The sequence below is a fragment of the Oryzias latipes genome, chromosome 21 (assembly GCF_002234675.1).
Source record: "Oryzias latipes chromosome 21, ASM223467v1".
In the NCBI taxonomy this organism is placed as follows: domain Eukaryota; kingdom Metazoa; phylum Chordata; class Actinopteri; order Beloniformes; family Adrianichthyidae; genus Oryzias; species Oryzias latipes.
In genome coordinates this window covers 18,005,878-18,252,755 of record NC_019879.2, presented here as the reverse complement: position 1 = coordinate 18,252,755, position 246,878 = coordinate 18,005,878, and the positions used below count along the sequence as shown (strand labels likewise).

Here is a 246,878-nt window from a genome sequence, read left to right as displayed (position 1 = left end):
TATTGTAGGAGCAGTTATACCCATGTTTTACATGGTTAGAAAGCCTCTTTTACTAGTTCTGTTATTGTTCTAACATTTCTTTAAGTTTTCTTAGCAATTTACCATTATGCCGTATTGGACAATTGATTTGCTTTTTTCAACCCTTAAAAGCTTTTTTTTTTTAAAGCAAGTGAGATCCCAAAGATACAGTGAATGTACCCAGGAGAAAAGGTCCATTCTGAGATTAATTACCACCTGTGAAATAACAAGATGGTGAAGTGTTAAGATTCTGACAACATTGAGAAGATGACACAGAAATGTCTCTTTAGTGACCAAGAGACATCTCAGATGCACAAAGTGCATAAAGTTGTAATTATGTGGGTTTTATTTAATTTATTTTTTACACCAAAAGTCTTAAGCCAATATTTGCACAATTCTGCATACATAAACAAACATTAGTAAAGGTTTTAGATTTATGATCATTAAAAAAATTCAGAAAGATACACAGAAGAAGAGACGAATTGATGCAAAGATATGCTTTCTCTTAAAAAAGATGTTTCCCTAGCCAACCTCCTTGTCTGCTTTAGGCGTAAGTCAAGATCTGATAAGATTGAAAGGAGCTAAAAGTTCAAATGAAAGGTCAAGGAGGCGAAATAAGGAGGGAAACGATTGTGTGCAAGGACAAGAGTGAAGAAAATACTTCTACAGATGCAATGAAGAAGGTGGTGGTGGTGAGCTGGCCTTTAAATAACCATTTGATTTAGGCGGGAAGTGCTTCGAAGCCCTTGGGCTTCAGGTCAACAAAGCCATTAGATTATATTGACAGATATGCACACAAACCCCAGCAAGGCTTCCAGGAGACCATGGTGCTTTGTGAGTGTGGGTGAGCGTTGCACATGAATGGCACCAAGTGAACAAATTACATGCAGGAGAGGCAATTTGTCATTGTGTAAACACAAGTTTTGGCAGGAAACACCCACACAGACTCACAGCCACCCTCCCAGAACTGCTGCTTCCAGTTTTCTCACATTAGAGCACGTGTTGAAAACCCCCGTGTCCTATTTTACCCATGAGTCTGCATGTCAAATACAATTATGTACACAATTATGTAGTTACGTTTGTGCACGTCTTTCATCTGACTTTCGTGATCAGGACCACACAACTTGAGGAAAAAGTGCTCGTCCTGTGTCATTTTTCTTTTTCTCTGCCACAGAGTAGACTTTTTTTTAAAAGAGGGGGGGGACAAATCTAAAATGATTTGTTGCAGATGTCTCTACAGAGTGGCATCATTTCCACAAAGGTTGTAGTATGTTTTGAAACAGAAAGAAGAAAACCTCAACACTTAAGGCCTGTTCACACCGGGACGAATTTCGCCGGCGATTTTCGCCGACGTTTAACGCCTCGTGACTAAACAAAGGGCACCAATGAGAGTGTGCACACCGACGCGAAAAAACGCCACGCGTTAAAGCGTCAAAAAAAAAAACGCCTCGGGTTCGTTTTTTTTTTTTCGACGCGTCGCGTCGAAATCTACACGACCAATGAGAATGGCGCTTTTGCTCACGTGTCTGGAGCTTCTGAAGTTACAGTAAAACACAACTTGGGGGCGCTCAAACACAAAACTGCCTTGCTGAGCACACATACCAGCGAAGAAGATAGACGCCAAGTAGCGTCTACACAGCCGCGAAGCAATAATGACGGACATTCTAAAATATCCCCGAACCAAGCACCAGTTGGAGCTACTGGTGCTTGAAATATTCATGTTTTCTTTGTTTGATTCTGACAAGTGTGTAAATACTTGCTCTCTTCTTCTGAGTGAAAAGCGACTTTAAGAAGCGTAAAGTTGCGCAGCGCCACCTTGTGTACAGGAGTATTTCTGTTTTACATTAAGCGCCATCTAATGTCAGGGCATGAAATTGCATGTTCACTCCACTCATCGTCAGCGAAAATCGCCTGGGTGTGAACACAAAAAACGTGGCGAAAAACGCTGGCGAATAACGCCTGGCGAATATTCGTCCCGGTGTGTACGGGCCTTTAGTGGTGAACAGGAAACAAATGAGGGTGTTATATTTACAAATGAAGACAGGCAAGCAAGAAAAAGATCTGCTGGAGACCGCCTGGTAATATGCCAATAAAAAGGTCGGAAATATGCATAGGCAAGGGGGGGAGGACAATGCCCCCTTAAATTCTATGACACCCCCACCCCCCCACCCCCCATAAAAAAAGGCTGTGTCAGTGAGACATATCAAATAGAGTTTAGCTGAAGATGGAAATGTGTTCATATGATGAAAGCATGATTTTCTATGCATTTTAGGGAAGGATCTAACCCCCAACTCTCAGCACTTCTAGACTTGCCCACCTGAAATTCTACCTCCACTCTATTTATTAGCAAAAATAAAAAATAATTTTTTGTTTTTGAAGAAAAAACAGAAAAAAATATTTGCAAGAAATTAAAAAGAATAATAATAAAGAAAAGCTTTTTAGGCCTGTTAGATAGATTAGACAGTAATGGCAGATAATCCATCCATTATCCATCAACATCCAATGACTTAAAATAGTATTTCTTTCACACATGGAATATTTGTGTTTTGTGCTTTGATCCTTCAACCTTTCATAGAATTCTTTCTAAAATAGGGAACCTCTGTGCATATTTTACCTACACACTCTGAGGACAGGGTCTGTTAGATCCCACTCAAATGCAATACCGAATCCTCCCACAACTAACAAATAGCATGAGACAGGAACAAGACACATTCATTGCTCTGCATAAACATCACTGGCCTCTCTTTTTCTTTTGTGCACAAATAGAAGGCATCCAACATTTGTATATAAAAAAAGAAAGAAGTTTCAGTCCAAGGAAAGTTTATTGTTAAATTCAGTCATATGTGTGATTAAATGAATGCAGTATTGCAGATGTTTATGTTTATGGTCCATCTAGACAATTAATAAAGTTTGCTTCAGTGTTGAGATGAATCCATTAAAATTCAGATCTTTCATGGTGGGAGCACTCAGCCTGAAAATGGGAAGAATTTGGTGAGCGTATCAGCTGATAAATTTATAAGAAACCCTGAAATGTTAAAAGGAAATCCACAGCCCTGCAGACCAGGAATAGATTGGATGAGAGCAGCACAATCGCCCTGAGATGCTCCCACATTGGCTGCCTGCAGAAAAGCCTGTGTTTGCTCTCATAAGTATATCTTCCCACACACTTATCCTATCTTTAATTCCTCAATGTTCACCTTTCATTTCTTTCAAGAGCCAAACCATGCCGTGTGGGTCATAGATTCTAATACCTGTTTTGATGTAACAAACAAGTAATCACAACTCATTTTTGCAGCATTGTTGCTGCAGCGGTTCTTTCAGTTATACAGACAAATATTAGAGAAAAAATAGTGTTTTAATAGTTCCATTATGAGCCAAAAACCTTTATTTTTAAGTTTTCTGTCACTGAAACCTAAGGTTTTCACCAAAATATCTCAGTTTGTGCTATAAATATTTCTTTCCTTAACTTTAGCTTCTCAGGTTTTGTCTGCTGTGTTTCAGAGACTTTGTTTGCATAAAACTGTCAAACTTCCATGTTGTCTTTGACTTTCTGGCTCTTTGCTTTTTGTCTCTGGAGTGTTCCTGTCAGTCACTGATCCTCTGCAGGTATGGTGTGCAGGAGTCTGTGTGCACGTGCACATGCAGCGCTCATGAACAAGGACAAGAAACGATAATACCAGTTACGGTTCCGTCTATTCGCTGTGCAGTGTGTGCTGGAACGTCTGTGTTGTCTTGTCAATTATCCTTGCCTTCTGTGCACCCATTTCCCACTGTGTGTGTGTGTGCATGTGTGTGTTTTCAGACTCCCATGGTGCAATAATGAGACTCACAGTGTTTGGGGAAGGTCACATAAATTAAGGCAATGAGGAGGAAGGGAAGGTGTGACTTGACTTTTAGCACCTAAAACCTGATCTAAGCTGGCCAGAGGATTAGAAAAAGACAAATATGCTAAAACTACAGGGGAAATGTGGCGAAGACATGGATCACCAAGGGAAAACACAATTCAATCCGTCATCTCTGTTGTCATCGCCTCTGGGATTTGGACCTCAGACTGAGAGACTGGGAAAAGCAGAGCAGCAGTATTAAACCTATTATTGGAGGAGCCTGTTGACAACAAACATGGTCAGAAAAAGCCAAAGAAATAAATAAATTGTGGAATAGCTTTGTTTCAGCCCCAAGAAATCAGCTTTCCTGCGGTTTTTGTTGAATAAACCCAGAATCCTGTTTGTCGGGGGAAATCGAATTCAGTTCTTGGCTGCTGGTATGAGCCACTGCAATTGGGACTCACTACCTGCTCCATCAGAGCTGAATGCTGCGTAATTTGAAGGGTGTGCTTTTAAATTACAAAGCATAGTTTCAAACCCTTTAAGGTGACATAGTACCGCTTTTCTGAGTTACATTGGATGGGGTCAATGGTGAAGGAGAATTTCTACATTTTCTGATTGTGATTCGAATTCTCAAATTCAAAACCAGTATGTTTGCTAACAGTTAAAGTCCCACTCCAATCCTCATTTGATCTATTGTAAAATCTTTCCCAGTGGTGTTATATTTATGACTATGTAATTTTAAGGCAACATCAAAACACCTGCGTTGTTTTCTTGAAAATTGTTTGTGCGGGGCGGCAGGAGTTCACTAAGAACTCGCTACTGAGTTGTAGGCGTGGAAGAATGCCTCCACTGATATTCCATCATCCCTTGTATACACGCTCTCCCACTATCTTACAGCCCCTCACAACCCCAACTTAATTTTAGCTGTGCAACAAAACTAGCAAGCAATATTGGAGACATCCAGCCGTACAGGTTTGAGTCTGATGCCACCTCAGATAAAGAAAACATGGATCTATTTGTCTGCAATGGGATTTGTGTAGCTTGTGGCCTGCCGACATATGTCGATTGCAAAGTTTACATAACCACTTCAATATTTTTCAAACATTTTTCGTCTGCTCCTGATACACAACTGTTTGAATGAAATTTAAAAAAAAACCTCAGAAACAGTTTCACTTCAAAATTTCATAAATGCATGTTGTGCATCTATAAATGTTAAAAACACCAAAAGCATACATTTCTTTGGAGCGGGTCTTTAAAAACCTTTGGAACTATTTACATTAATAAGCTAAGAGTTTGAGATGTACATTTTTTGTTTGAATAATGTCTAAGTAATATTCTTACTCAATAGTCATTTAAAAAGAAAAGGCTTAGAACTCAATAATTCCTAAATATTTGGTTGACTTGATAGTCAACCAAATATCTTAAAAAATAAGATCTGTAGAGAGCAGTATTTGCACAACACTCTGTATTTGCTTTTTTAAATTGATTCCATTTTTAAAAAAACACTCTTTTTTATTTTTTATTCTATTCTAATGTTCACTTCAGAAATTCAGAGATGATGTGCTTAGTGTTGCTTGGAGTGAGCCACAGAACCATCTCAGTCCAAGTTTTATCTGATGAAGGATGCTCTGGACATTCTGTTTGTGCCAGAAGCTTCATTTCATTTATTTAAAACGTCATGGTATAGAATATATAAAGGAAAATAGAATAGAAAAATAAAACACAATGATTTTTGATTTCTTACAGAGTGGAGGTGGAGCAGCTAGCAGTGTGGTGCACATCCCATAACCTCCAGATCAACGTGGACAAAAAAAAAGAAATGGTGATCCATTTCAGGACATCTGGCAATCACCACACTCATCTGACCATAAACGGTGCTGCTGTGGAGAAGGTCGACAGCGTCAAGTTCCTGGGGGTGCACCTTACTTACAACTTGTTCTCCTCCAGCAACTCCACAATGGTCATCAGTAAAGCCCAGAAGCGTCTCCATCCCCTCCGGATATTAAGAAAAGGCTGGAATTCCAACACCTCACCTCATCACCTTCTACAAGGGCACCATTGAGAACATCCTGACACAGAGCTTCACATCCTGGTTTGGCAGCTGCAAGGTTCAGGACAAACAACGGCTCCGCAAGATTGTGAGGACTGCAAGCAAGATTGTTGGTGCACCTCTCCCGATCCTGGATGAGTTTTACGGGCAGCGCTGCCTAAGCAGAGCAACCTCCATCATTGGGGACCCCCAGCACCCCTCTCATGGACTGTTCTCCCTCATGCCATCTGGGAGGAGGTTCAGGAGTATCAGCTGAAGATCAAGCAGGATGCTAAAAAGCTTCTTACCACAGGCTGTGAGGCTGCTGAACGGACTGTCCTCATCCATCCATGCTCTCACAAACTCCACTCTGCAGTAAGACCAAAAGGATTAACCCCAACCCCCCAAACTGTACCCCCCCCCCCCACGCACACGCACACAAGACTGCTGCTAAACGCAAATAAGTCACTTTAGTCACACTGAATACTGTTCTCCATTTCATTTCATTTTATTTTTAATTCATTCTATTTCATCTCTAACTAACTAATTTACTGCTACAGTCAGGACCATCAATATTTGGATAGAGACACATTTTTTCTAGTTTAGTTTCTGCACATTAGTAGAGTTTCTGTACACAGTGAATTTTAAATACAACTCAGATGCCATTGAAGTGCAGACTTTCAGCTTTTATTCCTTGGGTTGAACAGAAAGATTGCATAAAAATGTGAAAAACTAAAGCATTTTTTAAACACAATCCCTTCATTTCATGGGCTCCTAAGTAATTGGACAAATGAAATAACTGAAAACAAAATGGTCATCACTAATATTTGGTTGAAAATCCTTTGTTTTCAATGACAGCGTGAAGTCTTGAACTCATGGACATCACCAGATGATGGGTTTTCTCCTTCTGAATGCTCTGCCAGGCCTTTACTGCAGCGGCTTTCAGTTGCTGTTTGTTTGTGGGCCTGTCTGAAGTTTAGTCTTCAACAAGTGAAATGCATGCTCAACTGGGTTAAGATCAGGTGACTGACTTGGCCATTCAAGAATATTCCACTTCTTTGCTTTAATAAACTCCTGAGTTGCTTTGGCTGTATGTTTTGGGTCGTTGTCCATCTGTTTTATGAAACGCCGCCCAATCAGTTTGGCTGCATTCACCTGGATCTCCGCAGACAGTATGTCTCTGAACACCTCAGAATTCATTGGGCTCCTTCTGTCCTGTGTCACGTCATCAATAAACACTAGTGTCCCAGTGCCACTAGCAGCCATGCACGCCCAGACCATCACACTGCCTCCACAGTGTTTTACTGATGATGTAGTGTGCTTTGGATCATGAGCTTCTCCACGCCTTCTCCATACTTTTCTCTTGCCATTATTCTAGGAGAGGTTGATTTTGGTTTCATCTGTCTAATGAATGTTTTTCCAGAACTGTGCTGGCGTTATTAGATGCTTTTTAGCAAAGTCCAATCTACCTTCCTATTCTTGAGGCTTATAAGTGGCTTGCATCCTGCAGTGTATCCTCTGTATCTACTTTCATGCAGTCTTTTTATGGTAGACTAGGATATTGATACGGCTACGACCTGGAGACTGTTGTTCACTTGGTTGGCTGTTGTGAACGGGTTCCTCTTCACCATGGAAATGATTCTGCGATCATCCACCACTGTTGTCTTCCGTGGACGTCCAGGTCTTTTTGCGTTGCTGAGTTCACCAGTGCTTTCTTTCTTTCTTTCTCAGGATCTCCAACACTGTGGATTTTGCCACTCCTAATACTGTACCAATCTCTGGCATGTTTTTTTTTCTGTTTTCTCAGCTTACTGAAGGCTCCTTTCACCTGCATGGAGAGCTCCTCTGACCGTATGTTGTCTGTTCACAACAAAATCTTCAAAATGCAAGCACGAGTTCACTAATCAACTCCAGGCCTTTTATCTGCTTCACTCATGATGACATAACAATTGAATTGCCCACACCTGCCCATGCAGTAGCATGGAGGTCAATTGTTCAATTACTTAGGAGCCCATGGAATGAAGGATTGTGTTTACAAATGCTTTAGTTTTTCACATTTTGATGCAATCTTTTTGTTCAACCCATGGAGTAAAAGCTGAAAGTCTGCACTTCAATGGCATCTGAGTTGTTTTAGTTAAAATTCACTGTGGTAATATACAGAAACAAAATTAGAAAGAATTTAACTCTTCCAAATATTTATGGTCCTGACTGTATTTCTTTTTTTTCTTTGATTGTTTTTTTTATTGCAGCTTCTTTGCACTATCACGCTTGATAGAAACAACATTTCGTCTCACCTGTGTATTTCTCTGCAAATACTTTGTGAGGAATGAAAAACAAAACAAAATCTTGAATATTGAATCTTCTTGTGTTGACAGAGTTCTTGTGTCCCAGACTTTTCCCTTCCATTTAAATAGAACATTTCAATTTCTTCTGGAGCAGAAGCTCTCCTGCAGGATGACACCAAAGGGATTGGTTACCCTTTGTCCTTATTCTCAGCCAACTTCAAACCCTACCAGATGAACTGCTCGACCTTTGTGATGGAGGCTGTTCCCCTTTGCTCATTCTCCAGTGCTTCAAAGTGTTGGCTCCGGTCATCGTCAGTGCTCAGTGCAGATTACAACAAATTCAATTTCCTGGCTGGTGTGTATAATCACAACCTAAAGCTGATTCACTGGGGTCTAAATAAAATCTTTTTGAACTTATGTTGAATACTTTGGGAAATTTAACTTTTAAATGCATTTGCTCCTGTGTTCCAGCAGGTGAAAGAGTAAAAGGGGGGTTACCTCTTAGATTTTGATCTGCTTTAAAACCTTATTGTGGACAAATATTCAATTATTTTGTTAAAAATTGTACATAGCTGTAAGATGAATCCATTTGTAATACAGAATGCCTTTTTTCTGTTTTCTTGCATTACTACTACTTAGTACTCTGTTGTAAAATATTTTCATTTTGATTACCTTGGTGCATATCTTTAATAGAAGATAATTTTTGGCAAAGAAATGTACTTTTTTTAAATATCTTTTGTTTCTGCAAACATTCATAATGCAAACCCCCTAATAAGTTTAATGAGTAGAATAAGCTGTTTAGCAGACGCAGAGATGATTTGGCAAAATTTTATACACGGAACTCAACAAAATTCATTCATTTATTCTCCATAGCCGTCTCATCCTGTTTAAGGTCATGGGGTTGCTGGCTCCCATCCCAGATACCTTAGGGGAAAGGTGGGATACACCAGGAAACCAGAGAGCCTGGAGAAAACCCACGCATGCACTAGGAGATTGTGAAATCTCCACACAGAGACAAACAAGAGGATGCAGCTGGGATTTGAAACAGTGCTAAATACTGTGCAGTCCTAACTCTTCTGCTCATCCAAATGCATAATCTTTACGAGAGTAGCTAATGTAAATGAACAAGCCTTCTAACAGAGATTCGTTACTGAGAAAAATCTACCAAACACAAATTTCATTAGTTTTTCTGTGTTTACATGTTATAGTAAAGCCACATATTCTCAGATTTCTCTCAATGCACAGCATGGGTACCACACTTCAAGAGTGGAGGCTGTAATCCACTCTGGAGTGGAGTAGGCACAGAGAGAGGACAAGCAGGGGTGGGCTTGCTTGCAGCCCAGCCTTGGCACTTGAATGCTTTCTCAGTGGGAGAGAGGCTCACATCACCACATGTTTGTGTTGGGCAAAGTGCACTAACTGATGACTGCTGTTTATGCATATGAACATAGTGAGAGTTTCCGGCCTTCGTTTGGTCTCTTCTAAACAGTATTGGCCCTGCATTTTCATGCTTAAATTATTATTCACTTTTTATTAACAAGCAGTGAACCAGTTCTCAGTTCCCATAGTCCACCGCTAATAACCCTCAAATGCTGCAGTCTTTGAGCCGTAGTTGAGTATCATAGTTTTTTTAGCAATTTAAATTAAAGCCACTTTCTTGTATTAAATGACAGTCTCAGATTTTACACAGATGTTCACACATTTCTAGTTTTCCAGCAAATGAGCTGCACCTCCATGTCTTTACCTCAGAGAGATCCTTCATATTTCACTCCGCGCAGTATAAACCATCTCTTTGTGGCTACTGGATCAATGGCAGATGGGACAGCTGTCACTCAGCTGCTGGGAGTCTCACTGATAAACCCTCAGGGTTCAGTCTCTAGTCAGAGTGATTATACCAGAACCACTCACAGTCTGTGTGATTAATACAAGCCACCTTTGTTTTTTAACAAAGAGGTCAAAAATGAATTCTGCAAAGGAAGGAATTATCGATTCTGCACATCAGGTAAAAGAAAAGTAGTCTAGTGCTGGTACGGACTTGAAGTATGAGAAGCTGGATTTCAGAAAGAAAATGACAGCTATACTTACTGAAACAGAACTTACAATTACTATAATTAGGCTGATAAACCCTCAGACCATAGAACTCTGTAATTTGAACTAAAAGCAGAGTGCAAACCATTTCTTCTACTCTGAAGGGATTTTTGAAAAAATCCATACTAGACGCAATGTTCAGAGTATTTTGTATTTTTTTGAACCACTCCTAAATGCTATGACAATGACAAAAATAAGATACTAAATTTGGAGCTCAACATTTTTGGAAAAACTGTTGGTTCTGTTGGTCAGAAAAGTAGACTAGTCGTTTTACCTTTTCAACAACTTTTTATTTTTTCCTATTCCATTGAATATTACATGTATTTTTTTTTTACTTTTATTTTTTCTCTTTGGTTTTAGATGTTTTTAGACAAAATACTGATTTTCATGATGGGCCAAACAAGCAAACATATTAAAAATTAACCCCTTTAACTGTCTGCTCAACTAAAGAGTGGCACATTTAGAAAATGTAATATTCAAATTTTTTATTGTACGTATTACTCCCCCAAGGCAATAAGCAGTAGAAATGGTTTTGATTCATTTTGTCATCGTTGGGAAAGTTAAAGGGATAATTCACAGAAAATTATAGGGTAACTGGATTGGATAACAAATTATTAGAGTCCCAGTTTATGATGGTAAGAAAAACTAACTAATGATCTTATATTGTTAAAGTATTAATATAGTCAAATAATTTACTGTTGTACTATTTTCAATGATTTACATAAAAATAATTTGAAGATCATTTTTTCTTTGTGGGATCAATAAAGCTTTTATTTTTGTATTATTTATCATTCTTTTGATCATAGTGTGTGTGCGTGTGTGTGTGTGTGTGTTTGTCTTGTATTTTTAAATTTAATTACGTTTTATGTAGCTAGAGGTGTAAAAGTGCCACACAAATAAAGTGTGTTTGATTTGATGTGTATGATGGTAAGAGAAACTGGTGATTCCACTTAGGATATGTTGGGATAGTACACACTTTAATAGAAGTACGATAAGCCAAAAGACTGACTCTTCTGTAAATCCACACCAGTTATCAGCACACATTGATGTTGGCAGGAAATGTGGATTTTTTGGAATTTTGAAACAAAAATCAAAAAACAACTGAAAGAAAAGCAAACTGAAGACCTGAACAATTCTTCAATTCAGAAGGGCAGGACAAAAAGAAAATTATTGAGAAAGTTTAAGACTTTTTTCATCGCTAAGAATTTTTTTATAGCTGGCACTTTTGAATTCAGAGGAGCTTCATTTGGGACTGAAATGAAATTAATCCTAAAACTAAAGTAAGTAAACGTTTTACAGGCTGGGAGCGGAAATATGTTAAATTGGGTTATATGCTATAATTTTGGATGAGAGAGGAGAATGATGCACACTTGAAACAGAAATCAATTATGTTTGATAGCTTAAGCTTTAACAAACTTTATTTAGATATTCCAAAATAATGGCAGTAAATAAAAAGAGAAATGTTAAAGGGAGATTTCCCATGGCTGGCAGCAATAATAACGGAGAAAAAAATTAAGAAGCATTTTTATTACAAGTTTCACAAATCATCTCTTAAATTACGTTTCACTGCAAAACATATTCAAACAGCTCCTCTGTGGGGAAAAAGCAACCAAAATATGATCTCTTTCTTAGTTTTTTAAAAATTTAAATATTAATCTTCTTGTAGCTGATAAAACTTTAAAATAAAACCCCAAATGAGGACACCATTTTCTCAATTTATGTGGAGCAAAAGTAAAAGTTTTTTTGCAATTAAAAAAAAAGTTTTCCTGCATGTAAATCCTTAAATCACTGCTAGAAAAAGAAAACGAGAATTCATCTGTGTATGAGACTTGTTAAGATGTTTGATGACATACCGTTTTCTTTCTCCTCCATTGTTATTCAGGCCGAGTCCACTTGCTGCTCTCTTTGTGCGCTGGAGTGTCAATTATTATGGTAATGACAGAAACAGATATCGGATGAGCTTCACAGAGATTAGCTTTTTACTTTTTTGTTCACAACATTCTTAGGCTGCGTTCATGTTTGCATTTATGTTTGTTGGAATGTGAGCGACACCAGTCGTTCACCAGTTATACACACATGGAACTAAATATTTTTTTAAAACAGGTGTTTAAACTAACTACAATCTGTACATCAAATCTGCCCAAACTGCAGAATAGTGAAGCTTTGGTGCAGTTTCAATGATAAAGAATTTGCATTTGCAAAGACCTGAAACTACGTAGACATTTTGTTTAACTGTTATTCTCCTAACCTAAAGAATGTGGGGTCATTTCCTAAACCATTCCTTTCTCTGAGTTTATAATCCAGCTCTCTTACCACTGCACTTTAGGATTGAGAGCCTCTTGGATGAAAATGTGAAACTTCTCCATGTTGACTGTTTTTCTTACTAACTACTTTGTTATTTTTTTCAATTCAATAATGAACTTACAAATAAAGTTAATATATATCAACTAACCTTACCTTTAGTCTACCTGGACAAGACCATTAACACAGAACAAATTAGTCCTTGTGCCTGTGGAATTTAGAACGTAAAACCTTTTGTCTCATTGATTTAATGCCGGTTCTTGAAAGATACCCTTTGATGCTCTGCTCCATTCTGCTCAAAGGGGAAACAGTTTTTTCCGCCATGTTGCTTATGGACAGAATTTGAGTTCCTTCTTCTTCTTTATTTTTTTTAAAAATAAATTATTTTTTGATAAACAGGGCAGATTTACTGAACATCTGGACTCACTCATCTAATTCACTGAGTTCTTGGTCCATAAGAGAAGCAGCTAAAACTTCAGCAGCTGCAGGTTGTACATCATTACACTGCGCTGAGACGTACTGAGAGGTTTGGCTGTAGGTGTTATTATGACTTCCCTCATCCCTGCTGTGTGGATGTTCTTTCAGAGCTTGTCCAAAGTGCTGCGTTGCTGTCGCTGGTCTCAAGTAAAAAGGGACAAAATCATACAGAGGGCTTTATATTAGCCAGTGTGTACATTGTCTCTGCAACTACTTTATGTTCAGGCTCTTAAATGTATACCAATATCTAGCACATAGCGATTCTCAATTGAATGGAAGCTATTTTCGGTACATTGATCTTTTAAGGAATATTGATTGAAATTGTTAGGCTTCCAACCCAAAAAGGCTTTTAACCTTTAGGAAGCAGGAATCTTACCTTCAGAGTGGAGAACTCTGAAACAGGCTTGCTTTGTTCTTTCAACAAACTCAGTCCAGCGTCTAAAATGCACACATGCTAAAACCAGGTATGCATCTCTGTGAATAGTAAGAATTTTTACCTGACAGGTTAAAAATCTTTGAAATTCACCCACTTTTTCCCCACTTGCGGTCAATTCTGGTTCATATTTTCAAGAAAAAAATAATTAATGGCATTTTATTCATCACAACTGCTAATATGGTTTGCATTTTTAATTATTTTTTTCCTGGTTTTTGATGTGTCTCAAATAATTTTTAATTGGGTTTGTAATAAAAAAAAAGAGGAATTAGGACAATTTTTTTTATATTAGTAGGGCAAAGCAGTAGGACTGAACTTCCAAATTCCTGACCCTGAGTCTGACCTCAGTGCCCCTCCTGTCAATCCCTGCAGATATTTATTCTGAAAGGGCGTCAAGGAGCTCTTAACACTGCTAGGATATAATCTGTCCACCAAGTTACATGCGATTCCTCGTTGCCTTCTCTTTGTTAGACACATCTGAAACACTTCCTCTGTAGTCTGGAAGATTTATGCATGGAATTCTGAAAATGTGCTTTCACCTGAGCTGACTTTTTTCCATGCAGAGAATATGCAATCGACTTCTCTGAACTGGAAAATTGAGCTCCATCCTATTGTATCCAAAAAGCTTTGAAGTTTTTTTTTGGTTGTTTGTTTTTTTTTTTTTTTTACAATTTGGCTTTGCTATCTGTGTTCAGAAAAATGGATTTGTCTATTCTGTAATTTTCAATCGTTTTGTTACAATTTAATTTGAAGCAGATCACTGATAATTGGCACAAATCTTAAATCATAAACTTCCACCATGTTTAGTGCAGCAAATGAACCTCCTTTGTTCTTTGAACATTTCCTTTATTTCCTTCTGATTTTTTTTTTCATGCAGCATGATGTATTTTTTGTGCTCATCCTTCTGTCCTCCCACCCTTAAATGTCTGCATGAGGACATACTTTGCATCTTTCAACAAGCTAAAATCGGGATGCATGGAGAGGCTGAGCTGCCTCGGTTTCATAGCCAACTAATGGCAAACTCAACAGAGCGCCCGCAATGCATGAGTCATAAAGATATTTTTTGAAATGCTAATGACGTTAAGATTATACAGAGTGGAAGAGGGAGATAGAATAGAGGGAGTAAGATAGAGACAGTAAAACAGAAGGAGAGATTATCGTGGCGGGTATTTTTCCGGAGCTTGAAGCCATGGTTTCCTGCTGAATGTGTAGGATAGTTTTAAATTAATCTCTCTTTACTGGCTTTAGTGCTCCATGACTCTGCAATGAGTCAGAGGGAGTGGAAGCCTTCGGCACTCTTTGAACGCTTCCTTGACTCTTTTTTCCCCTCCTCGTCATCTCCACTGCAGGGGAAATAGGCTAAATTAGGTTAAAAAGAAGGTCAAACACATATGGGCACATTAAAACTGGATTTTGTAACTTCACCTCTTTGAAACTCTTCTGTAGCACAAGACACTCAATTACTTGCTGGCAGAGTGCGTTTTATCTCCAGGTACATGAGAACGTTTTGGCTAATGTTATCTGATAGATCCCTAATGCACGAGCTGGGCAAGAATTTATCTGCGAGAACACACCTTTATTCATGACCTACTCTTAATCCTGTAATTTCCATTCTTTACATCACCTGGTTTCTCCCTTTTTCTTTCTGTGTAATTGTTCTCCGTCTTTTTTTATTCATAGCAAGCTAAGTATCATCCATTTTCCTCTGTTTCAGTTTTTGAATATCCCTATTTCCGTCTTGTTTCTTCTTGCCATTCTTAGACTTTTTTTTATCTGCATGTGGAGCAAGTGAAGGTCATTTTAGTTTGGGGAGGGAGTTGATGCAGCTGTACGCTGCTCTGAAATGCTGCAGGGGGACAGATCAATAGATAGATGAATAATAAAAGTAGGAAAGTGAAGAAAGAAGCAGGAAAGCCCAGCAGATTTCTCTTTCATCTCTCTGATTAAAAACACCATTATCTGTTTTTATGCGTGAACTGGTGCATGTGGTATTATCCTGCTGCAACTCTTTTCCAGTAAGAGTTTCCTGATGCTGGATATATGTTCATTTTTACAGTTTAGCAAAACACAAAGCATGTGTCACACCATGTTTTTTAAGTTTAATTTCCCACTAAAAATGTATTTGTTGTTAGGGGTCACAATTTCAATGTAGTGCATTTGTAACCTCAAAGACAAAAAACAAACAGAACGCCACTCATGTACAGAAAGCCTAACCTAATCTCAGACCTTAAAGCTTCATACCCTATTTAACACATGCGTACACTTTTTTTTCTTTGGTTAATGACATTCTACCAAAATCCTGAGTTCCAGTTAATGAAAAGGTTTGTATTCATCATTGTTGTTTTGGTTTGTATCAGTTGCACTGCCCCTTCTGGAAGTCGTGCAAGTTTAGGATGGGACTCACATCCTACCTTCTGTTCGCGCCGTCCTTTCGTTGTGATGCTACGTTCACACCGGGCACTCAAGAACACAAGTTCTGGAACACGCTTTTGCATACGGTGTACACACTGCACTGTTACTACCTGATACAAGCCCATGTACTCACAGTTAGAAGAGCCTTGGTGTGAAATGTCGAAGTGGTGCAAATCTCGCAAATCTTGCTTCTGGCTTTTTCTATCACAGCTCTGTTCAGATATATGAAAGACTCGGTGTCGTAGAATTCCCTCCGTGCACAAACCGCAATGATTCATTTCTCCTTCACTTTTCAAACGGTTTGCACTTCTGTATAAAAAACGAACAATACCCATATGTCACTACCAAATCTGAATTCTTGGTTGGTCAATGTTCAACAAGTTTAACTTTTAAGGCGCGTTTAATGGCTTCACGTTTTGTTCGCAAAGCCTGAAAATTGACTTGTAGTGAAGGCACGTTTACAGAGACTTTTCATTAGAAGTGGTCACTTGAACAGGCCTTGCAGAGAGAGGGTTGTGTGAACACAGCATCAGAGGTATGGGTACCTGTATTCTACATTTGTGTTTTGAAATATTTCTTTTGTATTGACATTTTTGTGACTCTGTAGGCATTAATGTTTGGAAGACCTGCAGTCACAGATTTGTTGTTTTTTGTTCATGTCTGAATAAACCCATTCATGAAATTGATGGAATCTTGTCTTTCATACTTGAACACATCACAGAAACGATTGAGGCATTAACGGGCTTGTTGAAGGTAGAACACGCCTGTTACACTTACGCTAACTTTATCTGCATTTTTGTACATTTGCACCAATAATGGTTTAAGTCTTTGCACCCATCTGAACCTGATATGATTATAGTAGAAGCTGTTCTACTTGTCTGTGTTTATTACACTCTAACGTAAAAAATAAAAAAACGTTTTAAAATAAAAATGGTGATGGCCCAAAGCGCTTCACAGTAACACACACACTTACACACTGTAGCAGTGGCTTTGTTGCTTTACCTGGCGCCGACCTTAACCACCAGGAGCAAAGTGGAGTTCAGTTTCTTGCACAAGAATACTTTGACACATGGGTAGGCAAGGCGGTTACCTACCTCTGTATCACAACCATCCAAAAAATATATATATATGGAGAGAGTCTCAAGTACAGTAAGTGCCTCCTGCTGTTGTGGTTAAACAAACATTTACCCCCTCCCCTTCAAACTGCAGGAATATCTTTGTAATTACAGCAGGTTTAAACTACCTCTACATTTTTACAGACCACAAACCTGATGAAAAACAACCTTTTTATGTAATCTTAATGTTTTATTTAAATATAGATTTAAATTAGGGTGCCTAAATGGCAAGAAATTCAAATGAGCTCCTTGAAGCTGTCAATACTTTCTGGGAAATTACACTTCTCAACTGTACATTTTAAAACTAAGAGTTATAATAAGAGTATAATGCAAAATTAAAGCTACAAGTAGCATTTAGCGGGCCCGAGCACGTGCGACCGCCTGGCACGAGCGACCGCCCCGTGAGCAACGCCCTGCTCGAGCCATTCTCGTCGTTTTTTCTTGTCCATTCTGGAGCTCCAAGCTATTGTTAATACGACAGCAGCCTGGGGGGGGGGGGGGGGGGGCGGCTGTAATCTGTTGCCTTAAGGGACAAAGACTTTTGCATACAGCATGAAAAAAATTCAAGCAATGATGATAATTGCTATCACTGTCCCTAAGGATGAGAACAATAGAACTCATTCAATTTCCACTACAATGTCTAGATGAGTGTCAGCTATGTCTGATAACTTGGCCAATTAGCTGGACCGGGATCTTGCAAAGTGCAGGTGGTTAACGTCCAGTGTGATGAGTCTGTGGACGGCAACAGTACAGCATAGCTTTTGGTTTCCACAAGAGAAGAACTCCTGACACATCTGCCCTAACAGACAACTACAAGAGGAGTTGAAATGTATAACATGGTGAAGGAGTTTTTGTGCAGAAAAAGGTACAATTAGAAAAGCTGGTAGCAGTGACTGCAGATGGGACTCCTGCTATGATCAATAGACAAACAGGTTTCATCACTCACTGTAAAGCTGACCCAGACTTTCCAAAATGTCTGCATTACTGCTGCGTCATTCACCAGCAGGCCTTATGTGCAGAAGTGATCGGCTCTGGACATATAATGACTCTTATTCTGAAAATCGTAAACAACCTCAGCTGCAAAGCAAAACAGCACAGGATTTTTAAGGTGCTATTGGAGGAGATGTCTGTTGAATATGGTGAATATGAACATTGTGAATCTGAACTTGCATTCTTGACTGACATTACTGGAAAACTAAACCACTTGATCTGCGAGCTGCAAGACAATGGCAAAACTATTTTTTTTTGACCAGCCTGCCTGAGCCAGTGTTTTTCTTGTGGGGATCTTTTCTGCCAGGGCTTGTCAGCTTGGTCAGTGGATGTTGCTGCAGTTGTCTACCTTGCTGGGACAGCTGGAGTTAAACACAGCAGCTCACGGCTCTGAAGTGGACCCCGTTGCTGTCCCAGTCTGGATGGGCACTGTGGCGATGTTCCAATGGCCAGGCTGGCTCCTGGTATAAAGAGATTCCCAAATACCATTTCCTAACCGCAGAGCCAAGGATGTGTTTACATGTTTAGGTCAAAAATGTGATGGACAGCTTCATGTTGTCTAAACATGCCACCCTGTTATTAATCCAGTTGATATGGTTCTCCATCTGTGTCTAGGTGATAGAAAAGCATTTTTTTTTATATTTAGAGCTCTAAGCAAACAAACAGTTGTCTATATAAAAGAGCTTTTACAATTGTGCACTTTTAGCAGGTCTCTGAGTTCATGTGACCAATGTATGGTGGATTTTCACAGACCTTGTTTAAAACTGAAGGTGAGAGAGACTTAGAGAAATGGCTTCATTGTTCTGGAGTTCTTTGTTTCATCCACAGAAGTGTAGAATTGGTGATTGATTTTGAAAAGCTGCTGAAAAAAGTATCTTTTTCAAATTGCAATTTCTAACTTGGGTTTTACATTTTGTGTTCCATTTTTTGTGCTTTAATTGGGAAGCATTTGTTATTTGTTTGGTGTTTTTAAGGTTCTGCAAATATACACATCATTTTTTAGAGACATTTGTTATCAGTTGTGTTTGTTGATTTGTAGTTTAATTTCATTGGATGTATAGATGTCTTGTGGGGGGGAGGCTCGAGAGCAGGTAGGACCCAGGCGCAGAGACGGGAGGCAAACGGGTTCAGGGCAAGTGGGTTTATTTAACTAACAAAAAGCGCTGCAGAGCAGGATGACAAAACTAAAAACAAAAACTTACTGTGGCATGGCAAGGGACATGGACGCCAGACAAGAAGACGTGATCAACATGAGCAGAAGTTAATGGGCCAGCACAGGAGGAAGGCAGAGACAAGACTTATATACAGACAGGGCAGACAAGACACAGGTGAACACGATTAGGGCAGATGGGGACCAAAGGAAGTAAAACTAAAGAAACATGACAAGACAGGAAACCTTTCAAAATAAAACAGGAAACAGAACCAAACAAGACAGAACAAGAACTAAAGCGAAAAAAAAGACAACAAACTGAAACCATGACAATAGAAAGGAAAAGAAGTTCAAACATTGATTATAAAAAAGGATATAAGAGATAAAAAAAAAGAAAAAGGAAAAGAAAAAAGATAAAATATTGATTTAATTGCATTTTGAATGAATAAAAAACAATGATTAATAGAATCAGAATCAGAATCAGGAATCAGAAAAAGTTTTATTGCCAGGTTCAGTAGAGCGCACTTTACAAAACGAGGAATTTGACTTGGTGTATAGTGCAATTAAGAATAAGTTAAAAATTAAGTTAACAACAACAACACACTATATACAGTAGAGTAAGGTGAATTAAAGTGGGAGCACAGATGGGCTGGGATGGTGGGGCCTGTAAGTGGCACCGACAGTCCTTTGGTGGGCGGGGGGGGAGGGGGGGTCACCTGGGGGAGTTGGGGTTCTGTTCAGCAGGCTGACTGCAGTGGGGAAGAAGCTGTTCTTGTGGCGCGAGGTCCTGGTCCTGATGGACCGGAGCCTCTTGCCAGAAGGGAGGGGCCGAAAGAGATTATGTCCTGGATGAGAGGGGTTGGCTACAATCCTGGCTGCCCGCCTCCAGGTCCTGGAGATGTGCAGCTCCTGGAGAGACGGGAGGTGGCAGCCGATCACCTTCTCTGCTGAGTGGATGACGCGTTGCAGCTTGGCCTTGTCTCTGGCCGTGGCCGCAGCGAACCAGACTGTGATGGAGGACGTGAGGGTGGATTCGATGATGGCGGTGTAAAAGTCTACCAGCATCTTTTCAGGGAGGTGAAACTTCTTCAGCTGCCTCAGGAAGTACATCCTCTGCTGGACCTTCTTAGTGATGGAGCTGATGTTCTGCTCCCACTTGAGGTCCTGGCTGATGATGGTTCCCAGGAAGCAGAAGGACTCCACAGAGGTCACCGGGGAGTCACAGAGGATGACAGGGGGGAGGGGGGCTGGGGCCTTCCTGAAGTCCACTGTCATCTCCACTGTCTTCAGAGCATTAAGCTCCAGGTTGTTAGCGCTGCACTATGACACCAGCCTGGCTATTTCACTCCTGTAGGCCGACTCATCTCCGTCAGAGATGAGGCCGATGAGTGTGGTGTCGTCAGCAAACTTCAGGAGTTTGACAGACAGGTGACCAGCTGTGCAGCTGTTTGTGTACAGGGAGAGTAACAGGGGTGAAAGGACACAGCCCTGGGGGGATCCGGTGCTTGTGGTCCGAGTATCTGAGACGAGCTTCCCCAGCCTCACATACTGCTGTCTGTCCGTCAGGAAGTCTGTGATCCACCTGCAGGTGGAGTCAGGCACATTCATCTTGGAGAGTTTTTAATACTAAAGATGTATGAAAGACATACCGAAAAAATATGTCTTTCAGTGTTTAACTGGCTGTCTTTGGATTATGCATGCCTGAGTAATGACCATTCTTACTCCTCATCTCTCTGTTCACTGCTTGCTAATTTACATAGCAGGGGTCCCAGCAGGAGGGGGCGGGGTTGTAACACGACTCCTTCAGCAGAGCCAGGCTGAGAGAGGCTTTGACATGTAAGATGTTAGATGTTAGAATGCCAGATGTTAGAATGACCAGTTCATTTTATATCTATGAAAATATTCAGGGAGCTATGGGACATGTTCAGCTTTAGGTCTGTGAAAATTGGTGTCGATTGTTGAAACATAAGTTACCATAAAAAAAATGTTTGTTTGGAGTCTAGACAGATTTAACACAGGTTTTTGGATGAAAAGGATTTTTTATAAATCATCTGTTACACTTTTAAGTCTGAAAAAAATATGGAAGGCAGCAAACACAGATCCCTACCGTTTTTAATTTTTTTGTGCTGATATTTGAAAGATAAGTTATGCAAAAAAATAGGTGTTTGCAGTTTTGCCTAAAAAGACGTTTTCGGACCTTTTTGGATGAAATGTTGAATAAAAGTTCACCTGTAACTTCAATCATTCTGAATTTTTTTAGGAAAACTAAACCACTTCAACTGTGATCTGCAAGGCAATGGTAAAACTATATTTTTTATGGAACAGCCTGCAGTGTTTCTTGTGGGGATCTTTTCTGCCAGGGCTTGCCGGCTTGGTCGGTGGTTGTTGCTGTTACCAATCCAGTTGATATGGTTCTCCATCTGTGTCTAAGTGATATAATCAGAATCAGAATCGTTTATTGTCATTGTACATGGGGATACAATGAAATTGCAGCAGCCTTGGAGTGAAGGAGTTACATAAAATAAAAATAAAAATAGAATAGAAAAAGAAATACTGTATTTACAACTCTTAACAAAAAATGAACAATATGGACAGAAACTGTTAAATATTAAATATTTGTGAATAAAATAGAAAGGAATTACATGAGTTGCTGTGAGCACAGCTTAATAAATATCAAGTTATTGCACAGTGACCCGGTTAGACAGTCAGGATATTGCACGCATTGTAGTAAAATTAGAGTGAGGTGTGGTTGGTGGACGTATGTGCATTCCGTATGATAATTGCCTATGGAAAAAAGCTGTTTCTTAGTCTGTTTGTCCTGGTTCTGATGGACCTGTACCTCCTTCCAGAGGGCAGCAGTTCAAACAGAGGGAAAGCAGAATGGGTGGAGTTAGTGGTGATGCTAGTCACTCTGCTGATACAGCGAGACTGGTAAATGTCCTTCAGTGAGGGGAGGGGGCAGCCGATGATCCTCTGCGCTGTCTTTACCACTCTCTGGAGACTCTGCCGTTCTGCTTCAGTGCAGTGGGAAAACCACACTGTGATGCCATAGGACAGAATGCTCTCAATGGTTGAGCGGTAGAACGTTACCAGCAGCTCCTGGCTGACGTCGTTCCTCCTAAGTTTTCTCAGGAAGTGCAGGCGTTGCTGGGCCTTCCTGATGACAGTCATGGTGTTGTTAGACCATGTGAGGTCAGCAGAGATGGTGGTGCCCAGGAGGGTGAAGCTGTGGACCCTCTCCACACAGTTTCCATCGATGTAGAGTGGGGGTGGATCTGTTCTGTTCTGCAAACTGGTGGGGGACGAAGATTGGAGGGAGGGAGTCTTTGATGTGTCCCAGGAGCAGCCGCTCCAGACACTTTGTGATTACAGCAGTGAGTGCAACTGGGCGGAAGTCCGTGAGGAAGGCTGTGGATGAGGACTTTTTGAGTATCGGGATGATAGGGGATGACTTCAGGCAAGCAGGGATGAAAGCCTGAGCTAGCGACAGGTTGAAGATTTTTGTGAAGACCTGGGAGAGTTGATCGGCGCAGGCCCGCAGAACCTTTCCGGGAACTCCATCAGGTCCCGCCGCTTTCCTGGGGTTTACCCTGCTGAACATCCGTGCCATCCGTGCCACGTCCATAAAGGCATTGTTTTTATATTTAGAGCTCTAAGCAACCAAACAGTTGTCTATATAAAAGAGCTTTTACAATTGTGCACTTTTAGCAGGCTGAAAAAATTATCTTTTTAAAATTGCCATTTCAAATTTGGGTTTTAAAATTTGTGTTCCATTTTTCTGTGCTTGTATTGGAAGGATTTGTTATTATTTTGTTTAAAAGTGCTACATATTGTATATACACATAATTTATTTAGAGAAATTTTCTATAGGTTGTGTTTTTTGGTTTTGTAGTTTAATTTCATTGGATTTATATTAAGGAAAAGAAGTTGCAGCATTGATTAAAAAAGGATAAAAGAGACATTTACTGTCTAAGTCTTATGTTACATCTGTAGAACTGTACTGAGAGTTGGGTTTTGTTTTGGAGCACATTCATATGTTTTGTTTGTAAAAAAAAAAAGATAAAATATTAAGTTAATTGCATTTTACATGACTAGAAAAGCAATGATTATTCATAAAAATCTATGAAAGACATACAAAACAAATGAAAAAGAAGTCTGCCCTCCCTCTTGTGTCTAAACTATTGTCACCTCACTTCTGGGTTAGTTAGCATATAAACAGGCAGCTGGTGTGTGTGTGTGTGGGGGGGGGAGGGGGGGGGTGAAATTTGACTCCAGCAACAGGAAAGATTGAGGAGCAGGCTGCAGCATGAGGAAAAGACTGAACCATGTAAGAGGAAATGACATCCTACAGTTGACCAGTTCATTTTATATCTGTAAAGAATATTCAAGAAGCATTTAGACATGTTCAGCTATATGCGTGTTAAACTTGGTGTGGATATTTGAAGCATAAGTAATTTTAAAACACACTTGTTTGGAGTCCAGACGGAAAAAGCACAGGTTTTGGGATGAAAAAGGATTTTTTTAAAATCATCTGTTTCACCTGGACTTCTGAAAAAAATATGGAAGGCAGCAAACACAGATCCCTACATTTAAAAAAATAAATGGTGTTGATATATGATGATTAAGTTATGAAAAAAAATAGGTGTTTGTAGTTTTGCCTAAAAAGACGTTTTCGGACCTTTTTGGATGAAATGTTGAATAAAAGTTCACCTGTAACTTCAATCATTCTGAATTTTTTTAGGAAGCAGTAGCACATAAATGCCTATGAAAGTTGAATTCTTGGTGCTGATAACCTAAACAGAATTTATGCTAAAAATCTTTGTTCAGTCCAAAATTTCATTAAAAAAATCAAGTGATGAAGTTTCTCGTAGACCCTATAGTGTTACATATCAAAGCTGGAGGTTATTAAAGGCATCTAATTCTGAAATCTCAGCTTCCTGAGACAAACGGCTGATTTATAATAAATTTCTATTATTTGGGTGCACATAATCGACCACTTCCTGTTACGCAGGCACCGTCAGGTGTACACCCATGAAACTTTACATGATGAGAGAGGACCCTTCTGAGTATCTCCAGTTTTAATTTCATGCACATCGGACAAAGCAAAGAGAAAATACAGGGCAGAATGTGCCCAATGCAATAACTAGGTGGCGCTATAGAGCTCGTCCAAGATTGTCATATCCATGGGTTCAGAATAGAAGCTTCATCATATCCATTGAATTTCAGTGAGATTGGACAAGGAATGTGCACGTGAGAGCAACTTTTGTGTGCATAGCGAGATGCCCAACTTTGCCGCTCTGTCACGACCACACCCCCGCATTGAAAGTTATGGTTTTTTGTCAGAGTAAACTTCAATGGCTTTTCAACAGGTGGACGTCATTTTCAGGTGTGTCGGCTCATCCTACTTGGAGCAGTGATGCTCCAAGTCTAACATGTCATTTCCTCTTGCCAGCAGGTGGCGCTACACTTTTTCCAGATTCTTTCACTGCAGATGTGTTCAGAGTCAGACTACAATCATGCATATCAATTTTGGATCAGATTGGATTATGCATGGCTGAGTAATGGCCATTTTTCTTTTCATGGCGTGTTTTCGAAACAACGTCGAATTTCTACGCGCCGCCACGGTCACAAACAACCATAAAAACTTAAAAGCTTCGCAATTTAACATCGGACATGTGTCTAGTTTACAAAACCAAAGTTTGTAGTCATTATTCACAAATCTCTAGGAGGAGTTCGTTCTAGAGCGAGGCCTGCAAATGTCCAAAATAGAGCAAAAATGACATATTGACCTCAATATATCAGACTTCCTGTGCGAGTGACAGGTGGGTCCTTTCAGACTTTTTTGTAAGTCTTCATCTGAAGAACATGCCCTGTAAAAATCAAGCTTGTACGTTAAAGCGTATGCGGGGCGTCGGGACAAACGTCACTGTAGGTGGCGCTATCGAGCCGTTTTTGTGCGCCCATGCCAATCTCCTATAAAATACGAAATTTTTCGCGACTCCTGATGTGTGTGCCAAATTTGGTGAGTTTTGGGGTATGTTAAAGGCCTCAAAAAGGCGACTCTTCCGGTAGAATAATAATAATAATAATAATAAACATTCGAATTACAATAGGGTCCTTGCACTCCGTGCTCGGGCCCTAAAAATAGGACATAAAAAAAACTCTGCAAGGACATAGTTTGACTCATAAAGTAGCACAGTCAGAAAGAAAAAGACCAAAACCACTGAATCAGAACTGCAGCAATTGGTCTTGTTCAGTTGAAAGTGCAAAAAGGCTGAACTTGGCTGGCTGACTAATAGTCATCTGCCATTGTATCTTGGCAGTGCGATCCAGATTACTATCATTATGTAGAGAGAGAAGAAGCAGAACATGCAGATGGGGCTGGTTGTCTTTATGTGGCTATAAGTAAACATCTCATACTGTCCCTTGTCCTGTTTGTCAAAGCGACAAATGCTTCAGTCACTTGAATTCTCTGAGGGATGGAGACCATGGTGACCCTGGCATTTACACCCTAATGAAAACAATCAGAGGAAATATGTTAATCTGCTCTGCTTTGGTCTGCTAAAATAAACTGTGCTCTTTGAAAAAGGCCAGATGCTCATGTGAGCAATTACCTGTGGCAACACCATCCATTTGACCCCCTCATGCAGTGATCTTTATAAATAGTGCAGGTTATAAACCTTTTATATTTGATTGCATTCACACACAAGTGAAAAAGGAGATCAGGCTTCTTTAAAACTATTTTTTTTTAGCTGCCAAAATCAAGGCTAAGTCAAAAAGTTTTTGGTCTTCTTTTTGCCCATAGCGAAAAACATTAGTAGAATGTTGTAAAGCCTGCTTCAAGCCTGGCAAATGTTTACAAGTTTGAATTGTATTTGCTTAATGGGTCTATACCATGCAAATCACATTTGTGAGCTTTTAAGTGTATTTTAATGTTCATTACTCACAAAAAAAACCCCAAAGCAGTATTTTGATCCATTCATGCATCTTTGTGTATTCCTCTAAAAACCTGTGCTCTGACCGCCTGTCCCATCCAACCCACGAGCCGACGTAGATCAGTAAGAACTGCCTCTTCCATATCATGGATACTTCATACTCTTGCTTGTAGAACACATGCACATTATATCACTTTAAAAAATGCAGGACACTGATGTATTTCTGTCTGGATCCTTTTTTGCAGGGCTATTGTCACATCCGCTGGTGGCAGATGTGACAACTTTGTGAACGCAATATGTGCCTGGCAGACACGTCCTGCTGTAAGTGTGTTAGCATCTGCGAACATGTGAAACAGATTTCACTAAGTCTGCCTGTGAGACACAACAAATTATAGAAAAATTGCAGCAACAGAGAAGAGAGAGGAACTGCAGGGATACGGCCATACACAGGCGTATGTCTCAAAAAATCTCTTGGTTAGATGGAGATGCTAAACAAAATTTTCTTTATAAAAAAATCGCCACAGCTAATTGGTGATCTTGTTAAATAAAGTCTTAAAAAAAAATTCAGATAATTTTTGTGACCCTTTTTTTCACTTATAAGAGTAAAAATGCTGAATTTAGAAGATTGCAGTTAGAAAACATTTAAACTAAAATTTCTAGAAACAATAAGAATAATATATTAATTGACTTGTCCTGAAAAAATGTTGGCTGGGGGGAAAAAATGTTGGTTTTGAGGAAATACGTTGGATCAGCCTGAAGGCATAGAAAGGGTTAGGGTCTTGCACAATTTACTTTTACAAGATTTATATTGACTCAAGTTGATTCACTGTGAGTTATATTGAGAAATTCTTACAAATAGTTTTTATTTTTTCAATACTTTTCTTTTTTCAGTGAAAATGAAAGGTTGGAGAGCTTGTTTTAGCCAGCCCTATCACTTAGCAGAGTTGTCGCTGCTGTGAAGGTCAAACAAATCTAAAGAATGAGTATGCCTTCATTAAAACCCTGCATAGCTGCAGAGAAAACAGGGATAGTTTTCACACCTCACAGTACAACATGACAGGTGTTGAGGAGATGTGTTCATCTAGAGCAGCACTGATGTTTGCACTGACTATAAATGGAAGAAGCTTAGCAGCCTAAATACCAAGAAAGCATGACTGTGCCCAGTGGGCTGCATTCCTTCCAAATATCCTTCCTACCAAAAAGGAAAAGCAGACTCAGAATCCTGTTAGTAAACTTCAGCTGGAAAAAGGTTCAACTGTAGACATGTGAGTTAAATGTATAGTTGAAGTCTTACTTTGCCTATAAATGAGATTTGTTCAAAGAAACACTAAAGCTGAATCTGTCATCCTCTGCATGTAACCATGGGTGCATTGAGGACCTCCCTCAGTCAGAAACTTTAACTACAGGAAGGAGCGCTTTCACAGATCTTTCCTCCCGTCCGCCACTGGCATCCACAAAAACCTCACAGACAACGGACAATACTAACTGTTATAGTTTTTTTTGTGTACTTCTAGTGTAAATTATTATCTATCTTCTGTTTTTAATAGAGGAATGGTAACACGGCAATTTCCCCTTTGTGGGATCAATAAATTACCCTATTCTATTAAATTTTTCCCAGGTTTGAATGTGTGGCCTTGTGTCGACATCCAAAAAAAAAAAAAGATGGATGGATGAACTAAAAGACAAGATCAATCCAAAAGAACCTGCTTGTCACATACAACCATTTTTAAACATTGTTTTCAGTTTTAAGATTATTTTTGTATGAGGTTAAATAGTCTTTGCTGAGCCTGCAGAAATCCACAAATGATATTTCAAATTGTTAGTTTGCTTCAGTGTTTTTTTGTTATTTTTATTATTCTCAAGTGGTGATGGTGTCGTTATTTTACTACTACTGGAGCTTACGTTGCATGCCAATGTTGTATTCTGCATTTTGTCTATCAACATTGTTAATGATTGAGCACATTAACTTTAAAACATCTCAGTTAGATTAAAATTCACACCATATTTGCCAACTTATAAAGTAGTTCTATATGTCTCCATGTTTCACTATACAGTGAATATCTAATCTGAGATTATCAATAACTGATGTAATGGTAAATAATCTAAGCAGCTCCCTGCTTACCGGTAATGTTCAGTTCCTGATTTGGTGAATGAGCAGCCAATCTGAAAACAGCCGCTAGAGAGGCTGTCAGAAGAGAAATTCAAATGTTTGAGTTCATAGAGTCCTGCCATCTTTTTCCATTTTGAGGACCTGTCGTCAGCTCAATGCAGAACAATAAAGTCATCGTAAAATTGGAACACTGTGAAACCATTGAGAATGCATTTCCTCCACAACAGCATGGCCCTTTCATTGGTTAATGTCAGCTTGACTGGTTTCATGTAGTGACAAATGCAAAGAAATTGTGCATCAAAAGGGATATGACAAATTGTAACACCCTGAGGAACAACAGCTGCAAAAACAAAAGAAGAGAACTGCAGCTGTCAGACTCTAAATGCATACAAGAGCGAAGGAAAAAAAAAACGAAATTAAATTAATAACCATTTCAAACCCCAATACACAGCGCTGGAACTTGACATCTCTTTAGAAAGCAAATGGAGTTCGAGATTTCTCCCATGAGGAGAGTTAAGCCGTTCGTCAGGACAGAGCCTGTCAGCACTTCACCGGCGATGACTGGTCCTCCCATAGGTAAAAGGCAACATGGCAGCATAATCAGTGAGATGAGAGGATTTATAGGTGAAAATCAAAACCTTCATGCTTCCTCTGCAGGTTAGTAAGGATCACCGGGTACACATCTCTGATCTGAAAAGTACAAGGCTTTACTTTTAAGAGTCTGTATTCCAACCCACCCCTGTCTAACATGCATTCAAAGGTCATTATTGGAAAGGAGGCCAGGTAAAAAAGGAGGGATTCGGTTTAGCGGTGCTTACAACCTGCCTGATGTTAATACAGTGTAACCAGAAATCCTTTGATTTTTCTCTGTTGGTTTTAGCCAAAAATCATACCAAGTTGCAAACTGAAACAATTATATGTATTTTATTTTAAGAATTGTCTCCTCTTAGGTTTCCACCTTTACAACCAGGCCTCAGCTATAGGCTTGCATGAGCTGAAAGCTAATATGACCACCGCCTTCCTCTGAGTGTGTGGTGAGTGTGGCCCACAGGGTAGACATTTTTGTCTTGTCCAATAGCCCTGTCACCACTCTATGAATTATGAACATGCTTGGAAGTACAGCTTTAAGCTGAGACACTTTTACTGAGTTGTGAGACAAGACAGGTGTGAGCAAAAGTGCGTGTGAAAGTATGTTTATGTCTGCACTGGACTGTGACAATGTCCTGGCATGTCACTTTCCCTTTCTACAAACCTAAATATATAAAATTCAAATTTATTTTATTTCTAAAGCACCTTTCATGTAAACAGCTCAAGGTGCTGAACATGTACAATGCAAAAACACCAATCCCCACACATGCAGTAAAATAATTAAATAACCCCCTTAAAATAAAATACACAAAAACAAACGCAAGTAAAAGAGAAATGACTATAAAAATCTAAAGAAGAGAGAACCCAGAGAACCCAGAAGGTGCCGTCCGCCCTGTCCTTCTGTTGGCCGGGGTGTCAGCATCTGTGCAGCCCAAGCACGACTCATCCCCAGCCCCTCCCGCCCCACAGACCCCCAACCCCCGGGTCCAGTGCGCCCTACGTGGACACACCAGGCCAGGTTGCTCGGAGGATCCGGAACAAGAGATGCCAGAGGTCAAGCATGGCCAAAACTCTGGTTTAAAAAGGTATCTCTAATGTAAACCTATGTATTTGAGTCATTTTATTACTAACAAAACTTCAACATGGCCTCAAAAAAATAAACTTCAATTTACAGTCAAATGTTTTTTTTTTCATACAATTTGAACTTGTACAAACCAACATTTCACTGATGATTGATGTTTGTATTTTGAATTAATCAACTTTTGAAGCTGTTCATGACTGTCCAGAACTGGTAGTGAAGGACCCGTAATGCAGGAGACCCGGCTTAATGACAGAAATGTACACAGTTAATCTAAACTACCCAGAACATGACCAAAACTCCATGAAAAAACAAAACAGGTGACACAGCAGAACAGAGGAGATGACCTGACAAGGAAGAACTGAAAACCAGACAATTAAATAGACTGAGGGCAATCAACTTAAATGAAGACAGCTGTGAATCAAGACAAACCTGAAACTGGTTTGACTGAGGGACAGTTCAAAGCAGAACATGACCAAAAATCATAACATAACTGACAAAAACCAAACCAAAGCACAGAATCCTTACAAGAAGAAAAAAAAGATTAGCCTATTGCCTTATTTTTGTAGTTGATAATAAAAAAGAAAAGAAAAGTAAGCCTTTGTGTGTTGGTTTATGGGGAAAACGTCTTGAAAATTATATAACTTTTGTAAAAACACAAACGAAAGAGCCAGGAGGCCAGTTTTTTTCCTTCTTCAAACACACACCTTCAGCCCACAAACTTACACATATACACAGTCCCAGGCAGAAAGGTCTGTGCCCTGAAGTTGTCTGAGCATGAGCGTGGGGATGCTGCTTGATTTGTTTAGCAGTTAGAGCCTTAACAAAGAGTCTTTCAGTTGCACAATCAAAACTGGAAACGCAAAACACAAAGGAGAGCACACAAAAAAAGAGATGGAGAAGTGCAGCAATTAAGCATTGCTAAACTCTTAAAGAGCAAATGATTATGAACTGTTATTTTTACATTGTGATATGCATCATAAAGTCTGTTTGTTTGCTTTTTCTTCTTGTGAACCTGCTTTCTTTAAAAGTTCCATTAAAAAAAAAGGATTTGACATACTTTATTCACTTTACCAATTATAGCTGTGCAACTTCCCAAAAGCTTTCATGAACCTGACTCGGGTTGGCCTGGATGCTGGCATTCTAACTCTGAAACACAGGACTGAACAGAAAATAATGAGGGAGAAAATGTACATTTCTTGTGTTTGAAATGGAAATAAATGCTGAGCCGGTTGACGTACCTGTGCATGGAATGAAGAAATGAGACTCTGGATGTTTAGCAGAGATTTAAACAGTAACAAATCAACACATGTCTTTACCTCATGACAAATCCACTGGGCCATTTATCTTTGCGTATGATTGCTCTGCTGCAAGAGTAAGCATAACTCTGAGTGTCTGATTTAACTGTTTAAATATTTTAGGTAAAAGGGGATTCGTTTTAGGAAGAGTCAATGTGCTGTGGTAAGGAGAATAGTGGACTGATTTAACAAAAAACACTGTAAAAGAAAGTTAAACTTCATATTAACTACCTCGTTTTTTACCAGGAGATTTTCACATTTCCTCCAGGAACAGTCTGCTGTGATGGAAGCTTTCCTTTTCCCCCTTTCCCTATTTAATGTTCTTACTGTAAAAATTGTGAGGCTGTTGGCAGGTGATGTTCAAACTGTGCAAGAATTCCTTGTATAATAAATGTAGGAGTAAAATATCAATTTCTGAAAGGTCTCCAGCTGATCCAAAAAGCTGCTGTTTAAAAACACGTACCTGACGTCAATATTTGTTTGTTTTCTCACAGATTGGAATTCAGGGATTTATCCAGTTTCAAGATGTTAAACCCTTTACTAATCAGTCTCCTGTTTATAAAACCCCATCTGAGGTTGCAATGCGCATATCTTTTATGTATATATACATATAAAATATATATATATTTTATATATAAAATATATAATATATATTTTATATATATACATATCTAACTCCATTAAAGATCAACAAGACCTGCTCTTCTTTTTCTGTTTTATTTGATTTTCGTTTCATTCAATAACTCTAACAAATTAGATGCCTACGTTTAGCCATTAACCATTACTACATTCCATATGATGGTCTCCTTTACACTGAAAGAAAAAACAAAACAAAACCTGAACCTAAGGTAAAATTACAAACCTTGACCAGGATTGTATCTTGTAAATGGGGTATACTTGTAAAGCGCTTTTTTACCTTTCTCAAAGGTCCAAAGCGCTTTACAGTCAAAGACCCATTTACATACGCAACACTGGTGGCGGCTCCGCTGCTGAACACTGGCGCCAACCTTCAGGCAAGGTGGGGTTCAGTGTGTTGCTCAAGGACACTTAAAATATTTGCAGGCAAGGCGGGATTTAAACCTGCAATCTTCCGATCAAATGTCGGCTGCCTATGGTGAAGGGGGCGGCTGTGGTACCAGAATAAAGGTAACAAACTGAGTATTGTGTATTTTGGGGGCTTGAGACCGCAAAATGCACAAAATAACCTTTATTTTACAGAAGATGGTAATTGTTTGTTTTCAACACAGAATTTTTCCTCATACAGAACAAGGAGTAAACAAAATTAAAACTACAGTACGCCCACTCTTGTTTATCTAAAAAACCTAGAACATAAGCAAGGGACAGTGGCCGATCAAGTGTGCATTATCAAAAATCAGCGCATGCTGTGGAAGCCAGTGTGTGAAGTGACTTAATTTCTGATTTTGCACACTTCGAAGGCCATTAACCCCCTTATAGCATGGTCACTTACAAAAGAAATGAATATTCAGTCAGTTTTTAGTACTTTATTCTTGCTATTTTTTCGGTTTAGATAGCTTTTTTTCACAAAAAGCTGACTTTTTGATATGTGGTGTGGTGAATTCGCGCTAAACCAGCATTGACCTTGACTGCAGCGGCAAAGAAAGCGATACATATGCTGGTTGTCACAACGGGTTAAATAGAGAATCAGTCCTGAGGGAAAGTTGACCTCTTAACGTTTGTTTTTTGTCCAGATGATGAATTCAAAGTTTGTTTTAACCCTTGAGGTATCCTAAGCACTTTAACATTGGGAGTTGGGTCATCTAGACCCACTAGACAGTGCGCTGAACCTTTTTTCTTCAATGATTTGTGAACCTCACTGGTGTCCATGGATTACATGAAATCTTTCCACCTTTATCCACCTTTGTCATGGTAGGGAGAACACGTCAATGTAATGTGGGGTCATCTAAGATAGCACAAGGGTCAAAAAAACCAGCGCAGTGATATAGAACATTTAAGCTATGTGACCGGAACTTCTTTTTTAGGCGTGCATTATCACAGTGGATTATCACTTTTTAATGGACACCCAGCAGCCAATCAGAATCAATTATTCATGGTAGAAAAGTTACAGTAACATTACAGCAAAAATTGGCTAATTTAGAGAAGGTCATGGTGAAGGTTTTCTCAAAGCTCATTGATTTTTAATGGAATAGCAGCTCAACAATTTAGAATCTTGTAGAAAACAAGTTAACCATTCCGTTATTTGATTCTTGCTTAATTCTAATTTTTAAAGAAAAAAACGTAACACAAGCAAAACAAAAGGAATTTTATTCCAGAACTGAAAACCGTCATCAGCACCCTGGAGTGAAGAGACATAGCACCCAGGGGAGAAGCATCTGCTACCAGTCTGTTCATTAAGTTGTCATGCAGCACATCTGGTTTTTGGACAGTTTGCCTTCTCTTTCATTTGATTCTGAAGGGCCTTCTACATCTGGCCTAGGAAATTATCACTGCCATAATGAGATTGCAGAAGAGCATATATTTGAATTTCTATGTCAGAATTTCTTTTACTTCAGGAAACTATCCATCTGCAAAATTTAAAAGACAAATACCTAGATAGGACAGTTCAAGAGCAAACAAGGACAAGGGCACTGTTTTACGCTTTGACTTTTCTGTTTAATTATTGTTTTACATGGCTGTGGGAAACTTTGAGAATAAAGCAACAGTACAGTAATAAATACTTTTATTATTTCTAATCAGTTTTAATAACTCACAATTAAAAAAACAACAACAACAATAACTAATGCAAGAAAGTACTGTAGGTCTTCAGAGTTGCACAAAATGGAAATGCCTCATCCAAATAAAGACATATTTGACCTTCTGATGCTCATTGATGTAAATATGCATCAAACCACTTTGGTTCCAAAATTACCTTAATTTAACCTCTAAATGAAAGCAAAACATATCTGATTTTTTTCATAGCTGGAAATAAATCCTGTCTGTTTGGAGATTTAAGAATATACTAGTCTCTTACTATTTCTTAAACTTTTTTGCTCTAATTAGAAGCACTGTAATTGAAAAGAAATCGATTCCCTTCTACTTGTAAAAGAATTACGGTAAATCTTCTGTCAAATGTCTAGTTTCTATTGATAAGCAGAGCAGCTCAATACATTTTTCTGTCTAACTGTGTCACAACAGCACAACTACAGACTAAAATCCATGCAGAAAAAGATTGGCGTGCATATTTTGAACACAACGGATGCAAAGAGGAAGAGGAGGGTGACATTAAAGATGGTCGCCTCTATTGTGGAGAGGATGAATTGACTCACATCCATCACTACAAATAAGACAGCATTGAGAAAGCTTTGCAAGGCAATGAGATCCAGAAATTAGTGTGTGGTACAGACAGAAGGGCTTAGGATTGATTAATGAGAAAAGATTATATGTAAGAAAGCTGTGAAAGTAGCAGCTCAGAATTCTATCAGATGGAGTTTGACCTTTGCAGTTTAATCTTATCCCCAGCATTGCTCTTAATCACACCTGGCAGTCTGGATTTCGAACAGGTTAGGGTGCAAAAATTATTGCTAATATATGCAGCTTTCCGTGATGTATCATTAGCCACACAGTGGGTGTAGTGAATAGCTGTCATTTCACACCAAGGTTAAGGTATTAAACCTGTCCAAGTTTAAATATGTAGTGGACTGCATATTTGCCCGGATCTTATAAGACTTTTGTGGTTGGTTATATTAAAGAGGTGTAAATGTGATTGTGCACGTCTGTCTGTCTGTCTGTCTGCCTGCCTGCCTGCCTGCCTGTCTGTCTGTCTGTCTGTCTGTCTGTCTGTCTGTCTGTCTGTCTGTCTGTCTCTCTGTCTGTCTCTCTGTCTGTCTGCCTGCATTAACCTTGTGTACTTTAAATCTCGCCCAACTGCAGCTGGGACAGAGTCCAGTCCTCAGGGATCCTCTGGGATCTTACTAATGGAGAGTGACAGAATAATGGGCACTGAGACATGATGATGAAGGTGTAAATTTGACACAGACCTATTTCCAATCCAGCTATAATCTTCTTAGAGAGGCAAATGGCTACAAACTACTGCTTCATGAGCTTCAGATAGTTTCTGACTAGCTCATGTTGAATTTTAAGTCACCCGTGAATTGTGAAGCCATGTATCAAAATAAACATTGCCAACTAGCTTATCTAGTCTTAGTTTAGCCTACTGGTTTTCAGAATTCAGTTATGGAATCAGTCCTAGTCAATAGTATGTAGTGATCTAAACACAGTTTCATCTCTGTGATTGTAAACTGGAACATATTGCTGCTCAGCACCTGAATATTCAGAGGGAAAGTGATTAATCTTCAAATAAATCCTCATTAAACTTGAACTGCTTATTACTAATCTTTGAATGCACTCCTGCTGTCCTTGAGTGTCTGTATGAATCTAAAAAGATCTGAAATGCAATGTGGATTATGCACAGTTTGGCTTGGTTGTGAAATCAAACCTTAAAACAAAATACAGACAACTTTAAATTATATTTTTATTTATTTGAATAAAAAAAGGTTTTTAATCAAGCAGGGAGCTTGTGGCCTTCCAATAGTAGTTTGTAAGTCACTGCTACAAGCTTTTTCAAACTGCATATTTTCGCCTGCTCCTGTTTCACATTGATTTGTATAGAAAAATACTCAGAAATATCATTTGAAATCTTAATTTTCATTATATATATCCTCTATTATGAGAAGAAAGCTCAAAGAACATGTTAAGAACACCTAAAATACCATTTTAATTGGAGTGGATCTTTAAAGTTTTGTAATCAATTCAAGTTGCCAATAAGAAAATTTTCTGCATTTTGAAAAACCTATTTTTAGAAGCTGTGAAACCTTGACTGTAGCTGTGTTTGGGGGAAAACATTATGCAGCATATTTCCAATGTTTCCACCGCACCAGCGGCTCTTCCATTTTACTTTACTGGATTTTCTTCATTTTTGTTGACAGTCAAAAAGCATATAGTTTTAAGCCTCCCTTCGTCATCTTGCTGGGGATTTGAGGTTTGAATTTGGGCATTAGCTTCTGAAAGCTCTGTCAGATGCTCTCATATTTAAAGAAGACTCCTGTTGGCACGACTGCTTGTCATGAGCAATACTAAATAGGGTTAGAGGTACAGCAAAAATCGCTCAAGCTTTTACAATTAAAAAATGTTGATTTTTTTTCCAAACATGAGGTTTTACTAAGGATGTGCCAGCTTTCGCTGTAGTGAGATGTTAAAAAAGCTACATGCAAGGGTATTTAGTGGGCTATTGATGTTTTATTTTGAAATATTTCTGTATAAAATTTACCTGTAAAATGAAGACCAAAGAAACCATAGAGATCTGATACATTGTTATAGATTCCATTTAGAGCTGATATGTATGCAGTTTGTTTTGTTTATTGAGAAAAAAGTCAGAAACCTGGTACATTTTACACTGCAGTGCACATCCCTCTATATTTCATGTCTTTTGTAGCCCATAACGGCATCATAGATCTTCCCCGTGAGGCAGTGCTGGATGTTGGTGAAGCCTGCAGTGGTCAGCAAGGCAGCATACTGAGCATCTGTTCTCTCTCTGCCCTCTGTCTGCACTAGCATGTTCAGGGAGTAGAGTTGTACTGTCAGAGGGCCAGATCCGTCCTCATTTAGCAGCGCCTCCACTAGCAGCACAGCGCCTCCTGCAACAAAAGCAGGAAGTTAGCCAGCAAGTAAAACTTTTCCATTTAGTGTTGGAGCAAATTTTTTTAAAGGTCCCATTCCGATCATCTTTTAATCTATTGTAAAAGCGTTCCCAGTCATCTTGTATTTATGATTATGCCAATTTTAGGCAAAATAAGATATAATTTCTGTGGAGTGGCAGGAGTCAATCAGAAATTGGCCTCTGAATTGTGGTCGGGACCATTGCGGGGAGTAAGCCTGCCATGACTTCCCATCTCTCCTTTGTTTACACTCTGTCCCACTAGCTTACAACCCCTCACAACCCCAAACTAACATTACCGGTGCAACAAAGATGGCGAGCAATATCACAGCTATCCAGCCGTACAGCAACAGAAGACGCACACTGATCTATTTTTTTCTGCAAGTGGATGCATCGGAATGGAGCAGAGCAGGGACCTAGTGGCCTGCCGTTTTTTTTTTCCTGCTCCTGATTTACAATTTCGATAATGAAAAACTCAGAAATGCAATATTCAGCTCAATTTTCTTTATATATGTCCTCCATAGTAAGAAAAATGCTCTAAGAACACCAAAAATCACAACTTTTATTAGAATGAGTCTGTAACGTCAACTATTTAATCGTAATCACCTTCAATTAGTGCAACAGTTAGGAACATACTTTTCAATTGATTCATGTTAACTAACATGATAAATTCTCCTAGAAAAGAAAAGATAACATTAGATAACATGTTAGCTGCAAACTGAAGACAGGATGAACAAATTCAGCATGACAAAATTCAAAGTAATTCTTTACAGAAATTGGAAAGATTTCCTTTATTTATGATCATGACAGCACGAATTCTGTGCTTACCATACATGTAAAAATGCAACACTAGTTGGTTTGAATATTAAACAAAACCAACTAAAAGGATTCAGATCTCTAATTTCTTTTTTTAGTACCTTGAAATCAGTTTTTTTGAATTATAAATACACAGTTGCATTTGGAAGGGATTTATAATTCAAATAAACAACTTTACCTTTAACATTTCACACCTCATTGCTGTCAGGGTTATTGTATTATTATCAGCAAAAGGTTATTATAATAGTTACACCAATGAACTATTTCTTATCAACATAAAAAAAGGCTTTATTGCCATTTAGTATGATATGTATATCTATGGTGCATAAAAGTGAATTAACAGGAGAATCAAGGAAGATTTTCTTGTGCCATTATAAATACTTTATTATACATATTTGTCATAAAATTTATGACAAATATGTTCTTTTAGTAAATTGAGAAAAAAAAAAAAAACTAATGGTACATTTCGGATTTTTCACATTTCATGGACTATTCATAAACTGCATTAACTAAATTAAAATGTCTAACTTGTATGAAACAAAAGAATCCTGTAACTTGGTCTTTCCAAGGATCGTTTACAGGAAAGTAACTTGAAGGTTGGTGTTGCTTTGCCTTTCACGATGCCATCCATCTGGTCACCCATCGTATCTTTGCGACGCTGTGCGTATATCAGACCTTTGCAATCTTTTCATCTCATCAGTGACAGGAAGATACACTGCCCTCTGGCACGTCTCATCTGCAGCAAGCAGGTTTACTGCGGGAGTGTGCATCTTTCTGCCAAAGATGAAATCGGGGGTTGCAGATGTCTCAGTTTATCTGTTTGGTTGACTCTTTTGTCAAGTTGGTAAAAAAGTGATGAAGCCTACAACTACAAAAAAGTAAGAAATACCCACTGAGCATGTGCCATGCTCACAGCTTTTAGTTGGGCAGAATAATGTCAAGAATTATTTCAGAACAGAGTTCTGAAATAATAATAACAGAGTTTTGATGCCAGCCATTTGGGCTAAGTTTCATTTAAGCTCCGTTTCTCAGTTATTTTGTTCAAACCTTTTTGATAAATGCTGTGATACTTGAATGAATCTGTTAAAAAGCCTTTAATGTACCTACGTTAAATGCAGCAAGCTGCCCAGGAAAAGTAGGCATTCTCTTTTGTTGTCTCTTTCTCTGCAGCTTCCTGATTGTATCTGTGACTGCATCTGACTTTCATCAAATCCAGAAGGACAGATTTTTCTGGGATCAGCTGCATCACGGGATACAATCTGCCGTCTCATTCCAGGCAGGAAAAAAACAGTGCTTATCCCTTTCACACTCAAAAGACTCACACGCACGCTCACAGACCTGGTTTACAGGCTTCATAGATTCTCTGGAGTAGCTTTATGCAGCGTTCATCTGTCCAGTCATGGAGGATTCTGGCAAGAATATAGAGGTCAGCCACAGGCAGAGAGTCCTTAAAGAAGTCCCCTTAAAGAAAGAAAAACATATATATTTAGGACAAGGATGCTAAATGAATTCACATTTCTGTGGTTGTTTGTCTCCTGTTAGAGTGCTTTAGTCGCTTAGGAAGCTTCTATTTGCTGTAATTACTGCATGTAATTAATAATTCTGTTGACAAGCCCTTAAGTAATAGGATATGACCTAATTAATGGTTTATGCCAGTTGACTAAAGATGGATGTCTGTTGTAATTTAATGATTGCAAGAGCACAAGACCTAATTAATGATATTTCATTGGCAGTGTTTTATTTGTGTTAATACAGTCATACTGTATGTGAGGCCCAATATATAGATGCAGTCAAATTGCTGTATGAAAAATGCATTCTTTTAGAGATTTTACTTTCTGGTGGATGATGTCCACCAATCGGTCACTTTGCTGAAACAAAATTCTACGCATAAATCGACAGGCTTAAAAATTCCAATCGTGGCAAGATGTGAACAGCAGGAGGGCAGGAATCGACACCAGCTGCAGATTTTCTCAAGATGCTGTGAACCTTTTTCCCACATTAGCTGCTGTGGAGTCGAGGCAACACAACAAAGGAAGTGTTAGGATCAAATTGACAGTTTTGTTCACAATGATTTGAGCCAAACTGTTGCATCTCAGTGGGAGGCTGAGTGTAAGGTTGACAGCATCCAAAGTGTTATTAAAAAAACGGTAATATTGTATCCTAAAACAAATTAAAGGACATTTCAGCTACTTATATTTATTTACAGCAAATTTTAACAAAACTGTTCCAATTTTGTACACAATTGACATCTATTTTGGGACTTCTAAAATTCTGTGCAAAAACAACATTTTCCTCAGAAAAAGGGAAGGTTTGATGATTTCAATTTTGGAAATTACATCCATTTATGCTTCAGCCCCTGAATGCCTTTTTATTCAAAAAAGCAATTTCTATCATTTCAGCTATTCCTAACTGTGATTAGATAAACATCTGTTGGTTTCTCACGTTATTTTTGATTAGTTTTCAATTTTCAAAAAACAAATAATAAGTAATACCATTCAATTGTGTTTCCGTATTTGTTTAAATAGCTGACTATTTTTAAATTTACAGTGTGGCAAAAATAATTATTTGGTCTGCCACCAATTGGGCAAGCTCTCAAATAGATAAGAGAAGCCTGTAATTTTCATCTTAGGTATACCTCAACTATGAGAGACAAAATTAGAAAAATCCAGAAAATCACATTGTCTGATTTATAAAGAAATGAATTGCAAATTATGTTGCAAAATAAGTATTAGGTCACCTACAAACAAGCTCTCACAGGCCTGTAAGTTCTTCACTACGGGAATCCTCTATTCTCCACTCTATACCTGTATTAATGACACCTGTTTGAACTGATTATCTATATGAAAGACACCTGTCCACAACCTAAAAACAGTCACACTCCAAACTTCACTATGGCCAAGACCAAAGAGCTGTCTAAGGACACCTGAAACAAAATTGTTGACCTGCACCAGACTGGGAAGACTGAATCTGCAATAGGTAAGCAGCTTGGTGTGAAAAAATCAACGGTAGGAGCAATTATTAGACATACAAGACCACTGATAATCTCCCTCCATCTGGGGCTCCCCACAAGATCTCACTCTGTATGGTCAAAATGATCACAAGAACAGTGAGCAAAAATCCCAGAATCACACGGGGGGACTAAGTGAATGACCTGCAGAGAGCTGGGACCAAAGTAAAAAAAGGCTACCATCAGTAACACACTACACCGCCAGGGACTTAAACCCTGCAGCGTCAGACGTGTCGACCCACTAAAGCCAGTACATGTGCAGGCTCATCTAATGTTTGCTAGAGAGCATTTGGATGATCCAGAAGAGGTTTGGTAGAGTTTGTCCTATGGTCAGGTGAAACAAAAAAAAAGTTTTTGGTAGGACTCTACTTGTCCTGTTTGGAGGAGAAAGAATGCTGAGTTGCATCCAAAGAACACCATGCCTACTGTAAAGCATGGGGGTGGAAACATCATGCTTTGGGTTTGTTTTTGAGTAAAGGGACCAGGACGACTGATCCATGTAAAAGAAAGAATGAATGGGGCCATGTATCGTCAGATTTTGAGAGAAAACCTCCTTCCACCAGCAAGGGCATTGAAGATGAAATGTGGCTGGGTCTTTCAGTATGACAACAATTCCAAACACACTGTTCGGTGTTGAAGGAGTGGCCTCATAAGAAGCATTTCAAGGTCCTGGAGCAGCCTAGTCAGTCCCCAGATCTCAATTCCATAGAAAATCTTTGGAGGAAGTTGAAAGTCTGTGAGGTCCAGTCAAAGCCTCAAAACATCACTGCTCTAGAGGAGATCTGCATGGAGGAATGGGCCAAAATACCAGCAACAGTTTGTGAAAAAATTGTGAAGACTTACAGAAAATGTTTGACTGCTGTCATTTACAACAACGGATATATAACAAAGTATTAAGTTGAACGTTTGTAATTGACCAAATATATATTTTCCACCATAATTTACAAAAAATTCCTTTAAAAATCAGACAATGTGATTTTCTGGATTTTTCTTTCCTCATTTTGTCTCTCATAGTTGAAGTTTACCTATGATGAAAATTTATAGGCCTCTCTCATCTTTTTAAGTTGGAGAACTTGCACAATTGGTGGCAGTCTAAATACTTTTTTGCCCCACTGCAAATGTTTTTAAAAGTGAAAATTTCACATTTTGGAACTTTGCATCAGAGGGAGTCAGTGAACTGGAAGTAGATCACCTGTCCCTGCTGAGATGCTTCTATGTGTTACAGTATGGAGGACTTTCTTGGTTTTGCTGACAGATTAAGTCCGGTCATCGGTCAGGAGTCAAGTATCGAGGGTAACAAATCCTCCATCTGTTGTTGGCAAGACCGCCGACCCCTTCTTCTTGACCCTCTGTGCCGCATTTTCAAATGATGTCAATATTCCTGCTGTGTCCTTGTCAGAGCTACAACCTCATCCAGAGATCAGTGGAACTGCTGTAGACTTCTTCCTTCATTTTATGTGGATTTAGATTCTTACTGTGGGAATTTTGGGGATTTGCCTTTAGTTGTCTGCATATATGGTGGTTGCATGTGTCACTTCTTTTTGCACAAGCAGTCACCTTCAGTGTACACCTGTGACTACTGTATTTTTACAGCACAATAGATGAACAAATATTTTTTTTATTTCTTTCTTGTTCAAAATGTCCCTTAGTTAAAATGAAAATGTTTAAAGTTGAGAAGTAAATAAATAATCCAGTTTTCCTAAAACGTTATGATCCAAATAAAAACTTGAATATCCCTAAAAAAAGGAATGAAAGGAATGAAAAATTTTTCTGGCCAGTTTGTGTAAGAATGCTTATAAGTTAATCTAAATTCAATAGATATAAAGTACACCAATGACTGTCCACTGATGGGACATTGACTAAAAAATTGTCAAAATCCATCTTAATTACAGATAGTTTATTTATTTATATTATTCCTATTAAAGAGAAAGTTGCAAATGTCACCACTCTCCTGGACCTAGCTTGTGGATGTTTTATTTTTGTTTCACAGACAACACAAAAAACTCTTTTAAACTGTGTCCAAACATAGCTACATAAACTTGAACTTGAACGTGAACTTGGAATTTGCCAAGAAATATTGTTGAAATAAGATAAATATCAGAATATCAAGCCAAATTTGAAGTTTTATCTCCATGCATGTTTTACAGGTTGCATTGAAACAGGCCTTATACTATAATTATAGCCAAGTTATTCCGCCCAAATTGTAGAGCTGTTACCCTCATGGAAGCTGATCCTCTGGTCTGCTACACTAACAAAGTGTTCCTGCGACATGCGCACCACCTTGGGAAGGTCAAAGATCGTCACTGTGCATTCTGGGTAGACTGCCGTGCATTGTTTGGCTAATGCTCCACTGCAGCCTGGAGAGAAGGAGATTTGCTTTTAGTCAAGGTACACTGAATACATAACCTTCATTAACTTGTGCACTTTTGCGCTCAGCAAATAAACAAACACTCACAAGAGCAGAACAAATGCTTCCAGGTAAAAACCCAGTATTTATTAGTATGATTTGCATTCAGCTGAATGTGGCAGCTCTTGGAATTTGGTTAAATCTGACATTAATCCCAATAAAGCAGAAGGAATTGATCTGAATTTTGAGCAGCGGGAGGCTTTATGCAGATTTGGCTGTCTCAGAATCCCACTGAAGATTTTAATCCAGGGAAAAATCAACAGTTGACTTTGACTGGCCAGAGCTGCTAAAAATCGATTTTTGCTTGTGAACATTAAAACTTGAATACTTTTAAAGTTATCCAGGTTTTAAGCCATGCTTCCAGCATGGCTGCCTGCACTTTTGGTTAATTTGTTTGAGCTCTGTTTGAGTTTTGCTTTAGTTCAGTCTTTTTGGCCTGGGGGGTATTCCAGAAAGCAGGTGATGTGAGTTACCACGGTAAGTTTGAGGCTAAGGAAGTGGATAACCTCAGATTTCGGTTCCAAAAATGGAGGTATGCGTGAGGGTATGTCAAGTTGCCATAGCAACTCATGCTCTGAACATAACGTGGTTTGGAGCGGGTTTAGTTTAAGGCTAGTTTGTTTCAGGGAGGTAAAGCAGCATGGCCTGTCCATTTGAAGATGATTTGGTGGATAAAAATACTCAGATAATACTTAATACCGTGAGAGGGTGATAAGACCACGTCTGGATGTTGGAAAGATAAACTGTTTTTACAGTGATCTAACTGAATTATTTGCTTCAGTTAAGATAAATCATTTTTTTGAGTTCAGTCAACTTAAAAATAACACGTAATTATCAGACAGATATTTTACTTTCATTCAAATTAATTCAATTAAGTAGGTGTTACTTTGGTGCCGCTGTTAGATTGGCAGCACAAGGAAATGTGGGATACCATTCCCTTTACCTGTCTGGACGAATTTGGGTTTAAGTGGGAGTTTTTGACCAAATGTGTTTTGTTGTTTAGCTGTTTTACAGTGTTTTGAGTTATTTTGTCCTACTTTGTTTAATTCCTGCTGCACCATGAGCGAGAGGAAGGGAGAGGATGATGAGTTTATTTAGCACCACCAGTGCTAATTCCATTTGCAGGAACTGAACTTAAAGTCAGGGTCAAGATAAATGAATACATGCTTCATATTAGAAATCTATAATAAAAGGCCTCAAACTTAGACATATGAGAGTTCAACAAGTACAATAAATTAAGATGGAAAAACATTTAATTGAATTGGAGTAATATGACATTTAGTTAGATAAACATGTAAATTTGAGTTGTACAAACAACTATTGAGTTGGATAGACAGAAGTCACTTGTTACCAATTGAATTAATTCATTTAAGTTGCATAAGTTATATTTTTATATATATATGCATCATAGAAATGAGATAGAAACTCGTCTGTTTACTTTTTCCATTCTTTTTCTCTAAGCAGAATCTCTATTTGCTGATGATGCAGCCGTATTACTTTTTTGATGAGCCTATAATCTTCATACGGCGTCATTAAAATCTCAGACTCCGTCTCACTGAAGTATAGCGCTCTCTTTTTTTCTCCACGTGTTTCCATGGTGACTCCGGAAATCGGGGATCCATTGAGAATGTCTTTATGTACTTGCTGTGCACATGCATTAACCCAGGGTTGCCAAGTCGAGCGTAATTACGCTAACTGATATCCCGTCTTTTGGAACCGACATACAGTAAGCAAGCTCAGGCGGACTTTAGTGAGAGTTCAGGGTTAAAGTCAGGGTAGTTTAAACATCCCCCCAGGTTCCTTTCTGGAGTCATGCTGTTTTCGAGTCCGGTTATGTTTGTGGAGTTTTTCCCCACCTGGTTTGGTGTTTTCTGTTGTTGAAAGAACTCTGGTTCTTCCCTCAGCCTTGGAGTCTAGTCCTGCATTTGGGTCATCCTGATACACCGTGACATGTTGTATTTTATTATAACACAAAACCCCTAACAACATTGTAATTAAATGTACCTTTTATCATTGTTGCCTCAATAAATCTAATATTAAAAAGCACAATTGTAAACACCTTTCATTCACATAACTTGACATGCTGCATTACAGTTTGTTGCATTGTTTTTAAAGCTTGTCAAACTGACAATGCTTAAATCTATAACTGTAGGTGTAATGATTTGATTCAAGAATTTTTTTACATTCTGCTCCTGATTTTAAAGCTAACTTGGAAGTATCAAGTATTATAGTTCTTTAACTGGGTAATGGAAGCTGTTTTGGGATTTGTCAACTGGAGTGGTGCTATGAGGCGGAATCATTCGCATGAGAAAAAGAAAAACGGACTTGAAAACCCCTTTAATGCCACATTTTTGACTATATGGTTTGATTACTATTTGATTAGCATAAGATGTCTTAATTACAAACTAAAGAAATAATGTTTTGTGATAACCTTTTGAGTGGTTCTTTATGCTGAAAAAGCCTCTTCTGTTTATTTTTATTGAGTGATGTAAATCTAAAAAGATTGTTTTTTAAAAGACATCTTGGCGGAGGACAAACAAGCAGCAATGATTCTTCAAGAAGCAATTGTTCTTTAATTTGTTAGCGACATTAGCTATAAGCTCAACTACACTTCTCGACAAAGGCCTTATTAAACAGACCCTTAATGTGAGGGGTATGTGTTAAAGCATGTGAGGAGGTGGTAACTCAATATATTGTTCTTGTTTTCACGCTACATGTTGCAGATGTTCAGGTTGGTCAAAAGCTTGCACTTTTGATCTGTTGTGAAAACTATTTAGCAGCTTTGGGGCTACCAGGGAACATCATTGGTTAAAGTTGCCATCAGTGTTGTTTATGTACCTGGCAAAAGGAAATTTAAAACAAAACCAGTGTCATACTGCTGCCTCCATGCTGCATTTATCTTGAAGTTCTCAACAGAAAATATGGACCCAGCTGCATTTGTGAAGTAAAACACAATTTCACATTACTTCTATACATTTTCATTAGTCTCAGACTCGAAAAATTCGGGTGATGTCACAGCAGTGCTGGGCGCGTGCCACGTTACAAGACACAAAAAATGCATGTGAGAGGTCTTTCAGAAGAAAGTGGATCCTTGTTTCTGTCTGATAAAATGACAATCGTTGCTTTACATTTGTCTGCGTCTTACCGGTTCCTTCATTCATCTGTTTACACACTTTGACGACCAGCTACGATGGTCCTTTTGGTTCAGTTCTTCCGCTTCAAGGACGGATTGTATTTAGACTGAGAAATCTTAGAGCGAACCAAAGCTCTGTCTGATTAGAAATGAACCGAGACCGCCTCCAAAGATGGGTTTAAGAGCAGTACCTCATCCTTGACCAGGGTGCACTTGGGTATAGTGTGAAAATTTGTTCCAGATTATCGGGGTAAACGAACTCTGGTTCAAATTTTTCCAGTCTAAATACATCTGTAGTCATTTTAAAAAGGCAATAGAAAAAGTTAACTAACATACAGAATTTGGACACCTTTTCTTTACAGTTCTTCTACTTCATATAACACAAGTAACACCAGATGGTCAGAAAAGTAAGACACAAATGTACACACATGCACATACATGGAAGGGCAGAAACAAAGATGTAACTCTGGAGGATAAATATGTTGGTCCTTGGAAAGAACTCATTCCAAAGTAAATTGAATTTCCAAGAGAGACTGAAAGAGAAAGCTGATGGAAAACAGAATGAAAGAGATATGCTGTGACATCTCGAAAGTGGTTGAAGACGACAATAAAGGAACTCATTTCATAAACCTGCGAATCCTGTCAGACTTGGGTCAACGTGTTTGTAGGTTTGTGTGCACTCAAGGCAGACATTCCTCCAAGCTATCCTCCAATCAAACCTCCTGTTACTTTATCAGGTTTTATTACCACGAAGCTGTCCTTTTTACGCACACAAACAGACACATGTGCCCTCACATCAAACAGAGGTCAGCAGAGGAGAAAAATCAAAGAGCAATGAGGAGGAACAAAACCAAATACACAACAGACTGTTTAGGACCCCAAGCTAACTTGGCTGCCTCTGTTAATAAAAGCCTTTTATCGGAGATTTGTGTATCTCACAAGGCTTCTATCACTGCTATTTTTAGTCAGTGTTTGAGTTTTTTCACTTTGGGATTTTAAAAATTGCTACAGTGCTTCAAAATGTTGCTTTCGTGAATTACGTTTTAAATTTGCTTTTGAATTCTTAACCCCTTTTTTTTTTGCTCTAAAACATTTAATTCACAGTTTTGGAGGACATTTAACAACCACTGCCACTTGCAGTAATTCCATTAAACTCTGCTCATGTTTCTCAATCTCGTCCATGCTTAAGGACCTTGTCTGAAAACCTAATCTGACAGTGATGGATCGATAGCGACTTATGTCTTGTATACATTGGACACTAATCAGGCAGTTGGCAGGGAGCCGGTCAGACAAAGAGAAAGGGTTTTGAGCAGCAGGTGTGCACAAAACAACAGATGCTGTGTGAGAGACGAGGTCTGCGTGTGACACTGCTGTCACGCCTTCCAGGGCTCCTGCTGTTCACATGCTAACTGTTGGGTGATGTTGCTCATGCAAAAGCATTAACATAAAATCCAATAGAGAAACAGTTAGAAAGAGGTGGGAAAGGGTAAGAAGACAGGCAGCATGTGGCTTTAGAGGCTCCACAGCTCCTCTGTGTGGTTTGCTAAGGTGGTACAAATTTAAGGAAGCTAACCTGTGAGAATGAGGTAAGAACAGAGCAATTTATACATTTTTATTGCTTTTTGCAAGGTTAATATTCAAATCATTTCAGTTTATTATAAAGGGCCAGCTGACAACTGAGGTTGTCTCAAAAGGTTACACAAAAAGCAACATATTTAAAAAGTTATAATCCAAATCGCTCTGGACAATATGGGTAATATCAGATTATCGTACTTTTATTTTGATGTTCCATATAAGTGATTGACAGATTACTGCGACAAAAATTTCCTTTAATGCTACCTTCACACCGGCCATCTGCAACACGTGATCAAGCAACTACTTCCTTTGAAAAGTCTGTGTAAACGCGCACTAATGCGTGTTTTGGGCTTCTGTGTTCGAAACTCTCACATTCATGCATCATTATGCAGGTTTTTATGGCTCTACGTACAAAATGCGCGGCCGCATTACACATGTTAAAAGTTAAATCAGTTGATCAATCAGGGACTCGGATTTGGAAGTGACGTTTGGATGGCGTCCTAAGTCACAGAAGTACCAAGCATTTGAGATTTGATCATGAAGGAGACGTTAATAACTGTGGTTTGTGCCCAGCCGAAATGACATGACACCAAGTCTTACATATAGTGGAATAGAGCTGTGAAAGAACAAGCCTGGAGCGAGATTTGCGAGGTTTGCACCGCCTTAACATTTCACACCAAACCTCTTCCAACTGTACATGCACAAATATCAGGTTGCAACAGTCCAGTGTGAAGACTGCAAGCTGAAACAGTGTTATAGAAACCGTGCTCTTAAATGAGGATCACATACCAGATGTGTACGTAGCAAGATTTAGGAAAAAACTTCCAAAAGAACAAGACTCAGTAATCACCGCCATCTGGGATAATCAGTTGGGGTCTGACAGGACAGGACAAAGAGGACTTGACTGCAAGACGTTTTAAAGCCCCGGTGTAAATGGCGTAGCAGTTTTACTAATCTAAACACTTTTGTTGATCTCAGTTTTGAAAGGAATCAAATGATCACTGTTTCCTGTACCATCTTGCACAATAAAACTGGATTTTGAACTGGATACTATAATAGATTTATCACATTAAAGAGTTTTGATATAGATTCTACAATTCTGAAAATTTCCGCTTCTGGCTAATGATGTTAGGGCGCCATCTTGTCTGTAGACAGGTCCCAACAGGACAGGAAAATTTAAACACAAAAATTACTGAAAAAGTAGTTGAGAGACAAACAAGCAGCATTGAGAAAAGAGAAAGCAGGTGAACGAACAACATTTTTGGAAAATCTGTTAAAAAAAATATTTTATTTGCAGCAGTAAATTGGGGACCAGGTAGCAGATGAGCAGAAAATCTCCAATAAGTCTCTAAAAAGTCTGTGATTTTTTTTTACATTACCTAAAATTCAAAATTCATAAAAAAATGCAGTACAATTTCTAACAGAGAAAAGCTATGGGCTATATTCTGATCTGACTCTATTTCACTCATTATTGCAAGGATGTGGCCTCCCACATTGTCTTTTCTGTGTCATATTCTTATCACTGCGCAACATTTTCTCAGCTTTCAGCACTTTGTAAGGAATCTTAGAAGAGTGCTTTAGGGAGTGCTCTTCAAGGACGGTTCATAAATAAATGTAACTTGACAAAGCAGCTCACACAGACAGCAGTGAACAAAGTGTCTCTCGAGAATCAAAAGAAAAAGGGCTTATTTGTCTTAGAGCAGTAGCGTGTTTCAACTTTCCACATTTTACTCAGAGACCATGTTTCTGCTAGTCTATGAAACAAAACAGGGTGTCACAATTGAATTAAGGTAAGGGTAAAAAAAATCAATGGAAATCATTACAATACATACAAATGTCATGCCATCCATATTAGTAGTCTTGAAAGGTTTTCTGCAATGTGCACTTAAACATTATTTATGTGAAACCATTTACCAAATGTCAATCCAGTGTGTTTATAGTGTGACCCACTATTATTCTCCAGTTGGAAACAGAGGAGTTATAATAGTTAAGTTAGGTTGAATGTTTACATTTATGTATTTTTCTTTGCCTTTCAGCTGCTGTCTTTACGGGTTGGCACAGCAAAAGCCTCAGCTAAAACAATCCTCTCTTCACGCACCATTTACACAAAATGGCGGACTCTGCTCAGAATTATCTTTGCAAACAATATATTTTTACAAACCCCACCCACATTTAAAACAAGCTCACTTGGTGACTTCACTGTTATTTTTTTTTAACTGTTGGCCCTTTACCAAGGTCACAGGTCAAACAAACCTCCGAATTGTTATTATGTTGGTAACTCACATTAAAATATACATTCATATACATACGTTTTGGTGAGTTTTTGGCTCAAAAGATGGAGGCAGGTTGAAGAATATTAGGAAAAACTTGATTGTGAGCTCACATTATTATGGGACTTTAATATTTGCTAACCAGTCCAAAACTTACCTCCAAGGTCACAGATGACCTTAAAAGGGGAAAGGTCAAAAGCTGTGATCACATTTTTCCCACAGATGTTCCAGATGGAGTTCATCAAGTGCATGAACTTCACCAGTTCCTCATCAGACCTACAAAAAACACACGCAACAAAGAAAACAAGCTATTTTTACGACTCAGCTTCAAGTGATGTCTTGCTACCTCCAAGCAAAAATATGCATCACATGCTAAAAGAGACGCACATCACCAAAGTCATCCTGTAAAAAGTTTCTCCCTGTGGTGACACCCTTGTGTGCTTGTGCGTGACAGACAGGGCGCGGCAGAACAGAAGAGCCTGTGGTGACGGCTGCTGCTCTGAGGAGTCTCCCGCTCATCGAGCAGCATCAGCACGAAGACTCGTCACGTACGAACACATGTCCTCCATTCTGTGGAGCTTTCTTCAGACTTTATTGCAGCTGAATGCATCAGATGCTCAAACCAACCTCTAAGAGCACTAAGATGTCTGAAAGAACTTCAAAAGTGACTCATTGTTGTTTGTCCTCAGAGTTTGACTGCATTGGATGTTATACAAATTTTCAAATGACTGTGAGGCTCAACAGCAGACTGTCATCTTTAATATGAAGCACCATGGGCAAAAAATAAAAATCTAACTCCCTTTGACAACAACAAATTTGTTCCTTTTTGCTCCCATCCCAGATCATAGAGGGGAAAAGGTGCTTAAGTTGGCTATCCCTGTTCCTGCAAACATCATTATAATGTCTAAATCCATCTGCCCTCTGACCACATGTCACATTAGCCCTCTTACTACAGGGTTCTGTCTCTGCATTTACTGTATTATACTTACAAACTGTCACAGCCTTTCAACTGTTCTGCTAATCAGCAGTGCAGCAAAATTATGACAAAACATTTTCAAATAATGAATGGGGTTGTGCCTGCAGCTCTGACTGCGCTCAGGATGTATTAGTTCAATTGAAATGTTTTTGTTTTTTTAATAAACGGCTGTATTTGTTTTGTATGAGATGGTCAAAAAAAAGGAGAAAACAAAACAAGAAGTGAACAGAAATGAAAGATGTGCACTGCTTTTTTTTCCGCTGTCCGTTCAATGAAACTCAAAGATAATGATCTCCAAAGGGATATTAAACTCCTGCAGCACAAAAATAAATATATGATAATAGCAGCTAGCTTTGTACAAATGTCCTTGGGAATGTCATCATTGCTTTGGACAAGAATGACCTCATGTAACAATCCTTTATGTAAAAGATCTGAATGAAACAGAAGTTACCTTGAAAAATCCTTGAATAGTTTTTACTCGTACAGTAGCCTCTAGTAAGCGATTGGAGCTCCATCTTCATTATTGCCCTACTCTACTTTATCAGTATGTTCAATTTCTTTCATATGCTGGGTTTTCTCCTGGTTTATATATATAAAAAAAAACAACGCAAAGATATGCAATGACAACAAATCTTGCTGCAAGCACTGAAAATCCTTAAACTTTAGTATGTTGCTATACTTTTTCAAAGATTGTACTATATTTGTTCCTGTAAATATCCTCGTAAAAGAACATCCAGACATCTATGGACCTCTTCCTGTAGGATGATGAAATAGTGTATTGTCCATCCATCCATCTTCTGATCTGTCACAGGGTTGCTGGAGCCTATCCCAGCAACTGTTGGGGAAAGGCAGGGTACACCCTGAACAGGTTGCCAGTCTGTTGCAGGACCATAGACTCACAATCACACCTATAAAGACAACTTAGAGGATGCATTTTTTTGGACTGTGGCAGGAAGCCAGGGTTAGAAAAACCACACACGCATGGGGAGATCATGCAAGGTCCAAGCCAGGATTTGAAGCAGGGCCTTGTCATTGTGAGGCAGGAGGGGTAACCACTGCACCACTATGCACCGCTGCACTGTTCCATGTTCTTCTTAATTCCACAATAATTTTCTGTTAGAGCCAGATTTAGTTTAATTTTTAGTTTGTAATTATGTCACATTTATCCATTTAAAACATATATCATGAAATAGATTGTTTGTATTTCATATTTTTATCAATGAGAGACTACTTGTACCACGACTTCTCCCTTGCACACTGTGCTCACCTGTAGCCTCAGGTGGGGCTATAAGTTTTGAGACAGTGACAGGGAGGAGAAAAAGATTTTTGGAAATCGCAAACCCCAAACTTCTGAATTAGAACACCTTTTTGACAAAGAAGCCAACGAGTTTTTCTTGCTAAGATGAGTTACAACTCACCCTTCCCCTACAAGGGCTATTTCCTTTTTTGACATCACTGTTTCTAGATTTTTTTCTATAAAACAAAGTCCACCATTTTTGACTGATCTTTCTCCTGCCCACCAACAATGCATCATCATCATTTCTTAGTAAGGATGCACATGGCAGGACTATCCAGTGCTGCCCCCCCTCCTCAGACGACAAGATTGGTGTCCGTTTTTGCCTCTAAAAAAACTGTCAGGTACTGGAGAGTGGTAACATTCGAGCAGGAATCCTCATGCGAGTCCTGCAGCTCCTCTTGAAGCAAATCTGACAGAGCCAAAATATAACAAGGAACACTCAAGTTAAGGGCCCTTCAAGACGGTCCCACAATGGTGGGGATGAAATCACTGTTCTGCTTTGTGGAAAAGACTAGACTGAATGCAAATTGCTTAAGTAATCTCTATGTTGAGTGTAGATGTGTAATTTTTGCTAAAATAGGTAATAAACATGCCAAGAAATAGCTTCTTCTAAATAATTTTGGTAACACTTTATAATAAGATTCCTTTACAAGCTTTGTTACCGCATTAACAAGCATTTTATTAGAATTTTTAGGGTGTTGGCAAGACATTTATTAGTACAATAAGTGAATAAGGTTAATTAAATTACTTAGTTAACACATTTACAAGCATTATTATTAGGATGTTTTTAAGATGCTGATGATACATTTATTGGCATTATAGATGCCTAACAAATGTGTCAGTGTTAATAAGCTTAATAAGATTTATTAACAACCTTTGTTAACAATTTAATAATTATTATTATTGTTAGGGGTTCTACTAACACATTTATTAGCATTATAGACGTATCACACAAGCCTAAATGTTAATAAGCTTTATACGTTTTATTAACTAACTTAACAAATTAATAGGCTTTATTAATGTGTAAGATGCTAGTAAGATAATTATTAGCATTATAGATGTCTTGCAAATACCTAAAAATGTTATTAAGATTTATTAACATCTAAAGTCAGACCATTGTCTTCAAAGTCCATATTACTAAACTGCTTATAAGCTTAACAAATGTATTAATTAACTTTGTTAACAGTTTATTAAATGTTTTGCAGTACCTCATCTAAAGTGAGTAATACTTTCACCACAAACTACCACAAAGCATAAAGCTTGTAAAAAGAACTTTATAACATTAAAACAGACTAAACATGCAAAAATATTTCTGTAAAAGAAATATAATAGTTTAATTCAGACAAATTAAAAAAAAACAACAACATAGGGAACGGTGTCGGATGACGCTAGCATCGTAGCTAATAAGAATATAGTATTAGCAAACAGAAAGATTCTATTATAATTGCTTGTTAATGCATTAACAAAGCTTGTCAAGGAATCTTAATATAAAGTGTTACCATTATTTTATTGTCATTTCTTTCATTTAAATGTGGGCTGTTTGTAAATGTACTATGCTGCAGGTTAACTTCAGAACTATCCATCCCTTTCAAAATAAACCAAAAACTTGAGTGTGAGAGGAATCTCCTTCATTTCTCTGTCTTAATTTTTTTTATTTATTTAACTACAGCCAAACCATGTTCCTTTTTCCATGAGAGCATTGTTGTATCTCTGTATTTGAAGCCCTAACATTTAAACAAGACAACCTATTACTGAGACGACCTTGAACACCAACTTCCACTCTTTTGGCTCGCTCAGATTTTGACAAACAATAGTCGATAGCTAACTAAGAAAAACAAAATTACACAAAAAAGTTATATTTTTAATGAAAAAACTTTTGTTTACTAAATTTATCTAAATTTTGATTTTGAGTTCCACTTGTGCAAAATTAGTAATAAAAGGTATATATAATTAAAGGAAATATATGAGCCAATCATTTATTTTTATCAGATTGGTTTGTCTCCTCTAAGTGTCATATGGCTTAAAGAAAAGCCTATGTTATTTCTTTCCAGCCTCTATCCTACTTTCCTGACTTTCAGAGTCTGGCGTTCAGAAGAGACTTGGCTGTAAATTATTCAGGTGCAGTACATGACTGGTTAAATGGCAATGAGTAAAGGGGAGTCTGACTCATGCAGTCAGCTTTAAATCCTCCTACTCCTGCTGCAGCGCTTTGAAAATGCTCTGAGTGACTTGAGCGGTTGTTTTCCCTTCTAATTTATCCTCAGTATTCACAGGGGAATTCAGCAGGAAGCAACAATTTCTTCCCCGCATTAAGTCAATTGTGCACAGGTGCGGTCATTGTTTTTTCGAAGCAATTTAATTTTCAATACATCAGGAGTGAATTGAAAACTCATCTGCACTAAAGGGTATTTCTATTAGTTTACCAGATTAATGGATGCATTGAGCCCATTTTAAACCTTTGCATGGTAAATGATGAGGCTTTTTTTTTTTAAGTCATCAGCGCCGTTTGAATAGTTTGCAAAGGAATAAATGCAAGAAATGCAAATACAGGAAGTACACCAACAAATTTAAAAGGCTAAACAAGCAGCAACAGGAACACATTTCATTACTAAGAACCAAAAACAAGATCTCAAATCCCACCACCAGCTTGGAATGAGCAAAAAGTATGCCAGTAAACATATTAAATTCAACCCTTCTTTATTTTGGCCGCTTAGATTTACTTTGACTAATACAGTCTGATTCATAAATGTTTTGTTTCCATTTCTCCGCAGATATCTTGGATATCGAGAAACAGACCTTTAAATTTACCGGTACACCTTTGTCGATCCCTTTCCATGTAAGAGCAAAGCTTTTGCAAATACAGCTGAAGATGTGGAGTCACGCTTTCTGCAATTAATCCCTGTGCTTTAATTTGGAGGGAATCTCGTCCTTTGGGCCCAAGGGTGTTCTGCAGCACAGACCTTCAGGCAGCCCGATCAAAAAGTGTGAATTTTCAAGTGTGTGATGGCTTAGAAAAACTGCTGACCAGCAGGTCAGTGAAGCGTTAAAACTGTGGGCACTAGATACTTTAAACACACCAGACCTCAAGGACAATAGTAGATTTACTGTGTGTATTTCTCTAAGCCCCGGGCTTGTTCAGATCACTGCCCATGTTCCCTCCCTCTTGCCTTCTGTCTCTCCAGCTTAAAGCTGGTGCCTTCTAATAAACGACGTGACTTTACTTTTTTTTTTTTCAAGGAGGGAAATGGAGACAGTGTTAAGATAGAAACAGAATTTTTGAATGAGTAAACACATTTGTTTCATCAGTTAAGCATAAGGACAAATATTTACCTGTACATAGCTTGAAACAGGTCTTTGGAGCTGACTCCGAAAGCTTTTTCATACTGGTTTTTCCCCTCCCTGAATTAAAAAAAGAAACAATTTTTAAAAAGAATTATTTAAGGTATTTGTAAATTTAAACAATTCTTTAATTCTTGTACATTTTTAATGTACTTCTTAGAGATAGGTTGACCCAGCTTTAATAGAGGTAAACCCAACTGTCTGAAGGAAATGTGAATTCATGCAGGACTGCAGACTGAGGCAACTCATCCTTCAGCTCAACACTGCCCTCTTGTGGCTAACTTCACTTTTGAAAAATTCCTTTTAAGAAACCGCTAGTTGCTGCTGCAAATATCTTTCCAAGATCTTATTTTTTGTGTAACTTTGTCAAATCATGAAAGCACAGAAAAACACAAAAAAACAGGGGAAATTTGGAACTGACCTGACAGCATCCGTGAGGTAGTGCCAGCAGAGGTAAATGGTTCGCGAGCTGTACTGAATGGACTGGCAGAGGGACAGAGGACTGGAGCGTGTGAGGAAGACTCTGGCCTCCTCTGTATTGCTGTATAACACTGGAACAGGTGGAGGAAGACAAGTAGAGGAGAGTGAATAAATGTGGAGATGCCAGTGCACAGTTTGGCCATCTGTGAGTGGGAGGTCAGGTCACAGGCCAGATGTGACCTGACCTCACTGCCACACATCTCCACATCTCCTAAGTCTGTGGTGGCCAAGATTAAAAATCCACATATAAATTAAGATAATATGGTAAACATGACGCTTTTTTTCAATCTTCCCCTTAACTTTTTATAATATTCTGCACATCTCTATAAAATGGTTGTAACTTTTGATCTCCTTTAACAGATCAAGCTAATTAAAAGGGGGGAAAGTCTGTTGTGTCAGTGTGTGCGAGTGCATCTGTGTGTTCTGACCTTGTCCTTTGTCGTGGTGGACGATGAGCAGCTGTAGACCAGCACAGGCAGCCAGCAGCCTCTGAGTGCCATCCAGACTGGCCCCCACTGCCTGACTGATCTCCTCTGCAGACAGGGGTTGCTCTGCTTTCAACAGCACATCAAACACACCCAGTTCACAGGAGGTAAACACCGTCTGGGTCAGACAGGGAAGATCAAGACAAGGAAAGTACAGATTGATGAATAAAATTGTCTGTGTAGTTCTGTAGTTTTAATAAGTCTTAGTAAACACATATTCTCTTTTGGTTTATTCCTCTTTTTTTTTATTTGACACATAACTTGAAGTGTTTGTGAAAAGGTAATTTTTTTACCAAACTGTCAAGAGAGACAAAATTATTTTTGATAAAATAATACTAAGATTAAGATTAAGATCAACTTTATTAATCCCTGTAGAGAACTTCAGTTGTAGTAGCAGCACCATAAAATAAATACAAACTATAGGGAGGAAAAACTCTTATATACAGGTACAATATTGACGCTACAGATTAGGATGCCTCATCTTGTTACTCCGGCAAAAAAATAAATATATATATAGTTTGCTTCCTGCTTTACTGCAAAAAACCCAACCAGTAGGTTTAGGTTTTAGGTTCACATGAATAAGCACGCTAAGCAAAACCACTCCTTTAGTTTTATTTATCCTATACATCTACTTACACAGATGAAAGTATGTCAGATCAAAATTTAAACTGTAGGATAGATTTTATTTTAAAAGGAACTGGTGTGTGCTCCTGTCAAAAGTAAAGAAGTTATTTGTAGAGGAAAGGTAACCCGTGAAATTCAATTACTGCAAATATTTAAAACCTACATTTTATAATAGAATAGCATAATGCTCACAAAAAGATAAATAAAGTGTATTTTTCTGAACGTTGAGGCGAGACTTAATAGTTCTCGCTGGGTTTTGGTCAGTAAGAAACTGGACTAAGTGCCTCTTTATTTACACTCAATATACCCAATGAAGCAAACTTCAGATGTATTATTTTTTTTTCCAAGGGTTGGCAGTGAACTGATTAATCTTAGCAATAAATGTTACTGTCTTTCCATCAGTGCCATATCATGAACTAAACAGAGAACACTGGAGTGAGCAAATGCCACAGAAACTTTACCTTTGAGATCAAAAAGCCTTCCATGTACTCCAGGATTTTTTTGGGGTACAGGTCTGCAGCAGGAGCCCCTTGAGTGGAATGTGATGCCATAGATGGGCCAAAAATCCACTAAAATTAAAAACAAAAAAACAGTAGGTTTTGTTTCTCCAAATTGTTGCTGAAGAGAAGTCAGTGCAGCAGCCCTCAGTGTGACTGGCAGTGCTGAGAAAACCAGACTGAGCCTAAATCAAAGCCCACCCAGCAGCAATAACAGTGAGAGTTGCAGTGGGCTAAGCTGATTACAACCAGATAACCCAGATTAGAGCATGGACTCAGTCTGACAAAGAAACAACTCTATAAAAACACTGCGGCCTTGTTTATTATCCCTGAACCCACTGCTTTTCACCAAGCTTTCCCAATTAGTGCCTCCTCTTGTTCGCCGTTTGTTTTCCCCAACAAAAGAAAAAGTTCACCATGTACGATTTACTTGGGTCTGTGATTACTTATGCAGAAAAAAAATGTCCCCATGTTTTACATAAATACATTTGATCTCACATGAATGTCATGACACATATGCACAAAATGAAGTTTAGTGGTAACAAACTACAAATGACCCGTTTTGAGGTTATAAAAAAAAAAACACTAAAAAAAGCAAGACACCCATAAAGACTTGTCAACTTTGAAAACGTTTATTTTTCATAACCAGCTTGCAGTGTTTGTAAGTCATGCTTCACGGGAGAATTGTAATCCTGCAGAACAGATGGGTCTTTGTAGTGAGAAAACTTTTACAGTCTGTTGAGCCGCATCACTCTAAAAACCTGAAAACAGAACAACATTCAGACTCGACTCTGTGTTCAACAGTAGATTTTCATTTTAATCACTTTTGTTCCTCTTTTCACATATGGACAGAAAAAAAGGGCACACGTGTCTTCAAGTCTCTTCAAAATAAAAGGCTTGTTCTGAAGCCGATTCTTCAGTCTATAAGTTACAGCTTCATCTTTTATTGTGTACAACAAAAGGAAATAGCAGGTTCTAGAAAGAAAGAAAAAAGACTGAGGCTTATAGAATGAAAGCAGTTTCTTCAAACATCTGCAAAAGTCACAAAACAAAAACCAAAAAGATGTCGGAGTAGTTCCCTTTGACACCTTCATCACCTATACTTTGAAGCCTAAAGCAGTAAAATGACATGCTGGGTCTTAAAAACGCCACTACAGCTGTAGCAGCTCAACTAAAACAGTTGATAAAAAAGGTCAAGAAATTCTCACCTCCTTTTTGGTTTAATACAGACAAAACTGTTTCCTAACAAGTCTAGAGTGGAGTTTTTGTTAAAAAATATTCACCAAAGCTTTTCTTTTTTTCTGTTTGCTTTGCTGCCGTCCTGAAATGTGTTCATTCACATTTTTACATAACATAGATGCCAGAAGATTCCTTACGTTAGAAGCTTCAGCTGAGCAACAGAACAACTGAGTAACTTTGTAAAACGGACATATTTTTTTATTATTTTTATCTACACCCCTGACATTCATAAATGTAGGCTTGAGATCCTTTTGTGAAGTTTGGTTGAATTTCTTTGCATTCTGACCTAAGACACTAAACTTTTCTGTTTGAAAAGCGGCTCAGCGTCTCCTGGAGTGGCTCCTCTTGGTGCTGCCGCTGCGTCTCTGGTGTCTCCTGTGATCTCTGTGCTGACTGCTGCTTCTGGATCGCTGTCTGCTGTATGTGTGGCGACTCCGCCCGTGGCTCCTTCCCCTGCTGCAGCTCCTTCCCCTGCTGCTCCAGCTCCGCTCTCTGCTGGAGCTGGTGCTGCAGCGTCTCCTGCTGCTGCTCCTCCTGTGGCGGCTGGAGCTCCTCGAGCTCCTTCTCCGTCGGCTGTGACTCTGAGAGCGCCTCTGTCTCCCTCGACTGTGCGAGCTTCTTTCTCTGCGTGAGTGGCCTCTAGTTTGTTCCTTTCCATGTCTGTTTTTAACCATTTCTTCGTGTTTGTCATTTGAGCTCTTCTTGGACAAAGTTTTTGATCTAACACTAGCCTCAGATACTTGCTTCTCTTTGCCGTTTCCTGGCTCCAACCCGTTCACTCGACCCAGGACCTCCAGCATCCCACAGTGAGGATCCGAGGCCTCTTCGCTGCCTTGTAAGCCAGCCGGTTCCCGTACGACTCCGGCGGTTTCCTCGCTGCTTTTCTTAATGAGGTTGGACAGAAGTTTGTCTCTCAGCTCCTTTTCTCTACGTTGGAGTTCCAGCGCTCGCTGCTTCTCCACCTCCACCCTCCGCAGCTCCTCCTCCTGTCTGCGCCGACAGGCTTCCAGCTGCTGAAGGCGAGCCAATTCCTCCTTTTGTCTGGCCTGCTCCTGTCGCTCTTGCTTCTCTCGTTCCGCCTTTTCTTTTTCCTCCTGATGCTGTTTGAGTGTCTGAAGGGAAGGACGAGACATAAAGAAAACCATCTGTGCTGTCAAAACAAGGGCTGTGAAACTCCGGAGGGGGAAAACCTGTGCGAGTTTCATACCTTGGCTCTGGCCAGCAGCTCAGCAACGAGACGTAAGGATTCCAGGTTGCGCTGAGCCAGCAGCAGCCTCCTCTCCTCCATCGCGATCTTCATCTGCAGCTTCTTCTGCTCCTCCTCCTGCTGCCGCCTGACCTTCTTCACATTCCTCCTTTCCTCCTTCTCCCGTAGCTTTTGCTCCCGCTTCCTTATCCTCTCTTCTCTTTTTCTCTCCTTTTCCTCCTCCTCCATCTTTTTCAGTTTCCTGAAAAAGCAATCAGTGACACGGATATAACCCTGTTTTTGGTGAAAGTAGACTGAATTCTAAGAGGGAAAAGAAAAACTACAATTTCCTGTTCCTGTTCAGGAGAAGATGAGGGTAAATATTTTCTTAAAATTAAAATTAAAAAAAAGCAGAAGGAAGAAATGCAAATACATTTTTTGACATAAGGTTGCATGTGAATTCATTTACTTTTGTGTTTAATGTGGCCATACTGAAGCCTCACCAGTCTAGATGAACTGACCATTCCCCTGTTTTTTACCATACCTCTCTTCCTCCTTTCGCCTCTCCTCCTCTTCTTTCTCTCGTCGTTTCTGCTCCTCTCTCTGCTTCTCCAGCTCCTGCAGCTTCAGCCGCTCCAGGTTCCTCTTCTTAATGGCCGCGTCACTAAGGTGTTTGCTGGTGTCGAACGTCACCTGAAAGGAATAAAAACCACATTTAACATCATTTAACGATAAATATGACTGTTGTGTGTTTGCTAACCGAGGAGTTTTGGGCATTTATGTACCGGTACCTGCAAGAAACTAAAAGATGTCCGCCTTGATGAAATGTTGAAGTATGAGACCAAGAACATTCAAACTTTGGCATTTGAAAACAAATATATGCATTTCATTATCTGTAATCAAAGTTGCCTTTTCTGGGGTCTTACATCAGTTTAAATCCCACAGCTTTAGTCTCTGGATTAAACCACTTCAGTCTGCCGCCAGCAGAACCTCAGAGATACTGATGACACAGCTTTCATTCTGATGGCAGTGAAAGGTCTTAAGCTACTCTGTCACTCAGACCAGAACAATCTCTTTGATTCAGCCTGCAAATGTTCATCATCACTGCAAGAGCTGCATTTAATCAGTCATGTCACAAAATAAGGAATCATTAAAAATAAACAGCTTTTGAAGTAAAACCAAGACTTTCACTCAAAAATGATTTACGGTATCGTAGACTTTTAGATATTTATGGAGCTTAGGTGATAAGTCCTTCATATCATTTAAAAACTCCAAAAAGAAAAGCCTTTCAGTCATTTATTTGCTTACATGGAGGTGAAAACACCCACTAAGTTGTGTTTAAGTACAATAGACATGAAATTAGCTATAAATGTGTACATGAAGTAGCCATTAGGGGGGTTTCTCAACCCTTCTGGGTAAAGAGGACAGCCTCTAACACCAGACTCTCAAAATAGGACAATTCCATTCTATGATGCGCAGTGATTTACAAATATTTAGCAGAAAATAAAAGAGCTGAAGCCAAAGTAGCTCATTTAAAGTGTGCTCATGATTGTAGGGTAAAGAAGTTCTCTACATTTGAAGATAGAGTACCTTGATGTTGCAGGCCACTGCCTTTCCATCCTCTCCTTTCAGCATCAGCTTCATGCCGCGGAGCGTATCCATGGCTTTTGTGAAGAAGCCATACTCCTGATACTGGACAAAAGCTTCAAAGTTTAGGTGGCCTCCAAAGCTGAAGGTACTGAAGTTTTTGTCCATCATCTCCTCCCTATAAGGGTCCAGCATGGGGATGTCAACATTGCGCACCTACAAAAACAAGATTACACAATATTTCTGGTTTATTAGTTGAACCTTAAAATAACTTTGATCGTCTTAAGAATAAAAGAAATAGTGAAGCAACTAGATTCAAACAAATGGAAGGGATAACTCCTTCAAAATGAGTTTCATTTAGTCATCCAGTCAACACATGCAGGCAGGCATAGACATTGCCTGAATAAAAAGAAGCTTCATAAAAACTATAAGAACTTCAATCAGTACTTTCTTGGATGATAATCCTATTTGGTGAATAAATAACCGCCTAATCGGTTAATCACCAAAAATACATTTGATGTAAAAATGAATATTTCATTCTATCTACCACCAAACTTTTATACTGTGGCAAGTAGAGGATCCAGATTAGATCAAGGCATTTTAACCATAATTTCATCTGGATTCTTTAATTGCCACAGTAAAAATGTTTTAGCGAATTTATTGAAGGAAAAAGTAGTTATTTTCATCCAACACTGGTTTAACAAATTCTTTGGAAAAATATATAATCCAACTGAATCAGAACTTGCCTTTTTATTTGTTTGTCATAACAAATTAAAAGTCCAGAATTGACAAAGACAACACAAAATATGTTGCCATTATTTCATCTCTTCTTCTACTTGGTGTTTGGATTTTATTATTGGTTTATTAATAAAGAACTCTGACGCTTAGGGGGTCTTTCTGATCTTTGAACTCAGACACTTTCACCTGGGTTCTCTAATTGGATGTAAAAAAAAAGCAGAAATACAGACTTCTTCCTACACAAAAAAAAAAAATAGATTCAGACAAACTGTTCCAAAGAAGAGCAAAAAATGAAAAACATTAACAGTATGAGGTTCTATAAATGCTCTAACATGTTAATAGAGGGAAAGCTGATCAGCAAACCTTTGCAACTATAAACAATCTGTATTTTTCTATTTAATTTAGCTTTTTGCTGAGAAAACATGATTTGTACTGAACAGCCTGGTTAAACGTATAGAAATGTAAAAATAGTCACATACAGAACTACCAACTGAGAAGAATGTATGTCTTTAATCGACAATTACCTTCCCAAATGTCTGGAAAACAGCAATGAGGACTTCTTCTGAGGGCCGATCTGGGAACTGACTGTCTTTCTGACTGAACCAGCGACAGGGAAGGCCTTCCAGGTGGATGGTGTCCGGCCTCTCTCCAGGCAGGGTCTCATTCATGTCCTTAGCATCACGGAAAAAGGAGTCCCAGTCATGGCGGGTGGGGAATTCCACCTTATTTTCTACTGCCCGAACCTGAGGGACGAAGACAGACCAACGAATGCATCACATACAGTCCATCCATTTTGTGGTAGAGATATAGTTGAAGTATTAGTCTAATGGAACAAATTATAATGTATAAAAGTCTTTAAAGTCCCACTCCAATCATTTTTTGATCTATTGTAAAGTGGCCGGGATAGGCTCCGGCAGCCCCGTGACCCTGAAAGGGAATAAACGATAGAAGATGAATGAAAAAAATGAATCAATGTAATCGTTGCGTATTCTTCTAGGACAGAGTTGCTACAGAGCGGCTGGAGTTCATTAAAAATTTGCCTTCGAGTTGTGGGCGGAACTGTTGGCACAGAGTAAGCCTGTCCCCTTCCCATCATCCATCTGTTTACGTTCTTTCCCGCTAGCTTTCAGTCCCCTCACAACCCCGACATGACATTACTGGTGCACCAAGAATTGCGCCCAATATCGGAGCTATCCAGCTGTACAGTTCTGAGCTAGATGTCAGCTCAGATGAGGAAAACAAAGACGTACATGGATCTATTTGTCTGCAAGTGGATGCATCAGAGTGGAGCGGAGCAAGGGGGGTTTGTGGCTTGCCATCGTAGTTTCTAAATCCCACCTACAAGTAATTTTTTGTCTGCTCCTGATTCACATGATTTCACTAAAGAAATACTCAGAAATACTAATTTAAGCTTGATATTTTTCGTAGATGTCTCCACCATCAGAAAAATGCTACAAATTCATAATTAAAAACACCCAAAACACGGTTTTCATCAGAGTGCGTCTTTAGTTTAAACGCAATAATTAAGCAATTGGTGATTCAAACTGTCAGCCTTACCTTGAGCACATCGGTGAATCCACTAAGTTTAATGGTCTTTCCATCAAGACGGCTTAGCAGGCCTTTGACCACAGTCTTGTTCTCCACCTCGCCCTCAAAGCGGATGAAGTCCATGGTGCTCTTGGAGATTCTGAGGGCGGAGAACTGCTCAGGAGCGACCATCGCCTTCACCCTCTCCATCACTTCCCAGTTGGAGATGCTCTTGCCTGGCAGCTTGAGCTGGGGTAGGGCCACGCTGACGGTCATTTTAGCTATCGGCTTGAGGTACAAATTGTACTCGGCGGACAAGCAGACTGCCTCTGTGGTGTCGTGGACGATGGTGGTCATTGTCATTCAGAGACGAGTGAGGATGCCCCAAGGACCAGAAAAATCAGAGATTTTCCAGCTAAGCTAGTTCACACATCTACGCAGACCCTGTAGCCAAAACAAGAACAAAAATATCACAAAGAAATAAAGAGAATTCCACAAAACTGACAGATTTAGACAGGACTTGTGTATGCCAGTCCCCAATGCTACACATTTCTTTTTTTTAATCACTATTATTGTTGTTATATTCACTTTTTTTGACTAGTGATTTTATTCTATATGACTGTCTGTTATATATGGTTGTGGTGTTTATATGTAGACCTCAAGTCTGTAAATAAACAAATTAATTGATGCTATTCAGCTTAACCTCTAGCTGTTACAATTCTATTCAATGTTTTTTCTTAATACTCGAATCAAATCAGTAGCATATTTATACACGAATAATACTATACAGGGGGAACATATTTAATTTACTAGCAAATAATTACTTACAAGTACTTTAAATAAATGAATACCAAACCAAAACATCAGCTAAGTTACCGCTAACTTGAGCTACCCATCATGCTACGCAACGAACAGAAATACATTTAGGATCGTAAATCAATAATAATGAGGGGAAACGTGATAAACAGCGTCACAAACACACCAAGTCATTCTTTTCGCACAAAGTCATCAGTCATAATCACTTACTCTATGGTTTGCGTGGCGGGGAACCGTGTAGTTAGCTTAGATAGCTCCAGCACCACAGATGCCTTTTTTCTCCAGTGTAGCAGCTGTCTGCTATTACATAAGAGTTGGCTAACGTTAGTTATTTTTAACAACAACTCGCCAAACATTTAAGTCTGGGTGTATAAAGAGTTCCTGAGCCTGAGAGCCAGGCGCTGCAGAGTCAAACTATATATATCATACAACTATTTCATTGAAAAAAGCCGTGGTACGCCGATTCCGCATCCAGTGAACTTTGACCTGACAAGGAAACTACGAGAAACTGCTATTAGTGGCGGTGGGAAGAAACAGCGACACACTGTGGTAAAAGCTATACTATATATTAAAAAAAATAATATCCTCCTGAGACCCGGCCCATTCACTTATGTCCTCTATAATGGTCATTTTGTTTATCTGTATATTTCTAAGGAATTAAGAGATGCCTTTCCGAATCCTACTTTAATCTGTAGAGGACATCCTGGGCTTTCCATTGATGTGTCATGTGATGAGTTTGCATGCTGGGAACTTTAAGTTTTACCTCTACAAAGATGGCTTCCATGCCATTTACCTAATTTTATGGAAAGGTGAAAGGCAAGTCAAAAATTATGTATCTATTCCTTTTTTTACCATGATAATTATATATATTCTTGGTCATAAACATGTTAGGAACAATATTTTTAGATCTGAAAAAAGTTTCATGTTTTCGGTTTTAAAACAGCAGGCATTTAATGAATGTCCACTGTAGAGGACACCGGGACCATTTTAATGTATTTAATTGCTGCACATAATGTTTGGAGAAAAAAGTGAAGCAGAGAGGATTTTATACCAGATAGTTGAGAGAGATTCAGATTTGGAGCTTTGAGATGATAAAAAGGATGAGATTCAGGAAGAAATAACTGTTTTTTTTAAATAACTTGATTTTTTTGTGTTTTTTAAACGTCCATCATAAGAGGTTTACACCTGTACTACCAGGGCGCCCTGCCTATCAAGATGACGCCAAAGTTTGTGAATACCGGAGTTCAATCTCGTACTTTTCCCAGTACATTGATAACATTTTTGAGGATCTGTTTTTGATCTAGTTTTGTTCAAACTACCAGGGAATCACACACCCCCGGCTCTCTAGGAAAGTCAATAGGCCACAGTACTGGAGAAGACAGTCGGTCCGATAGTGGAACCTCAGATCCAGGAACAACAGTTAGGTTTCCGTCCTGGTCGTGGAACAGTATAACAGCTCTACACCCTCTCTAGGGTGCTGGAGGGAATGCGGGAGTTCGCTCATTCAGTCCAGATGTGTTTTGTGGATTTGGAGAAGGCGTTCGACCACGTCCGTCCCCCGTATCCTGTGGAGGGAACTATGGGAGTATGGGGTCCGGGGAGCCTTACTGAGGGCTGTCTGGTCTCTGCATGACCGGAGCAAGAGCTTGGTTCGCATAGCCGGCAGTAAGTCAAACCTGTTCCCGGTGCACGTTGGAGTCCAGCAGGTCTGCCCTTTATCACCGGTTCTGTTGATAGTTTTTATGGACAGAATTTCTAGGGCACAGGCAGGGCCCGGAGGGGGTCTGGTTTGGGGACCATAGGGTTTCATCTCTGCTCTTTGCAGATGATGTTGTCCTGTTGGCTTCATTAAGCCGGGACCTCCAGCATGCATTGGAGTGGTTTGTGGTAGAGTGTGAAATGGCCGGGATGAGGGTCAGCACTGCTAAATCTGAGCCCATGGTTTTCGACCAAAGAAAGGTAGTTTGCCATCTCTTGGTGGGTAGAGTGTCCCTGCCCCAGGTGGAGAAGTTTAAATATCTTGGAGTCTTGTCCATGAGTATGGGAAGACAGGAGCATGAGATTGACAGGTGGATCGGAGCAGCGTCCGTAGTTATGCGGTCGCTGTATCCGTCCGTTGCGGTGAGGAGAGAGCTGAGCCAATAAGCAAAGCTCTCAATTTAGCGGTCGATCTTCCTCTGTAGCAGATGGTCCAACAAGTAACAAAAGAGTGATGCTGAATTTTATTGTTTTAGAACAAAATGTAATGTTTTTTGGGTGAATATCACTCTAAAGATTTAATCTGCTCCTTTTTTCTGATTTTCCAAATTAACTTCTATTTTCACAGAAATATCGTCCTGTTGTCCTCTACAGTGGACGTGTTGGGAAATTAAAATAAAAAAAACATTTTTAAAAAAATTTAAATTGTAAGGTGTTTATTTAGGCCCAAATGGATAGGAAATCACAAAAAAACAGAAATTGTAAGACACTTTTTTTCTTCGGTTCTCAGGAGGATAAATATAATATATATCATATATTGTGTATCTGTATAACAATTCTGTATCTGATCAACTGCCACTGGTGCTTATATATATATATATATATATAGAGAGAGAGAGAGAGAGAGAGAGAGAGACAGAGAGAGAGAGAGAGACAGAGAGAGAAATAAAACATTAGAGAGAATCAAAGCCAGCAGGCTTTAGAGGTAAAGAGAAGAAGACTTTATGGTGGAATGGAGTAAGACATTATACAAATAGACGGTACACATATTTAAATATCTGTTTCTTGTTTGGTAGCAGACTCAAAGGCCACAACTACCTGTGAGTTTCATGTAAAGCTCCTAGATCTATGTGACCCCCAGTCATGCCTTCTTAGTGATGCACAACTTTTATTACCTGTTGCTTTTGATTGATTACAATCCAATGTGTTTTTTTCTCACTTTGGCTTCATTTTTATGCTTAAATATGATAATATTTCCAGAATTTGATATGTATGTCACTTAAATGGACAGGATTAGATAAAAACTGACCAGATTTGATTTCCGTTTGCTTTCTTTCCTTAGATTACCCTAAATGTTTAAGCAAACAGACTTAATTGTATTCAGCCAACAAGCCTATTATTTCAACTTGTTTCCCTGCATTTTCAAAGGGTCACATGACCAAAACGATAAAAGGGCAACTAAAAATATTTGTGTATGGAGGCCCATTTTGGCATCACTCACAATCTAAGGGTTATATATTTGGTGATTGAAGTGGTTTAAAACAGCACAAGTGGACGAGCTGGACATGAATGATCTCAACAAGACCCCGGGCAAAAAAGGAAAAAAAAAAAAGGTCGGCACGGTTTCCCTGAAAAGATGGCAGAGGAATTTACATAACAGGCATTACTCCCACCAATGTGTATGTAGGTCAGTGGCTTCAGTCAGAGAGGCTCTCAGTTCTGTCCCAGTCCACGGCCATTGAGCTGATAATTTGCCCGAGGCCACTGTGGATTTCACAACACCAACCTAAATCTCACCATGTCAGCACTGCATTTTGGTTAAGGATTTGTTAAAATAAAAAGGCTTCAGCTTTCAAAATAACGCCTGTTTACGTGTAATCCTGCTTTAGAAAAGACATTTTGACTTGGTCAAATAGGAGGAACGGACTGTTCCAGGGGATAATCAGAGCTCCGGTTATCTGTTCAGTTTCAGGACTGAGCCTGCTGGCTGAAAATGAACCGCATCCCTCCCACACCGGGAAAAGCTTGGGAGCTTTATTTATACTTCCTTTTATATATTCTACCATTTTCAGAGGGACTCTGAGGTTAAAAGGCTTTAAAATATGGAAACTATGCAAAACAAAACAAAAATGAACTTCCTGTTCTCCTATCACATTCTGTTATAAAAAATCCTATAAATGGCTATGAAATGGAAGCAAGAGCGCCCTGAGTTTTAGTTTAGGTCTTTTAAAAACACACACACAAAGCATGCAGACGTCGATGCTGCACAAAGAGTGAGCTTGTGGACAGGAAGCTGTGGATTTGCTGTCGATGCTGAACGAGCTCTGGCTCATCACTTCATTCAATTATTTAGCACCGACGGGCAGGAACAATCGCTGGGTGTCTGCAGCAACAGCAGATGAAATTGCACTAAACGTGAGCCGCTCATTTCTAAAAAAAAAAAAAAAGCACACCAAAACAGACAACAGAAACTCCAATCTTCTGCAAACTCATGTCCCCCTCCCCCTTTCTTTTTTTTTAAATTTTCCAACAGTTTAAAGAACAATGTTTGCTTGGTAACGATTTCACAGCACAGACGCATCACAGTATTTCACAGACAAGAATTTACATTTAAACAAAACAGAGGTGCACGGCTCTCACAGAAAAGGACATTTTATTACACAAGTTCTTTTTATAAAAATTACAAAATTGAAAAGGCATCCTTCAGTAAATCCAGGATGTTGCAGAGTGAGGAAGGTTGGCATATTTAAGGAAGTCTAATGAGATAACGTGATTTTGTTCATGCCAAATTAAAACCCCCAGGATGGCACACATTCACTGATGATGACGCATGATGGAAATATTAAACAAAGATGGTTTACGCTTTAAAGACTCAACTGCAGAATTTAAATTCTATATGTCGGGTTGCAGGAATGGAAAAGATACGAGGTTAAAAAATATGACAAAAAACAAAACGAAAATTTATAGGAGCCATGCTTGGAGATGCACAACAGAGAAACAAAAAGTAGAACAGCTTCAGAAATTGAGGTACACTGGAGATCGAAAACAAAACAAATATATATATATATATATATATATATATATATATATATACACACATTGTGTGCTTTCAACTGACATACAGTGAAACTGCTCAGTATTGGATGCAAACACTTTTTTACAACAGTGTCAAAGAAATAAAACCATAAGTGAGAGGTTAAGGTCTGTATAACCGATTAGACCTGCAAAATAAAAGTGTAACAGAAAACAAAAGGGTTCTTTTTTATAAGTGTATTTAGTTTATGTAGTTCTATTCCTAAATCAGCTACAGACTTCAAAGTGACGAGTGCAAACAGGTTGATCAATACAAGAACAGTAAATATTAAACTCTGTTTTTCATGAAATAAATCCATTTTTCCAGAAATGTACCATAAAAAGAAAGCTTCAGCACCACTCCAACACAGGAAAGGGACATCATTCACATTTGAAAAACTAAAAATATATGACTCTGTAAACAAATCTGATGCTTTTTATGGAGGAAAAAGTGTGGAACCACTTCAAAGTGCTTCTGACCTACAGTAAGGCTACATAATCAAGGTATTTTTAGGTTTGTGTGAACAGAATCCTAATGTTTTGCTACTTTCTTTAAACAAGGCCTTTCTAGACAGAACAACTAGGACAAGCTGAATATATGCAGATCCGCTGATCTGATTTGGATTTAAAGAAATGGGTTTGACGGGTAAAAAGAGGGACCTCCCTTTTGTGTGATTGGCAAAAAGCTTATTCACTGCATTCGGAACAAAGATAAATTAAAGCTCAGGAGAATAAGTGACCATTTCTAAAGAAAAAAATCTTTGTTTATTTGTAGGAAATATTGGAACTCTGAGATGTGGAAATGGAATTGTTTAAAGATGCTGGTTATTTTGCTGGTTGTACTTCACCCAAACAGGCTGGATAGTGGTCTAGTGCGAAGTGGACTGCTGGTTGCGTCTTCTCCTATCTCCACTTCTCCAGAGTCCCTAAAGGAGGCGCTGTGGATGATCTGGGCCCGGTGGCGCCCACGATGCAGTTTGGCGTTCAGTCGGCTGAGGGACGTTTTCCTCTGCAGGGCCCCCTTGGCCTTCCCGCTCCCCGCCGGCTCTTCCGCCGCTTCAGCTGACAGGTGGAGTCGCCGCAGAGGGTTCAGGTTGCCCTGCAGCACTCTGGCCAGCTTCCAGCCTCGCCCTCCACCTCTGCTTCCGCTGCCGTTTTCGGCGTCCGACTCGGCGGTCGGTGAGGTGACCACTCCTTCCTGCTGCAGGTCAGCAGCCAGCGGTGGGGGCAAGTACTGGATGGCTCGCCTCCCGCTGTAATCCCGAGCTTCGGGGTCTGCCTCCCAGTCTGACAGCAGCAGCCGAACCACCTGCCAACCACAGTGAAGGGCATTTGCTCTTCTATAAATGCCGGCTATACATCAGCAAATTATAAAAGAATGAAAAACAATTCTCTTTTTGTAAATTTAATATGTTATTTTTAAAGAAATGTGGGTTATTTGAGATCAAATTGAGTGTCTCCTACTCCCTGCAACCCACCTGTGTGTGACCATGCATGGCAGCCAGGTGCAGCGGTGTGTATCCAGCACTAGATCTCACGTTCACATTCAAAGGTACGGTGTTCTTCTTGGCGAAGCCCAGCAGCTGGGACAGCAGCTCGGCTTTGCCCTGCTTCGCCGCCCAGTGGAGGCAGGTGAAGCCCGTAACAAAGTCCCTTTTGGCCACCAGGCTGGGCTCCACGGCCAACAGCGGCTGTAGACTCTCCCACATGCCGTCTGAGGCGCAAAGCATCCACTCGTGCTCTAGTGGGTCCAAAGTCACCAAGGCACAGTCCTCATCGGTGGCTGAGGAGAGGAGGGACGCCGAGTCACCTTCGCTCCTCAGGGAGTCTCGGACACGGGGCCCACGGTTGATCAGCGACCTGCGAACCTGTGAGAGCTAAGTTCTTGACATTTGTTGGCACTTTTATATGCAAATATAGAAAATCAATGAAAAAAAAAACTCCAACCTGAGGAGAAGTACTCATCATCAGCTCTATAAAGTTCCTGCGGCTGCCCTTGGGTGTGTGAATATCCCCAATGGACTCCAGTCCCTCCAGTGCGCTGTCTTCAGACAAGCAGCTGGTTAGGATGGCTCTTTGGGATCCCTTGGAAACCCTGCGAGCCCCTCGCACCTGCTGGCAGTGTGGCCCAGCAGGGTGGCCCTGGTCCAGATCTTGCACAGCAATGACTGGGGCCGACTCTCGCCTCCTCCTGTCCCTCAGCCTCACCTCCCCTCCACCTGTAGATGTAGCAGGCGTCCTTGCGTTGATTCTACACTGAGACCTGGCCCCATTCTCGTTGTCGTTTGACTGTTTGTTATTGTCCAAGCTGGCAAGTGGTGCCTCTGTAGAGGAATAAAACGGGGTTTCCACTTCAACAGAGTTTATGTGTAGTGATGTTTTAAAAGATGCACACAGTAATTTTTCTGCATAGATAATATCCATATCTGCTGAAATAATTCTGTTATTTTTCAAAATAAAACTGTTGTGAAAATATGTAAAGTTAAAACATAAAATAAAATAAATACAATTATGCTTCAAAACAGCGTTTTACCACTTGCGACAAAACATAAAAACTTAAATGTAAACAATTGAAAAAAAAATCCAGCAAAGGGAAAAATTAACATCCTCTCCCCTCACCTGTTTGGACTCCATTTTCAGGATTGCCGTTCACATGTTTGTTGTCCAGCGCCTCTTGGATGTTGCCGTTGCACTCCGCTTGGTGGTCCGGGCCGCCCGAGTCCGAACGCATCGCGTTCAGACACACATATTTCACCCCGTTCTCCACCTTCACCAAACACAGGCTGTCGACGATGCGCCGCAGCCCTTCGTCTGACTGGTCATGACACCCACGGAGAGATAAGAAATGATCCATCAGCTCCATCTGTTGGACCCTCCCTCCTCTTTCCGACAGAAACCCCTGCACGGCTTCCTCCGTGATCTGGGATGCCATCGCCCTCCTCTTCCTCCTTTAATGACTGGAAAGAGTCGCAGGCTCAGCTACTCATTAACTTCCCAGGATACATTCATGGTACTGCTCATCCACTTGGTTCGGTGGCAGCAAAGAATCGCATCCTCTCCGGCCTCCTCCTTCCTCCATTGGAAAACCTGTGGCGGGCATTGAACGATAGGGGTCGCGCTTGAGCTGTTCTTTCTTTTTTTTTTTTTGAAGAATCTCGTAAACTGCAAAGAGTTGCATTTAGGGACTCCTCGTAATCACGAGTGTCCAAACCTCTAAATAAAAAATAGCGCCGTAAATCCACGTAATACAGCTGCATGTGCTGGTGGACACTAACATCGCCGTTTGAACATCTTAAAAATAGCAAATTGTTGATTACTCCCGGAAGAACAAATTACTGTAATGCGTTAAAACATGTTTGGATTTGAGGACATACGTTTTTACTTCCAGATTTAAACAAATCAATTGATTTTTGTTTTCAGTTGTTAACACGTTTGAGGTCTCGTGGTACACTTTTAAATTAAAATGTCAGAAACAAAATTCACAATGAATCGTTCCTTGAAAAGTTACCAAATTTCTGTTCCGTTCGAAAACATAACTATAAAATTGGGAGTGACTGGGAAGATTCACATGGGCTATACCATTGCACAAAAGGGACAAATTTATAGCATAGCATAACATGTTGCTGTATTTAGTTAAATTTTTTATAAAGTCTTAAGATGAAAAACGTGTTTAAAAGTTTAAATATTCCTATAACCTCTATTTATGACATTTATGGAACTACGTGTTTTAAAACGGTTTGCCAAACCAAACGTTTACCCTCATTTCTACATTGTTGTGATTGGTATCGTCTTTTCATTCGTCGAGTGCAGACTCAACGGCGCTCTTTCTGGATTTCATAGGACATCATCTCGGATTTTTTCCCCCAGTTTTAATTAATAATAGTTGTCCTAATTGACGCCTTTAAGTTTAGTCTGAAACCATGGCTTCTTCTGATGTTGCTCGGCAGCCGGTAAGTTTTGTTTTTTGTGTGGTTTTCCAGTGACTGTTCCTGACAGCTGAGCAGGGAGTGTCCGAAGCTAACACATGCAGTCACATCCAGCTAGCCTTACTTCATAAAAGTTTTTCAAACTTGGTAGTTAAAACTATAAAATAGTGCTAACGCTTTTAGTAACTAAAGGGCATACTCGCAGAGCACTTTTTATGTTTGTTATTGTATTTTACGTGAATTTTTTCTTAGAATCTGTGTTGCGTGTTTTATGAAAGCAAGATTGTCCGAGTGGGGTTAGCATAACTTTCTGCAAGAAGCTTTGTTTGTGTAAATCAAACTATTTGTCTCATAATTGCTTGTGTGTTTGCACATTTGAACGTTAAATGATCCATTTTTGCAAAGTCATGTCATGCTAGTTTTATGCTGGTTTTAAGGTAAGAAATCAAACACTTACAAGTAATCAAACGAAAACAACAACAACAAAGTTTGTCATAAAAATCACTGACAGCTCAGATATTTGTCCCCTGATATTTGGAGTGTTGTTTTTCCTTCAGCTGGGTTGGTACTGATCATAGAAAAATAAAGCAACATCCCCCTAACAACGGACCTAATGCTTGCACTTGGCATTTCACAGGATAAAGGAGCAAGACCCCTGTCTCTAGCCGGCCATGTGGGCTTTGACAGCCTTCCGGACCAGCTTGTGAACAAGTCCATTTGCCAAGGCTTTTGCTTCAATATTCTGTGCATCGGTACATGAATATGCACAACACACAAACATGTCTTCCTGGAATCTTCACATTTTCACAATCATTTATTTTGATTTGTTTTAATAAATGCTATATTTACTCAATTTAGGCTTCTTCTTTTTAAGATGCTTGTATTTAAAAAACAAAAACAACTTTAAATACTTTTATACTGTTATGTTAAAAACCCACTCCGAGGAGAATTGTTTTTTTTTTTTTTTTTGTGTGTGTTTTTAATTTGTTCTTTTGCCATTTTTCTGATTATGCAAAACATTTTATAAAGAAAATTAAGCTTTGAATTGCATTTCTGAATAGGGAGCAGATGAAAAAAATGTAGTTTGAAAAAGCTTGTAGTTGAGATGTAGAAGCTACAATCGACAGGCCACAAGCTCGCCGCTCTGCTCCATTCTGATGCATCCACTTGCAGACAAATTGATCCATGTACTTCTTTGTTTTTCTCATCTGGGCTGGTATCTTGGCACAAAACTGTACGGCTGGATAATCTCAATATTGCGTGCCTTTTTTGCTGCACCGCTATTGTTAGGTTGGGGTTGTGAGGGGCTACAAGCTGGCAGGAGAGGTTAACGGATGAAAGCCGGTGCCTCAGAAATCGAATCGTCTTACTTCCGGGTTGGAAAAGATCTCAGGAAAATGACTCATATTTACTAAAAAATGTGTTCTTTTGTGTGCCAAAGGTAATATATTATCATATATATGGATATTGCCTACTATAAAAGACTTAAGAATAGCACGGTATAGGCCCTTTAAAATAGATCAAAGAGGGATTTTCAGTTCAATAAAAAATGTTCTTTTGTCTAACATTACAATTTTTTGTGTTTTTCTATTATCCATAGGTGAAACGGGTATTGGCAAGTCGACACTCATGGATACTTTGTTCAATACCAATTTTGAGAACTTTGAATCGTCCCACTTTGAACCTCAGGTAAAGCTGCGGGCTCAAACCTACGACCTGCAGGAGACCAATGTCAGGCTGCGTCTCACGGTGGTCAACACTGTGGGCTTTGGAGACCAAATGAACAAACAAGACAGGTGTGATTGCAAGACGTCTCAATGTGTGTCAATCATTTTAAGTAACTGATGGGAATAAATGGAAGTGAAATGCAGAAAACACCTAAGTTTGTTGTACAATATGCTGTAATTCTGAGTAACTTATCGCCGCCATATTTGTGTCCTGCAGCTATCAGCCAGTGGTGGACTACATCGACAAGCAGTTTGAGAGTTACTTGCAGGAGGAATTAAAAATCAAGCGCTCTCTGCACAATTACCACGACTCTCGAGTCCACGCATGTCTGTACTTCATTTCTCCATCTGGCCATTCCCTCAAATCCCTGGACCTTGTCACCATGAAAAAGCTGGACAGCAAGGTAGGAACTGAAACAGGAATGGTTTGGTTTCAAATCCTTACCGTGTGGAGTTTGAGCAGGTGTTTGGTGACTTTCAGTTTCTTTAGATGTCACTTTCAGAAAGGCTGCGGTGCGGCACATCACAGCTGTGTTTGTGAGTTTAGTTTTGTTACTTTATTTAAATCTGGCAAATGCAGCATTTCCTCAATATCTGCTGAGTATAAAATACCTGCGTTGAAAAATGCAAGTATTCACATTAGGGATGAAACAAGGACCCTTCAATTGCCAGGGCAAAACCTGTTACCCTGTCAGTTCTAATCAGGTTGTTAGGTTCTGGGGAATTCCCATCTTCCAGCATGTGACTCACTAAACTCCAACTCTTAGAAGCAAAAGCAGCGAAAACACAACTTTAAAATGTGTATTTGTGAACAATAAAGGACTTTAAGTGAAGTGAAAAATGCTGACAGTTTCATAAAGGAACTTTTACTCTGAAAGAAACTCTCGGAAGTGAGTCTTTCTCAGACATTTAAGTCGTGGACCAACTCTACATGGCATTCATGCTACAATTTGGCTCAGCACTGATGCTAGCTAAATGTTGCAGAGAACATTTAGTGGTGTAAAGAAATATAAGTGTTATTCTTCATCTATAAATACAAGTCTGCAGGTGTTATCGCAGCATATGTTAATGTGACATTAGCTTGTATCGCAAAACACGGCATAAACGACGATAAATGGTTACCCTAAATGCACACAACATGCATAAACAGAGAAACTATTACATTTTTTCAAATCCCAAATGCACACTACCTCCTACATTGTTCTTCATTGCTGACCATATTCGTTTAGGCTACCAGAAACAACCAGAAAAGTAGATCAATGTTCTTTGGTATGTTTCCCGACATACAAGTTCTTACCGTCTACCATTGAGATAATTTGCAAATAATTGATATTGACTTTTATTTAACCCTTGTGCTATCCTAGGCACTTTAACATTGGGAGTTGGGTCATCTAGACCCACTAGACAGTGCGCTGAACCTTTTTTCTTCAATGATTTGTGAACATAACTGGTGTCCATGGATTACATGAAATCTTTCCACCTTTATTCACCTTTGTCATGGTAGGGAGAACACGTCAATGTAACGGTGGGGTCATCTAAGATAGCACAAGGGTTAAAGAAAACTGTTGCAGTGAAATGGAAATGATGTATCAACTGTTTTTGGTTTTGCTGTTGTTCATGCATCCCTATTCATATCTTCATCGCAATATTGATCACTAATATTACACATCGGGAGTTTTCCTCATATTGTGCAGCTCTAACACAGACTTTGTATAACTGCCAAGGTACTAAATAGATTCAATTTTAATTCATAATATTCAGGCTTGTTTCAATTTACAATTAAACTGATTTGCATAAATATGGCCTTAGTTTTAAAATGTATAAACTAGATATATTTTAAGGAACAAATAGTATAAATAACTACTGAAAGTGAATAAAAGTGGACATTTTCAAAAAAAGTATAAACTCTTGCATTAAAAAAATAAATAAATAGAAGTGATTACTTTATTTGATGAATTGATGTTGCATTTTTTAGGCAAAAATCTATCTAATTATCAATCAATCTGTAAACCTAACTCTATTTTTAAATGAAAAGGAATGCAGACATGGAAAATGACAGAGGACACCTTTTCTGTCACGTTAAGGTTAAATCTAATGTATTTTTGCTAAATTGCAAATAAGGGGGTAAACTGTCATCAGCTGTAGTATGAAGCCCGCTCCTCACTGTGATGTGGCAGTGCTGCTCTCTGGAAACGAACATCCCACTACCGTAAAGAGGTCCAGCTCATCGTCACACCTCCTCTCCATTTTCCTGTTTTTGGAAAAAGCCCAGAGTTCAGTCTGAACTGAACCTCCTTCCATCACTCTTGAAGTGGTCAGGAACTTTCCCATGCTCTGTGAGTTTTTGTAGCTCTGCAGTTGCAGTAACTCTGCATTTACATGTGAAAGGGGTGGAATTCTGTAATCAACTCATGCATGCACACTTGAGTTGTCCCTTTGTGTCTCTGTACAGTGAAACTCAGAAAGAGCCGATTGTTGGTTCTGTAGCAGTGACAGACAGTGACTCAGACAGCTGTTGGAAAAAAAAAAAAAAACCCTCAATGATTTGTTTTCTCGCCTCTGCTGGGGTCAGTGGGGGTTCTGCTGAGTTGTATGGATCCATGTGTGGCCTAGAAGCATGCCTGGTGGCAACAACTCATTGCAGGCTTCCCTTTGGTGCAGTTAGTTGACAGACAGGAATGTGAGGAGGCACCAGATTGAATTCCAGGGACAGAAATACCATCTGGAACTTGTTTTTATGGACCACTTTATCTGGAAAACGTGAGAAAGAAATTCTTCATAGAAGAAAACGTTTTTATTTTACTTGTATTTGTTTGTTTTTCAGATTTTCTTTTTTTAATTTATCACTAACGATGACAAACGTTTTCTTTTGTTTCTCAGACAACCAAGCTGCTGTGTCGATACGAGTTAAATGAGTGATAAAATGAGCTGATTGTCACCACTGTGCATCTCTTCTCCATGCAGGTAAACATCATCCCAGTGATCGCCAAAGCTGACACCATCAGTAAAAGTGAACTGCACAAATTCAAAATCAAAATTATGAGTGAGTTGGTCAGCAACGGCGTCCAAATCTACCAGTTCCCGCTGGATGATGAGACGGTGGCCAAAGTCAACACCACTATGAATGTAAGAAGCAGCAGGAGTTCATACATGTACTATGATGCTGAACTGAAGTATGAACACTTGTAAGATCAGTCAGTACACATTGTCATGTTTATATATCTCAATTACAGTGAGGTAAATAAGTATTTGATCACCCTGTGATTTAGCAAGTTCTCCAACTTAGATAACATGGAGGGGTCTAAAATTTTCATCATATGTACATTTCCACAGTGAGAGACAGAATTTGAAGATAGATTCAGAAATCACGTTGTACGATTTTTTTTTTTTTAAACAATTGATTTGTATATTACTGTGACAAATAAGTATTAGATAGATTTCCTGCTGTTCTGCTTTTAAATAGTCCAACTCCACTCTGCTCATGATTCTAAATTAGTGGCACCTGTTTGAGGTCGTTAGCTTGCATAAAGGCACCTGTGCACCCCACAATCAGTCAGAAGTTTAACTACCAACATGGCCAAAACCAAAGAGCTGTCAAAAGACACAAGAGACAAAATTGTAAGTAAGTAAGTAAGTAAGTTTTATTTATATAGCGCCTTTCACAGATAAAATCACAAAGCGCTGAACAATAAACAATATATAACCCAGTAAAAGCAGAAAAACAATCTATTAAATATAATGTAAGCAAAACTAAATTGAAGAAAAATAAACAGAATAAAAGTAAAAGTAACAATCAAGCCAGTCAGCTAAAAGCATTTTTGAATAAAAGTGTCTTCAGTTGACTTTTAAAAGAATCGACGGTGTCGGCCACACGAAGGGACAGAGGGAGGGCATTCCAGAGTCTGGGGGCTATTGCCTGGAACGACCGGTCACCTCTGGTTTTGTACTTTGTCTTTACAAAGCTGGAAGTGGCTACGGGGCAATTGCCGATCAGCTTGGTGAGAAAAGAACAACTTTTGGAGCAATTGTCAGAAAATGGAAGAGGTTAATGATGACTGTCAATGTCCCTCGCAAGATCTCACCTCGTGGGGTATCGATGATGCTAAGGAAGGTGAAGAATCAGCCCAGGACTACACGGGAGGAGCTGGTCAATGACCTTAGGAGAGCTGGGACCACCGTTTCCATGGCTACTATAAGTAATACATTAAAACGTCATGGTTTAAAATCATGTATCGCACGGAAGGTTCCCCTGCTGAAGTCAGCCCATATCAAGGCCCGTCTGAAGTTTGCCAATGACCATCTTGATGATCCAGAGGAGTCATGGGAGAAAGTCTTGTGGTCAGATGAGACCAAAATAGAACTTTTTGGTCTTAACTCCATTCGGCGTGTTTGGAGTAGGAAGAAGGAGGATCATCATCCCAAGAACACCATACCTACAGTGAAGCATGGGGGTGGAAGCATCATGCTCTGGGAGTGTTTTTCTGCACAGGGGACAGGACGACTGCACTGTATTAAGGAGAGGATGAACGGGGATCTGTAGTGTGAGATATTGGGCAAAAACCTCCTTACCTCTGTCAGAGCGTTGAAGATGGGTCGTGGCTGGGTCTTTCAGGATGACAATGACCCGAAGCACACAGCCAAGAAAACCAAGGAGTGGCTCCGTAAGAAGCATATCAAGGTTCTGGAGTGGCCTAGCCGGTCTCCAGACCTAAATCCAATAGAGAATCTTTGGAGGGAGCTGAAACTCCGTGTTGCTCAGCGACAGCCCCGAACCCTGACAGATCTAGAGAAGATCTGTATGGAGGAGTGGGCCAAAATCCCTGCTGCAGTGTGTAGAAACCTAGTGAAGAACTACAGGAACCGTTTGACCTCTGTAATTGTTAACAAAGGCTTCTGTACCAAATATTAAAGTTGTTTAAATCAAGTGATCAAATACTTATTTGTCACAGTAATATACAAATAAATTGTTAAAAAAAATTGTACAACGTGATTTCTGAATGTTTTTTTCAGATTCTGTCTCTCACTGTGGAAATGCACCTATGATGAAAATTTTAGACCCCTCCATGTTATCTAAGTGGGAGAACTTGCTAAATCACAGGGTGATCAAATACTTATTGACCTCACTGTATATACATAGCTTTTTTGAAATACTTGTGGAAGTCCAGTCATACCAGCACCAACAATGACTTAAACTTTGATGTTGCGTGAAAAAAATGAGCAAAACACATTTCTGCACCACATTTATGTTGACCTTAGTTTGGTTTTGTTGTAACAAACTTTGCATTAAATTCCACTTTTGACTAAAATCCCATTTTTCATTCTGCTTTTAGGGCCATTTACCGTTTGCTGTCGTGGGCAGCACAGAGGAAGTCTGCGTCGGCAACAAGATGGTGAAGGCTCGCCAGTATCCATGGGGTGTTGTCCAGGGTAATGATGGAGCAACATGCTTGTTTCCAAGGAACCCTGACCAAAACGACTCTTATTGTGTTGGTTGTGCTTTTATTTTTTGTTTAGGTTTAAACTGTCTTTTGTTTTCCAGTGGAAAACGAGCAGCACTGTGACTTTGTGAAGCTGAGGGAGATGCTCATCTGTGTCAATATGGAGGATTTACGTGAGCAGACCCACTCCAGGCATTACGAACTCTACAGGCGCTGCAAACTGGAAGAAATGGGATTCAAGGACACAGACCCAGAGTGCAAACCAGTGAGGTGAGCTGCCTGAGCACCAACACCTGCCTCCACCCAAAATACCAAACCTGTGAGGGAACTAGGACTAGTGTGTGCTGTGTTCAGTTTGCAGCAGACCTACGAGGCCAAGCGTCAGGAATTCCTGCTGGAGCTGCAGAGGAGAGAAGATGAGATGAGGCAGATTTTTGTGCAGAGGGTGAAGGAAAAGGAAGCCGAGCTTAAGGAGGCTGAGAGAGAGGTGCTCTCACAATCACACATATATCTCACCTGTCGTGATAACATTTGCACATCAAGAAAAAAAACATGCTTCTAGTTGTCATTTGTGTTTTTTTGGCTGCATTTGTTTTAGCTGCAGAGCAGATTTGAGCAACTGAAGCGTCGCCACGCAGAAGAGAAAGCAACTCTGGAGGAAAAGAAACGGCTTTTTGAGGAGGACCAGAGCTCCTTTAACAAGAGAAAAGCTGCTACTCAACTGCTGCAAGCCCAGAACATGACGGCCAACGGCAAGAAAGACAAGGACCGCAAGAAGTAAGAGGACTCTCAATACATTAGTGATTCCCAGAAACCCTCATACAATGTATTCATTTTAGAATTGAAAAGAGGGTGAACACACAGCTTCCAATGTTTTCTTTCAGCTCCGGCTTCATGTGAAGACGCTCCATATTTTCTGCATTATAACCAATGATCTTCTGTCTGGCTCGTCTCATACCCTAACCCAAGCAGCTCCTCTGAAGCACTCCGCATGTGTGAGAAGAAAAGAGGCCAAAGTTTAAGGACTGTTTCCAAAAAGATATACCTTCATTCACATAAAATGTTATCTCTATTGTTATTTTTATGTCCTTTCCTGTATTAAGCTTATACTTAACCTTTTATTTGAATTATTATTATTTTTTTAATCGAAACTTTTTCTTATTTTAGTTTTAGCCAGACTGAGGGAAACCTGCCACAGCCGTACATACTGGGAGCTGTTTACATATCAAGACTTGTTAGACTGGAGTCCCAAAGTCTGAATTCTGAGTGGGCAGTTTTCCATTGAAAATCCTCTGTCAAGGTTATCCTGACACTTAAGCTAGCTTTCGCTCACACCTTAAAGAGAAATTTTTGATACAGTTTTTAAAAAAAACAAAACAAAACATATTTAACGGAACCAAAACATTTTAAATCAGGTTGAACAGAAGTGAAACAAAACCTTAGTTTGGTAAACTGTCACCTTTTATATGCAAAACTATTAAATGAAAAAGAAGCATTTTAGGTTTGTAGCTGTACTTTATATTAGAAGTATTTGGAAATATCTGTATTGAAATGATCTGTTACAAAAGTTGTTTTAGCTCAAAGGGCATTACAATAAATCCTGCAGCAGAAACACTAGTCTTTGTATCTCCAAAGGGAAAACACACCAATCAAACATGGCATGACCACCTACTAACTGTTTAGCATGCTTTCTTCAATGGTATCAAGAGAGCTGACATCCTTCAGAACATGGAGAAATACCTTTCGGAATTGTATGGTACTGTGCATGCAAAAAAAAAAAATAGGGTCACAATGCCGGTGTTTGTGATGAGAAAAGGGAGAAGCTTTGTTTGTGTTTGCATTATTGCATTTTTGTATTCACTTGACTCTGTACTGTAAAATGCTGCAAGGCGTAAAGAAAAATCAGTTTTTCCAAAATGGGTTATTTATATGGGAAATGGTTTTAAAGCAAAAAAAAAAAAAAAAAAAGAGCTTCTAATACAAAAAATTATTTAGTGCCTTATGTCCAAATACAAGTCCCTCCTACAGGGAAAAGTGTTGTGACTGACACATTTCTACGTCTATTTTAAAGGATGAAATAGTATTATTTGGGAACTTTTAACTAGTTTATCTTCTTTTCCAATAAAGGTTTGTATTTTTGACACGACACATTGTGTTTGTCTGCTTTGCCGCACTGTGCATTTGTTTCTACAAGCTTCACTGTTATTTTGGACAGAGATTACAGACCTGTAGTTCATACAAAAAAGATTGCACCACCTTTCTATAATTTTACATTTGTTTTTATATTTTATTTATATATATTTTTTTTTAATGCTACTGTTAGAGAAAGAAACACGTAGCACATATACTTTGATCCAAATCTATTAATTCATATTTGATTAGTTCCTGTTTGTTCTAAACGAAAAAAAGGATATGGTTTAGTTTAGATTTTTTTACATTAAAGCCAAATTTAAGATGTTAAGAGATGGGAATCTAGCAGCATCACTATTCCTGTTTACTTTGTGCTCTCATAAGGGAATTAACTGTCTATTACTTGATAAGATCTGGAGTGTTTCTCCCTCCAGCATTACTGCCCTTGCAAAGAAGGACATGGCATAAAGCAGAGGAATGCTGATCAATTTCCTGCCAGAGCCTGCAGCACCTTGCTGTTTTCAAGGAGTCAAGACCAGCAGAAAGAAAATTGGTTGCGGTAACACATGTTGAGGCATTTTTTTGACATGCTTTTAGTGATTTTATCCATATTTTCTCTGTATAGATAAAGTCTATCTCTGCACTGCAGTTCATAGGTAATTTAGGCGCTAACTGTAAGTACGCAAATCTTAAAGTCAAAATAAGGTTTATTTGAATTAGCATGAAGCACAGATAAGCTGTTGTACATGTACACACATTTTCATCCATGCACCCCTCTGACACCTTCAGGTAGTCACTCTAAATGCAAATGCAGTTCATCACTTGACACCTGCAGAAAAGACATAGTCATTTAAAAAGAGTGCTGGGGACAATCGCAAATGACCACCTGCTTCACGCCAAGGTTTTCCTCCAGAAAACAACAAAAAACAGTGATTGGAAAATAGAGGAAGCAGAAAGAAAAACAGGCATCCCTGAATAATGAACATAGAATGATAGCAAGTTGCTGTCGTAATGCCTTATAAGCCCATATTGAACACAATGTGATGAAGGTAATTCAAATTAGAGAGGGATGCGATTTTCAGGACAAATTCTTCAGGGGGAAACCATCAAATCCAAATTGACTTATGCAGGAAATGTGTTTGCTTTTGCAGCTGATTGAGTAAAGTTGTATTTTATTGAGTCATTTCCCACTTTATGGCCATTACAAAGCGAAATTAGAGTGCAAAAAAACCACAAAAGGCAAGAAAAAAAATCAGTTTCTTTTAATAGAACAAATTCATTTATTGCGAAAAATGCATTGACATGAAAAAACAATCATATCAACCACGAGTCATCAGTACAAGACTATGTATAATGATCACATGGTAGAGAGTGCTGGACGTAGCCAGCTTAGAGCATGACTTTATTTGGCACAAAAGGCCAATAAATATTCTGCACAATATAGAATTTATATATATATATAGATATATGTATATAGATTCTTTTAACCCCCAGTTTCTTAAACAGTGCCACATTCTACTTGGCTCAGTCATGATGAATGTCCATCCTGCACCAAGCTTGCTTAGTTTCCTGTGTGGAGCTGCATACAGAGGCCACACCCCCTAACGCCCCCAACACACATGCAAAAACGAATGACAAAATGGCAGAGCTCAGGCTTCCTGGAAGCGGGGTTTGTGATGCCTTGTGGCCTTAACTCGTTTGCGTCCCCACAATTGAAAATCAATCAGACCTAAAAGACAGCCTGGAACAGAAACGGTGCTGGCACATGTTCCTGGGCTAGAACTACCTTTTTTTGTTTAGTTTGTGCTCAGACTGGAACAAAAGTGATGATTGCTGTTGCTCAACACAGTCTGACTTAGAGAATGGGTACTTTATTTTGTGCATCATCATCATTATGTGTGCTGTTTTCAATAGAAACAAATTCTACTTTTTGCTGCTTAGAAATTTTCTCAAAGGTGTCACTTCAAGATTTCAAGCAAGACTGAACAACCAGGAAGCTGAGGCATATGGCAAGCTAACATCATCAGTTAAAACACATACAAAATATTTGAAAAACAGACTCTTCAAGTTTTTTTTCTTCATTTGTTTTATTATTTAAAGTGACCACTATGCAGTGGTTTTATTCCTGATGTTCGGACTGTTGTAAACTTGTTCTCTTCAGATCCGGCGGTGAAGAAGAGACAGCTGGGATCTGCTGATCTCAGCACACATGTGGACTTGTGCTTTGGACACAATACAAACTCCAGCTCAGACACAAATAGGACAGATGCAGAAAAATCTCTATTCTGGGTTTTGTGCAGAGCTTTTCTGGGATCTGCTGGTTTTTTTCATCAGTCTTAACCTGACTGAGCTGTATAAAAATGAATGGATAGGCTTTCTGGACTGATAGAAGTAAACAATCAGAAATTGGGAACCGGTCTACCTAAAATACTGTGGAATTGTGTGTGTGTGTTAACATCAGTAGGCACTCTGGTTTCACTGAAGGGTTTTAAAGGCCAATAAGGAGAGTTTTAGTTTAATAATTCTAATAACACCCAATTTTAGCTCACACGAATAACAGAGATTGAAGACTTAGACCAAAAGAAAAAAAAAATCAAGGTAAAAAAACCACATAAAAGTTGTCATAATATGAAAAAAAAAACAATTCAAGTTATAATATGTGTTCTTGTCTCATCTAATACTACATTGACCAAATGTTAATCGATACCAGGTTTCTACTCCACGGTCCTTTGAGAAAATCCAGATATGTTTTTTTGTCTACTTTTTATATTCTTGGAACTGCTCTCACTTTTTAAAAAAAATAACAAACGAAACAGAATAATTTCTTCTTTTGAATCTGCATGTCATCTAATTGAAATGCTTTCTAAAGTCTCAGAGATGTTTGTTAAGAAAAAAGCGGTTTTATTATTTAGTCCTAAATCTTACAAAGAAAAAACTTGAGGTAAAGATTTTTTCTGCGACATGAATCCGTTTGGCAGTAAAGACTCCATAGTGTTTTGTCAAATACAGACACTCGGTTTAATAATAGTTGTTTGATAATTAAAAAATGCTTCTCAGCTGACATGATCAGTAGCTGTTTTTGCTTCATTCTGATCTTGTGCGGAAAGAAGAAACCAATAAATAAACAAATAAACTGCATTTTTGTGTCTCTGCTTTTGTTTCAGTCCGAAAGGAACAGAGCCGATGTGCTTTTTTTGATTACAGAGAAAATAAAATATATAGTGGCAGAATTTCAAAATAACTGAGTCCAGGCTTTGAGTCCAAAAAGGTTAAGGCTGGCAATCACGCTTTGTAGATGTTTTTTGACAGGATTTTTTAACAAGAAAACCAAGAAAAAAATGAATTTGAAAGGTGAAAAAAGTCCTAATTCCACCAATTTGTGCTTATAGGCAAAAAAGGAAAAAAATAAAAATCCCCTTTGACAAGTAAATACATATTAAAATCATTGTAGATACAGTAAAAACGTTTTGTGACCAACTGCATTAGTTTTACTCTTAATCCTAAAAAAAATAAAGAACCACAGAAACGAAAATCAATTCTATATAGTTCCATATTTTGTTTGGCGCAACATTTTCTTTGTTTTTTGTTTTTTTACATTCAAAAAGCTGGTTTATTCTGATCATTTAGGATTCTTTGTAGGTAAACCCTTATAAAACTAAAATATGTCATAGACCCTTATGTAATATATAAATATAAAAATGAATGAGCTAATTCAGACAAAACGTTTGCACCACTTATTTTAAATAAAATCTCTTGAGACAAATCATCACAGCAGGACAACACAAACCACCTAATACAACATATGAAAAAAATGAAAAATGCTACATGCAGTTATATATATCAAGTACAAAATAAAACGATGTGCTTGTTGTCACAGACTAGATGCAGAGATGTGCTTGCAATGATCTCAGAGAGCTGGCTTGTGGGCTTCCTTCATTGCCTATCTGGACTCTTTTCACTTCAAATAAGCACACAGATTCAAGTTGTGAGGTCTCATGGGAAAAGCAGAGCTAATGCTTTTTGTCCTAGTTTGTGCTGGTAAAAAAGGAGAAAGGGGCACATTTTCTGTCTTCTTTGAACTTGTGCCTTTAGTAGTCAACATTGCAGGTCTTAAACAAAACCGGAGGGTGAACCATTCCCTGCTGGCTGGGTCGCTGGTCAAAGCCAGAAATAGCTGTTCTGTGTAGGATATTTGTTTTTGTTGTTTTTTTGGACTAATATGAGCTTCTAAGGACTTTTGCCAGAAGTTATGCATTGTGGCTTCAGTGAATATTTTTCAACTCTTTTACATTAAGTTTCACTGCTAAACAATAGAAGTCTCTGGGAAAAAAAAGGCTGTTTTTGTACACATCACAGTGGATAAGCCACTTCCTCTTAAGGACAGTTCCATAGTTTAAAGTAAATATGAATGGATTTCAACCCGAATAATGAACACTCAGATATGGGAAATCAATGTTAACATTTGCATCATATGTGCTTATTTTGATTTGCGCTGGCTGTGTTTGCAGGGTCATGTATTGTCTTTTTGAAGCTCAAAAGCTCTCAACAAAGCTGCCTGGAAACAGGCCGGTCTGTCCCGTCCTCTGCAGGGTGCCTTTGTACCAACCGTCCTCCCTCTTCTTATGAACAAACACAACATCCCCTTCTCGCAGCTCGATCTCCGCCTCACTCTGAGGAGGGTAGGGAACCAACACGCGATACCTGCCAAAAAAAGAAAGAAAAAAAAAAAGGTTTGATTTATTTGTTAGTCTGTCTGTCTACACCAGCTAATCATTCCACCATGGCCTGACTTAATAATAATAATAATAATACATTTTATTTAAAAGCGCCTTTCAAAACACCCAAGGTCACTGTACAAAGTTAGAGGTAAAACACAATAAAATCACAAGTTAAAAACAATAAATAAATTGGATTCATTAATAAAATCAGCTGACAGAAAATGAGAAACTGTGTTCCGGAAATGCAAGCTTGAACAGAAAGGTTTTGAGTCTGGATTTGAAGATCAGAAAGGAGTCAGTGTTACGGAGGTCTGGGGGGAGAGAGTTCCAGAGTTGGGGAGCAGAGCGACTGAAGGCACGGCTCCCCATGGTAACCATACGGGCCGGAGGGACAGAGAGCTGAAGGGAGGAAGAAGATCGAAGAGAGCGAGAGGGAGTGTTAACATGGAGGAGATTAGAGAGATAGGAGGGAGCCAGGCTATGGAGGGCTTTGAAAGTGTAGAGAAGGAGCTTGAACTTAATCCTAAAGGCTACTGGAAGCCAGTGCAACTGCTGGAGAACGGGAGTGATGTGATGGAAGGAGGGGGTTCTGGTGATGATGCGGGCAGCTGAATTCTGGACCAATTGAAGCTTATTTAGAGTTTTGTTGGGAAGACCATAGAGAAGAGCATTACAATAGTCGAGACGAGAAGTGACCAGACTATGAACTAAAATGGAGGCAGAGTGGATGGTGAGGGAGGGGCGGAGACGATTAATATTACGTAAATGATAGTAGGCTGACCGAGTAATGCTATTGATGTGGGATTGAAATGATAATGTACTATCAAGGATGACACCCAGACTCTTTACTTGAGGGGAGGGGAAAACTGGAGAGGAATCGATGGAAAGGTTAAAATAAGGAATTTTGGAAAGGGTGGATTTGGAACCTACGAGGAGTAATTCAGTTTTATCACTGTTAAGTTTGAGGAAGTTTAGGGTGAATCAGGTTTTTATTTCAGACAGGCAGGAGGAGAGGGAGGCAGGTGGAATACAAGAGTTGGGTTTACTGGACAGATAGAGCTGAGTGTCATCCGCGAAACAATGAAAATCAATATTGAATTTACGAAATATATTGCCAAGGGGTAGCAGGTAGGTAATGAAGAGGAGGGGACCGAGGACAGAACCTTGAGGAACACCAGATGAAATGAGTGAGGGTTGGGATTTGAAAGAATTCAGTTGAATAAACTGAGTGCGGCTTGAAAAATAAGAATGAAACCAGCGGAGGGGGGTGGACTCGATACCGAGGGGTGAAAGTCTGTGGAGAAGGATGGAGTGAGATATGGTGTCAAATGCTGCACTCAAGTCGAGGAGGATGAGGATGGTGAAGAGTCCAGAATCAGCTGCAAGGAGAAGGTCATTGGTGATTTTTAGTAGGGCAGTTTCTGTGCTATGATGGGGACGGAAACCAGATTGAAAGGGTTCAAAAAGATCATTTTGGGTGAGGTGATGGGAAAGTTGGGAGGCGACAATTTTTTCAAGAATTTTTTAAATGAAGGGGAGGTTAGAAATAGGACGAAGATTATGAAAGGAATTGGGGTCTGAGCCGGGTTTTTTTAGGATGGGTCTGACGGCAGCGATCTTGAGGAGTGAGGGGACAATACCTGATGTCAATGAGGAGTGAATAATGGCACAAATGAAAGGAAGAAGAGAAGGAAGGCAGGATTTAACCAGGGATGTTGGTAGGGGATCTAGCAAACATGTGGATGGTTTGGACTTATGGATGAGGCGGGAAATTTCACTGGGATCAGGGAGGAAAAAGGAAGTGAATATATGAGTTACAGAAAATGAGTCAGACGGGGTGGGAGGAGAGGTGGAGGAATGGAGATGCTGATGGATATCTAAAATTTTCTGGTTAAAGAATAATTGAAGAGAATTACAGTGCTCATCTGAATAAAAATGAGGGGGAAAACTGTTACGGGGTTGAAAGACATCATCCATTAGAGAAAACAGCATTTTGGAATTTCCCTTATTTGCATCAATCAGTTGAGTGAAGTATTTTGTTTTAGTGTTAGAAACCAAGTCCTTGTATTGTAAAATCTGTTCATTGTATATTTCCTTATGGACGGGAGAGCCAGTTTTTTTGCAGAGCCGCTCCAACTGGCGGCATTTGGCTTTCATTTTATGGAGTTCAGGGGTGAACCAGGGGGAAGATTTAACAAATAAAACAGACCGGGTTTTTACAGGAGCGAAATTGTTAAGAACATCTAAAAGGCAGTTATTATAAAAAGAAACCAGATCATCAGGGTTGGACGAGTTTGGGAAAGGAATGCGCTCCAACTGAGAAGAAAACAGCTCCACATTTATATTCTTAATGTTTCGGAAGGAGATGAGGCGAGTGGGTTTGATCTCAGATAAAATCAAGGGGATGCTAAAAGAAACAAGATGGTGATCAGTCATAGCAAGTTCATCTGTGGAACAGTTAGAGGGGGTTAACCCAGAGCAGCAGACCAGGTCCAGAATGTGTCCCTTAGCACTTAATGACAATCTTCTAGACGTCTGGCTATCACCTAGTCTTTAAATATAACACTGCCTATTTATAAAGTCTCTGCCATACTTCCTGCTGATCGGGTGGTTCAAGATTTTGACTGACAAGACCCACCATTTTCAGGTAATTGCCAGCCCCTCGGGCAAGAGTAGTTGAAGGAAAACAAGCTAGGATCATGGTTGATTGCTCTGGCATATTTTATTAATATCTGTGGCAAATACTTTGTACTATTACAAATTTTTTAAAAGCCTTGATTTCAAAAGTTGGCTTTAAAATATTGTCCTTGGAATATAAAACTTTTTAACTAATAAAGACAGAAATGATATTTCAAATCATTTCCAAAGAAATATAAATGTTTCTGGATATAAAATATCCAAATATTATTTACCCTTCTACAATAACTTTGAAAGGAATTAAAAGAATTTCCGATAAGGATTTTAGAACTATTGTTTTTTGAGGGTAAATACAAGTTATAAAAATGTTTAATACTTTTGGATTATAGACATAAACTTGACATTATTGAAGCCTAAATAACCAATAAATGTCAACATGAGTGCAAAACGTGTTCTTTACTTCTGACTCGTCACCTGAAGGAGTGAGGAGCAGCATTAGCTGTTCTGTAATGAAAATATTTGATGATGTACCTCTGCTGGATATTACACTGAAAGGCATGGCTTAAATGTTATCACTTGTATGACACAACTGTGGAATCAAGTTTACAATCTTTAAGCCCCAGTGATATATTCTATGAATAAACTAACGAGATAATAAAAATCATGTAACATCTTAGCAGTGTATGTTAAATTATGAATTATAAAAACCTTTGATAGATCAAAAACAGGTTTCTAATGTTTGCTGAATACATTTTATAATCCTAATTTCATAATACATAAAACTATTTTTCAAATAAAAATATGCCAGATGCACATATTGTGTGGACACTGATCCAATTTTTAAAGTTACATGGTTTTTGATGTCATCTGAATGTTATGGAATTCATTTCAGAAGACTTGAACCCACAAAAAAATCCCAAAGGTTGTTCTAAATTTGCATGATTTTAGAATATTGGACTGGTTGTATTCAAGCCTTGAGACTAGAACAGGGGTGTTCAACCATTTTGCAAAGAGGGCCAGATTTGGTGAGGAGAAAATGTGTGAGGGCCAACCATTCAGGATGCATTCTTTGACCCTTATGATAATATTAAATGCAAATTAACTATCTTGTAGATTTGTTTTTTTGCAATGGGATAAATAAAATAGAATTATATCTCAATACATTTTTACCAAAATTACAGTGAGTGTCATGTTTAAAGACCAGAAATAAAAAAAAGAAAAAGTCTGTCTGGAAAAAAAAAGAAAAAAAATCTTTTGTCAACATCAAATCTGGGTTCATACGAAAATTTATGTGTTGCTCACAAGTAAATGCTCAATGTAAACTTCTAAATTTGAATCCCCTGAACAGGAAAACAAAACAAATAGTTATCCGATACAGAAGTACAAACCATTGTAATTATATGATCATTTGGCCTCTAAGGCCCTGAAGGTCATCCTACTTGACCTTCAGGGTTTTGCCATAGGTTTACGACATACTGTAATCAAGCCAATCACGATAAAAAATGTTAGTTTTTAGGAAGTGCTGGGGTCCGCATTATATTGATATTATGATAGGAGCCAGTAGACAGTTGAATGCGGGCTGCATTTGGCCCACAGGCCGGGGTTTGGACGTGTCTGCTCTAGAATGTTGTCATGTGCTCAGTGGTATCATCTTAAATCACCTTTCAAGTGCTGTTGTTTTACCAGCTTTGTCAAAGTATCTTCTAGAATTGTGCAAATGTCCTTACAGTATTCTTCTTGTGTTAGGAAGACCCACCTCTCTCTTGACAAGGGTTTGGGTTCGGGCCGGAAGACCATCAAAGCACTGCCAGCTCGTGTTGCTGGGGGTGACATGGGAAAGTTAGTATCCAGTGAACCTGACTTCCTGTGCAGAGGCTCCAGCCCTATTGCACCTGCCATCTCACTCTCGATTGGACAGGAGCCGGCTCTCCCCTGCGATGACAGTGGACAGGAACCTGAGCGGGCATGGTGGTGATGGTGGTGCGAGTTCTGAGTGGGGTCAGTGGCCACAGCGCCTTGGCCGACCAGTGAGGGGTCATGGGTGGGTGGAGAAGATGTGGGCGAGCGAGGTTTCTTCTTGGCGGCTGCACCTGACAAGAGCTTTAACAAGCCCGCTGCTTTTCTCTCCTTCTGGAGGGTTGACAATTGGAAGTGGACAGAAAAGAGAGAGGCACAACGACAGGAGATAAAATAAATAAATACAATTTTATCAAAACTGACACTGATCTTAACTTCCTGAAACATTTTTTCTTTAACAAGTTAAAAATATCAGTCTTTGTCACATGAACTCATTTAACCTTTAGCTCATTTAACTCTTGTAACTTTAAAGGCATAAAAAAAAACTTAAAGTTAAACCTTAAAGTTCTAGTTGTTACCAGAAGCACATGAAATTCTAATTTTCCTTGATGTTTCATTCAAGCTGAAATACTTAAATAAAATGAGGCAGGGAGCAAAAGAAAGGCAGAGGGATGAGTGGAACAGAGTGGGCGTCAAAAGAGAACAGAGGAGAGTAGGCGAAGAGAGAGCAAGGTGAAGTGATATTGGCAAAAAAAACATCACTCTCTCTCTTCTTTCATCTGCAAATCTTAAAGGCTTAATCTGCCTGCTGTAAATGTGAAAGCCTGTCTGTTCACAGTATGCCACCTGATTTGTGTTATTGCTGAAGGAACCAGTAGAGAGCAGCACACGCTCACACAAACGCCGTCATGCAAGTCAAATCCTTCGCTCATTCAAATTGGAGTCATTTTTAATTATATGCTGACTTGATCTAAATGCAATTCAATAGTTTTTCATCTACAACTGCAGATATTTGTGTAGCTTGAATGTTTCCCCATACTACAATTCCACTTTCTTTTGAATTTTTGTCAGGGAATTCATGAAAGACAAAATAAAAATACACATTTTTAATAACATTTCTCATACCTTTTTGTTTATTCCACTCTTCTTTTTCTTTCTATTTTTCCCCAAAATAAGTCTCCTTACAACTCCTCAATATAAGTATGATGTTTTTATTATGGTTCAATTTGGTCTACATCCCTAAAGAAACATTGTCTTAGCAGACATGAGTGGTGGGGCTTCATGCCAGCTGCATAAGTTTAGCAATGGTTGCATTTGTTGCTACAAAATACAATCATAAGTGATCAAAAAAGCAACTTTACACTTGCCTGAACATAGTGTACATTCCTGTTTAATGCGCAGAGATTCACTTATTAGTTATACATGAATTTCGAAGTGATCGAAATAAAAATGTAAGAACAGAAATTTGGTTCAAATAGATTCATAATTTAAATGTAAGCACTTTCTTTGTAAAATATAAAATACTTTTGTATAATTGTGGTAAATAAAAAAAGAACACAAGCCAAGAAGCAGTATCCGACAGCTTAAATAAGTGTTAGAAGATGAGCCTCACCTTCTCTGCTTTGGGGGCCAGACTCCCAGAGGTTGGAGTGTGTGAAGGGCCTGGAGATGGTGTTTGTGGACTGGCTGGATCCCCATTGAGCAGCACAGGCGACATGTTTGGAGGCGTGAGGCAGGAAAGAGGTGAGGACAGCGAGAGGATGGGTCGTGAAGCGGGGGAGGATAGAGGAGAAGGCCCTAAGCTGGAGCCCGGAGAAACCATAGAAAGAGGACGGCCTGACTGGCCGGAGCAGCGGGAAGGAGATGAGCTTTGGGGACGCAAGGGAGATAATGCCACAGTGGGACGCTCTGGGCTTCCAGCAGGTGGACTGTGAACTAAAATGGACAAAAGATTACATGTATGTTGTAAGCTTTCATTTAGAATTAAAAGAGAACATTTAAACAAATGAGTGCCAGAAATAATGGCTACATTTCACAATTTCAAAAAAAAAAAGTATATCTTGTTGTTTTTTTTTTACAGCAAAATCCTAATGAGCTATTCTGAGTGAATGCATTGTGCTGTCATATTAGTAGCTAGGCTGTGACCTGAATCACAAAATTTACATAAAGCATGCTTAGTCCATTGAAGGACCCTTTTAAATGAAAGACAACTTCACAGTCTGAGTATCAAGAACACATACTTCATTTCCAAGAATCTATTTATTTTTCTACAAAAACAACTAAACAACTACAAAACTCCAGGAGATTAAAGCAAAAATATAATTTTCCAAAAAATAAAATTTAAAATCCCATAGTCTAAGCTTCTTAGAAATTTGTCTTGCACTGGCGCGCTTGTCACAAATATAGAAGTGCAGGAAAAAATAGTCACTAACAAAACACAAATGCGCATCTGCACGCATTAACAATTACACCCAAATGCACACGTTTGCACAGCTTTTCTTGTTCGGACATTTCACTGACTTCCAATGTTTTTACAGTCTCACCTAATGTTCATCTATTAACAGTTGATGCCTTGTCCTCCACATTAAACTGACCTCCCTTGTATCTTATCTGTACTGCTTCACACGTATATCCACAGGGTTTGTAGCCACCTGCTTGGCTACAATTTGGGACTCAGCTAAAATCCTAAGGGAGTTGTGCTGGTCTTGTGATTAAAAAAACAAGAAAAGAAACCCTGAACACTAAACACTATGCACATACTTCACTTTGTAATCAAGAACAGATGTGTGTGCATTTGTGTGTGTGTGAGAAAGAAATCAATGAAAGAGCAGAGACAAAAAAGGGGAAAGAAATGGGGCGAGAATGGAGCAGCTCTGTCATTATACCTTCATAAAACAAAAAACACAATGATGTCATTTGACTGAGTGGGCATGTGTGTGTCAGAGTGTGTATGTGTGTGTTATTCATAGCAATGAGTACTCTCCAGCCTCCCTAAAGAGATGTTCACTATTATTTTCTCAAAGAAAGACAGACAGGATACAAAGGGAAGGGAAAGAAGGAGGGAGGAGAAATGAAAAGAATCAGTGGAGAGCAAGGCCGATTTGATCTCAAATGTTGTGTAGACACAAGTGTGTGTATGTGGATGTGTGTGCGTTTGCAGCAAGCTCTTCCTGGCATGAAAAGCAACACAGCAGTTGTACTAAATCCTTCTATGTATTGGTTTGCTCTTCAGTGATTACTTTTAACAGTTTTACATCTAAAATTCCCTCTGAGTTGAGAAAAGATACAGAGCAACCATGTGTCTGCAGCAAAACATTGACATTGGAAATTTCTGCCAACAACAGTACACATAAAACCTGTGCCTTCAAACTATGGAGAACGTTGTCACACCAATGATTTCCCGTTGGAACAACTTGAGAAAACTCTTTCATTCATCCAAGTGTTGTCTTAGGCTGAACTCATAGTGCCAGTGTCTAAGTTACACGATGGAAGAAATATGGACATTTTTCTTGGATGGTAAAATTTCCAGCTTCATAGAAGTTCCAAGGTGTAGCTGCTCTAATAAATAGTCACAAACTTTCAGGCAAACCAACGTTTGGAAAAACACTTGAACCACTCCATGGTAAAGTAAAAATAACAACTTCAATCATGTTTTTTTGTACCTTTTTTGGCTTTCAAGACAGTTGAAGTTAGTTGAAGCACTGAGTCATGCAATAATCTTCAAGCCAAAGCTGTGCATTACCATGAATTCGGAATGGCATCTAGTTTGCCTGCTGTTCTATCTTTTATAGACAAAAGCTTAAATGCGCATTGCTTTGCAACTCCGTCATCGCTTCCTCCAAATAACAAATATTTAATTTGATGTAATGAAAATAATCTGTTTTGAAGCTGTACGCTTGTCACTTTACTGTGTGCGCATTTAGTAACATCTGCAGGCCCTTCACTGCTGCAATCCTAAACTATCTATGACTTCAAAATCTGAGTGCACCCAAAAAAGTTCTGGCTTTCTTTAGAGGTTCTTGGTCGGTTACAGATGAGAATCTTGGCCTCAACATTAGTCTGTTTTAGCTGGTTTCTACCGGTTTCCCTCTGTTTGATTAATTATTACCTTTGTTATGAATTTTCTTTAGTTAGCACTCTTTTTATTAAGTTAAATACATTTCCTTCTTAAACTTTTTTACTCTTTTTCTGCTTTTCTACATTTTGCCCAACTGTCATAGAATAACAGTTGCTTTGTGGAAGCAACCAGCCTCCGCTTTGCGTCGGACAGTTCAGGCTTCCACGGCGTGCGTTGATTTTTGATGATGCTCACTTCAAGGGCCATTATCCCTTACATATAAGCAGTGAAGAAAATGCAGTTTAGTGAGGTTGCCTGCAGAAATGCACACATTTTAGTGGCTACTTGAATTAATGGCTGTTCAATATTTCATTATTCTGTAATCAGAAACTAAGGGGGTAAAATGGAGAGAGTTCCCAAGGGATCAGAAGGCTGCTCCTTGGTGGCCGTGGGCTGTAGGCTGACATTGCAAAGCAGAAAATTGTTCAAACATCGGAGGCAAAAATGCTAGGTGTTTTCATAAGACTTCTGGACATCAAAGGGAGCACTGGCATAATCTCATAGAAAGATTTTGTTGCTAAAAGTCTGTTTTAGTTATTAAACTAAAGTATTTATTGTTATTGTATTTTTTTTGTCTATTTCAAATACGAATCACTTTAACGTCTAAGTATAAACCTGTCAGCTCAATGAACCCAATAATAAAAAAGGAATCCAACTTTTGAGATTTCTTATATTTAAATATAAAAAATAAACAATAAAATAGACCTAAAAGTGTCATTGGCTTTCATCTCTTGAGAGTATTTGCTTACTTAGCTGCATTGAGGTACGCGCTTGGTGCTGGTTGGAGCGCAGGCAGTTCTTAAGCTGGGCGGCAGCAGTTTGTGGAGAGGAGGCGGGGCTGAGGTCCCTGCTGTGAACTGAGTTTGATGAGGTCACAAGTGTAGGGGAGGGACGGGACATGGAGGGACCCACAGACCCTGGCGACGACGGGTCGGAACTTTTGTTTGCAACCGGACTGCACCCACTTCCTCCGACTGGACTGGGCAAACATGAGCCACGAGCAACACCAAGTCCAAATGGAGCTCTGCAAATACACATCACAGAGCAATTCAACACTCTGTAATCAAACTGATATGTTGGGGTTTCTATAAAAATAGAAACATCAGAAAAAATTGCACAAGAATCCTAAATACTGTACATTAGAAAAACACAAACAAAAAAACGTAAAAAAAAACCTTTAAAATGACTTGTGTGATAGCTGTTTTTATTTTATTTCTTTTTTAGTGTATTCCTTTGATTTTATACAATTACAAAAAAACAAAGTGATTCAACATGTAAACGGGTTTTATGTGATTACGAAAGGGCAACAGAAAGAGGAAAACCTAAGGATAAAAACAAATACATGTCATGTTTTTAAAGTTTTAAATACTTAAATACTGGTTCTTGGACCTTTTAGAGTACATGGAAAAGCTATTTTTGTTTGACAGATATTTATCAAACAATACTGATTCATTTTTTTTTTTTTTTAACTTGTCCTGTCCAACAGCTGGGCAACCAGATGAGAGGCCTTTTGTGTTGGACATATTTTACTTTAACAGCAGGGGTTATGAATACTCAGACAATCCAGAGGTATGTCTGAATAAACCCCTTTTGTAATTGAGACCAAACTTTATTCATTTTAAATCATATTTGAAAATCTTTTGTGTTGGACCGGACGGAAAAGGAAAGGGGGAAGACGAGCGAGGGATGTTAGAGAGGGGGGAATAGGAGGGTGATTATAGAAGGGGGGGGGGGGGGGTAAAACCATGAAGCAGTATAAAGCAACAAGTTTCTGGATGGTTATACTCATTACATGAGGTTCAGATGTAATACAGGTCTATAAGGGCGGGGCCTGTCCACATACACACTCAAATGTAAACATACCTGTTGGCTCCAAAAATGTTCACATGTCAACATGTACACAAAACAAATAATGTTTAATGTAACACGCATACCTATGCCTTCAAACCAACTAGTGTGAAACATTTCCTTCAGTCACGCAAACTTTTGGTGCAAAGGTGAGCTTGTGCTCAAGTGAGTGTTTATGTTCTTCTAAAATGGATGATGGAATGTAAAAAGAAGGAGGGAGAGTGCCCAGTCATCCCCACACCAAGACCCCCCCACAGCAGCAGTGGCAGCTAGAACCCCCCAACGCTGGCACGGTAGTAGATAGAGAACAACCGCCCCCCGGGCGATCATATCCGCCACCCAGGCCAGGGCCAGCAGGACCACCACGGGGGCCCCCAAAGCCAGAGAGCAGGGAGGCATGGGGGAACAGAGAGTGCAAGCTCCAGCCCAACCAGGAAAGCAGCCCCCCATGCCGCGCCATGAGGTCCCAACGCGGCAAGGGGCACCCCACCACCACCCAGAGAAGCACCTTATCACCACCCAGGAGTTCTGAGCATCCCCCCACCCCAACCTCAGGTACGAGCCAGGACCCCCCAAGGGAGACCCGCCCCACGCTCCAGGCAGCCACCCACCCGGCCCACGGTTGGTCCAGGAGAGAGCAGGGCGGGGACAGCTGGTCCCTGCCAGGAGGAGGACACCCAGGGGAAGAGGGGGTCCACAAGAAGTGTTGTAAACATGGCCCAACCAGGCTCACCCGCAGTTGGAAATTTGGCGAGGCCCAGCGCTCAGGGTCAGGGACCAGAACCCACACTACGGGGACTCGGACACCCCCAGGCTCAGATATAATGTGATCCCCGGCTTTGGTCTTGCCAGAGAACTCAGGGATCCCTCCCCCTGCGTAGAGAGAGCACTGCCGGGCCCAGGGAGTCAGCACCCAAGGAACACGGCCGCCGTTGCCAAGGGCCCAGTACCCCCTACCCCCTATATTGATATAGTATTAATATATGTTATTGTTCATTAGGACGGTGGTAAAACTGGAAACTCAAAGTCACAAAATAAAGGGTTCTTGATAAAAATAGGTAAATAATCAATTTTCAGGACTCGTTTTTTTCAGCAGGTATGCATTCTTTAAATTTTTTGTGTATTTTAACTTCTAGTCTTGTAATTGTCTTAAATCTCTGGAGCTCTGTATTCAAATGTAAGTTGTCAGAGCCTTAGATAGACTAAATAACATACTAGGATACATGTTTCCAGTTTTCTAATTAATTTCTGAAACTAATTTAAAAAAAGGCAGTTTAATAGCTTTAACAGTATACAGTGTTTCTTTACTGTTTCTCTCACAAAAAAAGAGATGTTTTGGAATTGAAAACACAGAGCACTGAAGCCTCTTTGGCACTCTTCTTTATGCAAACACCACTTAAGATTTGCAAAGATTCTGTCTGTGGAGGCTTCCAAAGTAAAGCCACCATTTATGGCTGGACTGATGTCTCCACAGAGGCTGCAATTAAAAAGGTAATAGGAAAGAATATTGCACTTCCCAATGACTTCATGTTTAAGATTAATGAACCACATTGTATCTTTCAATTATAACTTTTTCATTTTTCCTTTAATTAACCAGGTAAGTGAATTAAAAACAAATTCTTATTTACAGGGATGATCTGAACCTATAAGCTTGTTTTTGGTTTTGGGATGTGGGAGGAAGCCGGGGTGCCTGGGGAAAACCAACGAGAGAACATTCAAACTTCACACAGAAAAGACCCAGCGGGGGTCTGATCCAGGACCCTCTGGCTGTGAGTGCTATAACAACCACAACACCATGAAACTTCCTTACAACTGGGCAAAAAAAGGGCTTTAGATACTTCTACTTGAAGTACAAATTAATGTGCAGTTTTAATTCCTAACAGCAGAACCAAATGAACAAAGAGAAGTATCCAGTTCTGACAGAAAGAGCAATCTAATTGCTGTTATCTGTCTGTACACATCCTGCTGTATCATATGTGCTGCTGCAGGCTGCTCATGTTTCTATCTGCACAGTGCTGAACAGCAGAATAGTGGACTCCATTATGGTTGCAGCAGGATCCACATTCTTATGAGTGTCTTTTGAACAGCCATTGGACACTTGCAGAGTTATGGCTTTCTTTGTGAGTGTTTGTGAGGGTGGATGTGTCTCTTCTCTGGAAGCCTTTAATTATCATACAGAAAAATGTCGGAGCTGCACTGCAGACAAGAGGGGGGAGGTGGAAGAAGAAAGAGTGGGGGTGGGGGACTATGCTCGCGTAAAAATAACAAATTGCCTCTCATTTGATTACATGCCCATCCTGATTTTTTTTCTTTCTCTCTCAGTAAGGCTGCATAAGTGCAGAATGAGCAGCAGCCAGTCATACTCAGAGGAAGACACCTGCTGGTTCTGGAGCATCTGTTTGAATCATTTTGTCATCTTTGTTCCTAATTTTTCTTCTAAGTCTGTTGTTTTTATCTGTTAGTGTCATTTTTGTTTCAGTTTTCTCTAAAAAATACCAAATCTCCACCCCAAAACCTCCTTTGCAAGTGTTGCCTTTTCTTGTATAAATAACCTTTAACCCCTTTACACCTGAAAGGGGTTTAAAATGAAAACAGTTTATTGTGTTTTTAACATGTTCTTGTGGCAGTTTTCTAATGATGGAGGACTTATATGAAGAAATTAAGCTTAAAATTGTATTTGTGAGAATTCCTTTCCTCTAATCATTGTGAATCAGGAGCAGACATTAAATGGTGTTTAAAAAAGCTTGTAGCAGTGATGTAGGTGCTACAGTCGGCAGGCCACAAGCTCCCTATTCTGCAACATTCTGATACATCAATTTTTAGAAAAATAGATCCATGTACATTTGGCTCCAAGCTGCATCTGGCACTTTTGTTGCACCGGTAATGTTATGTTAGGGTTGTAAGGAGCTGTAATCTGGCAAGTAAAGCAGATGGATGATGGGAAAAGGGGGTGACTTATTTCGTGCCAACAGAAAACGTCACAGGTTTTCAAATTATAATTAAAAGACCACAGGGAACGCTGTTACAGTAGTTTAAAAGGTGATTGGAGTAAAACTGCTGTTAGTTAGATTCCCCTCATATTTTGGCCTGCACTACTCTTCTGCTATTACTACTTTGCTTTGCATTTTCCATTATTCTTTTTTTCCCTTTTCTTATAAAACAAAATTATATGTGTTGTTCTGGCAAAAGGTTTTCAAAATCCAATTGAAAAAAAAAAGGTGAAAAACAACACTCTTCACAACTCGATACCAAATATATTACTTATATATTTTGGAGTATAAGTTGCTGGTTTTTTGCACAGTTTGCCAGGGGTGTTACATATGTGTGTAGTGAAAAAAAAGAAAAAAGAATATATATATATACATATATTGTTATTTTTACACTAACAACCTGTGTTAGTGTAAGCAGTTGATTACCCACTAACAACTGCTATGGGCACTGTGGGTGTGTGTATCAGTATTTGATACTGCAATGCAGAAGAAGTCCCGAGGTGGAGTCTGAAACAAACATGTAGGAGAATCTGACTGTTCTCCTTCTAAACTTTATGATATTTTTCCCTTTTTCATCGAGACATTATTATTCTTAATTTTTGTTTTTTTCTTCCTCTGATTAATGCGGACAGCAGGTTTTCAAACTAGGTTACAGATATAGAAATACTGCTGAAAGGGGCTGTCATTTAGACGTAGGTCCTGCGGTAGTCGGTAAAACTTAATGTGAAAAATAAATACTGAATCATCTCATTTAACCAGACATGGAGACGTGCTTAAAAAATAAACCTGATCTCTCAACATCTTCTGTGTCTTCCATGCATTGTAAATGAAATATACAGACAATGCTTCAATGTAGTGATGAGGCCAAAAACGTTTGACAGACGCTCCTCCCATGCATGTCAGGAGCGTCTAGTTTATGAACACATTCTGGACGAGTTTCTTACAGTGAATATGACACTGCTCGAAAGGCGTTGGGTGTAAATGCACCATTACACCGGGCTTGTCCAATTTATTAAGAAACATCACACTTTTCACCCAAAAGTGTGACATTTACTCAGTGCGACTTTTTAAAGATTTTTTAAGATTATCATTATCATTTTTCTTTATCATTCTTTATTTTTTGGCTGCTGCTCACTAAATTTTCAGTGAGGTTAAAAGTGTATTTATATTTGTCTATGAAGACTCATTCATCCAGGTTGATTCCATCATAGTAGTAGGTTTAGGGGCTGTCATCTGGACTTAGTTTTTAAAGTGAGAAGATGTTTCACCTCTTATCCAAAAGGCTTCGTCAATTCTGTCAATTCTTTGTCAATGAATTGACAAAGCCTTTTAGATAAGAGGTGAAACGTCTTCTAACTTTAACAAGTGAGTCCAGATGACAGCCCCTAAACCTACTACTATGATGCATTTATATTTATTTACATGTCCTTATTCCAGTTGCACTGTTCATTTTTACCTGTATTTGAGTTGAGTTTGAGCTAAGAAATCGAATGTTTTGTAATATTTCTCAGAATCTCTCTGCAGACGGCATTGTGTGAGAATAGACTAAAATAGTTTGCTGCTTGCCCTGGTCCATGTTTAGTGATTAATGGAGCAAAAGTCTGAATAGGACACGCGGCTTCTGTGGATATTACATCTGCATTAATGTGGTTGCTGCAGCAGTTCATTTCACTTCATCATCCAACGTGTAAAATCAGTGCAAAAAAAAAAAAAAGATGCTTTTGACTTCATTAAGGTTCCATTTTGATTATAACGGCAACTCATTTGCATCTGAATACAGATGTTACATGCAGTAGCATTGCTTTTAGAGTCTCTCAAACCTCACTGACCTGGACACAGGGGTCACGTAGTTCCCTGGAAAGACACCAGAGGCAGCCGTTCTCAGTGAGGTGCCTTTGAACCATCCGTCCTGACACTTCTCTGTCACCCTGTACATCTCTCCTTTTCTTAGCTCCAGCTCATCGGCCTTTTGGGGCTTATAGGCATAAAGAGCCAGGTATCTAAGGAGCAAAACCACAAGTAAGAACAATTGGTTAAAAAATATTTCCAAGAGAACAAATTTTTATTAACAGCCACATAGATAGCTCTCACAAAGCTTCATTCTCCTTGTTAAAAATCTACAACTTCAACAATCAAATGTTAACTGTTATAAATCTAATAAAAATGTGAAACGACTTTTTTAATGTGGCATCAAGAGGACTTCTTGAAGATTTTACTAGAGAGCTAAAACAAAATGTTCAAGGTCAAGTGTTTCCAACAGGTAAAATAATCTAATTTAAATACAATTTTACAAGAGATGAAGACACAAAACACACATTTCAGATGGAATCTACAATCTTATAACCTATCATTGAAAAATCTACCTCCATCCTCTTATGTCAGGATTTTCCAGGAGGAGACAGGCAATTTATTGTGAGTTTTATGAAAAGTTGTCAAAATTTTGATACTAAGTATCTTTGGTGCCTAACTTTTAAGACGGCAGAGGTTCATTTTTCTTAAGTTACACGAGTAATCTAAGCTTTTGACTCTCTTTTAAATAACATCCCATTACCATTCAAGTCATGTCTCCCCAAGGGAGCAATGTAGCCAATGCGCTGACTGATCATCTCTCCTGAATAGTCTGACAAACTGTAAATGGGAGTCCAATCAATAAGTCCTTGTTTAGCAGCTTACAACCAGGATGTAGAATTCATCATTGTGCTGTAATGCATAAGTCTGCTTGTTTGGCCCGTGTTAATGTATAAATGAACTCTTGGTGCTGTCACAGAGACGAATTAATGGCATACAGCTCTGGGTTCCGACACAAGATGATAAAAAACACACAGTAAACATGCATGGTATGCTCTCCCTCCCTGTTACCATGGTAACAGATGGTGAGGGGGGGGGTGTCTCCTGTCTTCCCATAGCAACAAGAAAAGTTGCGGGGTCAAGATGAAAACGTTGGACCTCATCACCTCATCACCAGAATGAACCCATTCTTGAATGGTAACGGTGTGTGTGTGTGTGCATGTGTGTGCAAACTCATACACCCTCTTGATTTGCTGATATAATTAAAGCTGACAGTGCCGGCTTATCAGACTGTTATCCTTCTTGACAAGTTATGAGCACAGTCAAAAGGAAAAACCTTAAACCTGTGTAAATCTGTGTGGAAGCAGTGCTTTAAACACTTTAGATTTTTATTTTATTTTCGTGAATTAGTCTACTTGAGGCAAACTTTTACATTTCCCAACCTATAAATAGCTTATTTAGTTTCCGTCAGTGAGTGTAAGATGGTTCTTAGCTCTCAATTAAGACAACTAATGGGATTCATAGTCATGAGTCATGTTTTTATTTTGGTTTGTTTGTATTGTTGGATATAATATTTTCATATATTTTAAAAAAGACAGAAAATTCTTTCAGCAGAATTTTCTGCAAGCTTGTTATGAACCCAACACTCCCACAGCAGTGGGAATAGAGTGTAACTGTTTTTTTTTCTTGTATTATTTTCCATTTTTAAACACTTCAGGAGTGACTGTGAATGAAGTGGTATTAAAACCAATATCATGGCCACAACAGATCAAATATGTATACCAACATAACACAGTGATTTCCCAGGTCTCACTTGAGTTCTAAAAAAAAAAATGTTACTTGCTAGATTGATAGAATAAGTAGATCAAAATCCAGACTTAAGATGACTCACAGCTCCCTGAGTTACAACAGAACAGCGGTACTCACATATTGAGAGGCAGCTGCACCTTAGCGTGGGCCAGCAGCTCAGAGGTTAAAGATGCTACTTTGGGGGGGAGCGGTAGTCCTGCTGAGGAGAGAGATGGGCCTGGGGTAGGTGCATCCTGAGGACAAGCAGGGAGACTCAGCACACGTGAAGTTATAGCTTATAAAGTTCATTTAAAATAAAACATTTCAAACTTGCAAGCATCAGGAATTTCATGCCGTGACGGTAAACAACATTCAGTGCGAATGAACCAGAGGCAAATACTGCAAAAGCAGCTCGTCTCCTGTCAGAAGCAATCAAATAGAGGAAAAGTTTTGTTTGCTTGCATGGAAGAGGCAGACGAGGTGTTCAGGGACTACAATACAGAAACAGGAGGAACGCAGTTATTGACTCTGTGTACTACATCAAAGATGGATCTTGAAACACCTGCCCTGGGGTTTTCACACACTAGTCCTCATTTTGTTTTGTTTGTTTGTCATGCACCAAAACTCTTTATGAAGTTATGCTGTTCATATTTTTTTGTCATTGCTTGTGAGTTAAATTGTTTTAACATCATCCACAATGTACATTTTTTATTATGATTATTTCCATGCAATAAAATAAAACTGTGTCCAGTATATGAACCCACCTGGATGCGTGCTGCAGCTCTGGGGTCTGAGGAGCTGATAAGGACAGGATGTGAGATTTCCATGCTGTGTCTGTTGTTGAGCTGGGTGGTCCTCTGGCTGACGGACAGGGCAGAAAACGAGTGCCGCTTCTTGGCGTTTTTCTTTCCTTCTCCTCTGCGATGACCAGAGCCATTTCCATTAGGTGGGGAGGCGACTGGGGATGATCCCAGACTGCAGGATCCCAGGAGTGCTGGCTCAGAGCTTGTACCAGGTGCATTAGCTGGCATAGGCTTATCAATCTCCATCAACTGCTTTGCCGTTTCATTTAACTGAGAGGAGAGGAGAGACATGGTTCAAGTGTCAGACCGAACTGTTTCATGCACACTCCACAACATGTGTATGTGTTTACGTGACCTTTTCTGACTTGTTCTTATTGGCAGCAGTTCAAACCAACACATGAACGATAATCACGGACAACAGCTGGCCTTTGAGTTAGTTAGTGAAACAATTTATGCATCAAACATAAATATGCATCCATCTTCTGTTCACACTTTGTCCTGTGCAGGGTCAAGAGGGTAGCTGAAGCCAATTATAGCGTCTGAGGGGAATGCAGGGTACAGTCTGGACAGTTTGTCAGTCCATCACAGAACCACACACAGACAAACACACCAAGGAGACACTTTAAAGTCACCAATCAACCTATGAAATATGTTTTTGGACTGTAGGAGGAAGCCGGAGTGCCTGTAGAAAACCCACATATGCTTGGAAAAGAACATGCAAACTCCACACAGAAAGAACAAAACCGGAATTCAACCCGGGGCCTTCTTGCTGTGAGGTAAGTGTAAACCACTACACCACTGTGTGAACCCTCTACACATGAATATGAGTTTCTAAAGACAAAACGTGGTCTATTTTCTTCCCAAGAAGAACAAAATGATGACTAAGATGCAGGGATAAATTATTGTTTATAATTTATATTAAGGAAACATCAAAGGAAAAAAATATGTTTGTATATTGTTTAGTTAATATGTGATTTGTAAAAGGGGCAGGCAATAGACCTACTTTTAAAGTTACAAATGGCTCATTGAAAGCATAAAAATATATAGTTAGCAGCACACATTTATTAACAGTTGTTAAATTCATGGTTGCATGAGGTCTCTCTGAGCACTGATGTTTCAAGCCAACACCAGTTTATTCATTGTTTATTTACATAAAACACTCAGAACGCTAATCGCTATTAGATTAAAATATGAATTTAACGAGCCCGAAGACTTCTGTGATTTAGCTTTTGTGTGCTCTCCATGGTCCTGAACAATTAATCCTGCAAAAGTTCTAAACATTTTTGAAAGTCCTGAAAAATAACACTATAACACAATTTTTGTTCCTGGCTTCTAAGTGTTCATTTCAATTGCTTAAGTCTAAAGTATGTGAAAAAATGAATTCATTAGGCACAAATTTTGCTTTCATGACAACAGCATGAAGAAAACTCGTTTTTGTGTGAAAATAAAACAATTTTTATTCATTTTTCGTCATTATGATCAGGTAAAACCGAAAATTGCCCAAGGAATAGACAAACACAGTCAAAAACCACTCAACAAGGTTCAGAAATGTGTAGATTTTCTAGATTTACGATTGTACTGTGAATCACTTTCTCGAAGTAGCCCCTAAATGTTGTCCCCCATCATGTTTTTGTTATACTGTCCTTGATAACGACGTTCAAAGTCCAATATATGTTAATGAAAGCGCTCGCCTTGCTCCTCAGAGTAAGCTCCCATCCCATTTTCTCCTTGAATTTGTCGAGATGTGAATCCAGGATATGGACATTTAGAGACATTCTGCATCCCATTTTGGCGTAATTCCTTATGAGTCCACACCAACTCCACATAGTTTTCAGCTTTGTGATTACCAAGGAAGCCATGAACAACTGTAACGAAACTGCTCCAAGCCGATCTCTCTGTCCTGGTCAACAGCGTTGCGAAATCCTCACATTCTATAATATTCTTGATCTGTGGTCCGACGAAGATACCTAAAAGATCTTCTTCTTCTTTCTCTTTCGGCTTTTCCCATCAGGGGTCGCCACAGCGAATCATCCTTTTCCACCTCACTCTATCATAAACATCTTCTACCCTAACATTAGCCAACTTCATGTCCTCTGTTAAGACATCCATGTATCTCCTCTTTGGCCGTCCTCTTGCCCTCCTGCCAGGCAGCTCCATCTCCAACATCCTTCTACCAATATATCCACTATCCCTCCTCTGAACATGTCCAAACCATCTCAGTCTGGCTTCTCTGACTTTGTCGCTAACACAGGCAACATGAGCCGTCCCTCTGATGTACTCGTTCCTTATCCTGTCTAACCTGGTCACTCCTAAGGAGAACCTCAACATCTTCATCTCCGCTACCTCCATCTCAGCCTCTTGTCTCTGTCTCACTGCTACCGTCTCTAACCCATAGAGCAGAGCTGGTCTCACCACTGTCTTGTACACCTTTCCTTTGAGTCTTGCTGACACTCTTCTGTCACACAACACTCCTGACACTTTCCTCCACCCGCTCCAACCTGCCTGCACTCGCCTCTTCACCTCTTTTCCACACTCCCCATCACACTGAACTGTTGACCCCAAGTACTTAAACTCCTGCACCTTCTTCACCTCAGCCCCCTGTAATCTAACGCTTCTACCTTGATCCCTCTCGTTCAGACACATGTATTCTGTCTTACTACGACTGACCTTCATGCCTCTTCTTTCCAGAGCAAACCTCCACCTCTCTAGCTGTTCCTCCACCTGCTCTCTACTCTCACTGCAAATTACAATGTCATCCGCAAACATCATCGTCCAGGGAGATTCCTGTCTTACCTCGTCTGTCAGCCTGTCCATCAGCATAGCAAACAAAAAAGGACTCAAAGCTGATCCTTGGTGTAGTCCCACCTCCACCTTGAACTCCTCTGTCTGACCTACAGCACATCTCACCACCGTCATACTTCTCTCATACATGTCCTGAACTACTCTGACATACTTCTCTGCCACTCCAGACGACCTCATACAGTACCACAGCTCCTCCCTCGGCACCCTGTCATACGCCTTCTCTAAATCTACGAACACACAATGCAGCTCCTTCTGACCTTCTCTGTACTTTTCCATCAACATTCTCAAAGCAAAAATGGCATCAGTGGTGCTCTTACGGGGCATGAAACCATACTGCTGCTCACAGATCTCCACCTTCTTCCTAAGCCTGGCTTCCACTACTCTTTCCCACAGCTTCATTGTGTGGCTCATCAACTTTATTCCTCTATAGTTGCTGCAGTTCTGCGTGTCACCCTTGTTCTTAAAGATCGGAACCAGAACGCTTCTCCTCCAGATACCTAAAAGATCTTGGAGGTATTTAAATGCTGCTGACTCCTTGTCAAGAGCAGTGTCAAATTGCTTAATGAGGCCTAACTTGATGTGCAGCGGTGGCATAAGCACTTTATGAGGTTCTATCAGCGGCCCCCCACTTCACATTGCTCTTACCAACAGAAAACTCGGTCTGTTGTGGCCAGTCCTTTTTGCGATAATGCGCCTTAGTGTCACGGCTTTCCCAGAGACGGAGGAAACAAGGAAATTTCGTGAAACCTCCTAGAAGACCCTTGAGGAATGATACCATTTTGAAGTCACTGATGACCTCCCATCCGTAGTCGTCATACTTTAATGCACTCAGCAACATCTTGACACTGGTGTAGTCCTCTTTGAGATGCACAGAGTGGGCCCATCGGGAGAGACGGGTAGTTATTTCCATTGTGAAGCAACACGGCTTTGAGGTTCCGGGATGAACTGTCTATGAATTGGTGCCATTCAATAGGATTACATGCGATACCTACAGCCTGGAATAGACCGGCAACATCGCTGCAGAAGCACAGCCCATCATGCTGACTGAAGAAGCTGTCCCGGTCACAGAAGCAAAGTTTTTCTGGAATAACAGCGATTACCTTTCTGTTCTAGACATAACGGGTTAGGAAAACAGACTTTCAACCCAGGAACAGAACAAAAATGAAAATTTGTTACATAGTGTAATTACTAAAAGCTTGAGTACAATCGAGACTAGAGTTTTAACTAAAGTAAAAAAAAGATTTTCTTATTTTACAATTTTAGACATTACTTTGCAAACCGCAAACTGGGAAAACCATTTGTTCCGGACCCTGTCCGCTAAATTTGGTCTGGATTGAGTCCTGAACCTTGTGTTCGGTCTGTGTTCAGACTGCCGCCAAGCTGCTTTTCCTGATTCGAACCAAAGCTAGTAAACCAAACCACGTGAATAAAATCTCTTCACTCATTGGTAAGTAATTACGAGGGTGGGGCAAAGCGACTACAGACAGAAATGGTGGAAGTCCTTCTCGGGGTAGTTCATACAATTTTTATATTTTGCTGACCTATTTTTAACACCTGTATGAACCTCAGGCTGAACACTGTTTACTGCTGCTTTGGTCTTGTGGAGACATGCTGCAAGGCGGTTACTGACAAGAAAACAACTAAGAAGGTACACTAATAAGTATTAATGACATATAGATTGTTGGGAAAGGAGTGTGAGAAGCAATGTGTATCAAGTTAAAAGTTGTTTTGATGAATCTGAATTCATCCAATCAAATTTCAATGAGTTGCTGTCTCATCATTGAGGGGTTATGGCATTGTTTTAAGAGAATTCTGTTAAGGAAACTGTAAGGTAGCTTTTCGGATAACATCACAGCAGCGCGTGTTGCATAACAAGACACATAAAATGTGTTTCAGCTATGTTAAAATAAACATTGTAATGAGTAAGGAGTTGGACCCTTTCTTCCTCTTTGATAACACGACAATTGTTGCTTTGCATTTGTCTGCTGCTCATCTGTTGCTACATTCTGACTGTGTTTAGATCACGTGACTACCGGCTATGGTGGTCGTGTTGGTTCAGTTGTTCTGCTGCAAGGATGGATTGTATTCAGACAGAGGAATGTCAGAGTGAACTGATGTCGATGTGCAGAAGACCCCAAAAATAACTGGTGATTTTGTTTTTGTTGCACTTGTGGCTTGAAAAGTTTTCATGAAAGGATGTTTCATATATTTGCACACAGACTAAATGCAAAACAGGAAACAATAATAAAGCTCTTTGTATGATTGGCTGAACGTTTTGACATTTTGCTCCCCACTGAATCCACAGGTTTTACAGAATACACCTTCCTGTGAATAACTGTCAGTTTTCTTTCTTTTTTCAGAACAGATGCCATTTTCCTCACTGTCAACATGCAAATAGCATAAAACCTGGAAATCCCCAGTGTTTTTCTTTGTACATTGCTCTGTGTTATAAATTGTTCTTCAGCATCTTTCTAAGTGAAAGGTTCTGTATTTTACTGCACTGGTGAGATAAGTTCTTAACCCAGCAGGGAGGCAGGATGCAACGCGCTCACCACCGTTGTGTGCGCAGTCAAAACAAAACAGACTAAACTGTCGAAACATAAGAAGTTTAATGTTTCAACATGTTAGCAAAGAGAATGTGCTTAACTAAGAAACCAAACATATCTCTGCTGGTGAGAAGTTCATGAACAGAGGTAAAGGTGCAGTGAGCAGGTGAACACATTCACAGAAAAACAGATAGCCGATCTTGATGAACAGACAGAATATGAGCCTCCTCTCTGTATGCTAGAATGGATTCAATGGATTGAACTCAGGGCACATCAGCCCCTGCTTTGTTTTGTACAGCATGAGAGATTCACTGCAAGTGTACAAAGCAACTATTCATCCAGCAAATGCCGTACACTGCCGAAATTCAGAAAAAGACGATCATTACACAAAGTAGCAGCGCTTCATCCGTTATCACTTTGGGTGCTGGGACTTCCCTAATTTCCTTTCCGACAAAGCAAAAACGGCTCTGATCATGTTTACTCCACCGTTTGTTGCTATCCTGTTGGTCAACATGAATATGCATGTTGCTGGAGATGTTATGCCAATCTGACAAGGGAGAAAAAGCTGAAATATCACACTTTTTATAGCCTTAAAATTTCAGCTCTATAAAATATATTCATTATTGATAGCAGTGGTTCCCTTTTAAATTTTGTAGCAGAGTGTTGCTGTGAGGTCCGCATTTAGGCAATGATACCGAATGTGATAGTGAGAGCTTGAGAACAGGGCAACATGATGAGGGCTTGTTAAATAAGCTGTACAGTTTACTAAATAAGTAATGGGTCGCTGACTCTAGCAACAGTCACACTTCCTTTCTAATGAGGACTACAATGCTCAAAACTTGATGCGCTTCATTCTTTGTAACAGAAATTGCATGTCAGAAAAGAAGGATTACAAAGCAGTACCAACTTTAGGAATTACTCAACAATCCGTCAGTGCCAGAAACAGTGTCTCTTTATGCTGATCTAGAATGTAGATTCATTAATAATGTAGATGCATTAATTTCCAAAGGATGAAAGTTTGGCTCCACTTCTAAACCTGTCCCTGTTTTAGATGCATTTTCTATGCTCTTTGTGATGTATTTTCCTGGTTTCATGCTCATAAATTAATAAAAAATGTAAAGGAAATTTAGAGATCAATAACAGACGTATAGGTTTTAATGCTATAATTAATTAAATTTGCAGCATTCCTCTAAATGTGTTAAGGAACAAAAATGCCCATGAGGGTATAGCGCAGATGACACTTTAGTGGTTTTTATGGATGTTTATTAAGATGGCATAAAAATACTAAACAGAGGAGAGCACATTTTAATTTGGAAATATAAAGAATAAAGTTATCAAAAAAAAATGAAAATAAACAACAACCTTCAGTTTGACATCTCATTAAAAATGCAGGTGTGTTTTCCTCACATCAATGCAATATAGCATACACAAATAAGAGATTTAACAGATGAAAAAGTCCACTAATATCTAATTATTACTTGAATTTGTAGTAGGTAGGAGGATACATCCAAAAATAGTTCAAATTACACCTAGCTAACCTGAAGTGGTAACAGAAGTTGACTGTTCAGATGCTGTCAATTTAAAGATCTGTGTAGCTGAAATTCAACAGCAGAGTTTATAGCTTCTGAATAGCTTATGCAGGGAATTAAGTCATTATCTTGCTCCTGTCGAAGCTCTTTCAATAGCATTTTTACGCGACGTGTGTCTGCAGGAATCCGGTGAAAATCATTACACTGCATGAACAAATCTTCAAAGACACATTAAACAAAGTTTGATTTAGACAGTTAGGCAGAATCTAGCTCTCTTTTTTCTAATCCTGATCTAATCATGCCTTGGTATTTGCATTTATCTCTTTCAAATATGCCAAACAATTATGGTGAAAGAAGTCATCATGTCCAACTGCTAAACACAATAAGTCGTCGAATGGGATTTCTATGAAGAAATTACACAGCATGAATTTTTTGACAGCAGTTAAATTCATAGTTTTATTACTTCTGGATTGGTTATTTTGTCTTTTGCATGAATTTTCTCAGTATTTGATCAAATCATTTAAACAGGAGAACATAACATGCCACCTGGTCCTCATTATTTTATCTTGAACCAGAATTGATACCATCTCTCACAAACCTGCAACTGGAATCTCACAGGTCTTCATCTGCACAGCTGTCTACAAGTATAAAAGCTTTCTCATTTTCATCATGGGTCTGTCATGTTTGTCTCTGGTATCAAATTTATGTGCTATCTATCTTTTTCTACATCTATGCCTGGCAGAGACAGGCAGACATACGGACAGACAGACAGAAAAAGCAACTATTGCACATGTGGTATCACAACGCCTCATCTGCCTAACACAGTGATGTGTCTGCTTTGACATGAAATTACAACCCCTGTTATTATTAGCCTTTCATACAGGCAATTTGAAAAAAAAGAAGGAAATAACAGATGTCATAAGGTTTAGCAACTAGATATTTTCTACACTACAATCTCTCCTTAGCAATCATTAAAGCCCTGAACAGTCCTAACAAGGAAGTCAAGAATTTCCTTTTCTTCCTGTCTCTACGTGTGAGACTAAGAGACAGCATGTCCAGATTCACAGTTGTTAAAGAATCATTTACATATTAATAGAAATGCTAATCAAAGCCAAATCATATGCTAATAGGCATGATGGATTGATGCTGCAGATATAACTTAGTTATAACTCTCCCGAGACTGACTATGGGACATGTGCATAAACACCAGCAGACACACACGCTCAGAAGGTCAGTGAGGCGACAAACACACTCGCTAGTTGGATAACTAATAACAATGCATTCCAGTTTGGGTCAATGAATTCATTGGGAGGTTACATGTCACACAGACACAACCACAGACACTCATGCTAATCACTGCTGTGTCAGTTTCTCTACCAACGTGTCCAATCATGCTGCAAATCACTTAAGGTAGTATGCGCATATGAGAAATTCTGGAGAGACATAGATGAGGTTCAGGGTATTTCTAGAGGGGGGAAGAGTGGGGGAGACTTTGACGGACACGTAAGTGAGAAAATGGGACGAGGAATCGAGGGAGGCGGTTGGTATTGAGGATATTTTGAGCACATTTTAAGTTCTTTTAACAATTTTTCTTATCATTTTTATGCTGATGATATTCAGCTTTATGTGTCTTTTAAACCACAGGATGTTTTTAAAATACAGATTTTACATAGGTGTCTGGACTTAGTCAAGTGTTGGATGAATGATAATTTTTTCCAACTAAATGAAGCTAAAACTGAGGTTCTAGTCTGTGCTCCTGACAGTTGCCTCCCCCAGATAGTCCAGTGGCTTGGTCCTCTTGCTTCCTCTATCAAGCCGTCTGTCAGGAACCTTGGGGTGACTCTGGACCCGGTTTTATCCCTTGACTCACATGTCGGGTCACTTTTACGTTCTTGTTTTTATCATTTAAAAAACATTGCAAAGCTGAATCCAATTGTGTCACGTTCTGAGATGGAGATGCTGATCCACGCTTTTATTTCATCTCGTCTTTATTATTGCAACTCCATCTTCACATGCTTGAGCAAAAAATCTTTAGAACGGCTCCAGGTTGTCCATAATGCTGCTGCAAGGTTTTTAACTAAATCATCCAAGTTTTCACACGTCACCCCGTTGTTAATCCAGCTGCACTGGCTCTCCATCCGCTACCGAGTGCATTTTAAAAACCTGGTTTTAACATACACAGCTCTTAATAGCCAAGCACCGGTCTACATAAAAGACCTTTTGCACCCATACACTCCCAGCAGGTCCCTGAGGTCATGTGACCAGGGTTAGCTGGTTGTTAAGAGAATTCGGTTAAAAACTAAAGGTGACAGAGCCTTTGCAGCAGTGGCCACATCCCTCTGGAACTCCCTTCCTCTCAGCCTCAGATCTGCTGACTCAATGTTTTCTTTAAAAAAGCAGGTTAAAAACGCATCTTTTTAAAATAGCAATCTCTTAATTTTCTCTGTACTCTGTGTTTTATTGTGTTTTACCGTGTTTTACTGTGAAGCACTTTGTGATTTTTATTTTGAACGGTGCTATACAAATAATGTTTATTATTATTATTATATTATTATACAAATGGAAGGACAAACGGAGGACTATGCTAAAAGAATGGAAGGTTCTCAGAGATGATTAGACAGTAATAGCTAAAGTGATCAGGTAGACATCGCAGGAAGGTACTTAGTGTGTCACCTGGAATGAGGAAAACAGACAGGGAGTCTTGGCAGTGAAATGATGAAATTCAGGAGTCTGTTGGAAGTTAGCTAAGAAAAAGTGAGACATCGTGATCCTTGTAACTGCACCAAGGATCGGCTTTGAACCTCTTCTTGTTTGCTGTGGTGATGGAGTGACTGACAGATGAGGTTAGAATGGAATCTCAGCAGACCTCAATGTTTGCAGATGAGATTCCAATTTGTAGGAAGAGCAGGGAACAGGTGGAGGAACATCTATAGAAGGTGAATATTTACTTTTTAAATTAAAGGAACGATGGTCAGCTATAGCAAGACAGAATCACTGTTTGTTAATGAGAAGGACTCAAGTGGAATGGTGAAGTTACAAGGAGCAAAGACCAAGAAGATGGAGGACTTCAGGCACTTAGGGTCAACTGTGCAGAGCAACAGAGGGAAGGAGGTGAAGAGGTGTGTGCACTTTGGGGGGAGGAAAGTTTTGGGTGTGATGTTTGATAAAAGCGTGTTAGCAAGAATGAAAGAAAGGGTGTGACTGTGGAGAGAGCCGCCATGTTGTTGGTAGAATCATTGCGAAACAGACAGGAGGCAGAGCTGGATGAAGCACAGGAGAAGATGTTGAGTTTATCTTTGAGAGTTACAGGGATGGATAGAACTAGGAATAAATCCATTAGAAGGACAGCTCATGTTGGATGTTTTAAAGATAAATGCAGAGAAGCCAGATCGATCAATATTCATCCATCCATGCATCCATGCATGCATCCATCCATCCATCCATCCATCCATGCATCCATCCATCCATCCATGCATCCATCCATCCATCCATCCATCCATCCATCCATCCATCCATCCATCCATCCATCCATCCATCCATCCATCCATTGTCTTTTTTTGTGCTCAATGCAAAAACATTCACATGTACACACCAATACAGCATGGAGACTTGTGCAGTTGCTGGACGTGTGTATCCAGTAAGATGCACACGTGGTGAGACTGTGGGTGTTTGTTATAGCTTTGCTAAATCTATGGCTTTTATCATTTCACCTGAGACAGATGTCTAAAGAAACACATATTGTTGGAATATTAGGTTTGCCTGAGTGGGATTCATAGTCAAGCAGGAGTGTTAAAATGAATAATATTGATAGAGATTAAAGGATTGCAGATTTGAACACATTTGGTACTAAGTGTTTCTCTGAATTTCTAGTGCCTGTAAATGGACAAGAAAAAGCTCAAACCTTTCAATATTTCTCTGATGAATAAGGGGATCTTTGTGTGTTTTGTTTGGAGTTTGAGGATGCTGGAATGAGAGAGTAGTTAATTGACTCATGCTTTGAAATCAAAATAAATCGTATTTGACTTGAAAGGTGAACATCATATCGGCATCTAACTAATAATCCAGTGTTGACATGTGCTTGAGGGGGAAAATGACAACATAAGTCTCTGTCTGTGTTTTCTCTAAGCTGCACACATTAATGCACCTCGAGCTCAAAAAACGACCTTATGGAACCAAACCCTTTCTGCTGTTGCTGTTCCAAAGGGTTTCATTATTTGTCCTTGACAGGCCCTCAGGAGAGGTGTTCACAAACTTCTGTTGATGGGGATAAAAAGAGGAAACCACATTTTCCACTGCTGCCTTTTTAGTACTGCTTAAAAGCTTTAAACCTGATCCTGCTTAAACTTTGCGTGATATTTCTTCGGTTGGAAAGGCATTAAAGTAAATTACATTTCAGTCTTGACAGGCATGGCGTGATGAAAGAAGGTAAAATCTTCAGGGTGTTATGGAGCTTTCTCCATTCACTTAGAAGGAAGCCTTAAAGAAAAGAAATATGTTTGAAAAAACTCAAGTTATTTGCATATCCCAGGAAAATTGTGTGTAAGAGCATTTTACCTACACACTCACAATTATGAACACATACTAAATCAACCATCTGAGGGAATTTCATGTAATTCTGTAACAGTTTTTACAACATTATTCATTATAAGTATTTTTTAATCTGGAATTTATTCAAAAAAGCTACAGAAGATTTTTTTGTCACACATGGGTTCCTAATGAAGTTTTTTTGTTAAATGAAAGATGTGTTGTCATTTCTCAACACTAAATTAGAGCTACCGATTGAATCATAAGACTCTTTTGCTCAATAATTTTGACCCAAGTCAATACTTTTTTGTTAGGCTCAGTTTGTGCTGCACTGAATTAATCTTGTTTATGCTGAAAAAAACAGGATTAATCAGGGCCATCTCTGTGAATGAAGTGCTGATATCTGATGCTTGGTGTCATTTGAATCATTTATTCTGATCACGGAACCGACAAAGTCTAATCAGAAAGGACAGAAAACAAGACTATGTTTTGTGCATTTGTTTACTAAAAGCAGGAGTGGCAGGAATAGTAAATATGATATATGTATTAATCTAAGTGGCTGTCTGCATCATCACAGTTGCTTTTGCAGCTTCTGTTTGTGTGAAAATTTACCTCAACATACAGAATGGGAAAGATGCCAATCTTGTCTCCCAGCATGCCCTCTGCCCAGTTCTCGTCTACTCGCCTGATTACTGTCAGCACCTCATCCTGCAGAGAGAGGAAATGAGTGAAGCCACACGGACAAACACAAACATCTACTCTATGTTAGCACAAACAATAAATGTATAGTTATGTGACCCAGCAAAAAAAAAGATTTAATCTGACATTGTGATTTTAAAACTTTTAAAACCTCCTTACAAAACATTTTTTGGTCAAATAGTTTTAACCTTGCTAAAATCGAACAATTAAAATAGCAAAATAAAACTTTACAATTTATCTTTTTGTATTTAAGTGTGGGTCTAATCTCGATTTAAAACAAAAGAATAAAATATCAGGTCAAGACTGTTAATAATCTGTGTAACACGGTCAAGGAAAACACAAACATTATCTCTCAAAATATCAACATTCACTGTTTTTTCCCATCTGACCTTTCTATACGATTCGTTTGGAGTGTATGTTGTAAGTAGAAAATCTTTTCATTAGAAAATTAATAACATAAAAGGTTAAACTTTGTTGGTTCCTTTAATACAGGCTGTGTACTTTCAGTTTTAAAATGACAGGGTGATGTTAATTCAAGGACAGACTGATTCAATTCCTGATTCTCAGGTTGTCTCAAAGCCTCTATGAAAACAGTTCCAGTTGAATTGAAAAAAGAGTTCATAAGTCAGGATTTTCTTTTGTGGTTAAAATCAGTTTAAAGATTGAGATTTTTCATTGCTGTTATGTAAACATACATGTGACCAGAACCAGGCAGTGTTTCTCTGATGCTCCCATGCTCGTTATGGTTCCCTGCCTGCCTGAACCGGATTTAGCTTTGTGGACTTTTAGCTGAGCTAATACACCCTGCTCCAATTGGAACCAGCTGTCTGCCTGTTTTGTGACGGATACAGTACAGGCCCAGAACTTCTGCCAAACTGTAACGTGCGTTTTTCTGAAGTTTCAAATATGAAAAAGAGAGTTAGGGCACTTTGCAATAGGCTCCTCCTTTGTAGAACCAGCTTCCCTCTTTGGTTTAGGATGCAGATATTATTCTACCAATAAAGCCAGACTGAAAAGTTTTCATATTAGGTGAGACTTGTAGTTTAGGTTAGAGTAGAAAAACCTACACCATGGCTTTGGTTGTGCTGGTTCCCTCTGTGATTTTCTTTGGCTTTTTTCACTTGTTACCAGACATTCCTACATTCTTCCTTTTATTGTGCTCCACATATAACTTTGTGACTGTAAGCGTTTGTACTTAAGCAATCCAAGTGACACATAATCAGGATGGACAGTTAAAAGGTTTAATGGGACCCAAGTTATATAACATGAGGAGATTGAAGCACTGCACAGGAGGATATTGTTAGAAGACCTCCCGATAACTATGAGGCAGTAGGACCACTCAAACAATCGAGAGGGGAGTTAGAACAACAGAGCTAGCATGTAAAAATTATCTTAATTTTGTTGCCTTTTTTAAAAATTCTTACCTTTGAGGCAGATTTAAGGTAGAGAGGTAAGACCCAGCTCTAACTGAGTGGTTAAAGCAGCAGGAAGCACAACAGGAGGCAAAAAGAGCGTGGGTTTGGTTTTTTGATCTCAAGCTTCTTCATAAATGTTTCCGAAGTTAACTTTATTCCCTTTAAGGAAGCACTCACACAGAATCCCAATTAATGTAGTTAATCAGGTCACACACAGTAAATCCTACTCAAAAGCATCCAATACAATATCTAAAATCCCACAGTCCCAATAACGGAAAAAGAATGGTCAGAGAAATAAAAAGAAAAAAAAATTATCCAGAAAAAAGGGTCAAAACAGAAAAAAGGCAGGAACACTTCAGGAGGAGATACACAAAGCGTAAGGCAAAGGACAGTCTTCTGAAACCTAAATGTGAAGGAAGTGACAATAACAGATGACTAGAAACTGCGAGCTGAAATTATGATCACTATCTTGGAAGACTTTACTGTGATCCTTAGTTTGTCTTTCTCCTGTTCTCCCAAACCCCAACAAGATAAAGCAAACAATTTCAGGGTTTTTTCAAACAACACTTCTGCTACTGATTCACCATGAATTGAAAGAAGAAATACTCAGAATGGAAGTTTTCATCTTACATTTCTTTATGTATGACCTTCATCATGAGAAAAATGCTACAAGAACATGTAAAAAAACACCATTTTCACTGGAGTTGGTCTTTAATGATTCTGGATCTGCTAGAACCTATTTTTGGCTAAAGGGAAGTTGTTTCTCTTCCCTGTTGCCCTATGCCCACTTGGCATGGGCATAGGGCAATAATGTGAACAAAATGTGGTAACACTTTCTTTTATAGTACAGTACTTATAGTGTACAAAATTGGTATTTACATGTTACTTATTGTATAAGTACTGGGAACTTACAGGGTATGTACATGGTAGTTTTTATGGAATTTACTGGGTACTTACAGGGTATTTACATGGTACTTTTTATGGGACTTACAGGGTACTTACATGGTACTTTTTTGTGTCTACTCGGCGCCTACATGGTACTTGCTGTGTTTTTATGTGGTACTATTTGGTTCATACTTATGTGGTACCTACTGCGTATTTATAATATACGTACTGGGTATTTACATGTTGTGCAAAGGTGTTTTTTGTAGTACTTACCACATGTAAAACAAGGTAAGTACAAATAAATTACCTTGAATTTAAGTCTGCACTCATTGTATGTTTCATGGTATTTACCATGTGTAACAACGTAGTAGGTAAAGAAAAACTACATTGGAATTACTGTGGAAAAAAGGCCCGGAATTCTTACTTTCTACTTACTAGTAATGAAAACAGAGTAAGTACTCAGGAAGTACTATTTATTGTATGTGATTTTTACATGTTAAATTAAAGGGTTTTTTGTGCCACTTACCATTTAAAAGAAGGTAGTAGTTACACAGAAACTACCCTTAAGTACTTCATGTGTACTTACTCTGTTTTCATTAATAGTAAGTACCATGAAAAACACAATAAGGTACTACATAAGTACTATGTACTTACCCATCTTACATATGGTGAGTACCATGAAACACACATAAACTTGCTAAGTAGAAAGTAAATTCCGGGCCTTTTTTCCACAGTACTTCCAATGTAGTTTCTCTTTATCTACTATCTTGTTACACATGGTAAATACCATGAAACATCCAATGAGTGCAGACTTACTTATCTTGTGCTTACATGTGGTAAGTACTACAAAAAACACCTTTGCACAACATGTAAATACCCAGTAAGTATATTATAAATACCCAGTAGGTACCACATACGTATAACCCAAATAGTAGCACATAAATACACAGCAAGTACCATGTAAGTACCAAGTAGACACAAAAAAGTACCATGTAAGTACCCAGTAAGTCCCATAAATTTTATGCAAAAGATTTACAGCAAAAATTATAATATTCCCTCCTTGTTGGCCTGGGGCATACAAGTCCCATAAATCTTATGGGAAATAAAGGGTACTTACATGGTACTTTTTATGGCATATAAAGTACCATGGAAGTACCCTGTTAGTGCCCAGTAGTTATCCAATAAGTACCATGTATATACCACTTACGTGCACTGTAAGTACTGTACTGTAAAAGAAAACGTTACCCAAAATGTTTAATGCCAGTAACTTACCTAGACTATAACCTGAAATTAGATTTGCAACAACTGTTTTATTCATTGATATCTTTGGATGTTTTTTAGTTTGCATTTTCTGTGGGGTACTTTGCATGTTTTTTGGACTAAATCATTACATTTTTCCTTAGTCCCTTTGGGGCATTTTTCACAAGAGAATTAAAGTTTACACCACTGCTAAGGCGTTTCTCAATACAAAAAAAAATTGACTACAAAAATTAAACCTCTTTTTGCTCAGTAAATCTCACTGGTAGTTTTGGAACTGAATATACTGTAAAACAGAAAGTGCTGCAAATCAATCATGGAGAACTAGACGCTCCCGTCTCTCTGGCCACATATTTTCATCTACGGTATTTCACAGCAAATATCAGCTCTGTCAATGCACTGAGGAAAGTATCTTCTTGAGTACCAAATCCACCCTCTGCAGACTTTATTGTGATGTCATCACAAGCTGACGTCAGGGTTAGTGGTGAAAGCTTATGTTATCCAAACTACTACATACCTTTTGTCATCAGGCTCATCCCTTTCATTCTCAGGGATTATGTCCCTATGGACAGCATCCAAAAAAGCCAATATGTGTTGTGTTTTGTATGGACCAAGACATGCAATATTGCAAAAATACTGCAAAAATTCTATTATTCCCTTCTTGTTGGCCTGGGACATATACTGTAAATAGAGGCTCTCTCTCTAATGCAATTTCTTCCATGCTGTCTGCCTTTTCCTCAAATATTTTTATAAAGGATGTGCAAAGTGTTTGACAACATGTTCAACAATGTTGTGTCCATTGACACAAGTAATGAAATTAAGATTATTAGTTGTCTAAACAATGACTATTCAGCCTGTACAAGTATAGTTAATTTTCACAGACATGATAAAAGCAAAGTAACAGTAATTAAAAGCAAGTCAGAAGTGACAATTTTGCTGGGATTTGTACTAAATCACTTGCTTCATGTCCAAAAGCATACGCTATTAGATGAAATGAACATGAAACTGCCACTAGGTTGCGCACAAATGACTAAATGTTGTAGAGGTAGCACTAACTGTTGTGCAAAGTTTAATCCTGTTGTGAGAAATGCACCAAAGTGACTGAGAAAAACTGTAAATTGAAGTAAAAACACCCAAATAGGATACAAATCCCCAGAAAGCAAAACTATTGTCAATTTCCTTGAAATGGTAATCCCATTTCTTGAAACCATAATACAGGCCAATGAGATTTAAACAGACTTGATTTGTTTTTACTAAGGCTCTGATTATTTATACATGATATAATATTGCAACTGACCCGTGGGAATTTATTCTCTCTGTTGTTCACCACACGCCCACACGCTTTATTCTAATAGTGTTTTCCTCTGCTGCTCCTCTCCTCCTATCAATGCCTTAGTTAGACCATTACAGGATGGCAGCGATAATACTGCTAAATGACTGTGTTAGTCATACTGAGTAATTACCTCTCACACCGGGAGAACAATATCTTTCTCACTGGTTCTGCATGACAACACTCCTGCAGGCAGGCATGTGTGAGTTTAAGAGGAAATTGTACTTAGTCGCTGTGAACCTGTTGATCAGCATCACCCTAAAAGACAGCACCATCTGACTTTTCATCTTCTGGATCTGAACTGCTCCTGCTTGCTTGTGATGGCTCAAAACAACACTGTGTAACAGAAAAACCTTCGTCTTCCTGTCCCTGAAGAAAACCTTTTTGACTTCAGACACTAAGTGGGGGTGTTGATTGTTCTGCATAACAAAAGGGCCTGTAGATCAGCAGGAGCAAAATTATAACCAGCCTTGGAAATAAAAAAGGAGCCTAAAACACAGGATTTCTTCTTTCATTTTGCTTTCCATCTTTTTCAGTTCAAAATTTTGGCACAGTAATTATACGTTTGTGCAAAACATCAGCTGCCAAAAAGATTTAAAAATGGTAACAAAGCTTAAGAATTCATCTTTCAAAACAAGAACAGATTCAACATAAATAACCCCGTAAGGCTTTTTATTTTTTCAATTCTGATCGTGTTTAACCACAACAGATGAACGAGACAGCATTAGTAGTACAAAGTTATAACAAAACAAAACACTATTTTCATTGTTGTCAGATAGGATTCACAGTTTTCCACCCATCTAAAAACTGCCAGACCCTCCAAAAAAAGCCCAAAGATTTAATCAGGGATTAATTAGCGGTAATTAGCAGTGATTAATCATTAATTATTTATTACTTCCCGTTTTAATTGAAAGTCCAACTTTTAGACATTTTTTTATGACATTACATCTGCTAATTTTCAGAGTCAGAGAAGAGTCAGTCAGAGCAAAACGAGTATGCTAACAGGTGAGGCGCTGGTTCACCTGCTTATTGTGTTGTGACTTATTTTAGTAAAGAACAGAAAACCGCCAAACTGACCCCAAACCTCGATGGGTTATGTTTACCCTCCCAAAGCAATTTGGCCCCACAAATTTAAAAAATAAAACTGTCCAAACTGGCAACTCTGACTATCTCTTGTACTTTTCAAGACTTTAAGATGCACACATTTTACTTAAAAAATTATATAACATGCAAAAAACAAAGAAGTGGACTCATTTTATTTTTAATTTTTGGACAGCATGTTGGCTGTTAGAAGGTAGCTCCTCTCTGATGTTAGCATTAAAAAAAAAGTGCTTCATGTTAGTTTTGGAACAACCCATTGAAGTAAGCGTGTGTGTGTGTGTGTATGTGTGTGTGTGTGTTTGTGTGGTATAAGGGCTATACTATTAAGGTCTGAATCCTATTTCATAAGTCCTGAAGAGATGTAGAGCCGCAAAGAAGATCAGAACAGATCAAAAGAACATACATTTTATAAGAGAAGCTGAATTTATTTGATTGTTTTTTCTGTTCCTATATGTGTATATTCAGAGAAACCAATCCGAGGTTCTTGTATTAGTAAATAAAGGGTAGTGTGTGTGTAACACGTGTGTGTTACCTTGCTAAAGGCCAGACAGTCTTTGTCCTGGTCTTTGTCTTTGACCTCAAAGTCGTACAATGCTTTGCCTTGTGGTGGAGTTTGACTCAGAGGACGTATCAGCTGGATGTAGCTGGCCGGCAAGAAACCATGGCAACCATTGAGCTCTCCATGGTACCAGTTGTCATCCACCTTGCGGCGCAGGATGATTATGTCACCCTTGGAAAACTGAAGGTCACCTGGTTCCTTGCCCTCGTAGGAGTAGAGCGCTTTACCACAAGGTAGTGCAGGAATATTCTGGAAAGCAAAAAAAAAACTTTAGTAATTAAGCAATTTCAAACTTTTTTACTAATTACTTATGATCAACAAAACAAAGAACGTTTTCTCCTCGGTCATTATGAGTAAAAACACTTCCATTAAGACCTGTAGAGTCAACCTTTGAACCAGGAAGTGGACTAAAGTCACTGATCAGAATCTGAATTTGTTTGAGAATACTATGAAGCTTTAACTAGTCAGTAAGGTTAATTAAGCATATTTAAAAACAGTTTATAGGAAAAAGAGTGGTGTGCTTACAATGCAAATATGGGCATGTTACATGTTTTATGATAATATTGTATTTTAAACACAGCTGCCAGAAAAATTGAAAAAAATTAGACATACAATCCTTTTAAAGCTTTCTATAATTTTCTTTTACAGAAAAGGGTCAGTGCTATGCCAAGAGCTGCTACATGAATGGAAAACACCAGTGACTTTATTTTTTATATTATTTGACATATTAGAATTGGGCAGAAAATGACGCAGAGACAAATTAATAATGCATTTTAATAAAAGTCCTGAAAGCAAAGAGTTTTTTTTAAAACAACTCAAAACAGTGGAAATCTATTATGTTGCAAACTGTTGGCCCTGGAGACTCATTTGTAAAGCATGGATAGTTGAACATGAGCTTTATAGTTTATTTTATTCCCCCAGCAGTATATGAGATATGACTAGTTATTAAAATGTTTGCCAGGTAATTGCTGTTCTTACCTTGGGCCAAACACAGTCATTTTGAAAATGCCAGAGAAGTGTGAGGCATGACTCCCTGGAGTTTCATCAAAATTGCTCTGTGGCGTGTCACTTATATCACAACTCTCTGGCTGGCATACATTGTACCATTTTCCCAAAGTAATCCAAAAAGATATACAATGTCTTTTGTAAAAAAAAAAAAAAAAAAGACCAAAATATTGAAATCTATACTTGTATAAACAAAATTCCAGCAAAAAAGAAAGACTATCAACAGATAGCTTAAGCAGCATATAGGTATAATCTGTGTAAGTATGAATGTACTTTAAGAGGAGCCTACACACATTTTCAAACTTAAATCATCCGTAAAAACAAGTGGAAATGCTAAACCTAATGAAAGCATATATACAGACAGACTTAAATGAAATAAAAATTGTTTGGATAGGTTGAAAGAATGATTGTCCTCCAGCTAAAATGAGCATTGCCACGCATGTTTAGCATTTGAAGGTAACAACAACTAACACAAACTTTCAAGAGCATGATAGGAGAAATGCAATTATATGGGTTGTTTTAAGCTCTTAACTGGACCAAAATCTTAAGATTACATGCACATTTTTTTTAATTTAAATGTGAAACCACATGTCCACCAGATCATGACCATGGAGCAGAACAAGAAAATAAAAATAAGAAAATGTTCTCAGGATGTCATATAGGCTTAAACTTTAGCCCAGTTCCACTAGTTGAAATGAAATGAGGCTACGTTGTAATAAATGAATTGATTTCCACTGTAATATTGTGAGAGAAAGGCAGAAATGAACAGATTACATTTCATTTAAATTAGGAGGTTTTACAAGATGTTCCATCAAAGGGTGTATTTGTTCTCCATGCTCTGATTTTGGCTAATTTTTTGCTTAATAAATAACAAATACTGAAAAGTTTGTTATGTGTCTAAAATCATTACTGAAGATCTTGTCATTGTCCTTTATGTGAAATACTTTAATTTACTCTTTTCAATTGGCAAATCGTGAAAACAGCTATGATTTTGTATAAGGAAAGTGTTATTTGTGCAGTTACTAATTCAACATAAGACAACTGAGTCCAATTTACCAAAACTATGAAAAAAAAACAACCCAAGATCTTAACTAATAAAAGTATTGCAAATGTGTATCTACTTTTAAACCCTTTAGGACTTGGATGTCTTTACACTTTGAGAACACTTTCCCTTTCTAAAATGTTGTGTATTGTGTTGATCTCTTTTTTCAGGATGTTTTTTAAAGGTCTGAACCACATCTCACAGATAAATACCATCAGATGTGAAGACAACTTTCCCCTTTGTAATGCTAGAACGCCTGCGATAATGTGCTGGGCTTGGCTTCCCCTGGTATTCCTTAAAACAGGTTGCTTTGAAACGATAAGCCCACTCTTGTCTCCATCTGTCTGAAATCAGGAGCTCATTGTTAAAAAAATGCTTTGATTGTGAATGGTGAACCACTGCTGTCAGTATTTCCTGCATACTAAAATAAAGTTGATTTGATCATTGTTCATTTTCTGCACAGGTATATTAAAACTCCTTCAACAAACTGTGACACATAACAGCGGCACCATGCATTTTTATTGCAATGCACCTTTATATCTTTTTTCCTACACTGAGCACCTATTTTCTACGGTGCTGAGCAGAAATCTCATGCATTGACCATGTTCCTGAGGCAGACCAGTGCTCAAGAGGCATTCTTCTTAAAGAAACAGACCAAACAAACCACACAAAAGAGTAAAAAAAAAAAAAAAGGCTTCCTAAAACTCATGGTGTTGCTATCAGCATTGAAATTCCCACAAACTAACTTTTCACGGACTCACACAAAGAATGACTCTTTCCTACTATAACAGGGTTCCTACAAGTGTCTTTAATTTAAATTTAAGACTTTTTAAGACCCTTTTAAGACCTTGCATATACAAAAATTTTCAATTTCTATGCGTAATTCCCAGCTGTATGGAGAAAGATAAAACAAAATTCTTTAGTTTCAGAACAGTTACTTGTCAGTAACGGAGTAATGAAATAAATTACAATTACTAGACTACAGAAACCCTCATTACATAAATTGTGGCGCAGTGAAACCACAGGTGACTAATCAAAAAATGTGTGTAAACAATTGGCTCTGACATTGTCTCTTGGTTAAATGAAACAAAACATATACTAATAAAAAAATAAAACAGTTACTGATGCATGTGTGCTAATGCAGAGTTGGAAATAGGTCAATATAAGATGAAGAAAGCAGAAATATGGACGTGAACGCAACTGGTATAGATATTCAAATTATTTCCAATTAAAAAAAAAAAAGGCAAAAACATTTCAGTTAAGTGCAAGTTTTGTCCTGGAGATGAACTGCTTTGTACTGCCCTAGTGTCAATAAGCAACCTGTCTACAGACAATGAAGGCTACTTTGTCCGTATTTTCCGGACTATAAGTCGCACTTTTTTTCATAGTTTGGCAAGGGGTGCGACTTATACTCCGCAGCGACTTATATTAGAAATAAATTGAAATAAATACATTGTTAACCCTCCTGTTATGTTCATTTGTGAGGAACAGAGATGATGTTCCTGGGTCAATTTGTTGTATGAGGTATGTTAAGTGTTAAGAGGATGTTAAGTGACTCAGAGAATCAGCAAACTTTTTTTTACAGTAAGATCTTGAAGGCTAAGAACATAATATTCTATTTTCCAATGATTTCATAGATTCAGAAATGCAATAAAAGTGAAAACTGTTTCTACAAATACAGGATGAAAACAGAGTAATAGTTGGCCAATGATGCTTCATGAAAGGAATAAATAAATAAGTTTGAGAAAAAATTACTGTGAAATTATTAGATAAACAGTCTGCTATAATTGTGTCATATAAGGTTGTGAAAGTTAAAATGCGACTTATAGTCCAGTGCGACTTATCTGTGTTTTTTTCTGCTTTATAATGCATTTTTGGGCTGGTGCGACTTATACTCCGGTGCGACTTATAGTCCGGAAAATACGGTATATACATTATGCTAAAATTTTTTCATGTTCATGTGATCAAATTGGAGAAGGCGTTCGACCGCGTCCCCCGTGGCATCCTGTGGGGGGTGCTCTGGGAGTATGGGGTCCGGGGAGCCTTACTGAGGGCTGTCCGGTCTCTGTATGACCGGAGTAGGAGCTTGGTCCGCATAGCCGGCAGTAAGTCAGACCTGTTCCCGGTCCACGTTGGACTCCGGCAGGGCTGCCCTCTATCACCGGTTCTGTTCATAGTTTTTATGGACAGAATTTCTAGGCGCAGCCAGGGGCCGGAGGGGATCTGGTTTGGGGACCACAGGATTTCCTCTCTGCTTTTTGCAGATGATGTTGTCCTGTTGGCTTCATCGAACCGGGACCTCCAGCGTGCATTGGGGCGGTTTGCGGCCGAGTGTGAAGCGGCTGGGATGAGGGTCAGCACCGCTAAATCTGAGGCCATGGTCCTTGACCGGAGAAAGGTAGTTTGCCATCTCTCGGTCGGTGGAGTGTCCCTGCCCCAGGTGGAGGAGTTTAAATACCTTGGGGTCTTGTTCACGAGTGAGGGAAGATCGGAGCGTGAGATTGACAGGCGGATCGGAGCAGCGTCCGTAGTTATGCGGTCGCTCTATCGGTCCGTCGTGGTGAAGAGAGAGCTGAGCCGAAAAGCAAAGCTCTCAATTTACCGGTCGATCTACGTTCCAGTACTCACCTATGGTCATGAGCTATGGGTCATGACCGAAAGAACAAGGTCCCGAATACAAGCGGCTGAAATGAGCTTCCTCCGCAGGGTGGCTGGGCGCTCCCTTAGAGATAGGGTGAGAAGCTCGGTCACCCGCGGAGGGCTCGGAGTAGAACCGCTTCTCCTCCACATCGAAAGGAGCCAGTTGAGGTGGCTCGGGCATCTAGTTCGGATGCCTCCTGGACGCCTCCCTGGAGAGGTGTTCCGGGCATGTCCCACTGGGCGGAGGCCCCGGGGAAGACCCAGGACACGCTGGAGAGACTACGTCTCTCGGCTGGCCTGGGAACGTCTCGGGGTCCCCCCAGAGGAGCTGGAGGAAGTGGCTGGGGTGAGGGAAGTCTGGGCATCTCTGCTCAGTCTGCTGCCCCCGCGACCCGGTCCCGGATAAGCGGAGGAAGATGGATGGATGGATGGTGATCAAATTAATGAGGTGGTGCTAAAAACTTGATTGCTCTTGTGTAACCTCTATGCTTTTATTTTGAGGGTATCTTGTTTGTGCTAGCTTTATTCCCTTGAGACTTTGAAACTGGTGGTGGAGGACCCAAAATGCAGGAGACCAAGCTTGGTGACAGGAAATAAAACATTTAAGAAACAAACTGAAACATGACAAAACTATGGGGAAAAACAAACCAGTGACAAAACAGAGCAGATGACCTGACAAGGATGAACAGAAACCAAGACACTTAAATAGGCTGAGGGCAATTAACTGAACTGAAGACAGCTATGGATCATGAACCTGAAACTGGTGTGACTGACAAGAAGGAAACCAAAAACATGACAAAGAAAACCAAACCACTGAATCCTTACACTTTGTATGTCAGTGGAAAAAAAGTAACAAATAGTGCATTAATTTTTAAATTGGGAAATGAGTAAAGTAATTTAATTACTATAAAGTCATCAACTACTCTTAAAAGTAATCTACTCAACATTGATTCTTGTTTACTTCTTTGTTTGTGCACATATTTAATATTTAATTTACACTTGATTATCTTGCATGAAATACAATGAATCTGGAAACCTTTTTTTTTTTGACTAAAGACGTCCTGGAATGATTTTAGGTCAGTAAATCGGATCCAATTAAATAGTTTAAAATGAACCAATATCGACCATGAATCGTATCAGCGACAACAAATTAGGACATGAAATATATTAAATGGAATGATTACAACCCTAATGCAGATTAATGCAGTTGAGAATAAATCTTGGCTGTAAATAAAACAGGTCTTTGTGGAAACGCTCAAATTATGTGATAAAGTGCAGTCTTTGTATGAGTATGAGTACTGAGTACTAAAGCAGCAAATACCAAACACACAGACGCGTGTACCTCCACCAGATCTTATACCGGTACGCAGTACCGAACCGGCTTACTTTTAGCCACAACTAGCTGAAGCTGGTGCTTCTTTTTTTCTTCTCTTCTTCTTCGTCGGCTTCTTTTGGTTTTTATCAGCGGTTGACATCCAGCGTGATGGTGCATAAAATAAAACTTTAGACCAGAGAAGTCATAAGAAAAAAGTTTTAAACTGCACTATTTTCAAGACCAAGATATCAAGATGTAAGACTTTTTCATGCTATTTAAGGCCTTATTTCCAAATGTTCAAATTCAAGGCTTTTAAAACTGGTTAAGACCCAGCGGAGCAGTTACCCTGTTTAAAGCTGAATTCCATTTCTTGAGTGAAATCAGAACTGATGCAATGAGTGGTAACAGACTTAAAATCAAGAAAATTCAATATTAATGCTGCTTTTGTTGTTAATACAACTTTCCAAGCCACAGACGTTTGCTCTGCCACTGTTTACAGGAAAGGGAGAATGCCACAATTCCCAGGCCCTACAAAAAACAAAAGTTTTCGTTGGACGTAAAATATATTGTAAAAACAATCTTAAAGGAGGCAAAACCAGACAAATAGAGAAAACAAAAGGCAAGACAATGGTAACTTTGACTGTTGTCCAAACATCCAGGGACGTGCACAGGATTTCAGAGGGGCAAAGTCGGAAAAGGGCAGCATAAACAAACATCTTATGTCCTTAAAACAATTGAAATTAAGTAAAAATTTTAAAATAGAGTACTACAGGATAACTACTTAGCTATAAAACTTGTGTAGATGAAAGTGATATAAAATTGACATTTTTTATGTATATAAATTATTGTCAACATAAATTTATTCACTTTATCATAGACCTGGAAGACATAAAAACGATAAAACACTGGAGGTTATTTATTTTGGCCCAATGTACTGCAGACAGAATCATTGTGAAGCAATTTTAATGAAGAGGGTAATATTTAAAACACAGATTTCCAAGAACTTTTATTCCTAGAAAGCTGACATTATGATTAATATTTCATGAAATCATACTGTTGCTGTGAGGATTCTGCAGTTTACTTTGGTTTGTCAACTGTTTTTCATCATGCCCTTCAGTCACTGCAGCTTCATGTTAATTATCCACAGATATCTTCATGTCTGTTAATTGTCCTCAAGGTAAAGAAGTGTCTAGTTTTCAGTTTTACTTTTTAGGGTAATCTTCTTTATCCCCTCCACAATATTTGTCCGGTTTTAGTTAATTAATTTAATGGTTTACCAACATTTTTTTTTTTTAAATTTTGACTCTCTAACAGGAATTTATTAATGTTAATACAAATTAAAACTTATTAGTGTACTTTATAGGGCATTATGGTACTTTTTAATACAAGGGAAAAAAGTCAGGTCTTCACCCCTATATGTACATGTGCCTGCAAACATCATATAGTGCAGTATAGCATTGGGTTTTTTATGCATCTGTGTGGTATAAATTTATCAAGCTACTCTCTGCACCTTAAAAAGCATTGCCCCCTCAGGGGATAAATACATTTGTTTCAATTGAACTGAATTGAACCTAGAAAACAAAACAAAACAACAAAACAAAAGCGTAAATGACATACCATCGCATAAACTATTCAAAAATGGGAAAAAATGTTCACATAGAAAAGGTAGTGGCAGTCCGCTTTAAAGTTATAATGGTTAACCATATAATGGTTATGGTGTTGTCTTATTTTCAACAGGCATGGAGAGAGGATTGGCAGTTGTGATGAATTTAAAACCACAATCTCTGAAAATGGAAAACATGTGGGAGGCACCAATCAACACAATTACTCCCTGGAATGAAATTTTATGAACCACTCGATGGAAATCTTGTTTTTGGTGTTTTTAACATGTTCTTGTGGCATTTTTCTGATGACGGACATACATTGAGAAAATTGAGCTCAAAATTGCCTTTCTTAGTATTATTCAAATCGTAGTGAAACAGGAGCAGATGAAAAAACTTTTACAAATGGTCGTATTTGTGTCATAGAAAATACACTGTACTGTACGGACCATAAGCTGCCCTCCATTCTGATGCATCTACTTACAGACAACTAGATCCATGTACACCTTCATTTTTCTCGTCTGAGCAGACATCTGGCTCAAAACTGTACGGCTGTATAGCTCCAAAATTGTTTGATATTGTTTTGCACTGGTAATGTTAGGTTGGGGTTGTAAGCGTGGTAACAGAAAGGTCTCAGCAGTGGGAAGTGGGCGGCGTTGCTGCGCACCAGCAATCCCGCCTACAACTCAGAGGCAAATTTCTAATGAACTACTGCTGCTCCGCAGAAACTATGTCCTAAAAAAGGATACAGTTTTTAAAAATTTGGCATAATCACAATTATTAAAAGACCACTCGGAACACTTTTAAAATAGACCAAAAGATGGTCGGACTGGGTCTTTAATCAAAGATCATCATTAAGGTACACAAAATCCACTGTGCGAAAAACAAAACATGGCCACGGTTGTAACAGCTAAAAGTCTGCCATTTAGGGTATGGTCATAGAAATATGAATGGAGTCTACGGACACCTGTGCACTGCTCTCAAGCAATGAGCTGCCATTAATTCTCCACTGCAGCTCCCACTTTATCATCCAGCTGAAGTGCACAAAACAGCTGGCGACGCATTTCCTGCAGAGTAAACCATCTGAATTCAATCAGCCCTTCATGCTCTCCAAATAGTAGAACACTTATAACAGTGCGCCTCCTAAATTTACACCTAGTCAACACAGGATTGAGCACTTGCTACTATGTTTTTTGTAGCCCTCTAATTAATGCATTCATTGATACTTGTTGAAAAAAGAGACCTTCCTATTGTCATTGAACATTGGTTCAACAGCAAATACTGCTGCCAATCAAATTAGCATTCAGCAAAAAGTTTTTGCACCTGAAAGGTATGGCAGCCAGAAACCAAACTGAAAATGTTCATATTTTAAGGGATTTAATTTTTTTTTTAATATCTGTGCACATTTATAAGCAGCAAGTGCTGGTTGATCGCATAAAGGTTTTCATGCTTCTCTCATGTCTTAAACTCTAAATGCTAAAGGTGTGCAGCGGATTAAGGTTAGGGTTCACGATCTGAGAGAAAACATGGGAGCGTGCTCATGCTGAAAAAGAAAGGTTTTTTTTTTTTTTTTTTTCTCAGTTGCTGCTGCAGAGCTTTTGAACTGCTGTGAGCTGGAGCATGTACAGCCTTCCACCTGTATCTACACAAACCTGCAGTCAGGCACAGTGGCTGTGTGCCAGTCCTGAACGGCAAGATTTTTGAAATTCATGCAGGATCAAGGAAAAATGTAGGCACGTGAAAAGGAAAATGAGAAGAAAGCCTGTGCAAACAGCTGAATCGATGACAAGAAAAATGTATTTATTTAGTTTTTTTGGTTGTGAAATTGTTACCTAAGGGATACAGCTTTTTTGGAGAAACGTACCCATTCAGCAAGCTGACAGCTTTGATCCACCAACAATACAGTTTTATTTTTTGAAGTACTGAGGTCACAATTGATGTCACAGTGAGTTGGATGATGTTTCCAGGCAACGAGGGCATCAAAGGTTTCACTTTAACCTTGACTCACAGAACAACGAATCTCCAAATTGGCAAAACCCCTAGCTGAAACAATTCCAGAAAAAAATGTGTTTGTGAGAGCATATCTATAAAGCGAATTTGATCCAGCAGGATAACTTGGACAAGTGAGAGGAAGAGCTGTGACTCTGTATCTATAGATGCTTAAAGTTTTAGAAGTAGCAGAGAAGTTGAAGGTAGAGGCAGTGATGGAAAGGACAAAGAGAATAAGTGGGTGGAAACAGACAGTGGAAGATGAGGAAAGAGAAGATCTCCATCACCTGTCTCATCCACAGTCTTGATTTTTTTATGTCGCCCACAGTTCTCCTTGCATTCTTGCACCCATGCTGCTCTTATTTCACCATTTTCTTCTCTCTTTATATGCCTCTTATCCCCTCTCAATCTTCTGCTATTTTCACCTCTCTTTTTCGTCCTTTCTCCTGTCTATGATCTCCTTTTATTCTTTCTTTTTACCTTCTTTCCCCTGGGCTAAGACAGCAGGGCGGTAGATGCTCCTGGAGGGCCTTATTATGGGACTGCTGTTTGCTTATAGATGCCAGAAAGAAGGAGGTCATTGTGCACCTTCTGCTATGGAGATCGTCTAAACCTAGAGGCAGCTTGCTGTGGATCTTTTCTTTCATTGAGCCTTAGGCAACAAGGTTGTGCTACATGGAGTAGTTCTAAATTTTACAACAAAAAAACATCCTCCCTGAATCCAAACAACTAAATTCTATTTCATGTTGTTTATTCGATTTTGGCTTAGACCCTTTTAGAGTCAAAATGCCTAAAACACCATCAGTAACAAAGCAAACGCTCCACCAGTGAAAGTTAGCACACCAGTTTAAGCTTTGCAGAAACTATTTCTAACAAAAAAAAAAAAATCTGTAATTTAAATACTATACAGCACATGCACATATAGTTGTTAAAGACCCACTCTAATGAAAATAGTGTTTTTTAATCATGTTCTTGTGACATCTTTTTGATAATGGAGGACATGTATAAGGAATATTAAGCTGCATTTCTGAGTATTTTTTTTTAAATTGTTGTCATTCAGGAGAAAATGGAAAATAACATTTAAAAAACCCTGTATTAGTGATAATAATCAGCAAGCCATAAGCTCCCTGCTCTGCTCCCTTCCGATGCATCCACTTGTAGACAAATAGATCCATGTACATCTTTGTTTTCCTGACATCTGGCTCAAAATTGCACGGCTGGATTGCTCCAATATTGCTCGACATATTTGTTGCACTGCTAATGTTAGGTCGGGGTTGTGAAGGGCAGTAAGCTTGTGGGAAATAGTGTAAAAAAGAGATAATGGGAAGTCAGGGTAGTATTACTCCACGCCAACAGTCCCCCCCACAACTCAGAGGGGATTTCTGATGAACTACTGCCACTCTGCAAAAACTATGTTCTAGAAAACAACATAGTTTTTTTTTTAAATCTTAGTTAAAAAGGGCATAAACGTAATTAAAACACCACTGGGAACACTTTTAAATGTAAAAATAAATGATAATTGGAATGGGCTTTTATGTTAGTTTTAAAGTTATCAGGAAATCTGACATAAAGAAGACAGGCACAGGATTTTCTTCTGTTTTACATGCAGAAAGTTCAAAGTCATCCATTTCTTTCTCTTTGAAACTATGTAAAATATCTTTAAAGAATGTAAAAAAAAAATAAAAAATTTGGCAATATAAAGTCCAATTCACACAATTAAAAAATGGGGCACATTTCTTTAGGATAGGGCCTTTCAACAATGAGAGTAAAACTGGACCAGACGTCTGCAAGATGGATTCTTTCAGAAGTTCTGGGTTTCTAAAATGTTATAGTGTCGAAACAATAAAGAAAAATGCAAGTCCTAGAAAAAAAACTGCCAAAAAATACAACCATGGCTCTCTGAAAGCAAGAGATGACCATAAAATACAGCGCAAACTCTATAAAGGAAGTGTTTTATAAGTCCAGAATGTGAGACCGCATTAAGCTGTTTGCCTAGCATTTGTTACAATTTTAAACTTTATAAGCAATAAAGGAAATTTCACGAAGAGGGGAAAAAATATGTAGTTGCAGATGTGGGGAAGTGAAATAAATAATATCAGACAAATGATATTATGGGTGATCACTCCGTCTGAAGTATGTTAACAATTCACAAATACTCAATTAATGCCAGAGTTGACAATTCACCTATTTTTTAAGCAGTTTGTTTTTCTGACGTCTGCCTAAATACACTACTTATGGCACTGCATCATTTAACATTGTGATGGGAAAACACACAAATGCTAATGAATGTTAATGAAGCACAAATAGTTTTCAGATGTGAATGTATGTGCATGGTTACTGTTTGTGCAAAAAACAAACACACTTGATTACCTTTTATTACCTGCTATTGGTTAACAGCTAAGAGGAGTCTATAAGATTTTTTTCATCACTTTTCAATATTTAACTTTAATTAACCATTACAGTAAATTGTGCTAAAAATATATATAGGAAATCTGGGCTATCTTTATTGCACTCCATTTAGTGCTTCCTCTGGGACCGTTAACTTGTTAATCTTTGTCCTCATCTTCCGCAGATCATGAATCAAATGTTATTGTCAAGAAGGCTGAGATCAGCTTTTCAGCAGTGAACATTAAAGCTGAGGCCTTAAATAGTTCAATGAACAAAATGCAAATAATTGTTTGCACAGAAAATAAACATGCCATTGTGGTGGCCTCATACATTGTTTTATACGTAGGAATCGATGACATGATAGCTGACTCTCACCGCCTATCAATCATGTGCTTTGAACCCACTTAAACCTCAAAACTGCTGACATTTAGACATTTTTTTTTGTTTTGGTAATGTAAAATGTCCTTTTCAAACCGGATTCATACTGATCAAGTACCACTTCCTGCATGGAAATGTCACAAGTTCTGTTTTTTGCCTTTCAAAGCTTCCAAAATGAAATTTGGCACAGCTGGATTTTATTTAGATAAGTCAATTTTCTTAATTCTGAAGTTGAATGAGTTATTTTCTACTCAAGCAATTGTGTGTATTTGGTGCATAATTTAGATACCTATTTATTTTTTTCCTTTGGAAAAGTGCTGGGGGTTTTTTAAGTAAAAAAGAAAATTTTAAGGATTGATGCATTTATAAGACTTTAAAACTGCTCTGAAGTGAAGCATTAAGACAATTTCAAAATGGAAGATCTACCTAATTCTGTCAGTCACTCTGCACGCCACTCATTAAATAAGTCTAAACCCATTTATAAATTCCCCACCTTTTCCTCTCAGCCAATCACAAACAATATTTTGCTTTCAAGTTTAAGTAAGTAAGTAAACTTTATTTATATAGCACTTTCCTCAGAGAGCGACTCAGAAAGTACTTCACAATGTTAAAACAATATAGAATCAGTAGTGAGACCCAAATAAACAACACAGGAAAATTAGGAAACAAACAAACACGGAGAGGTGAACACAAGTAAAAGTCAGCTAAAAGCTCTCCTAAATAAAAACGTCTTAACTTGAGCTCTAAAACACTCGACTGAGTCAATCTGGCGCAGAGACAGGGGGAGGTTGTTCCAAAGTCGGGGAGCAACTGCCTGAAAGGCGAGGTCTCCCCTAGTCTGAAAACGAGTTTTTGGAATGCACAAAAGATTTTTATCAGTTGACCTCAAGGAACGTGCAGAAGTGTAGGGAGTTAAAAGGTCAGAAATATACCAGTTAGGGGTTTGTCCATTCTAGGCTCTAAAAACTAAAATCAAAATCTTAAAATCTATTCTGAATTTAACAGGAAGCCAATTTGGTGATAAAAGCAGTGGGGTGGCATGAGTGTGCTTATTGGTTCCAGTTAAAAGCCTTGCAGCAGAGTTCTGGACCAATTGGAGACGTTTAAGAGACTTAACTTTCTACAAGACAGTTTTCTAGCCATCCTGTCCTCCTCCTGGACCAATGCTTTCTCATGGGCTAGCCCTCAACTATCATCAGCGTTTCAGTTCTTGGGTCTATTCATCTATGATTCGAGCTTATCCCACCAGCATGCAGGACGTCATTGGCCCAGAACCTAACCGCCAAAGACTATGGACTTATTTTATGCACATACTTTGTATCACAAATAAATCTTTCTTTATTTATATTTCTAATATCTCTCCCTATTGAAATACACTTTATTTCATGCTAATATTTCATTAATTCACACATCCCACTTCTGAGCTGCCCCACTTAACAAGAGGTCTAAAACCCTTTTCACATCTGTCTCACAGCTTGTTACCAGGAGATCCAGGTCCTGACTGGCCAATTGCATTTCATCCTGGTAACCAGCAGCAACAAAGGAATGAATTGCTGGGAAACAAAGTAGTTTCTCCATGACTAGGGTTGATTAGCCCTGGTCTTTTGTTTTCTTATAGAGACTAATACTAAATTTTTAGATCAGTGGTTTCAGATCATTTATATTTTCAGGTCAGAATAATAATATTGATAATAATAATAATGGATTAGATTTATCTGCACTTTCCCAGAGTTTGCGCTTTTTTCTTACAATGTGTCCATTACTAATTCACTCAGAATACTAATAGAAACCCACAAAGTTAACGAAAAAGTGTGCTAGCAACAACAAAATTAGCAGAGAACATTTAAAAAAGTCGTTTCATCAGCTATCACACAATTTATTAACATACCAGGCTTGTATTTTTGTATTTTGTACTTTATTTCAAGTGCTGTCTTCACATTGGGATCGAACAGCAACAACTTTTCATTTGTTTTTTGCTTTCTTAAATAAACAAACCATAAAAAGATCTCTATATGAAAAGTTGTAACAACATTTTACTCAACATTTCGAGTGCTGTAATAAAATAAATAAATAAATAAATAAAAAAACTGCTTTACCAATGAGATTAATGGCAAACTCGCACGGCAGGGACAAAACCTTGAGCTAATATAACATTTAACTTGTGCTGTCAGTGCACTTTTTGTCAAAGCACTCTCCTTTTTTAAATTCATGACAAACTGAGGAAACAACCAACGATTCTGAACTAAAGCAGGCTGTGCGATATGTCAGTTCCCTTTTTTCTGGAGGCCTCTAGAAGCACGTCTGCTATTGTTGGTTAAAAAAGGAATCTTTCCAGGGCTTATCACTCATTTCATGTGTGAAAAGAGGAAAACAGTGTGGTAGCAAATCCATGCCAGGATTGCTGGATCTCACGTCTCACACCTCTCAAATTCAGAAAGGGGCTTTTTTTTTGGCATTCTGTCACCAGCAGGGTGTTAGCATTAGTCAGAGCGTGCACACCCAGACGCACTCCGTCTGTCCACTATAGAATTCAACGAGCGGTAATTACAGCACCCCAGGGGTAAGACAGTGTTTTCCTCTGTGTGTGTGTGTGGTGTGTGTTTGTGCACTGCCCACGGGAAAATAATATAAATGCACAAATCCTTCCATCAGCCACTGCTGAGTGTCCCATCTGTCAAGTCCCTCAGCAGCCGTAAAGTGCATGGAGGTGACTCGTCCAGCACGGGACTGTGTCATTTACCGGGGCCTCTGTGGTACACAAACAGTCACACGCTGGCTAAATCTGTATGCACAACAAGTTAACTGTAATCTATTTATACGTCTAAATAGAACCTTTTTGCATTGGGCAAATTGCCTTAAATGTAAAATAGCATTAAAGCAACGGCTAATCAAGAAAGCAGTCAGTAAATTATAAAGCATTAACATTTAGATTGCATTAAGGTAGAAATGGAGAATATGAGAAAACTGTGAATGACATATGTAAATATTTAAATAAATTTAGATCAACGTGTTTCAGTGGTTTCTTAAAAAAAACTTTTTTTAAACTTATTTTTTATTTTGTCACTTTTTTAACTCTGCAAATAGCACATGTTTTGTATTTCCTGATTGTTCCCTTTAGCATGAGTAAATTATAACCAGATGAAAACGAATCAAAACTGAACTTACGGCAACAGCATTAGGACATAAAGCCTTTGATCTTTAGAAGATAAATGGACTGCTCTTTGCAACTAGACGTCAAATGTCACCGCTGAGAGCTATGTTTCAATCACACCGCACCCCATACTAGCTTCACTGTGTAAGAAAGCTACTTTGATGCTACGATTTAAAGGTAGAAAAGTTTTTGAGTATTTGACAGGTTTTGTGGCATTTTTCATAAAGAAAATTCCACTTAAAGTTGCCTTTCTGGTTATTTATTTTTAAAATCATTGTGAACCAGGAACAGAAAAAAAAATTCAAATTGAAAAAGAGCATATTTGTTACGTTGAAAATATGCTCGGCAGGAAAAAGCTACCTCAAGTTCTCAGACATGTGGAAGGGAAGGGGCGCTGGTGTTGCTCCGTGCCAACGGTCCTGCCCACAAATCAGGTAAATTTCTAATAAACTATTGCCACTCTGGAGAAACTATGTCCTTTGGTAAAAACAGCATAATCATAATGAAAAACCACTGGGAGAGGATTTTACAATGGATCAAAAGATGATTAAATTGGGTTTTTAAAGTAATCACATTGCCGGTTCATAAACCAAAAGCCTGCAGTTGACACCAGTGAAGCTGACCATTCAATGAACAAGACAGAAAGACTAAGGAATAGCACAATCAACTGTCTGCTTAACAGGTATAATCATGATTAACACAGAAAATTGAGTTAGAAAAATTCAAATAAAACAAAAAATTGGTTACTTCATCAAGCACAAGAGGCATTTTCTCAACACCAAATCACTACTGTGGACAACGTGATGATAATAAAAATTTCACAGAAACTCAGAGGAAATGATGGCTCAAATTAATTTATGAAACCATCGGCTTACTGACTAACCTATGATTCTCCTAGTGCAAGATGTTGTCATTTCTGGCCTTGATCTCTAAAAGTATGTTCTAGTAAATTAACCAGCATGCAGTGTCATCCCCGAAGGCAATCTAGAACACAGCAAAAAGTTGTTTGATCAAAGATTAATTTGCAAGAGAAAAAATAAATTACTCACAAAGCAGAAACTTTGCAAGCTATGAAATGTAGGTGGTTGATGATAGGTTTGGAGTTAATATGGATAACAATAAGCTGTTTACTTCTTCATTTAGTGGAAACACATTCCCTCCATGGTAAAAAGCGTATACTTATATAGCACTTCAATACGTCCTTAGAGGCCCAAAGTGCTTTACAGTCCCATTCGGCCATCCACACACTAATTTACACACTGATGGCAGCTCCACTGCAGTCAACCAGCTCAGTGGCCTTGTAGTAGAGTGTCCACCCTGTGATTGGAATATCGTGAGTTCAAATCCAGGCTGAGTCATACCAAAGACTTCATAAATGGGAACCAATGCCTCCCTCCTTGACACTCAGCATAAAGGCCCGTACACACCGGGACGAATATTCGCCAGGCGTTATTCGCCAGCGTTTTTCGCCACGTCTTTTGTGTTCACACCCAGGCGATTTTCGCTGACGATGAGCCGAGCGAACATGCAATTTCATTCCCTGACATTAGATGGCGCTTAATGTAAACAGAAATACTCCTGTACACAAGGTGGCGCTGCGCAACTTTACGATTCTTAAAGTCGCTTTTCACTCAGAAGAAGAGAGCAAGTATTTACGCGCTTGTCAGAATCATACAAAGAAAACATGAATATTTCAAGCACCAGTAGCTCCAACTGGTAATTGGTAAGGGGATATTTAAGAATGTCCGTCATTATTTCTTCGCGGCAGTGTAGACGCTACTTGGCGTCTAACTTCTTCGCTGGTATGTGTGCTCAGCAAGGCAGTTTTGTGTTTGAGCGCCCCCAAGTTGTGTTTTACTGTAACTTCAGAAGCTCCAGACACGTGTGCAAAAGCGCCATTCTCATTGGTCGAATAGATTTCGACGCGACGCGTCGAAAAAAAAAAACGAACCCGAGGCGTTTTTTTTTTTTGACGCTTTGGCGCTTGGCGTTTTTTCGCCTCGGTGTGCACACTCACATTGGTGCCCTTTGTTTAGTCACGAGGCGTTAAACGTCGGCGAAAATCGCCGGCGAAATTCGTCCCGGTGTGAACAGGCCTTAAAGGGGTTGGATTGGGGGGTTAAAACAGAGTGTGGCTGTGTCTGCAGCTCACCACTCCCCCAGGAAATGGGTCAAAAGCAGAGAACAAATTTCACACACCTAGGTCTGTGACAGATAATGGGATTTTAACCTATAACCACCAGGAGCAATGTGGGCTCAGTGTCTTGCTCAAGGACACTTTGACACATGAACAGGCAAGTAGAGAACCTGAAATCTTCTGATCAAAGGTTGACCGCTCTACCTCTGAACCTCTACCTCTGCACTTTGGCCAGATAAAATATTTCGACTTGCCGATCCATTTTGTGTGAAGACATTGGTTGATTTTCTCATTTCAAAAGCTATTTTACTCCTCTATTCCTCTAAAATCAACCTCTGCATTTTCACTTGACTTTTTAATGAAAGGAAGAAAGAGCAGAGACAGCTGAGCTTTCCTCTGAGCCAGAATGGAGTGGTTTTGATATCAAAACTGGCAGCAAGATTCATGAAATAGTGTACTCAAAACTGCACTGCAGTTGTCTCTGGAGGTTGTCGGCGGTTACAGGAGCACACTGCTTTTAACAACAATCTGACTTCTATAACTGGAAACTGCCTCACCGTTGCTGTTGTTCCTCAGAGGAAAGTAGATACATATCTAACAACAGATGGAGCTGGTGTGGAGAACAAGATGAACTCAAACTCAAAGTGCACATTTTATTACTGTTACTGGTGACTGGTAGTTAAGGCACAGTATGAGGTAAGAAACTGTGTGGCTGAGTAAAGTGGAGAGGCCATCAGTCATGTTGTTCCAGCCAAAAGACAAAAAACAGGAAAAAGTTTAATAAGACGTAGACCCATCAGAGGCTAATTGACTGCATTTAAATTGCAGTTTGAGGAACAATTGATGTTTTGTAACACGTTTGGGCTATGACCCACATTCTCTTATTAATGGGTAAATTTTTTTTCAAATCGCCTGTCACAGATTTTCTGAAAAAACTCCCATGAAGGCCAGAACACAGTCTGTAACTGTGACACGTAGTGTAAGCCGCAGTGTAAAGAAGTCCTTGTACACAATGGGTGTGGTTACATGTTCATGTTCAGGAAAAATATCACTGCACTTTAAAAAATACATGTTCAAAGCACAAGTACAAAAATCAGCGACTGTACCTCAACTTCCACAACTTTTTACAGACACTTGTTTTACAAAGAAAATAGTTACTTTGAATATCTGGTATAAAAAATAGTAAATAGTTTAGCTTGACAGCTAAACTATTTACACTTCCTGTAAAAAAGGAACATTGTGTCCCAAGCTAAAAAAAAAGACACATTTAACATTAGATCATGTTTTTTTTCCATTTCCTCTATTTCCAAGCGGTTGAATTTTCACATTTAAAATTTAGAATACAAGATAATCTATACTCTTTATGTAAAAATAATATTGAAACTCAAAAGCACCTGTTTCATGATTGTGATTTGGTAATATTGCAATCATTTCTGAAACAAAAAAGAAATGTTGCTTTACAACTTCACAAAAATTTATCAGCAACCTGGAAATAAATGCCTTTCCCAGAGAAACATTCCATGCAAAAACAAAACAAAAAAGAATTGGGATTTTTTTTTACAGGTTATAAGGTTTAAGGGAAGAGAGGTGGCTGATTGGGCCCATGAACATTATAGTAAGCCTTACACACTTCATTAGCTGTCGTCAACATTCATACTTCCAGTGCTGTGTGGTGCATTAGCATTTTTGGATTCCAGCAGGGAAGCTTTCCATGAAAAAAACTAATGATCTGGAAATTGTAAAAGTTTCAGCTGTGAATCTATATGAAACCAAGATTCCCATCTTTATCAAAGTTTCAGTATTTCAGTTTCTGGTAGAACTAAGGAGATACCAACTACTTTCTAAAGGAAGATGTCATTTTGGCATCCTATGGGTTCACAGCTGTTTAATGCAGCAGTAGGGACATAAATGAAAACAAAAGAACAATAACAAGAATATGCTCCAATGGTCCGACAAATAGGACAAGATAATACTTTGACATCACTGTGCACTTAAAGCTGAACTAACACAAAAGTTCAGACAGTTGCTATTATGTCAGTATTTGAAAAAAAACAAAAAAAACAATGCAGCCACAAGGAGCTACCACACTAGAGAGAAGAGAGAGAAGACAGAGACTTTAGCAATTCCAGTGAAAAGCGATAAAAAACTTAGAGGAACTGGATCCATAGGATTCATAAACTTTTGCAAATTTACAGTATTGCACCAGGCAGTGTTTGTGAAACTATTCTCCAGTCAGGTGTTTTGGAGCTGTCAGTTAGACAATGCAGCGTGTGTATCCCATTTTACAAAGGTTTCTGTTTTGTTTTGTATTTTTTTTCTTTCTTGAAACATTATAGTTTTTTAGTATCTAGTCGGTAGCAGATGCACTGCTAAACCTGATAATAAAACATGTTAGCCTTTATGTGGTTCTACAAAAGCAAACTTGGCCATAAATCAAATCAAATCAAACTTTATTTATAAGCACTTTTCATACACATGCAACTCAAAGTTCTAAAATGGCAAAATGTCAAAAAACTCTGATTAAATCTTTGGAGACAGCTTTGGAGATTCGGCAGGTTTATGTCAATCGTCAGCTCATAACTGAGATTCAAGCTTTTAAAGTTGCAATTTGGTGGTAACATAAACACAAGCATCAGATCCTTCAGTTACAATGAAAATTCAGATTAATATAAATTTAGGAGAATAAATGCTCTTGTTTGCAGTGCTGGCACATGTCGACTGCTCTGGAATCCTTCAACTGAGTTCTATATTACTCTGCAACACTAACATTCCCACACTGGGGCGCAGAGAAAGTGAGCAAAAGACGTTAGATGGTATGGGATGGGATGATCCACTCTGCTTGTATTCACATCCATTATTGCAGCATAGAACCATTCAGTGTCCCTTGTGGAGCATTTATTCACCTTCCTGCAAACACACAAACTCTTTATCTGCCATAACTCTGCTAGCTCCTCTACTTCTCACCTGTCCTTGGATGGGAACAAGGCCATTACAACTTTGTCTTCCTGCTTAGTCTATGTGTGCGTGTGTTTGAGTGCATACAGGCATGGGAATTTGTGTTTGGATGCTTGGTAATGGTGTAGTAAATCTGCAGTGGTCTTTTTCTGCTCTGTCTGGAGCACAAAACTCCATCATGCATTGGTTTTGGTTTACTGATAAAAACACTGCGCTGCATGTAAATACATGTGGCTGCACATATGGAACACATTTACCTGTGTGTTTCAATGTTCAGTTGCAAAGAAAATACACATTTGAGTAGGAAATCCAAATACACATAGACTTTTGGGTTTCTAAACAGACAAAAATTAATGTCTATTTATTCATGTGATAAAAACATAAAAACAAACAACAAATTATACTACCACTCCACTACGCTTATGCAGAAATCAGCAAATCCACACGCTTGTGCAAAATGTCTCACAGCACTTCAGAGCGCTATTGATTCACTCTTTATTTATAATTCATGAAGCAACACACACCTCTGGATAAGTGGAGACACGCACACACACACACACAGACCGGCAGTTCCTGAGCAGTCAGATGAAAAACACGACACCACCTCCCATTTCTGGGTATAATTACAGACAATGGCAAGAACACACACATGTGAGACACACAAGTCTAGCCAGGAGGAGCGAGCAAGAGTTCATTCATCTCCACCTTGTCCTCGCCTCCCCATCACCCCCTCATTTATCTACCACCTTGTCTCTCTCTCTTCCTTCTTCATTCTGACACCAAATTTTGCTAAACTTCCTGTATTTTTCTAAAAAAAAACAAAAACTGTCCAGAACGAGAACATGAATGTTTACCTCAAAATCCTTTTAAAAAGTTTCTTCAATGTAAGAGTTATTTTAAGGAGATTTGGTTATTGCCAGAAAAAAACATCATCCACAAATATTAAAGTCCCACTCCGATAAGCTTTCGATCTTTTTGTGTCCCCAGTGGTGCGGAGTAACCCTGCTACCATTTCCCATCATCCATCTGTTTAAACTCTCTCCCACTAGCTTACAGCCCCCCACACCTCTATCAGACATTAGAGGTGCAACAAAAATGGCGGGCAATCCAGCACAGTTTTGATCCAGATGCCAGTTGGAAGGAGGAAAAATAAAGACGTACATGGATCTAGTTGTCTACAAGCAGATGCATCAGAATGGAGCAAAGCAGAGAGCTTGTGGCTTGTTGTTGTATGATCTACATCGCTACAAGCTTTTTCCAACTTTATTTTTTGTTTGCTCCGGATTGACAGCCATTAGAATTAACAAATACTCAGAAATACAGTTTTAAACTATATTTTCTTTATATATGTCCTCCACCAAGAGAAAAATGCCACAAGTACATGTAAAAACACGATTTTCAGCAAAGTGGGTCTTTAAAGAAAGCATAATTGTTTCTTTGAAAGGCACACTACCACAAGGGAGAAAGAAATTCACACTCAGGGGAATCCCAGTCCCACACCTTTGCTCCACTCAAACCCTTTAGTTCTCATCTTAAGGCCCTATGGGGAGTGCCAGAAATTTAGAATCATCCAGAGCATTTTTGGAACAAAATGGATTCATCTTACCACCAATGTACATTTCAAGCGAGTAAATATTGTGGTCTATCTATCTTTATACCCAGGCTGTGTCCCACCAAAGTGGGGTAGCCTAGACAGGGCACACATTCTGAACTCCCTCCTTCTCTTCCCCAAACCTTCCTCCAATATTGTGGTAACAGGCCTTAATCAAAAGGCACATTTTTTTGTTTCATTTTACAAATGGATATTAAGAACAATCTTTGAAAAAAATAAAATGAGGCTTTAAAGCTTGCATGCATACACAACTGTCTGAGATATGAATGTGTAAACATACAAACCATATATTTGTGAGTCAATGAGAATACAGATAATCGCTCTCTATTTGCTTCAAATGGATTTTGTCAAATCCCGCTAAAAGAAGAAATGCGGAAAAAGTTACAACCAATGTTAGTACAAAATATCTTCATAAAAATTGGAAAAATGAGATGTAAAGGAAGAACGAACCTGTTCTTTATTTATTTATATTGTTAAAGCTTGTGTCTGATCTTGGAAAGAGCAGAAGAAACCATTTAAAATTTCAAACTCTCTAGAGCTTATGCGCACACAGAAACCAAGGCATGCAGTTGTCTTCAATCATTTGTACAGTGTCACACAAACTTTTATCTTCACATTGAATATTCTTTGTGAATGTCATCCGTGACTTTAAATCAGGCTCCTACATGGGGGTTATTTGACTGAGTGAACGGCTGAGAAAGAGGCAGTGACAGAAGAGAGAAACAGAGCTGAAGATGTAAAGGAGAAGAGACAGCAAGGTTTAGAACAGAGAGCTCAGGGATGGCACGCATCTTCATAAGGCTCATTTCCATCTGTGCTGCGAGAGAAAACAACGGCATCTTGAGGAATGCCAATCCACGGAGCTTTTTACATATGCAGACTGTGTAGTGCCAGTGGAGTTGTGAAGTATATGAATGCTTTACCTGATCAAGTACCCATAGTGTTGAAGCTGAATAAAATCAAAGATGGGAGAAGAAGATTCACAACAGAGGGGATTAAAATTGATTTATATTAATGGTAAAACCATTGTGCTTGCAAAATCCCCCCCAAAACATTATAGATTGCAATAACTAAAACAGATGTAAAAAATACACACAGGAGGAGTTTAATCAAACACATGAAAAGTCCAGAAATGCTGTAATTGGTCATCATGCAGAAATTCTAATTGCATATTTGTGTTTACCATTCAGAGAAACAACACATTTACATACAAATTAAATTTACATTTGCTTTTTGGGAAATGACATTAACAGTCTTTACTTCAACGGTTCCTTTTTTAGGACATTTCCATGCATGTGTGTGTCTAATTTGATTAGCAGCACCTGCCTGAGATTCAAATCCATAATTCATGAAGAAGAAACAAATGTTATCTTCATTTTTCATAAAGAGCTTCTGCCTTTTGGATTATTTCTTGTTGTGAAAAAATGATATAGATTCATACATCATGCATTGTTGTTCTTCAAGGGTTGTATTTGTGAGAACTACTGTAAAGTTCAGCTGATTGCTTTTTTATGTCTCAAAACATAAAAGTAGGGTCTTTTTCATATGAATGTGTCTTTTTTTAAATTAAGAATGGAGGTATAAGATTCAAGACTCAAGGAAAAAAGAGAGAAAGCATTTACAACAGACACATATTTCTTTTTCTTTAAGGTCATGACATATTTATTGTGTGGTCATAGGAAAAAGGTTATAAAATGAATTCATTATAAGAAATGCCCACAAAGCAATTAGTGCAAATATTTCATTTTTTTCAAAGGCATTTTTAATGATTTATTAACAAACAAAATGTTTTGGTATTTAAATATTTTTCAAATTGATCTGGACTCTGCACAATTTCTTTCATCATTTCTGGAAAAGAGACACATTTGTTTGATTTCTGCAATGCCTTTTTTGTATCACTTTAGGGCACGTCACCTTGTGTTCTTCACTGCTGCTAAACTCCCTCTGAAGTTTGACCTTTCAGCATGGCAGAGTTCAGCCTGCTGGGTCACAGGTGTAGCAGAAAATGTGTTTAACAACCTTGTTAGTGTCCTCTGTCATTAGCACCCAGGGCTTCTGTTGTGTTCTCATAATGAAGCTGCTCTTTTCTACAGCGGCTCACTGAGATACATTGAGCTTACTCTCTCAGTGCAGTACTATAGAAATACTTAGAAACACATTTTAAAAACCCTGTTATTGTTGCTGCAGTTTTACATGTAGCCTTTCTAAAACTGTAACAAAGCAGTGGACGTTTTGAGGAGAGAACTATTCTCAGGTTAGGTGAGGTTTCAAGAGGTGACAGGTTGTCATGGGTGTGCGAGCTCCATTGGTCCCCTCCCCTCTCCAGAACCCTGTTACTGTGGTGACGGCGGGGCCATGACTGACAGATGGTTGCTGAGGCGTGTCTGCGGTTGTTAGGAGCACTAAATGTGTCAATCACAGTCGAGAGACAGAGATGGACAGGAAGAAAATGCCAGAATCACAGCTAAACAAAATCCATCAGAGTGACTAAAAACAAAGAAATGACATGGTAAAGATGGAAGGTTTAGGTCTTTTTGTTTATATTTTTTGTTTTAAGTATCAACATCTGCAGGAAATAATTGAACATGTATGATGTGCTTAACATGTTTTCTCACATTTGGAACAGTTACAAGCTCTTTGTGTTTCTACATGTCTTCAGGGGAAGTTATGAGCAACTTTGTGGAACTCTCACCACATTTTATATGTGCGTACACATGTGCATTTATTAAAAATAATATTGAATACTAATAAAGAACAATTAAATTAAGACTATTTGAAACCACCCAGAAATTCTTGTCAGTTAAAAGGAAAGAAAAACTATGATGAAGGAATGCTTTTTTTTAAATAAAAATTTCTATTTCCTTCACTTTTAATTGTCCAATGACCAAAATAGAATGCAAACACTAGTACACCTAACAAAAAAGCAGCACATTTTGCAATAAAGAACATATTTTTCCCTTTAAAACTATAGCATAAATTTTAGCAATGTACAGTACTGCCTTTACATTATTAGGATGATTGTTGTCAACTGCTTTTTGTTTGTAAGACTGTAAGGTCTTCTTGTTTTCCTTAAAGTTCATCTGTTTTTTTGATCTTTCATTTCTTTTGATCTGGTATCACATCTTCTATCAATAACAACTGTTTAAATCACAGGTCTATATTAGCCAGCGTATGTTTAGATCACTCAGATATGGACATATCATACATGGGCAACAATCCAATATTATGTACGGCTAATCAGTTGTTTTTTTTCATCATGAAAGTCAAGAAAAACCTAAAAATCAATTAAAGTAATAAAAATGATGTTTTTTTCTAAATACCTCATGACGTTCAAATGTCCCTGTACAGGGACATTAATGAATCAGCTGCTTCATGTGATTTTTTTTTTCACATCTTGTGTTAAGAAGTGGCAACTTTAACATGAGAGGCAGTTCAGTAATTGGGTAGATAGAAGTGCCAAAATAATGAATAATTTAGCAGCTGAGCTCTGATCTAATCAGGAAGCACCCCTCTCCCCAGTAAAGCCTTAATAAAAAGATCTATTTCCTTTAAGAAAACACATTTACATGCTCTGACTTTGAAAACAGGCAAATTTAATAAAAAATGCTGTTGCAACTCCTGAATCAACTTTTTTTTTCCGTTCTAAAACTAATAAAGATCACAGGTTTTTAATCTTTCTTGCATCCATATTGCAAAAGCTTCTCTTTTGTGGAGTCTAGGACAAGAAATGGCAACTTTTCCTTATATCTTCCCAACTAAATTATTTTATCATTTTGAGATAACTAAACTTGAACATAACTGGTACTCCTGTCATGTTGAGGAATTTCCCTGTTGCCCTGTCCTTTATAGTCACTTATAATTCTGAGAAAAGAAGCTTTGCCATGTTTGTCAGTAGAACATCTCATAAGAGGAGTAGTCTTTCGTCAGACTTCGTAAAAATGACCTTATCAGATTTTGATGTAAATTAGCTTTAAACGAAAAACCCCTCTTGCCATATCATTAAATGGGGAAATCCATCTTTTGTCATGTGCACAACAGAAACAAGCATGAAGTGTGAACCTCATGCTCTTCTTTTGCACATACACACTCATGCATTTCAGAAAAGCATGCAGAAACATGCAGGGTTGCTGAGGAATCTTCCCTCAGGTTATATGGGACATTCCTCCAGTTTTTTGTTGTTTTTGTTTTTTGACATTGCACATTCGTGGTCCACACAGACAAATACACATTGACCAAAGCAAAGATGATTGCAAGCAGGCTGATTGCACCTGTGTCTACACAATAGATATTCCTCTTCTCTATACCTCCACCTGGCATGTTTTATTATTACATGTCACATCTTCTGCTTATCCTGTCTCCATCTGCCTTCCTCCTTCCTTCCTCCTCTGTCTGATCCCGTTGCTCCAGGGTGTTATGTTCATTTTCAGATTTGTTCCAATCTGCTTCTCTATTTTTAGGGCTCACTTGGGAGCTACCAGAACAACTTCTGTTTGCATTTTGGGGCTGCCTTTGGTTTTAGACTTTAGGGGTGTTTGTTTGTTGATTGTAGAGTTTGTGGCTTCATTGTAAGCATCTTCAGCAAACACACACACTGAGCTTACATTGGCACATAAAGTTCAACATCTCTATTGCAAAAAAGGTAGAAATTAGTCAGGATGCAGACCCTAAATAAAATAATGTTTCTTTTAAAAAATACAAAACGATTGTTAAAATTAATACTGGTACTTTTTTTTGGCATTATTTCCATAATTTAAAAATGTTTATTTGCTGCCACTGTTCCTGCACTCAAAAAAAGTGTTTTTTCATGATTTTTTTAAAATAAAAATAAACAGTTGTCTTTAGGTGCTCCTTGTCTTTTTATATCATAAGTGGGGTATTAAATCTTTTGCAAAGAAAAATGTAACTTTTTTAAAATACAAGAAAATGTTAAGCATCATTTAACATTTCCACACAGGAAAAAAAGGCAAATTGAAAAGTATAGAAAAAAAAAGCTGACTGATCATCAAGCATTCAAAAAGATCACTGAAAAGCTGGGGGATTCAAAGAGATGGAACTTAGGCCTTTCGTCTCAGATCGTTTCTTTCCAGCAGAGATGGTGCCTGATCTGTTTGCACAGGAGAGCCGCCTGAAACATAAAACCGGTCAGTACTCTTTCAGATCAACAGAGAGGTCTCTGGGGGATTACTGAGACAACCAGCCAAGAAGTCACTGTAATAATCCACCATATGTTCTGTGTGTTTTACATTATATATATATATATATATATATATATATATATATATATATATATATATATATATATATATATATATATATATATATATATATATATATATATATATATGTAAGACAAAGCAACATCCCTTTTATCTGAATGTGGTATAGAATTCCAGGTTATTACATTTTTTATCTGCATATTTGATGATATTCCACCTGACGTTGGATATTATTTAATCTATTAATTATTATCAATTAGTACTTTTTGACAGTGACTTAAAAATAGCTTAAATGGTTTTCAGCAATATTTATGTTTGAATTTATTGTTAAGTTTTTAAGAATGGATGAATTTAAAGAACAGGATGGGGAACCTTTTGAGCAAATATTCTGTCGGTGAAATAAAAACTGACAAAGCTATCAGGTCAGGGAAACACACTAAAGTTGCACATTTTGATGACTTAAGCACAGACTCACCTAAAAAGGCTTTCAAAAAGGTTTTGAGATGTAAAAATACTTAAGTTAATAATGCATGAGAGATTATTAGTATAATGTTTTAGGTTGTAAGGCTTTTCTAAAACAACAATTACATTTGTAAAAAAAAAAGTTCCTCTTCTGTAATTGGATCATGCAATTCTTTTTTAAAGAAAAAATTACCCTTGACCTCACCAAAGTGCAGTGTGGACATGGAGCTTTCAGTGGAACAACCAACTGAAGCAGAAAATTAACTGCAGAGGCCAACAGTAGGGGCAGCCAATGCTTGAGGCAGGAGCAAGTGAAGAAATCCAGGAAAGGACAAGGCGATTAAGGTGTATACTAGAATTATCGAGGGATAAAACGAGCAGAATCACCATGAATAATATTACCTCAGGAGCCAACAATGGTTAAGTCTGATTACCAAATAACTGTCCCTTTTCTGGAGAGTGAGATTCAGGTTCCAGCAATCTTTGTTTTCTGGTCACAAATTGTAATTGTGGCCATTGAGGTAAATTCAGTCACTTAACAAAGTTACTAGTGTTATTTTGAGATCTGGCAACATTGAAGATAACTAGACTTAATAACAATGAGCAACTTGACTTATTTTTCGTACTTTGACTTCTTTATTTCTTTAAAAAACTTTATTTCTCAGAAGCAAAAAGGTTCCAATTTTACCCAGAATATTTGAGTCTGATATCACCGAGACCAAAGAGGGGAGCAAAAACACATCTAGAGTCTACAAATACATGTTACAGTGATTGCTAAATGTTTTCATTTTTCTCTGTAGTTTATTTTCCTGACCTTTTTTATTTGAGTACAAATCCTTTTGTGTTGTCATGTCTGTTTAAAGCATGTTTACATTCTTAAACCTTTCTGTTCTATTCCAGGACATGCTTACGTTATTAAAAAACACTACTTTTATAGGTATCATTGTAAATTAACAGATTAAAATCTACAAAACAAGATGTATTAACAATTAAATATATTATTATGGGGTTGTTTACATTCATCATATCTATCAAAACCGGTGATCCTTTGCTGTTATTTTTCTTTTTTTTATAGGAAAGAAATACAAGCCCATTCAAGCTTGATACATTTGATTAGTTCAAAATGAACAAGTAACTGTAAAGAACAGAAGTATAGTGCTTGCCAAGGAATGCTGCTTTACTGAAGACATTAAAACATTGAAATATTTGACTCTTTTATTTAGGGTTTACACCTGTTAGCTCAGGCGTCAGAAGGTTCATTTTAGTTTTTTAAATCTGGTTTTGAAGCTCAATGAATCCTTTAAAGACTTGATGAATCATTAACATTTTTGCTCCAAACACCCCTATACATTTCATTTCATTAATCACAACTGTGTAAACAAAAATACAACAGTCCTATCTTCTCAAAGTTGTGTGATGTAACTCTTTAATTAGGGTTATTCAATATGGCCCCGAGTAAAAAAAAAAAATATTTTAGCAATAGTTGTTTTTCTTTTCCATGTACATGTGAAAAGCAGAACAAGTATCATTAGGTTAATGCTTTGGTCATCTTTTTAATGGTATTTATCAAATTTAATCGCTGTACTGCTTCTCTAGCTGATGTTCCATTACTATGTTTTAGTTATATATTTTTTTAAATATCATGATGAATTTATTAAGGCAAAAAGTTGACATTTTTAAATGCTAAATATTATGTTTTAAACATTTTTTAAATCGGGTATTGATATTAATGACTCATATTATGAATGCAAGAAACAGAGAAATGTAATGGCAGGCATGAGTAAAAATTTGAAATTCTGCCACAAACCTCGGTGATGATCCAGGCATATTTAGGAGCAGCCTTTAACACACCACCTGTGCATATATGAATATTATGAAAAGACTGCGTCTGAAATTTTCCACTGCAACAAATTACATCAACAGCAGCTTTACACCTGAGGCTCTTCCTGTAGTCTTCTTTCAGCCACGCTTGTCGCCCATCTAGAATGCATGTAATTTGGACAGAGATCAGATGACTGGCTTGGGGTACAAAAATATTCCACCTCTTCATGCCCTTCCTTTGCCTCAACTGGATGTTCGAAATTGTTCTGCTGAATAGTAAAATGTCCTCCAATGGAATTGTCTGCAATTGACTGGATCTGGACAAGGCGTTTTCTCTTACACAGCTGCATTAATCATCCTCTTCAAGTTAAGAGGAACTGTTAAGAGGAATATTGTTGTCGATTGTTTTGATTAGTCTACTGATTTCCCGTCACATTGAATATTTCTTGTAATATTGTAGATTTGCGGTTCAATTCTAAATGCAGGATTACCGTGCGAAACAGCTTTTGAAACACAAATCGCAAAAAGTTGAATAAATAATACAATAGAAATGTTAGACAAGTACAAAGTATTTTTTATTGGATTGTTCTTTCATTTATTACTGGCAGCATTAACCCTGCAGTGGTTGCTATAGCAACAAGACGTAATCACTTATAAACCTGCCTGCAATGTTTGTAAACATCCAGCAACTTGTTGCTTTATGCTGCGTCACGGTTCTACTCCCCCTCCCTCTATAATCAACCCCCCGCCAAGCATCCCTCTCTCTTCTTCCCTTCTTTTTTTCCGTCCGGTCTAACAACTGTTACAGATGTGAGTAAGTTGTTGTTTGTAACCTTTTTTGAGCCAAGGCACACTTTATCCTAGACAAAAATTCCGCAGCACACCAGCATCCAAAACTTAAAAAAGTAGAAAATCATAGTCTGTATTGATGTACAGTCCCTCCACTGTCTTACATGCATTTTTGTGATAATTGTGGCAGAAAAAACTGGAAGTTGCAGCTGTTTTTTCTAAAAGATGTAATAAAAGTTAATTTAGTTTTCCATAATAAACTGGCCATAACTAAATTATTTGAACTTTGGCCCTGGTAGTTGTTATTCCCTCCAGTTTATTGACATGCAATTTTATATAACCTCACAAAAAAACTAATATATTCTTTATAAATAGGGATTGATTTATTTTTATGTTGGTGCAAAGGCAACTGTAATTTTTTAACAAGTGTATGATCACAATATGTTTGATACATTTTACAGACAAAAAAAAACTAACATTATATTTATGTTTTCTGTAGCTTAACAAAAAGTGAACATGTTGAAGTTTTATTAGTTTTTCTTTTGTCTTAATCAAAGATCAAGTCTTTGAAAACTTTAACACAAAGGTTTTATTTCTTTTTAGATTATTAAATTGTTTCAATTTAGTTTAATTGTATGTGTTGTCCATTTCACCTTAATGCTGTTTCTTAAATGTGGTTATTACTTATTCTTAAATTTAACGTATGAAATAATCCAAACATTGTTAGAAAAGTGTTTCAGTTAGAAAGATGACTTGGACCAAACTCTGGGATGTTTGGCTGTTAATAAACACAAACCTTGAAGGAGAAACTAAACTGTTGACCTCTGATTTCATCAAGAAGATTTAAAAACTGTTTCATGTGTGTTCGTTGAGGTTTCAAGACGTTTAACAGGGAAGACTCATTGTAGCGCAGAGATGCTGTCACTTTAACCCAATGCAACATGGGAGATGTAGTGTGAGAACGGACGCCGATGGCAGCTTCATTTTTTTGTTCCCGTGTTCCACGGTCTGACACCAGATCCCACGGGAAGCTACACCTCTAAAGACGAGCTTTAGCTGGTATTTTTGTTGGAACTGAGGGACTTTATGAGCAGAATCAGAACAAGGAAGTGAAGACTTTAATCACTTCTGATTGGTCAGACTGATGACGTAAGATTAAGCCTCCAAAAATGTTAGACAGTTAAAGGGGCGGGACTTTCCGAAAACAGAGCTGAAGCTGCAGCTAAATCGAGATACCGTCATTCTTATCAAAATGTCTTTAATAGAATCAAATAAACACAAAGAAAAAAGTATTTTATGATTTTTAATATTCCTAACTACTTAGTGTTTTATCAGGGCCTCTTTGGATGAACACAGAGCTTGAAGATGGTAAATGTTTCTAGATCAGTGAAAATGGGTAATTTTCCACAGCACACTTGACTTTATATAGCGTTTGAAACAAACCGACATTATCCACTGTTGAGGGCAAAACGACTCTCTTAAGGTCAACAGATATTTTTTGTATGGAAATTTTCTTTAATCTTTTATAATTCTTATTTTGTAAAAAAAAAAAAAAAATCTCAATGGTGCATTTAAACAACTTCAGTGAGCACATATGGTTGCTGCATTTGCTATTATCTATTGATGTGCAGTTTCTCTTTGATTGTTTTAGACTAGCACTTTAGTGAGATTTTTTTGTCATTTCAGCAAAAAATCCCCCTTCAATGATCCAATTAGATTAAAAACAGATGTTCCCCAAATCTGATTTACTCAGACGTGTGCATGTCACAAAAGAAATACCTGAAGATGCAGCAAACTGCATTTGGCTTTGACTCCAATTTTGCAGCCCTGAGAAAATCAGCGTGAATGACAGAAAAACTTTATATAAAATAGTGGAAGTTAAAACAAATATTATTCCCCAAAAACATTCAGATAGTAAAGTGCACATATATTTAGACAATGACCTTTCAAAATGAGTGAACAATGGAGACATCTAACCAGTGTTTTTGCATCCTGGTTAAAAGCACTCAAAATGCATAATGTGGCACCTTTTTTCCCCTTTATACGTTAAAATGCTAATGATAGCTGTGGTTCATGTTAGTTGGGTGAAAGAGCATACTGTATGTGGCTGAATGTGTTTGATCTAAACAGCGTTGCTTTTGAGTGAATGTCATCCTCAGCTCTCATTTTTTTTTCTCATTTATCACACAAACTAATCCATGTTTTGGAAAAAAAATGCTCACAAATAGACCTACACAAACACGCGTGCGCACACACACACACACACCCACACACACACACCTACACACACACACACTCCTTGGACTGTCCTGGATCTATCTTGATAAACTAGTACAATGAGTGTTCCATTAGTCTTCATATATCCAGCCTGAAATTGTGTAGCTCAGGTCTGTACATCTTACACACACACACGTCCGCACACACAAACTCAAACAGTGCCACAGTTAGTTGGAAAAAGGTCATGACCCATGTCAGTTGCATTAATCATTTATGAACCGCTTAGATCGGCGTGTTCACATTTAACAAGGGGGTGGAGACTAACCTTTGAGAAATAGTGAAGGTAGTGGGCAGCGATCAAGGGAAAAACAGAAAAAACGTATCAACTTTTTATAGTAAAAAAGAACGAATATGTAAAAATGAAATGAGATTATCAGACTGAACGGAAAGCAGTCATGGAAACGTAGACTCTCAAACTCTCATGCCTCCGAGTTTCCATAAAAGAGGATTTCCTTTCTATATTGTCTGCCATACTTCGTCATGCTTTGATTTGTTCATAATTTGTGTGAAAATCTACATTTAAACCTCAGTTTAAGAAGTGGAGGATCATGCAAGATCCTTGTTTTCTTTAAACAGAAAGTATGACAATGATCTATTATGTGAAGAACTGGTGGTAAAGGACCCACTGGGGCAAAGACATGAAACAAGACAAACCCAGAAAATACCACTGACACAAAACCAAATTGTACCATCCTCTTCAAAGAAAAATCCGATAAGAACAGAGTGAGTATATACAAAAATAAAAAAAAACAGGATGAAAAACAGGAATTGATCAACTTTTAAACATAAATTATAAACAGAAGTTATTGGTGAAACCATCTAAGGATAAACAGAACGATAAACAGAATTAAAAACATAACCCACATCTAACAATACAGAAAACCAAACCAAGAATCACACTTTTTTTTAAAGAAACAGAGATGAAACCATCGACTCTGACAGTGTTATTAAAGTACATACAGTACAGATTTCATTCATTCATTTGCATGAGAAGGTGTGTCCAAACTTTTGGTCTGTACTGTATGAAAAGAAAAAAAGTACAAGTTTTGATTTTCTTTTTTTTTAACCATTGTGTGACAATTAGATGCTTAGGTGGTTGTTTTATGTGTGGCAAACATTAACATCAAGGGCTTTGCTGTTGTGATTTTCACACCCTCAAGTTTCCCACTGTGTGACATTCTTTTTCCACTAAGTTAACAGGGGTATCACTCGTTGCATTTTGTACCAGTAAGCAGAAGATGCTTTTGTTATACTACTGTATTATAAAAATACAAGAGAAGCTCATTTTAGATCTCAGAAATAGGAAAAAATGTATGTTAAAGTATTTTTGTTGATTCCAACTATGGCAGTCCAGGACACAGATGTATAAATACAAAAAGTAAGAAATCACAAAAATCTGCAGTTTGACAGAGATGACAAATGTGTAACATATCTGCCATTTTTTTATGTGTACTTTGTTTTTTTCTATTTTTCGGTTGCAGTTCTGTGTCCTCCAGTGCTAAAATAGAGCTTTTATCTTTGCTTTGCCAACCTTAAATGACAAACGACATAGGTCTGTGGATAAAAGTACTGTCAAGCGATGGCTAACTACAGACATTTACCAGAACTATGGCTCAGGTCTCTCTTTCTTTCCTTGTAAATGCTGATTTATTGTTTCTATAAGATCTTTATTTTAATTCAAATTATTTTCCAAATTGAGCTTCCAAAGTGCAACACAGTGGATTGCATTGAAAGCTTGGCACTACATTGTGGATCTCTTTGAAATGAAAGCTAAGGAGCACCAAACGCTTTAGACTGTGTAGCTGCATTTATTTTTTTAAGGTAAACAAAAATCTGTTACTCATTTAATAGGTTCCCATTAAAGTTCTCAAGAATTGTGTCTGTATCGATTTTTACCCTGCAACTATAATAAGTTTTATTCTCTTTTTTTTGTTACTTCTTATACAAACATTTATAAAATTCGTTTAAGGTATTTTTTGCAGCATCTGAACAAAAAGTTTAACAACTTTCTAAGCGACAGAGATTTCTAAACACAAGGGAAAAAAAACAAACAGGAAGAGAAGCAGCTCTTTGACAAGCTCATTTCTATCTAGAATTAAATTACACCTATAATTAAACTCACTCTGACCCTAATCAGTGTTATTTTTGCAGAAATTAGATGAAATGTCAGACAGTTGTCAAACTGTGGTGTTTTAGTGCACATAAACACAGAAAAACACTCTTTGGCTCTTTATTTTTCCCCACATTTTTTCAGGAACTAGGCCTACCAATACCAGTAACAACACAAGTAAAGCCTTCAGTTTAGCAACTGAGCTTAGAGAGCTGCTTTGACTTTGACAATATAAAGAAGCGCTACCGGTATATTGACAGATTCAGTTAATGCAGTTGGTTATACAGGCAAAGTAAATTACCGGTACTTGTTTTTTAGTCTGTACACTCTGTACACAAGTCAATCAATCCTGCCTGTGCATGAGATGGTAAAATACATTTTAAAGAATTTCTTCAATGATGAGAACCATGCCCCTTCTTTTCCGAAATCATAACAAATATTAAAAGTAAAAGCAGGAATGGTCCAAAAATGTGACATTCTGAAGAGCTGTCAATCAAGATCGGCTATAAAAACCTATAGAATCTTTACAAAAACACACACACGCAAAAATGTACAGGTTATAAAAGTTTAAATCTACACATCTTTTAGGTATTTTCGATATTAAACGCTGTGTAAAAAGGAGCTACAGTCTAAACCTAAATCCCTGCAGCATTTTTTGTTATTCTTAGCTAGTAAAAAGTGTTGACAATAATCCTATAAAGTACTGTGTTTAAATTTTACTTGTATTTTCACTTAAAAAGCATTTTGTTCAGCTATTTACAGTTGAATGTGAAAATAATGTTAACAGTTAAAATCAGTGCCTGACAATAACTATGATCTAATACATTTTGACTGTGCATGTTGTTCTTTTACCAATTTGTCATGGGTATAAATGGATGTTTGAAGCTGTAACCCTGTGTATGTATGTGTGTGTGTGTGTGTGTGTGTGTTTGAACGAGGTTTAACACCCACAGCGCAGTGAGCCGAGAAGGATTAAGTAACAGTGTGCAATGACTTGCAGGCACAGGGGTGGGCTGGATCAGGTGGCACATTAGGTGGGTGGGCCACTGGTCTGGCCGGGTGTAAGACATGCATACAGACACATATAAGAATAAAACAATGCAAAAAAATAAAATAAAATTGAAGGGTAAACCAACTAAAAGATGCAGGGAGACAAGAAGTGTGTTCATCGTTCCAAGTCTACCATCCTAATGAGGATAAATTGGGTTTTTCTCCTGACCTCCTCTTCCCTGATCTTGACCTGGTAATAACCCCTAACCATTAGCAGACAGTGCAAGTGTGTGTCTGCATGCAGTCATATCTGCAGCTGCTATGCTCATTCACTCCTCCTCAGCTACTTGTCTCTTTGGTGCCGTCATAGCCGGCTCCGTCCCTGCCGTAGTCTCTGGGTCCAGCTGTAGCACAGTGAAACTACATTTAATCATTATACAAAACCTCTTTTTATGGGTCAGTTTATAACTTAGGTAAATTAAAGTAGGAGTTGTAGAATGTGCTTTTTTAATTATTTATATTTCTATAAGTGAACTTCTAAAAACAGCAAAAATGGACAGACCATTTATTGGAGTAAAATCTGTTAATGCATTGTAAAAAGACAGTGGTAGTAATGGGCAGATAAAGATTATTTTTAAACTAATCATCAGATTAATTTATTTCTCTCTGGAGACACTAAATATTTCCATTTTCTTCCGCTATTGTACTTGTACAGTTGAGACTGTCACTCAGCTGAAATGAGATGAGAAAGCAGGCTATCAGTAACAAAGACAAATATCCACAAAATTCCAGCAGCCAATGTATAATTCATGACACGGGGATTTGAATTATATATATTGATCATCAAATATTTACGAGTATTTGCGTTCTTCGAGAAAGGGAGCCGACTGTAGTCTGTCTCTGTGCTGCCTCAATACGATGCTTCACAATTGGAAAAATTGGTTAAAAAAACACAGACTTTAGGTTTCACAGGGATGTAGATAAGGGTGATAGAAGAAAGATGGGTTTGATGGGGTTTTTTTCCGCTCCTCCTTATGAATAAATCTTTGAATCTCTCTATCTCATGTTAGTTGATTTTCCACTTAACATTGATCACATCTACTTTTTGCGTTTTACATCATCTCAGTAAACTGTTTTAATTGCTAAAGGTGCGTCCTTTTGCCAAACCTCTTGACAGATTGGTGAAACTTTTCAATTTGTTAATTATTTGATCTATTGTCAAAGTGTTTCCACTGGTCTTTTAATTATGATTAAATGAAAACTTGTGTTGTTTTCTTGGACATAGTTTCTGCAGAGCGGCAGTAGTTCACTTTTTCCAATGGCATTTTTGTGACTCTGCCACTGATTCATTTTTATTTGAATAAAAACAGTCAGAAATGTAATTTTTAAGCTTAATTTTCTTTATATATGGCCTCCATCAAAAGACAAATGCTACAAGAACCTGTTAAAAACAGCAAAAACAAGATTTCCATTTGAGTGGGTCTTTAACATAGTATATATTAAGTATATATTAAGCTTTGGTTAAATTATAAGCTGTCACAAAACATATGCACCCACTGGTCATCCTCTAAGGGTGAAACTGATCATCTTGACCTCTTTGGAAACATCAGATTTCCTTCCAGACAGAGGGGCAGTTTTACCAGACAAATGCAATATCTTGTGAGTACCCAAATTAACTGTAGATTTATTTCGCCCGAGTAGCAGGATTTTGTGCTGATGAGACACAGATTATCTATGGGTCGACATGCGTGTGCTTGGGTTTTAATTTGTTATTAAGGAGATAAACCCCCTTTTTTTTAGGCCAAGCACATTACTCAGAAATGATCCCTCTTAAATGCTGTAAAGGAGGGATGGGATTAGGAAATAGGCCAGTTGAGAGGTGTATGGGGAAGACACCCCTTGTAGAGAATGAGAGCAAATTGGACAGATGTAAGAGGCCACAATGGGTCAGATAACGCCTCACTAATGGAGAAGGAGACAGCAAGAAATCAGATCCTCCAAGACTTTTCAGATCCTGCTCTGCCTTCCCGCCTCTGTGTGTCTACCTCCCTCGCTGTCTTTATGGAGACACTGTATCTTGCAGTCAAGCGTGCAGCTGTCAGCGGCCCTCTGGCGGGTCAGCAATACTCGACCCTTCCATCACAAAGAAAATCATCCCGCATATTAAGAGCGCACAATCACTTCGGCATGTTCAAAGCCAGCTGGGTCTTGCTCTATTTTCACATTTTCACAGTTAGTAGCTCTCTTAGGCCCTTGAGGTTCAACTATCTTTGGCGTGAGCAAGTCTACTGGTAGAGTCAATAATTCCAGCTCAAATGAAGCTTGCGCACTTTGAGACACAGGAGGCACAAAGGCAGACAAATGCTCACATAAGGGAACAGTTCAAGCCTCTGGGGCAAAAGGCTGCAGATCTGTAATTTTCTGTATCAGTCATTTCTCCTGGAAGGAAACAATGATACCACAAAATTGATTAGTGCTGCAGTTAATGAAAACGCGATAAGAGTTTGCAATAAAAAAGAACTTGATCAGTTATAGAGAAGAAATAAATTGAATGACACAAAATAATAGGATCTAGATAAGAGCCATTCAGGAAGCAAAAAGGAAGAATAGGATTACAGTGGCAAATGGCTGCATTCATGTACTTCAGTACTACAAGGGTGGCGAGTAAGTGAACATTAACAATGGACTATTATGAGGATATGATTATGGAGTGGTGACCATGTCCTTGCTTTATTTGTGTCAAACAAAGCTGGGACCTCAAAAAGCCTGCCTAAAGTGATTATTTAAATGATCGCTTAATCTTCAATTATCTGACCTGACTGCAATTATTTTGCATAATTGTTTGAAACAAAATCTATTCATCCTTATCAAAACAACTCAGTGATACTGCCAGAGATATCACAATACCATTACAAGTTATTTGACCATCTTCACATTGTAGGTTTAACCAAAGCTTTTTGTGTGATGAAATCGACTAGATGGAATAGATTCCTCTAAAATTGTGGAAAAAGCGACATTGTTTTTTCTTTCTTGATATTTGAGTAAAAACCTACTAACCAAATTTTCATTCAGACTAATTCATTAAAACTACTTGTGAAATATCAAACTGTTCTAATATCATAAAAAGCATGTAACTACAAATAACATCCAGAAATAATTTTATAGAAGGATAACATTTCTATAATCTGAGAGTGACATCTAAGGTACCAATGGTACAAACAAATCGTAGGAGGTTTTGTGTGTCTGTGTGCGCAACAGCATTTGGAATAGCCTGGAGTTTGAACAAAAACAATGTAAAAATATTCCAAAGTTTAAAACTACCTATAAGCATATGGTATGGGCACAATACAACAATATATGCTGTACCGAATACCAGCCTATATAAAGATAACTATGTGGACATGAAAAAAAAATTCTAATAATAAACATGGGTAGTCATATGATTGTTATTATTATAGTTGGTGTTGTTATTGCTTTTAATATCCACTTGATTGTATCATAAATTCTTATTCTAATTAAAATACGTTCAGTACAAAAACGAAAACAGCTTGCTTTGTGTTTTGTCTTGTTTTTGAATTGGTTGACCGTTACGTTCACGACCTTCTTGATCTAAATCTTGTTCACCCAACTCAGCATGGTTTCAATTACTGCGGATCGAATACTTTTACTCCTGGAAACGTGTCCTGAGGCCTTACAAAACCTGGATTCATGCAATAATCTTTTATTTTTTATCTGTCCTGCAGCTTTAACTTAAATCATAATATTTCTAGAAATTCAAATAATTATGGATTAAAGCAACCAGAATTCTATTAAAAATTAACTATTTCTAGTGTCACTTGACTGCCAAAATTGGAATCCATTACTGTCATTTGGGTAAAAAAATAAGAAACACACAGTCAATAATATTTTCTAACATCGCCTCAGTGGAACGAACTAACATGAAGTTTGGTTCGGTTATTTGCTGACACATTGCAAAGAAAAAATATATTGAGGCTCAGAGCCTCTTTCATCCTCCATTAAGTCAGTAATGGTCAAAAACAAACTAATGAGAAAAATGCTCTTCTCCACAGGAAGTCCAAAATTGGTTCATCTGAGATGGAAAAAATGTAATCTAGAAAATGTTATGATGCAGGATACTGTTTTGTGACATTGGGTCAATGCACAAACACAACACACACCCCGACATACACACATGCAGAAGTGTACACACACAGTCAAAAAACAAAAAATGTTTTACAGAAGTGATAAAGAAGCAAACACTTTTGAGATGTTTAAGTATAATGAGGGTTGGTGAAAGTTGTAAATAAGGAAAGGGTAGGAACAGTCTGGGGTGTCAGATGGAAAGGCAGATGGTTGGAGATTGTGATTCCAATCAGAGAGAAGCTGGTGGTGTTGGTGGGTGTCCTTAAAGATTAAGTCCAAACAAATTCATCCCATTAAAAAACACAAATGTCCTCAACAGAAGAACATCTGAAACGTTGCTGAACGGGCTGCTACAAGCTCTTGCAGAGTTAAGGCAAAAAATCTCATGTACAGTTGCGTCTTTAGCTTTGGTTCCCTTTTTCTGAGTAATACCTCAGTCTTTTCATTGCATATGTTATATTCTCAATGTGTTTTGTTCTGATGAGCAGCGATATATTAAAAATAGCGATTACACTCTTTTGCTGTGAAATGTATTCATCTGATCCAATGGCATTATTTGAATGCACTACTTGATACTGATTATTAGGTTAAAAAAAACAATAAAACATTGATCTATCAAATTCTAGAGCTGTAAAATGGTTTAAACATAAACATCTTACACAAATTCTTTGTTATCACATTTATAGAGCCAAACTTATTTTGCATAGTCATAAAGCAAAAAAACTAAAGCATAAATATAAATATAAAAACAAGAGCATGCACATTTTTGAAGTGAAGTACAAAGTATATTATCTTAACCTGAATTTGCAGAATGAATATACCAAGTTATACTCTTCTTATTATTTACAATCTATCTATCAGAAAATCAAGGTATCAGGTTCATTTGAAATCCATAAATAAAAGAAATAAATTGATCCAACATCTTGGAATCACATAATTCTAAGCTTCAACTTGCTGGTGCAGTTTGACATCCTCAGAACTTCAAGAAACTTTTTTCTGCTTTTTTTCTTTGGCAGTTTTAGAAACTGAAATCTGGTCTAACAATCTGAATTTAATTAAAACAACAAGAAATACTTTGTTCAACTGCAGCATTTTGGTTTTAAATGGTGTTTACATACGTAGAAAAAGATAACCAGTTACAAAATTCAGTGTTTTCTTAATAAAGTTGCTGTGAACCTCATGGGACAAAGGTCTGTGATTAACGGAGCAGTAAATAAAATCTATGTGTATAATAGGCCTGCACAATATACCGCACATTTATCGTTATCGCGACATCAAGCTGTGCAATATGCATACCGCAAAAGACGGAGAAAATCGCAATAAATGGTTACCTCAAATGTACAAAAACAAACTCATGGCAGCCTGAAATAGTGAACAAATGAAATGAATCCCTTTATGCATTTAACCAATCGGAAGGACCCGTTTACGTTGTTGATCAATCAGATGAGCCCTTTTATGTTTGATGTTTGCCTCCTACGTCAACGAGGGTCATTTGAAGTATAATTGTTAAACTGTTGCAGTAAAATCGAAATGATGTTTTTGATTGTTTTGCTATTTGTTTATATACCGCAAATTATATCGTTATCACGATATTAATTACCAATATCGCATATCGCGAGTTTTCCTCATATCGTGCAGCCCTAGTGTATAACAATAAAGAATAATGAATAAATGAATGACAGATAGAATCTTTAAGTTAGCATAAAAAATAATGTTTTAAAGATTTTTAAATATTGTAATTTTCTCCACTTCATTTTTTAAATTTCTGTTTACTCTGCTGCTACAACTTAACGTGTTTTCCCCCAAATTACAGCATGCCAGCATGAGACTAATGACTTGTGGCTTAAATTGACACATTTCAATGAAACTTAACTGCAGAACCAGTAAACATATAATGCATGACTGTGTGTGTTTGTGTCTCAGGGCTTTCAGCGTCAGTACTAAGCTGCAGCTGCTTGTTGACATCATTTCCACAGGACAGCTGAGAGCAACTGCATGGCTCCAGAGAGTGAGGGAAACTTAGGTCACCAAGCCAAACGCCAAGTTTTTCCACCTTTCTCTGTTGATTCTGTTTTCCTCTGCTGTTGCTTTTTCTCAGTTCAGAGGAACTATTTTTGATGTGTTCCCAGTTTTTTTTTTTTTTTAACAGAGCAGTGTGTATTAAATAATCAATCATAGCTGAAGTCCTGCCACAGCGAGGTGCATTTATAAATACATTTTGCTTCATACTCCCACATAGGCACATAAATGAGGAACATAAATGGGTGTATTTATACAAAATGTTAAATCCCCTAGTGAATTTGGTTTTGTGTCGCTTGAACCATTTCTAACTTTGTCACACCCGCTTTTAATGGGCGAAAAACTTTTTTTGCAAAATAAAAGTTTTATTGATGTATAATGACATAGTTTGGGGTTAGAAAACCTTCAAGTTAAGGTATAGGTGAGCCAAGTTGTAGTTATGGGTTTAGTTAAAGTGAGGCACCAGGACTGGTGGTGTCTGAAAATGCTGGACGAATTACAATATCTTTGTGTGTTTGTGGTTCAGGGGTGTGTGTGCAGGTAAAACCAAGCCGTTTGGCCAACTGAAACCACAAGGCCAGAGGAAATTGCTGCTGGTACACACAGACACATCCACACACGCACCTCCCTCCATCTGTCCTCTTAGTGGGTCAATCACAACTTCATTCAAGCAGAGGATTCAGGATCAGTTCCCCAACTGTGACTGAAACACATTCATATTCACTCTCTGTGTGAGCTGAGCGGCTCTGGCCCAGATTATATTGGACTGAATTGAGATTACACCGTGAAGTGTCTAACCCTGCTTATACTGTATTAATAGATTATTTGGAACTGGATTAACTGAGCAGGAGAAGAATACAAGTTGAAGAAATATGACTGATGGCGGAGGGTGACCCTAAAGTCACATTGGCATAAATCTTTAATTTTTTTACAGTCATATTTTCCCTACTTTTCTGCAGTAAAATGGAAGAATATCAACAGAGTCAAAAAATACATCTTTTTTTTAGAATAGTGGTTTATAATTCAAACTAAAAACTACTTAAATATTTACAGTTAGGGGGTAAAGCATATTTTTAAGACTAAGGTTACTTTCTTGGGTTACTCTGTATTATATACCATATTTTTTTGAATATCAGCTGCGTTTCTTTTACAAAGTTGGGCCAGGGGTGCAAGTTATATGTGATATTTGAAAAGTAAATAGCAGGAACAGCTAGAGGGCACTGAAAATGTTTGTATCAGTATTTATTACTGACAGTATCACAGAAGAAGCTCCGTTCAGGCTTTTTCCAGGCTTGGTGGAATACTTTCAAAGCAACACAGAGGATGAAGAATTTATGGATTTGGTGACATAAAGAGTTTGATTGACTTGTTAGAATGTTCTTTATACCAGTGTTTTTCAACCTTTTCTGAGCCACGGCACACTTTAACCTTAAAAAAAATCCCGCGGCACACAAGCATCCAAAAAAAAAAAAAAAGGAGAAACTCATGGTCTGTATTGATCTACAGTCCCTCCACAATCTCACATGCATTTTTGAGATAATTGTGTCAGAAAAAGCTGGAAACTGCAGCTGTTTTTTTTTTTCTAAAAAATGCGATAAAAGTTAAGTTAGAAGATTTAAAAACAGATTGATGTGTGTTCGTTGTTTCAAGACGTTTAACAACAGATCTCCTTGTGCGCTGTCAATCTTATGACCCAATGCATCATGGGAGATGTAGTGCATAAAACGGCTGGAGATCGGTTTTCGGAGCTTCAGTGTTTTGTTCACTTGTTCCACGGTCTGATACCGGATTCTGTGGAAAGCTACACCGCTAAAGACGAGTTTTAGCTGCTATTTTTGTTAGAACTGAGCGACTTTACGAGCTAAATCGGGACAAGGAAGTGAAGACTTTAACCACTTCTGATTGGTCAGACTGATGACATGTGATTAAGCTCCCCAAGAATGATTGGTGGAGACAGTTAAAGGGACGGGACTTTTCCAAAATACAGCCGAAGGTGCAGCTGAATCGCGGTACTGTACAGTCATTCTTATCAAAATGTCTTTAATAAAATAAAATAAACGCAAAGAAAATGTATTTTACATCTTTTATATTCCTAACTCCTCAGTGTTTTATCAGGGCCTGTTTGGATGAACAGAGAGCTGAAATCCTGGAGATGGAAAATGTTTTTAGATCAGTTAATGAGGACAATTTCCCACGGCACACTTGACCATCTCCCACGGCACACTAGTGTGCCGCGGCACACTGGTTGAAAAACACTGCTTTATACTATGGCTATCTGAACAACCGTTCATATGTTGCGCTAATGCTTATACTAGATTCCTCCAATGTTTCATAAAGCTAAATACAGTCACTGTAGTGAAGCATGCATACATTCAGTCAATTATTGTTGTCTATTTTATTATTAAGATTTGCCTTTCAAAAAGAAATGTCCGTTCTTGGCCCTGGTTCTTTGACAGCATTTTCTTTAGTCTATATCAAATATAAGGTGAAACAATCCAATTTTATTTATGTATGAGATTCATATTTCCATTCTTGGCATCTGTTTCTTTTAAAAGCCCATGGAATCCATCCGTTCAGCTCCTGTTCCTGCTTTGTCCTATTGCAGGATCAGGGGGGTTGATGGGATGTATCCCAGCTACTTCAGGGCGAATGGGAGGTGCAGCCTGACAGTTTGCCAGTCCATCTCAGGGCGCCCATTGAATACATGACGCAGCATCTCCAATATTTTTAATGAATAGTGATTTTTTTTCTCCCTTTTGAAAGATAAAAAACTGTGACAGTTGCGTAAAGTATAGCTGTTGTTCAGACAGTCGGCTCCATAGCTAGGTAATGCATTTCAGATAACACAACCTGGTCCACTGACAAGATTTAGACACAAACCAACTCAACTCCTTAATTATTGGATTTTTGGATGGCACTGCAAAAATTCAATGGCCTCAAACTGTGAGAGATCAGTTTAGAAAACACCAGACACAGATTTCACAACAGGATTGGCCACCACAGAGTCTAGACTTTAACCCCACTGGGAATCTTTGGTCCGTGCCAAGAAAGCCATTAACTCTTGCAGCATCATTACAAGATTGTTTTTAAAAAGAAGAGGAAAAAAGATAAACATGTGCAGGAAAAAGAGATGCTAGAACTTTCTGCCAAAATGTTCATTATATCGCATATATGAATGCACATTTACCCTTTATAAGAAATGAGGAACAAGTGCTTAAAAGCAGATTTATTAACCCCAGGCTGTATTTTTAACCCTGACCTCTGAAAAACGTAAGCGTTCACAACAGAAGTCAGTAGAGCAGCTAATTATTTCATGACATTAATTGCTTTGAGGCATTATATTCTCCTTTTAAGGGGTCCTGTGAAATGCCTCATTCGTGTGTAAAAACAAACAAATGCAGGTCAAATATAGGGAAGACTGAACAATGCTGCCACAGAACTGACATTCCCAACACTGTCTTTACTGCAACATAAACACACAAACACACACACACTTGCACAGACATACACACATATTTAAGCATTCATTACATGTCTGAAAAAACCTTAACGAGACACCAATGAGGTCGACCGAAAAGCACTGACTCACAATCATAAAGTAAAATATAGGTTGCACACTGGTTTAGTGGTTAGCACTTTGTCTTCACAGTGAGAAGGCCTTGCTGGGTCCCTCCTGTGTGTTCTCCTTATTCATGTGCAGGTTTTTGTGCAGCTTCCTCCAAAAACACGCATCAAAGATCTAGATCGTCATTGTAAATGAAAACTGGTTCTCAACTGACTTACCAAGTTAAATAAAAAAAAGAATATAAATTGAAAAGAAATAAAGAAAACAGTCTTCTTCTATGTCTTAAGTGCATGAATGTGCGTCTTTCTGTCTCGTGAGCCACACACCAGTCATAAGATGCAATTACGAAAAACAAGAAACCCGTATTCTTGATTGTCAACAGTGACACACACCAACATCTGCAGGGTTCAGAGCCATCTGTTGTAACAAACTGTTCAATCAGCCTGCTGTGTGTCAGTGGAAAAATACATACCTTATAGTTAGGCTGTTGTCTGCTGAATTTCAGAGTGAGAGCTTTTGTTGTGTCTAACCAGTTACCATGAATGCAAAAACGGCTGTCACAAGCTGCAGAACCTTTGGCCTAAAAAACAAAATGTCAGGAAGGCTTCATTCATCAGGACAGATACTGAGCAAAACATTGAGAAGTGAACTATTCTTAAGCATTGTGATGACAAACATTTTTTCACCAATGAATCTAGATGACAATTCTTTAGAGAATATTTATCTTTTATGGATTCTATGCAGCAGATATGGCATTCTGCTAGACAGGATACTAGTATCCCAGCAACCAGGCAAGAACATGCAATGATGATTAAGGTGAACAGCAGTCAGAGCTGCACAATATAGTCTGTAAAGGACAAAGCATATTTTGGGCTAACCAAAAGTAAAAATGAACACTGCAAATTTACAGTGTGAATGTTTTTTTCAACGGTTGGAGATGAAAACAAAGAGACTGGACTGAAAAGGCTTTAACACACACGCTGCTACTCTGGAAATCTCTTAACATACTTTACCTTAGACTGAATGACCCAACAATCATTGATTGTACTCAATATGCCCAATCCTATTAAAAAATACACCTTTATTCCTGGACATGCCTGGTTTGAATGACATGTAATTGGGTTGATCACTGGGTTGACACTAATTCTACACAGACAAAATATTTCAGAAAAAAAAATTGAACCTAGTTGGTAGAATTTTGACAAGATTAAACTGATATTAAAAACGCAATATACAAACGTTGTCAATATAAGTGTGCTATCTCTAGTTTTATTTTATTTTTGTTGCACCTTTGCACCCAGCTTGTTTTAACTAGGGGCGTAAAAAATTGTGTTACCGACAATTTATTTATTACAGACAAATTAGAACTTTTAATAATCTCATCTTTAATCTATAAATTCGTGTTCTCGAATATATAAAAAAAGTTCAACTGAGTGTTTTATTTGAACTCAGCTGAAAGCACATCCTGCATTTCTCTCTGTGTTCATGTATGCAGCGCATGCCCGTCACTGTGGTGACATTATAAATGTGCCAGTTCTTAACCGAATTAACTTGAAACAATGCCTTAACCTCACAATGATCTATTATGCAATGGATAAAGCTCGACGAGGTGTTCCTCTTAATAAACTAATGGGGTAAGCGGTAAACTGTGAAATAAGGAATGTCAAAATATGTATTATGCCATTAATAAGAAAATTGTGGTCAATATTTTTGGACTGCTCAGAATGTGTTAAATCATAGCACTCTGGACCTGATATTTTGTTTTAGTTTTCTGTCTAAATTATTCGAGGTTGCAAATATTACCCTTTGATGGTGTAAAAGTAAAGGTTGGAAATCTCTTATATAAGGAAAAATGGAGGAAAACATAAAGTCACTTTTTTTGTTGTATGTTGACCTTTTACCGCACCAAAATTTCACAAATTGAAATTAAAATACAATGAAACTAGTCTTTTCACAGAAATTGTGAAAGGCTTGAGGATGATGGCTTTGTCGTCCTTGCTGTTTGATCATTTTTCCAAAGGAAAGGATAGTAGCCACACCAGTTCTGAAATGGATTTGTGTTTCAGCCCAAATCCGCATGACATATTCATTTGTTCTGGCTCACAGAGACAGTAAACCAGCAAAAAAGTTTTATTTCCCTAATAACTCTCTTTTATGATATTCATTTTTGCTGTTTATTATCGCCTGAAGAATTGCCTTCGGTTATCATGAGGGGAGTACATTTGAGCTAACATGTTTCAAATTATTATCTGCTTGGCAAAACACTTTGAGTTTTTGAATATTCAAATGTCTTTAGTGCCTCTTTTATGAGATAACCATTCAATGTAAACCTTTTTAAAATGTTATCTATTTTCAATTCGAATTTTACGCAATAGAAAAAAAGTTTATCCATGTAGACATGGTGAAATCCTCTCAAAGCCCAGTTTTAGGGTCTCACTTTGCCTTAAAGTAATTCCAAAATGGATACAAAAAAGCTTACTGTGGAAAATAGGTGATCTTTTGCTTTTAGGATAAAAGAGACAACCTATAAGACAGAAAGCTGTTGGAAATGGTTAACATTGCTTCTGATGGATGCATTTGCATGAGACTGTGCTCATGTTCGTGAGTGACTTATCTGGGACAGGGACATCACAGGAAACAACAGCAGTTAAAATTCAATTTTCTGGTGGTAAAGGAAAAAGGAAGGAAGAGCACAACTAAATAAGTGTGACTGCAAAGGTTTTCTTTTAATACATCCAAGATCATACACGACACAAAAGGGAGAAAAAAAAAAAAAAAAAAAACAGGCCGCCAGGAAAAAGCCTTCCTGCTGACATTGTTTTATGTCTCAGAAATGTGGGAAAATGTGTGTGCAAGTAAAAGCTGGAGCAGCTGAATTCACTAGATACAGCGGAAGACTGCAGTGTCACTTAAGAACAGAGGAAAAGGAATGGGGAGTGAAAGAGGTGAGAACAAAGACAAAATAAATCAAAGAAGAAAAAAGAGCTGAGAGCAAACATTAGTCAGAGATTAGCTGCTATCGTGTAATGTTTTTACTATTTTTTTTTTAATATTCAGTACCTAATATAGTGTCATTTTGTAGTTTATTCTAAAATCTCCTTGATGCAAAGCGTTCCTTTTTTGATTAATAAAAAGCCCAAAATCTGTTCCTACCAAAATGAAATGTCATAACAAGTGAAATTGTTTGTGAAGCACTCACGCAACAGACAGAAAAATTGCGCAATTATTTCAACACCAGACACTCAAAGTTGCCTACAAACAAATCATGGGACAGTTAGGTCAACAGTGTTGGTTGTATAACAAGTTTCTAGTCCTTTCTCCCAACATGCCAGTCATTTGCCCGTCAGATAACATTTTTAGCAGGAAGAAGAAAAACAAAATCCTAGTGAAGTTGTGAAAGGAGCTTGCACAGCAGGAACACAACCTGCAGGCAAGAAGAAAAAAAAAAAAACATTAAACCCAGTAGTTGTTTTCCTGATGTGTTTTTTTATCTGCTTGAGCAGGTGACCATTGAGAATGCAGTCACCAAGTGTTTCCCCAGTGATTTAGATGCACTGCTGCCACATGTTGAGCCCAAAGACACTTCGAGGGCGGCTGCCAAGCGCCTCCGTGAGAGCTTTGATGTAGCGCCACTGACATGACACAGACGCAAGCTGGGCTCTATTTAAAAACACACGAAACAAAGAACAGGGAAGCTGCAGGAGCTCTTATCCGGATTATGGGAGCCAATCATAGATTACTAGAATCATGATCCACTAATATAGACACTGACCATAGGGCATATCCTGTATAAAACCTGTGGGATATTCATAAAACATAAAAACACATTTTTAACAAGATTGCATTTTCAGATATTAGACAACAAATCTGTTTATCCAAAATATATCACGATTTTATGGTTGAAAAACCTTTCAATTGCTGTCAATATTTTCTAATGTTTTAGTACAGAAAGTTTTTTTTCCTTCCTTTAATTAAGAATTTACTTTTTTTTCCTGGGAGAACACAAGTGGTTTTAAATCCTCTTTTCTTTTGATCCCTTTTAGTTTTTTAGGGTGCCCTCTACCATGGTCTACAAAGAACAGTTTGGACCATTTCTTAACTGAGAACAACACAGATGACTAAAAAAAAGGTATAAATGAGGTTAAGGTAGAACACAGAGTTGATGAACAGAAAAAATGGGTTAATGTTTGAAAAAATGTGTTTTTTATAATGAGGAATGGGGAAAGCCGTGGCTGCAGGGTCTGACACTGACCCAGTTTTTTTACAGAGCCAGTATCTCCTGTGGCTCCCCAGCACATTTCCTCCCATTTTATTAATGCTGCCATCACAACCATCGCCAGTCTCTTTGAAGACTGAAAGAAATAATGGAATATGATCCACATCAAGTTTGTTTTCATCTTTGCTCTCAGTGTGATCCTAGTTTTAGTTTATTTTACCCATGGCTTTAACTTCTGGAGCACAAGTGCGTACTGGACAAACACTTCAGATTTGCAGAAATGTTTAAAGATTTCAAGATTTAAAACTATTGCTGTAGAGATTGATGATGTTTGATGTTTTTTCACCAAGCACAATTATTTATTTTATATATTAGACTGATATTGCACAAAACACTGCTGCGAAAATAAATTTGTTAAGAACATATATTTCTTATTTTATAAATTCTATTTTAGTTTTAATTGTAAAAAAAAAAGTGCATTATAAATAAACATTAAGCAAATAATAACCAACTAAGATTCACATGTGCTTACACATTAAGTAAGATCAAGAACAAATAATTGTGTGTTTTAAAAAAAGCTAGGGAATGGATGCTAACCTAAGGATATGTATAACAAATATTAAAATTGTTCTAAAACACTTCATATCTAAATCCTGGATTAGGTCACATAGGACTAGAATTAGACGTGGCAGGAGATTTCTGGAAGGCAGCAAAGTGCAGCTTTTGCCAGAGTTCCACATGATGACCTATGGTGTTTTAATAGGGTTGGCAGAAGTGGCAAAAGGGAGCTAAAGAGGAGTCTGGACTTTATCCAATTCTCAGAGGGAGGATAAAGCAAATGAATGGAGAGCTTGTTGTAGAAGTGGCTGCAATCATTCTGTGGAAGTCCCTGAGCGAGTGACTGAACATAAGTCACAGACGACGCTTAGAGTAATGAAAGAAAGAGAGCAGTAAGAGGAGAAGATGAAACCAGAGATGACACTGATAAACAGCCGAAGAGCAGGAACACGATGGGCTTTAACACTGATACCTAATACAAACCTAAAGTTCAAAAAAAGGTTTGCTCAAACAAAATAAACAGATTAATTAATTAAACTAGTTGAAGAATGTATATATTTCTTTTGATGATCTAACAAAGAAGAATGTAAAATATTGCATTTATTAATATAACTGTTGTCAGTGTGTGAATATGTTTGTGTGACTGAATGACACTAAAGTACTTCGGGTCTTTAAGGAAGGTAGAAAAGTGCGAAATAAGTAGACAATTTTACCGTAGCAAAAAATCCACATTTCTTTGTCAACGATGGGCTGCTTGAAGTTTAACAGCTGCTTATCAAAGTTTCTGGTCATGAGTTAAAGAATGTGATTAGAAAAAGTTTACATGGAATACGTTCACTACATATTACATAAATGTCACTCAGTAACACCCTTTTACCTGGTAGGTAAAAAACCAAACCCAATTTTGATTTGCTCATTTTAGCCACAAAGAACTTTACCAAACTAGACTGTATATTTTCAGTGGGAGTTTATGGAAGTCACTTAAATCACTTTCTTTTATGTAATCTTTCAAAGAACTCTAAAAACATCATCCGTTTTCTTCTGCTCATCTCTGGCTGGGTCGTGGGGGCAGCAGTCTAAGCAGAGATGCCATGACTTCCCTCTCCCCTTCCACTTCCTCCAGTTCCTCTGGGAAGGAAGGTTCCCAGTCCAGCCAAGGGACGTAGTTTATTCATGGTGTCCTGGGTCTTCCTCAGTGGGACATGCCCAGAACCAGACCAGATGCCTGAGCCACTTACACTGGCTTCTCTTGCTGTGGAGGAGAAGCAGTTCTACTCCTAGCTCTCTCCGCGGGTGACCCTATCCCTTCTCACCCTATCTCTAAGGAAGCACCCAGCCACCCTACGGAGAAAGCTCTTCTGTCCGTTTGTATCTGGGACCTCGTTCTTTCAGTCATTACCCAGAGCTCATGACCATAGGTGAATATTGGAACAAAGATCAAGCGTTAATTTAAGAACTTTACTTTCTTAACTCGGCTTTCTCTTCACCACAACGACTGCGTAACAGCGGACACCGCACCAATCCGCCTGTTGATCTCACGCTCCAATTTTCTCCTCACTCATGAACAAGACTACGAGATACTTAAACTCCTCCAACTGGGGCAGGAGTTCTTCACCCCAGAACAAACTACCTTTTTCCGTTCAAGAAATTCCAAAATCACTCCTAAAAACTCAGTTTGTAACTGACAGAGATCCTGCAGGAATTGTGGCTGCTAAACAAGCTCAAGCCATTATCTCCTTGCTTCTGTGGTTAACAGCAGAGCCTACATTTTTAATGCAAACCTCTTGCTTGGATTATAAACATTAGTTTATTAATCTGTATTTCTATCTGTTCAAAGAAAACACTGCTGAATGTCTTGATTCGTTTGCTGCTGTGCAAAGAAGAGAAGCAGCTCCCATGTTGTTTCAAGAGTGTGACAGCTTTCCATTTCAGGTATGAAAACTAATAATGCTTTTGGCTTTTAAGGAGAATTCTCTGGTCTGTATTTTAAATAAATGAAGTTTGTCAAACAGGGTCGCCGGCTCATTCTCTTAATTCGGTAAGAACTGCTGAAGGTTTTCACAGTTGCCTCTGTTTTGACTTATATCTGCTGCTTGATTTTAAGGCATATAAACAACTGTTTTCTAAAGACTTTATATGTAAAAATACACATGTGAACACACACTTTCTAAGATTGGTCAAAGAGACAACACTGCATACATCTCAACTTTCCAGATACAGTATATTATATCCATGTTGAGCTCAACAGGCTCGTTTTGGAGTATACTTGGAGCATAAAACAAGACTGCTTCAGCACTGGCTGCACACGAAACAACAGATTAACTGCACAATTGAGAGTGACACCATGAAACTGATCTTGCTCGTACACCAAAGGTTAAAAGAAAAGGGAAAAGGTGGGTTACCAACTTGGAATGAGTTGAGCACTTGAAATTAAACAAAAAAACCACCAAAATAAGTCAATGTGTGGGAGGGAGACACCTGCTGTGGCTGGCACTGTTCTGTGGTTTGGAAAGGTAAATAAAACATTTCAAACAAAATCTAAAAACAGATGTACCCACAAATGTGACATTTATGATTAAATCAACCTTTTTGCAACTCTGTATTACAGTAAAGGTTTCTTTCGAGTGGTGTGGTGACATTTCCATGTATAAAATCTAGTTTGCCTAGGCCCTAGGTTATATTCTGTTTGACGCAGTTGATGATACAGACGACCTTTACTCTAGCTGACATGCTGACACAGATTGGTTTATACCAGCAGTATTTTACTAAAGAAAAGAGAATACATCATCTCTAAAAATAAGGTGTAGAGTGCAATGATGGATGACGGAGCAGCCTCGCAAAGACACAGACATCCAGGACCCCTTGTACACATATTTTAAAAATATACTGCTTACAACTCAGCCTTACCACAAGATATGGCTTTATTATGTGAATCTACTCAGGCCTGATTTCCTTAAAAATATTAAAATTGCAGAACAGAAGAAACATACTTTTAAATCACTCAACAAAAATGTCATCAGCCAGTTAGTCGCTATGCCCAAACTTTACCCAATTCGAAACTTAAAACTAAGTTTTTTTCTGCTTTTTTTTAGTATGCTGCACTATTTGAACTTTGAACATTTTTTTTCCTTTTCTTTACTTAAGTAATAACATGCAAATTTAAGGTTTAATCTAAACGTTATGTGAATTTTTTTCATAGATTTAAAAAGTGCATATGGTGTAAATTTTTCTTTGATCTAACGTTTGTTTACAAAAGATGGTCGCAGCCGCACATCTGTTCTAAAGGAAGTAAGCTGCATCCACTGCTGCCAAGAATAAATATTCTTTTAGAACATGAAACTACTCACCTCTTAGGGATTTTGATGAATCTAACAGTTTGAAGTGTTTCTTCTTTCAAGAAATACTTTCACTTTAAATGAATGTCAAATTAACCAACCCCGCTAGTGCTGTTCTGCCCCCAGTGGCTTGCTTGGCTTACCAGAGTCAGAGATTTCCTGGCATCAGGTGGTAAAAATGTCCTTTAGTAGAAATGTGACAAACCGAAATAAAGTCATTTCAGGCCACTTTGATCAGCAAAGTCATGCATTAAAACAGTGGTCCAAGGATGTTTCCTCCAGGCTGATCAATATTTACTTTTTAATAATGACTTACTTTCAAATACTTTTGATTAATTACTAAAAATTTTTAGATGATGCCAGTCAGCTCTCAGTCTGGAGACTTAGGGATGGATTCTAGATTTAGAACCTTTTATTTTAGGCTTTTTAAGATGATTTTCTAACCATACAAGAACCCATTTGAATGGATTTTAAAGTAGAGCAAAATAATAATATTTTAAGTTAAACATGAAGTGAGATTTCCTGTGCAAATTATTAATTGCAATATATGATCAGCCTGTTAATTTTTTGATTAGCCACAGTCTAATGCTAAATTAATCTGTGAAAAATCCACAACAAAGCACTGGGGCTGAGGCTTCAATTAGTTTAAATGGTAAAGAATTTGATTTTGCCCTAAATTTTCCAAAACTAGGTGAACTCCTACAATTGCTTAATGCTGGCAGTTTATTGACTTCTTATGCTTAAGCACCATCCATCCATCCATCCTTCCATCCATCCATCCATCCATCCATCCATCCATCCATCCATCCATCCATCCATCCATCCATCCATCCATCCATCCTCCTCCGCTTATCAAGGACCGGGTCGTGGGGCAGCAGTCTAAGCAGAGATAGCCAGACTTCCCTCTGCCACTTCCTCCAGCTCCTCTGTGGGGACCCCGAGGAGTTCCCAGGCCAGCCGAGAGACGTAGTCTCTCAAGCGTGTCCGGGGTCTTCTCCGGGGCCTTCGCCCAGTGGGACATGCCCAGAACACCTCCACAGGGAGGTGTCCAGAAGGCATCCAGACTAGATGCCCAAGCCACCTCAACTGGCTCCTCTCGATGTGGAGGAGAAGGGATTCTTCTCCGAGGTTCTCCACGGGTGACCGAGCTTCTCACCCTATCTCTAATGGAGCGCCCAGCCACCGTACGGAGGAAGCTCATTTCAGCTGCTTGTATCTGGGACCTCGTTCTTTTGGTCATGACCCATAGCTCATGACCATAGGTGAGCAGTGGAACGATGATCAACCGGTAAATTGAGAGCTTTGCTTTCTGGCTCAGCTCTCTCTTCACCACAACAGACTGGTACAGCGACCACATAACTGCAGACACTGCTCCGATCTGCTTGTCAATCTCACGCTCCGGTCTTTCCTCACTCGTGAACAATGGTATTTAAACTCCTTCAACTGGGGTAGGGACACTCCACCCACCAAGAGATGGCAAACTACCTTTCTCCAGTAAGTTGTGCACAACTTATATTAATAATAACGTAAGAATAGATAAATGTACAGTTGCTGAGTGTGTTTGAGGCTGATTAGGAACATCTTGAGTCAGCCCTGTTCTACCGCTGACGAAAAAAAATCAAAACAACAACAACAAATGAGTCTTGTTCTGAGATGATTCATGAAGCAGTACGTGCAAAAATATTCTCCAGAATGTTTACTAATGACATATCAAGGAATGGGCTAGAAAATCAATAACCCAACGGTGATCACTTTCTCTTATGCCTACTACAATAAATAAATAACTACAGCTACAACAATATTAAAGACATCAAAAATCTAACGGGGGCTAAATGAAGGCTGAGTCATCCACATGCAGCCAGGAGCAATAGTAAACATGTTCTATTTCGAGAGAAAAACCGACAGAAACCCACAACCTAACAATTTCCACAGTCTTTTTGTGCTGTTGTATTGTGCTCTGTCGTAATGATTTGAATGTTTGTCTAATAAATACCATTTTATTTATAATTTAAGCTTCTTAGGAGATGTTTTCAATAAAAAAGACTTAGTAAATTCCTTAAATCCAAACTGCTCAAAAAATGCAAGCAACAGAATAGGCGACACAGATTCCCTTAACAACACTAATATGAATAGCTCCATACACACAAACAAGTAAACAGAGTTCAGGACAAAAACATTAGCAGTTAGAATTCTTTTAAACTACATACTGTAGATCTGTTGCAACACCTGTCATGACCATTGATATCAATCGGTTTAAATGTACATGTATTTAGGTGCGCAACATGCAAACAAAACCTCATTCAACAGCTAATCATAGCTGTGCTGCAGCCACAAAACTGTGGACTGCTGTGTCCCAGAATAACCTTTGATTAGCATGCCCACAGCACACATTTAAAACAAGAAAATCCCCATCTATTCTGAGTTCAGAAAACCAGCTGAAAACACTGTTCAATTATAAATTGTTTTGAATTGTTTTGTACTTTAAGATCTTGGCTTATCTAAAACTTTGTACTTTTAGGAATAATGATAAAACCAAAATCTCTGCCTGCTTTTTTTCTCAGATATTTTCATTTAAATTAAGTGAAATGTAAAGCTCCTATTACACTTCATCTGTTCTTAAAGAAATGTTTGCTTAAACCACAGTGTTAAATACACAAGGCATGCAGTGTTTTAAGGAAATTCATTATCCCACTGTCTAATTGCATAACTATTTACTGTACTACAGGTCCATACAATGGTCCCACAGGAGTATTTGGAAGCCATTCAGGCTTTAACCCAACAGTACAAACTGAAATTAAAAAGTACTGATTTTGCCCAGCTGCACGCTCAGTTGAATAAATGTGATTACATTGGGACTTTGTGTTGGCCTTATGATGCGTGTTGGAGTAATCTGTTAAAAATAACTGCTTTTATAATAAAAAAAAAAGGAAAACTTGTTTTTTTCAAATATTCATAAGCTCAACATAATGGACTCACATGTATAGCTTTGAGAGTGAGCAGCAGGTTGAAGAAGCTAAAGAAATAAGAAAAACCATTGGTGCCGTGTTTCAAATCCTCCTTAGACTTTAGTTTGCTAATAAATCCACCCTTCCCAAGACAACAGTCTGTTTTCTACCAGATTTAAAATTTAAAGTAGGAAGGCACGCACTTTGTGGCAGAGAAGAATGAGGAGGAGATGATGGACTCAAATATGTAGAAAGTATGAGTATTGATGCCACCCTTGAATTTATAATGAGGCTAAATGCATCACTGTAACCTGCTGTGATCAGGCACAGACTTTTACAGTAACTTTTGGGCTGACAACAAAAAGAACTTTTATTGAAAAATAAATCGTAAAATTGTGTGTTTTTTTTAAATAATGACATTTTATGTTTCACATCACTATAAAAAAGGGTTTTTTACAGAGAAAAAACACATGTACATAAACAATTTTACACAGTAGATCAAATGACTAAAAAAAATATGTTAATTATAAACTATTTTTAATTTAAAAAAAAAGTCTTTATTGTTAGAATTTGATTCAAATTGAAAGTATTGTCAGGGATTTATACAAAGAAAGATAACCCTTTTGCTAACATAATAATAAATACTATATTAGTTAGTGAAATACAGTTTAACTCAATTAAACTAAAATCCAAAAAATGGTTTGTATAGTAATATTGTGTTTTGAAATATATATATATATATATATATATATATATATATATATATATATATATATATATATATATATATATATATATATATATATATATATATATATATATATATATAATGATATTAACACAGAAAGGGTACGTAGAAAAAGTACACTTTAATAATTGATTAACAACATGTGTGCACAGCTCTATAAAAGCCTAAATCTATGCAGTGTGTCATTCATCACTGTCTAAAACAATGTCACCAGTAAAGATGTATACATAATGTATGTAATAAAAGTTCAATAAAAGCGTTTCTGTGAATCTGTCTGAGGAAGATTTAAAAACTAAATATGAAATGTTCCAAACTATTGAAGTTAATAATGAGGCACATGCAATGTAAACAAACAGCCCTTCAGCACCAACCCATAATAAAAACTAACTTATATGACTTATATGTATATGTGATACTTATATGTGAAATTTAGTGATTATTTTTGACAACCTAAAGTACTGCCAAAATAGTAATCAAGTAATTGATTATGAATTTGTACAAAGAAATGCAGAGACGTAGACAAAACATATTAGGTCAAAAAAAAACAATACTTTAAAAGGCTAAAGTGTTAACATCAGATTGTACAGTTGGTTTTTTGTTTAAGTGTGGTTCCTGTGCTACATCTGAAAAAAACAAAAAACAACTAAGATCCGAAAGTTTTAAAAAATTTAGAGAAAACGTGTAAAAAAAAAAAAGGAAAAAAAACATTGACTGGAGTCAGAAAGTAAATTTAAGCGATAGATCAACAATCTTATCTTATCTAAAAAATACAATAGACAGATATTCGATACATTTTCCTTTAAATCAGTTGTTTTTGAGGGAAAAAACACAAATTATTTATGTATTTTTGATTGATGAATTCATAACTTTGCTAAGAATTTCTTGGTTTTGGTTCATTTGGTGAAAAAAAGCAATTTTTGCAACCATACATTGTTAGTTTTGGAATGAAAAATTGAAAAATTTGTATGAATATTTAATTTATCTAAACTGTACCATCCAATAATAAAGAAAAATGAATAAAAATATTTAAAAACAAGTTGTCTAGACATACAAAATTATAAAATTAAAAGATCTGGCTTTTTTGTTTACAGTCACCTAAAGCAGAATAAGTCCTCACATCATATGATGTTACAAAAAGGACTTAAACCATTATGTCTGCACATGGTCATTTGTGAAGGTGTGTCACTGGTTACACCCCTGGAAACTGCACTCAAGCTTGAAAGTTTGTTTAATCTTTAAAACCAAAATACACCAACCTCTAAGACTCGACACGCAGACTAAATGGCTACCTTCTCCCAAAATGGGAAATGTCTACATCCACCAACCATCAAGCCATTATTATAATTCTGACCTACATTGGAGGTAATAACAGAATCAACACATTGCTATGCACCACAAAATTGCATAGAGATGGTAATATGTTCAAAACCTCCTAATCATGTTGGATGACAGTAAAGGTGAACTTCAAAAAAACAAAAAACAACATCATACAAGAGTGGTAAACACACACATTAATAGAATGATTTCTCCTTGTTTGCATTCTAACTGCCCCCTCTGCTTCCTCATTGCACACACCAACCTCTTTTCTGGTCTTCCTCTAGGCTTCTCTCTTGGCAGCTCCAAGCTCACCATCCTTTTACCAACTTACTTTTCTCAACATGCCCAAACCATCTCAATGTGGCTTCTCAAAACATCTCAACCCCATCTGACATGAGCTGTTCCTCTGATGTCTTCAGTCCTGATTCAATCTATCCTTGCTAATCCCAAAGAGAACCTCAACATCTTCAGCTCTGCTACCTCAACTTCTGTTTCCTGTCTCTTCCCTTTGGAGCAACTCTCTTTAAACCAACAACATGGCTGCTCTCTCCATAGTCTTCTATGGCTGGGTATCACCAATAATTTCCAGAATTGATTTGATTCAATTCACCAGAGCCTGGATCAATTTTTTTAATACTTTTGATCCATCCGATTTGTTTTGATTCGACTTTAAATTTACACTGTTTACACATTTAGACATAGACATAGAAATACATTAATAATCTACTATTCATATTAATCGGATACAGTTTACATACTGTAAAATTCATTAGTGAAATAATAAATCAAGGGGATTGTTTACACCTCACAGTTTTACATGATTTCTCAAACAAAGAACCTCCAACAAAAATGTGCAGATCATTATGCCTCTTCTGAAGGGCTTTTCAGTTTGGCCACTAGGTAGAACTCTACCATAGCGTCACACTCCATCTGGTCAGCAATGTATGTTTAGGGCAAACAAGCGTTAGCAGTAGACATCCTATGGGAAATTCCATTATACGTTAGCATCAAGCAAGCAGATTTTGGCATTTCTGCAGTTATGCGTTAGGTCACCAGAAAAAGAAAGGCATAAAAAATCTATCTCTACTTTTACGGATCAATTATTGATGTATTAAAATTGGATGGATTCTGATCGATTTGATCAACCCGGCCCTAAAGTCTTCTACACTTTCAGTAGAAAAGATTTATTTTATAGACAAAAACATTAATGCAAACATGCTCCCACAATCACACAAGCGTGCAGAAAGATTTTTCCAAGAAAGCAAAAAGTGCTCATCTTAAACTGCTGAGCACATAGAAGCATATGCAAAAACATTTGTGTCAGCACGGGGGTCATTGTGTGGTCCCACTGAAATTAATGGCATTCTCATCTCATTAAAAAAATAGAACAGGACACATGTAATGACTATCAGAGGAATCTTTGTGTGCTTCTTTAACAATCCGTGTATACACACATCCATGGAAAAGTAGTTTCTAAAAAAGTAAAGTTTTTAAAACTTCAGAGGAGGGTTTGTTTGCCAGAGCACTGTCTGACCTTTTGTGCTTGTTACATATTTATGAAGTAAAAATAATATAGTTGTATGCAAAGGAAACAACTAGGAGGTTATTGTTTACTGCAGAGATTGTCAGTTTGTGACACTAATGAAAGTGGATGAATGCGCTTGCCCATTTATAAATAAAAATATGTGTTTATGCCCATGCTGGAGGTGGGGTGTTTGTGCGACTGACTGGCAGCCGTTTCGTACTAAGGAGGCAGAGGTGTTTTACTGTGGAGTTTTTAGTACTAGTCTGGACAGTTTAAAGAAGCACTCAGAGGAAAATTGTGTTTTTAAATGTTTTCAACATGCTCTTGTGCCATTTTTGTCATAATGAAGGACATGTATAAAGAAAATTAAGCTTAAAATTGTGTTTGAGTATTTTTAAATTAAAATAATTGTGAATAAGGAGCAGTAAATGAAAATGCTGTTGGAAAAAGCTCTCAGTTGTGACGTAGGCCACAAGCTCCCTGGTGTGCTCCATTCTGATGCATCTACTTGAAGACGACTAGAATCCTGGACGTTTTTGTTTTCCTCGTCTAAGCTGACATCTGGCTCAGAACACTACGGCTGGACAGTTTTGATGTAAACAAATGAATGATGGGAAATGAGAGCAAGCTTACTCCGCATCAACTGTAACGTCCACAATTTAGGGGGGATTTTTTAATGGACAACAGCTGCCCTGCAGAAACTATGTCTTAGTAAACGACACAGGGGGGTTTGCGCTAAAACAGCAAAATCACAATTAAAAGACCACTGGAAACACTTTTACAAAACACCTAAAGATGATTGGATTGGGACTTAAAGAAGCTTACATCGCTTTCAAGAAAGTCCTGTAACTTCTATGAGTAGATTAAAGTGAATGCTGACTTAGGGCAGGAATGTGACCGTTTTTTGTTTTTAATGAACTGTAATCAAAAAGACAGTTTCAAAGGAACATGACAGGGACTGTTTCCACAATAGAAAATTTTCCTAATCCTTCGGAATTCCAATGTAAAGCAATGTTTTACACTGGAGATGAAAGCAGATACTGTCATTACTGCCATTTGTTGTCATAGTGACCACAGGTGTTACCATATCAACCAGGTAATTGCAGGTGTGGGGAAACAAAAAAGGGTTGGAGTCTTTGTGCAACTTCTGTTTTGATGGAAACTGGACAGACAGGAGGAGAACCACATGAAAGCTAAATTAAATCCAATCGCCCTTGTTGATAAAAATTGTGCTTACAATTTAGGGACAAATCATTTAACAGTCCAATTTCTTCTGGTTGATTTATTTTGAATGCATACAATTCATCACAAGTTCCTTTTATGAAATGCTCTAGACACTTATCACTTATTGTGATTGTAAGCCACAGATGGCACATAATGATAGTCTGAATCTGAGAGGAATACAATTCTGTGGGATGTACCAGTTTCTTGATCACATCAAATGTTGACTGAATGCTGTGCAGAAAACTGTGCCTCAGTCCAAAATTAATCCCCTCTCAGGCTCAATCTATTGCTGACAGACAGTTGCAGATGCAAATTGAAGAGCTTTATGATCACAAAACAGCAATTGTGGATACTCACTGAGGTGTAAAATGGATACTGCCAAAGGCATAAAACCTCTCACTCACAAGAGATAATGCACTCCATGAAAACATTCATATCCCAAGATGGATCTAAGCCACCTTTGTCATTGTTTCAAAACATTTTAATTTCCCAGTTATTTGTAGTTTAAGAATGTTCTTTGTTTCAAACTTCTACTCAACTAACTACTCAAGGTATTTATTAGACAGCCATCTGAGGAATTTTCTATTGTTGTAAGATTTAGGTTGTCACAGTAGGGGGTATTTACAGCAACATATAATTGGAGGACAAGCCCTGACACAGCTTGTATCATAAAAGCCAAAAGAAACCATCACTGTGTAATCTGTTTCTATAAATGCACTACTCTGCATCTGCTTCATTCAATGCTCGGAAATAAAAAAAAAAAACACCTTCAAGTGAGTTTCCTGTGCGTGCGGGAAAAATAAACATGGACTGCAAACCAGCCTGAGTGTAATTCTCTTGACTGAGTCTCCACAATCAACCTAAACATGCTGCTAGGGATTACAACTGGTATAAAAAATGTGTTAATTAGAATTATATGGGCATGCCTACAAGGTGTGGCACTTTATGAAAAAGATTTAAATATAAAAGAATTTATGTTTTTATTAGCTTGTTCACTAAATCACTTATTGTAATTTTGACAGAAATCCAGTGACACATATTTTATTTAATCCAATAAAACAAAAAACTCAACTACAGTACATATACTGTTAAATAGATCGAACGCTGAATAATGATAGTATTCTTTTTGTAAATGAACTAGAGATGAATATTACATTTTAACACCAAACACATCCCCAGCTAAACACAAAATCAGTGCCATTGTGAAAAATACTTGTTTTGTTTCTTAAGGTAAAATTAAAAATACCATTGGAGTAAATAAAGACTGAATTATCTCTCTTTAGTGACTTTCTTTTTCAAAATGTGCTTCCCTCTGGAACCCCAAAAGGTTCACGCCAATTGAAACCAGAGCTGGAACCTTTTTTCTTTAACTGTTACAAAACCCAGGGCCCTTTTTGCTCTGCCCCTTTGAAATTTCTAGCCTTAATTTTCATATCCACTTTGATATAATATTGTTTATTTATCCCTCCCCATGTGGTACACAGCACCACAAAACCTAGAAAGTAATATCTGCTGAACATATGGCTGGTTTTTACTTTCACTATTCTACTCTATCTCATATGCAAATGATCTGAATGATTAATATTATTGCATCAGAATTAATTATGTCAGAATTGAGCTCTAACTGAGCTTCATTACACTGTCAGAAACTGTCTGTGCTCACATGCAGAACAAGCTATGGTTGGTTCCTTTCATTAAAGAGAACAGCAACAATGGTTTTTAAGACACAAGCTTTCCGGTCCACTCAGCTGAAATTGCACAGAAAATCTGTTTTATAAGAAGATTTGTTTTATATACCACATGGGGAACACATTGTATTACTTGTGTGATTGCCTCTCCACCACAAAACAACAGATGTACTACTTAAGAGGTCACCAAAGTCAACAAAAGCAGAAAAATACAACATTTTTTTCAACAGCTTAAAAGCAAGACCACAATTCAAGGACCAAAACTGTTGGTTGAGCGCAGTAAATATAAAGGACAGATGCCTGTGACTCCATGATCTCATTTTTGTTGATGTTATTTGTTTTTGTGATTATGAATTTCTGAGAAACTAACTTTAAAAGAGCAGCTGGGGGAAATGAAATGACCATGGCATAATATAATTGGTAAGATGCAAAGGTTTGCGTCAGAAGCTAAGGAAGGGCATCGAGAGGTAGTGGTGGTGGTGGGGTGCTGGGGGGTTGTTGCTGGTATTGCTGCTGACTCAGCATGCCTCTTTCCTCTTCTCTTTCCATGGCAACACATTCATTCTTAACTTCGACAATTAATTTCAGCTATAAAGTGCTCTGTTTTAGCATCCAAGCTCTTAAGCGACTGTGTGCATGTGGTGGCATCACACAAACTTTTCCCCTTTTTGCAAAGACCCACTTGTTTCTGCACAGATGAGTTCAACATTTAAGTCCACACAAACACAGGAGTGTAACCTGCAGGCAGGAGAGTAATTCACAGTTTCCTTGCAGACTTTTAGGTCCCAAGAGTGCCTGGAGCAAACATAGGCCAGGGGGCTGCAGGGGATTGCATGGTGGGGAATAGAATGAGGAAGAGGAGAGGGTTACTTGTTTGGAGTAAGAGTGGGGGTAGGGTGGGGTGGCTTACAGGCGTCTGTGCTCTTGTGTGCGGAAATAAAAGCAATAAAAGTTAAGTCCACAGTACAACGCTCTCCCCATGGAGTTCTAGAAACAAGTACAGACTGGCCCCAGCTAAGACACAAATGCACACTTTGTGTATTTCATTTGTTTAGGATTCAGAGCACAATTGTGTGCCAATCAACTATCAATACAATTCATTCACAAAAACAGTTCACGCATTCCTTCCTGTCAGAACTGTAAATCAGAATGTTTGTGCTTCAAAATCAAGAATAAAGACGTGTATGTGTGAGTCTACATTTCAAAATTTCTTTCATTCTTTTATTGTTGAACCACCCTCAACTTTTTCACAAAGATCTGCTGAAGCTTATCTATAAAAAAGTGGGCAATAACTGGGGTTATTAGTTTATTGTTTAAACATTAACATCTTTATATTGGTTTAAGCCCCCTTTTTTGCTATCCCCTTCCACAGCTATAAATGAACGAGAGCCAAAAATCAACACTCCTTAAAAATTCATAACACCCCTCTCAAGGTGGATGTTGTCTGCAAAAAAGGAAGCAAAAAACATTGTTTTCATCTATTTTAGATATACTGTGGGGTGCAACTTCCTTCTTCTATCTTAGGCAACCATTTAAAGGGTTTCATGCATCCTTTTCTTGTTTAATTTGAGGTTTAAAAAAATATTTTTAGTCATTCTAAGTATAATATGCTAAAAAGCTGCTTTCAAAATTGGTTTTCCCCAACCGTAAACATTTCCCCAAAACTAAAAGGATTTTATCTGACACATCAATGTTCTAACAGAACACAAGCTTGTTTACAAGCACGTAAACAAGTAAATATGAACTACCACAAAATAGCTAAGCAGATATCTAGAATTCGATCAGAAACAGACATTTCTTTCTCATTACAACTGGCCGACTTCCTCTTTTTTTTTTCTCTCCTCAGAATTTCACCGCTCAGCATTGATGATATCACTGTATGCTGTGTGAGTGCCACAGTGCAGCTACAGTCTCTAACACAGCCAAGAGAGGATGCACTGGGCACACAACACAGGAAGTAAACAAGACTCTATTATTCTCCCACAGACTGTGGGATATGAGACCTCCCACTGCTGCAGCCTGTGTGCAACTGGACTATAAGAAGAGCAAAACAGCAACAGCACAAATCTGACTTTGGAGGATGCTGCTCTTACCTTTTTGCCCACTGAATTCAGATTAAATAGTCCTTATGTCACAATCAGAAGGTGGATATCAAGAACATCTGGACCAACATATCCTTTCAGTAACATTTTCTGGAGTTGTTTTATCCCAAGCAGACCAAACATTTGCTGCTCTTTAAAGGAACCTCTCATGCTGCCAATTAAGTGCAACTGCAGCATTCTGTCCACCTGTCCTCAATGAGCAGCACCAGAGTGACACAAAGTTACACTTGAAGTATTATTTTGGCACAATCAAAACAACTGAGATGGATGGAGGGAAAGCAACCAACCTTAACGGGGGAGCTCCTGGTGGCAACCGGCAGCTCTCTGACTGCAGTGCCCGGAGGGGACGCGGATATCCCCGCTGCGTACCCCTGCAGGGAACCACCGGGTAGGGACTGCCTGCCAGTGCCACCAGCCCCAGCACCTCCTCCGCCTCCGCTTCCTCCTCGCTGCGGCCGCTGCTTGATCCCATCCAGCAGGCGAACCAGGAGGATGTTGGCTGGCAGGTCGTCCACACCGCAGTCCACCAAGATGCGGCACTCGGGGCAGCGTAGCTCGCTCCTGGAGCTGACAATGTTCTCCAGGCAGCGGCGGCAGAAGGTGTGCTGGCACGGCAGCACCTTGGCCGTGGTGTCCAGGCGCTCCAGGCACACCGAGCACTCCAACAGATCCAAGAGCGACGAAGAGTCGTCCATGTCGGTGGAGAGGGTAAGCATCTGGGCTGGAGTGTCGGAGCAGATGCCGCGGCGACTTTTTCTCCCCCACTCAGAAATCGTGGAAGTCACCCGGGGACGCAGAACATTCTGGAGGTGAACCCGGTGGGAAGAAGCCCACAGACGCACCGCGACCACCTCCACCCGTCTGCGCGCTTCTCTCTCTTCGTCTCTCTTTTGCGTCTTCTTCAACGTGTTTGTGGTTCTCGCTGGTTCCGACTTTTGGGTCTCCCCCCACCACCACTCACCAGCAGCTGTGCAGAAAGCGGTGAGGTCACGCTCTCATCATCATCACCATCATCATCATCTCCCGCGCGCCCATCTCAACTGCGGTGCGCGCTCACAAACCACAGAAAGAGAAAAATGAGCAGCGCGGCCTCTCACTTGTGAACATTTCCCCCTCACACCTCCACACAGAGTGAACAATCATTCTAACATGACTGTTCCTCTCACCTCCAGGAACATCCGCTGCTATTTCCAATTCCTCACAAATTCAATTTGGATCTTAAAAGTTTCATCATTCGAGTTTGTCGGAATCTATTGGTGTCCACGAAATAAAGGAAGTGCATGCATGCAATAACTAAAAGAAAAAAAAATGAGATGAATTATTACCAATTTATATTCTTATTCTGTCTGTAATGGAAGCCTTCCTTCCAATTTGAAATCAGTGAAGTGGCAGTTCAGTCAAAAACTAGTCAGTGGTGACACCTTGTGGATGTGTCTCTCTGTCCAGATTCAACACTCCAAAATACAATGATGTAAGTGGCACAGTGGGTATTTGCAATTGATGAGGCAATTCATCCTATAAGATTGTACGTCGATGAACTGAATGTAAAATAGAAAATGATTATGGATTAGAATAAAGCTTTATTCTAGGGAAGTTCAACAAGATCATACAGAGAAAATGTTTTGTTGACTTCATCTGTTCAATTATGAAACATTACTGAATCTTTAATTCCTATATCACCAACAGCTGTAACTTAATTTATGACTTGTGAAAGGAAGCTGGAGCATACAGGAATTTTTAGGTGCAGGAAGGAAAAAAAACTCCACTTCAAACAGCAAAGGTCCTGACTAAATCCAGGGTGTTTCCTGCTTAAAGACAGTGGTGCAAACAAGGAGGATTTTTTTTGGATAAAGCATGTTTGTGGAATGTTTCCTGTGCAGCTGACCAACAGATTTTCAGGGGAATCGTCACTGACATGATTCCCTCATTCTCAGTCTATTGTAGAGTGTTTTTATTTTCCATAAGCTAAGTATGCTTTCATCGTCATTACAGTTTAAAGACGATGCAGAGGTTAGCGTCTTTGCCAAGGGCACTTTGATATGTAAACAGCAGCAGGGAAATTAATAACCTTCTGACCACAGTCACTGTACAACATTTCATCCATGACTGAGGCCAACCGGGGTAGGAAACACATTAATTACCAAAGGAGTATATAAAAAAAGAATATACTATATGGTTAATTAAGGTTTGCGTTTGTTTACTGTTGGGAAAGGTTTCTCAAAATTGTCGGGATATAATTGGTCGGACGGTGAGTCAATATAAAGCCCCTTCAACTGTAGCAAATGTATGTGACTTTCAGCTATTATTATGGCTTCGCTTAGCATGTGCACCTGTTCAGACCTGCTCTGCTCTCATTCTCAGGAGGCGTAGGAAGTGAATAAGATAAATGTGTGTGTGTGTGTGTGTGTGTGTGTGTGTGTGTGTTTGGGCACATATGTGTGTGTGAGAGACTAAAATGAAGCCAAGGGGTGGTTCTTTTTTTCTTTTTTCTTTACCACCCACGTTGAAAAGTGCTCAGCGCTCCACCTTTAGCTGCTAAGTATTGCAGTTGAAAGGAACGAGTGTCTCACTGACTCTTTTGTATATACTTACTTAATTTCTATGTGACACAGATGTTTCGTTTGGTCATTTGATATACGCCACCAGGCTGAAAAAAAGCCACCATTTGGATTTCTCCATGTACATAAGGTGTTTCATATTGAACGTTAATGCTGTGATTGGCATGTTTAAGCTAGTCAGACGTAGTTGATGCAGTGAGCAGGGCGTTAGGCCTCACATGAACAGGCCTGGAGACACATTGTTGTAACAAACATGTTCATTACTGTTAGAAGTGATGAATTATGGTCGTAAATTTAAATCACTTACATTTCAGAAAACTGCTCAAAAGTCTAGTCTAAACACCACTGTTTAAAAATGTGAGATGGGTAAAATATCTGGGAAATTGAAATATATAACAAAACCAATCAAAAATAATAGAATCTAAATTAATATGTGTTCTTCTTTATCTTAATTTAGAGTTTACTTTTAAATTCTCAATGTCTCGCCTTCACCGACGGCGAGATTGCTTTGGTCACGTCAGGTCAGATTAGGAGTTTGTCATGTTTGTCAACATGCATTTATCAATGCTGTTAGTTCAGGTGATATTATCTCCAACCCAGGGTCTATAGTCCCTCATTGTTGTCAGAACAACAATGCATCTTGGGAAGTGGACGGCAGTAGAAGGACACAACCAGACCAATCCTTGAAATCGTGAAAAAGAAAGCCGTATTCGTTGGCCGCATTTGAAGGAGTCGTTGAATTGGATAGCACTTTTCGCGGCGCTGTGACGTAAACAGCCCTCGAATTTGGACACAGCCACAGTGTTGATTAGTGAGATACAACTCACACCATCAGCGACTGAAACATCGTTGACGCTGGACTGGAGTTAGAGATTCCAGGATAAACTACATTACCATAGATAAAACTGTTTTTTTAATTAATCTGACTGAGAGATAAAAACTTTTCTGTGAAAATGCAAAACAATATTTTTAATATAAAGTTTTCTTTCGATCGATTATATTATGACAAAAAAAGGAATGCATTGTAGAGTTCCCAAGCAACATTTTTTCATTAAATAAAGCTAATTTTAAACATTTGGATTACAATGTGATGAGGTAACACTGGAAAAATGTTAAGAGAACTCTATGTGTTTCAGCCTTAATTTGTGATTTTATTTGCTGACATTCAGTGTGGACGCCACACATGGTGAGTCGTACAGGAAATTCTCCACTATTCACCAGCTGTTGAAAAAAGTACAAAGTTATTCAAGGAGGAAACATCTTTGGGTCGGGAACATTTTTCTAAATGGAAATTCAGACATTTTTGGTTACACACTTTATTAGGCTTGGGTGTGGTTTCCCAATATTAATGGCTTATCTCAAACCTCTTGATGTTTTTTTATGAGCTGTGTGATCTGTACATAATAGGCATGGCCCAGCATGTTAAGAGAAAGAAGCCAAGTCACCTACAGGTTCATGAACTTCTTTAAAGCCATCACTAAAACAGAAGAATTAGTCTCTTGGTTAAAGGATTCTTCATCACTTTGAACCCTGTGATGTTTGTTATTGCAAAAAAGTAACAGTAATTTAACAGAAATAACTTGAAAAAAATGCTTTTTCTCACAAATGTTATCTGTTCTAGTCAGTGTCTTATATAAGATAAATCTCTAAATATTTAAATGTCTGAACTTAATTTAACTTAATCTAACGGTTCAACAGATCCAACCAATATTTATGCTCTCTCAAGATTCGAAGTACTGGTACCTTGAAACCTAAATTAGTCTAACATCAACATTTCTATTTGAACAGAAAAATATTAAAAATAAGTATAATCAATCTGTAAATAACGTTTTAAGGCTTCGGATAATTATTTTTGTCGCAGTTGGTGACCAGATTCAGGTATTTTTATTGCTTTCAATGTCAGGTTTGGATTCCCATTTTCTGTTGCACTTTATTCCTTGGTTGTCTTGTCTTATAAATTAGGATTCTGTGTGTTTAAGTTCCTGTTTACAGTATATTCCTTGTTGAATTGACTGTTATCCGTCTGAGTGCTGTGGTGAGCTTCCACAGTGTGTGCTTTGGAGATTTCTTCAATATTTTCATGACATCCAGTTTTCTTCCAAGCTTTCTATGCCCTGTTGCAAGCATTTTATGGCAGGTTTGCCAAAAAAAAGAGCCCCATTGGCAAGATGAGTATTTTCTAACAAAAACTCCTCAGAGTTTAATAACTTGGTAGAAAAAGAATAGACAAATTGCCTTATCTTTCAGTCTTATATAAATGAGCACATCGTGGCCTTATGCTGAGGGAACAATTGTATTTCTTCACACAGTTCTTTCTCACGTTGGCTTATTACATATATGTCTACCTGTGCTATACTGCGCTTTTTTAGTTTAGAGGAAACCCAGTTGTTTCACTCCAGCTATTTCAGAGTAGAATGACCTATGTCATTAAGGAGCAAAGTGGATTAGAAGTGCAAAGATCAAAAAGTCAGAATCGACTCCTAAGAGCCAAACAACTTGATTTTCCAACTACAGTACTTGAGAAATAAAAAAACTGAGACATGTCCAACTTTGGTGAGTGGAGGCAGTTAAGGATAGTTTGAGTACTTTTTGAGTGACATTGTTTATGACTAACCTTCATCTCATTTACAGCAAAAAATAGAAAACGAAACAATTAAACGACAATCTGCTCTGCATAAATCCCTGATTGATGTAAATAAATTACTAAATTGAATTCCTCATAGCTAGTTAATGTCCTGCTCAGTTCCTTTCTTACTGAAATACTTAGTAACTGAGGTTTCTCTTAGACTGAGATTCAACTAATATGCCTTGACTATGCACATCTACAACACATGCATGATCTGTCACAAAACAGAAAGCAGTGTTCTTGTATAATACATAAAATTACATATATTATGAGATAATGAATTTTTGGATGGAAAAAGCATGAACTTCACTTTTGAAATTATAGCAATTTCCTACTGCATCATGTTTTTCCTACTGGTTAATTGAGTAGAGTGAATGTACATCCATAATTTTTATCAAGACAGGTCAACATTTGTCCGTGAGTTTTCTTTTATTTTCTTTGTAAAGTTTTAGTCCAGAACATTTCTTGTTATTTATTTTCATTTGCTCATATTGTGTCTGTAACTCTTTGAGAAATGTTTGTCAGGATTAACACTCATCTTTTTGCAGCTCTTTCTCTACTCTGATGCATTTCTATCAGTACCCATATTTACATCAGTACCTTTACCAACGTTTATTAGTTCTGCATCTTCATGACTTGAATCAGTCCAGATTTATCAGAACTACAGGTATGTAAGAGGGAAGAACAGCGCCAGCACATCACCTCTACTTATACGCTACACCTCTCGCTCTTTCATCAGCCAATGTCTTTCGCACTTGCAAAAGTAGGTTATCTGACACGACAGTTTCCATGGCAACCGGTTCCTTGCTTTCACACTGAAGGCTAGTTAGAGGGCCGTGTGTGTGTTCCCAGACAGGCTATGTGAGGTAGAAGCTGAGACAGAGGTAAGAGCAAGGTCATATCGTCTTGTAAGAGGTTGGTTCACTGGTTTTATGTGTAATACTGGAATATGCTGACACCATATCAGGAGCATGTGCACCTAAAGGTTCTGTTCTCCACGTTTGAAGGCGCTGAATGAAAAAGAAAGACAAAAGTCATTATGCATCAGATTTTTCTTCGCAAAATAAAGATGCTGGGAATTTTTGCAAGATCTAAAGTCTACTTTTCTGCTTCCATAAGAATGGATTGCAGTAGCCGTATGGAACTAACAAAGACATCTTGATTTTTAGGTCATTATCCACAACCTTAATAAGCAGTAACTTTACTAAAAAAAAATGTTTGAAACATTTAGATGTGATCTGACAGAATGTCAAGGAGAAAAATAGATGGAAAAATGTTTTTTAAATACAATCAGCCCATATTCCCCCTCTCTACTTAACAGTGGTAAAGGGTTATGATCTGAGCTTGGTCTGCAGTTACCTTGAACCATCCACTAATCTCTTCAATGCTGCAAAGAACGGGCAAAAATTCCTCCTCTGATACAAAGTTATTCACTTAACTACTGCTTCATCTAATTGCTACAAAATATGTTATACATAATGACTCCAAAAAAAGTCCCAAGTGTCAATTTCCTAATAGCTGGAGCTCCAGCTGGAGGTAAATTTTTACACTGCACCATATATTACAGTAAATACAGGTTTAACTTAATATGTGTTTTTGTCCAGTCTGTAACAGAGCTGCAATCATTCTCTCAGCAGAACTCATTACTCTTTCTTGTTATCCTCTCTTCATCCGCTCTTTATCCCCTCTTCTTATCCTTTTTCTTTGGTCAGGAAGCAGAATCCACATCAATGCGCTTCTAGTGAGAAGGGGGATGAAGACCTGGATGAAAGTACAAAGGATGGAGATAGAAGAACAGGTGAGTGTAGAACAGATGATGACCACTGATTAACAAAAAAATGAAAAAAAAAAATGATAGGGAAAGGGAATGTCAGAGATCTAGGGTTATTACAAGACTGTATTCAAAGCTTGCCTTTTATCTCATTCTTCCTGCAACTGGGAAAGGAGGAAAGAGCAGACTGGAAAAAAGGAAGAGGAAGAGTAAAGTCCAAGCTTTAGTTCAGTTCAGACCCAATGCACCACTCAGCTGGGGTTTTGCTTCACAGAAATTTTTGTGGATGTAAGTGTTTGTGAGAATGGGTGTGGGGTATTTGTATAAAGAGCCCAAACAGTAGTAGGACTGGGTTGTTATTAGGACATCCTAAACTAAATGAGAAGTTTCTGATGTACTCAGAACAGCCCGTCTGGCACCAACATCCAGGCAGCGTTCAAAGTCACCTCAATCACCTTTCTTCCCCATTTTGATGCTAGAACAGGTTGTCATGACCATGGCTATGTTTGAATTCCCACCCTAATCCCTAACTGCTAAAAAACTATATAGTCCTGGACTATGTCATGCCCTGGATTTTAAAAGCAATCCGAACATCATGCTCACTACTTTTTTTCTTTAAAACGGTGAATATTACATCATCGATTTCATATGAGCGTTTCGTGATGACCATTTATAAATCCACTGTTCTGAAGATGAAAACGTTTATATTTTATTTAAAAAAATACATTTCAACACATGGGCTGCACGGTGGCGCAGTGGTTAGGGCTTTTGCCTCACAGCACAAAGGCCCCTGGTTCAAGTCCTGGCTGGGGGACCTGAACCGGAACATCAGTGGGGGGACCCTTCGGTGTGGAGTTTGCATGTTCTCCCTGTGCAGGCATGGGTTCTCTCTGGGGACTCAGGCTTCCTCCTACCGTCCAAAAACATGCTTCATAGGTCAATTGGCAACTCTAAATTGTCCATAGATGTGGGTGTGAGAGTGAGTGGATGTGATATTTACATACACACATACATATTTGTTTTTGCAAATATTTTATTTAAAAAACATACATAGAACTCCACTAACCATTTCCAGCAGTTTGCATGCTTTGGCTCCTCCACTACATTTTATTGCATGCCTGCAAACACTAGATGGCGTGGTCGAGTCAGGCTCTGCAAACTTTTTTTTTTTTTTTTTTGACAGAGTTTACCTGGGACGCTTTAATCAGTTTGTCTTCCAGGGCGGAGAAAACTTCAAGGAGGAGCCTGCAGACACACCGACATGCGTCCAAACGGAGGCTGAGACACAACTTAGATTGTGTGAAGTTGAACCTTTGAGACTTGCCGGTCCGTTTGGGGATGCTACAGGAACGCCGGGTCAGAGACTGAGCGGTGACCATAGGAGCAGGCGCCCATCCGCTGACTCTGCAAAGGAGCTGCACCAAAGGATCTGCAACCAACCCCCTCCACCCACAGGTAAGAGCTCCAACCGGAGGAATGCATGCATTGTGGTTGTTGCAAGTCTTTGCAGCTCTTGAAAAAAATAAAATAAAATAAAAACATTGATTATAACTGTAAAAAACAACAACATTTTGTTCTATAAAGTACTAGTGTGTGGTTCTTAGTTTGTGGATGACAATAACTTAAATTTCAGCACAACATTTCCCTTGTTTAATTCTATAGAACTTTTTTTTCAATCAGTAATTTTAAAAAACAGTTTAGTATTCATTTGCATTAGACACAGAGCAGATAATACTAAAAATAAAGTTTTAAGAGTTTTGATTTGCATGAATGATCCCTATAAAATAAATCTTTCAGTGTGGTGTGTGAAGGAAGCGTCCCTAAATAATTCAGAAGTATCAGTGCGTGTTGGTGCAAAGGTTGTAGCCCAAGGTGGGAGCATAATTTTCACATCTCTTGCTTTATGGTTAAGGCGTCACAAACTGTAGTGATTTATAATCCTAACTGCAATAATGCACTGACTCTACTTTACAGTCAAGTTATTTCTTTTAAATTTCGGCTTTAAATTAGTATTAATAAAGGCAAAGAAAAGGCTAAAATGTGTTTAGGTTGGTTTGCTTTCTTCTCCTGCATTGGCGTGCACTTCTGACCCTTGCACACCTTCTTCCCCTGTCTGCATAATTGTTTTCTTGGTGCCGCCTGGCTGTCCCGGCCCTGGGGGGAAGTCCTGCCCGCAGACAGGCAAGTGGGCCCGGTTGTGGACATGCTGGGTCCTGCCGCGCCTCTGAAGTCTGCTGGCTGTCTTTGAACTAGAGCTGCTGGAGGTGGAAATCAATCCGTCTCTATCCCCCTGTCTCTCTGACTCCCCCTGCAGCCCCCAGCGCAGCCTGTCTCTGCTGCCACTGAAGCTTTCATGTTTACAGGTAGAAAAGCAAAAGGAAGCGCTGAGAAGAAACAGGAGGGCGTGTAGCTTGTCTTCAAGAGACGTTAATATGGTTTCTGGGGATTAAAGGGATGAAGGTAGAAAAACTAACAAACCTGTTGCCTGTGGTCATGATCATCCTAAACTGAAATGAAGTGAAGCGATAATTTGTTTACTTACTCGTCGCTCTGTCACTTAGCTTTTCTTGGTATTTCATTTCACACAAAGCTCTATTTATTTTGGAGTGATTTCATAGGAGGAAGAAAGGATTCTTGTGAAAGTTAATGGTGAGATTTATGCAGAACACCAGCTGATTTTGATCCAACACATTATGCCCCTTTAACGCTGTAGAGAGTTTTGTGAAAGCTCCAGAGGCCTAATGGGATTGAAAGGTATGCCTCACACATATAGGAGGAAATTTCATCTTAACAAATCATAGAGTTTATTTGTAGAAGCTATTTAAACGCTTTACATCGAGCTAGGGAATAATTTATTGTTACTGTCAGATCAAGGGCGGTTGAAACAGACCATATGAAACAAGCACAATTGCCCTCAAAGTTGTATCTTTTGTAAATTTGCTGCAGATTTATGGAGCAAAAGCTAGGAACAGATTGAAACAGACACGGCTTGCAGAATATTAAAAAACATTTAAAAGATTGCATCCCAAATTGAGGATTACTGGAAAACAATTAAAATGTAAAATGATAGTGACATGTTGTAGGGATTCGACTCTATTTTAAGCCATATATTTTCAACTCTGCTTATCAGAGCCCGTTTTAAAGGACACATTTTTAAAGGCTTTTTATGGCCTTTCTATTTTATTATGAGCAAATACACAACAAAGGTAATAAAGGGTTTTTACTTCTCTGTAGGTCTGTGATTTCAGATTAAGTAAGTCTTCTAAACAGAACTTGTAGGCTTAGAAAGTCACACAAAGTTATTCATTTTGTTTGCAATTTTTGTCAGAATGAAATTCTATATAAATATGTAGCTAAAATGAAATAAAATTCCTTGACTATAACAAACTTCTTTTTTAAAATGTCTATATTTACAAAACCTTCTACAGCTTCTCTAGATCTGAGAATTTAAAGAAACACTGATGAATGTTGTGTTTTTGGTGATCTTAACATGTTTTTGTGGCATTTTCCTGATGATGGAATTACATATATATAGAAAATTATGCTCAAACTTCCATTTTTTCAGTGTTTCTTTATTCATATAGTTGTAAATCAGGAGCTAACGAAAAAATTCCATTTAAAAAGGGCGTAGAAAAATGCCGAGCGGGCCACAAGGTCTTTGCTCCAAGCTTTCAGCAACTGAGAGGGGAATGGGGGCGGGGTCGCTCCGTGCTAATTGTTCCGCCCACAACTCAGAAGCAAATTTTTCATGAATTCCTGCCGCTCTGAAGAAATAATATCCTAGGAAAACCACCGTTTTTCTTTCATTTTTCCACAAAACAGCATAATCATAATAGTCATGGCTTTACTAATGTGCCTTTACAAAATAAATATATATTAGGGCTGCACGATATGAGGAAAAATCGCGATATGCGATATTTGAGATTAATATTGCGATAACGGTATAATTTGCGGTATATAAAGCAATAGCAAAACAACCAAAAACATCATTCCCATTTCATTGCAACAGTTTAAAAATTATACTCCTAATGACCCTCGACGACATAGGAGACAAACATCTAACATAACAGGTCTCCATCCAATTGGTCTAAAAGGTGAAGACGTCCATCCGATTGGTCAAATGCATGAAGGGATTTATTTGATTCGTTAAATGCTTCAAGCTGCCATAAGATTGTTTTAACACATTTAAGGTTTACGATTTATTTATTGTCTTTTGGGATATGCATATTGCAGAGCTGGATATTGCGATAACGATAAATTTGCAGTATATTGTGCAGGCCTAATATATATATATTTGACGAGTTGCACAGTCTCTCCTAGTTAGCACTTAAAAAACATCTTGCAATTCCTAATATCTATGTCAATTATGCCAGCTTCATTTTATAGGTGGTGTTGGTGAAGGCTTTGCTGCTGGGTAGACATCAATTTTGCCATAGTCCAGCTTGATATGGGGCTTAAATATCTGAACAGACTTAAGCTGGTGTTGCAAATTGGTAGAAAGCACACAGAGCTCTTAATTCTCTTATTTATTTTAATTTTTGTTTTCAATGTTTTTAAAGAGATAAATAAATCACTGATTAATAAGGAAAGCTGTAGAACAACTGACTGGTTGGGTGATGGAACAAAGATGTGAGTCTCTATCTTGGACCTCTTTTTGACCTTCAGGCTAGCATTCATGTTACTTGACTAAAAATGATTTAAAAAAAAAACACTTTTGAAACAGGTAAGAATACATACAAATGAAGAAAAAGGTCTAATGTTTTGTTGCCTGGCATGCAATATAAAGGGAGCAGATAGCATTTTACTACTTTTTCTTACTTTTTTTATTCAATTTTTTCTCTTTTGGGTCAGAACTTGCTTGAGGCAATATCACCCCCCCCCCCCCCCCCCCCCCCCCAATAACCAACTGTTATTACTGTGTGTTGTGCCTAGAAAGTTTGTTCCAATCTGATCTGTAAAAGTGCAAAGTGAAAAAACACAAAGGAAGGGGTTTTGGCATTCCCCTTCCAGTTGAACTGAGTAATGCTGGACTTTTTTGGTCTCAAAGTACCCATAGAAACAAAATGAGGTGTACAGCGTTTTTAAATGCATCTGTTTTAACCATTGCATTGTGGGAATCCCAGGGAGAAATGTGCGGGGGAAAAATGATTCAAGGCACTCGTTTGGAAGCAACTTCAGCAAACTTTTTGCTTTAAAAAACTGTTAAAATGCACATCTTTATTTCTTCATTAAGGTTTGATAAATGGAGTAAAAAAGTGAAGTAAAGTAAATTTGGTCAAAATAAATTTTTTACGAGTTTAAAAGTTTCCAGTACGTTATTTTATTTATCAGTTTTGACAAAGCTAACTTTAGAGGTTTATCCACTATTGTTGACACACTGATCATTTTTACACAGCACTTCATTTATTAGATTTAAAAAGAAAATGACAGGTTCTTAGCAAAGAAATATTCATTTTCTTCCTATTGCTTTATCCTGGCTGTTAGTCAGTTAGCAGGAATTAAACACACAGATGAATTCCAGCTTGCAGATTGGCCTTCCAACTTATTGTCAATACAGAATAAACAGAGACAGACGCAGAGACAGAGAGATAGACGTTCTGCTCCAGGAAAGTTAAAGAGGGGAACAAGGGATCAAGGAGAGCAGACGATGAAAGACAGATCACCGGCAGGCAGAAAATCAAAGAGCATGCTGACTGACTTGAACTGCCATAGGTGTGTGATAGGAGAGATTGTGTGCAGGTATTTGCAGCATTTTTTTTCATGCCCCTTAAGACTTTGTTTCTCCGGCACACAGAGTGGGAAGCTGACAGTAAGCCTGTAATTAAAGCAATCATAAGATGAAGAGAGATGAAAAACCTCATTTACTCTTAAGCAAAGACACACTTTTTCATATGAAAAGAACTAAAATTGTTAGAGGCAGAGTTTTTGTTCTCCTAGAGAAAAACATTCTCATTAATCAAGATGAAGGAATGAAGTGTCGCTGCTTTTGGTGCGTCTTTAGACTGCTTTGTTAGTGAAAATAAGAAGTTGTGCTTTTCGGATGCTCCTGTGAAGACTCAGTTCACTGTTATGGGTCATAAAGTTGGAGTAAGATGGTGTTTATCCTGGTGGAGGCAGGGGTTGAGGGGGGCTGCTGTTGTCTGAGGTTTGGGTCTGTCTCCAAAGTTAGAAACCTCTTTAGTTATAGGTTTATTTTCACATCAAACTTCGATGGTAGTCATCTAACTAATCAGATGTATTTATTTCTAGCTCATTTAGTTCCTCATGTGAGCCTTGGTGGCTACTTTGCTGAGTGATTTTGACTTCCTGTGGGACCAATTTATGCCTTCAAAAGCTAAAGAGAGCCTTGCAGAAACATACACAGACCTTTCTCCCTTTGGATCTGTCTGCAATCAGCGAGCTTCGTTAGGTAAAAGCGGTTGGTCTGTTGTGAATGACAGGCCACCAGCACCTTCTATGCATTTAATCTCCAGCTTCCTAAAAAAAGAGTGCCAACAGTGCATTCCTCCTCCATATCATCAGAAAAAAATAGACAGTTTGAGCTCATACATTGACAGAACAATGACCTAGTTCACTAAGTTGGTTTAAAATGTGTAGATGCATTTATGCATTTGGCTGTGAAAGTGTATGTGGGTTGATAAATTATTATTGCTTTATTGTATGTCGTTGAGCTGAACTAGTATAAACAAATACTTGCAATTACTGCTGTATTTTTGTAGTAATTATTCTCATGGTTTTCTGTCGGAATTACACAGAAAATGTAGGTACAATTTTTAAAAACTTGGCTCGCCATTGTTGGTTTTTCACAAGGTTTAGCTTTAAATAAGAGAGCAAAGAAACAAAACTGTTGGGAAAATCCAAACTTTTTATCTTTTATGCAGCCACCTCACAGAAGTTTTTCACTTTTATCATTTTCCCAGACTATAATTTGTGTCTTCTACACTTTTACTTAGTGCTAGGCACATTAATTAAAGGTGTATAGAGTGGATGGCTTAATAGTTTAAAAATTACTCCCAGACAGACATCAAGAGATGATAATGACATGATTTTCTCATCTGTCGGAGGCAGTGGTATTTGCAGGTGCACACTACCATTTGATATTGTGTTATGGCAAAACACAAACACAAAGAAACCAACGGTGTGACATTTTTTGTAACTTATCTAAAGCATAACCTGCAGTAGTTTGCAGTCCACAATTGTTGTCCGTCAAACTTTAGAATAAAATGAGATGATATAGTTTGTCAATTCACTTCCCCATTGAATTTCCCAGATTACAATTGATTTAACTGTAATGATTCTATCTGCACCAGCTTAAATGTTTTAAGCTAAATATGGTATTTTTTTCCCCTACATAAATACTGATGCACCTGTACACAGTGTCTGTGCAGATGTTCATTCATCCAGGTTGATTCTGTTGAAGTGGAAGATGAAAATGCAGTTAACTTGACCTTATCTTTAATTATTGAAGACATTTCACCTGTTCTCCTAGAGGTTTTCTCATTTCTGACCATTTGAGAATTCAAAGAATAATTCAGAATTAAAAAAAAAAGAGTCTTGGAGATGTCTTTAATAATAAAGAATAAAGTTCAGTTTATTGCTTTTTTTGCTTTCTACATCAATCGTTCTTAAACAGACATACAGCTTCAACTAAAATTGAAGCCGTATGTCTATAGAGGAACGATTATATAAAAAAATAAATCATGTAAGATAAAACAAGATGGAACAAAAAACAGAAACCAAAACCAAATATGCATCTAATACATTAGTAAAAAACTCTCTAGAACTAAAATTGAACATCTCTGAAAAGACAGGAAGTACATGTTGACAATAGTTTTAGATAATTATAATCATATCCGCTTTAGTTTTTTTCCCCTTCCTCCTCAATGTATTTATTTATTTACTTGATTTTCTGTGACCCTATGGCACAATCCAAAGACTTATTTGGAGTAAAATAAAAACAGGACAAACTAAAACGATGTATTAAAGTCTGTCTGCATTATTGCTTCACTAGTGTTACCATAAGTGTTTGTTTTAAATGTCACTTTTAAAGACAAGAAGGAAAATGTTCCAAAAATCAAAAGAGACATTTAATGGAAATGGGTCTTTCAAAAACATCAGAATTCAAGATGACAAAAAAAAAAGGTCTTAAATCTGTATGCTGTTAATGTGATTGTCATCAGTTAGAAAAAGCTTTTCAAAAGACCACAAACTGTACTTCAACCGCATTCATCACTATCTACATTGCTCTGCTTCTTGGCTGCGTTCCCTGGCCACTAATTGGCCTAATACTTAATTGAGTAGTCAACGCTGTAATAAATATCCTTTACTGAGTTGGACGGTGATTGTTAAAAGCTATTTCCCCACATAATCCATCCGGAAGAGAGCGCAGTGGTACAAGGCTATCAAAACATGGAAGGCATCCAAATTCACCAGGCACACACACTCATCAGCTCGTAAAAAAAGGGAATTCTCTTATGTAACCCCTAAAATGAGGAAAATTCAACCCAAGATCAGCTTCTGCAAGCAACGTTACATTTTGCCATTGATTTTTGAGCAGGTGAAGTTACCAAAGCTTTCAATAAAATGCTTGGAAAAGCAGATTCAGCAAAAAAAAAAATGTTGACATTATTTATCGTTACAGTGTGCGGTCAAACTGCTGCCTCTTTATATGTTTTATTACCTAATGTTTTAAATTGGGTAATATTTCTGCTGCTGATTGGAAGAAGAGTCAGCTTCTGGTTTGTCGCTGCAGAACTTTTTTTCCTCCCGATAGTAAGCTGTACAGAAGCAAGAATCACCAAAAAAGTTTTTTGTTGGTAATTGCGGTCTAGCAAAAGGTGACAGATTTTTTTTCTTCTTTCATTGTTAGAGGACTAAGAGGACAAACCCCTTTCCTTTAAAAAAAATCTTTTCTTTCCATCAGAGCTGGTGTTAGTTGGTTCCCCCTCCAAATGAGCGGCTTCTGTCCCTTCAAAAACAACCAGAAGCAAATGGCAGCCTGTACATTTTTTCCATCTTAACTGAACAAAGTCTTTGAGCCCATCCTATTGTGAAAACACCCAAAACAGTGCCTACTTTTACCATAAAGACGAGTCGAAACACCTAAAAGTTAATTTATGTGAACTTCCTTTTGACCACGCTACTAAATGACGTAAGGATTTAACATTAACATTTTCCCCCATGAAGCAAATGTAGTGAAAAACTGTGAAATACACTAATACTGTTATCTTTTTTTCAAAGTCTGAAAGTGAAAGCTTTAAGAAAAAAAAAAACTGGTTTCAGACTGGCTGATTTCCATTAGATGAGGATGAAGAGTTTTCATTTTTTGTTTTTGGAATATGTTTTTTTAATTTTATAGAATTGAAATGTATTTTTGTTGATATGAGGCATATTACATTACGAATTTCTTTTGCTGCCATCCAAACAAAGGTCAAACATTTGAGGACATGTAGCTGATGAATAAAACAGTAAGAGGAAACAGAAGTCGGAGCTGTCTGGATCATCGGCTGTCCCTATGTAAGACATGCAGTCTGCTAGATACAGATACAGCCAAACACAGAGTAGTTATTTATCAGAGATTATACAATCTTTAGAAGATTAATGCCCCTTAGGGAGCTGGAGTCTGAGGCTTACTTTCATATCAGACCTGTCCCAACAGAGAAGGCTGAGGTTAGAGAGACAGGGTTGAAAGAGGTAAAACAGATTGTCAGAAGACACCAGAAGTCTTCAAACGCAACAGCACTGGTGGATGTGTTTGTGTGCAAGGGGGTTTGTGCGTACATCACTTTAACCCCATAATGAATAGCCTCAAGGGGTCCACAGCCATTTGGCAGTTATTCATTTCCTGATTTCAAAAAGAAAGGAAGAAAAAAAAACACCATCAAGCCTTTTATCTCTTAGGCAGACTTAAAAACACACACAGACACATAGTACGTACCGGTTGTGGTCTTACCACAGTGTTTTGCACAATTAGGCTTATTTTGCTTTTAAAAATGAATGCTGTGTGCATTTATAAACTGTATGTCCATGTGCTGGTGTTTGTGTGTGGGTGTGCATGTTTGTGTGGGTGTGGATAGTGTAATTAAGCAAGATGAAATGCCTGGGCTGGAGAATTCTCCTTCGCCAAAGATCAGAAGACTGAAGTCTGCGACATGGATGAGTAAAATCTGCGGTTCAGAGGCATTTTTGACCTTGGATTGCAGATAATTGTGACTTTTTCCTTTTCGTGTCTCAAACGCAGACTCACACTTTGATGCTTTCAACAAGTTAAGATGGATGTAGACTTCAGCTGTTTTTAAAGTAAACTAATTGGGTTCAAGGACAGCTACACGTAAAAGAAAATCACACTCAAATATTGTGCTAATTCAAGCCCCAATCTTATCTTAAATAGAATCTTAACAGATGTTTTTTGTTGTTGTTGTTGTTGTTTTTGATTAAAAAAACAAGAACAATGTTTGCAGTAATTATTTTCTATGTAGGTTTGGGATCCCTTTCTGATTAAAGGCTATTGTGAACAATGAACCACAGGCTTTTGTCAATAGAAGCAAAGCAGAACTGAGATCTTCTCTAGTATGTTTAACAGATATATTATATTGTTAAAAAAAACAAAAAAAAAACAACATATGACATAGAAGGTCCAGTGATGGATCAGCTGTACTAAGAGGTTACGACATATTTGGTGACTTATTTAACAGTAATCAAACAAAGTTGTTTGTTAGCATTAATATCTTCCAGGTTTTTTTGATTTGTGAATTTGATGTAAATCTAAACCAAAGGCATTATACCTGCAATGGGAAAGGTATATTGAGTCTTTACAAATTAATAGATTACAATAAAACACAATCTTGTCTTTGCCATGTCTTTGCAAAAAATTAAAACAATGCAAAGGGGAAGCCTGCTGTCTGTGTTAAATGAGATGTATATGGACAAAAACAGACATTGATGTTGATGAATTCAACTGCAGCTGCAAATTGTGTTACCGGGTTGTCCCTAATGACCGTTAAAAAGAATCAAACGGGTCTTTTCTGAAACGTAGTCAAACAGTTGAAACAAACAAATTTCAAAGATGTTTGAACATATTTAGCAAAGGTGTAAGTGCAACTAAATGGATTAAAGTCATCTGTCATTTCAAAGACAACTTTTGTAATTCATATGAAAATAGAAATAGGAATAGAAAACAGCATTTCATAAAAATTAGTAGTTTTCCAAAAAATCTATTTCTTGCCACTAAAGTTAAAAAGGTCTAAGCTGCAAATGTGTTAAATATACAATAAAATTAGAAAAAATGTTGTGAAAGAAAAGGGGAGAGACTTATTTAGTGTTACAAGCCTAGTGGTTACTCAGTTAACTTTCCGATGCTGAAATTCACTTGGTTGTTAAAAAAGTTTCAGTCCTGAAGTCAAACTGTTACTTTGTGGTTTTACCTAATGGACTAAAATGCTCAGAAAGTTTAAATGGTGATTTTTGAGTTGTTTATATTATGTATCTTAAGTCCATTTCTTAGCCACGGTTTGTGGGACACATTTAACAAAAACTAGTCCATTTCATTGCAGTAAAAATGAGAGTTCATAACAAATGTCTCACAAAACATATGTGACAAAAGAAAGAGTCTTATGTTGAAATGTAGTTACAGTGGTAAACTTGATAAAAGCAAAGATTAGCCTGTGGTGGTTTGTTCTCACACTTCACACTTATAAGTCAGAAGAATGCCACAGGGTGTTTACCACTGTTCCTGGTTTATTGGCAGTGATGTGATACTAATGGTGCACTGAACTCACTGGAGCCACACACATGCACAACATTTCCCCTCAACGACAGTTGGCAAGAACAGATTCATAACTTCACTGATGTTTAACAGAAGTTTGCCTTGCCAGACTGAAGAGAAGAAATGTTTGTGTGTTTATTGGGCTTTAAGTTTTGAAATTGACCATTTTCTTCTGCCCCAGCAGGGAAAGGAAATGAAAATGTGGAAAAGAAGAGGTCAGAAGAAATCCATGTTTTTGTCTTCATTACTGGTAAGGAACTCTCCTTGCTGTACTCGTTTTTTTCCATTATTCTATTTTTTTCTCTCTCCATCTTACAATCACTGCAAAAATCAAAAATACATTTCAGAAACTTTGTGACATTTTGTGTAAGCAACTTGAATAAAACCTTAAAATGTTACAGAGGGCAAAAAATCCCTGTAAAATCAAAGAATGTTTTGTTAAAAACCACTGGCTTAAATGTAACAGTATTTTTGTCTCATATTCTTTCTTTAAATGCAGGGACACACTGCAGCTCTCAAAAAGCAAGAATTACGCTAAATCATGTCCCACTGTTACAATTGCTTGTGTGCAGAAATGTCAGTTGCATTTATAGCCCCAAAGTGAATTTTTTTGAAGTGCTTTGACACAGCTGGTTGTGTGCAGCTGGTATGATAAATTACTCTGACAGACAGTTTGTTTACTCAGCTTTGAAAAAGGAGGATGATGAAGAAATTCAGAGGATGTACTGCAGGATTTATTTGCTTTCCAGTGACTTGGAGTGGGTTAACTGTCCTGTTAACTCAACTAAAAATACAGGAAACATTCAGGATATAGGAAATGACAGACACTACTTGGGGCTAAACTGGAAAAATTAAGAGATGAGAGTCAGAACTTCAATTAATGTTGAAAAAAAAAGTAATTTAAAAAAAAAAATCTCTTTTTCTTTTTTTAGTCTTACTTTGATAAACTTTCCGACTTAAAACATGCATGAATTCTGGATAGATATGCCAATGAAGACCCATAAACTGAACATGTTTTCTTTTTGTTTTTTTTCTTTTCTTTTCTTTGTCCAACCCATTATGTTAAATTGGGACTATAAAAGGGGAACTTTAACCTGCCCAAAACCACAATTAACTAAAGGGGAAAAAAAAAGAAATGTGCCAAAAATCCTTTATCAAACAAAGTAAACAACAGAAATTTAAGCAGAACATTATTATTTTTATTTCTGAAGCCCCTAACTCGTGTTTTTTTATTAATATTATCATTGTATTATTGTGCTTGTGCCTAAATCTATTTTACAGTTGTAGTTTATATCCACATCCTACCCAAACAAAATGCAGCTTTGGATAACATTTGGTGAAAATAAAGAAACATGCCACGTTATGAAACCCCTTTTCTGACTTTCCTGACTCTAAAACATCAGGCTTGTGTTAATTCGAAGCGCTGGCCATTGTTTTCTGATGTTCAGAAAGGTCATACTAGAGAGCTGCAAACATACTTTTGTTCACATTATATAAATGAGAAACATTAAAGCAAAAGTGAGATAATGGAGGGTTTTAGTCATGCATTTTTTCCCCTTTCTTTAAATGTTCCTTTAATGACTTCCTAGGAGATGTTTTTTCAAAGTCACTTAGTTCAGAAGAACAAAATCTCTGCAAAAGGTTGTAAATACCAGCTGCTATTTATTACAATAAGCCAGAATTGTCCTGTCTCACATAGGAAGATGAAGCCACATGTTCAGTCACGTTTCTGTCACTTCAGGGGGACACTGCATTAACTTACGTTTCACGAAAAAGATACCCATCAGCCCCTGAGGCTAACAGTGAAAATATACTGATATCTTCTAACAAGACAAAAAAAAAAAAAAAACAGCTCAAGTGCAGGAATGTTTATATCTTCAAGCAAAGGTATTTTAACCAATCTGTCTTAATGGGATAAATCCAACACTTATCAATAAAAATGTTTAAAAGGTCTCAGTAAAACCATACTTTAAGGTATGATCCAGCTTTCTACACAAACAAATCAGAGGTACTACAACATTAAACTATACAACATATTCCATTGACAAATTTGATAACCTGTAGAGAGTCTTTCAAAATGTTTTTATTGATTTGATGAAACTGAGCTTAAATAGGATTGTTACTCAAAACACAGAAATGACTTGTCACAAGCTTTTTCGTCTCTGTCACCTTAGGTGTGCTGCATGTTTGCCAGTGCCGAGTACTCCAGCTGTGGGGAATATGAGTTCTTCAACCAGACCAGTAACAGTTGCCAAGCTTGCCCTCAATGCCGGCCAGGACAAGAACCAAACATGGTAAGTATTCAAACTTTAACAAGGTAATTTAGGGCCAACTTTTGTTAATGTAGAAAGCAGAAAAACAAAAAGAAAGGAAGCTCCAAAATGAAACAACTGAAAATTCTAACCGACCTGTGAAATAGGATGATAAGATGTTATGAACCAAATGTGTCAGTTTTCCACAGACTACCCACCATTACCTTCCCCCCTGCAAAAATGCAGAACTCACACATAGCTGCACAGCGAAGAATGCCCTAATTCAAATGAGCAATTTCTTTATGGTTTATTGCTCTCATTGACTTCAATGCGAAGGCATGCATCACTGTGAATGACACGCAGTAGTCACAGAGTGATTTAGCATCCATCAGTCAACCAGTAGACAGCCAAAGCAAACACATCGCACGCTAATGCTTCAGTGGACACCTGAAGTGGGGGGGGGGCACACCTTCCAAATCAAGACAGCTGCAGTCGAGTGTGAACGCAGCAAATTATAGTCATTTTGGTCCTGGAAATGTATGATTTTTTTGAGTGTTTCCTCTAATGTCATAGTTTTATGGTGTCAATTGTCAATTTTGTATATATAAAAAAAAGCTTCCCTTAGTTTATCAAACTGTCTTAAGACTGAATATCCTCCAATTTGAGGAGCATTCACTGCTTTCTGAGGGAACCCCTCAGCTGTAACGCAAAGCTGTCAAACAAAGACCAAACATCAGGCAGACAGAGTTAGCAGCTATTGTGGGTTGGACGTGGAGCAGCACTCTGTAGCTGATAAGACATGTTTAACTAAGGATGTTTGAAAAAAAACTTTAACTTTTAACTTAACTTTGGAAGGTTTTTATAACTAATAGGTCCATGTGGTAGGAAATTCATGGGAAATTCAATTATATTTTTAAGTGGAATAGAAACTGTACTTTAACTTATATATATATATATATATATATATATATATATATATATATATATATATATATATATATATAAACAAAAGACAGAGTTTTTTTAAAAGCCCATAAATTAAAACCAATAGTAGTAGATTACCTGTTACCTATTTTATTTCCGATTAATAACAAATCAGCTTTCTAGTCGCACTTTTTTTTTATCTAAAGCAAACAATATTTTTGACCACTCTAAACGTTAGATCACTTTTCTTATGATCAAAGCCTTTTTTTTTTGAAAGAGAAATGTAACTATTTGTTACCATTCCCCCTCTCCAAGAAAAGTGTTTTATCTGTTAGATGATAGCCCCCTTTGGACGTTCTCCAGCTACCTTGATCCGCTGGGTGCCACAGCTTGTAATTCACATGTTCCTTTGTTTCCCAGAGGTCTTCTTGCATGTGGTCTAGTGTGTGTTTTGACATGCTTTCATTCAAGGGAAAAGCGGAAGGTTTCTCCTCACAAAAGAGACTTCAGAAAACACATTTGGAGCAATACATCACACAGCTACAAACGTTTAGGATCCACATAACACACGTGTGTATTCACTAGACTGTTTTTCAGAATGTAAACACATGTAAAGCAGCCATTCATTTGATATGAATCTACTTTGTATCTTACTTAATTAGTGCTTAAACAGAGTTTTAGTTTGCATTTTGTCAAAGCTTCTTTTCTAACATGATTAGATGTTTCCACAGGTTTAATGCTACGTTTTCACCAACGCGCATTCTTGAACTGCTTTTAGCACATGGTGTTCACACTAGTGTGAAACGTCAAGGCAAATCTTACGTATCTTGCTCAAGGCGCTTTATTTTCACATCTCTAGTTCAATATATGAAAGACTTGGTGTCATATCATTTCCGGCAGGATACAAAAATCAATTATAAATTTCTCCTCCTTGATCAATTTTTACATGCTTTGGTACTTGCATGAATTCAAAGGGATGCCACCCATACGTCACTATGTCTGATTGGTCAAAGTTGAACTGGTTTTATCGCATAATTGCATAGAGCCATGCACTGTAGGTGAACCTGAAATGTTGGAAAGAGATGCTGAGTGTAGACCTTTAAACATACAGCATTAAAACGTTCGTAGAAACATGTGCAGGGACGCGGTAGCGCGTCCACATTCAAAGAGTTTTGAATGTGGACGCCCAAATTGTGTTCGCTTGAATGTGTGCTGCCAACATAGCATAAGATGTTGTTGTTCACCTTTCAGGGGTCGCCGCAGCGAATCAGTGTTGACTAATCGCACAGGTGATTTGGTCGAGATTATAATTCCGAATGGGCTGGGGACCAGCGCAGGGACCAGCACTATGTAGCCCATATTGCCCAAGGACCTTTAACCAACAAAGCCATCCATGCGCTTCCTGAGCATGATTTATAGAATGTGTACTTACTTAAAAAAAGGTAACTAAAAAATTTAAAAAAATATATAAAAAAAACTATAACTAAAAAAAAAAACTTCCACTCTCCCTGCCTCATCATAATACTGTACAAATTCACAGAGGAGACACATTTGCTTTGAAAAGGAGGAGGTTTTCAATCAACCAAAACTTGTTAAAGGTGCTGAACAGAAGCAAAGTCTCAGTGAGTCAGTGTTCATAAGATCAAGGCACGCTTTAGCTCAAAGTGACATGATCCTACTGATATCTCAGAGCACTTTTCCATCAAATAATCGCACTGCGACTTGCGGACGTGAAACAGAAGGGGGGTATTGCATTTCTTAAAGGTTTAGTCTACTGTAGCCCAAAGGGAAAAGACACAGGCCTGTTTAATAGTCAGATGAAAGCGCAAAGGGAAATTAAAGATGAAAGAGCAAAAGAGTGTGTTTTTTTGTATATGTGAGCATGTGTGTATACTTGTGTGGCCCGCTCGGCCTCCCCACTGAGAGGAAGCGCCATGTGGAGAAGATCGATGCTAGAAAACAGAATGATGAGTTGGTCATCTTAAACACTACCAGGCATGGAGAGCTATACACACACGCGCACGCACGCACGCACACACACACACTCAGCACACACAAAGACCCTCTGTGACCAATCAGATTTCTCTTGTGTCATCTCAGAAGAGTAATGCCAGATTTTTGCAAAGGACATTTTCTAGAAACAGATGTGTGTTTTTGACTGTGTACGGTGCATGTTTTTGAATTTGTGTGCCCACATCATAGTGCCGAATCCTGTCATTAATCTAAAAAAAAACACATTAAAAATGACTTTAGAATTAGTTCTTCTCTATTAAGTTTAGTGTTATTATTTCCATTCATTTTTTGGATTCATGTGTGTTTTACAGTCCTGTGGACACGGTATGAAAGACGAAGGCTTTGCCTGTGTGCCATGCCCCCAGGGAAAATACTCCAAAGGGAAGTATGAGATATGCAGACGCCATAAAGACTGCAATGCTCTCTACAAAGCTACAGTACGTGAACCTGGAACGGCTGAAAAAGATGCAGAGTGTGGACCCTGTTTGCCTGGGTAAGAAACTCAAGGGCAAATGGTGTTTTTTTCCCAATATTAATGAGCTTTTAATAACAATTGAAGCATTACTGCATACTTATGCTTTAATGTTTTGGTCTACCTACAAAAATAAATTAAAGAAAAGGGACCTAAAATTACAAGAATTATTAAATTGTCTGTTTTTCTGGACGATAAATAATCCACATAACTTTCCTATAAAAAACAGCTCATTCCTGCGTAACAAGAGAGATTTTCATCAGAAGTTCAATTGAAGATATTTGTTTTAACAAACTATTGTAAAAACTAACAAAAGTACTTTCTTCTTAAGGATTAAACATGGCTTTTTACAACGACTTTGTTTTTTTTTTAAGAAAAATGTAAAAGGCTTACATTTGCTTGTAAATCATTCTAGCAAAGACAAGATGGGAGGGTTGTAATTATTGGTCAGGCCAACAATGACTTATTCATTTCATATTTTGGGGAGGACTGCTATGTCTTTTTTTGTTTCATGTTTTACTTTCAAAAATGATAAATAAAAAACAATGGAAAATTGCCTGTAGCCAAAATGTTGCCCCCAAAATCTGTTTTAGGTAGAAAAATCTCCTATTTCTATTCTTGACCAGAGGATCTTTGCAAAAACTGTTTGCAAACGTTTTGTAGTTCTTAAAATCCTTGAGGTGCTTTACTTTGATCTCTTGAAAACTTTACTTTAGAATACTGGTAATTATTATGAGACTGTTTTACCCTGTTCCTTAATAAGAAGCAGAAAACCGTACACACATACATGAGCCATCTCAATTGGAAATGCAAGGGATGTATTAAGGCAAAATTCACAATAGATAAGAGGTGCAAAGCCCAACATTTTAAGTTTTTAAAAATGCATATCATGATTTAGCATGCAATGAATTGCACCTGTCGTAACAATGCATATATATACCGTACTGTATGTATAGTTTAGAATTCTGCAGTTTACGAAGATGTTCTGACATCTTTTACACACGTTTTCAAAGACACAAGCTTAGATGCAGGTAAATTAGGTGATTGCATTGAAGACTTAGCTGTTGGTCAGACTGTATCTGGTTAAGATGGCCAACAATGTTCTGACAGGTGTGATCAAAGATGCGCTGCAGGCATCAGTCAGGTTTCTCAACATCTGTCTGAATGTGCAACAGTGAGGCCTTGAAGAGGAAGAAAAGAGTAGGATTGATGACGGAGAGGAGCAGGTTGTGCTCAGAAGAAATGTTTGTCATTAGAAAAATATGGCGAATAGAAATAGAATAGAAATATTTATCAAATGCCAGCCATAACCCCCTTTATGCCCCGGTTGCCTAAAAAACTTGTAATTTTAATCTTAAGATAGGCAGACCTCATGTGGTTAAATAATTGAGGAGCACATGACACAAAAATAAATAAATATTCGAGGAATTTAATTTTTCAAAAACTTACATAAAAACATATAACACGTCTTGTATTTTAAATTCCTTCAGGTTCACAAACCTTGCATGTAACAGCTTTGATCTTCTCTTTAAATCTGTGTATTAAAGAGAGAGGTATATCTTTGCCAATGGGGATTTAAAATCAACTACATTTTTTCTGAATGCATCAGAGGAAAAACAGCTGTAATAGGTCTAAAAATTCTAGCCTTTGATGGTATATAAAAATTCTTTTTTTTCCTGCATGTTACTTGTTGTGTTTTGTGGCATTTTGCTGCCACCTGTAGATCACTTTAGCCCTGACAAAGCACCAGCAGGAACAGGTACCCGAGCACACATGCTTAGGGGTCCCCATAACAATAAAAGAAATGAGCCCATTCATAAACTAAATTGCTACTTAGCATTAATAGAGGCCAGACGTCCCACAGTGTCTTAAAAGCACCATGACATTACCTTTTGTTATCTAGGCCTTAGTGTTTGCATACGCTTAACATCAAAAACCACATAAAGTGTCCTGATTACATGCCTGACAGAAAGTCAGCAGCAAGATCTGCCCTGACATGCACACCATTAAAAAGAAAAATCGGGAAAAAACATGGCACCTGCCCTGATTAGATGCTTGAGGATTTCTTTCCTTTTTTTTTTTTAATGGCGTGAAAGGTTCAGTGCATACATTTTGGTAAAGTGGCATGTTTGTGCATATTTTAGGATGATGCCTAGACATCTATAGATGTCCAGTTTCAGACACATTCTTACATTCTTTTTTCCCTTAAAGTCACACTCAGGTCATCTTTTGATTCATTGCAAAGATGTTTCCAGTGGTCTTTTAATTATGATTAGGCCGTTTTTAGACAAAATATTTAAAAAACTGTCATTTTTTGAGACATTGTTTCTGCAGAGCAGCAGGAGTTCATTAGAAATTTGCCTCTGACTTGTGGGCTGAACCGTTGCTGTGAAGTAAGCCTGCCTCCTTTTCCCATCATCCCTTTACCTACACTCTGGCCTGCTAGCCTACAGCTCCTCACAATCCCAACCTAACATTCTGGGTGCAACAAAAATGACTATCAAATTCTGATCAATCCAGCCGTACTGTTTTAGCCAGATGCCAGCTCGGATAAGGAAACGAAGACGTACATGAATCTATTTCAGTGGCGGCTACTGATCTGTCAGAGAGGAGAACCTCATCTTTGGCCTACATCATAAAATTGTCTATTTATTTAAAAGTAAAAAAAATCAAGCAATTTCGCCAAGAAAATATCAAAGACATAGGTCACAGCAGTTTTTATTTCGACTGAACTTGAAAAATCCGCAATGGGACTGAGCGCGAATAGCTTCAGTGATTCCTTATAGTACAGAATTGTTGTCAGTACAAGGAGATGCAGTCTTTCGACAGACCCTCCAATCATCACCCAGAAGCTCGGAGTCCGGGCCAGCCCACTCCCCAATCACCCCCAGAGACGCTGAGCGTCCGTGGGCGGGACAGCATCGCAGCGTTTATCCAATGACCGTCTAGTTTCGAAGCGCTGAAAAAAAACGTTCAAAGCAGCCCCATTAAAGTCAATGGATGCTGGGCTTCAATAGGGAAATGCACTGTGATGCTGCGGGAATGTATGAGAAGGAAATCGAGTCAGCCGACCTGCTATATGTAACTGAACGAACTACTCTTTGAGATAAACGTTTTCTAACACATTTTTAGTCAATAAAATGTTGATACAATAGTACATATTTGACCATTAATTCTGTGACATTATAAGGGAAGCTGAGCTTCCCTTGCAGTCTTAAAGAAATTGCCACTGATCTATTTGCCTGCAAGTGAGCAGGGAACAGGAAGCTTGTGGTCCTCCCATCATATTTTCTGTCACAAATGAGCTCTTTTCAAACCACATTTTTCGTCTGCTCCAGATTCACAATGATTTGAATAAAGAAATGCTTAGAAATGCAATTTTAAGCTTAGTTTTCTATCTACATGTCATCCATCATGAGAAAAATGCCTCAAGAACATGCTAAAAATACCAAAAATTCAATTCAATTCAATTCAATTTTATTTGTATAGCCCAAAATCACAACAACAGTCGTCTCGATGGGCTTCGAAGTAAAACATGAAATCAAAAGGATCACGAATACAAAGAGTTCAATAGAAAAATACTAAAATGAACTAACAAACTGACTAAGCAATACTGGCATCCCTGCCCTTAGACCCCCCTTCGCGGTAAGGAAAAACTCCCAAAAAAACCGGATTCCGGAAAAAAACGAAGAAACCTCAGGGGTGCCCACATGAAGGAGGGATCCTCCCCCAGGACGGACAGGCGATTTACCAGAAATCTTAGAGAAGAATTAACTTATCTAAATCTACAACTACATATATAAAAGTCCAGCAGACGAGCTTCATCCAGCCGTGGTTGTGGGGACAGTCAAAGGCGCGAGTCAAGCCGGGAACCACAGCCAGGTGTAGGAGCAGGAGCAGAGGCGAGGTACTCGGTCAGGTACAGAGCAGAGACGAGCCAGAGATGAGCCAGAGGCAGGATCCACAGAAACAACATTTTCCTCTGAGTGAATCTTTAAATAATGTGATTTTTACAACAGAGGAAGACTTTGGCCATTACTTCATCGGTGTGTCATCTAGTATAGTGTATGTTCATCACAAACTTGAAGATTTAGGGAATATCTAATTGTTAGTCATAAGAAGATGCTTGACACAGATTTGAGCACTTTTCCCCTGACACATCAGTACAAAAGAAAAGTAAGGTGTGTTTCCAGCACGTGTGGTCTGAACTTGGTCAAGACCACAACAGACAAATCTTAAAAGGCAAGTGCATCCATCAAAGTGATGGTGCTGTGTCAACGCAGAAACTGTTGAGAAGATAACATGAATTAATGGCATCAAGAATACCTATGGATTTACCAAACCTAAAGCTGCCAAGAGTCTCCCAGAAGCTTGGCTAAGGGACAATTCACTAACTTGACAATAATCAAAAACACTTTGCTCATCAGTCAAAAGTTTTCAATAAAAAAGAAAAATGAAGGTTGCCTCATCTGAACCAATGCAACACCTTCACTGAAGTAAAAGGAGAGATGAAACAAGCTTAAAGTCCCTTTAGCAAAGGGCAGCTGAAACGTGTTATAACTCAAAAACAGTTCAACATCCTTTATGTGAGAGGACAAAGCGACAGACACGGATATAATAAAGGATTTCACTAGAGAAAGAACACTGAATCAAACTATTCAAGCTTGAAGCATTTACTATACCTGCAAGACTGAATATTGCATGCTGTAGGTATTCAGCATGAATTCTCTTTTTTTTACCCTTATGCCCTGAAGCCTTAGCGATCCCTTACAATTCATTTATTCACTACCTTGTTACCTCATTCTCTCTTTTCCTTGAATATCTACACATTATGACCGAGGGCGATATCTGTTCCACACTAGCGTCTGCAGAGCACCAATTAATCCATTTTCTTAAAAAGGTCACACGCTACACCTCCAGGTGCTTTTCCATACTACAGAGTATTTGTACGTATGTAGCAGCTTCAAATCCTGCACACATCTGCTACATACACTTGCTGATATTACTTACATTTAATATATCAATTTTAAAGGGTTGCTTGATCCACAATGTCTCATTTTCCTATATTCATCGCTAAAAAAAGCTGGGAATCAATTAAAATTAACTTAAATCCAGTTGCAGTCCATTGCATTGTTTTTATGAAACATCTGTTTTTGTATTTTGCAGGTATTATATGCTGGAAAACAGGGCCAGAAATCTTTATGCAATGGTTTGCCACTCCTGCCAGAATGCGCCACTTAATACCAAAGAGTGTAAGACTTTTCTTTTACTTCACTCATCTTTTACCCTTCATATTTTTTCTTTCACTGCAATGTCTTCGGGTGTGAAAACAAGGCATTTCTTATGCAAATGCTCAGAAGCAGGGAGTGTGTATTGTGGTTTCAAATTTATTGACCCTTAAAAAACAAAATCTAAATGGTTTCATGCCTTCTTAAATCTAAGAACTTTTGCTTTTTGTGCACACACAGTAAGTACACATCCTCTAAGTTTTCTGCATGTGGTCCCCTGTTTTTTTTTACAAGAAAAGACAGGAGAGATTTGTGTCTAAGTGAACGAATATAAGAGGTGACAGGTGAGCAAAAGCAGATGTTGAAAGCCTGGACTTCATATGAAGGTCAGATGCTCTGCTGAGTTCTTCAGACCCTCTGGTCAAAATCCCATCCCTGTTCATTCATTTCCTCACCCATTGATCATCGTGCGTAGCTGACACGTGGATCTACACTTTCACTTGTGAACTCTGCACTAACTATTATGCTTCTTGCTTGCAGAGTGAGCAAATAACGCAATGCTCTTCTGTAAAGGGAAATGTTGCCTCTTAAATTTTGAAATGCATCTCCAAATTGAAAGCGATAACATGATTGGTAGGTTGTTCAACCATTATGATAAATACATCTAGCAATTTCTGCCTCGTAAAATCCAGTTTTATTCATTCATTTAAAATCTAAATAGACCAAACCAACCAAAATGCCAAGTCTAATAGCAAACTGTCTTTGATTATGGTTTGGCTTTTCATGTACTTTAGAATATTTTAAAGTTTCCAAGAGACTTCTTGTGTGGTGCTGTCCAAACTATATGAATATTTGTCTGAGTTGACCATACATTTGTTTATTCCGCCAGAAGTTGTGGTTAGTGAGCTAAATTATTTAGTTTAAAAATTATTCTTTTTTAAACATAGGTTTATTGAAAACTCCAGATCTATATTTTTTTTTGAAAAAAATTAATTTTACTTTCCAAAACAAATTGTATAGGTAGTTTGTTTCAAAAGTCCAATAAAGGACATAGAACGATGTATTAAGATGTCATGACGAAACATCAAAAATATATAAAGAAATAATGTTTATAGGAAGAATAACATTTAAAACTTTGTTGTTTTAAATTTAGGAGAAAAAAATGTTAAAAAAGAATCCATAAAAAGTATTTAATAAACACAAACACATGATTTTTTTTAATGTAGTGGCGAAGCACAGATGGTATTTAAGAGCTTTAATGGACTTTTCATAGATATATATATATTTTTTTTTTGCCACCATGACTTCTAAAAAATTTCTTAAAAATTCATGTGCCATAAAAAATGTGAACTTTTGTATTCCATTAATTGTTTAAAAGATTTATTAAAACTATTTTTCATGTTTTTTTTTTTATTTAGCTGCTTATTTTTTAGAAAATATTTTGAAGTTGATGTTCGTTGAAGCCATTGCGGATCTCAAAGTAAATGCCATTTTTCTTTCCATCTGAAGTCTTCCCCGCAGAAACTCAAAATTAATCCCTCCCCTCCCGACGGTAAATTAAAAAATGAGCAGCTTAAAGCTGGGAGTTCTCCTTGTTCAGGGTGAAGGCAGGCTGACACTTGTCATGTAATCTGTAAATTACCCCAGCTACCTCCTAGCTGTGTGTATGCGATAATTAAAACTTTGGTGGATGTGAGAAGACAGATGATTAGCGTGTTTGTGCTTGTGCTGATGCTACTCTCCTGCAAATTGTGGTATGAAGCAGTATGGTCGGTCCTGCTGGGTTCCCATCTCATTTTGGGGGTGATCCTAAACTAAAGACAGTTGCTATTATAACACGTGTCCCTGTCCTAAACTGTAATTTAAGCTTTATTGTACAGATTTATAGCTCTGTAATTCTGTTAGTCGGTTTGGACCAGAGTTCCCACTGCAGTGTTCAGCCAGAATGCCAGATTAAAGACACTAAACCACACAATGCTAAACAGAATTCCTTTTCAGACTCCTGTCCTATTCAGGGGAAGTATAAACACAAGTGAATGTGTGCAGCTATATGGCACTGGTGTGTGTCTGTGTGTGGGGGTGTTTGTTTATGTGATGACACAGGGCCTTGGGATCACAGGAAGTGGCAGGGCTCATGCCATAATGGTCTATGGTTTATCAACTCTGTGAAATGAAAGACTGATTAAAAGAGCGGATTTATGAGCTGTCATGATTTCACAGCTCTATTAGGGAAGAGGAAAAGGAGTTGATGAATACTCAGAGGGAGGCACATACAGGATTAAACAGGAAACAATAGACAATTTGGAGAAATCAGAAAAGAAGGTTGTTGTTGCTTTGTAATTGTGTTGCCTCATAAACTTTTAAGTATTACTTAAGGTGGTCTGGGAAAGATCAAGTTTAAGTGCTATTAGGGCTGAGAATCTGCAGTAAAAAAAAGTTTTATTTGTAAAGTGATGTGAAGAAGCACTGTTGGATGAAATGCAAAAATAACAACAGGATTCACAAAAAAGTTGCACGTGAACTCATGACTTCTATTCCTTTCCTCAGAGCATTTTTTTCCGTTCAACTAATAAAAAAACTTTTTTGTCACTTAAATCTTCCCTGCTAATTAGGTTTTAAAGGCTTTTTTGGAGTGTTTATTTATGTCAGAATCATTGACATATGAGAACTGGACTGGGTGAGTGTGATGTCACCTATAGAAAATTACTTGATTACAGTTTCAACTAAATTAATTCAATTAGATTGCAATTTGCTTTTGCAATATGGACAGTGCCATGTCCAGGGATTGGTCCTAGTCTGGCCCATTCAACATTTCTATGGCAACTACTCTTCCCAATTAGGAGTGAGCTTGTTGGAAGTCTACACCCCCTTATACTTGAAACCAAGCTCGGAAGAATCTGTCAATCAAACATTTCAAACTACCGCCTAAATATTATTAAAAAAATGAGGATTGACAAAAATATGTTAAAAATGTAACTGAGCAAGAATGGATTTTCTGACAAGTAGAATGACATATAGTTGTTTATTTCTCAATAGAAGTCAATGGGATTTCAGCTTTTTGGGACAATCAGGTACTTTCGTTTTTGAACGCAAGAGGTGAGGGGTCACTGAGTCTAGTTCTCATATGCAGTCAATAGTCAGAACTGAGGCCAGTTTGGAGTTTGAACATGGGTTCAGGAGCACCATCCAACTTTTTCCTTCTTCTGAACATTTAGCTAGCATTGAACATAAATGATCCAATAAAATAAACAAACCGACTTACAGCCAATCATCTCAAGAGGAGAAAATGTGTTCTGTCTAACACTGTTTACAAATGACATCCTGGGGAATCTAAGATGGGAAATAATCCAGAAGGAACACTTTCAACATTTTCTCAAACTGGCTGATATGCTTTCTGTATTGGGAGCAGGATCCAGAATGTCAATGCAGACCCATGTGTGATGGAGGTCATTACAGTAGTAACACAACATCCAAGCAAGCAAGAGTTTCTTTTTTTATCAAGCTCCTAAACTCACCAGATGTGACTGGATAATCTTACTTCACAGTGTGCGCAACGCTGCATGAAAACTGGGTAAAGAACCTTTGAAACAGGAAACTAGGGTTACTTCTTTGTTTGTAGAAAAAATAGTTTTTAGACTACGTCTATAACCCGTCCAACCTGTTGTTATTTCTTTGCGCTTTAGCAGAATAAACACATTCTGCAACCCAAAATATCCTGTGTTGGAGAGTCAAGAGACTTGTGCACAAGTGCAGAAGAACAAAGTGTAGGGGGCTATTCCTCAGAACCCACCCATTTGCCTATAGCTTTTAATTGCAGCCAGAGTGAGCAAAATATTTAACTAATACATAAAGAAAATAAATATCTTGAGAACTTTGCTTATATTTTACAGGCAAGAAGACCACTGAAGCAATAATAAAACCCCCTATCAACCCTGGCAGCACAACAGTCCTCCCTCATCCAGGTAAAGGTATAAACAAAAAAGGAAATGCAGGCCTGGCTTTGCCTGTCCCCATTCATCACCATCTTGGTAATCCTTTCTTTTTCTGCTCCCTCATCCATCTAATACCTTTACTTTATGACCTACCCTTTGCAGGTTCTCCAGGACAGGGTCATCTTGCAACAGCTCTTATCATTGCCATGTCAACCATCTTCATCATGGCCATAGCCATTGTGCTCATCATCATGTTTTACATCCTGAAAGCCAAACCTAATGGCCAGGGTGAGTCATACATTCATCATGTGTGCACGGCTACTTGTTACAGTTTAGTAAGGTTTGTGCCTGATGCTGTGTTTGTTGACAGCATGTTGTTCTGGACAAGTTGTGAAAGCAGTGGAGGCTCAGACAAACAAACTGGAGGACAAGAAAGATGTCCCTGGTGAGTCAGAAACTCACAGCAGTGAATGACATGCTCAGCTTATTCTGGTTTTTCTACTCGGATACTTAAAAGTCTTTGGTGGAAGAAAAAAATCTAGTCAACTTGTTAATATTGCTATTGGCGTTGTGGATTTAAACCTTGATTGTATGTTTTGTACCCATAAATAAAAGAACATTTAAGAATATATTTAATGTAAGTAATTGCAACTCTTTACATTCTACAAGCAAAATGGATTAAAACAAGCCGCATCCTGATAAAAAACAATACATACTCCATAATAAAAACTAGAAAACTGTACTCTTAGAAGATATACCACCAATACATTATATATAAAATATAAGATGTTTTTTTCCCCCCCACAGAACTTTTATAAACTTTTACACAGACTTTTCAAATGTAACATCACACTCCTGGAAAAAAAACACACCATTTTGTTGGTGAATTCATGATAATCAATACAAGCTAATTCATTTTCATCATTATTTCACCCAATGTATTTTGGGAGACCACTGTCACAGCTAGGGAGGGGTACAAAAGCCATGAAGACATTTTACAAGCTTTTCAAGGACCTAAATAGGTGAGCACAGTAAACTTGAAACAGCAAATGCCAGTGCAATGGCAAGAAAATAAAAACTATCTTTCCCACTTGTTATTTATAAACTTGCATCACAGCCATTGAGAAACCTAAGACGGATAGCTCAATTGGTTAAGTACAGGACTGCCACATGGTCTCCCTCTGCTAGCCCCCATTGCAGATAATAAACAGGGTTGTGTCAGGAAGGGCATCCGGCGTAAAAATCTCTGTCAGACCACCTGTAAATCATTGGAAATACACTTCGGCGACCCCTGAAGAGACATGCCGAAATGTCAACAAGTCACTCAAAATTCAATGTTTTTTTTAATATATATACTCATACCATATTACACTAATACAATACAAAGTACTAATGTTGTCCAGTGCTTGTGAGGGTTTTTTCTAGGTACTCTATCTTATTCTCACTGTTCAAAAACCCTCTTCATTGGTTATTTGGTGACTTTATATCATCCCTTAGATGTGAATGTGAGTTTGTGTGGGATTCTGACTCAGAATGGCCTTGCCATGGACTGGCTAACTGTTTAACTTTGCCCAACAGTGGCTGGGTAGGCTATAACAACCCTGTGACCCTGAACAAAAATAGGCAGGTATAGAAAATGGATGGATGAACTCTGTGAAGCATAATTGTCTGTAATTTTGTTAATATTTGCAGAAAGACCACCCAAGTTTTTTTTTTTTTTTCATCAGATGACTAAGGATGTGTTCAAAACTACATCAAAGTACTCATAAAACAGTATACGTTAAGGTACTTTAAAGCTTAAATAGATAAAGCAAATGTATATCATGTCTACTTAATGCTGCTTCAGAGTTCATTCATACGTGTTTTCATGTAACTCACTAACTGCCTATTTTTTTGAGCTACACACGGTAATAGACAGCTTACAACCTAAATCCATGGCTTTCCTAGAATGCTTTGGGGCTAAGCTGGTAGCGATTTTTCTTTTTAATTAAAGCTACAAGCTGCATTTTGTAGCCATTTAAGAATCAGCTATTTGGCAGTGAAAAAAAGAATCATGTTTTTGGAACAAAATCTTTTCTTGAGCATTGAGGCTTATGGGACACATTTAAAATCCAATATAAAACAAACGTAGTGCTCAGTGAGGCTTTGTGCATTGTCAAACTAGCTATTCACCTATTTGATCTTATAGAATTTCAACAAAAAGTTAATGTTGGCTTCAGGTGTCTGTCAAATACTGTAAACGAAACTGGGTGATTCACAGTAGAATCTATGAAGATGCATGTGCGTGCTTGTACTTTCACGTACGTCTGTGTGTGTGTGTGTGTGTGTGTGTGTGCATAAGAGGTCTGACAGACTTGCAGATTGATGAGTGCATCATGCAGGAATGTGACATTTTCAAAGCTAAAGCCATACGTTGCTTTGGGCGTCATTTCTTCTTACTGTGATGCACTTTAAAATTTTCTCCAGACCAAAATGCACTGTGAACAGGATGACACACACACAGAAGCTAAATATTGCAATTTTGGCCATTGAGAATTTGGGACTGCTGAAATACAACAGCAGAAAGCATATGACTGAATGAATCTAGTGTTATTAGGATATGATGTCTGGATTTGAGTTATAACGTTGAGTTCTTGTTATTGTCTTTGTAATGGCTGGCTGGTTTCAAATGTTCTTTGGATGTCTATGTGAAAGAAAAAGTGCATTGCTTGGAGCTCTACTGGAGCCAGCTGACACTAATGCAGACGATGAGCTAACAGTGCAAGGAGATTAGAGATACTTGAACTCTTTCCCTCTTGTGTATACTCAAACATACATGTTGAAACAGCTAATCTTTTTATTGTGCACAAATTTTTCTATCTAAATTAACTAAATAACTGTATGTATTCTCCAGCCTTAGCTTTTTAAATTTAAATGGTAAGTGTTGTATACTAGTGTGTTATACCTTTTTTGAGGCCCAAAGCGGTTTACAGTCACGATCCCATTCACCCATGCACATACATTGAAACACTGATGGCGGCTTTGCTGCCGAACACTGGCACCAACCTGTAACCACCATGATCAATGTTGATTATAATGTCTTGCCCAAGGACACTTCTACACATGGGCAGGCGGGACAGGAACCGAACCTGTGATCTTCTGATCAGAGGTCGACCCCTCTACCTCTGCACCATGGCCGTCCAAACATGGCTAAAAAAATAAACCAACAGAGAAATACAGAGGAAATTAAGAAATGAAGAACTTTGGCTTTAACAAAACCCTTTCATTTCTTATTGCCATGTGGAAAAGTGAGATTAAAAGAAAGTAGAAGACATTAAGTGTGCCTGTGTATTTTTTCAGAAGAAGAACCAAATCAATAATTGGTTTATAAATTTTATAACAATAAAATTGTAAAAATTACTTAATGACACAAATGGATCAAAAGTGGATGAATTACAACTAACAATCAGGTTTACATTCACAGAACTCACTACACTTCAAGGCTCTGTGCCAGAGTTCAAGTAATTACTGACATTTTTAAGGTCTTACTCCAATTATCTTTTGATCTATTTTAAAAGCATTCCCAGGGGTCTTTTAAGTGTTACCATGCCTTTTTAGCCAACATAAAAAACCTGTGTCGTTTTCTAAGACATAGTTCCTGCAGAGCGGCAGAGGTTTATTAGAAATTTACGGCGCAGTTTAAGTCTGCCACTGGGCTGTAAGCTTTCTCACTATCTTAAAGCGCCTCACTACCCCAACCTAACATTTGCGATGCAACAAAAGTGGCGATACATTTTGGAGCCATCCAGCCATGCAGTTTAGAGCCAGATGTTAGCTCGGACATGGAAAACAAAGGAGTACATGGATCTTTTTCTCTGCAAGTGCTTGAATCGGAATAGATACAGATACAAGCTTTTTTCCAACAAAGTTTTTTCGTCTGTTCCAGTTTCACAGCACTTAGAAATACTCAGAAACGAAATTTTTATCTGAATTTTCTTTATATATATCCTCCATCATGACAAAATGCCACAAGAACATGTTCAGAAAACATAATTTTCATTGGAGTGGGTATTTACTTACATGGCCAGGTATCCAACATATTTAGCAATCATCATTTTGACTGTAAATTCTTTCTTTTTTTCCATTCTTTGGTTCCAAAACAGAACATGTTATGGTTTAGAAAAGTCACATCTTGTATATTAGGTGGTTTTAAAATTCCCCAGGTAGGAAAAATTATGTGGGTAGTTTTAGGATCTGTGTGGTCTCATGATGGACTTAAAACCTGTTCAGGGTCTGCCCTGCCTCTAGGGCAACAGCTGGGGTAAATTGCAGTAGCCCCATGACTAATAAAAATAAAAACAAAACAAAAAGAAAATGTTAAGCTGTGAATTCTTTTATTTTACAGACAATGTGGTAATCTTCCCAGAAAAAGAAGAATACGACAAATTAAAAGCCTCTCCTCAGAAGACAGTAAAAAGGTAAGAGAAACCTCCATTTTAGTAAAAGACTCTTGCATGGGTACTGTCTGCTCTTGAATGCTCTTTATGACTGCTTGTGAAGACTTAACACAGCAGAATTTGCCAAAACCAAAATTCCCGCCAAACAAGCATGTACTCATGCTTTCTGGTGTTTTTGCTTTTCTTTTGCTTGAGGGAATCCGGCACTGCGCATACAAACAGTTTGTGTGGTTTATGAAGACACTTTTTCCTCCTATAAAGAAGATAGCTCATTATGTGGGATTGAAACTGACAGAAAGGGGTGGGGGTGGGGTGTAGGTAAGGTAGTAGCAGCATGTCTGGGCCCTGAAGCCGAAAAAACATTGAGACAGACAAAGGACATAGATGTCTGGGTGGATACGGGTGTTTATTCCAAGCTTCACATAAAACCACCACCAGGTGAACGCAGGTCCTCGCAGACAACAAAAGACCAATGCTTTTCTCACCTTCATGTCTGCATACATCTCATCCCTCATGAGAACACAAGGCTGTTTTAGGACGAATGAGTAGAGGGACGTGTGGAAATCTGTGCAGCTGTGTAGCACACAGATTACAGCTTCATGCTCAAATACCTTTATTTTTTTAACAAAACTTAACAAAAGGATGTAAATAAAAGAATAGAAGATGCACACTGACGCAAACGCACAAACTCCTTATCATCAATAGCAGTCAATGGTGCGGTAAAACATGCCAGAATATGTCCAAAGTCTATGTTTGTTGCCAGAGTGGGTGTTGGATGTCGGGGAATCAAAGACATTTTGTGAGTTTGGGTGTGTGTGTTTAAAATTGAGGAGATATCAGAACAATGGCATTCTGTCTGCATCTCTGTCAACAAGGTGCCTTTGCTATAGAAAGGGTCCAGAACAGACAAGAATCAGAGATAAAAAAATAATAATAATAATAATCTCACATAAGATCATGTTGTTAAAGTGGGGTTACTGAAGTCCCTCAGAGGAACTGCTTAAAAAACCAGCAGACATGCCAGCAAAACAGTTTTATCTTGTTCATTCTCCACACATCCTGCTGACTTTGCAAGAACAATCTGTCTTTTGTACACTGGCTGCCACTATTTGGATAAATAACAGCGTTATGGTAGCCGGAGTGGAGTTGTAGTGATTACAAGAAAATAATGGGTTCTCATGTGCAGCTGTACCGCTAAATATAAAGCTGGAGTGTGAGAAAAGCAGCAGCATGGATGAATTTGTCAACACAACTACAATTAACGCAAAAAAACCACCTCCCTCCAAATGGTATACAATCATACAAAGTCTTTCTGCTTTAAAACATCTGAAAACCAAAAAAATATAATTTTTCATTTATGAATGACAATAAAATGGTCAATGACTGAAGATCTTCATTGAATAAGAACTGGTTAAACATTACAGACGTTTACTACTAAATGCTTAAAAGTGTGATCATGTATGTGCAGTGAAAATGATGCATCATCAGAAAATGAGCAGCTGCTCAGCCGCAGCATTGACAGTGACGAGGAGCCGACATCGGATAAACTGAGATCGTCAGAGGCCACCAACCACAACTTGTGTCAAGCTAACGTGGGTTACAAGCCCGACCTCTGCCTGCTCTCTCTGGGCCTCCTGGACCACCGAGTGGTCTGCAATGGCACCCCAGCCTCTGCAGGCAGCCAGGCAAACAACACCCAGGCTCCCAACCACATCACCAGCAGCAACGTCAGCAGCATGAACGCAATCAATAACAACAATAAAACCCCCGGGGTAGGAAGATTTTGAAGACAGTGTTCTTTGCAGGACATGGTTTTGAACTGATCAGAGTTTCTGATCAATGTTTTTCTTGTGACCACACAGATGCTGCAGAGTCGAAGGAAAAAAATCCTAGACTTGTATGCCAGGACTTGCCATGTGACTGAGGGTGAGTAGGGATGATCAGTACAGTTTGAAAGCAGTTAGGATTTTACAAAATACATTTTAAAATCATTCCTTTTTCCAGGTCTCAGCCCCACGGAGCTTCCCTTTGACTGCCTGGAGAAGGCCAGCCGCATGCTAAGCTCCTCCTACAGCAGTGATGCAGCTGTGGTCAAAACCTGGAGACATCTGGCAGAGAGTTTCGGCCTGAAGCGTGACGAGATTGGTGGCATGAGCGACGGCCTTCAGCTATTTGAGAGAGTGAGCACCGCAGGCTACAGCATCCCAGACCTCCTTGCCCGCCTGGTGCAGATTGAGAGGCTGGATGCAGTGGAGTCCCTCTGTGCAGATGTGCTCGGAAGCAATGAGATAGTGGCGCTGGTTGGACGGCAGAGCGTCAACAGTTTCCACAGCCAGTTAGTCTGTCCTTCCCCGTGTACGTCTCCATCCCCGCGCTGTGCCAGTGTCTAAATATTTGGTGGAGCAGAGACTTCAAAGACTTGAATTGGATGAACAGTATCCCACCACATGAAGAATGTTGCTCTCCACAATTCCCTTTTCTTTCAAGAAGTTAATGGACCAAAATGTTTTTTTTTAATTTTTTTTATTTTTTTAATCCAAGCGCTGCAGGATTCAGAGGTTGAAAAGTACCAAAGCTTTAAATTCAAACTACTCTAGTTTGCTATTTTAGCTATATTTTATATAGAGGAGTTACTACTTAGTTTTTGTTTTCTACCACCAGCATGTTATTTTCTTCAAATGATGTGGAATTTAAAAGAAATGTGAGCTGTGTTTTGGACACATGAACAAGTTATATAAACTTTTGTTTACTCTTAAAAAAAATCAGTACTAAGTTAAGTGAAGGTTACAAGACTATGGACACAGTGGACATTATAATTGGATCTGTCACTGGGTCTTCTCACGTTGGATTGCCACCAAACCGTATGTTTCATCTTTCAGTCTCTGAAACCAGATCTTAGTGTCTGTGCAAAAAAAGGAGGATCTGATCCAACCACAGTATTAGTTAACATTAATAACGGTGTCTTTGACTATGTTGTCATCACAGAGAAAAGACAGTAGGAATAAGCCCCCCACTTGTAATTCAACCATCATGGCCACATGGAAATGCTAAAACATCTTTTGGGTCAGCTTTCATCGGGTAAACCCGCCTGTAAACTTTGGACCTTCATCAAAGTTTTTATGCCTTTGGCTGAATCCTTAAAAAGACAAGAACATTTGAGAATATTTCTCGTTTTGAAGGAACTGCAAAGTTATTTGTGAGCGCTTGGTAAAATAACAAGCTAAAGTTTATCACTTGATCAGCATATGTAATGTACAGCAACGTGTGAAAATATGGATGATATTCACTTGCAGTAAGTGAACAAGTTCCAAACCCTATCTAAAAACAACAAAAAAACTAAGTATTATTTTTATAATGTGTGTTTTATGTCTAATCTTTAACAGTGATGGATGAACCCAATGTTCTCTTTGCGTGCTGCCTGAAACCACACTCCACAGTCCATAAGTTTAACAGACACTCTCTAACTCACCAGTAACCATGTTGGTGACCCTCTGAATGCTGCTTACACAAACCATTCCACATCAAGCTTGCCAGTCATTCCCCCTACACCTCAATCTCTGGGGCAGTGCTGCCGCCAGCTATAATTATTGGGCGTGTGGCTCCCCATTAGCCTAATAGGCTATAGTGCTGTGGTTTATGGAATGGGTGGTAAGTGCCTGTGATTTCCAGCACCTTATTAAGCATTTAGGGCCACTTAACCGCTGAAAGCCCAGTGGAAATGCTATAAAACCCTTACTGCGTTAAAATGAGCAGTGCCAGGACAGGAAAGTGACTAACGGCCTCAAGGGTTGCTGAACTGTGAAGACTGAGGTAGCACCAGCAGCTTTTGTGGTCAACTCAGTAATGCTCTGAGAGGACTTAAGTTTCCCTCTCCCTAACAAACAAAACCTGATTGTTCTACCCAAAGTTCTAAAAAAAAACAGCTGAAGTCAGTTAGGCGTTGTGTGCATGGCTTAGAAAATTTGGCTCTAAGACAAAGACGTTTATCTGAGCCATATTTTCACAGAAAATAAATGCATGTGCTATTTTGGTTTGAAAGATGTTTATATAGAGATGATAAAATCATCTGGTCTATAAAAAACTTAAAATGAGGTACTGGTGTGAGCAAACTCTAAAAAACAACATGTTGTATACATTACTATGATATTAATTGGCACAGCTAAAATGCCTAAACAAAAACTGTGAAGGACAGAGTGCTGTCTTGCAACTTTCACTGAAATTAAAGGGTAAGTTGCATCCAGATGTTACTGATTAAAACCTAAATAGCTGCAAGAGTGAGCAGCGCTTACTGCTGATAATTTGGCAGCCGGCTAGAGCTGTGTGATACAATGACAAGGGGTGACACTAACATAAAGGCTGAGAGGACGCCGTTAGTGCCCATCATCCTGAGAAGAATCAAAGACATCTGAGAGAAATTTCTGCTTTCATCCGTCTATAAAAGTAATCAAATCTCGAAATGTACATGCAGAGTTGTTCACACACAGAACTTTACATCATTTTTAGATTTTGAAAGGACCAGATGATTTTGTTCTTAGGTACAATTTAATGATGTGTTTTTACACAACTAATTAACCAAATCTGTTAGTATCTCCAGCTACTAAGCCTCAAGTTTTGTGGGAAGCTTTACCATTTCATTGACTGTGTAGAAATGCTTTTCTTTTTAAGTTGATGGATGCTACTACAATATCATACCATGAACCCTCTGCAGAAATATTTTTCTTTATTGCTGTTTTTTTCTCCCAATTCCAACCTGGGGCTGGTCTCCAGCTCTCATGTTTATTAGGTACATAATTTGGTGTTAGGTCACAAACCCTGTTTGTAAAATATTGTAGACAATTCATTCAAAAAAAAATTGAAGTCCCTAAAGGGAGATAGAAGTACTTTCTGGGTTCTGGTGCACAGAAGAAACCAGTTCTATTAATTTTTTTTACTTATATGCTCCTTTAGGGGCTAAAAATACCAAGAAAACCCTTTTTTTTTTGTATAAACACAAACTGGTGAAGTGAGCTGATATCTTATGAGATGTGCAAAATTTGGTCTGACATTTATGATGCTATGGAACTATACCCATGCTAAACATGAATTACTTACCTCAATAACACATATAGTCCAACTGTTGAAACACACAAAAAATTACATAGTGTAACTGTATATATAAGTTATTTTTTATATAAAGTGTTCTTCAATAAAGATGTATGGTCTAAGTTTTATTGTATGTGAGTTATTATTATGCAGTAGCTGGCTAGTATCATTTTGTGTTTATTAATTTATTTTTATGGGGGAGTAGGAACAAGGGTTAATACATTTTATTTTGATGAACTTGTTCTGAAGATAACACAAAAATAACCTAATTCAGAAGTGAACGATAATAAGTAACAGTAAGTGACTCCCAGTGGCCCATCAGTCATGATGGCTGGTTCATGACTTGGGTCAAACAAATTTAATACTTAAAAATATCAGAGGTGCATGCTGACTGGATGGTTTGTCAGATTAAAGAAAGATTGGATTGGAAAAAGGCTGTAGGACAAGATTAAAGTGCCACGATGTCATTAGGTAATGTAATATTCACCCTAAATGCACTTTTTCTTTTCAGTTGGATGCCACTGCAAGCCATGAGACAGAAAAAAAAAACTGTAGAATTTGATAATCACTTTGAGGTCATGAACATGGCTTCACTTCACATCATCTTTGTCAAATTCCTCCAATTTTGCTGATTAGCCTTATTTTCCACAGCTTTTTTTCTCTTTAAGCTCCTCTTTCATTGAGTCAAAACTAAATCACTGCTTGTTTTATTTAATTAGCATGGATCTGTCTGTTCAAATCTGAGTTATGTTGCTGATTGCAACTACCATGGCATGTACTATCCAGATTTCTTTTGCTAGATGTGCTCCAGCAAATCAAAACCTATATGACCTTTCTGTTCAACTTGTTCTCTTTTTCCTTGTTCTCTCCTTTTTTTGTTCTCTTTATTCTTGTTCTTAAAGTACCTCTCTGATCGTCTTTTGATTTATGTAAAAATAGTCCCCAGTGGTCATTTAATTATACAGTATTATGCTGTTTTTAGGCAAAAAAATAAATAAATAAAAATAACTGTCGTTTCTGCAGAGGGGAAGGAGTTCATTGGACATTTACATCTGAGTTGTGCGGGAGAGTATTGGCACAGAGAAAGCCTGCCCCATTTCCCGTTATCCATCTCAACTATGTCCCATCTTACAACCCCTCCACAACCCCAACCTATCGTTGCTGGTGCAACAAAAAATGCAGGCCTTATTGGAGCTATCCAGGCACACAGTTTTGAGATACATGCCAACTGATTCACAATGATTTGAATAAAAAAATACTCTAAAATGTTATTTTAAGCTGAAGTTTCTTTATATGTGTCCTCCATGATCAGCAACATGCCTGAAGAACATGCTAAAACCACCAAAAACAGGATTTTCAGTGGGGTGGGTCTTTCTTATTTCTACTTCCTGCCATCGTTTCTTACCTTTAGTTTCCGATGCTAAGTTTGACATTTTAATACTTCTATAAAGATTAAGTCCCCCAGGTTTCATTGCTCACTGTGACTAAAATAAAGAATGACAGTTGGAAAAAAAGATAGGAAAAAGAAAAAAAGTTTTTTCCCCCTCATCAGTTCAGTCAGTAGCAAACTCTTGACACTTCTCCCTCCTCTCCTTCTGTGTGGGTGTGTGCATTAAACTAGAATTCCAAAGAACTGAGCTAAGTGATCAGGTGTGTGTGAGGGGCAGAGATCATAAAGCTGCTTTACAAAAGCTCTGGCATTGGAGATGGGCTCTGATGCTGCTGTGAGGTGTTGTGGCAACTTTTGTCTTTGATCATATTTCAAACGCTGAAAAATTGCCCATGAGTAGTCCTTCTTATTTGAATAGCCTGTCTCTGCAAACACACACACACAAACAGTAGGTAGCAATACATGTGTCTTCAGGGTCCGTTTTCACATTTGAAGTATTTGGCATAGCTCTCCTTGACACAAAGAGCATAGAAGCCACAGACAGCCTCTTCAGGGCAAGGAGTGTCAATCAGGGAAGTAATTAAATCTCTGCCAGTCAGCAGTACCATCACTTTCAGCACCTAAGCACACCCTTATTACATTTAGCCACCCATGCAGACACAACAGAATCCGTGAGTTTTTAAAAACTAAGTCTGATCTATCTTTCCTTTGATTTTTTCCACATTCTTGGTGTATCATCTTGAATGCAAAATTAAATATAAATGTTTTCACCAGCTAGAAGTGCAACAAAATAACACCATGTGTGGAAATGGAGCTTACTGACTTTTAAAGTATGATTGTTTGTGAAACTACTAAACTTTTCTTTCTTTGTCCTTTTGTTTTCAATATCCCTCATTGGTGTTCTGCCCAAAAAGGCTTTACATTATTAAGCAGGCTAAATGTTTTCCAGAGGAGCATTCTCCTAATGTCTTTTTTGTATGGAGTTAATTCAGTCTCAATAATCAGAAATGCACACAACCGGTTTTACAAATGCACACGCTCCGATTCACAAATGTCATTTTATGCAAACGTGAAAAATAAATTCGGAAATACACACCCTGTGTTTCACAAACACACAGATTGTGTTTCACACATGCACACTAAATGTTTTACAAATGCACAATAAGTGTTTCTCACAAATGTGCACACTGTGTTTCACAAAAAACATTTTAGAAATTCACAATAAATGTATCAGAAATGCACAGTAAGTGCTTCACAAACATGATTTTTAGGTACACATGTGATGTGAACTCACAGATCATTCGAACTGCAGACTGTGCATTCAAAATCCCGTTCTCGTTTGTGAATCTCCCCGTGTGTGTGAGAGAATTTTCTACGGTGAATATTGAGACTCATCTGACGGAGCGGGTCAACTAATGTCACCATTGGCTAGTGAATCTGTCAATCAAACTCATCGGCAAAGCAGGCGGGTTCGCTTTTAACCAATCGAATGGCCCCTTACACTTTCTCTACGCTTTCTGCGGGTGGCAAAAGCCCCGCCCTTTTTTGATTCTGGACCAGTCGGTCGTTAGCGTGTTAGCCTTAGCATGGCTTGTCGGTTTATTGCCTTCGGTTGTCAAAAATTACTGGCTTGTGCAACTTTTCAGTGGACCTGGAAGCAAGGCAACAGTGGTTGAATGCAGTTGACATTGAATCCATCGAACTCTGTACTGGTCATGAGATTTAAAATGAATGTTTCACTCGGGATCGTTTGTACGTTATTCTCTTAGCTTTCATGCTAGCGTCATTTCAACACTCAGACACGGTTCCCTTCGGTTTTGATCATATGAAGGTGGAGGAGAAAAATCTTCAACTTCCACAGGTTTTGTGGAGAAACTGGCATCACTTTGCTCCGTACCACGCAGTGGGACTACATTACCTCAAGTTCATCTCACTGTCAATCACAGATACCCAATACACCCCCCCTGCTCAGCCCGAAGTCACTTTGCTTGACCTTAATTTTATTTTTTTAATAACTCAAATGTCATTGATTTTATATTGTAACCATATACATATACACCTCTTGGCCAGGTCACCCTTGCAAAAAAGATCCTCATCTCTCTGGGTTTTATAGCTGGTTAAATACTACACAACAAAAGATGGTCATAGAACAACAAAGTGCAAACATTCACCCTTTATTGCAGAGTAAAATTCAGTGAAAACATGGACAGATTAAAACATCAAAATTTAAGCAAATGTGGGATCTCTACTGATTTGAATTTTATTTAAACTGGAACTAATTTTCATAACTTCCTTACATACAATGAAGTCCCTTGAACAATACAGCAGTATTGATTTGAACTCTGTCTTGCTCCCCTCAGTCTCTCTTCTTCTGTATGTAATTATGTCGCCTAAATTAAGTTCTAAACACACTGGACAGTAAAGATGTAGGTCCACTCCCAAACGGTCTGAATTCCACAATGGATTGATGTCGTCTTGCAGTTCCAACATTTGTGGACCCAAAAGAGGACTGTCCCATACCAGGACATTGATCCCAGGATGAGGTTCAGTCATGGATCCACTCTCCTCCCATTCAATCTCTGGAACCAGCATACCCTGACAAAAAAAAAAAAAAAGATACTGTTTATGAACAGCACTGTTTTTTTGTGTTTTAGATTATGTAGGAACAGTGACCGACTAATAATAACTTATATTGTTGCTTGCAGGCAGACCTCATATCTCCATAACTGTTTATAATTTGCAAATAAGTGAACCTTAACAAAGTAGTGACATTAGTACATCTGATGGCTCATAAGGCCATGCATTGTGATGCATTTTGAACTTGCAGATGTGCTATTCTTCCTACAAACAAACAATTTAGGGAAATTGTTTGCACCACACAACAATAATCCTTTTCATTCATTTTCGACGAAAATTCACTGTAGTCATTATGATTTCATGATACTCTTCTTGATACTTTCCACTTTAGTCAAACTGCACACAAATCAGTTGTCCAGTACAGTGAGATTAAATAAAGCATTTACCCGGGGATCAGAAACAGGGTTCTGGGTCAAGCCCAACTGCCACGGCTGATTTGGTGTCATGCTTTGCTCCGTCCTGATTGGATGGCTGTCCCACGCGTCACTAAAGACATCCAAACTGGCCTGAATGCGTGGTAGAAAAATGTAATGGCTGCAGAATACGTGATGTGACTGATATTGAGCAAGTCTTGGTCCTCAGGAGAGAGCAGGATGTTGTAATATAAACCAGTAACACTCACGAAGACATCACACCAGAGGAGCTCAATCCTGTATTTGGAAAAAAGCAAAAAGAAATATTATATTGTCAGATTTATTTTTAATACATCATTCACTTTTATGTATCAGGGCTCCAGACTAACTTTTTTCACTAGGAGCATAGTGGCCCCTAACTGAAAATTTTAGGGGCACAACCAGAAAATTTAGGGTCGCATACCGTAAATCAACATTCTAACCAAATCTACTAATTTCCACTGTATTACAAATAAATACTTTAATAATAGATGCAGAAATTACAATGTGCTGTTTCTAATTCAGTGTCATATTTTATTCTGCACTTTTGAAGATGCAACATGAAGGTAAACTGACATCACCATCGCTGTCACGACAGTACAACTAAGTAAAAATAGTTAAAAAAATACCATGCATTTAGAATAAAAAAAGTTTTTAGTAACAAGTGATTACCGTAGTAACCTTTCGTAATTTCACAGTTTCAAACAATACTTAAATGTATGTAAATATTAGAGGATGGAAATTCATGTTGGTCACACCAAATAGGTTTAGCCAAGATGCACAATAAGCGTGTTTGAGATCACCCAGATGGACGCAACACTGCACAGATCACCTGGTGTGTGACGTATATTTTTGTTTTTGCTCCAACATCACCTGTCAATCAAAACAAAAATATCCCGAGAAAGGGGTGAGAGCAAGACACCAATCAGAGCGAACGCAGCTGGAAATTTAGTATTGAACTGACTAAAAGCTGCCCTACAGACTAGGGTTGTGCCGATGGACGATATCATCGTCCATCGTGATGGGTGACTGACATCCCGATGGAGAGACCACCATCGTGATGCCACGCCCCCGCCACGTTGCGCGTCGACATCATAAGCCGCGGTTACATGTACAAAATATCTTGATGGGATCAATGGTCGGATTGGAATCCAACCGTGTACATGGGCCCAGAAAAATGTTTTCAGAATATAAAAACGTTCACTAAGGTCACAATTTCGGTCGGAATAAATCATTCGCACACGCGCAGTATTCGCACATGCGCAGTTTGAAAACCGGAAGAGGATACAACTTCCGCCGAGCGGCTTTTTTTCCAAACTTTATTGAAGGTAACAATTCAATACAAAACGATAACAGCGGCGAGCAGCTATATACATTGACATGTCAGCTCGGTAAAATACGAGACGATCTTCTAAACGTGCTTTTAATAATGTTACGGTTATTATGAAACACCTGTTCGCTCATCATTTGAATTTTAATCCGTGTGGTCAGTGCTTTTTCTGAACGTAGCCAGGATTAGCAGTATGCTAACACGGGCTAACAACATTAGCTTTGGATGGTGCTGCTTGCTGGCTGCACGTAAACATGTAAGAATAACATCAGCCTTTATTTAGTCGGGACACGACTGGAAACACAAATCCACGTGATTGATTGAATGTTTTCTAAGGACTGAGCGAAATTTCTGCTTTGAAGCTCAAACCGCTGTGTGTGCTGACGATCCGAACTGTGCTCAGACACACGTTTAGATCCGGTTCTGAGTTTTATAGCTCGTACCCCTAGAGCTGCGGGACGGATCGCAGTCTTAAATCTCCCACACATACCGCTCATGTACCCCCCCCCCCCTTCCCATCAAACATAAAGCTGTAAATCCGCCCTCCGCCGGTCCACTTCGCTAGTTAAGTGCAGGAGCGGACCACTTCTTTTCTATTTTGCTTGTTACTTTTTCTGTTAAAGTCACTTCCCTCAGTTTATACTGGATCATCGCGGATTAACCATTAGTTGGGAAATAAAATGAAAAAAGCAAAATAACGAATAGCAGTTATATAAGAACGAAAAATGTAAAAATACCACCCCCCCCCCCCCCCCCCCGACGATGTCATCGTCCATCCCGATGGTTGACAGCAAACATCGTCAACGGCCAAATTAGGGGACATCGCCCAACCCTACTACAGACTACAAAACAATGCATTATGGGACATGCGTCCTGATGGGTTTTTTGTAGTTCACTGATCAATTAAAATAATTTAAAATACCAACTGATTAAAAAAAGGCTACATCCATTACAAAACATTAAAATAATTATAAAAGATGTAATATCACAGCTCATACTTAGGGGGAGAGGCATATTAAAACGAAATTGAATGTTAAGGACAACTCCTAATTCCTGGTCTCTTTCAGTCTCGCTGCAGCTTCGACTTCATGCGAGTTTGAGACCCCTGCTGTACACTCTGTCACTGGTACAATAGCTGCAGGTCGGAAGAACGAATCAATAGTTCGCTTGCTCATAGCTCAGACGCACATATCAGGTTGTGATGATATTTGTCTCCGTTTCCTTCCCACGGATGTTTACGCGCGCTCGATTATCTCTAGGCCCCGCCCCTCCACATATTTTAGCCACTTGCAGTGACTTTCCCTATTCTTCTCAGACGCATTGGCCGCCTCAGGCATCACTCAATGAAACGCGAGTGTGTGCTCGCGTGTGCTCGCGTGTGCTCCAGTCTCATGAGTATTCGCGCGAGTGTGTGTGTCTGCCTGCGTGCGTGCGTGTGCGCTCGCGTCTCATTGATGATTTCATCTCTCATTTCATCGATCATTGACGTGCTCCTTTCATGTTTAATGTATAAAAAATACGGAGGGTGGAGGAGGCAAATTTACTGGTAGCACATGTGCGACTGGGTGTAAAATTCAGTCGCACACTCTCAAATTTTGGTCGCAAAATGCGACCAAATGGACGCAGTCTGGAGCCCTGTGTATATATTAAAGCTTCTAAAACTAGGTTCAACTCACCGTTGATTGTGTGTACACTTTTCCCACAATGAACCCGTTTGTGTCAGTTGTACGTACTGTGAGCATTAACTCGGCTATGCCCACATTTTCTCCTCCGTGATCTCCTCTCACCCTGACAATAACATGAAAATCATGTCTCAAACACATAATTACAAATGCATCGCCAATACGGTACACATCAGTTTAAAATGTAATGTTCTTATGTATGATGCCAATAAGTAGAATTTCTAGGTTAAAAAAATTGCAGGAGTGGGTTACATGTATCACTGGGGAAAAAATGAGGTGAGAGAGACTGTTAAGGGGGGGTAAAATGTTATTCATGAGGGGAAAGAGTTTTAGAGTTGCCTTTGTTTATGGAGAGGAGTCTAAAAAAAGTAATTTTATTTTTGTACAAATAACCAAGTACTTATACTGCCTGATATGTGAATAAAATATTTCTTTATGAATGACATGAATACCTCAGAGGAAAGCCATAAACGTTCACAGCGTCACTGAAGAAGGCCAAATGGGTGTCTGCACAGTTGTTGTCTGCTATCTTCTCAGGTACAGGATACATGGAATACAAGTACAAATACTTTCAACTGACAGATGTTTACGGCGGCAAAAATGCTAAATTCCCAATTGACAGGTAAAACAGTAATACAATAGGATGATAAAATATGAAATAGAATAGAAGGGTATTTAATAATCCCTGAGGAAATTTTTTAAAAATGGCCATCTTAAAAAAACATAAACACACATGCATTACAAATAGAAATATCACAAAATAAAAAGATTGATAAAAAAAGGTAAATAATTGGAAAATCAGTGGGTAAAATTAAAAGAAATTACTTGTAAGATCCCCTGCCAGAGAGTTGTATTGCCTGATGGCACGAGGAACAAAAGATTGTCACGCTGTCACGCTTCAGTAATTCCTAGAGAATAAATAAAAAAAACAACAAACATGGATTAGATAATTTAGCTGTCTTATCTTAAATTACATAATTTTCAAATATATGAAAGGGGAATTTTTTTAAAACACTCTTGCTATGATTACTTGAGCTTGTAGTAAAGAACACCTTTAAAAAAATCAGAGACAAGACACTGATCACAGGAAGCCTGTGTGTAATACTTACAGTAACTTCTACTCTAATCACTGTTGACAGCTGATTTCTCCCATCCACCCTTTCTGTGACTACTTATCGACTACAAAACAGCCTAAAAACATAATGTTTGGGATTCTTGTCATTACGTCATTGGAAGTAAAGATACGGGGATTTTAGTGGCTGACACTCTGACACAATCTCACAGGGCTGGTCATCACAATGAATACGGGTTCTAACGTTAGAAACTTAATGAGGCTGCTTTCATTCAACAGACAGTGGATTCATGTCTGTTATATTTAAAAAATGCCGTTTTCATGAATGTCATATGAATTAACTTTGTTGAACATATCCACCCCGTCTTAAAGTCTGGGTTGTGAAAATGCTGTGTCTAACTTTAACCCGGATCGCGTTTACATAAAGGCAGCACACGGAACAACTAGCTAGTTAGCATAGCATAGCATAGCATCAGTGTTTAAACAAATCGCCGTCTCCAAATCAATACTTTTTATTAAACTTTCTTTGCTGCTGTAAATCCGGCATGCTTTTCCCCTTAGTTCCTTATGAATCATGTTAAGAACCTACAGATCATTGGCTGTAGACGCTAGCTTGAACCGACACCGGCTTGAACTTCACTCACACTCACACAGCCACAACTTGCACAGGCTAAGCAAAACAAAGCTAAGCTAATTTGCGGTGGGGGTACTCTGCAAACGACTCGGCTGCAGTGTTCATAAAGCATTCACACATGTCACTTGGCAAAGGAGAACGCTTCAACTTAGTATTCAATAACATTACAGGACGTACAACGAGGGAATGATCAAATAAATGCATTACTTACGGGCTGAGACTGATCCCGTTCAGAAGACCTCTCCGCCATGTTTGCCGCCCGCGTCCTCCCAACTGCTGTGCTGAACAGCTCCCTCCTTCGTCACTTTGAAAGTGAGGAGTGTAAGGGGCCATTCGATTGGTTAAAAGCGAACCCGCCTGCTTTGCCGATGAGTTTGATTGACAGATTCACTAGCCAATGGTGACATTAGTTGACCCGCTCCGTCAGATGAGTCTCAATATTCACCGTAGAAAATTCTCTCACACACGGGGAGATTCACAAACGAGAACGGGATTTTGAATGCACAGTCTGCAGTTCGAATGATCTGTGAGTTCACATCACATGTGTACCTAAAAATCATGTTTGTGAAGCACTTACTGTGCATTTCTGATACATTTATTGTGAATTTCTAAAATGTTTTTTGTGAAACACAGTGTGCACATTTGTGAGAAACACTTATTGTGCATTTGTAAAACATTTAGTGTGCATTTGTGAAACACAATCTGTGTGTTTGTGAAACACAGGGTGTGTATTTCCGAATTTATTTTTCACGTTTGCATAAAATGACATTTGTGAATCGGAGCGTGTGCATTTGTAAAACCGGTTGTGTGCATTTCTGATTATTGAGACTGAATTAACTCCATATTTTTGTGGATTTATTGAATTGCTTGGCTGAGCATGACAGTAGTCTCAAAGATCGGGTATTCATTTCACAATTTTTATCCTTCTTTTCAACTAAAAAAAGGAAAAAAATAATTATCATTGTTTATGTCTTCAAGCCTGATGCAGGTTGTGTAGATCTAGAACATTCGAGAATGACAGATTCAGTTGGAGCCACAATGGAACAATTTAATTTCTGCTTTTGACGTGTCTTATTCTAAGAAAATGTGAGGAATTCAGTCACTCGTCACTTCTGTCACTGTAACCCTTGTGCTATCCTAGGCACTTTACCATTGGGAGTTGGGTCATCTAGACCCACTAGACAGTGCGCTGAACCTTTTTTCTTCAATGATTTGTGATCTTCACTGGTGTCCATGGATTACATGAAATCTTTCCACCTTTATCCACCTTTGTCATGGTAGGGAGAACACGTCAATGTAAGTAAGGGTGGGGTCATCTAAGATAGCAAAAATTAATGTCACTTACATTCACAAAGAATAAAACAGAATGAGTTGGGTTAAGCTATGGAGTGGCAAAGCCTTGAATATGATGGAGTCCAACATGTTGTAATTTTTTTGTGCAGTTCTTAACTTCAGCAAGAGTTTGCCAAAAGAGCACTCAAAAATATTTATGTGGTAAAGGAAGTAAATGCTCAACTTTAGCTTTGAGTATTTATTTAATTTGAAGAACAAAAGAAGGAAACAGGAAGAAAAAAAGAGACATGATACTCTTGTGACTGTCAAGTGGGAAACCCCCTCTGATGTTTCTGCAGGATTTGCTTTTACACTTTGGTTATTTGTGTCCTATTGCATTTCCAAATGTTTGTGGGTAGTTTATTTTAGAATTACTCATTACATCCTTTGGAAATCGTCTTGACTGTTGACATCCAATGACATGTTGAGAAGTCACAAAATAGAGACATGAAAAAAGGAGATTCAGTACTTTGTTCAGAAATGCCTGAAGACTTAAGAGATTAATTTTAATAGGGACAATCGGGAACAGTTTTGAGGTTTAGAAGGAAAACATTTATGAAACAAGATGTGCTCTATGTACTCCTGTATCCTCTTGATTTTTTCCTTAGAACGCTTTCCAAGTTATCTCATTGATTAAAGGAAGACAAAAAACAATTAAATGTATACTACTACTACTGCCTTTCATTCAGAAAACAAAGTTGAACTTAAAAAACTGATTTTAGAAGTTGTTTTTTTTATTTCACTAAATTATTATTAAACATGGACAAATCTAAATACATTAACTACCAGTCCTGCAAAGCATTATCTACTTGCGGACCCAGAAAATTAAAATTTAGCTTAGATAAAAAATTAATGAAATATTTTTGTCCTGGGTTTCTATAGATCTTTCAAAAGATGTACTCTGATGAAAATTGTGTTTTTGGTGTTTTTAACATGTTCTTGTCACATTTTTCTGATGATGTGAAAAGAAAATTAAGATGAAAATTGCATTTCTGAGTATTTCTTTATTCAAACCAGTGTAGATCAGGAGCAGACAAAAAAAGTAATCCGAAAAAGAGCTGTTTGTGATGTTGGAAATATGCTCCCTGCTCTGAGCTCTCAGCTACAGGCAGGGGAAGGGGCGGAATTCATCTAGCCAACTGCCACAACTCAGAGGTGAATTTTTAATGACCTCTCGATTCTCTGCAGAAACTATGTTCTAGAAAATGACACAGGTTTTTTTGGTTTTGGCTAAACTTGTCATAATCATAATTAAACAACCGCTGGGGAGACTTTGAAAATAGGTAAAATGATTATAGGATGGGACTTTAAACATGATTTTTAAAAAAGAAGCATAGCCTAAACATAATCTAAGGGTGTATCAGAATGGGAAAATCCTTTGTCCGACCGACTCCACTTAATTTGAACCGGATCGAGTCCTGAACCTTGCGTTTGGTCTGTAATCAGACTGCTGTGAAGCATACTTTCCTGTTCCGAGCTAAAGCTTGTAAACAAAACCACATGACTAAAAAGCACTTCACTCATTGGTCAGGAATTACAAGGGCAGGGCAAAGCAAATAGAGGCAGAAATTATAGAAGTCCTACACTTTGGATAAAATTTAAATTTTGCTCACCAATTTTGAATTGAATCAACATCAGGCTCAACTCTTTTTACTTGCGTTTTTGGTCCAGTGGAGGCATGCTGCAGGGTTAATGAGCAGAAGACAGCTAGACTGTACGCTGTGTTTATGACATAGATTTCTGCACACAACACCACATAAAGGTTAAGCAAATCTTATGGTTTAAATATAGACTATCATGTCACTTTAACCCACAAATCAGGAGATCAGAAAAAAAGTTAGAAAACAAATTTGAAGTTGAAAACTGGTGTGATCCTAACCTGTCTACCATAGAAAGTCCCTAACAGATGGCTCCACTCAAATCTATCACACAATTACACTTTACAGTTAGCAATCTCTTTAACCAGACTCTAAACTTTGTTTATTTGTATTACTCAAACAACGTATCCCTGCATTTTGCAGATGGTTCGTTTGGTCGCCATGCTTTGTGGAATTGCTGATTGACTCTGCTTTATGTTTTTGCTGAACTGGAACCTCTGTTTCCCTCAGCCAGCATTTTTTCACTGTCCAAATTTAATTCTAATAATGTGTACAAGTCAGACCAGACCCCAGTGAGTCTTGAAGGATGACTGTTCCAGTTGCTTTTGACACAAAGAACCCAACCATAAATCAAAATCACACGTGTACCATGTTGTGTGCTGGAGTGGCAAATTTAGAAATTTAGGCCTGTTACAAAACCACAAAACTAAAACCTCCTATTACATTGCCGTCCAACCTCAACTACACAGTTAAAAGACAGATTTATGCATTATCTCCACATCTCCCTTTTATTTTATTCCTAAAACATGGTTTAACCCCTTAAGACCTGGCATCCACATGCATTGACATCACATTTTGGGTTATATTACCACAGTAGTTAATTCTTCTTAATTGGGGCCCTGTGACTACATGGATAGAGGGTTACCTCAAATATTAGCTCAGGTCTTAAGAGGTTAAAGCAAACATTTTGAATTCTGGGTAAAATCCTTGATATAATTTTTTACCAAATATGAATCCTTTTGGGTTTGATTCTAGGTTGCACTGATTAGTCTGACTAACAAGGTTTACTTTAGAACTTTAAAAATTCTATTTTTCCCCATATAGAGATTGCTTTTTCACTTCTTCAGTCTGGTATCAACAGGTGATTAATTTTTCAGAATAAATGTATTTGTTTTGCAATATGCCTACTTTTGTTTGGTGAAATGTTTGAGCAGAAAAACTGAATTAAATAATGACCAAAACTAAATCAAGCGGAGTTTCCTCTGTTAATACCTTCATGATGATACATTTTTGGAAATAACCCTCATAATAAAGCATATGCCAGCTGAATTGATGCCACTGTTTTTTATTAGATGCAACTGAAGGTAACGGAGAGAAATGTGTTTCAGATGTCTGTTTAACAGCATAAATGTACAATTTAAAAAATATTGTTTGCCAAGTAGTCTGGATTGGGTTTTGTGCCTGCATCTATAGTTTCACGTGGGTCCAGTCTATTTTATTAGGGTTATTTAAGCTTTTTAAAGGTTTTCTAAAGTTCCATTTTTACCTGATTACCAGCTGATCAGCTTTGTGTTTGGAATTTAAGGTAAAAAAAAATTAAGAAGTTTAACATTTTGATGCTCTTTTATAGTCAAATGGATTTAAGTAAAATGTGATCATTTTGCAATAAAGAAGCTGGTTTAACCTTTTAAAATTTTGTATTCCATCTGTTTTGTGTTCTGCTAGCAAACCTTGTGCAAACAGCTGTAATATTTGGCTAAAAACACTGGTTTTACTATGTGTTTTTCAGGAAGCTTTGAGCAATTTTATATTCTGTTGAGAAAAACAAAAGGCAGCAGCCATATTGAAACCTTTACCAGATGAACAGTTTCCAAGTGGTTTTTACTCATTTCCATTTAAATGTCAACTGCAACTTTTATATTAATTTTCAGTTCCTTTCTTTTGTCCTTTAACATTTGTAAAAACAAAGCATAAATTTATTTGGCAAATATTAGTCCCATACATTGAAATTAACCCCAATCTCCATAAAAGTCACATTAGATTAAAAAAAATAAGTTATATGTGAACAGAGGAAGCAGTTTCTCGATTTTATCCACAAGCAAAAGTAAAAAAACAACAACAAAAACACATGATAAATAGCCAAGAATGCATTTAATGATGTTTTCTTGAGGTAAAGCATAATGAAGCTGCAGCTTTGGAAACAAGTTTGAGTGCACATTAGCAGGGCTTATAAAAGTTTTGGACCAGTAAAATAGAAACAAGGTTATTCCATGCCTTTATAGGGACTGAGAATTACCCATGTGGAAAGAGAGAAAGGATGTGGAGGACAGACCTGATGTTGGAATGTGCGTGTGGGGTCACTCAAGCGACATAAGCCCTGTATCTGGAAGTGGACAGATAAATGCTTAAACAGATGTTGGTTTATGTCAAAGCAGACAATTTAAACAGAAGATTTCTAAAAGCCAGCAGGAACATTCATTAAAACTTTTACTGTGGGGCACCATACTGTATCTGGCAAAATAACTGTATTCCTTCCTTGCTGTTACACATTTAGGGGAAATG

General features: G+C 38.2%; 6 protein-coding genes across 11 annotated transcripts; 2 read left to right on the top strand and 4 right to left on the bottom strand.

Annotated features, from left to right (window-relative positions):
- Positions 1–36,487: 36,487 nt before the first annotated feature.
- asmt (acetylserotonin O-methyltransferase) lies at positions 36,488–57,905 on the bottom strand. Of its 2 annotated transcripts, XM_023950846.1 has the most exons (8): positions 57,676–57,903; positions 56,534–56,708; positions 56,047–56,176; positions 55,617–55,685; positions 50,171–50,289; positions 42,845–42,985; positions 38,960–39,082; positions 36,488–36,785 (listed from the first exon to the last, which is right to left on the bottom strand). In XM_023950846.1, exons 1-8 carry the CDS (start codon positions 57,763–57,765, stop codon positions 36,562–36,564), a joined length of 1,071 nt encoding a protein of 356 aa, XP_023806614.1. In that variant the 5' UTR covers positions 57,766–57,903; the 3' UTR covers positions 36,488–36,561. The 2 variants fall into 2 exon arrangements, with proteins under 2 accessions (XP_023806614.1, XP_023806615.1); XM_023950847.1 differs by lacking the exon at positions 42,845–42,985 and having other exon boundaries at positions 57,676–57,905.
- Positions 57,906–58,327: 422 nt separating this feature from the next.
- akap17a (A-kinase anchoring protein 17A) lies at positions 58,328–65,299 on the bottom strand. The gene is made up of 7 exons (XM_011489654.3): positions 65,015–65,299; positions 64,019–64,432; positions 62,986–63,204; positions 61,727–61,939; positions 60,681–60,829; positions 60,158–60,398; positions 58,328–60,062 (listed from the first exon to the last, which is right to left on the bottom strand). Exons 2-7 carry the CDS (start codon positions 64,349–64,351, stop codon positions 59,271–59,273), a joined length of 1,947 nt encoding a protein of 648 aa, XP_011487956.1. The 5' UTR covers positions 64,352–64,432; positions 65,015–65,299; the 3' UTR covers positions 58,328–59,270.
- A 3,682-nt stretch (positions 65,300–68,981) lies between these two features.
- sowahc (sosondowah ankyrin repeat domain family member C) lies at positions 68,982–72,687 on the bottom strand. The gene is made up of 4 exons (XM_004081847.4): positions 72,194–72,687; positions 71,522–71,898; positions 71,053–71,442; positions 68,982–70,883 (listed from the first exon to the last, which is right to left on the bottom strand). Exons 1-4 carry the CDS (start codon positions 72,504–72,506, stop codon positions 70,419–70,421), a joined length of 1,545 nt encoding a protein of 514 aa, XP_004081895.1. The 5' UTR covers positions 72,507–72,687; the 3' UTR covers positions 68,982–70,418.
- A 97-nt stretch (positions 72,688–72,784) lies between these two features.
- sept10 (septin 10) lies at positions 72,785–81,743 on the top strand. The gene is made up of 10 exons (XM_004081695.4): positions 72,785–73,524; positions 74,138–74,252; positions 75,101–75,296; positions 75,445–75,631; positions 78,192–78,353; positions 80,558–80,654; positions 80,767–80,935; positions 81,020–81,152; positions 81,264–81,442; positions 81,550–81,743. Exons 1-10 carry the CDS (start codon positions 73,495–73,497, stop codon positions 81,563–81,565), a joined length of 1,284 nt encoding a protein of 427 aa, XP_004081743.1. The 5' UTR covers positions 72,785–73,494; the 3' UTR covers positions 81,566–81,743.
- Positions 81,744–81,801: 58 nt separating this feature from the next.
- sh3rf3 (SH3 domain containing ring finger 3) lies at positions 81,802–190,469 on the bottom strand. 3 transcript variants are annotated; one of them, XM_023951220.1, is made up of 11 exons: positions 189,479–190,469; positions 123,902–124,177; positions 117,295–117,390; positions 105,243–105,551; positions 104,617–104,732; positions 102,732–102,902; positions 96,814–97,088; positions 93,560–93,882; positions 92,043–92,280; positions 91,907–91,970; positions 81,802–87,496 (listed from the first exon to the last, which is right to left on the bottom strand). In XM_023951220.1, the coding sequence occupies exons 1-11, from the start codon at positions 189,905–189,907 to the stop codon at positions 87,328–87,330; spliced, it is 2,466 nt and encodes an 821-aa protein (XP_023806988.1). In that variant the 5' UTR covers positions 189,908–190,469; the 3' UTR covers positions 81,802–87,327. The 3 variants fall into 3 exon arrangements, with proteins under 3 accessions (XP_023806988.1, XP_023806990.1, XP_023806987.1); XM_023951222.1 differs by having other exon boundaries at positions 92,055–92,280; XM_023951219.1 differs by having other exon boundaries at positions 91,907–92,280.
- Positions 190,470–195,616: 5,147 nt separating this feature from the next.
- On the top strand, positions 195,617–232,377 carry edar (ectodysplasin A receptor). Of its 3 annotated transcripts, XM_023950455.1 has the most exons (13): positions 195,619–196,173; positions 197,367–197,601; positions 208,095–208,160; positions 210,085–210,204; positions 213,411–213,592; positions 218,738–218,823; positions 222,690–222,761; positions 222,894–223,019; positions 223,102–223,176; positions 227,116–227,188; positions 228,636–228,939; positions 229,030–229,093; positions 229,172–232,377. In XM_023950455.1, exons 3-13 carry the CDS (start codon positions 208,104–208,106, stop codon positions 229,555–229,557), a joined length of 1,545 nt encoding a protein of 514 aa, XP_023806223.1. In that variant the 5' UTR covers positions 195,619–196,173; positions 197,367–197,601; positions 208,095–208,103; the 3' UTR covers positions 229,558–232,377.
- Positions 232,378–246,878: the final 14,501 nt, after the last annotated feature.

Coding starts and splice junctions, on each gene's coding strand:
- asmt (XM_023950846.1), bottom strand. CDS start 57,765: ATGGCATCACATTCCACTCAAGGGGCTCCTGCTGCAGACCTGTACCCC. Junction 56,709..57,675: donor AAGGCTTTTTGATCTCAAAG/GTAAAGTTTCTG, acceptor TGTCTGACCCAG/ACGGTGTTTACCTCCTGTGA. Junction 36,786..38,959: donor CTATGAAGCCTGTAAACCAG/GTCTGTGAGCGT, acceptor CTTTTGTTGCAG/GAGGCGCTGTGCTGCTAGTG.
- sowahc (XM_004081847.4), bottom strand. CDS start 72,506: ATGGCATCCCAGATCACGGAGGAAGCCGTGCAGGGGTTTCTGTCGGAA. Junction 71,899..72,193: donor TGAAAATGGAGTCCAAACAG/GTGAGGGGAGAG, acceptor ATTCCTCTACAG/AGGCACCACTTGCCAGCTTG. Junction 70,884..71,052: donor CCATGCATGGTCACACACAG/GTGGGTTGCAGG, acceptor TGTGGTTGGCAG/GTGGTTCGGCTGCTGCTGTC.
- akap17a (XM_011489654.3), bottom strand. CDS start 64,351: ATGACAATGACCACCATCGTCCACGACACCACAGAGGCAGTCTGCTTG. Junction 63,205..64,018: donor GATTCACCGATGTGCTCAAG/GTAAGGCTGACA, acceptor TTCGTCCCTCAG/GTTCGGGCAGTAGAAAATAA. Junction 60,399..60,680: donor AGGCGAAAGGAGGAAGAGAG/GTATGGTAAAAA, acceptor TTGCTTTTTCAG/GAAACTGAAAAAGATGGAGG.
- sept10 (XM_004081695.4), top strand. CDS start 73,495: ATGGCTTCTTCTGATGTTGCTCGGCAGCCG. Junction 75,632..78,191: donor TGAAAAAGCTGGACAGCAAG/GTAGGAACTGAA, acceptor TTCTCCATGCAG/GTAAACATCATCCCAGTGAT. Junction 78,354..80,557: donor AAGTCAACACCACTATGAAT/GTAAGAAGCAGC, acceptor TTCTGCTTTTAG/GGCCATTTACCGTTTGCTGT.
- sh3rf3 (XM_023951219.1), bottom strand. CDS start 189,907: ATGCTTACCCTCTCCACCGACATGGACGACTCTTCGTCGCTCTTGGAT. Junction 97,089..102,731: donor TACGTGACCCCTGTGTCCAG/GTCAGTGAGGTT, acceptor GTGTATTTGCAG/AGCTCCATTTGGACTTGGTG. Junction 87,497..91,906: donor AAACCCTTGTCAAGAGAGAG/GTGGGTCTTCCT, acceptor TTTTTTTGGCAG/GTATCGCGTGTTGGTTCCCT.
- edar (XM_023950455.1), top strand. CDS start 208,104: ATGAAAATGTGGAAAAGAAGAGGTCAGAAGAAATCCATGTTTTTGTCT. Junction 210,205..213,410: donor CAGGACAAGAACCAAACATG/GTAAGTATTCAA, acceptor TGTGTTTTACAG/TCCTGTGGACACGGTATGAA. Junction 229,094..229,171: donor GACTTGCCATGTGACTGAGG/GTGAGTAGGGAT, acceptor TCCTTTTTCCAG/GTCTCAGCCCCACGGAGCTT.